Below are 288,358 nucleotides of genomic sequence, written 5' to 3' on the forward strand. Positions count from 1 at the left end.
GTGGCCCATTAATAATGAAAGATGAGCCCCACATATTTTGTGCAGAGATTAATTAAAGGTTGCTATCTCAGATTAATCAATTATTTTTTTCTGAATCATTTTTCACAAGTAAAATATAACATTATTTTCAAACCTCCAGTGTCATCATCTGAACTTGCTTGACTCAACACTGAGATTAGAGGCAAAGCTGATTTAGTGTTGTGCAACAAACCGGATTTGATCAGAAACCTCGAGGTAAAGGAGCCATTAGGAGGTAGTGACCATAATATGATAAGTTTTAGTCTACAATTTGAGAGGGAGAAGGGAAACTCAGAAGTGTCAGTATTACAGTTGAACAAAGGAAACTATGGTGCTATGAGGGAGGAGCTGGCCAAAGTTCAATGGAACAATACCCTAGCAGGGATGACAGTGGAACAGCAATGGCAAGTGTTTCTGGGAATAATGCGGAAGGTGCAGGATCAATTCATTCCAAAGAGGAAGAAAGATCCTAAGGGGAGTAAGGGGAGGCCGTGGCTGACAAGGGAAGTAATGGACAGTATAAAAATAAAAGAGAAGAAGTATAACATAGCAAAGATGAGTGGGAAGCCGGAGAATTGGGAAACTTTTAAAGAGCAACAGAAGGTAACTAAAAAGGCAATACGCCGGAGAAAAAATGAGGTACGAAGGTAAACCAGCCAAGAATATAAAGGAGGATAATAAAAGCTTCTTCAGGTATGTGAAAAGGGAAAAAGTAGTTAAGACCAAAATTGGGTCCTTGAAGGCTGAAGCGGGTGAATTTATTATGGGGAACAAGGAAATGGCAGACGAGTTGAACAGGTACTTTGGATCTGTCTTCACTAGGGAAGACACAAACAATCTCCTAGATGTAATAGTGGCCAAAGGACCTTGGGTAATGGATGAATTGAAGGAAATTTATATTAGGCAGGAAATGGTGTTGGATAGGCTGTTGAGTCTGAAGGCTGATAAGTCCCCGGGACCTGATGGTCTGCATCCCAGGGTACTTAAGGAGGTGGCTTTAGAAATTGTGGATGCATTGGTAATCATTTTCCAATGTTCTATAGATTCAGGATCAGTTCCTGTGGATTGGAGGGTGGCTAATGTTGTCCCTCTCTTCAAGAATGGAGGAAGAGAGAAAACAGGGAATTATAGACCGGTTAGCCTGACATCGGTGGTGGGAAAGATGCTGGGGTCAATTATAAAAGATGAAGTTACGACACACCTGGATAGTAGTAACAGGATTGGTCCGAGTCAGCATGGATTTACGAAGGGGAAATCGTGCTTGACTAATCTTCTGGAATTTTTTGAGGATGTAACTATGAAAATGGACAAGGGAGAGCTAGTGGATGTAGCGTACCTGGACTTTCAGAAAGCCTTTGATAAAGTCCCACATAGGAGATTAGTGGGCAAAATTAGGGCACATGGTATTGGGGGCAGAGTACTGACATCGATTGAAAATTGGCTGGCTGGCAGAAAACAAAGAGTAGCGATTAACGGGTCCCTTTCGGAATGGCAGGCGGTGACCAGTGGGGTACTGCAGGGTTCAGTGCTGGGACTGCAGCTGTTTACAATATATATAATGATTTAGATGAGGGAATTAAAAGTAGCATTAGCAAATTTGCCGATGACACAAAGCTGGGTGGCAGTGTGAAATGTGAGGAGGATGTTATGAGAATGCAGGGTGACTTGGACAGACTGGGTGAGTGGGCAGATGCATGGCAGATGCAGTTTAATGTGGATAAATGTGAGGTTATCCACTTTGGTGGTAAGAACGAGAAGGCAGATTATCTAAATGGAGTCAAGTTAGGAAAAGGGGAAGCACAACGAGATCTAGGTGCTCTTGTACATCAGTCACTGAAAGCCCGCATGCAAGTACAGCAGGCAGTGAAGAAGGCTACTGGCATATTGGCTTTCATAACAAGGGGAACTGAGTATAAGAGCAAAGAGGTCCTTCTGCAGCTGTACAGGGCCCTAGTGAGACCACACCTGGAGTACTGTGTGCAGTTTTGGTCTCCAAATTTGAGGAAGGACATTCTTGCTATTGAGAGAGTGCAGCGCAGGTTCACAAGGTTAATTTCCGGGATGGCGGGACTGTCATATGTTGAAAGATTGGAGCAACTGGGCTTGTATACTCTGGAATTTAGAAGGCTGAGAGGGGATCTTATTGAAACATATAAGATTATTAAGGGATTGGACACGCTGCAGGCAGGAAGCATGTTCCCGCTGATGGGTGAGTCCAGAACCAGAGGCCACAGTTTAAGAATAAGGGGTAGGCCATTTAGAACGGCGTTGAGGAAAGACTTTTTCACCCAGAGAGTGGTGGATATATGGAATGCTCTGCCCCAGAAGGCTGTGGAGGCCAAGTCTCTGGATGTTTTCAAAAAAGAGATGGATAGAGCTCTTAAAGATAGTGGAATCAAAGGTTATGGGGATAAGGCAGGAACTGGATACTGATAGCGGATGATCAGCCATGATCACAGTGAATGGCGGTGCTGGCTCGAAGGGCCGAATGGCCTACTCCTGCACCTATTGTCTATTGTCTATTGCATACTGTCTGACAGTAACGAGGGATAATAAAGCTAGCAGCAGGATCTGGATCAGCTGGAAAAATGGGCTTTAAAATGGCAGTGGAATATAATACAGACGAGGTGTGAGGTGTTGCACTTTGGGAGGATAAAGCAGGTAGGACTTACACAGTGAACAGTAGAGCAATGAGGAGGGTGTAGAACAAATGGATCTGCGAATACAGATCCATAATTCAGATCCAATACAGAGCCGGTTATTCAGGAACAGCTTCTTCCCCTCTGCCATCTGATTCCTAAATAGACTTTGAACCCTTGAACACTACCGCACTTTTTAAATATGTATTATTTTTTTTTGCACAATTTTCTTCAATATACATATACTGTAATTGATTTACTTATTCATTATTATTGTTACTTTTTTCTTCTATATTATGTATTGCATTGAACTGCTGCTGCTAAGTTAACAAATTTCACGACACATACCAGTGATAATAAACCTGATTCTGATTCTGAATTCCTTGAAAGTGGTGTCACAGGTAAGAAGATCATTAAGAATGCTTTTGAGCATGCTTTCCAGGCCTTCAAAATCAGGGTATTAAATACAAGGGTTGGGATGTTATGTTGCAGTTGTATAAAAACATTGTTAAGGCCAAATTTGGAGTATTGTGTGAAGTTCTGATCACTTTCCTACAGGAATGATATCAATAAGATTGAATTAGAACAGAGAAAATACACAAGAATGCTGCCAGAACTTAAGGAACTGAATTGGTTAAAGGTTGAATACGTTAGAATTTTTTTTCTCCTGCAATACAGGAGAATGAAGAGAGATTTCAAAGGGTAAATGCAAGCAGGCTTTTTCCACTGAGTTTGAGTGAGATGATTATTAGATGTCGTAGGTTAAGGGTGAAAGATGAAACATTCACAGGGAACCTGAGGGGAAGCTTCTTCACTTGGAGGATGTTGTGAGTGCAGAATGAGTTGTGAGCAGAAGTGGTGGATACAAGGTCGATTGCAAGATTTATGAGAAGTTTGTATAAGTACGTGGATGATGGGGTATGGGGAGCTATAGTCCAGGTGCGGATCGATGGGACTAGGCAGAATAATAGTTTGACATAGACTAGAAGGACTAGAGGGCCTGTTTCTGTGTTACAGAATGTTGCCTACATTAGAGAACTTAAGTTATGAAGAAAGATTGCAAATTCTGGATTTCTGGGATTTCTGGAGCAAAGGGGTCTCAAAAGAGGTATATGAAATATCTATTTATAGTTATATAAAATCAGGTTTGCTTTCTGAATAGAAAAGGCAGTGACTCACGGCAGTTTTGGAGCTTTGATCAGCGGCCAGTCAGAGAGATTGGAAGCCTGAGAAGACGTGGCTCACTCAGGTTCACTGTTTGAGGAGAAAAGGCAGTGATTCGCAGCAGTTTTGGAATTTTGGTCGGAGGCCAATCAGCATTTGGCAGTGATTTTCAAGAACAAATTAAAAGCAAGGGCAAGTGGAGCAGTTAATTTTCTCACTGGCCAGAGTTAGAGTAGAGAGTTTGAGGCATTAGCTCTTCGAGGCTTCAGTAAGAGGAGGCAATAAATGACATAGGTAGAGTTTCTCCCCGAGTCTTTATATTTATGCAGTTCAACAGTAGAGGTACCAAGCAGGGTAGAGCAATGATCCTCTTGCAGAATATGGGAGGCAGGGAGTTTTCCAATGTCCCTGATGACTAAATCTATAAGAGTTGCATCCAACTGCAACTTCTAACAATCTGTGATAGGAGTTGGACCTGGAACTGGATGAACTCTGGATCATTCAGGAGACTTAAGGGGTGATAAATAGGACATATACAGAGGTAGTTACACTCAAGGTGCAGGACACAGGAGACTGGAAGAGGAAAGGGGTTAAACAGCCAGCGCAGAGAACCCCTGTGGTCACCCCCCTCAACAATAGGTATACTACTGTTGGGGGTGGGGGGAAGGGGATGACCTAGCAGACGAAAGTCACCGCAGTCAAGTCTCTGGCACTGAGTCTGAGTCTACGAAGGGAAGGTGGGGGATAGAAGAGACGAGCTGTGGTGATAGGGGATTTGTTAGTTAGGCGAACAGAAAGGAGCTTTTGTGGATGAGAACAAGATCCCCGGATGTTATGTTGCCTCCCGGGTGCCAGGATCCGGGACATCTTGGATTAAGTCCTTAGCATTCTTAAGGGTGATGGTGAACAGCCAAAAGTCGTGGTCCGTGTAGATACCAATGACATAGGTAAGATGAGTGACAAGGTTCTGATGAGGAGTTCAAGGAAATAGGTGTTAAATTAAAGGGCAGGATCTTCAGGGTTGTGACCTCAGGAGTGCTACTCATACCATGTGCTAATGACTCCAGATCTAGGAAGATTATACAGTTCAACATGTGGCTAAGGAGTTGGTGTAGGGGGGAGAGCATCATATTTTTGGATCATTGGGTTCTCTGCCAAGGATAGTGGGACTTGCATAGAAAAGACCTGAACTGGAGAGGGATTGTTTGCTAGTGCTGCACAGTGAGATTTAAACTAGAGATGTAGGGGATGGGAAGCAGAATGCTAGAACAGTTAGTGGAGAGCTTATGAAGACAGATGTCAGTAAGCCCTCAGACAGAGTCAGGAATTGAAAAGTTGAGCGTGGTGCAACTAGTGTCCTGAGGGGCATATATTTCAATGCGAAAAGTATTGTAGGAAGGGCAGATGAATTCAAGGCATGGATCAACACCTGGCATTGTGATGCTGTTGGCATTATGATGTTGTAGCCATTAGTGAGAGTTAGATGCAAGAGGGGCAGGGCTGGCAGCTCAATATCTAGGAGTTCTGTTGTTTTAAACGTGACCGAGCAGGAGGGATTAAAGGAGAAGGGGTGCTGTTGCTAGACAGTATAAATGTCAGGTCAGACTGGAGAACTCATGTAATGAGGTATTATGGGTGGAAATGAGAAATAAGAAAGGTGTACAGTAATGACGTTAATGGGGCTATTTTAAAGACCACTCAACTGTCTAAGGGATTTAAAGAAATACATTTGTAAAGAGATCGCAGAACATTGCAAGAAGTATAAAGCTGTTGTAGAAGGTGATTTTAACTTCCCATATATTGACTGAAACTCCCATACTGTAAAAGGGCTAGGTGGGACAGAGTATGTCAAATGCATTCAGTAAAGTCCATCAAGTCCACCTGTACATACACCGGTATACCCCATTGAATATAGTTCATGATTATTTGCACTATTGTTTTGTTTGCTTTTTGATTCTGTACAGCGAGAGCTCAGGGAAACCAGCATCAAATTCCCTGTATGTGTCCACATACTTGGCGATAATAAAGGATTCTGATTGTGATTCTGAAAGTTGCCTTAATCAGTATGTGGAAGTCCAAGTGAGAGAGCGTGCAATACTTAATCTGCTATTAGGGAATGAGACAAGGAAGGTGACAGAAGTTTGTGAAGGGGAACTCTATGCATCTAGTGATCACTATGCCATTAATTTCAAAGTAAATATGCAAAAAGATAGGCCTGCTCCACGTGTTGAGATTCTAAATAGAGAAAGGCCAATTTTGTGGGTGTCAGAAAACATCTTGCAAATGTGAATTAGGACAGGCTATTTTCTAGCATAGGTGTACTTGGTAAGTGGGAGGCCTTTGAAAGTGAAGAGCACAATACATGTATGTGCCTATCGGAATGAAAGGTAAAGATAACAGGTATAGGGAACCCTGGTTTTCAAGAGACATTGAGGCACTAGTTAAGAAATAATTGAGTTGCATAGCAGGGATTAGCAGATGAGGTGCTCATTGACAATAAAAAAATGATGCATGAGAAAACTTAAAAAAGAAATCAGGAGGGCTAACATAAAGACGAAGGAGAATCCTACGGGATTCTGCAGAAATATTAAGAGCAAAAGGATTTCAATGGACAGATTTGGTCCTCTGGAAGATCAGAATGATAATCCATGTGTGAAGCTAAGAGATTTATATTTTGTTGAGGATGCAAAGTGTCTATAAAATTGAGGCAAATTAGCATCAACTTCATGGAGCCTATGCGAATTACAGAGGAGGACATGTTTGTTGTCCTGATGCAAATTAGGATGGATAAATCCCCAGGGCCTGACAAGTTGTTCTCACAGATCCTGCAGGAGACAAGTGCAGAAATTGCCAAGGCTCGAGCAGAGACATCAAAATCATTCTTAGTGGCAGGAGAGGTACCAATGAACTGGAGGATAACCAATGTTGTTCTGCTATTTAAGAAAGGCTCTGAACATGAACCAGGAAATTATAGGCTGGTGAGTCTGACATCAGTGGTGGGAAAGTTAGTGGAGGATATTCAAAGGGACTAGATATAGACATGGACTGATTAAGGATAGTTAGGATGGCTTTGTGCTTGCTAGGACATGTCTAACCAATATAGAGTTTTTCAAGGAAGTTACCAGGAAAGTGGATGAAGGCAAGGCAGTGCAAGTTGTCTACATCGACAAGGTACCGCAAGGGAGGTTAGTCATGAAGGTTCAGTTTCTCAGCAGTCAAGATGAGGTAGTAAATTGCAGTAAACATTGGCTTTGTGTATGAAGCCAGGAGTGGTCATACAGGGTTGCCTCTCTGACTGGAGACCTGCGACTGGTGGAGTGCCACAGGGATCAGTGCTGAGTCCATCGTTGTTTGTCATCTATATCAGTGATTTGGATGATAATGTGATTAACTGGATCAGCAATTTTGCAGATGACACCAAGATTGGGGGTGCAGTGAACAATGAGTTAGACTATCAGAGGTTGCAGGAGGATGTGGACCAGATGGAATTCAATACGTATATTTGCAAGGTGCTGCTTTTTCGTGGGATCAACCAGGGTAGGTCTTACACAATGGACGGTAGGACACTGGGTATACAGACCCATAATTAAGAAAGCATTTGCCACATTGGCCTTCGTAGATCCAAGTACTGAGTACAGGAGATGAGATGTTACATTGAAGTTGTCCAAGAGGGTGGTGAGGTTTAATTTGGAGTATCATTTGCGGTTTTTGTCATCTACTTACAAGAAAGGTGTAAATTACATTGAATGAGTACAGAGAAAAGTTACAAGGATGTTGCCAGGTCTGGAGGACCTGAGTTATAAGAAAAGATTGAATAGGTTAGAACATTATTTCTTAGAACATAATGATTAAGAGGAGATTTAATAGAGGCATACAAAATAATGAAGGATATAGATATGATAAATGCAAGTAGGCTTTTTCCAATGAGGTTGTGCGGGACTCCAACACAACCAGATGTCATGGGCTAAGTGTGAAAGGTGAAAAGTTTAAATGGCACGCTCATTTGAGGACTCTTATCTTGTTATTTCATGCTCATTCTTTATTGCTATTTATTTTCTGCAATTGTACAGTTTGTTTACTGTTTACATTACCTGATATTTAGAGTTTACAGATCCTGTTTCCAGTTACTGTTCTATAGATTTGCTAAGTATGCCTGCAGAAAAAGAATCTCAGGTTTGTGTTTAGTGACATGTATGTACTCTGACAATAAATTTTACTTTGCACTTTATAGGAAAACTGCTTCACTCAGAGGGTCATGAGAGTCTGGAACAGGCTACCAGAACAGGTGGTGCATGCGAGCTAGTTTTTAATGTCTAAGTGAAGTTTGGATAGGTACATGGATAGTAGGATATTGAAGGCTATGGTCCAAGTGTAGGTCAATGGCAGATTAAATGGTTCAGTATGTACTAGATGGGCCTGAGGGTATATTTCTCTTCTCTTCTGTACTTTTGTATGACTCTACATTAGGCAAATTAGCATGGGTAGTCAGAATCTTTTTTCCAATGTTCAGCGTATCAAAAACAAGAATGCACAGATTAAAGTCATGAGAAAGGAATTTTAAAGGGATTTGAGGAGAAAGATCTTATTTGCACAGCAAATGCAGATTCACTACTGATACCACTGCTGTTGGTTGGCAGAATCTCAGATGACGATTAAGGGGCCTATAGAGTGAGATAGATCAGTTGGTTGAGTGATATCACAACAACAACCTTGTACTCAATGTCAGCAAAACCAAGGAAATGATTGTGATTTTCAGGATGGGGAAGTTGGGAGAACATACATCAGTGCTCAGTGAGAAGTTAGTGGTAGAAAGGATGAGCAGCGTCAAGTTCCTGAGTGTCAGCATCTCATAGGATCTATACTGGGCACAACACATTGATGCAGTCACGAAGAAGGCATGCCATGGCTCAACTTCATTACAAGTTTGAGGAGATTTGAGGAATCTTGCACATTTCTACAGATGTACACTGGAGACCATTCTGACTGGTTGTGTTACAGTCCAGTATGGAGCATCCAATCCACAGGATAGCAAGAGATCTCAGAGGATTGCAGACTAAGCTGGTTCTATCATAGGAATATGGCTCTCAACCATTGAGGACATCTTCAAGAAGTGGTTTCTCGAGAAGGCAACACACTATCCGGGACCTCTGATAATCCACGCTCAATGTTTTAAGAACAACTTCCATTCTGCCATTAGATTCCTGAATGATCCATGAAAATGACCTCATTATCCATCTTCTGAGCTATTTATTTTGCAACTTATAGTAACTTTACATCTTGTACTATACTGCTGCCGCAAAACGACAAATTTTACAACATATATCTGTGAGGGATAATAAACCTGATTCTGATTCTCATGTATGCAAGTCGTTGTTAGAGGCAAAGGTTAATTCAAGCATTATGTTATTTGACAGGCAAGGCATAGAAGGATATTGGCTTAGTGTGGTTAAATGGGACTCAAGACAATAGGGAAAACAATTGGCACGGAAACGGTGGATAAAAGGTCTATTTCTGTGTTGTACAACTCTATGACCGTGATTTCCAGCATATGCAGTGTTTTCCTTTTATATTAATAGTTTTCAGGTCACAACTCAAAACTATTTGCATTATTTATTGTTTTTTTTATTATTTAACATCTTTACATGGGAATGAATAAACATATTTAATTGGAATATTACTTGACAATCTAAACTAATTTTACATTTCATAAGATCCTTCCAACATAATATTACTGACACTGGAAGTATTACAGATGTAGAAAGCAAGTGTGACTATATGATTCTCTCATTAATATATCCACAGCCCTTAAAGTATAATTATGCATTTTTAAATGAAAATATTCACATCCAAATTAAATGCAAGAAAGGAAAACATTCTAATTGCTAGTAATTATTATGTTGACTTACCATCTGGTAAAGTATTGATCAAAATTGGTTGTATTTATTCAGTGTGGATCTCAACTGGCAAACTCCAGTGCGGGTTAATGCAATGCTTAATTTTTCCATGCTAGTGGGTTAAAAGCGGCAATGGAGCAAAACAGTGAAGGGGGAATCCAATTAGGTTTAGTTCAGCTGTAATTTGCAAATCATTGCAGGACATTCACCCTGTACTGCTAGGCAGATTTTGACCACGCCTGAATCAAGGCATGCAGACTAAATTCAATACATTTGAAATTACATCATTAATGACCATCACATTGTGTTAATTAAATTGAGCATGCATATCAATCAGAATCAGGTTTATCATCACTGATACACTTTGTGGAATTTGTCATCTTGCGGCAGCTGTACAGTGCAATAAATAAAATTACTTTAAGTTACAATAATATACTGTACTCATAGTGCAAAAAGAGAGCAAAATAGTGAAATAGTGTTGATGGACTGTTCAAAAATCATAGCAAAGGGGAAAAAACTGTTCCTAAAATGGTGAGTTTGTGACTTCAGGCTCCTGTACCTCCTCCCTCACTGCAGTAATGAGAAGAGATCATGTCTTGGCTGGTGAAGTCCTAATGGATGCAGTCTTCTTTAAGCATCACCTTCTAAAGATGTCCTCGATGGTGGGAAGGCAACTGTCTGTGATGAAGCTGGCTGAGTTTGAACCCCTCTGCAGCTTTCACCAGTCCTTTGCATTGGTAGCTTCATGCTAAACCACTCAGAATGCTCTCAGAAGGTACAGCACTGGGCCCGTTTCCGCGCTGTACTTTCCTATGACCCTATGCCCAATGCTCCCCTTTTCACTGCTGACCTCTCAATGAGAACTGCTGCATGTTCTTCCTAAACCTGCTTCTTGAAGTGCACAATCAATTCTATGGTCTTACTGACATTGAGTACAAGGTTGTTCTTGTGATACCACTCAACCAGCTGATCTATCACACTCCTGTATGTCTCCTTATCACCGTCTAAGATTGTGGAATCAGCACATTTATAGACGGCATTTGATTTGTGCTTATTCACACAGTCATGAGTATGTAAACATTAGACACTGGGCAAATCATACATCCTGTGCTGATTGTCAGTGAGAAGAAGACGTTATTTCCAATCCAGACTGACTGTGGTCTCTTGATGAATAAGTCAAGGATCCAGTTGCAGAGGGAGCTACAGATGCCCATAACTTGTTGACTTCACCCTCCCTGCCCTCAAGTTAATCTGGTTCATTTCTGACCCCTCCCTTCCCTTTTTTGATCTCATTGTCTCCATCTCTGGAGATAGCTTATCCACCTATGCCTATTACAAGCATACAGACTCTCACAGCTACCTAGACTACACATCGACCCACTTTACTACTTGTAAAAATCCTATCCCTTTTTCTCAACTCCTCCGCATCTGCTCTTAGGATAAGGCTTTTCATTCTAAAATAAAGACGTCTTTCTTTTTCAAAGAACGGGGCATCCCTTCCTCCACCGTCAACACTGCCCTCAACGGCGTCTCTTCAATTTCACACACATCTGCTCTCACCCCCCCCCCTACATTTTCTGCTTTGTGCAAGGATTGTTCCCTATTCAATTCCCTTGTCCATTCGTCCCTCCCCACCAATCAATCTCCTGGCACCTATCCTTGCAAGCAGAACAAGTACTACACCTGCCCCTACACCTCCTCCCTGACTACCATCCAGGGCCCTTAACAGTCCTTCCAGGTGAGGCGACTCATCAGCTGTGAGTCTGTTCGGGTCATTTACTGCGTTTGGTGTTCCCGGTGTGGCCTCCTGTATATCAGTGAGACCTGACGTAGATTAGGTGACCGCTGCAGCAAGCATCTACACTCCATCCGCCAGAACAAGCGGCATCTCCCAGTGGCCACCCAATTTAATTCCACTCCCCATTCCGCTATGTCAATCTACTGCTGTGATGAGACCACACTCAGATTGGAGGAACAACACCTTATATTCCATTTGGGTAGCCTCCAACCTGATGGCATAGACAGCAATTTTGCAAACTTCCAGTAATGATCCCCAACCACTCCCCTTCTCCATTTCCCATCCCCTTTTCCCTCTCCCACCTTATCTTCCTGCCTACCCATCCCTTCCCTCTGGTGCTCCCTCTCTTTTCTTTTTCTTTTTTACCAATCAACTTCCTAGCTCCTTACTTCTTTCTTCCCCCTCCAGGATTCACTCTCCCATCCCCCCACTTTTTAAATCTACTCCTCATCTTTTTTCTCCAGTCCTGCCAAAGGATTTCAGCCCAAAACGTTGACTGTACTTTTTTCCATAGATGCTGCTTGGCCTGCTGAGTTACTTCAGATTTTATGTATGTTGCTAAGTATTTTCAAAGACAGGGACTGATTAGGGATAGTCAACATGACTTTGTGTATGGTCTAAACAATCTTATAGTTTTGCAGGGAAGTTACCAGAAAACTTGATAAAGGCAAGTCGGTGAACGTTATCTACATGGACTTCAGCATGGTCGCTGACAAGGAGGTTGGTCAAGAAGGTCCAATCACTTTGCATTCAAAATGAGGTAGAAAAATTGGAGTAGCCATTGGCTTTGTGGGAGAAGCCAGAGAGTGATAGTAGATGGTTGCCTCTCCAAATGGATGCCTGTGACCAGCGGTGTGCCACAGGGATTAGTGCTGGATCCATTGTTGTCTATCATCTATATCAACAATCTGCATGAAAATATGACAAACTAGAAAGCAAATTTGTGGATGACACCAAGAATGGGGGCATAGTGGACAGCAAGGAAAGGTATCAAAGCTTGCAGTGGGATCTGAACCAGCTGGAAAATTGAGCTGAGAAATGGCAGATAATGCAGACGTGTGAAGTGTTACACTTTGGGAGGACAAACCATGGTAGGAAATACATCTTGAGTGGTAGGGCATGGAGGAGTATGGGAGAACAGAGGGATCAGAGAATACAGTTTCATAATTCCTCGAAAGCACCATCACATATAGATAAGGTTGTAAAAAGAACTTTTGGCACATTTTACCATAAATCAATGTATTGTGTACAGGGGTTAGAATGTTATTTTGAATTTGTATAAGTTGTTGTTAAGGTCTAATTTGGAGTATTGTGTGCAGTTCTGGTCACCTACCTACAAGAAAGGTATCAATAAGATTGAAAGAGTGCAGGTAAGATGTACAAGGATGTTGTCAGGACATAAGGACCTGACTAACAGGGAAAGGTTGAATAGGTTTGGACTTTTTTTCCCTAGAATATAGGAGAATGAGGGAAGATTTGATGAGGTATACAAAATTGTGAGGGGTATAGACAAGTATGCTTTTTCCACTGAGGTCAGGTGAGACTAGAACTAGAGGTCATGGGTTAAATGTGAAAGGTGAAATGTTTAAGGGCACATGAGAGAGAAATTCTTAACCCAAAGGGTGTTGACAGCATGAAACAAGCTACCAGCAGAAGTGGTGGGTGTGGATTCAATTTCAACATTTAAGGGAAATTTGGATTGGTATATGGTATGAAGGGGTATAGAGACCTTTGGTTCGGGTTCAGATCGATGGGCTTTGCAGCATAATTATTCTGCAGACTAGATGGGCCAAAGGGCCTATTTTTGTGCTGTAGTGTTCTATGTCTCTAGCTGGTCCAAGGCCAAGTGGAGAGCCAGAGAGGTTTCATTGGCTTTGAAGCCTGTTGTATTGGTAGGCAAATTGTAGTGGGTACAGGTCCTTCTTGCTCAGGCAGTAGTTAATTCTCAACATGACCGATTTCTCAAAGACTTCATCAGAGTAGTTGTGAGTGCAATTCGTCAATAGTCTTTGAGGCAGCTCACCCTTCTCTCCTTGGGCCATTGGTATGATTGGTGCTTTTTTTGAAATAGGTGGGAACCTCTGACTGCAGCAGTGAGAAACTGAAGTTGGCCTTGGACACACCAGCCAGTTGGTTTGCACAGGACCATAAGACCTGGCAGCAGCATTAGGCCATTTGGCCCATGATATCTGTTCTACCATTACATCATGGCTGATTTATTATCCTGCTCAACTCCATTCTCCTGCCTTCTCTCCATAACCTTCAACACCCTGACTAATCAAGAACTTATCAACATCCGCTTTAAATATACCCAATGACTTGGCCTGCACAGCTCTCTGTGGCAATGAGTATAGACCTAGTGCCAACATATGCTTCTCTTATGTTAAACCTATCATTTTTGGATTCATTCTCGAGCACCTGCTGTCTCAACACTACATGTCCCTCCAGCTATCTTTGTATTGTCTGTAAACTTGGTCACACATCATAAATTCCATCATCCAAATCGTTGTCATATAATGTGAAAAGTTGCAGTCGCAATACCTCCCCCTGTTGAATACCACTAGTCACCGGCAGCCAACCATGAAAGGACCCTTTTGTTCCCGCTCTTTGCCTCCTGCCAGTCAGCCCAACCTCCCTCCATGCCAGTATCCTTCTTGTAATACCATGGGCTTTTACCTTGTGAAGTAGCCCTATGTGTGGCACTTTATCAAAAGCCTTTGTTAAATACACCCAATGACCTGGCCTTCACAGCTGCATGTGGCAACAAATTCCACAAATTCACCACCCTTTGGCTAAAGAAATTACTCCACATCTTTGTTTTGAAAGGGCGCCCGTCTATCCTGAGGCTGTGCACTTTTGTCTTAGACTCTTCCACCATGGGAAACATCTTTTCCACGTGTACTCTGTCAAGGCCTTTCAACATTCAAAAGGTTTTAATTATGCTGTCTTTGACTTCCCATGTCAGCCACAGTTGCCTCATCCTCCCTTTAGACTATTTCTTCATGTTTACAATGTACTTATCTTGTGCCTTCCAAATTGCCCTGGAAACGTCAGCCATTGCTGTTCTGCTGTCATCCCTACTAGTGTCCCCTTCCAATCAACTTTGACCAACTCCTCTTTCAAGCTTCTAATTCCCTTTACTACATTGTAATATATCTGTACTATATCTGACTTCAGTTTCTCCCTGTCAAACTGCAGGGTGAATTCTGTCATATTATGATCACTGCCTCCTTACGGTCCCTTTAACTTAAACTCCCTAATCAAATCTGGTTCATTACACATCACCCTATCCAGAATTGGCTTTACACTTGTGGGCTCAACCACAAGCTGCTCTAAAAAGCTTTGAAGCATTCTACAAATTCTTCCTCTTGGGATCCAGGAGATTTTACCAATCTACCTGCATTTTGAAATCCCCCATTATTATTGTAACATTGAACTTTTTACATGCTTTTTCTATTTCCTGGTGAAATTTATATCTGACATTCTGGCTACTATATGGGGGCCTGGAAAACTTTGATCAGGTCTTTTTACACTTGCATTTTTATAACGTTAACCACAATGATTCTACATCTTCCAATCCTATGTCACCTCTTTCTAAGGATTTAATTTCATTTTTTACTAACACCTCTTCTTCCTACCTGCCTGTCCTTTTGAGGCAAAATGTATACTTGGATATTAAGCTCCAGACTTTGACCTTCTTTCAGCCACAACTTAATAAAAATAGCAAAACATTGCATAAAGCAAAAACTGAAAATCTCAATTGCGTATCGTCAGTGCCAGAGTGAGCATATGCTGCATAACGGATCATGAAACAAGCTAGGATCTATCACAACGAACTGAAAAATTAAGGTAATCATGAATATTCATCTGGCTGGTTGCAGAAATGTAAGAAAACGCACTGTATTAATTTTTTAAGTGCCTGCTGATCATGATAATCTAGCACCAGAACAAGTATATGATGCTGATTCTTTTTACACCTTATATAAACCTAAAAAAAAGTAAAATAAAGAATGTTGTAACTTTTTAATCAAAGCATGGCATCATAGGTGGAGAGACTGACCGGCTGCCATGTTCTGTTGTTGTTCTCCTGACGCTGCTGCTCTGCTGCTTTTGTTACTCTGCTTACATTATATTAATGCTGTGTAATAATTTTTACTGTTTACATGAGATAACCAAGTGTAGGGCAAAGACTGTTTACAGGTAACACACAAATACAAATTCAGAGTGGGAAATGATGGTGATCCCAAACTATCTCATTACATAGAAAGCATAGAAAATAGGTGCAGGAGTAGGCCATTTTTTTCGCCATTCAGTATGATCATGGCTGATCATCCAACTCAGAACCCTGCACCAGCCTTCCCTCCATACCCCCTGATCCCTTTAGTCACAAGGCCTGTATCTAACTCCCTCTTAAATATAGCCAATGAACTGGTCTCAACTGTTTCCTGTGGCAGAGAGTTCCACAGATTCACCACTCTCTGTGTGAAGAAGTTTTTCCTCATCTCGGTCCTAAAAGGCTTCCCCTTTATTCTCAAACTGTGACCCCTCGTTCTGGACTTCCCCAACATCAGGAACAATCTTCCTGCATCTAGCCTGTCCAATCCCTTTAGGATTTTATACGTTTCAATAAGATCCCCCCTCAATCTTCTAAATTCCAACGAGTATAAGCCTAGTCGATCCAGCCTTGCGGTACCCCACTAGTCACTGCCTGCCATTCTGAAAAGGTCCCGTTTATTCCCACTCTTTGCTTCCTGTCTGCCAACCAATTCTCTATCCACATCAATACCTTACCCCCAATACTGTGTGCTTTAAGTTTGCACACTAATCTCCTGTGTGGGACCTTGTCAAAAGCCTTTTGAAAATCCAAATATACCACATCCACTGGTTCTCCCCTATCCACTCTACTAGTTACATGCTCAAAAAATTCTATGAGATTCGTCAGACATGATTTTCCTTTCACAAATCCATGCTGACTTTGTCCGATGATTACACTGCTTTCCAAATGCGCTGTTATCACATCTTCGATAACTGACTCTAGCATTTTCCCCACCACCGATGTTAGGCTAACAGGTCTATAATTCCCCGGTTTCTTTCTCCCTCCTTTTTTATAATGTGGTGTTACATTAGCCACCATCCAATCCTCAGGAACTAGTCCAGAATCTAAAGAGTTTTGAAAAATTATCACTAATGTATCCACTGTTTCTTGGGCTACTTCCTTAAGCACTCTGGGCTGCAGACCATCTGGCCCTGGGGATTTATCTGCCTTTAATCCCTTCAATTTAACAGCACTTCCCTACTAACATGTATTTCCCTCAGTTCCTCCATCTCACTGGACCCTCTGTCCCCTACTATTTCCATAAGATTATTTATGCCCTCCTTAGTGAAGACAGAACCAAAGTAGTTATTCAATTACATATTCCAAAATCTGAAAAAGTCCAAAATCCAAAATATTTCTAGCCCCAAGCATTTGTGACAAGGGGTACTCGACCTGTTCAGCAACTATAGTACCAGCATCAGGGCCTGACATCTTGTGAGAGTTCACTCTCTTAAAAGATGTTCTGACGTTTGACATCAATTCTGGATCACTAGTCTTGAATCTAGCCCTCAGGAGACTTCAAATATCCTGCTTCATCCATGGCTTCTGGTTTGGGTATGTCTAGTACTTCCAGAATATTCATCCACACAGGTCTTGATCAAGTCGGTGCCAAATGTGGCATATTCATTCAAATCCAAAGATGAATCCTTGAATATAGTCCAGTCCTCTGATTCAAAACAGTCCTGTGCCATTTCTCCACCTCTCTAGACGATGCCTTTGCAATCTTCACCACTATACTGTGGTCTTCAGTCTCTGCCTGTATACCAGGTGTAGAAGTACAGCCAGCTGATCGGATTTGCTAAACTGAAGGTGTGGGATAGTGCTTAATGTTCTTGATGATGACATAACAGTGGACAAGCGTGTTGGCTCCTCTGTTTCAATAGGTGACGTGTTGGTGATAGTTAGTCAGAGACTTCGTCAAATAAAGGTATATGCATGTATGATAGTCAAAAATTTCTTCTACTTATTAATAGCGTTTTATTTCCTCATTGTTCCCAACTCTCTATTATTCCGCAGGCAAGGTAACTGGCAGGCAACCCAACTGCAGAGTATGGCTGATGATGTATACCCTTGAACAGGGGAGACAAATGAAACATAAATGCTGCAATAGATAGATACTTTATTGATCCCAAAGGAAATTACAGTGTCACAGTGGCATGCATCATTAATTTTCTGGCGAATGAATACAGCGTGTACAGCCCCTCCCCAGGTATTCTGGCCAGCATGACCAATCAATCGCGTGCCAAAGATAGAATGCAACCCCTTACAAGTCAATGCAGATTCAGTGCTCAAAGCTATAAGAGAATACTTTGCACACAGATAATCTGAGTTTTCAATTTAACACATTTGCATATATTTAAAGTAGTATTACTTTCTTTCTTAATATGAAATAATATTCACATTAAATAAATTACTGTAACTCTTTTAAGAAATTATTTGACCAGTTACTTATAAGTAAGTTGAACAGATTTTGACCTTGTCACAATGATACTCACTATTCGAAGAAAAAGCTTGGATTTGTCACCATCAATTTGACCTCCATTTATGGAAGTTTCAACTTCTCTCAAAATTCTACAGATTAAATATAGCGTGCACAAATATTGTGTCAAGTTTGTATCAGCCTTACACAGTAAAGAACACATCATTCATTTGAGCAACTCTACAACTGCTGCCTCTTTTTTTAATGATTTCCATTACTGTTGCAAGAGTTCGACTGATAGAGACAGAAATCCAAGTAATATCCGGATGGCACAGCAGTGAGCAGTTAGATCAATGCTATATCAATACCAACAACCCAGATTCAATTCTGCCACTGTTGGTGAGGAGTTTTCATGTTCTCCTAGTCACCAATGTGAGCTTCCTCTAGGTGCTCCAGCTTCCTCCCACATTCCAAAGACAGAGGGGTTTGCAGGTTAATTAGTTACATGGGTGTAATTGGGCCGAAAGGATCTGTAACCAGGCTGCATGTCTCTAAATTTCTAAATGCAAAGTATTTGAACATTGGGCTCCCAACTTGCTTCAAGCAACTTTTTGTCCTGATTAATAGCAGGGTTTTAGAAGAATGCACATACCATACAGTATCTACCTTAGATCTTAGTTGTACTGTATGCATTGTACTCAAAAGCCGAACATTGAAATTCTGTAATTTTACAATTTTTTTCTGAACTATTCTTTCTTTCTTTCTGAACTGTTGCTCCATTCCCTTCAAAGGAAATGCCAAAAATTCAACGGTATCATTTTCCCCTCCTACACACAATGATGGGAAATAATTGAAGTTCCTGGTGCCTTACATATACAAATGGCGCTGAGTGAGGGTTTGCACCTCTGACAAGTCTCCCCATTTTACAGCTGGGGAGCAGTAACTACTGTCAAAACAACCTCTTTTCTTGAATAGCAATCCCGGAAATGTTAACAGGAGACTAGGACAAAGGTTCCTGAGATTTGGGGACCCCAGAAACATTGCCAAGCTGAAGTCAAGTACCAGACAAAGGAACAGACCAGAGTACCCAATGCTTTTACCAATACCTGAAAACTTGGTCACATTGCTAGTTTTAATGTCTTCACGCACATACTGTAGTGACAATAGCTCTTAACTTCCACTGACTCTTCTTTATCTATCTTACTTTAATTAATTCTACCTCCCTCCCTTCTTAAAGTGTGGAGTGACATTTACAATTTTCCAGTCCCCCAGAACAATCCATGAACCTTGTGATTCTAGGAAGATCATTACTAGCAACTCCACAGTCTCTTCGGCTACCTCTTTCAGAAGCATGAGGTGTAGTCCATCTGGTCCAGGTGACTTGAATTATCTACCTTCAGACCTTTCAGCTTCCCAAGCAACAACACTCACTACTGCCCCGACACTCTTGAACATTTGGCATACTGCTAGTGACTTCATTAGAGAAGACTGATGCAAAATACTTTTGTTCATCAACTGTTTCATTGTTCCCATTACTCCCACTCCAGCATCATTTTCCCATGGTCCAATATCTACTCTCACCTCCCTTTTACTTTCTATATTTGTAAAACTTTTGGTATCCTCTTTTATATCATTAGGTAGCTTACCTTCATATTCAATCTGTTCGCTCCTTGTCGCTTTTCAGTTGCCTTCTGTTGTTTTTGTTTTTAAAAGCATCCCTATCCTCTAACTTCCGAAAGCAGTGGGAAGTTATAGAGTTGTGCCAGTAGTCATGTACTGGTGGCATGGAAGCTGACAAAAATGGATATTTTTATTTATAAACAACCAAGAACTGCTGGGAGATTCTAAGTAATAATTAAACTAATTATCATTGAAAGTGCTGAGAAGCTGATATCTTAATCCATTATAGTATTTATAATGAAGATAATCCTCAATATTTACAGATGGACAGCTCTGACATCTCCTTACTGACTACCGGGTAACAAGCAGTACATGTGCAGAGATATATGAACAGATTCTGGAGCATACCTGTGGCGCCAAGGGTGACTGGATTTCAGATATCTACTAAAAGCATAAGGGATTTTACTCCCTAAATGTGAAAGCTGTATGCAAATCTTATTTCAAGTTTTCAGTATCTACAATTGTTTTGCCTTTACGGTGTAGGAAAGTCATCTTTATCTGGCCCTACCGCAAACTGGAGAAGAAGATGTTTGTATTTCACTCAAGCAGCCTACAACCAAATAGCGTGTGCAGTAAATTCTCCAGCATCAAGTAAGCCACACGCCCCCTCCACTCCTCACTCTCTCTCTTTTTGATCAATCCAGGTACTCTCGCACACCCCATTCTGTCTAACTAACCCCACCCCAGTCCTCTGTTATCCAGTTTATTCCACCCCGCACCCCCGATCACTTCTACCCAGTCAGTTCCAGCTCCCTTTGCCATCTGCTCTCTATGCTGCTGCTATCTGTTCAACATACCTCCCTTATTGATTACCACTCATCCTTTCTTATCAGATTCCATAACCTATATCTCTGTTGCCAGGTTCTCTATTTTCCTCACTCATCTCAAAGATATCCAGGCTGGTAGGTTAACTGGCCACTGTAAACTTTCTCTTGCATATTGGTAAATGGATGAATCTGGAGGGAATTGATGACAACATGGGGAAAAAGGAAGGATTAGGGTTGGATGTGTGCAAATGGGTCAGAATTTGTGTGATGGTCAGCACATAATGAATCCAATGCTCAGATGCTAGATGAACCATCACATTATTTTGGCCATCATGCACTGCATTGTCTGAAAGTGGGTTAATGTTTGAAAGTTTGCTTCCCAGCTCGGCTGGTTTACTGCTAGATTACTTGATGCACACAAACTTCCAAGAAGGATTACAATGATGCCACCATTTGAGTTTGGAAATGCACTTATTGTATTCTGCGGATGAATCCATCTGAGTTTTTGGCAGGAGAATTTGAGGCTGACTTCACCACTCAACTTGTTGATCCTTTTCCTCCACACAGGCTGCAGACCAATCATTCTTGATGATTAATCACATGCACAGCCTTTCCCTAAGCTAATTTATAAATTAGACTTGATGTCACTTACTGAACGGATGGCTTAGATTAGGGGTTCCCAACCTTTTTTATGCCATGGCTCCTTATCATTAACCGAGGGGTCCATGTAGCTCAAGTTCAGAACCCCTGAGTAAGTGCATCAGGACAAATAGGAGAGTGTTGCTGAACATTTTCTAACTTAGTGTCAGTCATATACACGTCATGCAGTTCTCAGACACTACACCATGCTTAGAGTGAAGATTTCTTTATTAGCATCACTTGCATACTTGTGTTCAAAAAGCAGTAGTTTTTGTCACTGACAACTGGTGAGTAAAAGTCAGTAAGACAATTCAAAACCGTGGCTTCAAGCATTCAGGCTTAGACATGCCAGAAACAGCTAGGAATGAAAATGAAATGATTTCACTATTTCAATAATTAAGACCATAAGATATCGGAGCAGAAGGAGGCCATTCGGCCTATTGAGTCTGCTCTGCCATTCAATCATGGGCTGATCCAATTCTCAAGTCATTCCCATTCCCCTGTCTTCTCCCCATACCCCTTGATGCCCTGGCTAATCAAGAACCTATCTATCTCTGCATTAAATGCACCCAATGATTTGGCCTTTACAGCTACTCATGGCAACAAATTCCACAGATTTACCACCCTCTGACCAAAGTAATTTCTCCACATCTCTGTTCTAAATGGATGTCCTTCAATCCTAAAGCTGCGCCCTCTTGTCCTAGACTTCCCTACCATGGGAAGTAACTTTGCCATATCTGATCTGTTCAGGCCTTTTAACATTTGGAATGTTTCTATGACATCCCCCCTCATTCTCCTGAACTCCAGGGAATACAGCCCAAGAGCTGCCAGACGTTCCTCATATGGTAACCCTTCCATTCCTGGAATCGTTCTTGTGAATCTTCTCTGAATCCTCTCCAATATCAGTATCTCCTTTCGAAAATAAGGAGCCCAAAACTGCACACAATACTCCAAGTGTGGTCTCACGAGTGCCTTATAGAGCCTCAACATCAAATCCCTGCCCTTATCAAGTCAAGTCACTTCTTATTGTCATTTCGTCCATAACTGCTGGTACAGTACACAGTAAAAACGAAACATTTTTCAGGACCATGGTGCTACATAAAACAATACAAAAACTACACTGAACTATGTAAAACAACACAAAAGCTACACTAGACTATAGACCTACCCAGGACTGCATAAAGTGTACAAAACAGTGCAGGCATTACAATAAATAATAAACAAGACAATAGGCACAGTAGAGGGCAGTAGGTTGGTATCAGTTCAGGCTCTGGGTATTGAGGAGTTTGATAGCTAGGGGGAAAAAACTATTACATAGTCCAGTCGTGAGAGCCCGAATGCTTCGGTGCCTTTTGCCAGATGGCAGGAAGGAGAAGAGTTTGTATGAGGGGTGCGTGGGGTCCTTCATAATGCTGTTTGCTTTACCGATGCAGCGTGTGGTGTAAATGTCTGTAATGGTGGGAAGAGAGACCCTGATGATCTTCTCAACTGACCTCACTATCCAATGCAGGGTCTTGCGAATCCAGATGGTGCAATTTCCGAACCAGGCAGTGATGCAGATGCTCAGGATGCTCTCAATACAACCTGTGTAGAATGTGGTGAGGATGGGGGTGGTGGGAGATGGACTTACTTCAGCCTTCGCAGGAAGTAAAGATGCTGCTAGGCTTTCTTTGCTATGGAGCTGGTGTTGAGGGACCTGGTGAGGTTCGCCGCCATGTGAACACCAAGAAATTTGGTGCTCTTAACGATCTCTACAGAGGAGTTGTCAATGTTCAGCACAGAGTGGTCACTCTGTGTGCTCCTGATATTCTGTACCTCTAGAAATGAATGCCAACATTGCACTCGCCTTCTTCACCACCGACTCAACCTAAAGGTTAAACTTTAGGTTGTCCTGCACAAGGACTCCCAAGTCCCTTTGTGTCTCTGCATTTTGAATTCTCTTCCCATTTAAATAATAGTCTGCCTGTTTATTTTTTCCACCAAAGTGCATGACCATACACTTTCCAACATTGTATTTCATTTGCCAATTCTTTGCCCATTCCCCTAAACTAAGTTTCTCTGCAGGGTCTCCATTTTCTCAACTCTACCTGCTCCTTCACCTATCTTTGTATCATCGGCAAATTTAGCCGCAAATCCATTAATCCCATAGTCCAAACATTTGACATATGTTGTAAAAGCAGCAGTCTTAACACTGACCTCTGTGGAATTCCACTGGTAACCGGCAGCCATCCAGAATAGGATCCCTTTATTCCCACTCTCTGTTTTCTGCCAATCAGCCAATGCTCCACCCATGCTGGTAACTCCCCTGTAATTCCATAGGCTCTTATCTTGCTAAGCAGCCTCATGTGTGGCACCTTGTCAAAGGCCTTCCGAAAATCCAAGTACACCACATTACTGCATCTCCTTTGTCTACCCTGCTTGTAACTTCCTCAAAAAATTGCAGTAGGTTAGTCAGGCAGGATTTTGCTTTCAGGAAACCATGCTGGCTTTGGCCTCCAGGTACTCCAAAATCTCATCCCTAACAATCTATTCCAACAACTTCCCAAACACTGATGTCAGGCTAACAGGTCTATAGTTTCCTTTCTGCTGCCTCTCACCCTTCTTAAATAGCGGAGTAACATTTGCAATTTTCCAGTCATCCAGTACAATGCCAGAATCTATCATTTCTTGAAAGATCATTGCTAATGCCTTCACAATCTCTCCAGCTACTTCCTTTAGAACGTGAAGGTGCATTCCATCAGGTCCAGGAGATTTATCCACCCTCAGACCATTCATTCCCAGTCGTAGTTTTGACTGCACAGACTTCACTTCCCTGACACTCTTGAATGTCCGGTATACTGCATATGTCTTCCACTGTGAAGACTGATGCAAAATACGCATTCAGTTCCTCTAACATCTCTGCATCTCTCATTACAATATCTCCAGCATCATTTTCTATTGGTCCTATGTCTACTCTTCAACTCTCTTTTACCCTTTATATACTTAAAAAAGCTTTTAGTATCTTTTTTTATATTAGTTGCCAGCTTCCTTTCATAATTCATCTTTTGCTTCCTAATGACCTTCTTAGTTTCCTTCTGCAGGTTTTTTATAAGCTTCCCAATGCTGTATCTTCCCACTAGCTTTAGCTTCCTTGTATGCTCTCTCTTTTGCTGTTACTTTGGCTCTGACTTCACTTGTCAGCCATGGTAGTGTCCTTCTTCCATTTGAAAATTTCTTCTTATTTAGAATATATCGGTTTTGCACTTACCTTATTTTTTGCAGAAAATCCAGCCATTGCTGCTCTGCAGTCCTTCCTGCTAGTGTCCCTTTCCAGTCAACCTTGGCCAGTTGCCCTCTCATGCAATTGTAATTTCCTTTATTCCACTGAAATACTGACACGTTGGAATTTAGTTTCTCCTTCTCAAATTTCAATGTGAACACGATCACATTGTGATCACTTATTTCCAAAGGATTCCTTAACCTTGAACTCTCTTATCACCTCTGGATTATTGCATAACACCCAACCCAGCACAGCCGATCCCCTAGGGGCTCTACAAATTCTCTGTCAAGGTCCAGTACTGGCCTGGTTTTCCCAATCCACTTTCATGTTAAAATCCCCAACGATTACCATGACATTGCCCTTCTGACACGCCTTTTCTATCTCCTGCTATAATTTGTAATCCACATCCCAGCTGCTGTTTGGAAGCCTATATACAACTGCCATTAGGGTCCTTTTATCCTTGCCATTTCTTAACTCAACCCATAGAGATTTCATACCATTCAATCCTATGTCATCCCTTTCTAATGATTTAATATTATTTTTATACACAGGGCCACACCACCTCCTCTGCTTACTAACTTATCTTTCTGATTTACCATATATCCTTGGACATTCAACTCCCAATGGCGGCCATCCTTTAGCCAAGTGTCAGAGATGAGTAAAACATCATATTTGCCAATCTGTAGCTGAATTTCAAGATCATCCATTTTATTTCTTATGCTGTGTGCATTCAAATACAACACTCTCAGTCCAGTATTTGTTGCTTTCTGTTTTAACTGCACTACACCTCTATTGCCCTGTAACTCATCCCACTGGCTGTGATTATGCCTCATCTCCTGCCTATCCTTTCTATCATCTCTGTGGCACGCTATCTTTGATTTATATCTGTTTTCCACCTCCTCAGCCCTATCACTTCTGTTCCCATCCCCCTGCCAAATTAGTTTAAACCCTCCCTAACAGCTCTATTGAGCCTGTCTGCTAGGATATTGGACCCCTTTGGGTTCAGGTGTAACCCATCCTTTTTGTACAGGTTGTACCTCCCCCAGAAGATGCTCCAATGTTCCAGGAACCTGAAGCCCTGCTGGAAACCATGAAAAATTTCAAGATGTCAGCAACTATTTTGGATGTTGTAAGTGAAATGATTTGGAGGATGCCAACATTGAAAGAACTATTTGAAAGCAGTACACTATTTGCACTCGATGGCTACACTGATTTTGTTCATTTACAGGCAATCAAAAGAACACATACACTGAATGAATTCCTCCATTGATAACTATAAGGAACTAATACACAGTTTTATAGTACTGTAGTAGTTTTGCTATTTATTCTGCATTTTATTTAAATACATAATTTGTTACTCAGTTAAATAGTAGCTTGTCTTTTTAATACCTTTTTTAAACTATTTCTGTGAAACTTTGGCAAATTGGGCAGCCACTTAATTGTACTGGTCCAAATGTGCCCCAAATAATTGGAATCTATTGTGCTTCTTCACTTCACTGGTTTGCAGTTCTGGGATATTTTAAAGGAAAAATGCAAGGAGTAAATTATTTATCTCCTTCCTCTACTGTATAGAGATACAGAGTCATTGAAAATACAGCAAAGAAACAGGCCCTTTTGCCATCTAGTCCATGTCAAAACATTTAAAATGCCTACTCTAATTCACCTGTTGCAGGGCCATACCCCTATTATCCATGTACCCATCCAAACTTCTCTTATACATTGAAATCGAGCTCGCATGCACTGGTAGCTCCGTCCACATTCTCACAACCTTTTGAGTGACTATGTTTCCCCTCATGTTGCCCTTAAAATTTTCACCTTTCACACCTTTAACCCATGACTTCTGGATGTAGTCCCACCCTATTTCAATGGAAACAGCCTATTTGCATTTGCCCTATCTATACCACTCACAAATTTGTATATCTCAATCAAATCTCCTCTCAATCCTCCACGTTTCAAGGAATAAATTCTTAGCTTATTCAATCTTCTGTTATAATTCAGGGCCTCCAGACCTGGCAACATTCTTTTAAATGTTCTCTACACTCTTTCAACCTTATTTAGATCTTTCCTGCAGGTAGGTGACCAAATCTGCATACTTACTCCAAATTAAGCCTCACCAATGTCTTATAAAGCTTCAACATAACATTCCATCTCCAACATTTAATGGCTTGATTTATGAAGGCTAATGAACCTATCAACCTGTGGCTCCACTTTCAATGAATTATCAATCTATATTCCCAGATCTCGTTGTTCTATCACACTCCTCAGTGCCCTACTATTCATCTACTCTGGTTGGTCCTACCAAAGTTCAACAGCTTCTCTGTATTTGTCTGCATAGTTTGTACTTGCCTGCATTAAAATCTATCTGCCATTTTTCAGCCCATTTTTCCAGTTTGTCCAAATCCTCAGATCCTACTGCAAGACATCCACTACATCCCCATTCTCTACATTCCTGACTGTTCACTATACCCCCAATCTTGGTGTCACAAATTTGCTGATCTAGTTAACCATATTATTATCCAGATCATTGCCAAAGATGATAAAACAAAGGACCCAGCACAAATCCTTGTGGCACTCTACTAGTCACAGGCCTCCAGTCAGGGATGCATCCATCCACTACCACTCTCTGGCTTCACCCACAAAGCCAATGTCTAATCCAATTTTCTACCTCATCTGGAATGCTGAGCAACTAAACCTTCTTCACCAACGTCCCATGAGGGATTTTGATAAGTGCCTTGCTAAAGTCCATGTAGTCAACATCCACTACTGTGTCTTCATCAACCTTCCTGGTAACTTCCTTGAAAAACATTAAGATTGGTTGGTCATGACTGACCATGCACAAAGACATACTGACTATCCTTAATCAGTCCACATCTATCCAAATACTCATATATCTGGTCATTTAGAATACCTTCCAAAAACTTTCCCATGAATGATGTCAGGCTCACTGGCCTAAAATTTCCAAGTTTACTTTTAAAGCCTCCTTTAAACAGTGAAACATTATCAGCTATCCTCTAATCCTCCAGCAACTCACCTGTCACTAAAGATTATTTAAATATCTTTGCTAGGGCCCCAGGAATATTTGCTCTTTCTTCCCAGAGAAACACCTCGTCAGGCCCTGGAGAATTATCCACCCTAATTTGCCTCAAGACAGCAAACACCCTTTATCTCTTACCTGTATAGAGTCCATAAAGTTGATGTCATTTTGTCTTACTTCTGTCGACTCTATTTTCATCTCCTGAGTAAATGCAGATTCAAAAATGCATTTAAGATATCCCTCATCTCCTTTGGCTCAACATATTGAATACCATTCTGACCTTCTGGAAGACCTATTGTGTTCCTTACAATCCTTTTACTCTTAAGATATCTGTTGAATTCTTTAGGAATCTCCTCCATCTTGTCTGCTAAGGCAAACACATACTTTCTTTTAGCCGTCCTGATTTCTTTCTTATGTTTTCTTGGATTTTTCATACTCCATAAGCACCTCAATTGTCCTACCTGCAATGAACCTCCATTTTTTTTCTTAACCAGGACCTCAATATCTCTTGAAAACCAAGGTTCCCAAAACCTGTTGTCATTACCTTTTATTCTGACAGGCACGTGGAAGCTTTGTTCTCTCAAAATTTCACTTTTAAAGGCCTCCTACTTGCCAAGTTCAGCTTGACAAAAAAAAAAAAACAGGCTGTCGCAATCCACACTTGTCAGATCCTTTCTGATACCATCAAAATTGGCCTTTCCCCTATTTAGAATCTCAACTTGCTGACCAGACCTATCTTTCTGCATATTTACTTTGAAGCCAATGGCATTGGGATCATTAGATGCAAAGTGTTCCCCTTCATAAACTTCTGTCACCTGCCCTGCTCATTCCCTAATAGTAGGTCAAGTATCCCACACTCTTACCTTGGGACTTCTAGGTATTAAGAAATCTTTCCTGAGCACAATACAGGCCCTTTGGCCCTCAATGCTGTGCCAAACATGTACTTTAGAAATTATCCAGGGTTACCCACAGCCCTCTATTTTTCTAAGCTCCATGTATCTATCGAGGAGTCTCTTAAAAACCCTGTTGTATCCGCCTCCACCACTATGCTTATAAAGTTTGCAGCTCATCTAGAAGGCATCAAAGCCAAGTTTGAAGCCATGGATATGTTGAGGATGTATCAACCCTTCATTGCATGAAAGCACTTCCCAGCAACTGGTACATTGCACGTGACTCAAATCCTCCAGAAGGACTTTTAGTCAATAGTTGCAAATTGTATCCGACAGGAGGAGAAGATGGCGGCATGACACAGCTTGCAGCAGCCACTCCGATGGTGATGTCTGTTATTTGTCAAGTAGGGTGCCGTGCACAATCCTGACTTGATGGAGACGGATGTGAAAGTACGGAAGAACATCTGGTGAAACTTCTGAAATGTCTGCTTCGCTGCTGCTGCTACTGTGTGGTCCAGAATTTCCAGAGGAGATGGCCCCTATTCCTCAGCTTTGCTTGTTGCTCGGCGGCTGGGGTGGGGTCAAAGCATTCGGCAGAGGATGGTGCTCCTAGAGGCTGTGTCGGAGGGGCTAGTTAGAGGCTCAAAGTTTTCAGACGGACTCAGAATCGCTGCAGTCGGGTGCTTCCAATGGTGCTGCATCGGCAAGTTGGCAGCACTTGGAGGTTCATGGCAGGGAGAGTTTCTCCCTTCTGCCGCCTGCATGAGATGATGAGTCTATCGGGACTTTCAGACTTTTTTTTACCATGCCCATGGTCTGCTCTTTATCAAATTATGGTATTGCTTTGCACTGTTGTAACTATATGTTATAATTATGTGGTGTAATCAGTTTTAGTCTTGGCTTGTCCTGTGTTTCTTGTGATATCATTCTGGAGGAATGTTGTATCAGTTTTAATGCATGCATTTCAAATGACAATAAACGAGGACTGAGTGTCCTCATAATCTAAGTATAATCTAAAATCTAAAACATCTACCACTCTTGTGCTGGGTGATTCTTCTGACACAGAGCATTTCCCAACATGAGGTATAAGTATTTCCACGGATTCTGCCCATATTACTGTTAGTTCCCTTAAATCATTGTTTAGCTATTTGCACTACAATCTAATCTTATTGTATAGATTAAAATGCATTATCATCAAGATGATAACCATTCTCTGTCTCTCTTGCATACCAATTCTGCAACTGCCATCAGTATTTCTACAGAAATGTGGTGTCGGGTTTAGGCATATGAGATGGAGGTCAGTATTTTAAAAAAATTGATTCCAGAGTGCTGAAAATTCCCAACTTGGGTTTTAATTGACTTTTCCCAGGCCCCCAAAAAGTGTGGAAAAGTTGAGAATACGTGAGTTTTCACTGATTTCATAATATGAGAATTAAAATTTGCATTCAACTATAAGGAGGCAAGGTGGCTGCATGGAATGTTCAGTATCATAACTTGGTGTTTAACTGAATATGTTTTATTGGAAGATGGTAAGAGTAGAGACAAGTTTGAAATGGCAATTTCAGTTTGGATTTCAAACCATGAGAAATGATTCGATTCAATGATTAAGAAGAAAATTCCTAGTTAGAAACATAGAAAACCTACAGCACAATATGGGCCCTTTGGCCCACAAAGCTGTGCTAAACATGTACTTACTTTAGATATTATCTAGGGTTACCCATAACCTTCAAAACGCCATGTCCCTATCCAGGAGTCTCATATCCACCTCCACCACCTCGCCAGTAGCCCATTCCATGCACTCACCACTCTCTGCGTAAAAAAACTTACTCCTGATATTGCCTCTGTACCTACTTCCAAGCACTTTAAAACTATGCCCTCTCATGTTAGCCATTTCAGCCCTAGGAAAAAACCTTTGAATATCTACACGATTAATGCCTCTCCTCATCTTATACACCTCTATCAGGTCACCTCTCATCCTCCGTCACTCCAAGGAGAAAAGGCCGAGTTCATTCAACCTATTCTCATAAGGCATGTTCCCCAGTCTAGGCAACATCCTTATAAATCTCCTCTGCACCCTTTCCATATTTTCCACATCTCTCCTGTAGTGAGGTGAGCAGAACTGAGCACAGTACTCCAAGTGGGGTCTGACAAGGGTCCTATATAGCTGCAACATTACCTCTTAGCTCCTAAACTCAATACCACAAATGATGAAGGCCAATGCACCATATACCTTCTTAACAACACAGTTAACCTGCGCAGCAGCTTTGAGTGTCCTGTGGATTCAGACTCCAAGATCCCTCTGATCCTCCATACTGCCAAGAGTCTTACCATTAATACTATATTTTGCCATCATATTTGTCCTACCAAAATGAATGACCTCACACTTATCTGGGTTGAACTCCATCTGCCTTTTCTCAGCCCAGTTTTGCATCCAATCAATATCCCGCTGTAACCTCTGACAGCCCTCCATACTCTCCACAACACCCCCAACTTTGTGTCATCAGCAAATTTACTAACCCATCCCTCCACTTCTTCATCCAGGTCACTTATAAAAATGACAAAGAGAATGGGTCCCAGAACAGATCCCTGAGGCGCACCACTTGTCATCGACCTCCATGCAGAATATGACCCATTTACAACCACTCTTTGCCTTCTGTCAGCAAGCCAATTCTGGATCCAAAACAAGGTCACCTTGGATCCCATGCCTCCTTACTTTCTCAATAAGCCTTGCATGAGGTACCTTATCACCTTATCATATGTCTTGCTGAAATCCATATACACTACATCTACTGGTCTACCTCCATCAATGTGTTTAGTCACATCCTCAAGAAATTCAATCAGGCTCGAAAGGCACGACTTGCCTTTGACAAAACCATGCTGACTATTCCTAATCATATTTTGCATCTCCAAATGTTCATAAATCCTGCCTCTCAGGATCTTCTCCATCAACTTACCAACCACTGAAGTAAGACTCACTGGTCTATAATTTCCTGGGCCATCTCTACTCCCTTTCTTGAATAAGGGAACAACATCTGCAACCCTCCAATCCTCCAGGACCTCTCTCATCCCCATTGATGACATAAAGATCATCGCCAGAGGCTCAGCAATCTCCTCTCTCGCCTCCCACAGTAGACTGAAGTACATCTCATCTGCTCCCGGAGACTTATCCAATGTGATGCTTTCTAAAAGATCCAGCACATCTATTTTCTTAATGCCTATATGTTCAAGCTTTTCAATCCATTGTAGGTCACGTCTACAATCGCCAAGATTCTTTTCCGTACTGAATACTGAAGCAAGTATTCATTAAGTATCTCTGCTGTCTCCTCGGGTTCCATCACATTTTTCCACAGTCACACTTGATTGGTCCTATTCTCTCATGTCTTATCCTCTTGCTCTTCACATACTTGTGGAATGCCTTGCTGTTTTCCTTAATCCTGCTCGCTAAGGCCTTCTTATGACCCTTATGACTCTCTTAATTTTATTCTTAAGCTCATTCCTGCTAGCCTTATAATGTTCTAGATCTCTATCATTACCTAGTTTTTTGAAACTTTCGTAAACTCTCCTTTTCTTCTTGACTCGATTTTCAACAGCCTTCGTACACCACGATTCCTGTACCCTACCATCCTTTCTCTGTCTCATTAGAATGCACCTATGTAGACTGCCACCCAAATATCCCCTGAGCATCTGCCACATTTCCCTGAGAACATCCGTTTCCAATTTATGCTTCCAAGTTCCTGCCTGATAACTTCATATTTCCCCTTACTCCAATTAAACGCTTTCCTAACTTGTCTGTTCCTTTCCCTTTCCAGTGCTATGGTAAAGGAGATAGAATTGAGATCACTATCTCCAAAATGCTCTCCTACTGAGAGACCTGACACCTGACCAGGTTCATTTCCCAGTGCCAGATCAAGTACAGCCTCTGCATTTGTACACTTATCTACGTATTGTGTCTGGAAACCTTCCTGAACACACCTAACAAACTCCATCCATTAAACTCCATCTGCTCCTCGATGTCTGCATCGATTTCTGCAAATGTGTCCTCTAAGTCCCTTGGACTGTTGAGTGGTCTATACTATAGCCCCATTCACATGTTCATACTTTTCTTATTACTCAATATCACCCACAATGCCTCACTGTTCTCCAGTCTGTCCTGACTGAGCACTGCCGTGACATTTTCCTTGATTAGTTACGCCACCCCTCCTGCTCTGTTGCATTTCAAATAGCAAAACCCCGTAATATTGAGCTGCCAGTCTTGCCCCTGCTGTTACGAAGTCTCACTCAATGAAGGCTGTAATACATAACTCCAGTTGTTGGTCCATGCTCTGAGCTTATCAGCCTTTCCTATGACATTTCTTACATTGAAATATAACCTGCTCAGGACATTAGTTACACCACAGTCAAACTTTTAATACTTGAGTTTTGTCTGAGGTCTTAACATCTATTTCCACAACCTGTTCTCAACTGTCTGTTCTGGCACTCTGGTTCCATTGCCCTGCAACTCTAGTTTAAATTCTATTCATCTTTGTGTAACTTGGCTGTTTGTCTACAGAATACACACAGCAAGAATTTCAGAGTTGCTCACTGACCAATAAAAGTTTACAAAGGTACAACAGTTAATTGATTTTGCATAGTTATTCTTTCTTAAGCACAAACACTTGGATGGAGGACTGAATATCCTGATTTTATTTTTGGCAAAACTAATTTGAAACTGATCTAGCCGCAGATCTTAATTATATCAAAGTCTATTTTGGACTGAAAATATTGTGGTATGCTCCATTATGCTACCTGGCTGTAATGGTTTGCATTAGAAACATTTATGATTGTTGAAATTTTACTGAAAATTTGAACTGTAATGTTACTAGTGTAACTTCTTGTCTAATTACTGCTCAATTCCTTTTCCAGCCTGTGATAAGACCGACTAGATGCAATTTAGGAGAAGTTTAGAGGAAATAACATCCCTCCCTGATCCTTTATTAATAAAGTCAAACCACATATGGATAAAATATTTGATTCCACCAGTATTGAAAGTCCAGTTATGAAAATAGTTAGTTTAATTAGTTTCAATACAACAGACATGAACATTAAATGTCCTCCTTGCATTTTAAACATTTAAACCAACAGATTTTATTCTCCGTTAAATCTGCCATTTCATTTCGGAATTTAAAACACTTCAAATGTTAGGAAATTTTGCACAGCTGGGGCAAATATGCTGGGAGCTGTTTAATATTGATTTGTACTTAACTGGAATTCCATGAAACAAAATTGTAAAATGTTTTGCGAGAATTAACAGCGAAGCAGGATTTCTTTCCTCACACGACTGTGGTGCTCACCCAGAATGTCGTGGTCTTTCCCACCTGCAAAGTTTCGCCTGCTGGAGGTCACTGAAGTGAGGGAGGATGCAAGCACTTACTTAAAATTCAGTCTAAGAGTAATGAATGAGGGAAGAGAGGCATATGACTATTTTCGGCGAGGCTGCTGCGCAATAACCAGGCGCTTCCTGGGCATCAACTGTTGCGGCTGCAAACAAAGGAGCCACCGCCCACGCCACCAATAGTTTCCAGCTGTTTCCAGCTGTTTTCCAGGTTATTTTCCAAAGGTAACAGCAATAATGTAAACGTTGGTTTAGTCCATGCGAGGGAGAGTTTGGAATTTCGATTGGCCCGCTAATTAGACGCTCGGAGTGGCTGTTGTGCTTTCAATCTGTGGGCAGAGAGGTCGCGGGACAGCGCAGTGGGAGCTTTGGGGAGAAGGAATAGGAGGGGAAGTGAGTGAACAATGAGGACGGGTAGTGAGATGGGGGAATATTTGGGTAACGGGGCAGGGAGGGAGGATAGAAGGGATAGGAGTGTATGATGGATTTAAGGAGGGGAGGGCTGGTGGCAGGATGAGAAGATAAAGGCAGGTGGGGAAGAAGGGTGGCAAAAATATTAGTAAGGGATAGAGATGGCAGCGACGTAGAGGAAGTGAGGGTGGTGATAGTGACAGGAGGGTCGGGAGGATAATAATAGGTCTACAAGTAGAGGGTGGCAAGGAAACTGAAAGGATGGTGAGGTAGAGGGGAAGGGGTGGCAGTGTGGTGTGGATTGGGTGGTGGGGTTAGGAACTGGTGGGTAGCTGGGATAGTGAATAAAGTGTGGCCAGTGGGAGGCTGCGATGGTGAGGTGGAAAAGGGTGTTGAAAACAGAATGTCGCTTGCCAGGGTAGAGTGGTAGAGGCTTGCAGAAGAGGATTTGGTGTACAATAATAGAGCAGAGGAGATGAGTAAATGGGGCCCTCCTTCCATGTGGTGAAGGCAAGGATGAGTGAGGAAAGGCACAGATATATCAAAAATATATGTTGAGGTTTCATCGCCAGCTCAGACTAATTGATTCAGTCCCTGCAAATTTGTAAGGTGCCTTTGACTGCATCAAAAAGTATGCAGTTCAAGAAGTCCACAGTGGTCCAACTTTTTAAAAATTCATTGGCACATCCTGCATGTCCCCAGTTTACAATGGAAAGCCTAGAGGCTAATTCTCAGATCACTGGTGAAATCAGAATCAGGTTTATTATGAACACCATGTGTTGTGGAATTTGCAAACTGAGCAGCAGCAGTTCAATGCAATACCTAATTTAGAAGAAAAAATCAATTACAGTTTATGTATATTGAATAGATTTAAAATTGTGCCAAGATCAGAAATAATACGTATTTAAAAAGTGAGATAGTGTTCATGGGTTCAATTAGGAATCGGATGGCAGAGGGGAAGAAGCTGTTCCTGAATCACCGAGTATGTGTCTTCAGGCTTCTGTATCACCTACCTGATGGTAACAGTGAGAAAAGGGGTGCTGGCGGTCCTTTATAATGGATGGTGCCTTTCTGAGACACCATTCCTTGAAAATGATCTGGGTGTTTTGTAGGCTAGTACCCAAGATGGCGCCGACTAAATTTACGACCCTCTGGAGCTTTGTTCAGTCCTCTACAGTAGACAGCCCCCCCCCCCACCCCCATACCAGACTGTGATGCAGCCTGCCAGAATGCTGTCCACAGTATATCTATAGAAGTTTTTGAGTGTATTTGTTGACATACCAAATCTCTTCAAACTCCTAATGAAGTATTGTCGCTGACTTGTCTTCTTTAAGCTGCATCGATATGTTGGGAAACAACAGGAATTCTGCAGATGCTGGAAATTCAAGCAACACACATAAAAGTTGCTGGTGAACGCAGCAGGCCAGGCAGCATCTCTAGGAAGAGGTGCAGTCGACGTTTCAGGCCGAAGGGTCTCAGCCTGAAAAGTCGACTACACCTCTTCCTAGAGATGCTGCCTGGCCTGCTGCGTTCACCAGCAACTTTTATGTGTGTTGCTCGATATGTTGGGACCAGGTTAGGTCCTTAGAGATCTTGACACCCAGGAACTTGAAATTGCTCACTCTCTCCACTTCTGATCCCTCTATGAGGATTGGTATGTTTTCCATCAATGTTTGGTGAACATTGACACTGCAGCTCAGATTTCATACCTTTGGTTTTTGCCATCAAATTTAATGAAATTTCAAGTGGGCTGGATCCTTTATGGTTTTCTATATCCACAATCTTTTTTGGATTCTTTGAGTAATCTGGGATACCTTCTCAATTTGTAAGCAATGATTGGCACCAGCACCACACCCATAGAAGCAATGTGAACTTTAAAGCACCTCTTCCCATTTTAATGGTGGCATTCCCCAAAGTGTTAGCATGAACGCTCTGAGGGATTTGGCAACAGAAAGAAGTGCAGTTATAGAGAATATTAGAATTAATGAAAAGTTGGAACATCATTTCCCCAGGGTGTTCCAGCAAGCTTCTCCAAAATGTTTGATGTCTTTACCATGTATCACCATGAAGCACCTGAAATTGCTCAGTGAGATAAAGGCATTTGGTATGACCCCTTTGATCCTCACCAATTTATTCTGATGCGCAACAGAAAGGCTATGGCAACTACTCTGCCCACAACCAGAAGGTTTGTAAACACAGCTCAGTACATCACAGAAGTCCCTCATGGAGTCTGTCAACATTTCTTACTGCCTTGGTAAAGCAGCCAACACAATCAAAGATCCCACCCACCTCGGATATTTTCCTCCCAACTCCCCTCCTTTTCGATGGTACTAAAGCCTGAAAGAACGTATCACCAAGCTCAAAGACAGCTTCTATCCCACTGTTGCAAGTATATTAAAACATCCCTAACTTGTTAAAGTGGGCTTTTGAACTCACAGTCTACCCTTTAAAAGCATTGCCCCATATTGTCAGCCTGCATTGCACTTTCTCTGTAATTCGAACACTTTATTTTGCGTTCTGTTATTATTTTCCCTTGTACTACCTGAATGTATTGTTGTAATGAAATGAAGTTTTTCACTGCACTGTACCTCGGTACACGTGATACTAGTTTGCCAGATTAATGTATTTATTTACCAGCAGATTTGAGGAGCTGTCAGTAATTCACAGAGACTTTGGAAAACGTTTGCGCATCATTTCAGTTCCACAGAACAGCACATTCAGTTTCCAGTACTGGATTTGGAAATAGATTGAAATAGGACTGTAGTAGAAAAGCAAAATAAAACAAAAAGTTGTTGGAATCCTGAGATAAAAAAAATAGATGATGTTGGAAATTGACTACATGACCAGCTGAGCAGTTCCAGCATTTTCTGTTTTTTTTTTAATGGAAATATGTCTGAAGATTGTTTTTCAAGCACCTTTTCTATTGCTTTAAAAAAAATCACCTTGTGGGACAATTGCTGTATTATTGTAAATAAATTTACACAATGGTATTGGCAGGATATTACTGTGTAAAGGCTGTAATGAATCAGTAAAAACAGCAGGCACCTGGGAGAAATCCCCCCTCTCCCACTTTGGTACCATAATTAAAAATATTTTCTGTATCTGAACTTCACCCTTTCAAGGAGTTAGAAAACACTACTATACATTCTGAATATCATTTAAAAGTTAATTTTTAATGTGTGAGAATATGGTAGAAAATGCAGTAATTTAAAGTGTGAGAGTAAGTTATATTTATACAGCACCTTTCATGATTTCAGGGCATCTCAAAGTACTTTACGGTTATACAGTTATATGAATGCAATTCATTGACAGTGACAAAGATGGAACTGTTTTCAACTGCAGAGACAAGGATGACAGTCCTTTGTCTTCAATCTCTGAAATGCAATTCCCAGATTGTTTGCTTTTCATAAATTATGCCCCTATATTTACTTCGTCTTTGGAACTGAGCTTCTTGAATAAAGGAAAAGACAGAAACTTGTGGACTTGAACCTTAGATTTTGCCGAATATTTTACCCGATACACGGTAGAAGGCGTAAACTATTTCGCCTTTCAAACCTGCTCCACCACTTAAAAACATTAAACTACACAGTGTAGAATCAAGCCCTTTTAGCTCACCTCATCCTTCCTGACTGTGAGGCCTATCTATGTTAATTCCATTTGCTTGCATTTGGTCCATATACTTATATGTCTTTCTCTGAATTTTATCAAATGCCTTTTAGATGTTGTAATTATCCACCATCTCTTCTGGCAATTCTTTCCAAATATCCAGCACCCTAAGTGTGAAAGCTTTATTCCTGAGATCTCCTTTAAATTTCTCCCATCTTTCCTTCAAACTGTGGCCTTTAGCTCCAGACTCCCCTGCCCTGGAAAAATAGACTATTTATCCTATCTATGCCCCTTTGAATTTTATAAACCACAACATCGTCACCCCTCATTCTTCAATGTTCAAGTAAGAATCAACCCTGTCTATTCAATCTCTCCTTAGAACTACAGCCCAACCTCCAATCCAGGCATCATCATAGTAAATCATATATATATATAAAACAGTGGATTCTAGTTAATTGTGACACATCAGGACTAGTACATTATTGGCTCAATTAAGCAACTGTCACAATTAGCCAAAGTTTCATGGAAGTAGTTAAAAAGGTATAAAAAAGCCTACCATTTAACTGAGTAATAAATTACGTATTTAATTGAAATACAGAATAAATTAGAACACTATTAATACAACTACAGTATTATAAAACCGTGTATGAGTTTCTAACAGTTATTGATGGGGGAATTCAGTGAACTCTACCATGTACTTTTGTTTAACAAAGTCAGTGCTGACGCCTCATATAGATAATGAACTGTCTTCGTGCAATGTTATCGAAGCTTGCTTCCTCCAAATTGCCACTTTAATTGTAACATTGAAGGTGATTGTCAATAGCTTCAGAGTCTTCACAGTTCCTAACTTGTTGAAGTATTGAAATTTTTTCATTTGCACTCTCAGACGGTGGAGGGGAAGAAGCCATTTCTAAAATATTGACTGCGTGTTTCCAAGCTCCTCTACCATCTCCTTGATGGTATCAAAGTAGTGATGGCATGCCCTGTGTGATCAGCGTCCTAACCAATGGATGCCTCTTTTTGAGGCATTGTCTTTTGAAGATATCCTTGATGCTGGGTAGGCTATTATCCATAATGGAGCTGGCTGTGCAGTGGCCCTCCATACCAGACAGTAATGTAACCAGTCAGAATGTACCCCATAGTACATCTGTAGAAACTTGCTTCTTTGGTGACACACCAACTCTCCTCAAACTCCTAATTAAATATAGCACCTGTTTTGCCTTCTTTGTAATTACATCAATATGTTACCAATATAATTAATGTCACATCCTTCTTGTAATGTAACAACTGGAAATGTACACAATATTTCAAATATGGTCTTACCAATATTTTAACAATATCACAGTTGACCTTCATAAGATATAATTTTTCTCTCCAATTTCCAAGATTTGTTATATATATTAATCTCCTTTATGGATGCAGTCAATGACAGAGTCTCCATAATCCTCCAAGTTAGAAAACTCCAAAAAGTCATCAGAAGCTGACTGAGGATATTTCTCCTCATTTCAGTCCTAAATGGCTGACAACTAAGTTTGAGACAGCAGACTCTAGTTCTTGACTTCTTTTTCTGGGAAAGTATCATCTTAATATTGGCCCTGTGAAGCTCCTTCTAATAACCATATATTTTTTCTAAACTCTGGGGAATAACAGTCTAGTTTACTTAATCCCTCATTTCATGACAGAACTTCCAACCAGGACACAATCAGTTGAATCTTTGCTGCATTGCCTCAAAGTAGGTATGTCAATTTCAGGCAAAGAAACCAAAATTGGACATAATACATCAAACATAGTCTCAAAAAGTCCTGTATAATTGCAGTAAAGTATCTTTTGTACTCAAGTCTTCTCCAATAAAGGCTAATATATTCTTTCTTTTCTAATTGCCTACCACATTTGCACGTTAGCTAATGGCAACCAGAGTTCTCGGATTATCGACAATACCCATTCTCATGCTCAGTAGGAGTACATCATATTTTTATTCTTCCACCAAAATTGATAACTTTACATTTTTTTCACATAGTGCTGCATCTACCATAATGTTGCCCACCCATTTGGCTTCTCTATATTTGTTCTAGATATCATGAAGACTCCTGACTGTGTAAGACCAAGGAGCACTGATAAAGCATTACTGGGCATTAGAGGAAACTCTCCAGTGGTTGGAGTCATATCATGCAAAGAAAATATCTGTTTGAAATTAATCAAATCATCTGCAGAATGTTATTGCAAGAGTCTCTCAGGATGTTGTCCTTTATCCAAACATCTTGAGCTACTTCATTTATAGACTTCCTTTCAACATTAAACAGTGATGATTGTACAATGTTCATTTCCATTTGAAGCTGAGGCAGAATATGTCTTCATGGAGTCTGATGAAGCCAACATTCTGATAAGGTGCTTGAAACATTTGTGCCATTCATATGTCAGGTAATATCACAAAGGAAAGTCATAGTGGTCAGACTCTGGCACTGAGTCTGACTCTGTGACACTGAAGGGAAGAGTGGAGAAAAAGCACATTGTGGTACTAGGGGATTCATTAGTTAGAACAATTGACAGAATGAGAATGAGATTCCCAGGTGGTATGTTGCGACAGGACGTTGTGCTGTCAAGATCCAAGATATCCTGGATTGAGTCCTCAGCATTCTTAAGTGGGAGGGTGAACAGCCTGAGGTCATGGTCCATGTAGGTATCAATGACATGGGTAGAATGAGTGATCAGGTTGTACATAGGGAGTTAGGTGCTAAATTAAAGAGCAGGACCTCTAGGATTGCAGTCTCAAGATTGCCACCCATGTCATGTGCCAGTGAGGCCAGAACTAGGAAGATTATACAGTTTAATATGTGGCTAAGGAGTTGTAGGGTGGGCATAAGACTTTTGGATCATTGTGCTCTCTTCCAGGGAAGGTGGGACCTGTACAGAAGTGATGGTTTTCACCTGAACTGGAGGGGGATTAATATCCTAGTGGGACGGCTTGTTAATGCTGCATTGTAGGGTTTGAACTAGAGTTGCAGGGGAATGGGAACCAAGTGCCAGAACGGTTAGTGGACAGGTTGTGGAGGCAGATGTTGTTAAGATCTCAGTCAAAGTTAGAAATCGAAAAGTTAAGCATGGTGCAACTCATGTCCTGAGCTGCATATATTTCAATGCATAAAATATCGTAGGAAAGGCGGATGAAGACGAGGTAGCTGGTTTACAAACAAAGACAATGTATAGTGAAGAGAGGCTGGTGATAGGAAAAAAAATGTAGTCAACAGAATGAGTGGACAAGGTGGATAAAATCAAAAAGGGTAGACTACAGGACTGAAGGTGTTATATTTGAATGAATGCAGTCAATAGAATTAGGTAGTCAAACTTGTAGCATAGTTGTAGATTGGCATATATGATGTTCTAGGCATCACTGAATCATGGCAGAAAGAAGATTATAGTTGGGAGCCTAATGTCCAAGGACACACATCGTATCAAAAGGACAGGTAGGAAGACAAGAGTGGTGGTGTTACTCTGTTGGTAGAAAATGAAATCAAATCATTAGAAAGAGGTGACATAGGGTCAGAAGGTGTTGAATAATTGTGGATAGAGCTAAGGAACTGCAAGGCTAAAAAGATGCTGATGGGAGTTGTACACATAACCCCAAACAGAAGAACGTGGTCTACAAATTACAACTACAGACAGAAAATGCATGCCTATCGGGCAATGTTGCAATAGTCATGGGGGATTTCAGTATGCAGGTAGATTGGGAAAAATCAGGTTGGAGCTGGGTTCCAAGAGGAGTAATTTTTAGATTTCCTACAAGATGGCTTTTTAGAACTGCTCATGGTTGAGACCACTCAGGGATCAGTTATTCTGGATTGGGTGTTGTACAATGAACTGGAATTGATTATAGAGCTCAAAGTAAAAGAATACTTAGGGACAAGTGATCATAATATGATAGAATTTGAGAAGGAGAAGCAAAAGTCAGATGTCTCAGTATTACAGTGGAGTAAAGAAAATTACAGAGGCATGAGAGAGGAGATGGCTGGAAAGGATTAGAAAAAAACAGTGGCAGGTATGACAGCACAGCAGCAATGACTGGAATTAATGCATGCAATCCAGAAGGCGCAGGTTATATACATCTCAAAGAAGAGACATCAAAGCCACCATAAAAGTTAAAATGAGGGTATATAATAGAGCAAAAATTAGTGGGAAGTTAGAGGATTGGGATGCTTTTAAAAACAGCAGAATGCAACTAATAAATCATTAAGGTAAAGATGGAATACAGAGGAAGGTAGTTAATAAAATTAAAGAGGATACCGAAAGCTTCTTCAGATACATAAACTGTAAAAGAGAGGCTAGAGTTGATACTGAACTGCTGGAAAGCAATGCTGGAGAGATAGTAATGGGGGATACGAAAATGATGGACAAACTGAATAAGTATTTTGCATTAGCCTTCACTGTGGGAAGACACTATCAGTATGGTGGAAGTTCCAGGGATCAGGGACCTTGAAGTTGGTGAAGGTACCATTACTAGAGAGAAGGTCTTGGAAAACTGAAAGGTCTGAAGTTAGATAAGTCACTTGGACCAGGTGGTACACCCCAGGATTCTGAAAGAGATGGCTGAAAAGATTGCAAAAGCATTAGTAACGATCTTTCAAGAATCACTACTTTCTGGAATGGTTCTAGAAGTTTGGAAAATTGAAAATGTCACTCTACTCTTCAAGAAAGGAGAAAGGCTAAGCTAAGGAAACTATAGGCCAGTTGGTCTAATCTCAGTGGTTGGGAAGATGTTGATTATTAATGATGAGGTCTCAGGGTTCTTGGAGGCATATGATATAATTGGCCATAGTCAACATGGTTTTCTCAAGGGAAAATCTTGCCTGACAGATCTGTTGGAATTCTTTGAAAAAATAACAAGCAGGATAGACAAAGGAGAATCAGCTGATGTTGTGTACTTGGATTTTCAGAATACCTTTGACAAGGTGCCGCACACAAAGCTGCTTATCAAGCTATGAGCCCATGGTTACACAGGAAAGATTCTAGCGTGGATTAAGCAGTGGCTGATTGGCAGTAGGCAAAGAGTGCAAAGAAAGAGAGCCTTTTCTGATTGGCTGCCGGTGACAAATGGTGTTCCACGGGGATCAGTGTTGGGACTGATACTTTTTAACGTTATATGTTAATGATTTGGATGATGGAATTGAAGGCTTTTTTGCAATGTTTGCAGACAATATGAAGATAGGTGGATGGACTTAGACAGATTAGGAAAATGGGCAAAGTAGCAGCAGATGGAACATCCTGTTAGGAAGTGTTTAGTCATGCACTTCAGAAGTAGTTAAAGGGTTGACTATTTTCTAAATGGAAAGAAAATACAAAAAAAACTGAGGTGCAAAGGGATTTGGGAGTCCTTGTGTAGGATTCCATAAAGGTTAATCTGTGGGTTGAGTCTGTGGTGAGAAAGGCAAATGTGATGTTAGCATTCATTTCAAGAGGATGAGAATAGAAAAGCAAGGATGTAATATTGAGACTTTATAAAACACTGGTGAGACTTGTAGTTTTGGTCCCCTTAGAAAAGATGTTCTAAAACTGGAGAGGGTTCAAAGGAGGTTCACAAAAATATTGCAGGATTGAATGGCTTGCCAGATAAGAGTGTTTGATGGCTCTGCATCTGTGTTCACAAGAATTCAGAAGAGTGAGGGGTGACTTTATTGAAACCTATCGAATGGTGAAAGACCTCAAGACAGCAGATATAGAGAGGATGTTTCCCGTAGTGAGAAAGTCCAGGATCAGTGGACACAACTTCAGAATAGAGGAGCATCTATTTAGAATGGAGATGAGGAGGAATTTCTTCAGCCAGAGAGTGGTGAATCTGTGAAATTCATTGCCACAGGTAACTGTAAAGCCCACGTCTTTATGTATATTTAAGTCAGAGTTTGATAGTTTCTTGATTGGTCTGGGCATGAAAGGAGACGGGGAGAAAGCAGAAGATTGGGACTGAGGGGAAAATTGAATCAGCTATGATGAAATGGTGGAGAAGAATCAAATGGCCTAATTCTGTTGCTATATCTTAGGGTCATGGCATTTTCCATTATCAAGAGATTTTTACCCTTTACCCTTGTCAATCAATGGCGCTATCATCAAACTCTTCTCCCAACTACAATCCACAAGTCAGTGTTAAGCAGAGACATAGTCTTGATGAAGGGTTTCAACCTGAACTATCTGTTGGTCTCCAAAGATGCTGGTGCCAGCAATATATCATTACAGGTTCCAGCACTTGCATATTCTATGTCTCCTGATAGACACTCTGTGGCTACTTTATTTGATCCCTCCTGTACCTAATAAAGTGGGCACTGATTTTATTTCCATGGTATTCTGTTGCCTACCACTGCAATAACGCATGATTATTTGAGTTGCTTGAATCAATCTGACTATTCTCCTCTGACTTCTCTCATTAATAAAGCACTTTTATCAACAGAACTACTGCTCACTGCATGTTTCTTTTGTGTGTTTCTTCCACCAGTCTCTGTAAACTCTAGAGACTATTGTACATGAAGATCCCAGGAGATCAGCAGTTTCTGAGATACTGAAACCACCCTGTCTGACACTAACAATAATTCCATGATCAACTTCATTTATATCACATATCTTCCCCATTCTGATTTTGGTCTGTACTACAACTGAAGCTCTTGATCATTCTGCATGCTTGTATGCATTGAGTTGCTGCCACATGATTGGCTGATCAGATATTTGCATGTACAGGAGTACCTAGTAAAATGGCCACTGAGTATATTTTCTAACAGCACATTATTGATAATAATTTATTTTGTAACATGTCTAGAAGAATATATTACAATAATTAAGTAAGAAATGCTGTCAATTACCGAGTTTGACTGAACTGACCTGTAAACATGTCACTTCAGTGCCATTTCAAAGAAAAAGTGAATTTTACATTTTATTTAATTCATACAGGTGTAGCGGTGTGCTACACACAGCGCGAGAATAACCACACGGAGTCGGTGAGTTAGAGTTGCGATGAAAGAGACTTATTCAAACTTCGCGGCCTGCTTTAAAGCCTCCCCGTTCTCGTCCTCCCTGGGTGGGACTGCAGTGGGGAATGCATATTCCCAGACCCTTTCTGCATGCGGGATTCTCCCCCTGCTGGTGAAGGTGGCCTGGCGCCCTTTTTGGGGCCGGCCCTCTGCCTGCACGCGCTGTTGTGAGCCGGTTCGTGTGTGCCAGAAAGTGGGTTGCCACATAACCCCCCACCCCCCCCCCAGAACCGGCGATACCTCCTCCAATGTCCACACTCTGGATCGGCCTCTGTTTGGGAGGTCTGCCCCTGCGCCGCGGTGCCTGAGCCTGGACCGGTTGCGCCAAGTCCACATGAGCCGGTTTGAGTTGGTCCACCGTGAAAACCTTCTCTCTCCCCCCAATGTCCAACACGAACATAGACCCGTTGTTCCTGATCACCTTAAACGGCCCCTTGTAGGGCCGCTGTAGCGGTGCCCGGTGTCCGCCCCATCGTACAAAAAGAAACTTACAGTTCTGCTGGTCTTTGGGTACGCAGGTCGGGTTCTGTCCCTGCTGTGAAGTGGGTATGGGGGCCAGGTTACCGAGCCTCTCCCGTAGTCTGTCCAGGACTGCTGTGGGTTCTTCCTCTTGCCCCCTTGGGGCTGGTATGAACTCTCCTGGGACGACCAGGGGCGCGCCGTACACCAACTCGTCCGATGAGGTGTGCAGATCCTCCTTGGGCACCGTGTGGATTCCGAGCAGGACCCAGGGAAGTTCGTCCACCCAGTTAGGCCCCTCCAGGCGGGCCATGAGAGCCGATTTCAGGTGATGGTGGAAGCACTCCACCAGTCCGTTTGACTGTGGGTGGTAGGCAGTTGTGTGGTGTAGCTGTGATCCTAAAAGTCTGGCCATAGCTGACCACAGGCTGGAGGTGAACTGGGCGCCCCTGTCGGAGGTAATGTGGGTTGGTACCCCGAAGCGGGCTACCCAGGTTGCGATCAGTGCTCGGGCGCAGGATTCGGAGGTGGTGTCGCTGAGCGGGACTGCCTCTGGCCATCTGGTGAACCGGTCTATCATAGTTAGGAGGTACCGCGCTCCTCGTGACACTGGCAGGGGCCCCACGATATCCACATGGATGTGGTCGAACCTCCGGCGGGTGGGTTCGAACCGCTGCGGCGGAGCCTTGGTGTGCCGCTGCACCTTGGCCATTTGGCACTGCATGCACGTTTTGGCCCATTCACTGACCTGTTTACGCAGTCCGTGCCGCACGAACCTGTTGGCGACCAGCCGGACGGTTGTCCTGATGGAGTGGTGTGCTAAGTTGTGAATGGACTCGAAAACCCGCCGGCGCCAGGCTGCTGGAACGACGGGGCGGGGTTGGCCGGTAGTTACGTCACATAGTAGGGTCCTCTCACCTGGGCCTACAGGGAGGTCTTGGAGCTGAAAACCGGAGACTGCAATCCTGTAACTGGGGATCTCAGCGTCTGCCTGCTGTGCCTCTGCCAGCGCTGCATATTCCACCCCCTGGGACAGGGCCTGTATGGTAGGTCTGGAAAGTGCGTCCGCCACGACGTTGTCCTTTCCAGAGACATGCCGGATGTCCATCGTGTACTTGGAGATGTAGGACAGATGTCGCTGCTGGCGGGACGACCAGGGGTCGGACACCTTAGTGAACGCAAAGGTAAGCGGTTTGTGGTCAGTGAACATGGTGAAGGGCCTACCTTCTAAGAAGTACCTGAAATGCCGGATTGCCAGCTATAGTGCCAATAACTCCCGGTCAAAAGCACTGTATTTGAGTTCGGGTGGTCGTAGGTGTTTGCTGAAGAACGCCAGGGGTTGCCAGTGACCCTCGATGAGTTGTTCCAGCACTCCATCGACCGCTGTGTTGGATGCGTCCACCATGAGGGCAGTAGGAACGTCCGTTCTGGGGTGCACTAGCATCGCGGCGTTTGCTAAGGCTTCTTTGGTTTTAACGAAAGCGGTTGCGGCCTTTTCGTCCCAGGTAATGTCCTTGCCCTTACCCGACATTAGAGTGAACAGGGATCGCATGGTTCGAGCTGCTGAGGGGAGGAAACAGTGGTAAAAATTCACCATACCCACGAATTCCTGCAGGCCTTTGATTGTGTTGGGTCGGGGGAAGTTGCGGACCGTGTCTACCTTGGCGGACAGCGGGGTTGCCCCGTCTTTAGTAATCCTGTGGCCCAGGAAGTCGATGGTGTCAAGTCCGAACTGGCATTTGGCTGGGTTGATTGTAAGGCCGAATTCGCTCAGGCGGGAGTAGAGCAGGCGGAGGTGGGACAGATGCTCCTGCCGACTACTGCTGGCTATGAGGATGTCGTCCAAATAGATGAATGCAAAGTCCAGGTCGCGTCCCACCGCGTCCATTAGCTGCTGGAAAGTCTGTGCGGCATTCTTTAGACCAAACGGCATTCGGAGGAATTCGAAAAGTCCGAACGGGGTGATAAGTGCTGTTTTGGGGATGTCGTCCGGATGTACAGGGATTTGATGGTATCCCCGGACGAGGTCTACCTTGGAAAAGATCCTTGCGCCGTGTAGGTTTGCTGCAAAGTCTTGAATGTGCGGCACAGTGTAGCGGTCTGGCGTTGTAGCCTCATTCAGTCTGCGGTAGTCACCGCATGGTCTCCAGCCCCCTGTTGCCTTGGGCACCATGTGAAGGGGGGAGGCCCACGGGCTGTCGGACCATCGTATGATCCCTAATTCCTCCATCTTCTTGAACTCCTCCTTCGCCAGTCGGAGCTTGTCTGGGGGAAGCCTTCGAGCATGGGCGTGGAGGGGTGGTCCCTGGGTCGGGATGTGATGCTGTACTCCATGTCTGGGCATGGCTGCCATGAACTGCGGTGTCAGTACTGATGGGAAATCCGCCAGGACCCTGGTGAATTCATCGTTGGACAGCATGATGGAGTCCAGGTGTGGGGCTGGCAACTGTGCTTCACCCAGGGAGAACGTTTGAAAAGTCTTGGCGTGGACTCGTCGCTTCCCTTGCAGGTCGACCAGCAGGCTGTGGGCTCGTAGAAAATCTGCCCCCAGCAGTGGTTGGGCCACGGCGGCCAGTGTGAAGTCCCACGTGAACCGGCTGGAGCTGAACTGTAGCCGCACCGTGCGGGTGCCGTAGGTTCGTATTGTGCTGCCATTAGCGGCCCTCAGGGTGGGTCCCGGTTCTCTGTTGCGGGTGTCCTAACTCGTTGGAGGTAAGATGCTGATCTCCGCTCTGGTGTCGACCAAAAAGCAGCGTCCCGACTGCTTGTCCCAGACGTACAGGAGGCTATCCTGATGGCCAGCTGCCGTAGCCATCAGCGGCGGCTGGCCCTGGCGTTTCCCGGGAATTTGCAGGGTGGTCTGCAGCGGCGGGCCTCTGTGCCCCACCGCTGGTGGTAGAAACACCATTGTTCGTTGAGCTCCTCACTTCCGTCGCCGGGTTTTGTAGGCTCTGCTGCTGGGCCTGGTCTGGTCTGTCGTTGGGCATGTGGCTTGGTGATCTGAGCGACGGGCGCCCCCTCTCTTTCCTGGCATTCCACAGCACACCTGTCTGGGCCGCCACCTCCTGGGGGTTGCTGAAATCTGCTTCGGACAGCAGCAGGCGTATGTCCTCAGGCAGTTGCTCTAGGAACGCCTGCTCAAACATGAAGCAGGGTTTGTGTCCTTCAGCCAGGGCCAGCATCTCGTTCATTAATGCTGATGGCGGTCTGTCTCCCAAACCATCCAGGTGCATTAAGCGGCGTGCTCGTTCGTGCCATGAGAGTCCGAAAGTCCTTATGAGCAGGGCTTTGAATGCTGTGTATTTGCCGTCTTCCGGGGGCGACTGTATAAACTCCTCAACTTGTGCAGCAGTCTCCTGGTTGAGTGAGCTCAGCACGTAGTAGTAGCGAGTGGACTCCGAGGTTATCTGCCGAATGTGGAATTGCGCATCTGCTTGTTCGAACCATAATTGGAGTCACCGCGTCCAGAAGCTTGGCAGTTTTAACGAAACTGCGTGAACAGATGTGGTGTCGGTCATCTCTGGTCCAAATATCGTTTGGGCCGTCGGGGTCACCAATTGTAGCGGTGTGCTACACACAGCGCTAGAATAACCACACGGAGTTGGTGAGTTAGAGTTGCGATGAAAGAGCTTTATTCAAACTTCGCGGCCTGCTTTAAAGCTTTCCCGTTCCCGCCCTCCCTGGGTGGGACTGCTGTGGGGAATGCATATTCCCAGACCCTTTCTGCGCGCGGGATCTTCCCCCTGCTGGTGAAGATGGCCTGGCGCCCTTTCTGGGGCCGGCCCTCTGCCTGCGCGCGCTGTTGTGAGCCGGTTCGTGTGTGCCAGAAAGTGGGTCGCCACAATACTTTCATTAATTAGAGTATGTAATACTATGCCTTCAGTTTTTTTTTTATTTTAAATATTACTGTGGATCAGAAATTATGTTGCATAAAGCAATCTAAGTAGCAAGTTCAGCCACAGGCCAGTCACTGGGAGGAGCATTTCACAGAAGCCGTTTAAACACAAAAGGAACATGGGGGTTTTGATTTGTGCATATGCAACTTTATGACACATAATTTTGAAGGCAGAGCCTGAAAGTATGGCAGACACCAAATCAATTTGGGAATGCCATGGTGGCAATGCAGTTAGCACAACACTATTACAGCTTAGGGCTTTACAGTTTGGAGTTCAATCTCGGTGTCCTCTGTAAATCCACCCCCCGTGGAGTGCATTATTATTTTGGCGTCCTCTGATTTCCTGCAACAGTTCAAAGTTGCGCTGGATAGGTTAATTGGTAATTGTAAGTTATCCCATGATTAGCTTAGGGTTAAATCACAGCTTCGGTTGTTGCTGGCAATGTAGCTCAAAAGGCCAGTTGTGCCAGTACAGCATACCCTACTCTGTATCTCTAAATTTTAAAAAATGGCGTTAAGTAGGAATTGTGTAAATACTTGAAGATAAATTCAAGGGGAAAGGGGAATGGAATTGATTGGATCGATCTAATGGCCTCCTTCGGCTCAGTATTTACGGTGCACTTTTAGGCTATGGGTGAACAGTGATGCATTTTTCACACTTGGTTGTGCTAAAAGCTATTGAGGCAACATCCATTGGAAGGTTGCAACTTATCTTGGAAGGGAAAGACGTAGCAGTAACAACAAAATAATTTAACAGCACGCACAAAATGCTAGAGCAACTCCCAGCATTCTATGTGTGTTGCTCTGGATTTCAGCATCTGCAGAAACTCTTGTGTTGAAAATAAATTAACAAATTGTTTATAATTCTACACTGAGGACTTGGGCAAGCGTGCTCATTTTATTGATGTGAATTAACAGTTGCCTGAAACCAATGCATTAGAACCAGGTAGATTTCATCTTGAGCCAAAGCTTTGGTATCATACAATGCACAATGAACAATCTGAGCCATTTTACAATCAATCATTATTAAGGATAACTCTGTCCGGCTGCAAAAGGAGGTTTGGGCATATGACTAGCAACCATTCCCTTAAAAAATCCAGAGCTACAGGAACGGCAACAAAGGCTCCAAAGACCTCATCCCTGGGAGAGAAGGATCTTTGAAAAACTGGCCCAGGACAGTGGATTTTGGTCACCTGCTGTTAGTGGCTTATGCCCCAAAAGAGGGAATGGGCTTAAGTAAGGAGGTAATTATTAAAGACACACAGCAGAGGCAGGGATGTACATGTGGAAGGAAAATTCCATAGCTAGTGTTATGGTCTCTGGAGTTCCTTCACAACACATAAATTTTAGTGATACCTCAGTTTTAAATTGCACAAAGAAGGGGATAGTTTACAATAGTCCTGATGAAAGAAGGAGAAAATGTAAGAAGAAAAGTAAACAGAATTCAGGATTGAATGTGGAATGAGTGAGGAAGGCAGAGTTTCTGAAATTACCAGAGAGAAAATACTGGGGATGATGGAAATCCATAATAACAAAAAACTGCTCATTATTTGAACTTGCTGAGCTCCTCATTCGGCTCAAAATTCAGTAAGAAAGTGCTGTTCCTTAAACTTATATTGACTTTCTTTGTAACAGTGTAGGAAGTTTTGGACAGGGAAATTGGAAGGAAGGAGACTAATTAAAGTTGGAATGACTTGAAACTTGATATATTAATTGTAGGCTATGTGGATGTACCACTGAAACAGCTACTCAATCCTCACTTGTTCTTCCCAGTGGAACGGAGCAGCAATAGAGTAAATTGAACTGGAAGAATCACAAGTAAATCACTTCTTCTCTTGGAAGTGGTCTTTCGAGACCTATCAGTCAGAATAGAGAATGGAGGAAAATGTTTTACTTTCTATGTTTCTTCAGATAGATGGAAAGAGGCATGGGTATAATGGAGATGGGTAAACCAGAGTATTAAAGAGTAAATGAGCTCTTTCAAACACTCAGAGTTTGAGAGAACTGATTGAAATGTCTTATTTTGGATGACAATAAATTGAAGCTACGCATTTACTCAGAAAGTCCTACTTATAGGAGGAAGTTGAAGTGGTGCTGTGCATATGTGGGAAAGCATGAGGTTGAAACCTGTTGAAAAGTCAACTTGAGGATCATCACAGTTTGCGTAACAATGGGGTGAAGTGCTGTGGTGAAATCATGGTCTGGGGGAAATATAAGAAACTGTCAGAAAGCCAACGTTCAGCCTCTGCAATAGCCAAACAGCAGTGATGCTGTCCTAACAATGTTGGGACTGGTCATTTGCGAGTGAAGAGTATAAGTTCATATGGGATAGGTTAGAGTAAGTAGGGGCAATGGTAAAAGTGAGACAGTCAGGATCACAACAGCAGATTTGGATGAAAAGAGCGAGAGAATTTAAGAGAACAAAAGAGTAATCAAGGTAGGTCAAGATTCTGAAGATTGAAGAGTACACTGTGTGAAGTGAAGAATGCAGGCCAAAAAAAAACTGCGAAAAAAATGGTGGTGATAAAACAGCAAAACATTCCGTCAAACTAGACATTCAATAAGATGGGAAAGTGTGAGGATGTGAACTCCTCAACCTGCCTGTTTTGAAAGAAATATTTAATTTTTCCACACTTTGAAAGTTACTATAGACTTTTAAACTTGTGCATTCTGAATTATAATTTGTTTGGTTGGAAAACTTCCCATTTTCCTTCTAGTTCTTTTCTATTTATCTTAAGCCTTCAGCTATAGATTTTTCTACAATAAGTACTCCTGTTTGAATACTGTTGGTGGGAGCACGGCCTATCTGGGGGAAGCAACAGAGTCTGGCCCTGTGGCTCAGAAGGGTAGGGGAAGGAAGAAGGCAGAAGTAATAGGAGACTGTATAGTCAGGCCTGACCACAGGTGATTCTCTGGATGCAGGAAAGAAACATAGATGGTGGTTTTCCTCCCAGGTGCCAGGGCCCAGAATGTTTCTGAACACGTCCACGATATCCTGAAGTGGGAAGGTGAACAACCAGAGATCATGGTACATATTAGTACCAACGACATAGGTTGGAGGTCCTGAAAACAGACTATAGGGAGTTAGGAAGGAAGTTGAGAAGCAGGACCTCAAAGGTAGTAATCAGCCACGCGACAGTGAGTATAGAAATAGAGTGAGGTGGAGATTAATGTGTGGCTGAGGGATTGGAGCAGGGAGCAAGAGCAGGGATTCAGATTTCTGGATCATTGGGACCTCTTTTGGAACAGGTGTGACCTGTACAAAAAGGACAGGTTGCACGTGAATCCAAGAGGAACCAATATAACCATATAACAATTACAGCATGGAAACAGGCCATCTCGGCCCTTCTAGTCCGTGCCAAACTCCTACTCTCACCTAGTCCCACCGACCTGCACTCAGTCCATAACCCTCCATTCCTTTCCTGTCCATATATCTATCCAATTTAACTTTAAACGTCAACATCAAACCTGCCTCAACCACTTCTGCTGGAAGCTCATTCTACACAGCTACCACTCTCTGAGTAAAAGAGTTCCCCCTCATGTTACCCCTAAACTTTTGCCCTTTAACTCTCAATTCATGTCCTCTTGTTTGAATCTCTCCCACTCTCAATGAAAAAAGCCTATCCACGTCAACTCTATCAATCCCCCTCATAATTTTAAACACCTCTATCAAGTTCCCCCTGAACCTTCTACGCTCCAAAGAATAAAGACATAACTTTTCAACCTTTCTCTGTAACTTAGAAGGTGAAACCCAGGCAACATTTTAGTAAACTTCCTCTGTACTCTCTCAATTTTATTGACATCTTTCCTATAATTCGGTGACCAGAACTGCACACTAAACTCCAAATTTGGCCTTAGCAATGCCTTATACAATTTCAACATTACATCCCAACTCCTATTCTCAATGCTCTGATTAATAAAGGCCAGCATTCCAAAAGCTTTCTTCACCACCCTATCCACATGAGATTCCACCTCCAGGAAACTATGCACCATTATTCCCAGATCCCTCTCTTCTGCTACATTCTTCAATGCCCTACCATTTACCATGTATGTCCTATTTTGATTAGTCCTACCAAAATATAGCATCTCACATTTTTCAGCATTAATTTCCATCTGCCATCTTTCAGCCCACTCTTTTAACTGGCCTAGATCTCTCTGCAAGCTTTGAAAACCTACTTCATTATCCACAACTCCATCTATCTTAGTATCACCTGCATACTTGCTAATCCAATTTACCACCCCATCATCCAGATCATTAATATATATGACAAACAACGTTGGACCCAGTACAGATCCCTGAGGCGCACTGTTACACACCATCCTCCAATCTGACACACAGTTATCCACCACTACTCTCTGGTGTCTCCCATCCAGCCACTGCTGAATCCATTTTACTACTTCGATATTAATGCCTAACGATTGAACCTTTCTAACCAACCTTCCGTGTGGAATCTTGTCAAAGGTCTTACTGAAGTCCATATAGACAACATCCACCGCTTTACCCTCATCAACTTTCCTAGTAACCTCATCAAAAAATTCAATAAGTTTTGTCAAACATGACCTTCCACGTACAAATCCTTGTTGACTGTTCCTAATCAGACCCTGTATATCCAGATAATTATATATACCATCTCTAAGAATACTTTCCATCAATTTACCCACCACTGACGTCAAACTCATAGGCCGATAATCGCTAGGTTTACTCTTAGAACCCTTTTTAAACAATGGAACCACATGAGCAATATGCCAATCCTCCGGCACCATCGCCATTTCTAATGACATTTGAAATATTTCTGACAGAGCCCCTGCTATTTCCACACGAACTTCCTCAAGGTCCTAGGGAATATCTTGTCTGGACCCGGAGACTTATCCACTTTTATATTCCTTAAAAGCGCCAGTACTTCCTCTTCTTTAATCATCATACTTTCCATAACTACCCTTCTTGTTTCCTTTACCTTACACAATTCAATATCCTTCTCCTTAGTGAATACCGAAGAAACGAAATTGTTCAAAATCTTCCCCATCTCTTTTGGCTCCGCACGTAGCCGTCCACTCTGATTCTCTAAGGGACCAATTTTATCCCTCACTATCCTTTTGCTATTTATATAACTGTAGAAACCCTTTGGATTTATTTTCACCTTACTAGCTAAAGCTGCCTTGTATCTTCTTTTAGCTTTTCTAATTTCTTTGATTCTTTTTACATTCTTCATATTCCTCAAGCACCTCATTAACTCCAAGCTCCCTATATTTATTGTAAATCCCTCTCTTCTTCTGAACCAAGTTTCCTATATCCCTTGAAAACCATGGCTCTCTCAAACTTATAACCTTTCCTTTCAACCTAACAGGAACATAAAGATCCTGTACCCTCAAAATTTCACCTTTAAATGACCTCAATTTCTCTATTGCATCCTTCCCATAAAACAAATTGTCCCAATCCACTCCTTCTAAATCCCTTTGCATCTCCTCAAAGTTAGCCTTTCTCCAATCAAGGGGCAGATAGGGAGATAGATTCTGAAAAGGTGTAATAATAACAGGGTTGTCGTGGTGGGAGATTTTAATTTCCCAAGTATTGATTGGCAAGGGGTTTAAATGGGGTGGAGTTTGTTAGTTGTGTTCAGGAAGGCTTCTTGACACAATATGCAGATAAGCCAACAAGAGGAGAGGCTGTACTTGATCAGGTGTTGAAGAATGAACTGGTCTGGTATCAGGACTCTCAGTGGGAGAGCATTTGGGAGATAGTGATCACATTTCTTTCTCCTTTACCATAGCATTAGAGAGGGATAGGAAAAGACAGGTTAGGAAAGTGTTTAATTGAAGTAAGGGGAAGTATGAAGCTATCAGGCAGGAACTTGGAAACATAAATTGGGAACAGATGTTCTCAGGGAAATGTATGGCACAAATGTGGCAAATGTTCAGGGGATATTTGCATGGCGTTGGACATAGATATGTTCGAATGAGACAGGGAAAGGAGGGTAGGGTACAGGAATTGTGGTGTACAAAGGTTGTTGGAAATTTAGTCAAGCAGAAAAGAAAAGCTTTTGAAAGGTTCAAAAAAGTAGGTAATGATACAGATCTAGAGGATTATAAGACAAGCAGGAGGGGGCTTAAGAATGGCATTAGGAGAGCCTGAAGGGGCCATGAGAAAGCCTTCGCAGACAGGAAAACCCCAAAGCATTCTACAGGTATGTTAAGAGCAAGAGGATAAGATGTGAGAGAATAGGACCAATCAAGTATGACAGTGGAAAAGTGTGTATGGAACCGGAGGAGATAGCAGAGGTACTTAATGAATACTTTGCATCACTACAGAAAAGGATCTTGGCAATTGTAAACATAATTTACAGTGGATTGAAAAGCTTGAGCATACAGACACTAAAAAAGAGGGTGTACTGGAGCTTTTGGAAAGCATCAAGTTGAGTAAATCACCGAGACCAGACAAGATGAACCTCGGGTTAATGTGGGAGGCGAGGGAAGAGATGCTGAGCCTCTGGCAATGATCTTTGCATCATCAATGGGGACGGGAGGGGTTCCGGAGGATTGGAGGATTGCAGATGTTCCCTTATTCAAGAAACGGAGTAGAGATAGCCCAGGAAATTATAGACCAGTGAATCTTACTTCAGTGGTTGGTAAGTTGATGAAAATGATCCTGAGAGGCAGGATTTATGAACATTTGGAAACGCATATGATTAGAAATAGTCAGCATGGCTTTATCAAAGGAGGTCATGCCTTACGAGCCTGACTGAATTGTTTGAGGGTGTGATTGAACACGTTGATGAGGGTAGAGCAGTAGATGTAACATATATGGATTTCAGCAAGGCATTTGATAAGGCACCCTGTGCAAGGTTTATTGAGAAAATAAGGAGGCATGGGATCCAAGGGGACCTTGCTTTGTGAATTCAGAATTGGCTTGCACACAGAAGGCAAAGAGTGGTTGCAGATGGGTCATATTGTGCATAGGCATCAGTGTCCAGTGGTGTGCCTCAGGGATCTGTCCTGTGATCACTTCTCTTCATGGTTTTTATAAATATCCTGGATGAGAAAGTGGAGGGATGGGTTAGTAAATTTGCTGAAAACACATGGGTTGGGGGTGTTGTGGATAGTGCGGAGGGCTGTCAGAGGTTACAGAGGGACATTGATAGGATGCAAAACTATGCTGAGAAGTGGCAGATGGAGTTCAACCCAGATAAGTGTGAGGTGGTTCATTTTGGAAGCTCAAATGTGAGAGCAGAATATAATATTAATGGTAATGTTATGTTGAGTTTGTATAAGGCATTGGTGAGGCCGAATCTGGAGTATTGTGTTCAGTTTTGGTCACCAAATTACAGGAAGGATATAAATAAGGTTGAAAGAGTGCAGAGAAGGTTTACAAGGATGTTGCCGGGACTTGAGAAACTCAGTTACACAGAAAGGTTGAATAGGTTAGGACTTTATTCCCTGGAGCGTAGAAGAATGAGGGGAGATTTGATAGAGGTATATAAAATTATGATGGGTATAGATAGAGTGAATGCAAGCAGGCTTTTTCCACTGAGGCAAGGGGAGAAAAAAACCAGAGGACATGGGTTAAGGGTGAGGGGGGGGAAGTTTAAAGGGAACATTAGGGGAGGCTTCTTCACACAGAGAGTGGTGGGAGTATGGAATGAGCTGCCAGACGAGGTGGTAAATGCGAGTTCTTTTTTAACATTGAAGAATAAATTGGACAGATACATGGATGGGAGGTGTGTGGAGGGATATGGTCCGGGTGCAGGTCAGTGGGACTAGGCAGGAAATGGTTCAGCACAGCCAAGAAGGGCCAAAGGGCCTGTTTCTGTGCTGTAGTCTCTATGGTTCTATCGTTCTATGGTAAGACTCTTGGCAGTGTGGAGGATCAGAGGAGTCATGGCGTCCGAGTCCATAAGACTTTCAAAGTTGCTGCACAGGTGGACTCTTGCTAAGAAAGCATACAGTGCATTGTCTTTCATCCACCATGGGATTGACTTTAAGAGCTGAGAGGTTATGATACAGGAATATAAGACCCTGGTTAGACCCCACTTGGAGTACTGTGCTCAGTTCTTGTCACCTCACTACAGGAAGGATGTGGAAACTATAGAAAGGGTGCAAAGGAAATTTACAAGGATGTTGCCTGAATTGGGGAGCATGCCTTATGAGAATAAGTTGAGTGAATTCGGCCTTTTCTCCTTGGAGTGGCGGAGGATGAGAGGTGATCTGATAGAGGTCTATAAGATGATGAGAGGCATTGATCTAGTGGATATTCAGAGGCTTTTTCCCAGGTCTGAAATGGCTAACACGAGAGGGCACAGTTTTAAAGTGCTTGAAAGTCGGTACAGAGGAGATATCAGGGTAAGTTTTTTTACGCGGTGAGTGGAGAGTGCTTGGAATGGGCTGCAGGTGGCGGTGGTGGAGGTGGACACGATAAGGTCTTTTAAGAGACTCCTGGATAGGTTCATGGAGCTTAGAAAAATGGTGGACTATGGGTAACCCTAGGTAATCTCTAAAGTCAGTACACATTCAGCACAGCATCGTGGGCTGAAGAGCCTGTATTGTGCTGTCGGATTTCTATGGTTTTATGTTTCTAACTAGGAAGTTTCTTCTTATTCATTGAATCAAAACATTTCTCATGGTTTGAAATCCAAAATCAAATTGCCATTTAGAACGTGTCTCTACTCTTACCATCTTCCAATAAAACGTATTCAGTTGAACACCAAGTTATGATGCTGAACATTCAGTCCAGCCACCTTGCCCCCTTAGAGATGAATGCAAATGATAATTCTCATATTGAGACATCAGTGAAAGCTCACGGATTCTCAACTTTCCACACTTTTTTGGGGGCCTAGAAAAGGTTAATTAAAACCCAAGTTGAGAATTTTCAGTACTCTTTATTTTAAATACTGACAGTCATCTCATATGCCTAAACCCTACACCACATTTATGCAGAAATACAGATGGCAGTTGCAGAATTGGTATGCAAGAGAGAGAGAGAATGGTTATCATCTTGATGATAATGCATTTTAATCTACACAATAAGATTAGTATGTAGTACAAATAGCAACATAAAGATTTAAGGGAACTAACAGTAATGTAGACAGAATCCGTGACAACTTCTATACCTCATGTTGGGAAAGGCTCTGTGTCAGAAGAATCACCCAGAACAAGTGTGATATATGTCCTGGTACAGGCAATCTTCAAATATTGACTAAATATCCTTCAGGAGGATTTGAGTCACGTGCAATGTACTACTTTCTACAGTGTTTTTATGCAATGAAGAGTTGATACGTCCTCAACGTATCCATGACTTCAGACTTGACTTTGAAGCCTTCTAGATGAGCTGCAAACTTTATGACCAACGATGGTAGTGGAGGTGGATACAACAGGATCGTTTAAGAGACTCCTGGACAGATACATGGAACTTAGAAAAATAGAGGGCTATGGGTAACCCTGGGTAATTTCCAAAGTAAGTACATGTTTGGCACAGCATTGTCGGCCAAAGGGTCCATATTATGCTCAGGAAAGTTTTCTTCATCAATACCAAGAAGTCCCAAGGTGAGAATGTGCGATACTTGACCTGCTATTAGGGAATGAGCAGGGCCGGTGACAGAAGTTTGTGAAGGGAAACACCTTTCACCTAATGATCCTAATGCCATCGGTTTCAAAGTAAATATGCAAAACGGTATGTCTAGTCAGCAAGTTGAGATTCTAAATTGGAGAAAGGCCAATTTTGTTGGTCTCAGAAAGGATACCTTGGATTTCAGGAGATATTCAGGCCCTGGTTAAGAAAAAAAAAGAGGTTCATTGCAGGTATAGGCAGGTAGGAACAAATGAGGTGCTTATGGAGTATGAAAAATCCAAGAAAACACAAAAAAGAAATCAGGACAGCTAAAAGAAGGTATGAGGTTACCTTAGCAGACAAGATGGAGGAGAATCCTAAAGAATTCTACAGATATCTTAAGAGCAAAAGGATTGCAAGGAACACAATTGGTCCTCCAGAAGATCAGAATGGTATTCAATGTGTGGAGCCAAAAGAGATGAGGGACATCTTAAATGCATTTTTGAATCTGCATTTACTCAGGAGATGGAAACAGAGTCAACAGAAGTAAGGCAAAATAACATCAACTTTATTGACTCTACACAGGTAAAAGAGGAAGATGTGTTTGATGTCCTGAGGCAAATTAGGGATTATATATCTCCAGAGCCTGACAAGGTTTTTCTCTGGGAGGGAAGAGAAAATATTCCTGGGGACCTGGCAGAGATACTTAAATAATCTTTAGTGACAGGTGAGTTGCTGAAGGATTAGAGGATAGCTGAAATTGTTTCATTGTTTTAAAATGGCTCTAAAAGTAAACTAGGAAATTATAGGGCAGTGAGCCTGACATCATTAGTGGGAAATAGATATGGACTGATTAAGGTTAGACAGCATGGCTTCCTGCATGGTTGGTCATGACCAACCAATCTCATAGTTTTTTGAGGAAGTTGCCAGGAAGTTTGATGAAGACACGGCGGTGGATGTTGAATGCATGGACTTCATAAAGGCACTTGACAAGATCCCTCATCAGAGGTTGATCATGAATGTTCAGTCATTCAGCATTCAAGATGAGGTATCTTCATTCCCCCACCCCTCACTTGGTTTCACTTATCACCTGCCAGCCTGTACTCCTTCCCCTTTCCCACCTTCATCCCCCCACCCCTCACCTGGTTTCACCTATCACCTGCCAGCCTGTACTCCTTCCCCTCTCCCACCTTCTCATTCTTGCTTCTCCTTTCCCTTTCAGTGCTGACAATGGGTCTTGGCCAAAGATGCTGACTGTTCACTCCTTTCCAGCGATGCTGCCTGACTTGCCAAGTTCTGCCAGCACTTTGTTTGTGTTGCTCAAGCTCCATTAGAAAATCAGGCAGCCTGCTCACTCAATATTGGTTTATTGGAGGCAATAAAGACATTCCCTTCTGCAGTTAGCTTCAATCATTTCTGGCAATGCCTATAATTGTACTTCATGGAAATACATTAATGTTCTAAATAGAATGGTTGGAGTTCACTGGACCGATAATAAGTTGTAGCCACAAATTTCAACTGCAATCTGCTCCCGATCACGTTGGTTTGACTTTTTCAAAGGATGGAGCATGCTTCTCCAACACAGACTTGATATCTCTTTCAACAAGGTGCATCAAGTGCACAGTCTGCTCCAAAGATGAGAGAAGGACTCCAAGGTGAAATGCATGGTAGCCACTGTGATCACATTCACAATTTATCCCCCTGCCACATGGGAGGAAGGAGGAAGAAATGCCTTGTCGTCATTCACTTTGACACTCTGACCCTACTGACAAATATAGCAAATAGCCCACAGCATCACCACTCACAAACCTCACAACATTTACAAAGCCACATTCTACACAACGCTGATAGCCAGACGCCTACAGCAGCCTTACACTGGCAAGCCTAATGTACTCCTCACACCACTGATTCACAAATCTCACTGCTTGCATCAGACAGGGAAAGTGAGTAATGAATCAAGTAATCATAGCAAACGAAAAGAAACTTTACTAATTAAGGTTAATGCCATATTTAAGTTTACTGACAACATCACTGTCAGTGACTGAATTAAATATGGTAATAAATCAGCTTATAGGAGGGAGGCTAAGTGGTACCACAACAACAACCTCTTACTCATGTAAGGGGTTTCTTCTTTTATGTTATTGCTAATAAAATGGCTTCTTTGTTATGCTAAAAATAAAATGATTCTTTGTGATGTTAACTGCTGAGACAGTGGTTCTCTGTCCAACAGCTTGTTTGGGCTATAATTACAGATAACGAAACTTGTATTCATTTGCTAACCAATTGGGATAGATGTTGTACTTACTTGTGTGTCTGTAAGCTATTGTTTTCGCTGGCTTTGGGCAGAAGGTGCAATGGGGACAGAGAGAGGAGACGCAATGCTGTAAACTGGGTGATGGAATAGACCCCAAGCAGGAGTCCGAGGCCCAGGGTCTTCGGCGAGGAGAGGAGATGAGGACAGACTCGTGTGGAGCATTTGTTCGATCACTGAGGGTGGTCCCATTCGTGGGTCAGCGGAGATCAGAGGACATCAACTGGAGGAAGGGGGCTAGGTTCTGTAAGATCTCCAACGACGTGTGCACAAACTGGTTAATAATAATGGTGCCTTTTTCTTTTAACAGTTAAACAGTTGCTATTTTGTTCCTTTACCATCAACATAGTCAAAGTAAGAGTTATAAAGTGTAATCATTTAATCGCATATGGTGTACTGACTGTTATTTGGCGTGTGGGGTACATCACACAGCATCTACACAAACTTGATTACCCAGTTTGGCGTGGCCGAAGGCTGCTTCCCCTAGGCGAAAGCGAGCTGAGCGAGCCTGAGGCTTGCTGGGGGCTACACTCAATATCCATAAGTCCAAGGAGCTGATTATTGAGTTCAGGAGGAGAAAACTGGAGGTTCATGAGCCAGTCCTCATCGGGGGATCAGAGATAGAGAGGATCTGCAACGTTAAGTTCCTCAGTGTTATCATTTCAGAGGATCTCTTCTGGGTCCAGCACATTCTGTAAGCACCATTATGAAGAAAGTATGACAGTGCATCTACTTTCAGAATCAGAATCAGAATTAGAATCAGGTTTATTATCACCGGCATGTGAGGTGAAATTTGTTAACTTAGCAGCAGCAGTTCAATGCAATACATAATATAGGAGAGAGAAGAATAATAATATAAATAAAATAATAATGAATGAATAAATTACAGTATACCAATATTGAATAGATTTTTCAAAAAAGTGCAAAAAACCAGAAATACTGTTGACTAAAAAGTGTGAGGTAGTGTCCAAGGGTTCAATGGCCATTTAGGAATTTGATAGTAGGGGGGGAAAGAAGCTGTCCCTGAATCATTGTGTGCCTTCAGGCTTCTGTACCTCCTACCTGGGATGGTTCCAGTGAGAAAAGGGCATGCCCCGGGGTACTGGATGTCCTTAATAATGGACGCCGGCTTTCTGAGACACCACTTCCTGAAGATGTCCTGGGTACCTTGTAGGCAAGTACCCAAGATGGAGCTGACTAGATTTACAACCCTTTGCAGCTTCTTTTGGTCCTGTGCAATCGTGCCCCCCCTCCAAACCAGACAGTGATGCAGCCTGTCAGAATGCTCTCCACAGTCCAACTATAGAAGTTTTTGAGTGTATTTATTGACATTCCAAATCTCTTCAAACTCCTAATGAAGTATAGTCACTGACTTGCCATCTTTATAACTGCATCGGTATATGTGGGGACCAGGTTAGATCCTCAGAGATCTTGTCACCCAGGAAATTGAAACTGCTCACTCTCTCCATTTCTGATCCCTCTATGAGGATTGGTATGTGTTCCCTCATCTCACCCTTCCTGAAGTACACAATCAGCTCTTTCGCCTTACTAATGTTGAGTGCCATGTTGTTGCTGTGGCACCACTCTACTAGTTGGCATATCTCACTCCTGTACACTCTCTCGTCACCACCTGAGATTCTACCAACAATGGCTGCATTGTCAGCAAACTTATAGATGGTATTTGAGCTATGCCCAGCCACACAGTCATAAGTATATAGAGAATAGAGCAGTGGGCTAAGCACACACCCCTGAGGTGCGCCAGTGATCATCAATGAGGAGGAGATGTTATCACCAATCCTCACAGATTGTGGTCTTCCAGTTAGGAAGTTGAGGATCCAATTACAGAAGGAGGTACAGAGGCCCAGGTTCTACAACTTCTCAATCAGGATTGTGAGAATGAAGGTATTAAATACTGAGCTACAGTTGATAAGCAGCATCCTGATATAGGTACTTGTATTGTCCAGGTGGTCTAAAGCCATGTAAAAAGCCATTGAGATTGTATCTGCCATTGACATATTGTGGCGATGGGCAAATTGCAATGTGTCCAGGTCCTTGCTGAGACAGGAGTTCAGTCTAGTCATGACCAACCTCTCAAAGCATTTCATCACTGTCGATGTGAGTGCTACCGGGCGATAGTCATTAAGCCAGCTCACATTATTCTTCGTAGGCATTGGTCTAATCATTGCCTTTTTGAAGCAAGTGGGAACTTCTGCTCACAGCAGTGAGAGGTTGAAAGTGTCCTTAAATACTCCTGCTAGTTGGTTGGCACAGATTTTCAGAGCCTTACCAGGTACTCCATTGGGACCTTCTGACTTGCAAGGCTTCACTCTCTTTAAAGACAGCCTAACATCGGCCGCTGAGACAGAGATCACAGGGTCATCAGGTGCAGCAGGAATCTTCACAGCTGTAGTTGTGTTCTCCCTTTCAAAGTGGGCATAGATGTTGAGTTCATCTGGTAGTGAAGCATCGCTGCCGTTCATGCTATTGGGTTTTGCTTTGTAGGAAGTAATGTCTTGCAGTCCCTGCCAGAGTTGCTGTGCATCTGATGCCACCTCCAACCTCATTTGAAATTGTCTCTTCGCCCTTGAACCAGCCCTCTGCAAATCGTACCTCGTTTGCTGATACAGGCCTGGGTCAGCAAACTTGAATGCCACAGATCTAGCCTTCAGCAGACAATGTACTTCCTGGTTCATCCATGGCTTCTAGTTTGGGAATGTACTGTTAAGTCTTAACTGTTAGGCACACACTCATCCACACAGGTTTTAATGAAGTTGGTGACAACTGCAGCATACTCATCCAGGTTCGATGATGAATCCCTGAATACAGTCCAGTCCATTGATTCAAAGCAGTCCTGTAGGCGCTCCTGTGCTTCCCTTGTCCATACCTTCTTGGTCCTCACTACTGGTGCTGCAGTCTTCAGTCTCTGCCTATACTCAGGGAGTAGAAGTATAGCCAGGTGATCAGACTTCCCGAAGTGAGGGTGTGGGATAGCACGGTAGGTATTCTTGGTGGTGGTGTAGCAATGGTCCAGTGTGTTGTTTCCTCTAGTATCGCAAGCGATTTGTTGATGGTAATTGCTTAGTGATTTTTTCAGACTGGCCTGGTTAAAATCTCCCAAAATGATGGTGAAGGTATAGAAGTTTGCGAAGATTCAACGTGTCATCTGAAACTTTGACAAACTTCTATAGATGTGCAGTGGAGAATATATTGAGTAGTTGCATCATAACCTGGCATTGAAACACTAATGCCATTGATTGTAAAAACTAACAAAAGAGTAATGGATATAGACCTGTCCATCACAGGTAAAGCCCTCCCAAGTCATTGAGTAGATCTACATGGAGTGCTGTTACAAGAAAGCAGTTTCCATCATCAAGGACCACCACCATCCAGGTCATGCTCTCTTCTCGCTCCTGCCGTGAGAAAGAAGGTACAGGAGACAAAGGACTCACACCACCAAGTTCAGGAAAAGTTATTACCCCTCAAACATCAGGCTCTTGAACCGTGGGGATAGCTTTACTCGCCCTATTACTGAACTATTCCCACAACCTATGGACTCACTTTCAAGGACTCTACAACTCATTTTCTTGCTACTTATAGAACATGGAACATAGAAACCTGCAGCACATTTCAGGCTCTTCAACCCACAATGTTGTGCCGACCATCTCACCTACTCTAGAAACTACCTTGAATATCCCTACTACATAGCCCTCTAGCCCACTAATGTGTTTTTTTATATTTCCTGTGCATGCCTGCAAGTAAATGAATCTCAGAGTTGTATATGGCAACATATATGTACTTCAATAATAAATTTACTTTGAACTTTAATATTATAGGGTAAAAATCCTTCATACCCTGCAATTCTCCCAGCAAGATCTTACTGTCCAAAAGGTTGACCGCCCTAGATAAGGGACATTAGTTCTAATCAAGCCATCTCCCCTGCTGGAGCTGGCAGTATCACTGTTGAAGTCCTGCATCTACCCATCTTCCCTTCACCTGGTTTTACCTAGGTTGTGTCCTTACCCTTCTCCCATCCTTCTTATTCTGATTTCTGCCCTTTTCCTTTCCCAATCTGATGAAGGGTCTTGGCTCGAAACATTAGCACGGATGTCAGCTCCATCTTGGGTACTGGCCTACAAAGTACCCAGGACATCTTCAAGGAGTGGTGTCCCAGAAAGGCTGTGTCCATTATTAAGGACCTCCAGCACCCAAGGCATGCCCTTTTCTCACTGTTACCATCAGGTAGGAGGTACAGGAGCCCGAAGGCACACACTCAGCGATTCAGAAACAGCTTCTTCCCCTCTACCATCCGATTCCTCAATGGATATTGAATCCTTGGACACAACCTCATTTTTTAAAAATGTGACGAGAATACACATAAAATTAAGATGTTTGCTGGCCTGGGTTAGCATCAGTGACATCAGCAAGTGGTCTGCCACCTGCCCTCAGGGGAAGGAGAGATAAGGAACAATGGAGCAGTGTTTGGAGATGTGTAATGAAGGGACGGGGGAGAGAGAGCTGTCTGGAGCGGCTTCCCCTTTGAACCCTGAACTGTTTGAAGTGATGGACAGGTGATCCTCCAGCAGGGGGATAAAAAGGGACAGGTTCGCTAAGGCAGGACACACACGCCACCCGAGGTAATGAGACTCTGGAAGCGGTACGCTTCTCACGAGTCGGTGGGAAGTACCAGACAACGGCCAGGGTGGAAAGGTACGATCAGCGGGAACCCGGTGTGTGTCCGCCCTTGCCTGGGTGCCGGGTTCACTGCAGAGGATCGACCGCATCTGGAGGAGGGGTCACAGTCGGTGACCTCAGGTGACATCACCAAGGACCCGCCCAAAAGCTGCTTGTGAGCCATATCGCCGGTCTGTGAGTGAAGCCATGTCTGAATGATCAGTTGTTCCTGTTCTCCCTCTCCCTCCCCCCACGTTGTCCATCGCCATGGCAACGATTACTGCGAACTGAACTACTAAACTGGACTGAACTTTGAGTCACTTTGAAATTTGGTCATTTACCCCTAGACAATGATAGAGCTTGATTGATGCTGTTATCTTAATTCTGTGCACATGTGTGTTTATCATCGCTGAACTGTTGCATTTATTATCCTTTCGATTACTGTGTTGCTTGTTTCTTTAATAAAACTTTCTTAGTTCTAGTACTCCAGACTCCAACTGAGTGATCCATTTCTGCTGGTTTGGCAACCCAGTTACGGGGTACGTAACAAAAACTATGTAGTATTTCTGTTTTTTTGCATGGTTTTTAATCTATTCAATATATGTATACTGTATAAAGTATACTGAATAAGATTTATTTATTATTATTTTTTCTTCTATATTATAACTGCTGCTGCTAAGTTAACAAATTTCACACGCCAATGAAAATAAACCTGATTCTGAGCTATGGAGATCCTCCAGCATTTTGTGTTTGTTCCTATATAATTTTCCAACCAACCTTTTAATATGCCTGTTGTCCTCAGTAATGAATATTCATATCATACATTTCTGCATGTCTATTGGCTTTTGTTTCTCTGTCAGCACACTCTCAACATGTCCTTTATTATTGCTGAATCAGACAAAATACCAGCAACCCACCTCTCCCCTGGTATTTCAACACTCATAAAAGGGCACTGAATTGTTGCATTGTCAATAGCAATAGTTCAGCAGTCTACTTCAGATTCATGTTTCATATTGGAATTGGAATTGGTTTATTATTGTCACATACTGAGATGCAGTGAAAGCTTATCTTCAATACTGTTCATACTGATCATTACACAGTATATTCAGGTAGTACAAGGTAAAACAATAACAGAATGCAGAATAAAGTATAACAGCAACAGAGAAAGTTCAATTCAGGTATATAATGAGGTGCAAGATCTTAAAAAAGTAAACATTGAGCTGAAAAGTCCATAGTATTGTACTAGGGAACTGTTGCCACATTTAACACCAAAGAAGAAACCTTTCGTTCTGAAATTAATTCAGTTAAATAAAAACAATGTTTTTGATAGCCATCTGCCTGTTGTTCTGTGTCTATTGGACTAGTTGTTTTGCTTCCAGCTTGTGCGCTGAGACGCCTGAGTTCATCTTAGTCAACCTCATTTATAAACATGTCTATTCATGAACCAGCTGGGAAGTTGGCATTGCTCACTCATGGGAGGGCAATTTAGATAGAAACAGTCATAGATGAAATAGGTTCATTATTTTAACACCATTTTATTACCCACTGTGATGCTATGGATGGAACATTTATTTTTAATCTTGATGATTATTGTTGGCAATCTACTTGAATGTGGGAGGACAGCTCCTTCTAAAATAACATCACTTTTGCTAAAGAAACCTAGCTGCTGTGAGCATATAGATAGCAAATGCAGCACCATATGATATATATGATATTATAATATATACTATATAATCCTCATGGATACAGAAGAATCATTTTTATCTGGACTGCCTTGGTGCTCACAGCCCTAAAGAGAATACGGTCAAGTATTGGCAGATGTTGTTTTGTTGATTCCTAATCCCCCTGCTGCAATTCCTACTCTTTTGCAGTTGATGTATATGTGAATATTTGTAGTTATAAATTTAATTTGAGAGCATCTGAAACTTTTTTGTTCTCCATGGTTGCTGCTGTGGCTTATAAAAAGATCAGTTTCAGTGCCCTAGGGTATGGCATATCTTGGAATTGTAATCCCTTCATTACTACAAGACACAATGAATTGTCGGTTATCTGTTTGTTTCAACGTAAATAGATCAATGTTTCTTCTTTTTGTGTGTTAGGTTGAATCTACCAAGGTCTGATGCACTAGTCTATTGTTCCTTTCTTTGTCTTCCATGACATTGCTATATATTTCAAAGTTTACCATGCAGGTAAGGAACATTTGGTGTATGAGATTGCAGAGCTCTGAGGTTCAGAGTGATGAGCTCCTGAGTTCCTCTCGCATCTTGCATATGTTTCTCTGGATTTTCAGCATCTGCAGAATCACTTGTGTTTATGACTGTCCCAACGCATGATTTGCAAAAGGCTGATATGTATACACAGCAAGTGATGAGAAAAGTGAACAGAATGTAATTTTTTTATGGTTAGAATGAGTACTAAAGCAGGAAAGTTATGCTTCAGGCATTAGTGAGTCCACTGTAAAACACACAAAATGCTGGAGGAATTCAACAGGTCAGTAGCTTCTATGGAAAAGAGTGAACAGTCGACGTTTCAGGCCGAGACCCTTCATCAGGACGAGTAACATCGACTGTTTACTTTTTCCATATACGCTTCCTGAACTGCTGAGTTCCTCCAGCATTTTGTGTGTGCTGCTTTGGATTTCCAGTATCTGAGGATGTTCTTGTGTTTGTGAGTCCACTGTGCTGCATATGATATTGATGTCCTTATTTTTAGAAAATATTTTAATGAGTTGGAAACATTTCAGAAGTTTAGTTATCTGAGACCTGATGTGGACAGCTGTTTTAAGTTTGGGCAAATATATGTCTGCTCAAGTCAAGAACAAGGGAGATTAACCTTGAACCAGGAAGGTTCAAGGATCTCCCATTTAAGACAAGGATGAAGATTTTTTTCTCCAGAGGATCATGTCTTTGGAATTCTTTTCTTCAAAGAAAATTGAATTCGAACTTTTTGAATAACTTTAAGGCAGATCTAGGTGATATTTTAATCAGCAATGGGATGAACATTGTTTATTTTATTTCAAAATATATTTTATTCAAAAATAAAATTATGTACAATAAACCATTTGATGACTCTCAATCTTTTACAGGTGTTTCCATTACAGGCTTTACATTTCCACGTGGCGCTCTGTTGTTTCATCTTTCCACTCCATTGGTGAGGGCTATACTCCCCACCACCCGACCCCTCCCATTCCCATGGGAGAAGAACCCTAAACTGTGGTCCTTCCCCACCGGGCCCTTGCTGTGGCTGCACCATGTTTCAGTGCGTCCCTCAGCACGTTCTCCTGCAGCCCAGAATGTGCCAGTCGGCAGCATTCTCCCACGGACACCTCCATGTGCTGGTAGATCAAGTTTCGGGCGGACCAAAGAGCGTCTTTCACCGAGTTGATGATCTGCCAGCAACACCCGATGTTGGTCTCCGTGATGAACATTGTTGAGGTGAGGTGAGGTCACAATCAGATCAGTCCATATAATACCGATAACTGAGTTGTAGCGAAGTTAGTCCACAGATTGTGGAACCACTTTAGTGTTAAGGTAGGTGAAGTTATCCACACTTCAATAGTGTTATTAACCACATAGTTATTAAGTAAATGAAGTCTCAAGATGCCAAGTTGTCTTCCTGCCTCTAATTCATATATTAATGCTTGTATGCCCATTATTAAAAATGTTAACTGTTACGTCATTCCTCATTGGGCTGCTGCTCTGTAGAACAAAAATTGCTTTTGTATAGCCACCGTTTAAAATCAAGTTCCACAAGGTTGCCACGCCTGAAACATTTCCCATTAATCACAGAACTAAACTGGCTCTTTTATCCTGATTTAAATTAATTGAAAGTAAAATTCTAACCCTGTTACTTCCTTGAAGTGGGTTACTTCCGTGCTCGATGCACATGATAAATAACAAAGCAAATGATAACAATTTGCTGGCAATATGATGGTGAGAAAATTACCATACGGGAACCACAATGTCAGGTGAGAGCCTGCATTAAGATTAGAGCTAGAAGAAAGAAGTTAAAATTTCTACCACTGTGTCCTTCAGCCTAACCTGCTAGAATCAGGATGTAAAGTATATTGGTCACTGCAGTTCAAAATGAGAGGATGTAGATTTAAGATTCTTGGCAGCATGCAAAGGAAAAATTAAGAAATATCTTCAATACCACATATTTTGACCTGAAATTCACCAGCTGAAACTTGGGAGATTCATATTTAACCTTTGGAAGAGAATTGCATGAATTCATTAAAAAAAAAGCATGATTTGGGAAACAGAGTCATCTGGTTCTAATATATTCAGTAAAGTACCAAAAACATGGAGATGAAAATGCTCTTCTTTTGTGATTTATAATTCTGAAGTACATATCATAATATAAAGCCACAAATATACCTTAAGAGATTGGTGAGTATAATCCATTACTGTATGTTTTTCTCTTATTCTTTATGAATTACATCTATACATATCAATACATATATCAGCTGGCACTAACAAAGAGCTATTATCCTTATTCTGGACTCTGATTAAAATAGTTTGATGTTTTGCAGTGTTGATTTAACTAGGGTTATGACATATTGACAACTTCAGCTCCTTTGTGCAATCTCCAGCTGAGATCAAGTTCCTGTCGATCTTTGTAATACACAATTACATTTGTTCTATTTGTCCATAGTAGATACTACTGTAAGCTGGGTTGCTCAGCACAGGGGAACAGGCACACATCTAACCTTAAAATATCATACTTTCTTCTTTCAAGAGAGCTCCCTGCCTGATTAGGAAGATTTTCTTCGCTTTGCCATTGGCTGCAGTTTCTTTAGCTTTCCAGATCCTATTAGGCTCTTCCTAATCCTCTTTGAGTGAGTCTCTCTCAATCTCTCTCCCTCCCTGCTTCTCTCCCCTCCCTCCCCCCCACACACACTTTCTGTAGGCACCCAAAATTTTAAATCCATGATCAACTTTTCATCAACGTTCCTTATAGCTGATAATGTAATTCCACATCTGGCTCTGTTCGGTGATGCTTCTGTGATTTACCTTGCAACATTTCACTACTGTAAATGCAGAATATATATGAATGCTCAAGTTCATATGTTACAGAAGAATTAGAAAGAGAAATCTAAAGTTTATGATTTCAACTGCCATTCCTATACACAAACATAGTTTTATGTTTTTGAATAATCTGCATTACGCACTCAGAGGCCACATTGCTGTGTACAACTGCACATTAAAGCAAATATTTAATCAGCCAATCATGTTGGGACCACTTCTTTTCATATTAATTGTCAATGATTTGGATAATCGAATTGATGGCTTTATGGCCAAGTTTGTAGACGATACATAGCTAGGTGGAACAAAAGGTAATGTTGAGGAAGCAGGGAGTCTGCAGAAAGAGTTACATAGATTGGGGAAATGGAACATAGTGTAGGGAAGTGTTTGGTCATGCACTTTGATGGAAGGAATAAAGGTGTGGACTGTTTCCTAAATAGGGAGAACATTCAAAATTCAGAGGTGAAAAGTCACTTGGGAGTCCTCATGCCAGATTTCATTAAGGTTAATTGCAGGCTGAGCCAGTCACAAGACCATAAGATATAGGAGCAGAAGTAGGCCATTTGGCCCATCGAGTCTACCTGGCCGTTCAATCATGGGCTGATCCAACTCTTCCAGTCATCCCCACTCCCCTGCCTTCTCCCCATACCCTTTGATGTCCTGGCTAATCAAGAACCAATCTATCTCTGCCTCAAATACACCCAATGACTTGGCCTCCATAGCTGCTCGTGGAAACGATTTCCACAGATTTACCACTCTCTGACTAAAGTAATTTCTCCACATCTCTGTTCTAAATGGACTTCCTTCAATCCTGAAGCCATGCCCTCTTGTCCTAGACTCCCCTACCATGGGAAATAACTTTGCCATATCTAATCTGTTCAGGTCTTTTAACTTTCAGAATGTTTCTATGAGATCTCCTGAACTCCAAGGAATACAGCCCAAGAGCTGCCAGACATTCCTCATACGAGGAAGTGGCAAACTTGCCCACAAAACCATCAATTCTGTGTTCCAACTCATTGTCATATAGCATGAAAAGAAGCAGTCCTAATACCGCCCCCTGCAGAACACCACAAGTCGCTGGCAGCTGGCCAGAAAAAGGCTCCCTTTATTCCCACTTTTTGCCTCCAGTCAGTAGGTCAATCTTCTAGCCATGCTTGTATCCTTCCTGTAATACTATAAGTTGTTATTTTGTTAAGGAGCCTCATGTGGGGCATCTTGTCAAAGGCCTTCTGAAAATCCAAGAAAACAATATTCTCTGACTCTCCTTCATTGATTCTACTTGTTATTTCTTCAAATAATTCTGACGGATTTGTCAGTAAAGATTTCCCCTTATGGAAACTATGATGACTTTGGTCTATTTTATTATGTGCCTCCAAATACCCCAAAACTTCACCCATAATAATGAACTCCAACATTTTCCCAAACATTGAAGTCAGGCTAACTAGCTAATAAATTTATTTCTTCCACTTCGCTCCCTTCTTAAAGAGAGATGCAATTTTCCTGTCTTCTTCATATGTGATTCTTTAGAGATCATTTCTAATGTTGTGACAACCTATTCAATTATCTCTTTCAGAACCCTGGGGTGCAGTCCATCTGATCCAGGTAACTTATCTGACCTTTCAACTTCCCTGTTGCCTTCTCCTTAGTCATAGCAGCTACACTCACTGCCGCCCGTGACACTCTTGGAATTCTGGTATACTGCTACTGTTTTCCACAGTGTATGCTGGCACATAATACCTATTAAGTTTATCCATCATTTCTTTTTCCCCTATTAGTACCTCTTCAGTGTCATTTTTCAGCAGTCTAATTTCCACTCTCATCTATTTTATACTTTATATAGCTAAAAAGTATCCTCTTTGTATGATTAGTTAGCCTATCTTCATATATCATTTTTGTCTCTCAAGTTAGTCTTGTGATTTGTAAAAGTTTCCCAATCCTCTAACTTGCCAGCTGATTTTTCTATGTTATATGCCCTCTATTTTGCCTTTATGCTGTCTTTGTATTCCCTGTTGCATCATTCTTCCTTTAGAATACTTCATCTTTGGGATGCATCTATTCTGGGCCTTCTGAATTGCTTCAAGACACTCCAGCCGTTGCTGCTCTGCCGTCATCCCTGCTTGTGTCCCCTTCCAATCCACTTGGGCCAACTTCTCTTTCATGCCTCTGTATAATTCCCTTTACTGCACTGCAATACTGATACATCTGATTTTATCTCCTTGATCTCAAATTACAGCATGAATTCTATCATGTTATGATCACGCCCATCAGGGTTCTTTTACCTTAAGCTCCCTTAACAAATCTGGTCCACTGCACAACACCCATCCAGAATTGTCTTTCCACTTGTTCGATCAACCACAAGCTGCTCTAAGAATCATCTCTGCAGCATTTTGCAAACTCCCTCTCTTGGAATCCACCAAGGACTTGATATTCACAATCTATATGCATATTAAAATCCCCCGTGATGATCGTAACATTGCCCTTTCTATGTGTTTTTTCTATCTCCCATTCTAATTTATATCCCACATCCTAGCTACTGTTTGGATTCCTGTATATAACTCCCATCAAGGTCTTTTCACCCTTGCAAGTTTTTTTTATTTAAACTCTACCCACAGGGATGCTACATTTTCCCATCCTGTGTCACCTCTTTCTAAAGATTTGATTTCTTTTTTTTTTAAACCAATAAAGTCATCACACCCTCTCTACTTACCTGCCAGTCCTTTTGATACAATGTGTATCCTTGGATATTAAATTCCCAACTATGATCTTCTTTCAACTACAACAGAATGATGTCCACAACATCGTACCTGCCAATCTTCATCCCACTTCAACTTATCCCGCTTACTGCGATTTTGCCCAATCATCTGCCTGTTATTTCTCACATTCTCACTTGTATCTACTTGCATACAAATTGCCCCATCCTCTGCCCTTCCAAGTAGATTGAATATAAATGGTATTAATTTAAAGGCAGAACATACTCTTAGTGGCCACTTTATTAGATAAGTCCTAGTAATCTATATTAAACAAGTGACCACTGAGTGTACATTTGTGGTCTTCTACTACTATAGTCTATCCATTTCAAGGCTCAATGTGTTGTACTTTCAGAGATGCTGTTCTGCACACCACTGTTGTAAGGTGTGGTTATTTGAATTACTGTTGCCTTCCGGTCAGCTACAACCAATCTGACCAATTTCCTCTGACTCTCTCATTAAAAAGGCATTTTTTCCCCACAGAACTGCCACTCACTGGATGTCTTTGTGTTGCTTTTTGCACTGTTCTCTGTAAACTCTGGAGGCTGTTGCGTGTGAAAATCACAGGAGATCAGCGTTTTCTGAGTTACTCAAACCACCCTATTTGGCACCAACAGTCAAACATGGAGAAAGTTAGCAAGGTTATATTTCTTCCCCATTCTGATGTTTGGTCTGAACAACAATAGAACCTCTTTAACCTGTCTGCTTGCTTTTCTGCAGAGCTAAGACTGCAAGGCATAAGAGCAGAATGAGGCCATTTGCGCCCTCAAGTCTGTCAGTCCATCATGGCTGATCTATTATTCATCTCAATCTCTTTCTCCTGCCATCTCCTGTAACTTTTAAAGCCCTGATTAATCAAGAAACTATTTTCCTCCACTTTGGCCTGTTATACTGTCTGTGACAATGAATTTCAAAGATTCACCATTTCTGTCCCAGGAAGTATTTTCCTCATCTCTGTTCTAAATGGATGTCCTTCTATTTAGAGTCTATGCCTTCTGGTCCTAGACTCCTCCACACTAAAAAATAACTTCCGCCCCATATCCACTCTTTCATTCTTGGGATCATTCACATGAAATTCCTTTGGAGCCTCTCCAATGCCAGATCTTCTTTTCTTAGACAAGAGTCCAAAACTGCTTGTAATACACCAAGAGCAGTCACTGAATGATTCAGGAACATCTTCCCCCGTCATCAGTTTTCTGAATGAAGATTGAACCCATGAACACGACCTCACTACTTTTGCTGCACAACAACAAATTTCATGACATATGCCAGGGATATTAAAACTGATTCTGAACAATGTCTTATAAATTCTCAGCAATACTTCTTTGCTTTTGTGTTCCAGTTCTCACAAAATGAAAGCTAACATTATATTACATTTTTAAGGCATTTAAAGATAAAAGAGAGTTGAGGGTAGATATAGGACCAATAGAAAATGATGCTGGAGATATTGTAATGAGAGACACTGTGATGGCAGTGGAACTGAATGTGTATTTTGCATCAGTCTTCACGGTGGAAGATATCTACAGGATACCGGACATACAAAAGTTTCAGGGAAGTGAAGTATGTTCAGTGATAATTACAACTGAAAGGTGCTCAGGAAGCTTAATGGTCTGAGGGTGGATGAATTTCCTGGGCCTGATGGAATGCACCCTCTGGTTCTGAAGGAAGTAGCTGGAGAAATTGCGGAGGCATTAACAATGATCTTTCAAGAATCAATAGATTCTGACATTGTACTGGATGACTGGAAAATTGCAATTGTTACTCCACTATTTAAGAAGGGTGAGAGGCAGCAGAAAGGAAACTATAGACCTGTTAGCCTGACATCAGTGTTTGGGAAGCTGTTGGAATTGATTGTTAGGGATGAGATTACAGAGTACCTGGAGGTGCATGACAAGATAGGCCAAAGCCATCATGCTTTCCTGAAAGGAAAATCCTGCCTGACTGACCTACTGCTATTTTCTTTTTTGAGGAAATTACAAGTAGGGTAGACAAAGGAGATGCAGTAGATACGGTGTACTTGGATTTTCAGAAGGCCTTTGACAAAGTACCGCAAGAGCCCATTGAATTACAGGGGAGTTACTAGCATAGGTGGAGCATTGACTGATCAGCAAAAAAAGAGCAGGAATAGAGATCGTATTCTGGCTGGCTGCTGGTTACCGGTGGAGGTCCACAGGGGTCGGTGTTGGGACCACTGCTTTTTACAATGTTTGATCAATGATTTGGACTATGGGATCAATGGATTTGTGGCTAAATTAGCCGATGATACATAGACAGGTGAAGGAGCGGGTAGTTTTGAGGAAATAGAGAGCCTGCAGAGAGAATTAGATAGTTTAGGAGAATGAGCAAAGAAGTGGCAAATGTATGAGGAAGTGACAGAGTAGATGTTTAAAGAATATTTCCTACAGTGAGTGAGTCTAGCAGCCTAAGGACACAGCCTCAGAATAGAGGAACATTGATTTAGAATAGAGGCGAGAAGGAATTTCTTCAGTCAGGTGGTGAATCGGTCTATTTTATTGCAGAGACAGCTGCAAAGGTCAAGTCAATGAGTAACTTAAAGCAGAAATTGATAGGTTCTTGATTAATCAGGCATCAAAGGTTATGGGGAGAAGGCAGAAGAATGGGGTTGAGAGGGATAATAAATCAGCCATGGTAAAATAGCAGAGCAGACTCAATCTGCTCATTTGTCTTATGGTCTGTACAGGCATCATTTGAATTGTCATAGAGCCATATGGCAAGGATACAGGCCCGTTCACCCAAAAGGTCCATGCTGACTATATCAACTTAGCTAATCCCAATTTCCTCTGCTCAGCCCAGATCCCTTCTGGTCTGTCCCAGCCATGCACCTACCAAATGCTTCCTGAATTGGTTTTGGATGTCCATACCCTGGGAGAAGACTATTACCATCTACCTTATGAATGCCAAGTTCAGCTGATTAAATTTCTTTGGTGCATTCAAAAAGAAATTTGGAATAGGCTTGGTATATATAGACTATACTTTGTTATGTGGTAAGTGTATATTAGTTTATAATTGCTATATATGCCAAGGTACACTGAAAAGCTTGTCTTGGATACTGTTCAAACAGATCAATTCATTACTTGGTGTATTGTCTAGACATCCACGATTTGTAGGGGTGGTGCTGGTCTGTGGGTATGCAGATGGCTGGAGAGAGGTCAATCCATGCTCGAAAAGTTCTTTAGCACTGTGGACAAAAATGGCAGCCAGATAGGGTTGAGGTTTGCTGGCTCGGCCTTTTTTGGCTTGCATACGTCTGTCTGCTGTAACTGTCCTTTCCACCTCATATCACTGAATCCTTATGGAGGGAGGAACGCCAATCAACCTGAACCTGGTGATAATTTTCCATGTGTCTGAGTTGATGCCAAAGGTTTTTAAATGAAGTTTTCAAGGTGTATTTATAGCATTTTCTTTGGCCTCCATGGGAGCGATTTCCTTTCTGTAGGTCGCCGTAAAGTCGTCAATGGTCTGCCGTATGAGTTGTGTGTCCTTCCCAGCTGAACTGGGACCTGGGGCTGCATAAGGATAGTGTAAATACTGGGTAGGCCTGCCTCAGTAAGTACCTCAGTGTCAGGTATATGATTTTCATCGTGCTGGTTGCTTTACTGAGGCAGTGAAAAGTAAAAACAAAGCCCATGAAGAGAAGGCTGCTTTCCATGATGGGTTGGGCTGTGCTCACAATTCTTTATAGCTTCGTGCGGTCATGGACAGAGCAGATTCCTTACAAATCCATGATGCATCCAGATAGGAATTAATAAAATCTGGTGAAGGTCAATAGGGGCATGCCAAATTTCTTTAGCCTCCTGAAGAGTTACATGTTTTGGTAAGCTTTCTTGGCCATGACATCAATGTTGTTGAACCAAGAAAGTCTGTTGACGATATTCATTCGAGGGAACTAGAAGCTGTTGAGCCTCTTAACATGAGCACCATTGATGTAGACAGGAGCATGTGTATCAGCCCACTTCCTGATATCAATGACCTTCTCTTTTATTTTGCTAATATTAATGGAAAGGCTGTTGTCATGATTCTCTACTCCTTCCTGTACTCTGACTCATTGTTACTTGAGATACTGCCCACTGTGGTGGTGTCATCTGTAAGTTTCTAGATGGAATTAGAGCAGAATCTAAATACAGCCATGAGTGTACAGGGAGTAGAGGAGGGGCTGAGAATGCAACCACTGCTGAAAGTAATCGTGGTGGGGGTATTGCTAGCTGTCCTTACCGATTGTGGTTTGGTGTTCAGGAAGTTGAAGATCCATTTACGGAGAGATGTGTTGACTCCCAGGTCTTAGGGTTTGGTAATGAAGTTGCTTGGAATTATAGTATTGAAGGCAAGCTGCAGTCAACGAAGAATAGTCTATTATAGGTGTCTTTACTGTCCAGGTGCTACAGTGGTGTATTCTGTATTACCTTTAGAACCTCAATGCATTGTAATGAATTGATAGGTATGAACAGTATACAAGTCAAGTTTTTCACTGCAGCTCAGTGCATGTGACAATATTAAACAAGTTCAATTCCAGTTCCAAGAGTTGGAAACCCTAATTTGGGTGGGATCATGTGGTGGTGGTGGGGAGGGAGGGAGGGAGGGGGAAGGTGGAGAAGAACTAGAATAGAGAAAGCAAAATTAACACAAATGATATCGATTAGGTAGAAGGGGTTGTCCATGAATAAATAAAGTAAATATTTACCAGACCCATCACTGCTCTCCCTTTGCCTAGTACAGAGTCAACTGGCATACATCAGCATGAAATACACCCTTGACACTGAAAAAAAAAACACTATCATGAAACAGCAACATCCTTGACCAGAGAAAAAATCCTAATGGAAAAAAGCAGGGCCACTTGAGCAATCTGTGAAGAAACACCTTTTCCTGCACTGTGGTCTCCCCTGCGTAATTGATGTAGGGTTCCATGTAGCAATATTTTACCACACATAAGATGCCATCTTCCAATTGTATGGAAATTCAATTTGTGAAGGTGTTTGTGCCTCCGTTAATGAATAAAAATGTGATTGCATCAAAGTGGATTTTTTGTAATTATGTATGTTTTCAAATTTTTAATTATATTTTATTGCTCAGAAAATCTATACTAATTATTCATGAATTAGTATTCATGAACAAGGCTAATTAATCAAACCTCATTCCAACTGAAACAAATCAGATTGAGCTTTTTCTGCAGTGTTGGTTAGTATGCAATGTTGGGTGAATTGCAGTTTAATATCTTTCTATTATAAATACAAGGTTTCAACATTTTAATAATTTTACTGAAAATATAAATTATAATATATTGAAACCAGAACATAAAATAGAAAATATTGCACCTAAACCTTGGTTTAGAAAAAAAATACTATCAAGAGATTGGATTATTCCATGTCCATATGGCATGGGAGCAGAATTAGGCCATTTCTACCATTGAGTCTGCTCGACCAGTCTATCATGTCAGATTTATTATCCCTCCCAACCACATTCTGCTGTCTTTACCCTGTAATCTTCTATGACTAACTAAGCAAGAACCTAACCATATCCACTTTAAATATACCCCATGACTTGGCCTCCACAGCCATCTAGCAATGATTTCCACAGATTCACCACCCTCTGGCTAAAGAAATCCTTCTCTTTTCTGTTCTAAATTGACATACCTCTGTTCTAAGACTGTGCTATATAGTCCTAGACTCCTCTACTACTGGAAATGTCCTCTCCGCATTACTCCATCTAGGCCTTTCAATATTCAATGGGTTTCAATGAGATCCCCTCATTCTTTGAAACATCCGTGAGTACAAGCTCAGAAACAAACGCTCCTCATAATTTTAAACTTTTCATTGCTGGAATCACTCTTGTGAACTTCCTCTAGACCTTTCCCAATGCCAGCACATCTTTTACATACAGGGCCCAAAACTGCTCATGCAGCCTTATAAAACCTTAGCATTACATCCTTGCTTTTATATACTACTGTCTCAAAATGAAAGCTAACATTGCATTTGCCTTCCTTACCACTGACTTAACTTACTGGGTAACCTACAATGAAACGTGCATGAGGACTCCCATGTCCCTCTCCTCTGATTTCTGAAATTATTGCCCACTTAGGAAAGAGTCTACAACTATATTCCTCCTAAAAGTGCTTGGCCATGCACTTTTCCATACTCTATTACATCTGCCACTTCTTTGCCTATTCTCCCAATCGCCTATCCATGCTAGTACCTTCCCTGTAACACCATATTTATCTCATAAGTAGTCTCATGGGTGTCATCTTGTCAAAGGCCTTCTGAAAATCCAAGTAAACAGCATCCACTGACTCTCCATTGTCTATCTTGCCTGTTATTTCTTCAAAGAATTCCAACAGATTTGCCTGACAAGATTTACCCTTAAGGAAACTATGTTAACTTTGATCTATTTTATTATGCACCTCCAAATACCCCGAAACCTCATCCTTAATAATAGACTCCACTATCTTCCCAACTATTAAAGTCAGGCTAACTGGCCTATAATTTCCTTCCTTCTGCCTCCCTCCCTTCTTAAAGGGTGTAGCGACATTTGTAATGTTCCAATCTTCTGGAACCATTCCAGAATCTAGTGATTCTTTGGAGATCTTTACTAATGCCTTCACAAACTCTTCAGCTATCTCTTTCAGAACCCTGGGGTGCAGTCCAGCTGGTCCAGGCGACGTATTTACCTTCAGATTTTTCAGCTTCACAAGCACCTTCTTATTAGTAGCAACTACATTCACTTCTGTCTCCTGACACTCATTAATTTCCAGCATACAGCTGATGTCTTCCATGATGAAAACTGATGCAAGATACTTAAGTTCATCCAACTTTTTCTTTGTCCCCTATTACTCCCTCTCCAGTATCATATTCCGGTGGTCCAATATTCATTCCTGCCTCTCTTTTACTCTTTATATATCTGTTAAAAACTTTTGCATCCTCTTTGACATTTTTGGCTAGCTTACCTTCATATTTTCGCTGTGACTTTTTAAAATAAATAAATAGAAGTTGTGGATCATGTGGTTGATTTCATAAAGTGACACAATCAAACATTTATACTCTATGGGAAAGAATTTCAGTTTTGGGTGATTATACTAATCATTTACTTGCTTAACCATCATCTGCTTCTCTTTGCAATGGCTGCAATTCATCTGAATATGTGGGAAATGAGTACAATTGGTAGCTATCACCAAACACATTTACTGATCAAGTGTGAACTTTGATAACAGCATCAACTTAAATTTATGTAGCATATTGAGATTTTAAAAATGTGCAAACCTGTTTCACTGAGATATATTACACAACATAATGACAGAGTCACACGGGGACATTGAGGGATTACCAAAGGCCATGTAGGGTGCTATAAGGTGTCAGCTGATGAGAAACCATCCAGTTATGTCATGAACAGAACAGCTAAGTCTGCAACATATGATGGACCGTTTTGATGATCTGTCTGAAACACAAATCTCAGTATTGAAGTTTACAGAAGGAAATACAGTGTTTGAGTCATGGTGTACAAGCTAGAGATACAACTTTTCAGAGCAAACCGTACAGGTTTTGAATTGGATCAGACAGGCTACAGACATGAGAACTACTGTATACTTTAAACATACCTAGAAACAGAATGCAGGAAATTATCAGTATGTCAGGCAAAATCTGTGGAGAGAGAAACATTAAGTCCATACTGTATCAAAATACAGGAGAAAAGTTACATTGTTGGGCAAATTCTATGCATAAGAGTTTAACTCGACAGTACTCATTGAAGACTTTTATCACTGACCATAATGTCTTCAATTTTACAGAATAAATAGAAAATTGATCGTTTTCAGTTACCTACTTTTCAGCATTAAAACAAGTTTTAGTTAAAAATACAGTGCAACAGCAGAGTGAAAATGGCTATCTGTATCAGTACCAACATGCATGTTACTGAATGACATTATGCTTAATTTGTCTTATGAAATTTAAATTTCCATAAATTATTCAGCAAAACTACTTAACTGACACTAACAGGGCTGAGGCAGAGACCAGAACTACCACAACAATAAGAAACCATGCGTTTTTAGTCATAAGCTATAGGAATCAGACCATTTTCTTCTCCTCATCTAGTCCAGCATGATAAAAATACATTCCATAGCTCTCTCCAAAGTAATAAATAGTAGGTTCAGTACAAGTGAAAACACCAATTTGGAATGGTGTGTATAAAATAATAGGAAGAGATTTGTGATATGCTGAAGGCAGCAGAAGGAAGCTGTGTGCATTATATCAGAATTGTATGGGCATTTCTTTCAAAATAAATGTATAAAAGTAAATCATGTTCAGAAAAGAATTACAGTTACAGAAACTCATTGATCATGACTATGACAACTATTATCATGCTCAATGGTAGTAACATATGAGAGAATGTGTTAAGTGGTGTTATCTATCCACTTGCTTGTCATTTAGGTTTGTTATCATACTTCTATCAAAATGCATTGCACATTCACTGGGGAGATGTATGTCTCTATTTTGAAGGTGCCTAACTCCCATCTCAGTACTGTCTCACTCCATAATATAATCATTTGTGAAGTGGCAATTTGTGCCTTTTAAGCTTGTATTGCGCTAAGCAAAGCTGCATCTGAACAGTGACCCCTGTTCCATTAGTTTACCATCAATGTCCATAAGGCTTTTGTGCACATAAGCACTGACACCCTGCATTTCATGAATGCTTGTTTTCACTCATGACCTTGTATACATTCACAACTCCCTACAGTCCACCATCATAGCACTGAATATGAATGTTTGTTGCATGGAGTTTTTAAATCAATCCTATGTTGATTCCTAGATATTAATTTCACCTACCAAATCAGATTTTGTATTCTTTCTCATCCAGGGTTATTCTAATAGCTAAATGAACTTTGTCAAATGACAGTCCTGCAAACTTATTCTGTGAGAGAACAGGATTTAAAAAAAGACCTGCTTTGTTAGACATGGTTGATGTTTTCCAGGTGCAGTTTTATGATGCACACATTTCTCTTCCATGGCATCTTACCCTAACAGGAAGCTTGGATTTTCATAACCTCAGGACATCCAGAGTACTTCAAGGCCAATGTTCTACAGGGAAAATCTGTTCAAAAAAAATATGATAATCCAATTTCTTCTTATGGTGAGAGTAGTGGACTCCTCCCAGTACATCACACGAACATCCCTCCCCATCATTAGTGGTGCCAACAGGAGGTGCTGCCTCAAGATGTCAATATCTATCAAAGATCCCCACCATTCCGGCTATGCTATCTTTGCACAACATCCGTCAGGAAGGAGATGCAGAATCCTGAATTCCTACATCCCCAGGATCAAGACAACTAATTCCCTTCAGCCATTCAGTTCCTGAAGCAATTGGCAAAATCCCAATTTCTACAGCTTGGCAACACCATGATTGCTTTGATCACGTTGCACTAAGATGGACATAGTTTTTTTCCACTTGTGTTATTTCTTCTAAATATTATGTCCAGTTAGTGTTTAGCTTGTGAATGTTGCTTATATGATGCCAATGCCTATGATGTTGCTGCAAGTAAGATTTCCATTGCAACTGCTCATACATGTACTTGTGACAATAAATATGACTTCGACTTTAGATAGCGTTAACAATGCATAAATCCCAGGATAAGTTGTTCTTCCAAGAATTTTTGAGTCCATTATGCAGTTTACAAGTTATGCTCAAAAGGAATTAGAAAGGAGTTTAAAATGGGTAATGTTTGAGCAATATGAGCTGCTGATTACATGAGAAATAAACTACCACCTAAGCATCTGGCCGCTGTACCCCTTGCCCACAAAGCATTCTGATCAATGCTCTGACTTAAAAAAAAAGTGGTGTGAATACAAGGTTAAAAACTGGAACAGGTTTTGGGAGCTATGCTAGAATATTTTCTGCTGACATATGTACCCATGAATGGCATAAATCAGGGAGCATTATATCACCCCACTGAAGTCCATTTTGGAAAAATGTGTCAGCTCCAGAGACATCCTAGTGGAATTCGTATTAGTTTCTCTGTAAATGGCACTTTCTAGGAAGCTCAGACTCCTGCCTCAGATGTTGAAGGAGTATTGAGAGGGGACAGAAGTTTTTGTTTTCAAAATCATTTGAGAATGGAATGCAATGGTGCTTTGGATTTCCAACATCCTGCAGTAAATATTTGAGCAAGAAAATTCAATAACAAATTTCATAATATAGATTGAGATGGTTGCAGACACAAGGAGATTTTATCTTTTTTAAGTTTAGCTTTATTTGTCATATGTACAGTACATCAAAACATAGTGACATATGGTCAACGATGAAGGTAGTCCGGGGATAGAGCTGGGAGTAACAAGTTTCGCCCATTTCCCACGCCAAAATAGCACGCCCAAACTCACTCTCCCTAACCATACATATTTTTAATTGATAATTGAAGAACTTTGAGGAAAAACAAATGATCACTTGGAGAAAATACCGACTCCTTATTAGTCAGTGGTGAGAATCAAGCCCCCCATCGGTGATTGGTGGCCCTGTGCGAGGTGCTCAGATTTCATTGCTGAACCTGTATAGACGTTCCACTGAAAATCCGACAGTAATAAATATGAAAGCCCTTGGACATCTTTGATGCTGATTAACCTGTGTTGCACTTTATGGATGGAGGTGTGCGTTGTAATGGTTTTCTTGGCTGAGTTCTCCATTTTTTCCATTCCCAGACACATCTACTTATCACTGCTGGTGTTCACAAGGAATAGTGCATAACATCTAAAATATATATCTAATACGTGATAATGATTATATTGGTATCCACATCTTTCTGCAGGAAAGCAATTGGTGATTCAAATTAACAAGGCTTACTAGTTTTACCAAAAAGATAACTTACCCAATCTTACTTTAGTGTGTGAGAGCACATATAAATGACAGTCTATAATAAGAATGTCAACCTCTCTAAAATCTGGAAAACTCAGATTCTTGCATGTTTCCCCAACTTCAGCACATGGAACCAAGGAAAATGACACACAATTTATGACCATTAATGCTAAGTTATTATTGCACAGGGCCTTTCAGAATCAGTGGCCAGGCAGCAGAAAACATTAAATAGTCTCCTTGAGAACATCATAATGGAGCTGTGGGCAGAAGCAGAAGGACAATAATGGATTCCATTAGCTCATTAAAAGAATTCCCCAGTGAAGTGAAACACTTAATTGTCCGTGCAAGCTCAGGAACATAATCCTGATATTTTTCTTCCCTTTTTGAGGAACAGAAAAATATCACCACTTCAGAGTTAGATTGATAAAGAGCAACCATCAAATACATCTGCTGCATTATTTTTATATATATTGTTCTAGCCTATGTACTCAACTGCATTTAAACTTTACAGCATTTATTACATGATATTATTCCAACTTCAAGCCCTGTTACCATCAGGCTCCTGAACCGATGTGAATAACTTCACTCACTATAACTCTGAACTGACTCCATAATCTGCAGACTCATTTTTTTTAAGAACTCTACAACTCGCGTTTACTTTTTAAATACACTGTTTGTATTCTTTTGTACATGCTTGTTTGTCAGTCTTCGTGTATAGTTTTTCCACAAATTTTATTGTATTGCTTTGTTTTCCTGTAAATGCCTGCAAGAAAATGAATCTTAAGGCACATATATGGTAGCATATATGTACTTGATAATAAATTCACTTACTTTTTCTCAAGTGATATTGTTTGTCTAACATAATTTCAGTGCCAAGGTCGTATTTTTGGTTTCTTTTCAATGCTATACTTTATTTCCCTGTTTTGCCTCCTTTTCAATTTGTCTCTTAACTTTACAACCTTACAACATGAGGGGTGATTGATAAGTCTGTGGCCTAATGTAGAAGCCGCCCATTTTAGAAAACCTAGCACATTTATTTCTCAACATAGTCCCCTCCATGTACACACTTAGTCCAGTGGTCGTGGAGCAAACGGATCCCTTCTTTGTAGAAGTCGGCATCTCGGACCTCCAGAAGTGGTGCACAGCAGGGGTGATAAGTTCGTGGCCTAAGGTAGAAGAAGATGAGTTATACAGCTCTCGTTGCATGCATGTACAGTTCAACTGAGTGAAAATGCATAGCATTTGAAGTTAATAACTCATCTCCTTCTACCTTAGGCCACAAACTTATCAATCAGCCCTGCTGTGGACCACTTTCTGGAGGTCCAAGACGCCGACTTCTACAAAGAAGGGATCCATATGCTCCACGTATGCAAATATAGGAAAAAATAAATGTGCTAGGTTTTCCAAAATTGACTCCTTCTACCTTAGGCCACGAACTTATCAATCACTCCTCGTACTTATGTCTGTCTATTTCATTTCAACTTCCCAGTCCATCCAATCAACCAGTTTCCCAGCTAAGTGCAAAGCTGCAGAATGTTTTTTTTCAGGCAATCAATGTAGAAGAAATAACTGTTACTTACAGGAAGGGGGAATTTCTAGATTGAAATATAGTGGTGGTCCAAATATTACCAACTAAAGATCAGAAACACTATTTAAAAAAAAGGCACCAGACATTATCTGGTGAGGGGAGAAATAGAGTTAATGTCCAGTTGATAATACATAATCAGAGTTCATGAAACTGAAATACAAGGATAAGACCTGAGAGAATAGGACAAATCAAGTGTGACAGTGGAAAAGTGTGTATGGAAACAGAGTGGGTAGCAGAGGTACCTAATGTATACTTTGCTTCAATATTCCATACTGAAAAGGATCTTGGCAGGGATCTTGGTAGCGATATCTTACAGTGGACTGAAAAACTTAAGCTTATAGACATTAACAAAGAGGATATGCTGGAGATTTTGGAGAGCATCAAGTTGGATAAGTCACCAGAACCAGACGAGATATACCCCAAGCTACTGTGGGAAACAAGGGAGAAGATTGCTGAGCCCCTAGCAATGATCTTTGCATCAATGGGGATGGGAGAGGTTCAGGAGGATTGGAGAGTTGAAGATGTTGTTCCCTTATTCAAGAAAGGGAGAAGACATAGCTCAGGAAATTATAGACCAGAGAGCCTTACTTCAGTGGTTGGTAAATTGATGGAGAAGATCCTGAGAGGCAGGGTTTACGAACATTTGGAGAGGTATAATATGATTAGTAGTCAGCATGGCTTTGTCAAGGGCAGGTCGTGCCTTACGAGCCTGACTGAATTTTTTGAGGATGTGACTAGCACATTGAAGGTAGAGTGGTAGATGTAGTGTATATGGATTTCAGCAAGGCTTTTGATAAGGTACCCCATGCAGGGCTTATTGAGAAAATGCATGGGATCCAAGAAGACCTTGCTTTATGGATCCAGAATTGGCTTGCCTACAGAAGACAAAGAGTGGTTGTAGATGGGTCATATTCTGCATGGAGGTCAATGACTAGTGGTGGGTCTCAAGGATCTGTTCTGGGACCTCCTTCTCCAAGATTTTTATAAATGACTTGGATGAGGAAGTGGAGGGATGGGTTAAAAAATTTGCTGATGATACAAAGTTTGGGGGTGTTGTGGATAGTGTGGAGGGCTACCAGTGGTTACAACAGGACATTGATAGGATGCAAAACTGAGCTGAGAAGTGGCAGATGGAGTTCAACCCAAATAATTGAGGTGGTTCATTTTGGTAGGTCAAATATGACGGCAGAATATAGTGTTAATGGTTAGACACTTGGCAGTGTGAAGGATCAGAGGGATCTTGGCATCCAAGGCCATAGGACACTCAAAGCAGCTGCACAGGTTGACTCTGTGGTTAAGGCGGCGTACGGTGTACTGCCCTTCATCAACCGTAGGATTGAGTTCAAAAGCCAAGAGGTAATGTTACAGCTATATAGGACCCTGGTCAGACCCCACTTGGAGTACTGTGTTCAGTTCTGGTCACCTCACTGCAGGAAGGATGTGGAAACTATAGAAAGGGTGCAGAGGAGATTTACAAGGATGTTGCCTGGATTGGGGAGCATGCCTTATGAGAATAGGTTGAGTGAACTTGGCCTTTTTTCTTGGATCGACAGAGGATGAAAGGTGACCTGAGAGAGGTATATAAGATGAGAGGCATTGGCACAGTTTTAAGGTGCTTGGAAGTAGGTACAGGGCACATGTTAGGGGTAAGTTTAAAAACGCAGGGAGTGCTGAGTGCGTGGAATGGGCTGCTGGTGACAGTGGTGGAGGCAGTTACAATAGGGTCGTTTTGGAGACACCTGGATAGGTACATGAAGCTTAGAAAAATATAGGGTTATGGGCAACCCTAGGTAATCTCTAAAATACGTACATGTTTGGAATAGCATTGTGGCTGAAGGGCCTGTATTGTGCTGCAGCTTTTCTATGTTTAGATAAAATCAGAGAGGAAGTTAAAGCACATGAACATGGTTAATTAACTGGAATTTAATGATTGATATAAAAGTGATTAAATGAAGATCAGGATGATGTTCAAAGGCTCAAACAGTAACAGTTTTAATAAGATTGTCATATATAAGAGCATTTGCATAGATCTCAGCAAACATTTGTAGAAATGTTTTTATTAATGAAAAGAACTCAATTATTGCAGAGCCTTGCTGTAGAGAATAAAATTTGCATACTTGTATTTCTTTCCACATCTTAGTTAATTATAAGGTTAGTAAATTTTTCATCAGGATAGGCACTTTGAATGAGTCAATTCATGTTTAATGTAAAGTCAGCAGAGGAACTGATGTTGATTTTATTTGGTACCAACAACAAATTTTAGCAGAAACAGCACAACTCCACATCCTCCTGCTCCGTGGAGTTGTCTCTGCATTTGATAATGACCTTGAAGGTTTCTAAAACAAAGTGAGGCTTTCTAGGTCTATCTTTTGGAATTCATCCTTGATACTCACTCAGTTAAATTCAAAAGCTACTATTTTTCTATTAATTGACACATTTCCTTCAGTACTTCTCTCTCAGTTTCTGAATGTTTTCCGATACTCTTACTTTCTTCACATGCTTGATGAAGAACATCTTCAACACCAGTTGAAGGAATCAATGAGGGGCTTTACAATTCCCTATCCTGTGTAGTCCTCAAGTTCCTTGCAGATTGTCATTCAGTTTCTCTACCCCCACGTCTGCCTGGTGGTCTTCCTGTGGATCAATAGACAGTAGTCAAAGAGGAGGACTGGCAAGATATTGGTGGTTCTGACCAAACATCTACTTTAGACCAAACTGAACTATTGGATCTTAACCGGGTGTACAGCTCCAGGATTACTGAAGATATCAGATAATTTTGCATTTTATCACTAATCAGAACTCTCGAAGTAGTCTCAGTTTTCTCCTGAATCTGTAGTTAAAGTCACACATGTCCAATTAGAGTGTTGCCAACAGCCATGGGATGGTATGGTGGTTCAGCAAAAAGTGTTCCTGCCTCACATCTCTTCAGATACAGGTTTGACTCTTTGTTGCTGCTTGTGTGGAATATGTTCTCCTTGTGACTATGTAGTTTGATAGATATTCTAGTCTTTTCTCACATATTGGTAGATTAATTAGTTGCTCTGAATTACTTCTGAGAAGATGCAAGTAGCAAAGAAAACAAAAGGGGATTGATGAGCATGTGCAAAAATATCCCAAGGGAATTGAAGGAAAAAAATGGGTCGTCAGGCAATTCTGATGAGATCCAGTATGGACGTCATGGGCCAAATACCCTCCTTCTGTACCATAATAAATCAGTAATCCAGGGCAAACATTTGTGGGTTGAGGCAGGTAATTGTTGAATGCTACAGTTGTTTTGAAGAGATAACAGTCAAACACCACTTTGACTTCAGAGATGGTGAAATTGCTTTCCTACCACTGAAGACAGACTCTCCTGAGAATACTGCTTGCCTGTGGGAACACCATTGTAACCTCCTAACCTATTGACATGTACAAGGCAAACTGACCAGCGGCAGAAATAGTCCACTTGGCCCATTGAGCCTAATCCATCAATTAATCATGGCCAATTTATTATCCCTCTTAACTATTCTACTGCCTTCTCAGTGTAACTTTTAATTACCTGATTAATCAAGGACATATCAACTCCTGACTTAAATATCCCCAATGACTTGGCTTCCATAGACGTATATGGCAAGGAATTCCACAATTTACTATCATTGTTTAAAGAAATTCCTCATCTCCATTCTAAATGGACATCATTCTATTTCAAGGCTGTGCCCTCTGGTCCTAGACTCCTCTACATTAGGAAACATTCTCCCCACATCCTCTCTGTCTAGGCTTTTCAATATTTGATTTCTAAGAGATACCCACCCCCCCACCTCATTTCTCTAAACTCCAATAAGTATAGCCCCAGAGCATCAAATGGTCATCGTACATTAATCCTTTTCATTCCCGGAATCATTCTTGAGAACCTCCCTTGGACACTTTCCAATGCCACCACATCCTTGGATGAGGAGCGCAAAATTGCTCACGATGCTCTAAACAAAGTCTGACCTGAGCTTTATAAAACCTCAGCATGACATTTTTGCTTTTAAATTCCAGTTCTCTTGACATGAATGCTAACATTGCATTTGCTTTCCTTACCAGTGACTCAACCCGAAAGTCAAATAGATTCAACCCATTTGTCAAAAAGATTGATTGGTCCAGGCCCCATACAAGAGGCTTGATTTTCCAGAAAAGATGGCAGCACTCAATCCTTTTGCAGACTTTGGTCTGATGGCCCATTTACTTAGTTTGCAGGTGCCCACCACATTGAGATTTACCACAGATTCAACAGACTCTGGTTATCCTACATGGAATACTAAGCCACAACTTCATGTGGCTGTAAAGATGGTGGATGAAGGTTCCCTTAATATAACATTAAGTGCAACTTGACAATGTCGAACTTGATCTAGAAAATGTCAAAAATATCTGAATTACTTCTCAACTATCAGGCTCTTGAACCAGAGAGGACAACTACACTCAACCCAACAGTAAACTGATTACACAAACTATGGACTCATTTTTAAGGACTCTGCAGTTCATGCTCTTGATATTGCTTATTTATTATTACTTTCTCTTTCATATTTGCAGTTGTCTTTTGTACATTGACTGTTTGAAACTGTTGTGTGCATTTTCATTGATTCCATTGTGTTTATAGAAACATAGAAAATAGGTGCAGGAGTAGGCCATTCGGCCCTTCGAGCCTGCACTGCCATTTATTATGATCATGGCTGATCATCCAACTCAGAACCCCACCCCAGCCTTACCTCCATACCCCCTGACCCCTGTAGCCACAAGGGCCATATCTAACTCCCTCTTAAACATAGCCAATGAACTGGCCTCAACAGTTTCCCATGGCAGAGAATTCCACAGATTCACCACTCTCTGTGTGAAGAAGTTTTTCCTAATCTCGGTCCTAAAAGGCATCCCCTCTATCCTCAAACTGTGACCCCTCGTTCTGGACTTCCCCAACATCGGGAACAATCTTCCTGCATCTAGCCTGTCCAATCCCTTTAGGATCTTATACGTTTCAATCAGATCCCCCCTCAATCTTCTAAATTCCAACGAGTACAAGCCCAGTTCATCCAGTCTTTCTTCATATGAAAGTCCCGCCATCCCAGGAATCAATCTGGTGAACCTTCTTTGTACTCCCTCTATGGCAAAGATGTCTTTCCTCAGATTAGGGGACCAAAACTGCACACAATACTCCAGGTGTGGTCTCACCAAGGCCTTGTACAACTACAGTAGTACCTCCCTGCTCCTGTACTCGAATCCTCTCGCTATAAATGCCAGCATACCATTCGCCTTTTTCACCGCCTGCTGTACCTGCATGCCCACTTTCAATGACTGGTGTATAATGACACCCAGGTCTCGTTGCACCTCCCCTTTTCCTAATCGGCCACCATTCAGATAATAATCTGTTTTCCTATTTTTGCCACCAAAGTGGATAACTTCACATTTATCCACATTAAATTGCATCTGCCATGAGTTTGCCCACTCACCCAAACTATCCAAGTCACCCTGCATCCTCTTAGCATCCTCCTCACTGCTAACACTGCCACCCAGCTTCGTGTCATCCGCAAACTTGGAGATGCTGCATTTAATTCCCTCATCCAAGTCATTAATATATATTGTAAACAACTGGGGTCCCAGCACTGAGCCTTGCGGTACCCCACTAGTTACCGCCTGCCATTCTGAAAAGGTCCCGTTTATTCCCACTCTTTGCTTCCTGTCTGCTAACCAATTCTCCACCCACACCAATACCTTACCCCCAATACTGTGTGCTTTAAGTTTGCACACTAATCTCCTGTGTGGCACCTTGTCAAAAGCCTTTTGAAAATCCAAATATACCACATCCACTGGTTCTCCCCTATCCACTCTACTAGTTACATCCTCAAAAAATTCTATGAGATTCGTCAGACATGATTTTCCTTTCACAAATCCATGCTGACTTTGTCCGATCATTTCACCGCTTTCCAAATGTGCTGTTATCACATCCTTGATAACTGACTCCAGCAGTTTCCCCACCACCGACGTTAGGCTAACCGGTCTATAATTCCCCGGTTTCTCTCTCCCTCCTTTTTTAAAAAGTGGGGTTACATTAGCCACCCTCCAATCCTCAGGAACTAGTCCAGAATCTAATGAGTTTTGAAAAATTATCACTAATGCATCCACTATTTCTTGGGCTACTTCCTTAAGCACTCTAGGATGCAGACCATCTGGCCCTGGGGATTTATCTGCCTTCAATCCCTTCAATTTACCTAACACCACTTCCCTACTAACATGTATTTCACTCAGTTCCTCCATCTCACTGGACCCTCTGTCCCTTACTATTTCTGGAAGATTATTTATGTCCTCCTTAGTGAAGCCAGAACCAAAGTAATTATTCAATTGGTCTGCCATGTCCTTGCTCCCCATAATCAATTCACCTGTTTCTGTCTGCAGGGGACCTACATTTGTCTTTACCAGTCTTTTCCTTTTTACATATCTATAAAAGCTTTTACAGTCCGTTTTTATGTTCTCTGCCAGTTTTCTCTCAATCTTTTTTCCCCTTCCTAAATAAGCCCTTTGTCCTCCTCTGCTGAACTCTGAATTTCTCCCAGTCCTCAGGTGAGCCACTTTCTCTGGCTAATTTGTATGCTACTTCTTTGGAATTGATACTATCCCTAATTTCTCTTGTCAGCCACGGGTGCACTACCTTCCTTGATTTATTCTTTTGCCAAACTGGGATGAACAATTGTTGTAGTTCATCCATGCAACCTTTAAATGCTTGCCATTGCATATCCACCATCAATCCTTTAAGTGTCATTTGCCAGTCTATCTTAGCTAATTCACGTCTCATACCTTCAAAGTTACCCCTCTTTAAGTTCAGTATTTACTGTGAATGCCCACAAGAAAATGCATCATATATGATGACATATGTACTTTGATAATAAACTTACTTTGAAACATTGGTCTTGACCCTAAACGTCAACTGTTTATTCCTCCCATAGATGCTGCCTATCCTGCTGTGCTTCTTCAGAATTTTATATGTGTTCCTCATGAATAGCAATGCAGTTTTCTGCTCCCTTGTAAAAGTTAAGCAGGAAAGATCCTCCTTACAGGAATGTGAGGTTAATAATTATGCACCTGTTACAGTGCAATCCCTTTGCACGTAATTCAGAGAAACATTACCTTTGGATGCAACAGTAATACTTCATTAACACAAGTCTATAGAAGCAGAAGTAGGCTATTCGGCCCATCAAGTCTGCTCCATCATTCAATCAAGGGCTGATCCAACTCTTCCAGTCATCCCCACTCCCCTGCCTTCTCACCATTCCCTTTGATACCCTGGCCAATTAAGAACCTATCTATCTCTGCCTTAAATGCACCAATGACTTGGCCTCCACAGCCACTCGTGGCAACAAATTCCACAGATTTACCACTCTCTGACGAAAGTAATTTCTTTGCATCTCTGTTCTAAAATGGACGTCCTTCAATCCTCAAGTCGTGCCCTCTTGTCCTAGACTCCCCTACCATGGGAAATAACTTTGTCTTGTCTAATCCGTTGAGGCCTTTTAACATTCGGAATGTTTCAATGAGATCCCACCTCATTCTCCTGAACTCAAGGGAAAAGAGCCCGAACGCTGCCAGACATTCCTCATACCGTAACCCTTTCAATCCTGGAATCATTCTCAAGAATCTTCTCTGAACCCTCTCCAATGTCAGCACATCCTTTCTAAAATAAGGAGCTCAAAACTGCACAGAATACTCAAAGTGTGGTCTCATGAGTGCCTTATAGAGCCTCAACATCACTTCCCTTCTATACCTCTAGAAATGAATGCCAACATTGCATTCGCCTTCTTAACAACTAACTCAACCTGGAGGTTAACCTTTAGGGTATCCTGCACAAGAACTCCCAAGTCTCTTTGTCTCTTTGCATTTTGAATTCTCTCCCCATCTAAATAATAGTCTGCCCATTTATTTCTTCCAAAGTGCATGACAATACACTTTCCAACATATTTCATTTGCCACTTCTTTGCCCATTCCCTTAAACTATCTAAATCTCCCTGCAGGCTGTTTCCTCAACACTACCTGCTCCTCCACCTATTTTTATATCATCGGCAAATTTAGCCACAAATCCATTAATCCCATTGTCCAAATCACTGACATACATCGTAAGAAGCAGTGGTCCCAACACTGACCCCTGTGGAACTCCACTAGCAACCAGCAACCAGCCACAATAGTATCCCTTTATTCCTGTTTTCTACTGATCAGCCAATGCTTCACCCATGCTAATAACTCCCCTGTAATTCCATGGGATCTTATCTTGCTCAACAGCCTCATGTGCAGCACCTTGTCAAAAGCCTTCTGAAAAATCCAAGTACACCACATCTACTGCATCTCTTTTGTCTACCCTACTTGTAATTTCCTCAGAAAAAATAGTAGGTTAGTCAAGCAGGGTTTTCCTTTCAGGAAACCATGATGGCTTTGGCCCATCTCCTCATGCACCTCCAGGTACTCCATAATCTCATCCCTAACAATCGATTCCAACAACTTCCCAAACACTGATGTCAGGCTAACAGGTCTATAGTTTCTTTTCTGCTTCCTCCCACCATTCTTAAATAGAGTAATATTGGCAATTTTCCAGTCATCCAGTACAATGCCAGAATCTATCGATCCTTGAAAGATCTGTTAATGCCTCCGCAATCTCTCCAGCTACTTTCCTCAGAACCAGAGGATACATTCCATCCGGTCCAGTAGATTTATCCATCCTCAGACCATTAAGCTTTCTGAGCACCTTCTCAGTCGTAATTTTCACTGCACATACTTCACCTCCCTGACACTCTTCAATGTCCGGTATACTGTGAAGACTGATGTAAAATACACTTTCAGTTCCATCACTGTGTCTCTCATTACAGTATCTCCAGCAGCATTTGTATTGGTTCTATATCTACCCTCAAATCTTTTACCCCTTATATAATTAAAGCTTTTAGTATCTTCTTTGCTATTAGTTGCCAGCTTTCTTTCATCATTCATCTTTTCCGTCCTAGTTCCTTCTTAGTTTCCTTCTGCAAGTTTTTAAGCTTCCCAATCCTGTCTTCCCACTGGCTTTGGCTTCCTTGCATGCCCTCTCTTCTGCTTTTAGGCTGGCTCTGACTTCACTTGTCAGCCTTCTTCCATTCTAATGTCCCTCTTCCATTCGAAAATTTCTTATTTGGTATAGATCTGTTTTGCACTTTCCTCATTTTTTGCAGAAACTCCAGCCATTGCTGCTCTGCTGTCCTTCCTGCTAGTGTCCCTTTCCAGTCACCCTTGGCCAGCTCCCCTCTCATGCCATTGTAATTTCCTTTATTCTACTGAAATGCCGACACATTGGAATTTAGCTTCTCCTTCTCAAATTTCAAAGTGCACTCAATCATATTGCAATCACTGTTCCCCAAAAGGTCCTTAAACCTTAGGCTTTCTTGTCACCTCCGGATCATTGCACTTACCCGATCTAGCACAGCTGATCCCCTGGTGGGCTCAACAAAAAGCTGTTCTAAAAAACCATCCCTCAGACATTTTACAAATTCTCTCTTGAGGTCCAGTACTGGCCTGGTTTTGCCAAACCACTTTCATGTTAAAATCCCCTACATCATGAATTACCCTTCTGACACACCTTTTCTATCTCCTGCTGTAATTTGTAATCCACATCCCAGCTGCTGTTTGGAGGCCTGTATACAACTGCCATTAGGATCATTTCACCCTTGCCATTTCTTATCTCAACCCATAGAGACTCTACACCTTCCAATCATATGTCATCTTTTTTTTTGTAATTTATTTTTTTTTATTGAATTTCAAACATTTCCATATTTTCTAATGATTTAAAATTATTTTTGATACACCGAGCCACACCACCCCCTCGCCTACTAATCTATCTTTCCAATACACCCTTATATCCTCGGACGTTCAGCTCCCAGTGGCAGCATCCTTTAGTCAAGTTTCAGAGATAGTCACAACATCATACTTGCCAATCTGCAGCTGAATTTCAAGATAGTCCATTTGATTTCTTATGCTATGTGCATTCAAATACAACTTTTTCAGTCTAGTATTTGTTGCTTTGTTTTATCTGCACCACACCTCTATTGCCCTGTAGCTCATCCTGCTGACTGTGATTATGCCTCGTCTCCTGCCTGTCCTTTCTATCACTCTGTTGCAAGCCATCTTTGATTTATTTTTGTTTCTCCTTCCTCAGCCCTATCACTCCAGTTCCTATTCCCCTCCAAATTAGTTTAAACCCTCCCTAACAGCTCTATTAAACCTGCCTGCTCTGATATTGGACCCCTTTGGGTTCAGGAGTAACCCATCCTTTTTGTACAGATCCTACCTCTCCCAGAAGAGGTCTACAGCACTGGAATTCCAAAGAAACACACAAGATGCTGGAAGCACTCCACAGGTAAGGCAGCAAATATGGAAAGGAGTAAAAGTTGACTTTTTGGGCTAAGACACTTCATAAGTCTTGAATAAGGACCGAGACAATGACTGCTTACTCTTTTCTACAGATGCTGCCTGACCTGCTGGCTTCTTCCAACATTTTGTGAGTAATACTTCATTATTCATTTCACAGGAATTCTGTGGCAACTTTACACATCTCTCAACATTTCAGAAGGCAGTATTAAGATACAAATTACCTGGAAAAATGATGCAGACAAAAAATTGTGGTTTTGAATCAAAAGGTTCAAAAGTTTAATATCAATGTTATGCACTGTACAACTGAAATTCATCTTCTCCAGTTAGAGAATCAACAACACCCCCCACACACAAAAAATTACCTACATTAAGTCACACAATGGCAATAAGAGCAACAACCCTCACCCATGCAAAAAATAAATAAATAATAATTCGATAAACTATGAGAACATCAAACCCCTCACCCACGACCCCGCACAAAGCCACTTACAAATCACATGAAATTAAGTCGCTCAGATGGCAAGAATGGGCAAAAACAATATAAAAGACAAAACTGAAAAAGAGTACAGTCCAATCTATAAATCACTGAACTTGAGTAACATCCTCGAGTGAGGGGGAAACTACTGGAACAGAGGAGACTACTGGAACTCAGAGGCAGAGCAGTGAAGAAGATAGGCAGTCACACACATACCAGTAACAAGCAATAGGTGATCACACACAAACACCCTATCCGGCAGCAGCAAGAGACAGGTAGTCAGCGCTGAGCGCTTGCTCATCTTCCATATTTGCCTTGATGTTTCAATCTTCCTTGAAACATTAATTGCTGATTAAAGAATCAGTAAAATTGAGCTAATCTTCTAAGATTTGCCATGAGGCCACCTGTACTCGTTTCCTAGAATGTTTTCAGAGACAACAGAGCACCAGATCACTCATTTGATCTCCAAACTCTAAATTGCAGGCCAACAGTTCCAGAAACACATTTAAGGTTTTTTTTAAAAAAAAGACATCCAAGAAGTGAAATAAGCAGTTTTGTGGACTATGTGGAGATGGTGCCCAAGGAATCGTTGTTCACTGGTGCCATCTCGACCAGAACTGTAACAGTCCAACAGCAAATCCCTGATGAATAAAAAACCAGCATTGTCTTGCCTCATGAAAAAAAATCCTCGATTATGTGAACTTTCTCTGCAATCAGTTCCTCTACCCAGCTCTCTCCTTTGGCTCTGCAAATATCCTAAATTCCCTTCAAACATTGTTATTTAATAAGCTTCCAACACCTTTTCCAGCCAGTTCGCTTAGTTTTTTTTAAAAAAAAACCTCTTTCTAGCCTCTGGTGTTTTGGCAATTAGTTTTAAATCTATCCTCTGGCTATCTGCTTTTATTTGCCACTGAAAACCATTGCACTTGTTTATTCCTTTTCTTGATCAATTACTAATAACATAAATCATTCCAATAGTCACTGCTTTTCTAGGAGTGTTAGAAATGTGTTGACTTCCTGTTCAATTTTCTCTTTCAGCAGCTATGAATGAGCAGGCTGTTGTGAATTGGTAAGGTTTTTAAAATCAGTCCCTGATAAATATGCAGATCCAGCTCGACATTGGCAAGTAAACCCAAGACATTGCCCAAGAGAAAAGCTACTCTGCTCGAGGCACATAACCTCAAGCTGAAAACTCAAGGAAACTTCCTTGAAGAACAAGCAATTGATTTGATATAGGCAAAAGCTTGAGAGGCACTATAGGTCAAATGGAACTCATCAAATCAGACAGCATCTATGCACACATCAGGTACTTAACTTACTGTGCTCCGAGCATTTTGCGTGTTGAAAAGATTGCCAGCATCTACAGATTCTCCTGTGATATAATGGGCCAAATGGCCTCCTGAGCTGCATACTCTTAAAACAAGATAACTCAGTTCAGTAGAGTTCAAATGGTTGTTGAATGTAGAGATTATAAATTGTATGACAACAAAAGATATTCTGTGAACCAGCAAAGCCACCTGACATCTAGTTTCAAAGCAGAGGTTAAAAAAATGTATCACAGAACAATTGAATTCTTTGGACCAAATACTTGTGCAGAGGGGTTCCATAGTTTTATTAACCTCATCTAAGATACACCAGAGTTGAGAAAATAGTGTTCAGTGATGCAGTGGAGATAGAAAACACATGTTTGTGACACCATTAATTGCAAATTAACTGCAAGTTGTGTGATCCTTTACTGAGCTCTGCTCAGTTATGTTGCAAGATTTACAGTTAAGACAGTAGTATCAGCTCAAGTGCATCCAAAACTGTAGGAAATAGACAGCTAAGGGCTCAGCTCTAATTATGGAACCAAGTCTGTGGCTTTTGGAGTGATTACTGTTAACAGTAATTAGTAATTGATGGAGTTAGAAAATAAATAAGGTGGAACTGTTTTCACTGGCAGAAAGGCCAATAACCAGAGGACAGATTTAAAACTCGTTGCCAAATGTACCAAAGGCAAGGGGATGAGAGATTGTTTCAATAGTGAATAATTGTGGCCTGAACAAACTGAGAAAAGATGGCAGAAGCAGATCTAATGATAACTTTCAAAGTCAACCTATAGCCGGGGATGTGATGAGCCCCTCCTGTTAGAGGCAACTTATTTTTATTCTTTCTTACTTCTCTCCTGAAATTTGTAAATCTATATATCTGTGGACTTGTGATGCTACTCTGACACTGCAATTTCCTTTGGGATCAATAAAGTATCTAAATGTTTGCAAAGTCGTAGGAGAGACACGGATAAATGGACTGATTGGAGAGCAGTTTCACATCGTTGGATGCCTTTCTTCTGCGCTGTATCATTTGACATTGCCTTGCAAAACAACATCAAAAAGTCACTGTGCAACAGGTCTCCCTGCTCATTTCATCTGTGGTGAACTGAGTGTCGAAAGAGCAAGTTTTGTTGCTCCCAAAACTACACGAGCATTCAGCTGTGAAATTAACCCCTTTCGGATGCTCTATAGGCACAATGAAAAGAGGCCGCTGTTGTGTATTTGAGTAATATTGTAGCTATATTGTTTGTTTAAATAATGAGTTATGTGAAAATAAGTGAACTGCATACATCATGATACTTCTATGTGACACATGTGCACATTGCTTAAAGTAAAAACTAAATTCCAGATTTCCATGTGTTTCTTTTAATATTTTGGATTTACAAATCATAACAGCTGTAAACCAAGTTTAAGTTTATTACCATTCAACCATACACATAACCTCTGCCATGAATGGTCCCAGGCCTGGCTGGAAAAGGAGCAAGGTTGGGCATGGGGCTAGCAACCCCATCCCATAAAAACCAAGCACTACAGGCATGGTAACAGACTCTCCAAAGACATCTTTCCTGGGAGACTGGCCCAGGTCAGAGAACTCTTATGAACTACTGTTGGTGGCCTATATCCTAGTAGGGGTGATGGATTTAATAAGAACCATACACATGTACACAGCTAAATGAAACAACATTTTTCTAGTACCAAAGTGCAAAACACAGTTATGATCCAGCACATACAGTCAGAAAATAACATTAGCACAAGTCCCAGAGTGACATCACCTGAAGGCTGACAGGTTGACATAAAGTGCAAGGTGCATGATTGTGTAAGACTGTGTAATGCTACTGACACCATTATAATAGAACAACCAGTCATGCATATGTGAAACAGCAGCATAAAAGATATAAAGTGACCTGTGCAGGATGAGAGCATATCTGTGAATTTTGGAGTGGGGGTGACAGAGCATTTGGACAGTGTGTACATGTCACAAGGGAAGATATGCAGATGCTGGAAATCAAGGTAACACACACAAAGTGCTGGAGGAACTCAGCAGGCCAGGCAGCATCTATGGAAAAGAGTAAACAATTAATCAGGACCGGAAAAAGAAATGAGAATTGCGAGTAGACAAGGTCAATAGACAGGGTGTTCATGTACGTTGGGCGGCAGCCTGACCTGCTGAGTTCTTCCAGCATTTTTACATGTTTATAGATGCTGCTAACCTGCTGAGTTACTCCACCACTTTCTGTGTGTTACTAGTGACTTTCTCATGTTTATGATTTGCTGCTCCTCTGTGAAGTCTCTTCAAGAGATGCTTACCCAGAAGTTTAAATCTTCTCTTCGATAGGAGTTCAGTGAAACCCTCTCTCATTGCTCTGTGATGTCTGCTGCCCTTTGACTCTTCAACCATGTACTCACCCAGACTTGCAGCTATGTTTCCTTCCTGGGCTCCTCTGGTCCACTCTCCTCACCAATCAAATTCCTTCTTCTGCAGCCCTTTATCTTTCCAAACCACCTGGCTTCATCCATCACCTTCTAGCTATCCTCCTTAACTCTTCCCCCACTTTTTTTTTTATTCTGGCATCTTTCCTCTTCCTTTTCAGTTCCAAAGAAGGGTCTCGGCCTGAAATGTCAACTGCTTATTTACTTCCATAGATGCTACACGACCTGTTGAATTCCTCCAGCATTTTGTGTGTGTTGCTTTAGAGTGCCAAGTCTAAACAGACTGGGGGAAGGAGCTGTTACTCAGCCTGACTGTCCTGGTTCTTGATGCTGCCTGACCCGTTCGTTGATTTTTACATTTAGACAATGCCATTGGCTGGACACATTAACAATAGATTAATATCCAAAGTTAATGCCAGATGTAGCTAATCTTTTTTTAGATTAGATTATGAGGAAATGCAGTCCTCTTTTATTGTCATGTAGTAATGCCTGCATTAAGAAATGATACAATGTTTTTCCAGAATGATATCACGAAAACACATGACAAACCGACTTAAAAACTAACAAAGACCACCTAATTATAACATAATTACAACAGTGCAAAGCAATACTGTAATTTGATAAGAATGACCATGGCACGGTAAAAGTCTCAAAGTCTCTCGAAAGTCCCATCATCTCACGCAGACGGTAAACCTCCAGCGCCGCAAACTTGCCGAAGCAGCAAACCGGAAGCATCCGACCAAAGTCAGAATCCGAGTCTGTCTGAAAACTCCGAGCTTCTGAGCCTCCAACCAGCTCTCCAACACAGAACACCATCTCTGCCGAGCGCTTCAACCCCAGCCCCGGCAACAGGCAATAGGCAAAGCCGAGGATTTGGGGCCTTCGTCTCCAGGGACTCTCGATTGCACAGTAGCAGCGGCAGCGAAGCAGGCATTTCAGAAGTTACTCCAGGTGTTCCTCCGCGCTTCTCACTGCTGTCTCCATCAAATCCGGATTGCGCACGTCACCCTAGTTACACATACAATATTCATTTGGAACGGCCACGCGCGCTGCGTTGCGCCGCCATCTTCTCCTCCCTCCTCACCTACTTAAAAGCCAAAATCCACCTTAAAGTGTAGACATACTGATGTTACAATAGGTACTAGCAGAGGTTTTGGAATTCATTCAACCAAAATAGCAACACAGCAAGCCAGATCTGATAGACAGAATATTACAGCACAGTACAGGCTGATGAAGGGTCTCGGCCTGAAACATCGACTGGTTAGTCTTTTCCATAAATGCTGCCTGGCCAGCTGAGCTTTGCGCTTTGCATTTCCAGCATTGGCAGATTTTCTGAAGTTTGTGATACAACCAAAATAGCATTGAGTCATGATAGAAAATTTAAAAGGTGTGCTCAAGAGTTCTAGCTGCTATGAAACTGCTCACATACACACATGGCAGTAGGAGCTGATAGTTGTGGAGTTTAATGTCAAACATAAGGGACAGGATGCCATATTGCCAGAAATTCAGTGACCTAATAGTTAAAACTAATGGATGCTACTTCAGATACTTTCTCTTATCAAAATTGTGAATAGGTTTAGACATTGTTGAATGCACTCTACTACTGTTAACTGCTTTCCAGTAATCTTTTTTCATGACTCAAATCAACACCATTTGCCAAAAATCAACACCAAAAATCAAGCCACTGCCCCAAGTCCTTCATGGCAGAAACTGTATGCAGGCTTAGTCTTTGGAAATGGCTCCTCTGCGTGCAAATGGAATGCATGGTGCATTACCAGGTCTGCCAGAACCTGGTCCTCAGAAAGCTAGTGCACCTTCGCTTACCACTGCCACACAGGCAGTGCCCATGATGGTACCTGTTACTCCACCAGTCTCTTACCACTCAAGTCAAAAAGATTAGACATGGATAACCAACGTACATCAGGATCAAGTACCAACGAAACGTCAAGGTGGTTGTCAAGTCAGTCTTGATGAAGGGGCTCAGCCTGAAACATTGACTATTTACTCATTTCCATAGATGCTGCCTGGCCTGCTGAGTTCCTCCAGCATTGTGTGTGCATTGTCAAGGTAGTTTTGTCCTTTTTTTGGTTCTGATACATCAATATTGATGGTATGCATGTAGTCAACACATTTCTACTATCCCAGGGAAACTGCACATCTCTGTATGCCTCTCTCTCACTCTGTTAAAAAAACATGGGTCGCAAGTTAAAAAAATGCATCAAACTTTTGCAAATTCAATGCGGTAATAGTCATACAAGTTTGTTGAAACAGGCATCATGACGGTAAATGACAGCTCTATTCAGAGATAGATATTGCCTCTGAAATAAGATTCCTGGGATGGCAGGACTTTCATATGATGAAAGAATGGATCGACTAGGCTTATATTCTCTGGAATTTAGAAGACTGGGGGGGGTGGATCTGATTGAAACGTATAAAATTCTAATGGGATTGGACAGGCTAGATGCAGGAAGATTGTTTCCGATATTGGGGAAGTCCAGAACGAGGGGTCACAGTTTGAGGATAAAGGGGAAGCCTTTTAGGACCGAGATAAGGAAAAACTTCTTCACACAGAGTGGTGAATCTGTGGAATTCTCTGCCACAGGAAACAGTTGAGGCCAGTTCATTGGCTATATTTAAGAGGGAGTTAGATATGGCCCTTGTGGCTACGAGGATCAGGGGGTATGGAGGGAAGGCTGGGGCAGGTACAGGGTTCTGAGTTGGATGATCAGCCATGATCATACTGAATGGCAGTGCAGGCTCGAAGGGCCAAATGGCCTACTCCTGCACCTATTTTCTATGTTTCTAAGAATATTATTGCCGCTGTATTTAAGTACTAACAAGTAAACCCCAGCAGAATATTACATCTTAAAACATTTGAGATGTACCAGCCACTTACTCTGTCTTCCAAACCCGACTTATTAAAATCTAAACTATTTTCAATCTCTGACTGCTGCAGTCAGAGGCTCCCACCTGTTTCAAAAGAGCAACAATCATAGTGTTCAAGAGCAGGGCGAGTTGCCCCATGGCCATCATCCAGTGGCACTCACATCTATTGTGACAAAATGCTTTGAGAGGTTGGATTTGTGGCTAGAATCAACTCCTGCCTAAGAAAGAACCTGTATCTGCTGCAATTTGCCCATCACCATGATAGGTGTACAATGGATGCAATCTCACTGGCTCTTTGTGTGACCTTGGATCACCTGGACAGTAGTAATTCTTATGTCAGGCTGCTGTTATTTGACTAGCTTATCATTCAACACTATCATACCCTCAGTTCTAATCAACAAGCTCCAATAGCTCCAACAGCTCCCAGGCTTCTGCACCTCCCTCTGCAACTAGATCCATGGCTTCCTCATCGGGACACCACAGTCTGTGTGGATCGGAAAGAACATCTCTGCCTCATTGACCATCAAGTCTGGTGCACAGTCAAGTACAGTCAACATTTTGGGCCAAAATCTTTTCCGATGTCCTGCTCAAGGGTTTTGGTCTAAAACATTGACTTTACTTTTTCCATAGATGCTACCTGGCCTGCTGAGTTTCTCTAGCATTTTGTGTGTGTTGCTCAGACTTCCAGCCTCTGCAGATTTTCTCATGTTGGTGCACCTCAAGGCTGTGTGCTTAGCCCACTGCTCTGCATCTAGGCACTGCTCAAATGCCATCAATGAATATGCCAATGACACAACTATTGCTGGCAGAATTTCAGATGGAAAGGCATACAGGAGTGAGAGATCAGCTGACCGAGTTGTGTTGCAACAACAATCCTGCACTCAATGTCAGTAAGAGCAAAGAACTGATTGTGGTCTTCAGGAAGTAGGAAGCCAAGGGAACACACACACCAGTCCTCAGCAAGCATTAGCAGTGGAAAGGATGAGCAGTTTTAAGTCCTTGAGGGTCAACATCTCTGAAGATCTATCTGGGTCTAATGTATTGATGCAATTACAACGAAGGCATGCCAGTGGCTATGTTTCATTAGGAGTTTGAGGAGGCACCAATAACACCTACAAATTACTACTGATGTACCGTGGGGAGCATTCTAACTGGTTGCATCACCATCCATGTATGGAAGTGAGGTTGGGTGAGCACTACACAAATACCCAAATCAGGTTTAATATCACTGGCTTATGTTGTGAAACTTGTTGGTATGGGTCAGCAATACATAATAAGCAGCTGATCCATCTTGCACCTATACACTTTGTTACCATCTGAACTTCTGCCAACAATAGTTCTGTTGTCTGCAAATTTATAGATCACATTTGAGCAGTCATGGGTGTAGTGATGGTAGAGCAATGGACCAAGCATGCATGCTTGAGGAGCACTGACGCTGGTTATCAGCGAGGTGGAGATGTTAACTGTGGTCTTCCAGTTAGAAAGTCAACGATCCAGTTGCAGGGAAGGTAGTGGCCCAGGTTTTGGAGCTTTTTTTCCTGTAAAATCAGAGCTGTAGGAATCATTGTATTACATGCAGAGCTGTAGTCAATTAACAGCAGCCTGATGTAAGAACTAGTATTGTCCAAGTGACCCAATGCTGCGTGAAGAGTCAATGAGATTGCATCTGCTGGTGATCTATCGTAGCAATAGGCAAATTGCAGTGTGTCCAGGTCTTTGCTTAGGCAGGAGATAATTCTAGCCATAACCAGGCTCTCAGAGCACTTCATCACCGCACTGGACAATAGTCATTAAAACAACTCACCCTGCTCTTCCTAGGCACTGGTATAATTGTTGCCCTTTTAAAGCAGGTAGGAACTTCTGATTGTAGCAATAAGAGATTGAAACCGACTTTAAACACACCGATCAGTTGGTTGGCAAGGTTTTCAGAGGCCTAACCGGTTACAGCATCAGGACCTGTTTTGTGAGGGTTCACCCTTTTGAAAGACATTCTGACATCAGCCTCTGAGACAGAGATCAGTGACAATGGAGGCTGTAGGGATCCCCATAGCTGCAGTTTTATCCTCCCTTTGAAAGTGTGAATAAAGGAGTTAAGCTCATCTGGGAGTGAAGCATCACTGCCATGATGTTAGGTTTCGCTTTGTAGGAATTAATGGCCTGCAAAACCTGCCAGAGTTGATGTGCATCTGATTTTGTCTCTAACCTCAATCAGAATGGTTCTTTTGCTTCTGAGAAAGACCTCCAAATGTGTATCTGGATAATAATGGATCATCAGATTTGAATGCCACAGATCTAGCTCTCAGCAGACTACAAATCTCCTGGTTCATCAAAAGTTGTATATAGCTTTTGATTCAACTACATACAGTATGTTCTCATAGGCACACGCTTAACCCACAGAGATCTTAATGAAGTTCGCAACAACTGCAGCATATTCATTCAGACAAAAGATGAAAAAAGTAAAAAGGTTTAAGGTAACACGAGGGAAAATTTCTTCACTCAGAGGGTCGTGAGAGTGTGGAATGAGCTGTCAGCACAGGTGGTGCATGCAACCTTTAAAAGAAGTTTGATCCCTACCATTCAGGTAGCTATCCAAAGAACTATGATCCCAGTGCAGGTCCTTAGAATAGGCAGTTTAAATGGTTGGGCAAGAACTAGATGAGTTGAAGGGTTGTATTTTTCTATGACTATGAACCCCTGACTCAAAGCATTCCTGTAAACGTTCCTAGACCTCCCCGATGATCCCTTCTTGGTTCATGTTTTGCTCCTGTGGTCATTAGTCTGCCGGTACTCGGGGAGTAGAAGTTAACCCAGGTGATTAGACTTTCCAAAGTGTGCGTGTGGAATGGCATGGTAGGCATTCTTAATGGTGGTGTAGCAGAGGTGCAGTGTGTTGACTTCTCTGGCTCCACAAGGGATGTGATGGTGATAATTATTTAAAGACTTTTTACAGACTGGTCAAATTTCCCTCAAAATGATAGGGAAGGCACCAGCTGTGCTGTTTCAAGCCTGTTTATTAAGTTGCTCAATTCATCTAAACTCTAAAGCCTGTTTGACATGGGCCCAAGGTGGAATGTACATCACTACCAAGATGATAGCACGGCAGACGAAATGGATGACACTTGATTACTAGATGTTCCAGATCAGGTGGCAGAAATGGGACAGAACCGCCAGCTAATTAGATAATAGTGGAAGTCAGAACCCCCTTCTCAAACAAACTTAACCAGCACGGCATCCTCTGTTCTACTGTCTTAAAGGGGAACCACACTTGCAACCGGAGACTTCCTTCCAAGATTGTTGACTTTGGCTAGTGATAGTTGTTTTTTTTTTTAAAAACGCCAAAAAACAATGTTACTTTCTGTATGTCCATGGCTGTAGCCATGAATATAGACATACATATACTGTAATTCACTTGTTTCTACATTGTCATGGTTTGCATTGTGCTGCTACTGAGAAGTTAACAAACTTCTCGACATGCTGGTGATAATAAACCTAATTCTGATATTTGAAGATTTCCATCAGAGCTACTCGCACGTGTCACCATAATGGCCCCACCAGAACAAGATTGGATTAAGCTGCAGAGAGTTGTAAGCTCAGCCAGCTCCATTATGAGCACTAGCCTCCCCAGCTTCCAGGACACCTTCAAAAGGTGATGCCTCAAAAAGGCTACATTGGTCATTAAGGAGCACCAGCTTCCAGGACATGCCACCTTCACAATGAGGTGTTGGTACAGGAACCTGAAGACACACACTCAATGTTTCAGGAGCAGCTTTTTCCCCTCTGCCTTCAGATTACTGAATGGACAATGGACCCATGAATACCTCCTCCGTATTTATTTTCCCTCTTTGCACTGTTTGTTGAATTTATTTCTTTTAAAGATACATTTCTTTCTGGAATTTATAGTTTTTATTTTTATGTATTCTAACGTACTGTTGCCGCAAAACTATAAATCTCACGACATATGTCAGTGATATTAAATCCGATGCCGATTCTAAAGTGTTCTCAATCATCAGCAAAGTGGTAGGTGACGTTGACAGTGCTACCAAGCAACACTTACTCACTGCAGAGAGATCCAAAGCTGAATGATGCTGCCAAAATCCAAACTCCTCATTAATGACTACATTACTCATCAAATGAAGCACAGAACCCCAGCAATGAAATGAGAATGGTTTCCTTTAGCTTATTCTGTCTAAGTGCACACCAAGGAGCTTGCTATAACTGAATTAAACGAAAACGAGTGAGAAAAATAATATCTCCCTTATCTGATTAATCCACACAAAACCCTGGAAGATCACAGCAGGTCAGGCAGCATCTACAGAAGAGAATAAGCACTCAACATTTCAGGCCTGGAAAGGAAGGGGGAAGAAGCCAGAATAAGAAAATGGGAGGAGGGGAAGGAGTACAGACTTGAAGGCGATGGGTGAAGCCAGGTTAGGGGCAGGGGTGAAACGAGGGGGATTGAAGTGAGAAACTGGGAGGTGATTGGTGAAAAAGCTAAAGGGTGAAGGGGGAATTTGATAGGAACAGAGAGTGGACCATGAGAGAAAGAGAAAAAGGTGATAGTCTGGAAGGGGTGGGGGGGGGGGGAGGTAGAGCAATTGATTTTCATGCCATCATGTGGAGCTACCCAGACAGAATATAAAGTAGTGCTCCTCCATTCTGAGAGTGGCCTCATTGTGGCATTAGAGCAGGCTTATCTGTTTGTCATACCAACAATGAATGTGCTTGCACAACTTTTCAGCCTTACTGCTGTTAATGAGAGGATGAGGGGTAGCTGGGATGCTTCTGTGCAATAATAGTGACAAACTTCAAAAATTATTTCCTTGGTTGAGATACATTTGCAACTTGTAGTAATCAAGTCAGTCTTGCTTTCATGGTGGCATATGCTCCCATGTAAAGACTGCAAGCTGCAGAGTTTTACAGGCTCAACAGGTTCCCTGACAGGCACATCGCCCCCTACCAGAGGACATCTTCAAGAGGCAGTGCTTCAAGAATATTGAAACCATGTTTGATGAGCAGAAAGCGGATAAGAAGTACAAGTGCAATAGAACATGGGGACATTCCTCTCCGATATCCACACAAAGCATAGCCTCAAGGAGGCAATATTTATATGAAATACCCCCACCATTCAAGCCTTGCTTTCTTTTCACAGACACTACCACCAAACAGGATGTACGAAGGCCTGAAGCCCCACACCTCCAGGTTCAAGAACAGCCCCATTGCTCCAATTATTTGCTTCTTAGACCAAATGGCACAATCCTAATCACTTCAATTGAGCAACGCTACAATCACCTTACACTACAAATGGACTTTTTTCCTACTTGTATTCTTTCTTGTAAAATTGTGTGTAATTTTTGTTTTGCTAATGAATGCTGCTAATCTGGTGCTATGCACTTGTGATGGTACTGCAACTATCTTTCATTGCATCTGTGTATACATGCACTTGTCCACGTGACAATAAACTCCACCTTGACTGAGTGAAAACAGGGTACTGTTCAAACAGGTCAAAGGACAAGAATGTCCAGGTACTATTACATAAGATTTAGTATAACCTGTTTTATTGTCAATAACAGTAAATCATAGAGCTCTTGTACTCTAACAGGGAAGTGCAGTGCACAAGCTAAATATATTCCCAATCAATTGCTTGTACAAATACATCATGTACATTTAAACTTGCATGAGGATCATAGTAAAGGTCCTGTGTTGTTAATTTCTTTCTCAATTCCCTCATTTCCTTCTGTCAATGTAGGACATTTTAAATCTTTCTGTTAAAGCCCAGGCAGTTAAGCAAAAATGACAGAACCAAAATGCACACCCATTTTTCCACACAAACTTGATTACCCAGTTTGGCGGGGCTGAAGGCTGCTCCCGCAAGACAAAAATGAGTTGCACGAGCCTGAGGCTTACCGGGAGGTTACATAGAAATGACATTCTGGCTTGGAATCAAAAAGAACATGCAGGTTACCTATGAATACAGAGGAGGTAGGTATGCTGTGGATATGAGGAATAATAGAAAATAGGGATTGGTAACTAGTTGGAAATAATATGGCACAGAAACCTACCAAATATTGAAAGGCCTAGATAGAATGAACCTGCAGAGGATGTTTCCAATAGTGGGAGAGTCTAAGACCAGAGGGCACAGCCTCAGAACAGATGGACATCCCTTTAGAACAAAGATCAGCAACTTTTTGGTCAGAAGGTGGTGAATCAGTGGAACTCATTGCCACAGGAGACTGTAGAGGCCAAATCAATGGGTGATGAAGGTTCATAGGCACTTAAGTAGTAAGGGTGGCAAGAGTATGGGGCAAAAAGGGTTGAGAAAAGAAGTCAGCTATGTTTGAACAGTGGAGCAAACTCGAAGGACCAAATGGCCTAATTCTGGTCCTATGTCTTATGGACTTATAACCAAAGCATGGATTTTATTTTGACTTTTTCCCTGTAATAAATATGATACCTTTTAGCTCAGTGGAAGCACATTTTCATCCCAACAATTAAAATAACCACTGATAATATTGCAAAAAGTATGCATTTGACACTTAAATTTTTTTAAAACCAGTAATGTTGAGCTTCTATCATGCATAACAGCTGGTTCAGTCCCAAAGAGTTTTTGCATTGAGAATCTGCCAGCAAATATCTATACTACTTAATTAAATCTAACTTTCAAAAGACTAGTTAGTCTGGGGAGTTTTGACTTCATAGCTATACATACAATATCTGATTACATGGAGATGTTCAAGAACCTATTAATATTGTTTACATCATTAATATTCAGTGGAAGAGAAATGGAACATGCTATAATACCATTGAAAAGTCAGTACTATACCTCATAGAGATTGGGCCTTTGGTGTACCATGTCATTTTTGTCCAACTACTCCAATTCCATTTTGCTTCATTCATTCTGTACTTTCCCATTCCTTGTTGCTCCAAGCACCTGCCTCAGTGTCTCCACTGTGTGTCGACTGTTGTTCATTCCAGCAATGAGTACCAGGTATCAACCAGTGTGAAAAACCTCCCTCTTAGATCTCCTTTAAAGCTTCTTCTCACCTTAAACTTAATCTTTCTTTTTGATACCCCTGTCACGGGGTAATGATTTTGACTACTTACCATAAATATGCCTCACTTAATTTTATATACTGTACTTATATCACAGGGGTTCCCAACCTTTTTTTTAATACCATGAACCAATCCCATTAAGCAAGGGGTTGGTGGACCCAGGTTGGGAACCCCTGCTCTATTGGGTCACCTCTTAGTCTCCTTTGCTCCTTCTTACAAGCTTAGCCTATACTATCTCTCCCCATTACTATGGTCCTCTAATCAAGGCACATCATGCTGAATCTCCTCCGCATTCTTTCCACTCTCACCTTTTAGGTGGCATAGCAACCAGAAATACACATAATTCTCAAGAATATTAATTCTTCAAATTAACATTTTATGAAGTTACAAAATAACATCCCAGCATTTGAAGGCATACATTTCTCTTTATCACCCCCTCTCTTACTGTTTGCTGCCACTCATCACTAAGGAAGAAAACTTAGTGAATTCAGAGAAATGACCAAAAACACTGAACTGGGGCACTGAGTTAGTATAAAGCCTTGAGAAGTGTGAGGTGGTAGTTTGAGAAGGCAGTGTGAAAATGCTGCCATGAAATTGTCATAAGAATCAAAGCTGAGGAAAAAGGTATTCAGTATTTTTGAAGAGAAAATACTGAAAGTACTTAGCTGGTTAGGTAACACCTGTGCAAAGGGAAGCAGAATTAACATTTTGCTTTGAAGATGCTTATCAGAATTGGGAAATGATGTGCAAACTAATTCTCAAATCATTAAAAGGAAAAATGCATTTTAAGAAATCCATAAAACAAGGATCAGTGGTCAATTTTCAGAGGTGTTAAGGATGAAGAGGTTATTTCCTTCTTTGCGATTTCTAACAAAGGCTCTCTAACATGAAACCTTAACAATTTCTCATTCCACAGACATCTCAATCTCTCCTTGAAGCAGGTTTAATATCACCAGCATATGTCATGAAATTTGTTAATGTTTCAGCAGCAGCACAAGTAAATACTTGATAAATAAAAAGAAAACAAATTTACATTAAGCATATTATGTCTATTAAATAGTTAAAATAAGTGGTGTAAAAATAACAAATAAAAATATATTGAGGTAGTGTTCATGGGTTCAATGAACATTTAGAAATCAGATGCCTTCCTAAGGCACCACTCCTTGAAGATGTCTTGGATACTACGAAGGTTAGTACTCATGATGGAGATGATTAATTATCTAACTTTCTGCAACTTATTTCAATCGTGTGCACTTGTCATTGTAAGCTCTTCTTTCTCAGCATTCTGATCAAGCAAACTTCTCCCGATTTCTTAAGTGTTTAAAATGTTGATGGTCTTTTGTTTTGCTTCCCAAGAGGAATGAAAACATCTTGTAACATCTATCCTATGAAATATCTTTTCAAAAACATCTACTTTTCTTGTTCAGATTTTCCAGATGGTTATACACACACAGGACTGGAATCTTCTTTCTAAATTTTGTTGGCAAGTTTTCCAGTACATTTACATCCATTTCATTGGAAATAAAATGGTGTACAGAACCTTCTGGAAAACAACATGAGGTGACAGTTCTCTTTTGAATTCTAGTCCTTTGGAACAGTATTTAAGTCTCTAGATTATTGACCTGAAAATCATTTTCAAGTTCAGGTTTAATTGTCATTCAACATTACACATGTATACAGCCAAACAAAACAGCATTCTTCTGGGACCAAGATGCAAAACAAAGTACCAACAGTCACACACAGCTCATATAGCAGAAAACCATCGTCAGAAAATAACATAATACAGCCATAGTCCCCAAATGGCATGGCCTTGAAGATTGATGGAGCATGGAATGTTGTTCTGGAGCTATAGCTACAGCTCTGCAAGAAGTTTGCAGCAGTTCTTCATCATGCGCCAGTGCAAACACAGATGAATGCAATCCAGTCTGTTTCCACCCGAGTGAACACTGGAGAGCAGCATCAATGGGTGGGGTCTGCCTTCCCCCACCTACCTCCAACTCAGCATGGACTCCAGCGCACCCACCGTGCCTCTGCTGTCTCGCATTCTACCTCCGGTCTCCTCCCGAGTGGCTGCAACAGGTGATGCCATGGCATGAGGGTTGAACAGCTGAAGCCATGCCGCTCCCAGCCCTTTTTAAAAGAGGTTTTGTTCCTTACTTTAAATAAGGAGCAAGCAATTTTCCACAGAAATATTAGGTAGGGTCAAACTATGTCAGGTTTTCCCATATTCAGTTCAAAACAACCTAGATTAGATAGACAGCATCTTCTTTTATGGGTTGAAATGTCCAATACCAAAGGGCATGCATTTAAGGTGAGAGTGGGTAATTTCAAATGAGATGCAAGGGACATTTTTTTTTAAATATAAAAAATATAAAAACACAATGTTGGATGCCTGGAATGCGCTGCCTGCGGTGATGATAGAAGCAGATACACAAGAGATTTTTTAAGAGATATTTTGATAGGTACATGAACATGAAGAAAATGGAAGGATATGCACTTTGTGTAGGCAGAAAGAATTAGTTCACTTGGCCATTTGATTACTAATTTAATTGGTTCTGCACAATATGTGGACCGAAGGGCCTGTTCCTGTGCTGTAATTGATGTTTTATTTTTTAGCTAAAGGATGTGCTTAAACAGTTGCCTGAGGAATATTGAGTCTCTGTTGAACACACTGACTGATTATACTCTCATAGTAACACACATCAAAGTTGCTGGTGAATGCAGCAGGCCAGGCAGCATCTGTAGGAAGACGTGCAGTCGACGTTTCAGGCCGAGACCCTTCATCAAGACTAACTGAAGGAAGAGTGAGTAAGGGATTTGAAAGTTGGAGGGGGAGGGGGAGATCCCTTTCAAATCCCTTACTCACTCTTCCTTCAGTTAGTCTTGATGAAGGGTCTCGGCCTGAAACGTCGACTGCACCTCTTCCTACAGATGCTGCCTGGCCTGCTGCGTTCACCAGCAACTTTGACGTGTGTTGCCTGGATTTCCAGCATCTGCAGTATTCCTGTTGTTTGTGTTATACTCTCATAGTTATACTTTATTGATCCCAGGGGAAATTGGTTTTCGCTACAGTTGCACCATAAATAAATAGTAGAAAAACTATAGATAGTTAAATAGTAATATGTAAATTATGCCAGGAAATAAGTCCAGGACCAGCCTATTGGCTCAGGGTGTCTGACTCTCCAAGGGAGGAGTTGTGAAGTTTGATGGCCACAGGCAGGAATGACTTCCTATGACGCTCTGTGTTGCATCTCGGTGGAATGAGTCTCTGGCTGAATGTACTCCTGTGCCCAACCAGTCCATTATGTAGTGGATGGGAGACATTGTCCAAGATGGCATGCAACTTAGACAGCATCCTCTTTTCAGACACCACTGTCAGAGAGTCCAGTTTCATCCCCACAACATCACTGGCCTTACGAATGAGTTTGCTGATTCTGTTGGCGTCTGCGACCCTCAGCCTGCTGCCCCAGCACACAACAGCAAACATGATCTCACTGGCCACCACAGACTCGTAGAACATCCTCAGCATCATCCGGCAGATGTTAAAGGACCTCAGTCTCCTCAGGAAATGGAGACGGCTCTGACCCTTCTTGTAGACAGCCTCAATAGGCATTGTACCATTTTGTTTTCTGGTGCTGTAATGAACAACTTTTCTTTATTGCAACCAGTTCATCAAGAGTGCCTGTATTCAGATTGTGATTCATTGATTTATCCCATGTACATCAAAGCACAGTGAAATGAGTTGTTTGCAATAAAGCCCAACACAACCTTAACACGTGCTGTGGGCAGCCTGCAAGGTTTACCACACATTCCAATGCCAACACAGCATGCTCACAATGACTGGAGGAACACAGAATGCATCAAGCAAAAAAAACAGCAACAGTGAAACAAGCCCTGCAACCCCTTGTTCTTGTAACATTTTATTTTGCTGTCTAATATTTTACCTTGTACTACTCAATGCACTGTTGTAATAAGTTGACCTCTATGGATGATATGCAAGATGAGCTTTTCACTGTACTTCACATGACAATAACACACAACTTACCAATTTGTCTTGGTTGCCATGGACCAGTTGGGCCTGATTCCACTCTGTAAGACTATGATCCAATTCAATCTTTCCAATATTTTTCTCATGATGATCATACATCAAAAAAATCACTAATTTAGATACTCCCCTGTTAACAAAACCAGTTTATTTACAGCAGAGACAGAAGGAAAAGACACTGACAAGTATCTGATAGAAGACAGAACCACAGTCCCCTTTGATTTTTTTAAATTAAAAACATCCCTTTCAGTCAGAGAACTCAAAGACATCCTGATCCTGACTGAGGTTCATTGACTGATGGGTTTGAAGACATCCTTGTAGGTGACACTGTGCTCAGCCAGCACACTCCAATACTTTAATAGAAGTGATTTTTTAAAATCAAAATAAACTTTATTCATAATAAAAACATTACAAGAATAAATTGTGAAATGTTATTTTCATTCTTTGCATTCATAGCCTATGCTACCAGTACTGTTCTAATACATTCCTACACACCAATAGCACTGCAGCCCTTGGAATGGTACACTGCTACAGTAATTGAGGGGCTTTGTCACCCAACTCAGTAGCAGAAGCCTACACTATGTTCCTTCTCCTCTGTACCCTTGCAGTGGCTGCACTAGGCTTCAGTGGAAATGGAATATTGCTCAAGGCCATTACTCCAAATCAATGTTTGACTGCAACATATCCAGGTCTCGTGCTTATTGCCTCCAGGCACGTTTAAATCACAGAAATCAGCAATTAGCTCCTAAACTGCAAGCAAATGCTAGGCTCATAAAGCAGATATTTATTAGAACAGCATCAGTTTAGTGCCCGTTTTTACCATTTCCCAAAATTACACTCATTTTCCATGTGCCAAGTGCTTCAACTACCATATACCACTGAGTGCAATGTGTCATGCTTCTATAACATATGTCATCCAGGATGAATGTCTGCTCCAAAGCAGGGTCATAGGAGACAAGTGTTTCTAACAAACTGGATCTAACCCAAACTATTAACAACAACTTACAATACTCAACAATCATATGAAAGCAGTTTCTTTTTTTTTTAATTTCAGAGTTCCAGCACCTGCAGTATTGAAAGAACACAATTACAAATGACACATATGCTTTTTCTCCCCCGGGGACTACCTTATAAGTGTACACTTGTGTTCTCATCTTTCACCACAAGAAATCAAGTTCGAGTGCAAGTAGTAAATATCCGACAGTGTAAATATATTGAAATCGGTCGAATGTCAGCATAGTGGGCAAAATTATTTCCAATAATTCCTCAAGGAACAACAGAAATTCTCCTACAGAACATCAAGTGGAGGTAAGATGCTATATGTAATGCAGTGCAGTGGAAGGAAATGTGTATTTTTACAAGTCTGAACTCAGAGCAAGATTACACATTTCTACTTATATAGAACTTACTGGACCATAGAGAGGCCAGTCAAGATGTGATCAGGCCAACCAGCTTCAAAAACGTCACGCTGAAGAACCAAATTTTGACTAAGTTGAACAAAAAATAAAGAGAACTTCTGAATATACGAGTCTAACTAACAAAATGAAACCTACAAAATTGATGATGTAACCAGATAAAACAATCAGTCACTATAGATTGATATAGGCACTGTTCACTACTTTGCACCACTGTTATACATGTCTTTATGGTCTGAAATAATGCCAATGTAACAGCCTTCATGTGACATGATTTCTCTCCAATATTGTAGCTGTTTGCAAAACCAGCATTGAATAAGTGCTGGCTTCAAGCAGCAGCTGAATATTTCAAGGCGAAGAGTAACATTCATCAGGGGAGTGAGATGGCAAAAGGTATATGGGTCACGTGGGCAGAATCTACAAACTCCAATTTAATCAGAACTTCAATCCCTGCCACATTTTGCAGATTACTCAAATTCAGCTCTTACCCAGCAGGAAAATAATTTTTAAAAAGTTCAACCTTTCCGGGGATCATTTATATCCTTTACAAATCTCTCTGAAGCTGGTCAAGTACAACTGTTGTCCCATTTGAACTAACCCGAAGAATGAAACAATACAGATTTTAGGTGGCCCTGACTGCCGCTGCCACACCTGCAGACAGCTTTGACTGCATGTCCCCTGTAACCTGAAAGGTCACCAGGTCCTGACGTGCTGATAAGTTAAGAGATACAGAATGTCTCAGTATAGATGCTGGAATGGGATACCTGTCAGTGGGTCAGTGTCTGAGTAACAACTCAGAAATTTTGATTGTGCCTTCTCCCATCCACAAACAGAAGCACATCTTTGCTGTTATGATTAAATATAGGGTTCAATGATATCTCCCCGAATACAGGCTGTTGTTGTATGGTGTGGAGAAATATACTCTGAATACTTCTATTAATAGTTACTAAATTCTTTGAAGTGACTCGCAAGACCAGCTTTTCCCTACGTGTCCAAAAAACTACTTTACATTGCTGTTGACATGGTACCATTCTATCGTAACCACCAGGAAACTACAGGAAAATGGAAATACATATGGCAAAATTCAAATTAGGAACTAGAGGAATTTATAAAAGGAACTTTTCATGTACTTATAGTTACAGAACCATGTTCCCCAATACTCTCCTCAGATTCATGTATTTGTTAATTTTCCACTTAAAGCTGGAATGTTCACTGGCTCAGTTCTTCATGCAATGAACCCTTCTATTTTGTTTCTGAGAAATGTGCCCTAACCACCAGATTAGATTGATATCTTCTCATTTGATAGGAAGTGGTTTTTAAATCAATTCTATTGTCAAACATATAGGTCTGAGAACAATGTCTTCTTTGTACTCTCTATTTCAATGGAAATAGCTCTTTTTATCAAGTGTCTTCCTACACCTACAGTGTCCCATTGGAACTATTGTTGTCAATCTATACATCACTATGGCTGACATATTCTTTCTACAATTGGTCACCTAATGACTGGAGAGAATATTCTGCAGCATCCTTATCAATGGCTTGCACACATTTCCTTCAGTATTTTGCACTCTATGCTTAATCAAAAAAAAACAAAATTGTTGCTGTCCTTCTGTTAGCTGATGCTGGAACAGATTTTGGAGCTGTAAATAAAATTTGGTAAGCTGCTATTTGATGTGCTTCAACACATTGTCAGGGAACTGCACGTTCACTTCTTAATACTTCATTCTTTGGCGCTTACAACCCATTCCCTATTTCACTCAGAATATTTTCCTTCAGAATTATCCACATCAAATTGCATTCTAAACTAACATATGTATACACCTGTCTTGCAGCTTGTTGAGAGTTCTTTCATCATTTTCTAGGTCTATCTGATCTAAACATATCAAGGTCTCTTTATCCAAGTTTAAGCCATCTTTATGTTCTAATAGACAAGTTTTACTTAGCACAGTTCCCTGTGTTACTCCATGCCAAACCTTTCAGGGACACGCCATATGGCTAAGCTGCTTGATGCAAACTTTGTAGCAAATTTCACCTTTAAAAATATCTATTTACAGCTTCTCTATCTGTCTAATTGGTTACTTCATAAAATACTCATTAAACACATCAAACAAAACTTGCCTCTACCTGGACTATGTTGGATCTTCTGATTAATTCAGAATTCTAATTTTAACTATATTACGTATTCTCAGCATTCTCTCGGAACTGATGTTTGGCTAATTATACCAGATTTCTTCTTCATTAACAAATGCATTACATTGGTAGTTGGATTGGAGAATATCCACTTTGCATATTTAAGGGATTTACTACTGAACCCTGTTCTGTGCCCTGACTGGTTATGTCAAATTTACATCAGATTATGGTTTCATCAAAAGTTACTGTTTCTCTGTCCTTTGGCAATCTGTTCAGCACCTGTTATGAAGAAAAGTTTTGCTCTCAATTCTTCCATTTCTACAAAAGTGTTTGTTTTCTCCTTCTGTATACCTAAAATGAAGTGAAACTTACTGCATAAGGCTTGGTATAACTTTTCATGACAAACTACTTTTCGCTGAAGAAATTTTATCTCTTATTCAAATCCATTCCTGAATATAACTTTCAGATATTCCCATCTTTAATCTCCTAATCCTTATTAGTATTATCCTTTGCTTTCCTAACAAGAGACCCTGTAAATTTCCTTTTTCCTCCTCTCAAATATATGCCTCCTATTGGTCAAAAGGGGAAGTTCATGGCTTAATGATAAATTCAAATACTCAACTCTATCTATGTGGTCATCACTAGTTTCTGGATGCATACGGTATTGGGGGTAAGGTATTGGTGTGGGTGGAGAATTGGTTAGCAGACAGGAAGCAAAGAGTGGGAATAAACGGGACCTTTTCAGAATGGCAGGCGGTGACTAGTGGGGTACCGCAAGGCTCAATGCTGGGACCCCAGTTGTTTACAATATATATTAATGACTTGGATGAGGGAATTAAATGCAGCATCTCCAAGTTTGCGGATGACACAAAGCTGGGTGGCAGTGTTAGCAGTGAGGAGGATGCTAAGAGGATGCAGGGTGACTTGGATAGGTTGGGTGAGTGGGCAAACTCATGGCAGATGCAATTTAATGTGGATAAATGTGAAGTTATCCACTTTGGTGGCAAAAATAGGAAAACAGATTATTATCTGAATGGTGGCCGATTAGGAAAAGGGGAGGTGCAACGAGACCTGGGTGTCATTATACACCAGTCATTGAAAGTGGGCATGCAGGTACAGCAGGCGGTGAAAAAGGCGAATGGTATGCTGGCATTTATAGCGAGAGGATTCGAGTACAGGAGCAGGGAGGTACTACTGCAGTTGTACAAGGCCTTGGTGAGACCACACCTGGAGTATTGTGTGCAGTTTTGGTCCCCTAATCTGAGGAAAGACATCTTTGCCATAGAGGGAGTACAAAGAAGGTTCACCAGATTGATTCCTGGGATGGCAGGTCTTTCATATGAAGAAAGACTGGATGAACTGGGCTTGTACTCGTTGGAATTTAGAAGATTGAGGGGGGATCTGATTGAAACGTATAAGATCCTAAAGGGATTGGACAGGCTAGATGCGGGAAGATTGTTCCCGATGTTGGGGAGGTCTAGAACGAGGGGTCACAGTTTGAGGATAGAGGGGAAGCCTTTTAGGACCGAGGTTAGGAAAAACTTCTTCACACAGAGAGTGGTGAATCTGTGGAATTCTCTGCCACAGCAAACTGTTGAGGCCAGTTCATTAGCTATGTTTAAAAGGAAGTTAGATATGGCCCTTGTGGCTACAGGGGTCAGGGGGTATGGAGGGAAGGCTGGGTTCTGAGTTGGATGATCAGCCATGATCATAATAAATGGCGGTGCAGGCTCGAAGGGCCGAATGGCCTACTCCTGCACCTATTTTCTATGTTTCTATACATCTGATGTGGAGCGAAATATATCGCAAGCACTTTCGCTCTGCTCAACACCATCAATGATAATGCTCCTGATTTCACTTATAATTTGTGACTGCTCCAAGAAATTTGCACTGCACCATAAAAGGCCGAATGCCATGTAGTTGGTGGGGCAATGGTGGTAGCTGTCTACCACAGATGTTTTCTGCATGGCCTCCCTGCCAATTCAAGGTGACATACAAAAACAAATGGCCTTTCAGAGGAAATTTGAATTGGTCAGGGAATGTTTAGTAGGGAGGTTAAGGGATACTAGGAGAGCAGAAAATTCATTAGATCTGAACTGGTGTTGTGGAGTGGGGCAGCAATGGGAAATTTGTACTTTTAAGAGTTAGGTCATTGTGAGCAGGTCTTCATGTACTGAAATGGAAACTGACAGGATGGTCTCCCATTTTGCACTCCGGTGCTGGAACAGATTTCAAATGATGGAAAAGGTAGTCAGAGATATAACTGAGCTGAGCAGGGGATTGTGGGATAACAGGACTGGAGATTGGATTGACGGTCAAAAATTAGATTGGCTGAAAGGTGCAGATAAACATGAATACTAAGAAATATTCATGAAGTAGGACAAACATTACTGAAGATCAATGTTTCAACTCCATGATAGTTGGAGTGAAAGAGTAATCCTTTGTGTAATGCAAGGCAGGCAACCAGCTCTTTCTAACATTTTCTGATGTGCATTTTTCCACATGTACATTTGGTTTCTGATATGTAAATGTCTCCTGCAAGCGATGTCAAACCATGTTACATGTTATTGCACATACCTGGCTATTCCCATGTGGATTCGAGAAGTTATGGTTAAATGTCATTTAAGGAAATTATTGCAAAATATTGTCAATTGATTGGTCCATACACTAGATTCTTTATTTACAGATACAGCACTGCAACAGGTTTTTCCAGTCCAACGAGATTGTGCTACCCAATTCCACCAATCTAACCAATTAACCTACTAACCCATATGACTTACCTTAAGACAGAATTATTTGCGAATAATGGTTGTAGGATTTAGTTTTATTGGTCTCTACTCTTTGGATTTGATATATAAAATATATGCCACCAGGTGATGAAATTCCTTTATATTTATTTTCAGAGAGGGCCGGAGAGGAAGAGACAGTTGCATTGTGAGTGAGGTGAAGGGAAGGAGAAGTGATTTGCTATTCCCTTTGAAACAAGTAGTATACTAACAAGGCAAACATTGAAAAAATAATTGTGCATAAATTTCTATGTGCATATAATTGTGGAAAGATGTCTTCCTGTTGAAGAAGGTCAAGAGGTGTTAAGTAGTTCAAGGTATATTAAGGAATATCAATGGGAAATAAGACCACAAGACTTATGAACAGAATTAGGCCAATTGGCCCATTGAGTCTACTGTTCATTTTGGTTGATTTATTATCCCTCAACGCCATTCTCCAGCCTTCTCCCCATATCCTTCAACTCCCTTACTATTCAAGAATCTAACAACTTCCAATTTAAATATACCCAAAGGCTTGACCACCACAGCCATCTTTGGCATTGTATTTGCCTTCCTTACCATTATCTCAACTTGCAAGTTAACCTTTAGGGAATCCTACACAAGGATTCTCCAGTCCCTTTTCACCTCTGATTTCTGAATTTTAAGACCACAAGACACAGGAGCAGAATTAGACCATTTGGCCCATTGAGTGTGCTCCACCATTCAATCATGGCTGATCCTTGTTTCCCTCCTTTAGCCCCACTCCCTGGCCTTCTTCCCATAATCTTTGCTGCTGTGTTTTCTACCCGTTTAGTGTGTTGCCATAATTACTGTCAGAAGATATAACAGTAATGGGACACGTAAGTTTGAAATACAAAAATTGATAACTCTACCTTCTACAAACAGGCACTTGGTTCTCACCTTCTTTAAAAGGTACAATCTATTCACCTTATCTATCCAGATTTCCAACATCACAGCCAGATAGTAATTTTCAGCTTAAGAATGTTTTCTCCAAGTACAATTTGAGTGCACAACCAATGCTGAGAGAAAAAGGCACAAATCCTCAAGTTATACTGTCCATTCTTGAAAGTCAACTGAAAAATGTTGCCATGCCATTTCATTTAAAGACTTGATTTACTCCTTAATATCATTCTTGCAAGTCAACTGACAAATGTTGCCATACCATTTAAAGACTTGATTTACTCCTTAATATATCTAAATGAAAAAAGATGTTTCATCTTAATTATTTTTAACTCAATTCAGTGTTCAAATTCTCAGCTATTTATTTCTCTTCTTCATATGCCACCATGAATTTACTTCACTTCACTTTATCCATTCTTTCCATAATTTAATGCTTATTAATTCACCAAAATTAACTTTCATGACAGAAACAAGATTGCTTTCTGACATTTTCAGTACTGCAATTGCTAGAACAATGTCAATGGAATGCTCAATAGCCATAACATTGCTTGCCTCTACTATCATTCTGTAATATTTTTACCCTGTAAAAATCTGCATTTTAGGGAGACAAGTCATTTAAAAATTAGATATATTCTCCAATTAATGTTTAAAGCAGAAAGAATAATCTAGATACTGCAAACTATTTATCATCTACCATCCTAGTCATTTTTAATATCATTCCAGTTTAGAGAATTGAATAATTTAAAAACTGTTTTAATCATTATATCCAAGTTTTATTTCTTTTTAATTAACCCAGAAAGGTATAATACAAGAACAGATCCTTCTGCCTACATTTTTTTTGTGCTGATCTTGAAGCCTGAAACATATCTTTATTCTTTTCCATGGATGCTGCCTGATCTGCTGAGTTCCTAAAGCATTGTGTGTGTTAAACTAACCCCACTCATTTGCACAAGCTCCATAGCTCTACGTTCCCTGCCTGTTTATGTAGCAGTCCAAATGTCTCTGCCATCTCTGCTTCCAGTGCCATCTTAGCAGCATGCTCCATGCATTTAAAAAAAGGGAATTTGCCTCAAAATTTCCTCAAACTTATCCCTTCCTTCTCAGTTCATAGATGGGCCCTCTAGTATTTGGCATTTCCATCCTCATTAGTTTCAACATTTCTGTTATTACTATTAAACTGAAGAGAAATCCTGACGTTAAATGTACCTGTTGAAATCTTTTGAAAATTACTGTTAATATTCATGTGTATATAAGATCAGTCATTATCGTAATGAAAAGCAGAGTGGATGAGAAGGGACAAATCGTTAATTCATTTTTCCATTTCTTATTTTTCCCTGTCTTTATCCATCTTGAGTTTTAAGAAATAATTTATTCTAAATTTCAACCTACATTTGAAGGGCATATGAAATGTGATATTAATGCAGTTTTTAAAATTTAGTTTATCCACTATTTTGAAATTTAAAACTGAATCTGTTGTGTTTGGATTTCAGCTTTTATTCCACCTCTTGCCAAACAGAAGTGTGAATAAACTATAGAACCTACGGGAACCTTCCCTCATCTAACACCCACAAGTAATTTAAAATCAGCCTAACATTCAACTGTCTAATTATATCAACATTCACTCCAAATAATATTTTTAAATTAAAGCATCAAATGCTATTAAAAACCAGGAAAACTCATACTGTCCCCACTCTTGTAAAGGAACATGACAGTAATAAAGAACATTTCTTGCTGAAATAAAACATCAGGTGCATTTCATGAGTGATTTTTGCTTGATTTTCCAAAGAGGCTTTCCAGATTAAAAATCTCGTCTGCTCAAACTTTGCATAATCACAGAATATAAGATTTTATGTGAGCCCATGGAACTGGGCCGTGCTGTCCCTCCTCATATGAAAATATATTGGCCAACAGGGATAATTTCAAAGTAAATGTCTTATCAAAGATACGTATGTGACACCAAATACTACCTGGGAATTCATTTTCTTGCAGGCATTCACAGTAGATGCAAAGAAACACAAAATCAGTGAAAAAAAATCACATAAACAAAGGGGCACAATCACCCAAATTTCAAAAGTAGAGAAACCATGCAAACACAAAAAAAGGAATAAATAAATAATGGGTAATACTGAGAACACGAGTTGTAAATTCCTTGAAGGGGCCTCTATAGGTTGTGAATGCAGTTCAGTGTTGAGGAGAGTGAAGTGGATCAGGAGCCTGATGGCTGAAGGATAATAACAATCCTGATAAGACAGTGATAACCTGGCATATAAAGTAGTAAAACTGTATCATAAAGTAAGCATTTTCAATATCACAAGCACTATCAACACCAAGTATATAAGCTGATTTTAATTAATGAAACATCAAAAAAAAATCGATACTGAACAGATTACCAGTTTGCTTGATGTATAACTACTAGTTTCACGGAAGTGCTTGATATTTACGTACTTATCTATTAATACTTTAAAACAGAATAACTTAAGGCCTGCTCCAAGCTTGTAACTAGGTACCAGAAACCTGAAATTACCCAAATTACTGCAATTAATTTTGCTTGGGGAAATGGCCATTTTTATGGGTAGAGCCAAACTTTCAGTTTTGTGTATTGTGAAGTATCAAAGTTTTTTTGAAACAATTAATAGTCAAAGCATCTTGCACTTAAATTCTTTGTTAATTTTGATAGACCAAATGAACTACATACTAATTAACCAAAGCAAACTAGTGGTAAATCTGTCATTATTTCCCACTACCCAATTCCCAGAAGTGAAAATGTCCACAGAAAATGATAGATACAGCCTAGTCCATCACAGTCAAAGCCTTCCTGACCAATAAGCACATTTAGAAGGAGCGTTGCCATAAGAAACCAGTATCTATCATCAAGTACCCCACCATCTATGCTCTCCTCTTACTTCTATTATCGAGCAGGAGGTACAGAAGCTCTAAGCTACACACCATCAGATTCCAGAAAAGTTATTAGCCTACAAACTTCAGGCTCCTGAAGCAGTGAGGATAACTTCACTCACCTCGACACTAAACTGATTCCACATCCTACAGACTCACTTTCAAGGACTCTACAATTCATTTTCTCAGTATTTAAATATTTGCACAATTTGTCTTCCTGTGCACATTTGTTATGTATCAGCATTTAGTACAATATTTCATAATTTCTACAGTATTTCTTTATTTTCCTGCAAATGCCTGAAAGAAAATGAATCACAAGGTAGTATATTCTGATATGTACACTTACTTACTTAAGCCATCACCCCTTCTGGGGAATAAGCTGCTGATAGCAGATCACCAAGGTCCTCTGTCCAGGCCAGTCTTTCAAGTTGTCCCCAGGTATAGCTTATCTTCTCAAATATCCTTTCTCTTCCAGAGATGAGGTGTTTAGTGCTTCTTTTGGTGTTCCTTTAGCTCTGGGTTTTTAATGGGATTGGGTTGCTATACCCCTACTCAACACTTCTCCTTTGACAGCCAAGCTTGGAACCGTCCATGGCAGAGTTGTGATATATACTTTGATGATAAATTTACTTTGCCTTTAACTTTGATACCCTCACCTTTGAATCTTTGCAGAACCCATAAGTGATAAGAAAGCTCAAGTATACTAGTGAACACCAAGCATCTAAAGCACAAGACCTGGAGAGAAATTGAATGAGTCACATTATCATCAATAATCTTGCATTTGGTATCTCAGAAGCCTTACTGAGTTTAACAATGTGGGGGAGTTGTGTGAACCTTAGCACAATGATTAGTTGATGAGGTTCAGGTTCACCCATGTGTTTTAATTTAGTTTCTCCTGGATGTAATTAAAGCCAGTTCTTCTAATGATAATATCAGCACTTCATGATTAAACAAATTTTAATATAATCAGCAGAAGTAATGTGATGCTAATGAGTTCTGATTCATTTTAAAAAGCAATGCTGATTGTGGTGCACTTTAACATCATATAATATTTTTTTTGGCCATGTGCTTGGCAAGGAACAATCAACACTGATATTTGCAACTGCTTGTACTGACAGAACATTTTAGAGGATTTAAATTTAACATTGTGTAATTGGGGTCATCAAATCAGTGGGCAATAATTTGAAGAGAAAACAATGAAAGCTGATGAAATACATGGACATCAGATAAACTTTGTGGGTTGTAATACATTATCTACATCAAAATAAAACATAACATGCAAGATAATACATTAGCATTAGCCTAGTAAGGATGCAGAGAAAAGTTTAATTCATTAAATTAACTCAGATTGTAATTGGATTTCTATTGCATGATTTTAATTTATTTTATTTTAAATGTTTAGAGATTAAGGGAGCTAGGGCTTTACTCTCTGGAGAGAAGAAGGATGAGAGGAGATATTCTAGAGGTATACAAGATATTAAGAGGAATAGATTGAGTGGACAGCCAACACCTCTTCCCCAGGGCACCACTGCTCAATATAAGAAGACATGGCTTTAAGGTAAGGGGTGGGAAGTTCAAGGGGGATATTAGAGGAAGGTTTTTTACTCAGAGAGTGGTTGGTGCGTGGAATGCACTGCCTGAGTCAGTGGTGGAGGCAGACACACTAGTGAAATTTAAGAGGCTACTAGACAGGTATATGGAGGAATTTAAGGTGGGGGCTTATATGGGAGGCAGGGTTTGAGGGTCGGCACAACATCGTGGGCCAAAGGGCCTGTACTGTGCTGTACTATTCTATGTTCTATATTCACTGTCTCATCTGTATTTGTAATCAATAAAGAAAAAACAGATCATGTTTTGGGCTCTTTATTTTGATTCCTTATTTATTATATTGATCATTGAAATTGGTTATAGATCAATGAACCAGTAATCTATTGCAAATCATGTCCTGTTATATCTCCATTAATCCTTTGGTGTGAATGACATCAGAATGAATTCAAAGTATAAAACTTATTGGCTAACTGCATCTATATTGACAACAATTAATAGCACAAGCAGCAATCAAACCTAGAGAAAGCAGATCTGCAAAATTTTCAGCATCTGGAATTCTGAGTTAACTAATTAATGTGTGTGTATGATTGCAAGAAAGCTATTTAGTGTGCTTTATAACTCGATCTGAAGCTTATGATAAACTGAGTTAAACTGCAATATTTTTCCCAGCTGTGGTCTTTGAGCAAAATCGTTCATGTTAATTGTGAAGATGAAGCCTCACTTCCTCTGGCCAGCTCTTGATGCTGATGAGAAGAAGCTTGCTTGCTGGTGCATTAACAGTCAGAGCATTCTTTGTAACTGGGACTTGATGATCAACAGCAAAATACCAGTGTTTCTGGTGTAGAATCCCAAATATTTCTATAGCCTCATTACCTGTCCATTAGTAACTAATGTTCTGATGAAGTCCTTCAACAGGCATTAGTTTGTAATATTGGCAGTGCCCAATGCTTGTCTCAGACACTTAAGAAGTCAGGTCAAGTCAAGTCAAGCTTATTTTCATTTAACTACATACGTGTATATAACATATATAACCATATAATGTATTTAGAAATGAGACAATGTTTCTTCGTACCAGGATGTAAAGCACAGTAGTACACACACTACCTTATGAAGTTAAGAATAAATCTACAGATGAATCACACATAAATAACAAACTAAAGTGCATTAATATTAAATACCTTAAGGTACAGGACAGATTAACAAATGACACTTCGAATACAATGCGACCGGGAATTCAGAAGCCTGGGGAAAGAAACTGTTCCTCGTCCTGACTGGTCTTGTTTTTATGCATTGTAGTCATAGTAGAAAGATAGTAGATAGTAGAAAGTCAAAGAGGATGCTGGATGGATAGGTGGGATTCTTAAAAATACTAAGGGCCCTGCGTATGTAGTGCTCCTGATAAATGTCCCTGATGAATGATAGGGAGACCACTATGATCCTCTCAGCTGTTCTCACAGTCCTTTGTAGGGACATCCGGTACCAGATGGAGTACTGCTGCTATACCAGATGGAGATGCAACTTGTCAGGATGCTCTCAATGGTGCTCCTGTAAAACACAGTTAAGGTTGGTGGTGGGGTGGGGGGGAGACTTGATTGCCTTAATCTTTTTAACAAATGGAGGTGCTGCTGTGGCTTCTTGTTCAGGGAGGTGATATTATGGGACCAGGTGAGGTCATCCATGATGTGAACTCCCAGGAACTTGGTGAACTTAACTCTCTCTGCGGAGGAGCTATGTATTCACAGAGGGGGTGGTTTGGCTGCACTTTCCTGAAGTCCATAATGATTTCCTTTGTCTTCTCCACATTTAGGTTCGGATTATTCTTCTCACACCAGTCCACCAGCTGCTCCACTTCCTCTCTGCTCCATTTCATCATCATTCTTGATAAGACCAACTAATGCTGTGTCATCTGCAAACTCAATGACACAGTCTGAGCTGGATCACAGTCATGCGTAAGTTGTGTGAATAGTAGCGGGCTGAGCCTTACTGTTAAGAAGTCCAGTATCCAAATGCAGTGGGAGGTGCTGAGACCCAGCGAGGGCAGATTCCCCAACAGTTTCTGGGGTATGATGGTACTGAATGCCAAAATGAAGTCTATAAACTGCACTCTGACAGATGAGACCCCATTTTCAAGGTGGGACAGGGCAGACCGGAGGGCGGAGGCTATTACACCATCAGTGGATCGATTTGAGTGATAAGCGAACTGGAAAGGGTCCAGTATAGCCGGAAGAAAAGCATAAAGTGTTCCATGACCAGCTGCTAAAAGCATTTCATAGTGATTGATGTTAATGCCACTGGACGATAGTCACTCAGGCAGGTTACTGTCACCTTCTTTGGCACTGGAATGAAGGCTGCTGCCTCGAAAACCAAGGCAACAATGGATTGTTCTAGAGAGATGCTGAATATATCCATCAGCACATCTGTCAGCTGGGCTGTACAGTCTTTCAGAACCCAACCTAGTATATTATCAGGCCGCCCACCCTTGCGTGGGTTGACTCTGGCCAGAGTCTTCCTCAGCTCAGCAATCAGCCACATGGAGCGTCTGCTCCCCAGGAGGGAGGGATGCCTTCCTTGCTAGCTCTTTGTTCTACACATCAAACTGAGCGCAGAAGACATTCAGCATCTCAGGAAGTGAAGCATCCTAGTCACTGATGTGCAGAGTAGACTTATAGTCTGTAATCCTCTGAGTTCCTTGCCACATGCACTTCGTGTCTCTGGTATCGCAGAAATGGCTGTAAATTCTCTGATAATGCTTCCATGTCGCATTCCTGATGAAGTGGAAAAGCACAGTTCTTGTTTCCCTGAGAGTTGTTGCATTTCCCGATCTAAAAGCAGCATCATGATCCCTTAGCCTGATACATACCTCTGCAGTAAACCATCGCTGCTGACTTCCCCTCACCTAAACGTGCTTTGCGATGGTAATATCCTCAATACACTTCTTTATGTAGCTGGTCACAGAATTCACAAATTCCTCATGTTAATATGGTTACTATAGGTGGCAGTCTCCCTGAACATTCTCCAGCTCATATTATCAAAGCAGTCCTGCAGTGCAGAGATTGCACCCTCAGACCAGGTTTTCACCTTTAGAACTGGTTTGACCCACTTGATCACTGGTTTGAATGCTGGAATTAACATCACAGATAAGTGATCTGAGAGCCCAATGTGGGGTTGAGGTACTGCTTTATAACAACCTGGTAGGTTAATGTAAACCAGCTCTAGTTTACTTCCACCTCTGGTAACAAAATCGATTTTAGGCAGGACTGTCTTTAGGTTTACATGGTTAAAATTGCCTACAATAATTTAAGACACCATCAAGGCGTTTGGTTTGAAAGTCACTGATGGAGCTGTAGAGCTTATGCAGTGCCTTGTCAGCCTTATTGGGGGTAGGGGGATATACCAACACATAGTAGTGAACTCCCTCCGTATATACAACGGATTGCACTTTACAAAGATAAACTCAAAATACTCTGCAGATGCTGGGGTCAAAGCAACACGCACAACACGCTGGAGGAAATCAGCAGGTCAGGCAGCATCCATGGAAAGGAACAGTCAACGTTTTGGCCCAAGACCCTTCGTCAGGACGGAAGAGGGAGGGGGCAGCAGCCCTATAAAGAAGGTGGGGGAAGGGTGGGAAGGAGAAGGCTGGTAGATGCCAGGTGAAAAACCAGTAAGGGGAAAGATCAAGGGGTGACATGTCCTCTTCCTTTAAGGATCGTGGTACATCTCAAATGTCCTCTTTCTTTAAGGATCGTGGTTTCCCTTCTGCCGTCATCAATGATGCCCTCACCCGCATTTCCTCCATTTCCTGCATTTCGGCCCTCACCCCATCTTCCCGCCACAACAGGGACAGAGTTTCCCTTGTCCTTACCTATCACCCCACTAGCCTCTGGATCCAACACATTATCCTCCGCAACTTCCGCCACCTTCAACATGACCCCACTACTAAGCACACCTTTCCCTCTCTACCCCCTCTGCTTTCCGCAGGGATCGGTCCCTTTGTGACTCCCTGGTCCATACATCCCTCCCCAGGGATCTCTCACCCGGCACTTATCCCTGCAAGCGTAAGTGCTACACATATCCCTATACCTCCTCTCTTGCCACCATTCAGGGCCCCAAACAGTCCTTCCAGGTGAGGCAACACTTCACTTGTGAGTCTGTTGGGGTCATCTATTGCATCCGGTGCTCCCGGTGCGGCCTCCTCTACATCGGTGAGACCCGACGCAGATTGGGGGACCGCTTCGTCAAGCACCTCCGCTCCGTCTGCCACAACAGACAGGATCTCCCGGTTGCCACCCACTTCAACTCTGCTTCACATTCCCATTCAGATATGTCCATACATGGTCTCCCCTACTGCCATGATGAGGCCAAACTCAGGTTGGAGGAGCAACACCTCATATACCGTCTGGGTAGTCTTCAGCCCCAGGGCATGAACATTGAATTCTCCAACTTCCGGTAATTCCCTCCCCCTCCCTTCCCCCATCCCAGTTTCACTCCGCCCCTTCCTTCAGCTGCCTATCACCTCCCTCATGGTTCCGCTTCCTTCTATTACTCATTGTGCTTTCCCTATTCGTTCTTCACCTTTCCTGCCTCCCTTCCCCCACCCCTTTATCTTTCCCCTTACTGGTTTTTCACCTGGCACCTACCAGCCTTCTCCTTCCCACCCTCCCCCCACCATCTTTATAGGGCCCCTGCCCCTTCCCTCTTCAGCCCTGTCGAAGGGTCTTGGCCCAAAATGTTAACTGTTCATTTCCACGGATGCTGCCCGACCTGCTGAGTTCCTCCAGCGTTTTGTGCGTGTTACAAAGATAAACTCGATCATTGATGAAAAATGGGAGGCCACTGCGAAGGCATTCATACACCAGGTGTTATTTATATAATTAAGATACTGCCACCGCAGGCCTTGCCTGAGATTGGTGGACACCTGTCAGCCCAAAACACACTGAAACCCTCCAGCTGTACGGCCGCATCTGGATAGATTCATGAAGCCATGATTCCATGAGAATGAGTGTGCAGATCTTTTTCTCTCGCTGGTTCAGTCTCAAGCGCAGGTAGTCCAGTTTATTTTCAAGTGAATGTACATTAGCCTGTAAGAACAAGGGAAGAGCCGCCCTGAAGGGCTTCGACCTAAGTCGTTCCTGGATTCCAGTACATTTTCCCCTTTTTTTGTTTCCTTCTGCACCTCTTCCTACGGCATCACTCACAGAGGTCTAAAGCAGGTAATAGCTTGCTCAATAAGCCCAAGTTGTGGAGCTTCTCCTGCAGTCAAACAATTCACCAGTGAGGTGAAATTACTGTGCCATTCCTCCAAGATGGCACCACGTATGGCAGCTGTGTTGCAAGCTCCATACCAACTTTACAGTGTACTGCTAATTTCTTGCAGCTTCCTTTGCATTACTTGTTCAAGAAGCTGATAGTCACATCAGATATGATTGAGTGACTCCTCTGAACATCGAAAAGATGACATTTACCCAGAACATGCTGCTTTTTCTATACTGGGAACCCCAGCTTACACGATCCATGGGAGGCTCATTTACTACACCATCGCTACCTCAGAAGCGGTGCTGGAGGTGAGGGGGAAGGGTCTGCATCCTGGTGAGGTTGAGATGGTGTGCTAATCGGCTGCCACCCCCGAGCATACTCCTGGCTAGCATTCAGTCCCTGAACAACAAGCTGTGCGAACTGATAACCAGAATCTCCTACTAACAGGAAACAAAGAAAAATAATGTTCTGTGCTTCTTGGAGACCTGGTTGACTGAGGAGATGCCTGATCGTGCCATTGAGCCCTCTGGGTTTTCCAAGTTCCCTGCGGACAGGTCTAAAAAACTCTCTTGGAAGAGTGGGGCATGCTTCACAGTCAATAATGCTTGGTGTGACCCCCAGAATGTGCATGCCCTCAAATACTTCTGTTCCCCCAATCTGGAGTACCTTGTGCTGCTGTGTGAACCTTTCTGGCTGCTGAGAGAATTCACGGCTGTTATCATCACAGTTGTGTATATTCCGCCGCAGGCTGATACTGATCTGGCTCTCAAAGAACTGTCCGAGACCATCAGCACCTTGGAGACTGTACATTCAGAGGTTGTTTTCATCGTTACTGGAGACTAATCGAGCGTTGCTCACTAAAGTCTCTCCAAACTTTTGTCAACACATCCAGGTGAGCACACGGGGAGATAGCATGATCGACTACTGCTACTCTCCCTTCCGCAATGTTTATAAAGTGCTCCTCCATCCACCATTTGGGAAATCTGACCACTCCTCCATATTGTGTACAGGCAGAAGATGAAACAAGTGGCAGCCACAGTTAAAACTGTTTACTGTTGGTCCGGCCAATCAGTCTCCATGCTACAGGACTGCTTTGATGACGTAAACTGGAGTGTCTTTCATGATGAGGATTTCTCCGAGTTCATGGATGGGGTCATGGGCTTCATCTGGAAGGGCATCGAGGACCCAAAAATCAGTCAGGATCTATCCAAACCAGAAACCCTGGATCACCATTGAAGTTATTTTGCCAGACTAATACAAGTCACATTGCAACACTCCCACATGAAAACATATATATTTTACCACATTACTGAATCAACCCTGGATCAACAGGTCCATGCGTGCTGCACTTACCGTGCAAGACAGAGCTTTCCCTGCCGGTAACCACGAGGAGCTCAATGCAGCAATGATATATGCAAAGTCATCAAAGCAGTGAAATGACAATACAGGGACAAGATCCGCACACGCCTCTCCACCAACAACATAGGCAGCTTGATCACAACATAGCATTCATGATCATGACCAGGACAACACATATGCACAGAGGAATGTGGAATATATAACTTTTTATTTGTGGAATTTTTAGTCAACTACAAAAACATTCTTCAGGTAAAATCAATTATTCAATTATGTTGAACAGCAAATGACTTTAATATGCCATGACGCTTGCAATGCTGGATTAATGACTTTGAAGATAGTGATGCACTCGAATGGGGAAAATAGGAACCCTGACTTACTGAGAGATGATATGAGTCTCTGCATATTATAAAACAATTATAATTTTTAATATGCTCCTCAGATAGCACAGTTTGAGAAATAGCCTTTAGTTCTGTATGCTGCTGTTACTCGATTTTCTAATATCCAAAATTAGATCTATTTCAGAAAATTACTTCTGTAGCCACGATATATTAAGGAAAAGATGTACTCTGAGTGCTTTCAAAGATGAAACAGTGTACAATTCAGTAATGTGGTAAAATATATATGTTTTCATGTGGGAGTGTTGCAATGTGACTTGTATTAGTCTGGCAAAATAACTTCAATGGTAAATAAGTAATTATGTGAAGGAACACAATGAAATTGCAATAGTAATGGAAAACACTGCAGATTTATAACTAACAGAATCAATAGATAGAGTACAGTCTGTGTTTTGTGTTAATGCCCCAATATTGTAAAAGCATTTAGATTGAAGCTTTAACTTTGGTCCTCTACCCAAAGATCTGACCAGACCTGCTGAATATTTTACATAATTAGATTTAATTTCATATTTCCAGAGACTGTGTTACTCCTCCTTCGTAGCAATGATTGCTCACAAATTTTGACCAAGGAAATTATTTTTAGAGGTTTGAGGGAGGAAATGTGAAAAATTATTGCCCAGGTCATGTTCTAGCCAATGAGCACGAGAACTTTTCAGGTACATCCTTCTTTCTAAGTGTTGTGCTCAAATATGCAAGAGGCAATGCTTTGTCCAGTCAGATTTCAGAGAAGAAAGCCATGCAGCTATATTGGATAAATGTCCTTATCGAGGGATCTGCAGTGGAAAGTGTGAGTCACTTCAATTTTCTGGGTGTTAACATCTTTGAAGATCTATCCTGGGCCCAAATTATTAATGCAATTATGAAGAAGGCATGTCAGTGGCTATATTCCATTAGGAGTTCGAGGAGATTTGGTGTGTCACTAAAGACTAGCAAATTTCTACAGAAGTACCATGGAGAGCCCTCTGATTGGTTGCATCACCATCTGGTGTGGAAGTATCAAAGCACAGGGCTGGAAAAAGCTGCAGAGGGATGTTAACTCAGCCAGCTCTATCATGGCCACTAGCTTCTTAAGAACAGCTTCTGCCCCTCTACAATCAGATTTCTGGACGATCCATGAACCATCTATTTTGCTCCTTTTTTGTTCTATTTACTTACATTTTTATATAGATTCTTATTGTAATTTATAGTAATTTTTTATATATTACACTGAACTGTGGCTGCAAACAACAAATTTCACAACATATGTCAGTGATTATAAACCTGATTCTGAAATGAGAAAGCTGCTCTTCAAGAACATCAGAAACATGGTCCTTAACTTATCAATTTTACTTACAAAGAAGCAGGAAAGTTCTTAATCTTTGCGTTAATCACAAGTGAGTTTGCCTCCTTATGTTATACTTCACAGATATTTGAAAGGTCATATATAGTACAAAAACTTACTATTTACAAAAGGAGGAGAGAGGAAACAGCAAACTACCAATCAGTTAGCCTAATATCAGAGGTCCATAAAAATACCAGAATCTATTGTTGAGGAAGTGGTTACAGTGCACTCAGAAAATAATATTCAAATTGTACAGGGTTGAAATGGATATATGAAGCAAAAATCACACTTGACAAATAAGTACAGATTATGTGGAGATTCCACTCACTCCTTTTCCTATCAAATTTCCTCATAATAAAGTATGGTGCCCAGAATTTACCACAATTGGATTGCTAGTTCAAAAAGCATAATTGGCTGATCTCCTTCTATGCTTCATCATGCAGTAGAAATAGAAACTTGATTTGATTATGTAGCGACCTTGCTCATGGAAGATCTCATATTTTGCAGTTAAAAGCCCTAACCAATATATTTCTTAAAGGAAAAAACTACATGCAATCAAAATTTTGGCTACATGGTGAGAAATCTTGAGGTTAGAATCAAAGTCATGAAGTTACAATTGTAAACAATTAGTTAATGCACACTTATCCCTGAACCTTTAGCTACTTTACCTCTTCGAAGTTACATTAATCTCTGAAGCAATTTACTTCAGATTTGAAATGGAAGTCATTATGTGATGCCACCAAGTGAAATTCTCTCTTCAATTTGTGACCAATTTTGCAATAGCTTCTGAAAATTAATTTTGCCTTCTTAACTGAGCATAACAAAAATACATCGGCTTCATTTTTCAATGCTTTTTAAAGTTAAAAATCCATATGTACAACAATATAATGTGATGAAAAATGAAAGAAGTAAACAAGCACAGACAACCAAGAAAAGAGGGAGAGACCAATGTATTTAGTCTTGGGTTAAGGATTTTGCTATCCGTTTGGAGAAACTCACCTTATCAATGACAATCTGCTATTTTATTTCACATCAATACTTTGTGAACCAATTAGTCTGAATCTGTCCAAGGAATTTTGTATACATTACAGTAGGACAGTGGCTATTGATATCTTCCTGCCACTCTATAGGCTTTTGAGAGCAAGTGGGATACACAAGAACTTTTTTTTTTAATTGCAACAATAGGCCAAAGGTGACTTTGTTGTTATGCAGCTGTTCAGGGCAGTAAGTCAGAGGTTGAACCTTCCTCTTGAACAGTCCTTCGGGGATGAGGACGACTTGCTTTCATTGCAGGTCTGTGGAGTCTCGGGTGATAATAAGTGGTGGAATATAACTGCGGGCAAAAACAACTTGTATTAACAATGTTAAACATATCAAAGTTCTTTCAGAATAACCAGAAACTATTACAGCCTCTGGACTTGTAAAGATGTGATAAATCCAGGCACTGGTTCAACTGCCAAAAGCTTTCTATCCACCATTAGTTCTATAATTACAAAGTACAAAAGTCTAGTAGCTTTCCGACAATTCTTCAGTTTGGTTAGTATAAAACATTGAACAGTAGAGGCTTTTCACTCCATAATGTTGTGATGACCTTATAACCAATTCCAAGAGCAATCTAATCCTTCCTTTCCACATCAGGTTCCATCTTCTTTCATCAATATGCCTGTTAAAGACCATGGGGTCCATGGTAGTGCAGCAGTTTGCATGACGCTATTGCAGCTCAGGGTATTGAAGTTCTGAGTTCAATTCCAGCATGGGCTGTAAGGAATTTGTATGCTCTCTCTGTGGCCATCTGGGTTTATGCCCTTTCCTCTACCTGTCCCTCCTCATAGTCTCTCTACACATTGCACCAACCTTTACACCAACTGCTCCATTTTATAACATATAAATCGTGTTCTTATTCTCCTGATAATTTGAACCCTAGTTTGAACCCTTCCCAAGAGCTCTACTTTTATACACCCAGTGACCACTTTATTAGATACAGGATGTAACCAATAAAGTGGCCACTGAGTGTATGTCCGTAGTGGTTTCCTACAGTAGCCCATCCACTTCAAGCTTCAATATGTTGTTCATTCAGAGATGCTCTAAGACACACCACTGTTGTATTGCCTGGTTATTTCAGTTACTGTAACCATTCTGTCAGCTTAAACCAATCTGGCCATTCTCCTCTGACCTCTTTCAATAACATGGCATTTTCACCACAAATCCACTGCTCACTGAATGTTGTTTTTGCACCATTCTCTGTAGATTCTAGAGACTGCTCTGCATGAAAATCTCAGGAGATCAGCACTTTCTGAGATAATAAAACAACCCTGTATTGCACCAGCAATCATTCCATGATCAAAGTCACTTAACTAGTACAAACTTCTTCTCAATTCTGTGTTGGGTCTGAACAACAAATATACCTCTTCACCCTGTCTGCATGTTATTATGCATTGAGTTGTTGCCATATGATTGGCTGATTAGAAATTTGTGTTAATGAGTTGGTACACAGGTGTACCTAATAAAGTGGGGTGGGGGCACTGATGGTATTTTAATGATCCAGAAACACAAGCTAATATATTCCTTTGGACCACCATTGCTTTGATCTCTCTTTTTTAGCCTAAGAATGGAAGACATCATAGGTAATCTGCAGTAAAATCCACCTACCATTATTTTGGCCAGTCTTATAATCTATTAAAGAGCACTTGCTATTTTGTATTTTCATTGGCTCAATTTTGTATACTATTTGATGTGTATCCTAGGCAAACCTGAATCATATTTGCTTTACCAGAAATTTGAATAAATATAGTGAATAATTAGGTCCCATATCAGTTCCTTGGGGACACCACAAGTCACTTCCTTCTAATTCATATTTATACCCATTATGTTACTCTCTGTCTGCTATTGTCTAACCAATTTTCTGACAAACATTTGCCTCAAGCTTTAATTTTAGATGATATTGCCTTATGTGGAACTATCTAGGTAAATTATATAAGCTATCTGAATTAGCCTTCCTCTTGTCTCCTGCTTTACTTACTTAAAAAAATTAAATTTCTAACCAATGTCTAGTGCTTTTTCCACTGCTATGAGGGTGGGGAGGTGCAATGTTCAGCCATTTACCCCTCCCCTAACCACCTGATGGAAACATTTGCATTATGGAAGGTCTTAACATTTTAAATCATTAGATTTTGCTTTTAGCAAGTTCCAGAAAGGGAGCTCCACAAGTGACTGAGTGCTAAGACTCTGGTGATAATCTTTGCATCATTGATGGGGATGGGAGAGGTTTCGGAAGATTGGAGCGTGGCGGATGTTGTTCCCTTACTCAAGAAAGGGAGTAGAGATAGCCTAGGAAATTATAGACCAGTGAGTCTTACTTCAGTGGTTGGTAAGTTGATAGAGAAGATCCTGAGATGCAGGATTTATAAATATTTGGAGAGACATAATATGATTAGGAATAGTCAGCATAGCTTTGTCAAAGGCAGGTTGTGCCTTACGAGGCTGATTGAATTTTTTGAGGATGTGACTAAACACATTGATGATGGTAGAGCAGCAGATGTTGAGTATATGGATTTCAGCGAGGCATTTGATAAGGTATCCCATGCAAGGTTTATTGAGAAAGTAAGGAGGCATGGGATCCAAGGGAACCTTGCTTTGTGGATCCAGAACTGGCTTGCCCTTAGAAGGCAAAGAGTGGTTGTAGATGGGTCATATTCTGAACGGAGGTTGGTGACTAGTGGTGTGCCTCAGGGATCTTTTCTGGGACCCCTACTCTTTGTGATTTTTATAAATGATCTGGATGAGGAAGTGGAGAGATAGGTTAGTAAATTTGCTGATGACACAATGGTTGGGGGTGCTGTGGTTAGTGTGGAGGGCTGTCAGAAGTTACAACAGGACATTGATAGGATGCAAAACTGGGCTGAGAAGTGGCAGATGGAGTTCAATGCAGATAAGTATGAGGTGGTTCATTTTGCTAGGTCAAATATGATGGCAGTATATAGTATTAATGGTAAGACTCTTGGCAGTGTGGAGGATTAGAGGGATCTTGGGGTCCAAGTCTATAGGACACTCAAAGCTGCTGCGCAGGATGACTTGTGGTTATGAAGGCATACAGTGCATTGGCCTTCATCAATCGTGGGATTGAGTTTAAGAGCCGGGAGGTAATATTGCAGCTATATAGGATCCTGGTCAGATCCCACTTGGAGTACCATGCTCAGTTCTGATCACCTCACTACTGAAAGGATGTGGAAACCATAGAAAGGGTGCAGAGGAGATTTACAAGGATGTTGCTTGGATTGGAGAGCATTCCTTCTGAGAATAGGTTGAGTGAACTTTTCTCCTTATGAGCAACAAAGGATGAGAGGTGACCTGATAGAGGTGTACAAGGTGATGAGAGGTATTATTTGTGTGGAGGTTTTTCCCAGGGCTGAAATGGCTAGCATGAGGGGCACATTTTTAAGGTGCTTGGAAGTAGGTACAAAGGAGATGTCAGGGGTATGTTTTTTATGCAGAGAGTGGTGAGTGCGTTGAATGGGCTGCTGGCGATGGTAGTGGAGATGGATAAGCTAGGGTCTTTTAAGAGTCTCCTGGATAGGTACATGGAGCTTAGAAAAATAGAGGGTTATAGGTAACCCTAGGTAATTTCTAAGGTAAGGACATGTTTGGCACAGCTTTGTGGGCCGAAGGGTCTGTATTGTGCTGTAGGTTTTCGATGTTTCTAAATAGTTTCTTCATTGACCACCAGTCATGAATCCCTACAATGTCAGGAATATTGCACATTTTTCCCATCACAGGCACTGAGGCAAAATAATTATTCAACAAACTTGTTGTTTCTTTATTTTCAGTTTCAAAATTGTCTTCACGTTTTCAAAGGCTTGTGTTACTTTTAACACTTCTCTTTCTTTGAATACATTTATAGACCATTACACATTGTACCTTATACCTGGCACACATTTTTGCTTCCAAATAATTTATCAGACTTTTTAGAACCATGTGTTGTGACCCTCTGATTCAATCCGCAGATAAAAATGACTTCTTTCCCAGAGCTGTACGTGTGTTAACTGATGAGCTATAGCTGATGTTGTTATTGTGATGAGTACTAATTGTGATGTTTTCAAGTGTAATATTTTGAATTTTTGTGATTCTTTCTCTGGAACAGTGGAGTAGCATTGTCTATTGACTAGACAATGTCCAGATGACCATCCATTATGTAAATTGAATTTCATTGATCTAGTTTTTTGTACTTGCATCATTTGTGCCATGGGATGGTTCTATCAAGATGAACACAGTTGGTAAAAGATTTTTTCAGTGCTTTAATTCAGTCACAAATTGAATTGTAGAAATGTAAAAACTTTTCATTTGTTGCTGGATTAAAGTAGGAAAGAGTTTACGACCTTTCATGCTAAAGTTCAACCATATGCTTGCAGATGGTATCAGCATCTGCATGCAAATGATATGGATTTTGAGCCGGAGAACTGAGAATATGAGTAAGACACAACTCCGTTGAAGATGTCGCGAGATTTCAGAGTTTGTGGAATCCAAGACATGCACACATAAAGAAAGTCATTTGGTGAGAAAAATGGAAATTCAAGCATTTGATGTTACAAACAAGAGGGGTGTATTCCATCAAGCATAGGGTTCCCTACAGCACCCAGCAGATTGTTAGTGTTAGAAGGGGTGCTCCATTACAACTACTTTAGGAGAAATAAAGACGTTACTGTTGTTGCAGCACCCAACAAAAAAACTAATGCATACAGTCACGGAAGACCTGCTTCCCAAAATTGGTTATCAAAAGGCAATTATTGAAATCACAGCAAATTCAGGAAACTAGGTAGCATGAAGTCTGTTGGGGGACTAGTAAAAGGCAATGTGTATGAGATACAGGCGTGGAGGAGGTAACAGAAATAGATCAAGGATGAAAGCAACTGAACACTTCCTTCTTTAGAAAAAAGGATGGCAATGGAATTGGTGCTTTAACCTTGCTGACATGTGAGCAGAGATTTATGTGACATTGGCCAGACGGTACACTGAAGCTCAGAGACATAATTATACTGGGGAATGGATCAAGCTGAAGGCAATGTGTGAAATTAGAGTGAGAAGTGGTGAAAGTCAAGCAAAGCTGTCTCTTCTGATTATTCCAGGGCACGGTTCCAATTTGATAGGCCAGGACTACAAATGAGAGATTACAGTATATTGGGGAACAATCAAGAGCATGAAGAAACTGTTAGACCCAATTGACAAGAAACCTGAGGAGGTTCACGATGAGCCTGTAAATATTTAAGGTGTGGAAGCTTGGATTCAGCTGAAGGAGAATGCTGTACTTTAGTTCTTCATACTATGAAGTGTACCTTGCATTATAAAGAAAAAGGATGGGGCAGAGCTGAAGTGACTGTTGGAAGCAGGGATCACTGAACCAGCTGAGTGCTCAGACATACACCCTATCACTGCTGGGCTGTTTGTAGGTCATATTTAGCTGACAGTGGAAGTTCTGCAAGTAGTGATTGGTGACCTTCATGTCTCTTAGGAACCTTGTATTCCTTCTCCAAGATGTTATTTTTGGACCTTCTCCAGATACCTTGGCAATGATTTATAATGAGGAATCTAACCAAGTAGACTATTCTTGCTATGTTGCTTCTTATTCAGGTGCAATCCTCCCTCAAGACCATTACCTTGTTAAATTGCAGAGGCTTGTGAGCTCCCGTGATTCTGAGAGTGATGCTGCTTGGAGTTTAGCCATCTGGCACTTAGCTCCTGGTAGGGTCACCCAATGCAGTAAGCTCATACTGGATCCAGAAACAGAGTGATCCAACCCAGACCTCAACAGTGGAGATGGTGGAAGATGGTGACGCATCACAATGGCAGTGAAGGCAGAGGAAGGCTGCAGCAGTGAAGGATCCCCAGTCACCTAATATTGCACGCCACAGGTCACTGACCCTCATCTATCAAAGACTGAATGGAGGCTGCCCGTGCATCAGCCTCCATTAAGGAAATCCAGCCTAACATCCCACATTATGTGGATCCCGGATCAGCTTCTACAGCCACCTGTGGACCCAGCAATGGACAACCTGTTTAGAGAACATCATACTCCACTTGAGTGATTGCACATAGTAGTCTCTTGAGTAGAATTACGAACTAAATTTTAACTTATTTGGGTTGCCATACAACAAAACCTTTTGGGACAAAAGATCATTATCCATAAAAATAGGGGGCATAATAATCTCTGACTCTCAAATTTCAAAGGAAAATTTATTAACAGAGTACATACATGTCACCACATACAAGCCTGAGAATTTTTTTCCCTGCAGACATACTCAGCAAATGCGCAGAACAGTAACTGTAAACAGGATCAATGACAAATCAAGAGCATAGAAGACAACAACCTGTGCAACTGCAAATATAAATAAGTAGCAATAAATAATGAGAGCATGAAATAACAAGATAAAGAGTCCTTAAAGTGAGATCATTGGTTGTGGGAAGACCAGAAATAAAATAAGTTATCCTCTTTTATTCCAAAGCCTGATGACTGAGGGGTAGTAACTGTTCTTGAACCTGGTGGTGCGAGTCCTGAGGCACCTATATTTTCTGCCTGATGGCAGAAGTGAGAAAAGAGCATGGTCTGGGTGGTGAGGATCTTTGATGATGGATGTTGCTTTCCTATGACAACATTTCATGTAAGTGTGTAAGCTCTCTGAACATAGCTAATACTTTGAATTGGCGCAGATTAAAAGAATGATGCAGGCTGCCAGGGAACCTGGCATTCACAACATAAATTACTGGTGGTGGTTGCACACCAGCTGAACAGTTTCTCAGTAGTTCCTATTTCTGTTTATATCAAGCATACAGCAACAGCACAAAGGGATTCATACGTCCACACAATGTAGCCTTGAAATCTACCAGCTGGCTAAAATCCTAATGCCAGTATGTGCAGCTAATGCAGAATCCATGGAGAACAGAATATGTTAGTTGTCCCTTAAGAATTTCTGAACAGTGCAGCTGGCATCTTTACCAGTGAAGCGGTATTACCCATGGCCTTTTGAAACCGTCAAGAGGTTGTGGTGCCCTTGAATAACTCTGGAAGAGCTGAGCTGATCCAACATTTGACTTCCATTACTCCCCAACAAAACCTCAGTTTGTTCAAGTAGGTGATGCTAATCCTAAGAATGCTTCAATTGTATTCAAACCTCTTGGGTCATCTCCACTGTGTACGTATTTATAGTCATTTCAAGTTCAAGTTTATTGTTATTCAACCATACACATCTATACAGCAAATAAAACATCATCTTCTGGGGCCCGCACATATAGCACACACAGCACATAAAATAATAATGCATAATAATAACATATAATAAACATATTCAGTAGAGATACAAATTGACATAAAGTGCAGATACATTATGACATTTAGTTAAATCTACAACAATATGATGCTACTGGCACTGTCCTAAATAATGTGCTGTGGGTGGTAGAAAGGTGTTCAGATAAATGGCTACCTATTCTCTCCTGGCTGAAGGAGAAAACAATCTGCTGAAAGAACCTGCTTGGTCAACATTGCAGGTCAAAACTCTGCAGCAGAGCTGAGAATGCAGAGGGGGCATGGGCAGCATAAAGAGGTGAGAGGGAGGAGTAACACAAACTGAGTCTTCATGTTTGATGCTTGATGTGACTAGGTATGCTTCATGCAGCTGCATCAGAAAGTACCTTGAGAACTCTGCACAAGCAAAACATTAAAATTGCATAAACGACAGGTGGAATATGCCATTTTACAAATTATTGCTGGATTGGCCTGTAGAATTGTATTTTTCTTGCAGTTTAACTTTCCTCTGCTTGCTTATATTTTTATACATATTATCACCTGTATACATGCAATCATTCTGTGATTTTTTTTCAGTAATTATGGTACAGTCACCTCTATTTCTCTGGAAACTTCTTGGTTTCAGAGGCATGTGTCCCATTACCTGGATCTGGCTATTTTATTATTTAACTATCATCTCCACACTGGTATAAGAAGAATACGATGGGTTTTTAGTCTTCTGTTTCCTTTGTTTCTCTTCTTCTTTTTCTTTGGTCTTGTAACACTTCATAAGAAGGTCATAAGCAGCAGGTTTTCTGCCACATTCTTGACTTCTGAAGAGCCTTTAGATTACAAAAGCATCAGGACCCAAAATATCCACCCCATCAGTCACCTTCTATAGTTCCCACTTTATTCCCAGGAGCTGCCCCAGGACCCACAAAACTCCAAGCAATTCATCCTTCATTGTTAAAAGAATGTAGAAAGTGCTTAATGAACATTGGTGGGAAGACAACTGAAATATGAGTTAGGATTCCTCAGTTTGAGAGAAGAATCTTACAGTTCTCTCACGGATCTTAAATAGCATTCTTTTATTTAGCATGAAGTTGGTTACATATGACAAGAGATTGTAATGTTTGGGATCACTTTAGTCCACAATGTTGAACATTTTATGGAAGATCCAGGAAAATAATGTGGGCCATAAACAGGAACAGGCACTTCTTCCCGTTATGTTTGTGCTGTCCACGATGCCAATTTACAATATTTCTAACAAATTTTATCTAATCCCACCTGCCTGCATGTAGTCCACACGCCTCCATTCACTGCATGCTCATATACCCATTCAAGTGCCTCTTAAATATCATTATGGTATTTGAATCTACCACCTGCATTCAAAACACCTATGGGGAGGAGAACTTACTGTGCACATCTCATTTAAACTTTCCCTGTTATGTTTTGAAACTCCAAAACATTAAAGTATTTAAAAGGAAAAGACGGGAGACCATATTGTGAGTCTAAATTTTACTTTAAGCAAGGTGCGCACCTATCATGTGGTAACATCATGACATATGCAATTGCTGGATTTTTAAATATAACCATATAGAATCATATAAACAACAACAAATGCTTACTCAAGCAACAAATTTACCAGATTACTCAAAATTACTAAAATAGATTACTAAAATATTAAACACCCAACACTCCTCCCTGTTTAGTTATAAACTCCAACTCAATACAGAATGCATCTCAACATATATACAATATACTAAATAATACAAATACTACACAGACAGCATAGCATAGTAGATTTTAAATTGGCCCATTCAGGCATAAAGATTTAATAACTGTAGAAGCTTTTTTACTCTTGTGGGATAATGTCTTTCCTGACAGGGGACTGATTCTGCTTAGCAGGTGAGAATTGTGCCTGTGAAACAATCTCAGGTTCTGGGGCCTCCACCGTGGTGGTTATAGGAATAGACTCTGAGACTGCAGGAAGTGGTTCTGACAGAGGCAGCCACACTTCTTCTCTAACAATTTATTCTACTCTCCTCAACTGAAAGATGTGCCATCTCCAGATGATATCAGATGCAATCTCTACTGTGTAGGAGAGTGGTCCATTCTGTCCTTAATCTTTCCGAGTATCCATTTTTGATTACCTCTGTAGTCCCTCACGAGGACTGCTTGGCCTGGAGTGAAACATCAACTCTTCTTGTTTGAAGAGCTTTTATTTTGTCTCAGCTGTTGCTCCTGAGATTGGGTTTGAGAAGATCCAAGCGTAAATGCATGGGACAACCCAGGAACAGCATAGTTGGTGAGTTGTTTGTTGTGGAGTGTACTGCATTGTGATATGCCACGAGGAAAATGGGTGAGCTTCTGATTTAGTGTTAGTGTAGTATGTTCTGCTGTCTTTGCTCACAGTGCTTTCTTTAGACTCTGGACTCAGAATTCTACCAAGCATTCATAGCTGGGTGGTTATTATACAGATGTAATGTGTCTTATTCCATTCATTTCCTGAAACTGTTTTATCACAAACTGTGGTCCATTGTCACTGACTAAGCGTTCTGCAAACAAGTCTTTTTTGGTTTCCCTTTGAATCATCTCTGCCATAATGGGGAGATTTTGATATGCGTTGCTGAGAATAGGTCAAGAGTCAAGCCCTTTTCGGTAAACTTATACGGTATTTCCTTTTCGAAGGGTAAACTGGACAATCCATAAGCATTTCCATGATTAGTTGCCCTCTTGAATTAAATTTTATAATTGCGCTCCCTTCTATGGATTGAAATGGACATCAGTTGTTGATTGAAGAGTAACGAGGGCAAACTCTCTCCCATACAAATACAGGTTGAATCGTTTTACATCCCAAACTAGACTCAAGGCCTCACTGTTAATCTGTGTATATTTTTTCTGCGCTGCAGTAAGGGAACATAATGCAAAGGCCGTAGACCATTCACTTCCATCACTCAACAGGCAAGCTTCATTGGATGATGTGGGTCATAATGTATAAGTATAGTGTCTGACTTCACACTGCTTTGTCCATTGCCATTTCTTCCTGATCTGTAGTAATGAGTTCAAGGGGTGGAACGCAGTAGCCAAGTTTGGCAGGAACTGTTGTGGTGGTTGACTAATCCTAAAAGGGACCACAACTGTGACATGGCCTTTGGCCTTGGGGCATCCACTTCTGCTTGAATTTTCACAGCACACCTGTGTAATCATTGATGCTATTAGTCAATAGTATGCTTTTCTTAATTGGCTTTCAGTTGGCTTTATTGCTGGGGATGTGGCATGCAATGATGGATGGATCTCCAATCAAGTTGTACTTGTCTCAGCCAATCACAATCCCAAAATGCTGGCCGTCCTTTTTTTTTAACCACATACAAGCTCAATGTGGCTTGCTGGTTGTTGTATTTCACTGTTATGAATGTCATCCCCACAGGAGTTATCTTTTCTCTAGTGTAATTTCTTAGCTGGATACTTGCAGGCCTTAGTTCAGTAACTTTGAAATGTCGTTGAAACTCATGCTGTGGTATAACTGAAACACTTAAACTAGTGCTCAGTTCCATTTTAATTAGTTTGACAATAACTTCTGGTGTAAACCATATTGCTTGTCTATCACTTTATTAACCTCAAGCCTACCTAGTCTGGTGTCACTCTTATCATAATCAGATATTTTACCAACATTGTACATATCAATGATCCTTTTGAAACTGCAACTTGACTTTTAATCTTTATCTCTTCCCTGTGTAGTCCATTCATTTTGGCTGACCTGCATACTCTTTGTATGTGTCCCACTTTGTTGCATTTTCTGCAATTTTCTCCTTTACACCTGCATTTGTCTGGTTTGGTGAGCCCCTGCCACAGCAGTAACACAATTTGTTAGGACAGGCCAGTTTCTGTTTGGGCCTTGCAATTTTGTTCACGCTCACTTTCATTCCTGACTGCAACTCAGTTGTGTCTCTGTCTGTTGTTTCTATTGATAGAGCTATTTTAAAAGTAAATTGTGATTCAGTTAGGAGCCATTTTTGAATACATTGTTAAACAATTTCTCACTGCGTTATTTAACCAACCACTGAACAGCAATGCTCAGACAATTTCATTAATCCAGTCATGTATGACGAAATTAACTCCCTTTGCTTTTTATTCCACTTGTGAAACCTAAAGTGTTCTGCAATCAGCAATATTTTGGGTTCTTAATTTTCCTGCATTACTTTCATAATGTCAGCAAAGTTTATTTCAGCTGGCTTACTTGGAGCAGCCAAATTCCTAAACAAACTGTATGCTTTTAAACTCAATCCACTCAGTGAAATTGGCACTCATTTCTCATTGGCTATTTCATTTGCTCAAATTACTGCTCAATTTGCTAACTACACTAAATTCCTTCTCTTGTGGAATCAATCATCGCAATCCTTCAGAATCAGGTTTATTATCACGACATGTGACATGAAATAGCCGGCCATTTGCTTTTTTTAATGATTATTATTACCCAGTATTCACTGCTTATGAACCTGTGAATTATTCCACTTTCTGCTTATTTTTAATTCATTTGTTTTTCTTTTGTGAAAATAATGTGTGCTCAGAAGTCAAAAAAAGTGCTGTGTTTTTTTAACTCGTATGTCTTGCTGAGCTTCAACATGTAGGTAGTTGTCTCGGGTTTATTTTAAAAATACTTTGTCTCCTCTGTTATGATGTTTTGTTGTTCTAAAATATTAAACTAATTAAAAGGAAAAGATGGGATTCTGAAATGAGAGTCTAACTTAGTTTTATTTAAGTGAGGCCCACTTTTATCGTGGTAGGGTGATTCTTTAATGAGGGTAACTTTTCTACACCTAGAGTAGATTTTCAAGAAAAAAATAGTTTCTTTACAAAAACAAGTACTATAGTTTTAAGCGTTTAATAGTAACTCTAACCTTTTCTCAGTAGGCTTCATAAGTAATATTTTCTTAATTGTTTTGTGAGTTAAAAACTTGAGTGTGCCAGAATTTCACTGTTTTATCTTGTCCTTTACCCAGACTCTGTAACTTTGTCTTCAAAATAAAGTAATAGGAAGAATTAAAGTCATGAAACTTTTAGTTTGTATTTCTTCACAAGAACTTTTAAAACATATCAAATTCATGTGGGTTATTTTTTATACAGTTTGTACATCCTTTATGACAAAGGGCTGCTATACCCAACACTTCTTTCATTACCAACACCCAACACATTTTAGGGTCTAATCAAGTTTTTTTCAAGCAACTGCTTATGTGGTTGCCATGGAAATGAGAAGTGACAGTGGAGCACGTAGCTTTCATGGCAGAAGACTGACATTTTGATGTCCAGAAATCTGAGTAATTTTAATACTTAGACCTCCTGATCTGAGAGTATGTTTACTACGTGTCATTGGCAAATGAGTTACAATTTGAGTGTTTTAACTGAGAAATAAATAGCTTCACTTTATTTCTGTATATTTAAATTGAATTTACAAGCTAGCTATCCAGTCAAGTTAGTAAGTGCGAGACTTAACCAATCTTTTCTTTAAAAAGTGGGAAATATCATTACCATCACACAACTAGCGGTGAAGTTGTCAAGATGGCCCCAAGATCATCAGCAGATCGATCAAATAATATAGAGACACAATTTAAGAAGACCCAATGAAATATATCAGCAGTACTTTGAAAGGGAAAGACAGAGGTACAAAAAGAAGGGAGACAGGAAAACTGAAGATTGTCTCACAATTACCAAAGCATGAACAGAGACTGAAGAGACGACAGTGGAGGTTTAATCAAAGAAACAAAAGGGCTGCAGATAAGAAAAGACAGACAGTACAAAGTTTTATAGCAGAGAATACGCCACCAGAATCTCCAGCAGGCCAGCAACAAAAAAAGAATGACCTCCATCTTCTTAAGGCTTCACCTGTGCACTAATGGAAACAATAAGAAGGTGCTTTAAATTTCAAGTGTTGCTCTTTTCAGTATTGTTGAGATTTCTGTGAATGTTTCATAAACCTTACTGATTAATAAAAGTGAGTAAAGGTTTGAGTAAATGTGTTGTTATTGTTAAAAAAAGTGTTCTCTCTTACAGACAGTTGAAAAATTTGATCTCTATAATCTGTTTGAAATTTGAATTGCTGTTGTTCCAGAGTTGGTGAGGGTTAGGTAGATGTTAGTTAGCATTATTTTTTTTTAACAAGACTGGACAATGCCTAGTTTAACAGGGCTGTCTATGTTCATGTTTCACGCGGATGATTTAATAAAGTTCCCTAGCCATCTGCCTTAAAAACTGTGATCTCTTTTGGAGTTCTGATAAATCATTTATGGGTGTCACAGACTGTAACGATGTGTGTTTAATTAAAAGTATTGCTTCTTCTAGTTGGACAGGTGTTTTGTCAGAGTTAATGTTAAACTAAAACCATTGTTTGTCAATGTCAGAAGTATTTTATCATTACATCACAGTGTATATTTTGATGGGAAATAAAGTTTTGTTTAGTAATATTGACCTGAACTCATTTGCTGGAGTCAAGTACTTTAATGCCAAAATCAGCATTCTGTCAAAAAGGTTTAACATTCCAATAGTCCAAGTAAGCGGATGCTTTGTTGTTCAGTCAAGGAAAATATTGACATGCTTAAGAAAATGTGTCTCAAAAATATATTTTAAATTAAAAATGAGTTAAAACAAATTTATTAGAAGGCATGGTTTTTATTCCCAGGATTAACTTTGAAATCTTTGTCATTTCATTTTAAATAAAATTAAATTCAGTATATTGCTCGTGTGATGGTAATGACACTCATCCATGAAAACTCTGCAAAATTGCCGTAAAATATAAAAGTTCACTTAAAGATTGATCAAGGCCAAGATAAGGACTTCATTCCAGAGCCTGAAATAATATTTATAGCATAAACAAAACAGAGTTTCAAGGAATTTTATTTTTCAGAATCTCAAGTCGTCAAAAGTGCCCCTATTTGAAGAATCACCAGGTAGCATCATGACATATGCAATTCATATGTTTTTATACATAATCATAATGAATTATATAAACAACAGACTGCTTAATCAAACAATATATTTACTGAAATATTAACTACACAACATTCCCCCACTCACCTTATATGCATGCTCTCCAGTACTTGACAAGTGCTCCTTGGAAAAAAAAGTCCTTATCTATTGAATAGATGCCTCTCATAATTTTATATACTTGCCTCCCAGACTCCTCTGATCCTGCTAAAATGATCTAATTTGTCCACCCTCTCTGTATAGCTGATACAGTCCAATCCTGGCAACATACAGGCAAACCTCCTCTGGACCCTCTCTAAAAACTTCATACCCTTCCTGTGATGTGGCAACTAGAGCTGCAAAGAATAATCCTGAAGTGTCCCAACCAAAGTGTTTTACAGCTGCAAAACAGTTTTCTGACTTTTATGCAAAATGCCCCAACTGACAAAGACAAACATATCAACACGTTCTTTATTACCTTATCCTCTTACATTGTCACTTTCAGGAAGCTATGCTCTTGCACCCCAAGATCCCTCTGTACATCAACGTTCCCACAGAATATGCCATTCATTATGTGTTCTCCTCTTCATTTGATCTCCCAAAATGCATCACTTCACACTTGTGTAGATCAACTTCCACCTGCCATTTCCTCATCCAAATTTTCGACTAACCTTATCCTGCTGTATCGGCTGACAATCTTCCTCACTATCCATGTCCCACCAATTTTCCTCTTGCCTGCAAACATACTAGTCAGATTTCTTACATTTTCTTCCAGATCATTGATATACATAAAGCACCATTATTCACAGATGTTCAGTCAGAGAAACACTCCATCTGTTTCTCTGACTGTACTCTGTCTTCTATTACTATAACCAACTTGCCAACATACCTTGGATCGGGCCCCTCCGTTGGTTGGGGTTGACTATGGATGTTGTATCTTACCAGTCTACATCATATGCAAATCAGGGCAATAAGATATGGAAGGCAAGCTGTTGCCATGTAGCAAGCCTCCCTCTCTTTGCAATGAATCCAAAGGAACAACAGAGACTAATACAGTGGCATTGCAGGTGTTGCCAGTCAGCATTGTACTTAATGTAGGACAGCATTATGGACTCCAGCTTCAGACTTTTCCTCGGGGTTCACTCCTGAACCCTCACCTATGGCCGCAAAGCTGCGGAGGTTTGAGATCAGAATTTTCCTTCTCCTATATGAGCTGCCAACCACAGGTGATGAACCCCATCTGCCCAAAGTGACTGATCTTAAGACAACAGTAACCCTCCTTTGCCCTTTCTCCTGTCAGTAGAAGCAGTTCCATCAGGTTTCATAGCTAAGTTACACGCAAAGGTCAGGAACTGGACTTGGTTGTCAGAAGCTATTTGAGGTGAACGCCATTGGGAGCATTTAATAGGTAGTAAGAGCTTATCCCATCTACCACCCCCGGCTATAACAAACTTAAGGAACCACCTTGGATCAGATTCACTGATTGCTGTCAGCTGTGTAACACCCAGGAAATGTTTCACTGCTAACGTAATGGTCTTTCTGTATAAGCAGTGTTAGGTTTATGGTTAGAGCTCATGGGTGCTTTGGAATGTGAGCCATCCAATGAAGGGAGTGTGTTTTCGTGTTGTGTGCCTGAGGTGACCTGGGCCTTTTGTTCAACGGGAGATGAAGAAAAGAAAACACCAGAAAGAAGAGGTCAGAGAACTCGACCCAGAGAGGGGCTATGATTCAACGAAGCACGGTGAGATTGAAGGAGGATCGGCAAAACACAGAAAAACTACAGCACAATACAGGCCCTTCGGCCCACAAAGTTGTACCGAACATGTCCCTACCTTAGAAATTACTAGCGTTACCTATAGCCCTCCATTTTTCTAAGCTCCAAGTACCTATCCAAAAATCTCTTAAAAGACCCTATCGTATCCACCTCCACCACCGTTGCCGGCAGCCCATTCCATGCACTTGCCACTCTCTGCGTAAAAAACTTACCCCTGACATCTCCTCTGTACTTACTCCCAAGCACCTTAAACCTGTGCCCTCTTGTGGCAACCATTTCAGCCCTGAGAAAAAGCCTCTGACTATCCACATGACCAATGTCTCTCATCGTCTTATACACCTCTATCAGGTCACCTCTCATCCTCCGTTGCTCCAAGGAGAAAAGGCCGAGTTCACTCAACCTGTCTTCATAAGGCATGCTCCCCAATCCAGGCAACATCCTTGCAAATTTGTTCTGCACCCTATCTATGGTTTCCACATCCTTCCTGTAGTGAGGCGACCAGAACTGAGCACAGTACTTCAAGTGGGGTCTGAATAGGGTCCTGTTTAGCTGCAACATTACCTCTTGGCTCCTAAATTCAATTCCATAATTGATGAAGGCCAATGCACTGTATGCCTTCTTAACCACAGAGTCAACCTGCGCAGCTGCTTTGAGCATCCTATGGACTCGGACCCCAAGATCCCTCTGATCCTCCACATTGACAAGAGTCTTACCATTAATACTATATTCTGCCATCATATTTGACCAAGCAAAATGAACCACTTCACACTTACCTGGGTTGAACTCCATCTGCCCTTCTCAGCCCAGTTTTGCATCCTATCAATGTCCCGCTGTAAACTCTGACAGCCCTACACACTATCCACAACACCCCTAACCTTTGTGGCATCAGCAAATTTACTAACCCATCCCTCCACTTCCTAATCCAGGTCATTTATAAATATCACAAAGAGTAGGGGTCCCATAACAGGTCCCTGAGGCACACCACTGGTCACCAACCTCCATGCAGAATATGACCCATCTACAACCACTCTTTGCCTTCTGTGGGCAAGCCAATTCTGGATCCACAAAGCAATGTCCCCTTGGATCCCATGCCTCCTTACTTTCTCAATAAGACATGCATGGGGTACCTTACTAAATGCCTTGCTTAAATCCATATACACTACATCTACTGCTCTACCTTCATCAATGTCTTATAGTCACATCCTCAAAGAATTCAATCAGGCTCATAATGTATGACCTGCCCTTGACAAAGGGGCAGGGGAAGGGGAAATTGTGAGCTCTGACCCTTTAGTCAAATTAAGAATTATAAAGCTAAATCAGTTAATTGTATGCCCTGTACTGTCTGTTATTTCCATATAACCATACAACAATATAACAATTACAGCACAGAAACAGGCCATCTCGGCCCTTCTAGTCTGTGCCGAACTCTTACTCTCACCTAGTCCCACTGACCTGCACTCAGCCCATAACCATCCATTCCTTTCCTGTCCATATAGCTGTCTAATTTAACTTTAAACGGCAACATCGAACCTGCCTCAACCACTTCTGCTGGAAGCTCGTTCCACACAGCTACCACTTTCTGAGTAAAGATGTTACCCCTAAACTTTTGCCCTTTAACTCTCAACTCATGTCCTCTTGTTTGAATCTCCCCTACACTCAATGGAAAAAGCCTATCCATGTCAATTCTATCTATCCCCCTCATAATTTTAAATACCTCTATCAAGTCCCCCCTCAACTTTCTTCGTTCCAAAGGATAAAGACCCAACTTGTTCAACCTTTCTCTGTAACTTAGGAGTTGAAACCAGGGAACATTCTAGTAAACCTTCTCTGTACTTTCTCTATCTTGTTGACATCTTTCCTATAATTTGGTAACTGAAACTGTACACAATACTCCAAATTTGGCCTCACCAATGCCTTGTACAATTTCAACATTACATCCCAATTCCTATACTCAATGCAGTGATTTATAAAGACCAGCATACCAAAAGCTTTCTTCACCACCCTATCCACATGAGATTCCACCTTCAGCGAACTATGCACCATTATTCCTAGATCCCTCTGTTCTACTGCATTCTTCAATGTCCTACCATTTGCCATGTATGTCCTATTTTGATTAGTCCTACCAAAATGTAGCACTTCACATTTATCAGCATTAAACTCCATCTTCCATCTTTCAGACCACTCTTCTAAATGGCCTAAATCTCTCTGCAAGCTTTGAAAACCTACTTCATTATCCACAACTCCACCTATCTTAGTATCATCTGCATATTTACTCATCCAATTTACCACCCCATCATCCAGATCATTAATGTATATGACAAATAATATTGGACCCAGTACAGATCCCCTGAGGCACACCGCTAGTCACCGGCCTCCAATCTGACAAACAGTTATCCACCACCACTCTCTGGCAACTCCCTTCCAGCCACTGCTGAATCCACTTTACTACTTCAATATTAATATCTAACGATTGAACCTTCCTAACCAACCTTCTGTGTGGGACCTTGTCAAAGGCCTCACTGAAGTCCATATAGACAACATCCACTGATTTACCCTCGTCAACATTGCTGGTAACCTCTTCAAAAAATTCAATAAGATTTGTCAAACATGACCTTCCACGCACAATTCTATGTTGACTGTTCCTAATCAGACCCTGTCTATCCAGATAATTATATATACCACCTCTAAGAATACTTTCCATCAATTTACCCACCACTGACGTCAAACTCACAGGCTGATAATTGCTAGGTTTACTCACTTTTTAAACAATGAAACAACATGAGCAATACGCCAATCCTCTGGCACCATCCCCGTTTCCAATGAAATTTGAAATATTTCTGTTAGAGCCCATGCTATTTCCACACTAACTTTCCTCAAGGTCCCAAGGAATATCCTGTCAGGACGCGGAGACACTATCCAGATTTATATTCCTTAAAAGCTCCAGTACTTCCTCTTCTTTAATCATCACAATTTCCATAACTTCCCTACCTGTTTCCCTTATCTTACACAATTCAATATCCTTCTCCTTAGTGAATACCGCAGAAAAGAAATTGTTCAGTATTTCCCCCATCTCTTTTTGTTCCACACATAGCTGTCGACTCTGATTCTCTAAGGGATCAATTTTATCCCTCACTATCCTTTTGCTATTAATATAACGGTAGAAACCCTTGGGATTTATTTTCACCTTACTTGCCAAAGCAACCTCATATCTTCTTTTAGCTTTTCTAATTTCTTTCTTAAGATTCTTTTTACATTCTTTATATTCCTCAAACACCTCATTTACTCCATGTTGCCTATATTTATTGTAGATATCTCTGTTTTTCTGAACCAAGTTTCCAATATCCCTTGAAAACCATGGCTTTCTCAAATTTTTAACCTTTCCTTTCAACCGAACAGGAACATAAAGATTCTGTGCTCTCAAAATTTCACCTTTAAATGACGTCCATTTCTCTATTACATTCTTCCCATAAGACAAACTTTATGGGAATTGTCCCAATCCACTCCTTCTAACTCTTTCGTGGTACTTATTTGTAACAGGGTAACAAATCGCGCAGCATCCACACAAACATGGGGTTTTGGGGTGTGCTTGCACCTGAGTCTCACCTGAGTCCATGTTTGGAGAGGCCAGAGGTTGTTTTCCCTAGACTTACTCAGCTGACAAAACCGGAGTGTTTCAGCTGTAATAGATCTAAGTGGAATATTTTGAGATTCCTATGAGAGCAGCACCCAGAGAGTTGCCACTCTCTGGTGTCATCTTGTAAACCTCGTCGGTCATTTCTTTTTACTTCTTCAAAATCTATGATTAAATGGGTGGAATAGAGCATCTCTCACATAAAGCTATACTGAATATCCCTATTAAGTCCATGCTTCTCCAAACTAGAATATATCTTGTCCTAAAAATTCTTTTGTAAATAATTTTTTTGATCACTGACATAGGATTCAATGGCCTATAATTTCCTGATTGGTCCCTGTTGACCTTTTTAAACAAAGGAACAACAGCAGCAATTCTTCAGTCTTCCATCACATTGCCTATGGCTTAAAATGATACAAAAATCCTTACAAAAGATCCAACAATCTTTTCCCTTGCCTTGCTCAATGTATGGGTAGATTCTTTCAGGAACCGGGGACTTACATATTTTACTGTTTCTTGATACATGCAGCACATCCTTCTTCCCAATATCGGTATGCTGTAGAATATCAACAATCGTAAGCCAATCAGCCCCACTGGGGCAGAGACCGCCATAAGTAGCTTGCCAGAGTCCTCTGTCCTGGGCCACTCCTTCAAATTCTTCCCAGGTGTAACCCATCTTCAAAAATACTTCTCTCAGAGATGAGGTCTTTGGAGCTTCTGTTGGCGTTAGTCAGCTTCCTAATCTTTCTGAATCTTCCTTCTTCTTCTCTTTGGTGAAGACTAATGCAAAGTACAGAATAAAGACCTCACCCACTTATTCTGGTTTCATGCATAATTTTTTTTCTGGATGCCTCTGAGTGGACATACCCTCTCCCTAGTTATCCTCCAGCTTCTAATATATATAATAATCATCTTGGGAATCTTCTCAATCCTATTTATCAAAAATATTTTGTCACTTCATTGTCTTCTCTCCTCCCCTGTATTAAGAGTTTTAAGCATCCATCTGTTTAAAATTGAACCCGGTTTTGAGTACAGCAATATCCACAGTATTTCTCATTCCCAAGTTGTTGATGGTTGCATCTTTACTTGAACTGAGCAAACATCAACAAAGCCAATAATATTCCTTCCTGTCACACCAAAGGCCACTGTCAGGTCCATCCTTAATTCATCAGTTACAGATACCATCAATGAATAATGGAAACACACTCACTCAGAAGCAATCTATGAGTGCGTAATTCCTTCATATGACAGTGGTAGTAGCATTTTCTGATTATAAATCATATGTAAACAAGATAATTTAGTTATCACTTTATTTATCGCTACCCAGTTTTCATTATGATTTGTAGTTGTTTTACTAATTTCTCATTGTAATGTTTGATTCAAGTTGTTGCTGATACATTTATTGCCTGGTTATTTTGCAAGGCATTTAGTGGACTGATTCTTATCTCTTTAGATCTTGTCAGGATGCATGCTGGACGTCACTTTTAAGGGCTCTAAAGTATCAATCTATTCAGTCAAAGGGACAGAATATAAAAATTAGAGACATCAGAGATTCTGCAGATGCCGGAAACCCAGAGTAACATATAAACAAGTCAGTGAGCATCTACGGAAAGGAATAAAGTAGCTGATGTTTCAGAATGAGACACTTCATCTGACTAGATGAAGGATTCGGAATTATTGACAGTTTGAGTTCATTCAGCTACTCCTTAGGATTCTATCATTACCCAGTTAATTTCTTACTTCAACGCTACTCTGCTGCAGGAATGCCCCTCACTCCCCTAACTTTCAAAAGGCTGTCAATATTTGCCTTGAATAAACTGAATGACCAAACCCCCATAGCTTCTTAGTGAAGAATTTAACAGATTCTACCTGTTATTGAAGAAATAACTGCTCTGTGTTATTTTCAAGGATTACCATTCTGCTCACAATCCATCATCTGCAGACAGGGAATTGAGAGATACTATATCCAATTGGTTCATCCAGAATATTAGTGTTTTATTTATGCTCCCTCTTTCTCCATATATATATATATATGTATTGCAAATATCCGATTAGCCAATCATGTGGCAGCAACTTAATACATAAGAACATGCAGACATGGCCATGAGGTTCAATTGTTGTTCAGACAAAACATCAGAATGGGGAGAAATGTGATCCAGGTAACTTTGACCGTGAAATGATTGTTGGTGCCAGACATGATATTTTGAAACTGCTGATTTCATGAGATTATCACAAAACAGTCTCTAGAGTTTACAGAGAATAGTACTAAAAACAAAAAAAAACATCCAGTGAGTTGCAGCTCTGTGGGTAAAAACGCCTTGTTAATGGAAGAAATCAGAGGAGAATGACCAGACTCGTTTAAGACAGTAACTCAAGTAACCATTTATTACACCAGTAGTGTGCAGAGGAACATCTCTGAATGCACAACACATCAAATCTTGAAGTGAATGGGCTACAGGCAGCAGAAGACCACAGCCACATGTTCAGTGGCCACTTTATGAGTTACCTCTATACCAAATAAAGTGGCCACTAAGTGTGTATCATGAATATTAGTCACTTCACCACTGTGGGATATCCCACCACCCAATCCCATCTACCCAAGTCACTGCTAGCCATTCAAAAAAAAAAGACTTATTTATTCCAGTTGGCCAACTAATTCCCTATCCAATTTCAAGAGAATGCTGATGCAGGAGCATAGAATAAGCCACTAGACCAAGAAGCATTTGTGGAGGCAAATGTCAAATACCCCTTTAAAAATTGCTTTTAGGTCTTTTGAAAAGCCCTTCAAATGTCCAAGTTCACTGCATTCATTTGACCTTCCTCATCAATTCCTTAGCTGTATTACTCAAGCATGATTTCTTTTTGTAAATCTACTTTGGATTTGTACAATTCTGTTATTCTTCCTCAAGTGTTCCATATTACATCTTCTATTATCAACTCAACATTTTTCCCAGCACTGATGTCAGGCTAACTCATCTATAATTCCCGATATTTTCTCCACCTCAGAACCAAAGTATGTATTTAATTGTTCAGTAATATCTTTTTTCCCATTATAAATTCCCCTGTGTTTTCAAATGTTCTGACAGATCTTTACTATTATATTCAAATCCTCTGACAATAAAGTCTAATGCACCATTTGCCTTCTCAACTGTTTGCTGTTACTGTCCGTTAATTTCCAAAGTTTCATTACAAAACTTCTCAGGCCTTCCAAGGCTTTATCTCACACAACACACATAAAAGTTGCTGGTGATTGCAGCAGGCTAGACAGCATCTCTAGGAAGAGGTACATTCGACGTTTCGGGCCAAGACCCTTCATCAGGACTAACTGAAAGAAGAGCTAGTAAGAGATTTGGAAGTGGGAGGGGGAGGGGGAGATCCTAAATGATAGGAGAAGACAGGAGGGGGAGGGATGGAGCCAAGAGCTGGACAGGTGATAGGCAAAAGGGATATGAGAGGATCATGGGACAGGAGGCCTAGGGAGAAAGAAAAGTGGGAGGGGGGGAAGCCCAGAGAATGGGCAAGGGGTATAGTGAGAGGGACAGAGGGAGAAAAAGGAAAGAGAGAAAAAAAAAATCTGTGTATATAAATAAATAACAGATGGGGTACGAAGGGGAGGTGGGGCATTAGCGTAAGTTTGAGAAGTCAATGTGCATGCCATCAGATAGGAGGCTATCCAGACGGAATATAAGGTATTATTCCTCCAACCTGAGTTTGGCTTCATCTTTACAGTAGAGGAAGCCATGGATAGACATATCAGAATGGGAATGGGATGTGGAATTAAAATGTGTGGCCACTGGGAGATCCTGCTTTCTCTGGCAGATAGAACGTAGGTGTTCAGCAAAGCGGTCTCCCAGTCTGCGTAGGGTCTTGCCAATATATAGAAGGCTGCATCGGGAGCACTGAATGCAGTATATCATCCCAGCCGACTAACAGGTGAAGTGTCGCCTCACCTGGAAGGACTGTTTGGGGCCCTGAATGGTGGTAAGGGAGGAAGTGTAAGGGCATGTGTAGCACTTGTTCTGCTTACAAGGATAAGTGCCAGGAGGGAGTTCGGTGGGGAGTGATGGCGGGGGGGAAACAAATGGACAAGGGAGTCGCGTAGGGAACAATCCCTGCGGAAAGCAGAGAGAGGAGGAAAGAGAAAGATGTGCTTAGTGGTGGGATCCCGTTGGAGGTGGCGGAAATTACGGAGAATTATATGTTGGACCCGGAGGCTGGTGGGGTGGTAGGTGAGGACAAGGGGAACCCTATTCTTAGTGGGGTGGCGGGAGAATGGGTGAGAGCAGATGTGCATGAAATGGGGGAGATGCGTCTGAGAGCAGAGTTGATGGTGGAGGAAGGGAAACCCCTTTCTTTAAAAAAAGAGGACATCTCCCTCTTCCTGGAATGAAAAGCCTCATCCTGAGAGCAGATGCGGCAGTGACGGAGGAATTGTGAGAAGGGGATGGCATTTTTACAAGAGACAGGGTGAGAAGAGGAATAGTCCAGATAGCTGTGAGAGTCTGTAGGCTTATAGTAGACATCAGTAAATAAGGTGTGTCCGGAGATAGAGACAGAAAGATCTAGAAGGGGGAGGGAGGTGTCAGGAATAGACCAGGTAAACTTGAGGGCAGGGTGAAAGTTGGAGGCAAAGTTAATGAAGTCAACGAGCTCTGCATGCGTGTAGGAAGCAGCGCCAATGCAGTTGTCGATGTAGCGAAGGAAAAGTGGGGGACAGATACCAGAATAGGTTTGGAACATAGATTGCTCCACAAAGCCAACAAAAAGGCAGGCATTGCTAGGACCCATACAGGTGCCCATGGCTACACCATGTCTTTATCTCGCTTCCTTTCATGTCCTGCTGAAAGGGCTTGGTCTACACCATCACCTGTATACTCCATTTCATAGATGCCACTTGACCTGCTGAGTTCCTCCAGCATTTCCTATAGAGACAGGTATGCTGGAATTCCGTCAGACATTTCATATGATACTCCTCTGAGGACCATTAGACCATTAGACAAAGGAGCAGAGTTAGCCACTTAGTTAGCCCAAATGAGTCTTCTCCAGTATTTTATCATGGCTGATGTATTATTTGCTGCTTTCTCCCCATAACTTTAGACACCTTGATTAATCAAGAACCTATTAACTTCCACCTTAAGTATACACAATCTCTTGGTCTGCACAGCCATCTGTGGAAATAAATTGCACAGATTCACCACCCTCTGACTAAAGAAATATTTCCTTATCCCGGTTTTAAATGGATGTTCCTCTCTTCTGAGGCTGTACCCTTTGCTCTAGTCTCCCTTACTATAGGAAACATCTTCTCCACATCTCCTCCATCCAAGGCCTTTCAATATTTCATAGGTTTCAATGAGGTCCCCCAGCATTTTTCTAAACTACAGTGAGACCAGGCCCAGAGCCATCAAACACTTCTCATATTTTAACCTTTTCATTCCTGGGATCATTCGAATGATCCTGCTCGGTACTCTCTCCAATACCAGCTCATCTTTTCTTAGAGTTTATCATCATCATCATCATCATCATGATGGGCCATGTTTTATGATGTGGGTGATCATTATCATCCATGACCATGACTGTTCTTGGCAAATTTTACAAAAGCAGTTTGCCACTACTTTCTACTGGGCAGTGTCTTCACAGGACGGGTGATCCCAGTTATTGTCAATGTTCTTCACAGACTGTCTACCTGGTGTCAGTTGTCACATAGCTAGGATTTATGATATGCACTAGCTGCTCAAATGACCATCCACTTTCAGTTCCCATGGCTTCATGTGATCCTGACTGGGGGACTAAGCAGGTGCTACACCTCGCCCAAGGGTGTCTGCAAGCTAGCGGAAGGAACGCTTTACACCTCCTTTGGTAAAGTTCAAAGTAAATCTTATTATCATAATACAAATATGTCGCCACATACAACTTCCAGATTCACTTTCTTGCAGGTTTACTCAACAAATCTATAGAATATTAACTGTAACAGGATCAATGCAAGATCAACCAGAGTGCAGAAGACAATAAAATGTGCAAATGCAAATATAAATAAATATCAATAAATAATGAGAACATGAAATAACGAGGTAAGGAGCCCTTAAATGGGATAACTGGTTGTGGAAACATCTCAATAGATGGGCAAATGAGTGTAGATATCCTCTTTTGTTCAAGAGCCTGATGGTTGAGGGGTAGTAACTGTTCTTGAACATGGTGGTGTGAGACCTGAGGCTCTTGTACCTTCTACCTGATGGCAATTGTGAGAAAAGAGCTGACCTGGGTCGCGAGCATGTCTGATGAAGATTGCTGCTTTTCTATGACAGTGGTTCATGTAGATGTACTCAATGGTTGGGAGGGCTTTACCTATGATGTACTAGGCCGAATCCACTGCCATTTTCCATTCAAAGGCATTGGTGTTTATATACCAGGCCATGATGCAGCCAGGGCCGGATTAAGTTAGTGCGGGGCCTGAAGCATATGTTGCAAAGGGGCCCTAAATTTTAAAAACTCACATAAGTGTTAAAATATAAATTATTTACTTGCATAGTAAAGTAATTCAATTTTTTCATTTACTATACAGCCAGATAATACGACAAATGTCTGACACTTCAGTAATAGTATGACTTACATGTAGGTATCAATGTCTGAAAAATTAGACCACATAGCTTGAATATATCCATGCAAGGATTCAGAGTGCACAAGCTGTGTTCAAGTCTTGGCCAGAAGATTGAAAAGAAGCACTGGTCATTTGAAAACGCTGTAATACTTGATCCCACAATATGACCATTATTCCTGTTTCCAGCTTCATCATGATTGAAAGTAGTCCACGAACCTGTTGTTGACACTTTGCCTTCTGATCATTGTTATTTGAAATGTCATCACCAAGACTTGTTTTACTGCAGAAAAGCTGTGTAAAAGTGCTTTTGTTGAATCTGCATGAGCTGACAACCTGGTATCTGACATTCTTTTCACAATGGGCAAATGAGCACCACCATCAGATAATGCAGCAGAAAGGAGATCCCACCGATAAGTTGAAGCAGAAAAAAAATGTGTACAGGCTTTCTACAAATTGAAAGAAAATTAATGCTTCTTGATAACATTCAGCAGCACATTTTCCAACCAAATCTAGTGAATGTGCAAAACATGGAATGTAATCAGCAAACTCATTCAGCTCTTTAACACATGTTTGTAAGCCACTATACTTGCCACTCATGTTGCTGGCATTGTCATAACTTTGACCACTGCAGTCTTTTATATCAATGTCATTTTCCTTTAAAAAGTCAAGTAAACTTTGAGCTAGCTGTTCAGCACTATGACCTTCCATATCCAAAAACTTCACAAATCTTCCAACTGGTCCAGACAGCAAAACATAGCGCACAGTCAAAGTCAGCGACGCACTTCCAGTGGCTTAACAGCGCACGCTGCAGTGGCTTGGGAGCATGGGAGATAGCACAAAGGTCACCATGACACAGCAAAGAGCCAACACACGCCTGCACACATATACAGTGCAGCATGCAGCTCCCCCGACATGAAAACAACAGCGTCGCCAGATCGTCGTTAGAATACAGTGAGATGCCGATTTCACCAGACTGCAGCTTGCTAGCATTTAGTGCAGAGCCCTCGAAAATGCAGGGCCCATAGCATATGCTACTTTTGCTACTAGGTTAATCCGGCACTGGATGCAGCCAGTCAACATACTCTCCAATACACATCTAGAAGTTTGTCAAAGTATTAGATGTCATGCAGAATCTCTGCAGACTATTAAGGAAGTAGAGGCACTGCCGTGCTTTCTTTGCTATTGCATTTATGTGGTGTGTCCAGACAGGTACTTTGCAATGATAATACCTAGGAGTTTTAAGTTGCTAACCCTCTTCACCTCTGATCCTCTGATGATTACTGGCTCATGGACTCTGATTTCCCTCTCCTGAAGTCTACAAACAGTTCCTTGGTCTTGCTGACATTGATAGAGAGGTTGTTGTTATGACACCACTCAGCCAAATTTTCAGTCTCCCTCCTGCATGCTGATCCATTACTAACTTTGATTTGCCCACAACAGTGATGCCATCAGCAAACTGGAATATAGTTTTGGAACACACACAAAATGCTGGTGGAACACAGCAGGCCAGGCAGCATCTATAGGAAGAAGTACAGTTTTTGGTAAAATCTACAACTTAGACATATTAGCTATGACTGAACCATTTTTCCTAGTGCTTTTTTTTTTGTGGCTTAAGGGGATAGAAATTGATTATATATAGTGTACTGCTTCTTCAAGTGTTCACTATTGCTTGTTTGCTGTCACTGCTTTTATTGTAACCTCTTTATCACCATTGATAACTCATGTTTCATCACCTTTCTTGTTGGCCTTATTTGGCTTTAAGACCCTAATTTCAGTTTTAACTAAATCAATTATTGGTTTTCATATAAAATGTTACTCTTACGATTTCTCTTAAGTCCTTCAAAATATGAGGTAATGATTATTTTTCAATGCACAATACTGGATTGAAAATAGCCTGTTTCCTCCTTGTTGCCTTCTGTTCCTCCCTTGGTTTCTCAACATACTAACATAGGAAACCATCTTTTATATCCTCAATGAACTTGTCCTTCACACTGTACCGGCTAACTGGTTTTTGACCAGTCTATGATATTCACTGTAACTATTTTATTACTTGTGATCCGATCTCTAACATCCTTTCTTATGTTCTGGTTGGTAGGTGAATATACTCCCATCAATATCTCTGTCCCTTATTGTTTTTATAGATCCACTTGAACATCTTGGTTTTCAGATTTATGCTCCATTTCTACTTCATCATCAATGTTATCCATCTTACTTTTCCAATACACCTACATTTGGTAAAAGTATTCTGGAATTTTTAAGTCCTGATTTTCATCACTTTGATTTCTATAAATTTCTATAATGGCCATAAGATTTTAACATTGACTTCAGTTTGTTCCATTAGTTCATCCATCTTGTTATAATTGGTGCCTACATCCAGATAAAGAGCCTTTAATTTTGTTTCTTTGTCATGTTTCCTGTACTAATCCTTATTGAAGGTCTACGCTACATTCATATTCTCTCTCCCTTCCTTGCAGACTCTGAATATCATTAGCCCTTTTGCCATCTTGTTATCTTTTCTTGCTAATTTTATACTGGAATTCTCCACTTGACTACTTAGTTTAAAGATCTATCTCCTGCCCAATAATTCAAGTTACTGGGACAGTTTTGCCAGCTCAATTCAATTGTAGCCCTTCCTAATGGAGTAATACTCCTTTCCACTAGCACTAAGTTCTGTGGTCTAGGAGCTGAAACACATTTCTCCACACAGTCCACTGATCCAGGAAGTGAATTTGCTTTTTGACTCTGCACCAATTTGCACGTGGCACAGGCCTTTGTCCAGTGCTTATTACTTGTAATTCTGCTTTATAATCTGGTCCCAGATGCTCCTGTTCCTTCAGCAGAACCTCTTTCTTTATCCTGTCATTATTTTCTACCTAGTCAATGGCATCTGGATCTTTTCACTCCCCTTCCAAGTTCCATTCTAGCCACAAGGAAATGTCCTTAACCCTGACAGTAGGCAGGGTTTGGGCCGTATGCTTCCAGCTGCAAAGAGCAGTAGAGGTCACTATGCCATTCCTCATAACTGTCCCAGGTTGCTTGCATCCTGTATTGCAATGCAGTAGTCAATTTGATCTATTCTCCCTGGAGTCACAGCTCTCAGCCACAAGGAATGCAAGAATTGTGTATCTAGTGGATAAGTACAAACACTGAGGATATTTTGGCTTTGCATTTCCCTACTTGACTCATTTGTCAAATCTCTTGTTCCTTTTGACTGACAGGTTTTACAGTACTACATTAAGTATTAATGGCACTTTCTAAAATATAGTGTACAGGTAACTTTACCTCTGCCTTACGCACAAGAAGTTTCTGAATCGTATACCCTGGCTCATTGTCTAGGCATAGAAATCTATGGATCAAGTGTTGATCAACGAGATTAGTATAAATGGATATCATCTAGACAAGGATGTGATGTCCCAAAGGGCGTCTTGTTGTGCTCTATGATACTATGATTATATCTCATCATCTCTGCATTTCCTTGGTCTGTAGATACAAAAAAAAATACAGTGAGCAGTAGTTCTGTGGGCAAAAATGGCTTGTCAATGAGAGAAGTCAAAGGCCAATGGCCAGACTGGTTCAAACTAATTGTAACTCAAATAATGACATGTTACAGGAGTGGTATGCCAATGAGCATCTCTAAATGCACAATATGTCAGACCTTGAAATGCATGGGCTACAGCAGCAGAAGACCATAAACATACACTCAGTGGCCATTTTATTTAGGTACAGGAGGTACGAAATAAAGTGGCTATTGAATGTATGTTTTACAATAGTTTCCATCAGTTCCCACACGCTATAGATGCAGCTTGTTATCTACCTAGCATTCCTTATTTTACTTAATGTATTTAGTTCTTTAAACGTGAAGCTGCTCTAATCTAGATAGTTCTTGATCCCTTGAAGTCTGTTTTTGCCTTATAAATTTTCTGAAGTGAATTCCCTTTCAACAGACCATCATGTGGTCACTAATCTTATGTTCTACAGATAGTAAGCCACCATAATCAACTTACTCAGCTTCCCTGCAAAATTACTCAGAATCTTACTATTTGCTTTAATACTCCCCTCTTTTATTGCTGAATGTGTCTGTGACAAAACAAGCTTGAATTTTTTTAAAGCCACATAAAGTATAGAATCTATCCTAAGTGTTTTGCAAACAGAACCAAATGAAATATGGAAGATACAAAGAAGGACATATGAAATACTTAATATCACAGCACTTTTTAAGAGCAGTGATAAGTCCTGATGAAGGGTCTTGGCCCGAAACATTGAATGCTTATTCCCGTCCTTAGATGCTGCCGGACTTGCTGAGTTCCTCCAGCACTGAGTGCATGTTGCTCAAGAACAGGGATAACAAAAGATACAGAGAGGAAAAAATGAAGTAGCTTAGGGGCAGCGTAACAAGCTGAGATAGCTGCAGGTACAGATGCCATTCATAGTCTTTTGCCGAGGGCAAGTGAGTCTAGTGTTTAAGGAGAGAGGGGAAAGATTTAAAGGAGATCTGAAGGGCACATTTTTCATACAAAGGGTGAGGGATATTTGGAGCAAGCTGCTGGAGGGGGTGTAGAGGTAGGTAATATTTGGAGAGGAAGTGTTTAGAGGGATATTGGCTAAACACAGGCAAGTGGGATTAGCAATTTCATCAGCTTTAGTAAATTGTGCTGAAGGGCCTGTTTCTGTGCTGTTTAACTCCATGAATCAATGATGGAAGAAAGGAAGGACAGATGAGCATCATCAAATTGGAAAGACTTGAAGGGCTGGAGCAAGGTGAAGCTAGGGTGTGTTGTTGGAAATGCATTAAAATGTTTGAACATATGAACAAGACTTGTAATTTGGCATTGTGGTGCCTGCATCCAATGTAAGTCAGTAAGGGTAGCAATGTTATAATCATAGAATCATTCAGCACAGGAAAAGGCTCTTCAACCCATCATGTTGATGGTGATGCTTACATACCCATCTGTACTCCAAATTACGATCAGCCGCTTGCTGTTCCTCAGATCGTCACTGAACCCCCTGCTGCTCACCTTATCCTATGTTCTCTGGTTTTAGAGATACCCATAATGTATCAAAGTTTCTCAATATCCTCTCTATCTCTGCCCCTTATAATCTTTTGTACCTTCAACCTATCCCCTCCAATCCAAGGAAAATAAACCTCCTCTGACCTAGTTTCTCATCATAATGAAATGTTCTATGCCATTCAACATTCTGGTAAATCTCCTCTGCAGCCTCTCCAAAGCAATCGTATCCTTCCTGAATTCTGACAACCAGAACTTCACAAAGTACACCAAGATCTGCCTGTTTGTCAATGCTCTCAAATGTCCGGCCATTCATGGTATATGACCTGGCCTTATTAGACCTCCTAATATGTATTACCTTGCTCTATCAAGATTAAATTCCATGTAGATATTGCACTCTTAGACTCCTACAGGGTTTCAAACTGAAACATTGACAATTCTTTTCCTTCCACAGACGCAGCTTGATCTGCTGAGTTCCTCCAGCAGACTGTCTACTGCTTTAAATTCCATGTAAATAATCCTCATTGTCAACAGCACCACAAATTTTATGTATTCCTGCAAATTTACTAATTATACCTCTTACATATATATCCATATTATTAAAGTATAAGATAAGAAAAAGGATGGCAATGATGATCTCTACTGATGTATCGCTGGTCAGAGGCTTCTGATTGCAAAAGCAATCATCCATCACCACTCTCTGCCTTTTATTACCATGCCAAATTTTGGATCCAGTTGCCAAATTGCTTAGGATCCCGTGAGTTCCAAACTTTTGGACAATATAAGTAGCAGAATCTTCAGTTAGGGACTGGGGGCCTACTGTAAAAACAGTGGAATATTAAATAACAGTGGAAAAGCTCCAGATGGAATTCCTTGCAACTGAGCAGTTTTTGAAGTACTGATACCTTTAGCTAAAAGATACTAAGTTTTGAAAAATGTGTTATTTTGTGTATCAATATAAATTTTAAATTTTATGTGTAACCCAGAGCAAGTTTTATTTTTATAACAGTTTTATATATAACAGTGTTTTGTGTATCATATAATTTTTAAATTTTATGTATAAAACACAATGCAATTTACCTATACAGACATTAAAAGATTCCTTTCTTTTGTACTTGCAGTCCAGAAAGTATCTGTGCACAGAAAAAAAAAAAGAACAACAAACTCTGTAAACTCATTTCTGGAGATCCTGACTCACTGAGCATTTAGATCTCAGATACATCAAAATATGGACACTGGACTGGACAATTTTCTCATGCACATGAGGCTGCCACAGATGCAGTCTGAAGCAACACTACATGAAAAACTGGAGGAGCTGGACTCTGTAAAGAGTCTGTACCACCTCCCTGTGGAATGTGTGGGTTTCCCCCAAGCGTCTGGTTTCCTCCCACAGTCCAAAGACATAGACATTAGGTTAATTGTCCTGCGATTAGGTTATGGTTAAATCAGGCTTCCTCCAAGAGGAGCACAATCTTGTCGTAGGGTTAGAGGCTTGTGGTCTTCAACAGCCCAGGGAGCTATGTTGACTGGAGTCAGGGCCTTGTGTTTTGGCCCATGCCAAACAAGTTAAAAGGGTAAGACAAGACTAAGGATGGTCCACAAGTACTCCAGGTCCGAGGGTTCAGCTCAAGGCTAACAACACTGATTGGTCAACAAAAACTGTGATGGAAACAACAATGGAGAATCTTTCTATAGCTGTGTGCAACAGAAATGAAGGACTTTCATTGCTGCTTTAAACACCAGTGGTATAGCAGGTAAAATTATTAGAAGTGTGATTGTCAGGGGCTGTTGTGGTGGAATGCTTTAAGGGCCAGAAGGACTTATGTATTCTATCTCTACATATAATAAAATAACTAAACACGTCAGGCTACATCTGTGGAGGGAAACGGGCAGTCAACATTCTGAATCAAAACCTTTCATCTTGATTGTAAGGTAGAGGGGAGGTAGTTTGCATGAAGGGTGAGAAGAGTAGGAGAGTCAGAGCTGGCAAATGTTGTGTGGATCCAGGTGAGGAAGGCTGATAGGCAGATGGAGGAAGAAAGAGTGGATGACAGTGACAGAAGATGGGTGAAAAAGAATAGGGATTACAATGAGCTAACGTTAATGGAATCCGACAGGTAGTGGGAACAGTTGGGGTAGGGAACCCTGTGAGAGAAGTCTGTGGGTGATGGGCAGTGATTCAGTGTTAGCTCCCTTGCCTGTATGTCAGAAGGTTGGGTATTCATGCCCTTGTCAGAGATTTAAGCATATAATGCAGGCTGGCAGTACAGTGCAATACTAAAGAAATGCAAAAGGGAGCAGCTGAGTTCCAATTTGATGTTGACCTTGAAACCTAAATCAAAAATGCTGGGACTGGGTCCAAGTAACAATTAATTATGTGAAATATAGACTGAGAGCTTGTTTGCATCATCTGTTTCTGTCTGCATCCAATTATTGCAAATGGAAGCATATTATGCAAATTGTAATCGGCAAGATGTGGTATTTCTTCTCTAACTTAATTTGGCAGAAGAAGGTTGGCACAGTGCTTTGAAAATTTAACTCAGGATTTAGGCATTGCCAGTAAAACCAATGCTTATTGCCCATCCCTCTCTGCCCTTTGGAAAGTGCTCCATTTTCTTTGTGAACCTCCCAGTTCTTGTCGGGAACATGCTCCCGCAGAGCTGATCGAAAGAGTTTTCAAAGGTTCAAAGGTACAATTTACTGTCAGAGAAATGTATACAATATACACCCTGAAATGCTTTTTCCTCGCAACCATCGATGAAAACAGAGGAGTGCCCCAAAGAATGAACGAAGGTTAAATGTTAGAACCCCAAAATCCTACCCAGCTCCACCTTCCCGTGCATAAGTGGCAGCAAGCAACAATCCCCCCTCCCCCCACCGGCCAAAAAAAACCATCGGCACCCACCACCGAGCATTCAAGCGTGAGCAAAGCAACAGCAAAGACACAGACTTGCAGTTACCCCAAAGACTTTGTGTTTCACCCAGTATTCGACATACCGCAGCTTCTCTCTCTCCCTAATAAGAGAGAAAGAGGTGTCTCTATTTTCCCAGCAAGTGGGGAGACATAACAAACTACTCGTTGGTTTATGATGTTAGAAGTCCATTACGTCGCTTTTTTCGAGCTCTGTGCCTGAAGATCGCAAAGATCCCAGGTCTCCAGGCACACAGCAGATATCTTGACTCCCCCAACAACACACGGGTCTCCTGTCATGACACCGACACTCGATCCGCCCATCTCCAGAGCCCGGAAATCCTGGGCTTCCAAATTCAAGCCAGTTTCTTAGGCTGAGCCTTTGGCGTACCAAACAACGGCAATTTATGGAAACCTGAGAGCGGGTCCCATTCCTGCAAAGAACCATAGTCAGCGTGTAACTCCAGGTCAGGATCTTCAGAGGAACCCTGAAAGGGAAAAATAGAGATATTCAAGATGGAAATAGAGCTGTTTCTGAAGATGCAGGCAAAGGAGTCGTCGTTAGGCGCCATTAACCCTCCTAAACTCCTGATTCTGATTAAGTGATGACAAAAGAATGGATAGGTAACACCATCAGGATCTAAAATTAAAGGGCATAAGTTGATGGATAGGTAAAGTAACTAATTCCAGCGCTAAAAAAAACAAATAAAACTCTCTCCACCAGCATGTTAGAGAGGGTGCAGCTTCAACGTGTTACTGTGTGAAAAAAAATACAACAAATAACTAAGTTAAAAAGTTAAAAAGTAAGAAATTACGGAGCAACTGTAACCAGCTGCATGCACGACCGGCGCATGCGCACAATTTCAAATTAAGTTTATTATCAAAGACGTATATGTAACCATATGTAACCATATACTACCTTGAGATTCATTTTCTTACAGGTGTTTGTAGGAAAAAAGAAATGCAATAAAATGTTATATAAACAGAAAACAACTGACAAGGACAAATGTCATGATGCTCTGGTTCAGGTGTCCGATAATTGTAAGGTAATAACCATTTCTGAGCCCGGTGGGATGGGACCGAATGTTTCTGTAATCCATGCCTTCTTTACCCCCCAATCGACTTGTGTTTGTTATTTTCAGAGAGCTATGGTTTTGCGTCCCAAGATCCCTCTGTATATCAAAATTCCCAATGGTGCTGATATTTAAGATTAATGTCTCATTATCAAGGTAAATATGTGTCTCATAGTTCAAAGTCGATTTTTTTTCTCCCTCCTATTTTCTCCATTTCCCTCTATTGCCATTTTCTGCAGCTGTGATTAACAAGCTCTCACCATCACATGTCAACCAGCATCACTACCACTTGAATAATTCAGACTCTCTTGGCTGGCATCCTATCACAGACATTCCCTTCTGTTTCTCCACCAATCCCCTCTCTCTGCAATTTACAAATTTACAATTTGATTCTTGACGCTTCGCAGTTCTCATGAAAGTTTATCAATCTGGAACATTGACACTACTTCTCTCTCTACAGATGCTGTCTGATCTGCTAAGTATTTCCACCCCTTTTCTGTTTTTTTCTCACTTAAAATGGCTGCTATGTTTTGTCTTTTACAGCTGTGACTACACTTCAAAGCATGTCACACAAGTAGTTTGGGATGCCCTCAAACTTCATGAGAATATGAGTACATTCTGTGTTTTGAGATAATGCTTTGCAACTAAATGCCAGAGTTATATTAAATACCAGGACAACACAGCCTGATATGAAAACTCCGATGCCCTTGAACGGAAAATGGAAGAAAAAATAATGGACAGAGTCCAGTCCATTACTGGTAAAGACCTCCCTACCACTGAGCATATTTAGACAGAGCTTTGTCGCAGGAAAGCAACATCCATCATCAGGGACCCCCATGATCCAGGTCATGCTCTCTACTTGCTGCTGCCATCAGGAAGAAGATACAGGAGCCTCAGGACTGCCACCATCAAGTTCAGGAACATTTATTATCCTTCAGCCATCAGGCTCTTGAACCAAAGGAGATAACTTAACTCAACTTCACTTGCTCCACCACTGAAATGCTCACACAATAGAATCATATTCAACGACTTTTCATCTCATGTTCTCTATATTTATTTAGTTATTATTATTATTATGATTATTATTTCTTTCTTTTTCTATTTGCTCAGTTTGTTGCCTTTTGCAAACTAGTTGGATGCTCAAGTTGGTGTGGTCTTTTGTTGATTCTATTATAGTTATTATCCTTTCATGGATTTGTCGAAAATGAATCTCAGGGTTGTATAAGGTGACATACATGTGATTTGATAATAAATTTACTTTGATCTTTGAACTAGACTGAATAATTGGGGGAAAAATAACTGTCCTAAATTCTTTGGCATTTACCAAGTACAGCGTAGGCAGTTTCTGAATTCTGTGACATTCTGCAGCCAAAGCAAATTATATTCCTCTGCCTTTGAGCAGGCATGGCCACTAATGGAGTGACGCAAATCAGAGAAGAACAAGATGACAGAATCATAAGAGTTCAGAATGACAGGCCTAGTGGGGGTTATAGAAATAGAGTCCTGAAACTATGAGGGAATTAAACGTAAGGAAGAAAATTAAAATAATAAGCTCTTGCTGGATCAACAGACCATGTAGGTCAATTAACACCAGAATGATGGTGCAAGCTAAGATCATTTTTCACACTGATTATTCAGCTTGTGGATTTCTTAAAGTAGAACATCAAGCTGTAGAACATCAAAAACCACACTTCAAAACTAATTCACTGCATGGAGACCTGTGCCTTATTTTGATGTGATACACAACATTGTATAAATCAAAGTAATATTGTTACTAATAAACATCGTTGTTGCTAAGGTGTTAGACATACTTAGTCATGTCTAAACTGCTGCTGGGGCTTCATGTGCCTAATCAGTAAATTAATATGCTTGAATGTCAGCTAAAAGCACAATTTAAGATAATATACTTTCCCAATAGGCCCAACCAAAGCCTACTGATAAATGCACCCTTCCCAATACACATTCCAATCTGGATATTGATGAAAACCATCTTCAAATCAAATTTAGTATCTTCTAAACTCAAGTCCTTTGACAAAAGATTTTAAATTATCCATCAGCTCAGACCTTTCTTTGTTTCTTCTTCTTACTGTCGAGTACAAGAATGATGTGTAAATGATGTCCTTTAAAGGGTGTTTTAGACTTCACTGAGGCTACGTCCTCACTACACCGGATAATTCTGAAAACGCCGGTTTCGAGTAAAAACGACAGGCGTCCACACTAAGCGTTTTTCAAAATATCTCTGTCCATATTAGACAGATATCCTCCTGTTGGGCATTCGCAGGACACACAGAAAACATGCGAAGAGTAAACGGTATACTTAGTGCGTGTTTGTCCAGTTACAGAGTAGGAAAACTTAAAAGAAATTGCTCTTGGCTCTCGCGCAGGAGGACTTAAAACAAAAAAAATACTGGAGCATATGGAGGCAACCGACAGGGAGTTCACGGACAGTATGACCTGGCTGACGACGAACATTGTAAAACGGACTAACTCTGTTGCATTAATAAAGCACCTTGTTAAATGTATAAAACTTCTGCATCAGTGTTATCTTGTATTTCCATACAATGTTACATTAGGCTGTTACACATCTATTGTCAGAGAAGTACTTGCATAAATAGGTGAACCACCTTCATACAAGCAAGGACAGAAAACAGGGCAAAGTGAGTATACTTATTTATTCAGTAAGCTATGGGTCAAAGTATTTGGTGAGTATATTTCTAGCTCTTCTGGCTTCAGTCTCGTTGCCGTCTGTTTTGAAATTGTTAGGTGGTTGCGTTCAAGAAAACAACGAACATCTGTTCCGGCACGTCATGACAGCGTTTTTAAATAATCAAAAAAGCTCACTTTACAATTTAACTTTCACGCCGTTCACACCGACTGCACGTTATAACAGCTTACGCAGTACCAGGCAGAAGCAGAAAAAGCATTGTTGTTGTGGTGTTGTCATGACAGCGTTTTTAAATCTCTCTGTTTACCCCGTATACACTGCAACGAATATTAGGCGTTTTCAGATTTATTCACTCTGGAGATCGTTTCTGAAAATCTCCGTTTTCGGGGGATGAAAACATCATTTCAGTGTGGACAGAAGGTCAAAATGAAGAGAAAAAGCTTTGTTTTCAAAATTATCCGGGATAGTGTGGACGTATCCTGAATGTGTTCTTCCACAAGATTTATTGTTGTTGATAGCCTTCACTCTTCAAGACATGCTTAACATTGGAGCAATGTCTGAGGAGTAATATTCTTCCTGTCAGAGAACTCCTGTGTTAAACAGATGGAAACAGGGCCTTTCGGTCAGCAGTGTGACAACACTTTATCACTGAGTGATTTTCTTTTGGCACTTGCATATTGTCTCACTCAAGGGAATCAAAGCTTATCAGCAAACAACTGTGGTTCAATTGGTTGCACTCTTACCTTGAAGGTAGAATGTTATGGGTTCAAGTTCCTTTCCAGAAGAACAACAATTGAAACCATTAACTGACAAGAGATTTGTTGGAGATCCATTCTTTCAGTTGAGACATTACAGCGACCTCCTAATCATGGCTTCTCTATTCACTTAAAATTAATTGCTTTGTAACATATATTATAAGTGACTTTGCACTGCTCAGCAACCACCACTGCTGCATTTCCTCCACCTTCTTATTCTTGATTCTTTCACCTTTCTTTCCCGTCCTGATGAAGGGTCTCAGCCCAAAACATCGACTGTTTATTCCTGTCCACAGATGCTGAGTCCTTCAGCATTTTGCATAAGAAGAACAACTTCTGTTGTTAGTTTGAACAATGAATTATTTTCCAGCATCTTTGGGAGAGTGAGAGATATTACAATAGTGGAAGTGGATTCAGGTGCTTGATATTGATGGCCATTTGACAAGCTCACTGCAGTAGTACTAAAAAGTGGAAAGGAGCGTGAATGGAGACTGGACCTCAGATGGTGGATCTTGAGGCTCTAATCACAGTTCAACATGGCTTTTTGGCATCATATGATTATTGAACTTCTCCTGAGCATCTCTGACATTTTGGGTGTTCATTATTTCTTCCACTTGTTAAGACAAATACAAACTATTTATTGTTTTCCCTATAACTGATGTCAGTGTAACTCTTGTATAACTGCCTATTTCCTTCTTTCTTATACTGTATTGAGACCTTTTAATCTGGCGGATCAGTGCATCCGTTATCTTTGCAGTCCTTTAGAACATTTGGATACAGTTTCTTAGGGTTCTGAGAGTTCTTCATTTTTCCTTTTATTTTATAAAATACTTACATTCATTTAATAAAATATTAATTTCCTTATGTTAATCATTGTCAAAAACCTCTGGTTACCCAGTAGTTCAGGAATGTTCATTATTTTTGAGAAAGGGAACACAGAAACAGAATATTTTTGTGTTATTTGTTCTCCAAAACATTCCCTCCTTTAACTTTCCTACAATACTCTATTCGTAAATTCGACTTCATCTTCTGGAAAGAAATGTTTACAAGAATGATCCCAGGAATGAAAGGATGAGTGTATGAGTAACATTTGATGAAACTGGTCCTACACTTACTGGAGAACGGAGAGGATATTTTCAATAGAGAGAGAGAGAGTCCAGGAACAAAGAACACAACCTCAGAACAGAAGGATGTCCCTTTGCAACCGAGATGAAGAGGAATTCCTTTAGCCAAAAGGTGGTGAATCTGTGAAAATCATTGCCACTGACAGCTCTGAGGATGAGAGGAGACATGATAGAGGTGTACAAGATAATAAGAGGAATAGATAGAGTGGATAGCCAGCGCCTCTTCTCCAGGGCACCACTGCTCAATACAAGAGGACATGGCTTTAAGGTAAGGGGTGGGAAGTTCAAGGGGGATATTAGAGGAAGGTTTTTTACTCAGAGAGTGGTTGGTGCGTGGAATGCACTGCCTGAGTCAGTGGTGGAGGCAGATACACTAATGAAGTTTAAGAGACTACCAGACAGGTATATGTAGGAATTTAAGGTGGCGGCTTATATGGGAGGCATGGTTTGAGGGTCGGCGCAACATTGTGGGCCGAAGGGCCAGTCCTGTGCTGTACTATTCTATGTTCCACATTCTATGTTCTAAGCCAAGTCTTTGGCTATATTTAAAGTGGAAGTTGATAGGCTCATGATTATTAAGGTCATCAAACCTTATGGCAGATAGCAAGATAATGGGTTTGAGAGGGAAAGTAAATCAGCCAATATTGAATGGTAGAGCAGACTCGACGGTCTGAATGACCTAATTCTGCTCCTATACCATATGGTCTCATGGTATTGCAGTGATCTAAAAAGAAAGCATCTGACTGTCTTCTCAAAAGCAATTTAATGCTGCCATGCTCATAATATCTACACCCCACGACTAAAGTAATAAAATAAAATAATACGCCTCATTCAACTACAGTTGACATAGAATATCTTAATACACTGAGATGTCTTTGAAAAATATCCACTGCCCCTAACCTTATAAAACTTGAATGAAAATACACTTCTGAGGACTTTTTAAGCAATGCTGTTTATATACTTTGGCATAATATGAAACTTTAAACCAATTGTTGCAATACTTTAATCCAGATGATCCTAAACAAACTTTTCTTTATGCATGGTTTTAGAAGTGAAAATATTATTAATAAATAGAAATTAAACAATCTATGAATTATGTTTATTGACATAAAAGAAAATTGAAAAGCATCTAAATTTATTTTCTGAAGCACCTTTCAAGCTTTGGATAGAGAACGAGGGAAGGTTTGATAGACAAAAAAAATTATGAGGGGGTATTGTCATAAGGGGAGCACTGGGAGCGGACTCAAATGCAAGACACAGACACTGAAATACAAGGAACAGGACTAGGTGTGTCAAGAAAGCAAGGGAAGTGGGGAAGAAAGAACGCTGGACATTGACACAGGCCCTGGACGTGTCTAGGATTCTGGGCCTGGGCTAGGACATGGAACTAGGAACAAGGAGCCTGGACTAGTGACACAGAACTCCAGAACCAGAGCCTGGAAAAGGACCCAGAACCTGGGTTTTGGTTGAGACTCGGAACCTGGGTCTTGACTCAGAATCGGAACCCGGGTCTAGGCTAGGACTCGGGACTAGGATCTTGGCAAGGACAGGACGTGGCTACAGAACAGGACGTGGAACTCCTGCACAGGACGAGGCACGTGGACAGGATGAGAACACAAAGCCTTGACTTGGACAGGATGAGGTTCTTGGACGTGGTTTGGACAGCACGAGGGAACCCCAGCACCAGACTGGGCAAGGCACATGGACAGGACAAGAACACAAAACCTTGATTTGATTGAGGGAGAACAATAACGCAGAGCCTTGGTCGAGGGAGAACAGGAACATAGAACACAGAGCTGGGACCCCTCCTTGGGAACAGGACTTGGGGCCGGGGCTCTACACAGAGTCAGGACCCCTCCTAGGGAGCAGGACATAGGGCCAGGACTCATACACAGAACACAGAGAGCCAGTTCCTAACACAAGGTAGCGGCAAATGGCTGGACCTACCTAGCAAAGGCATGGATACAGAAACAGTTCCAAACAACGATAGACAGTTCCTTATCTAGACACAGAAAGGCTCCGGTCTTGCTCCAGCGGTAGAACTTGACAGCGATGCAGGTGAAGTTGCAGACAAGTCTTCAGGCCAAGGCTTCAGGCAGAAGGTGAAGGGAACAGTCCAGCAACTGAAGCTGAACCCGGGAGCTGTTTATGTTGCCAGCCCAAAATGGAATCATGTACCTCAATTAAGGCACATAACAGGACAAGGGAAAACTGGAAAACCTGGAATAAGGAACGATGGTCCAGACCGTGAACCGGAATGTGGACTTCACGGACTGGACCATGACAGGTATAGAGAGGGTAAATGCAAGAAGTCATTGTACATTGAGGTTAGTTCCAGTATCTTAGCCAATATCTGTTCCTGATTCAACACATAAAAATCACTGATCAGGTTAATGTGATATTGTTAGTGGTAGGAGCTTGTTGTGTGCTAATTGGTTATTGTCCTACCAAATAATCTTTAATATACACATAATGGGATGAAAGGTGCATCACATTATCTTTTGAATTTAAATATGGTGGAATATTCTTTCAGCACAGCCTGACCAGGAACTTAAAACAGTTGCAGAAAATTGATTTTCATTTTTTTTCACATCAGGGTAGTTGATATCCTGAAATAACATCAAATTGTGAAATAATATACTTTCAATGAAGAGTGAAATGTGACCAACACCACCACCATCAGGTTCCCCTCAAAGTCACACTCGGTCTCTATGGAAAAAATACACTCACTGGCTATTTTATGAGGTACACTTGTACATCTGCTCGTTAATGTAAATATCTAATCAGCTAATGATCTGGCAGCTATTCAATACATAAAATAATGCAGACATAGTCAAAAGACTCAATTGTTGTACAGATCAAATGTTAGAATGGGGAGTAAATGTGATCTAATTGACTTTGCCTATGGAATAATCGTTGGTGCCAGATCAGGAGGTTTGAGTATTTCAGAAACAGCTGATCTGGGATTTATCTAGAGTTTACAGAGAATAGTATGAGAAAAAAAACATTTAGTGAGTGGCAGTTCTGTGGGCGAAAATGTCTTGTTAATGCGAGAGGTCAGAGATGAATGACAAGGCAACATCAACTCAAATAGTGGTGTGCAGAAGGGCATCACTAAACATGCAATACATTGAACCTTTAAGTGGATGGGTTACAGCAGCAGATGACCATGAACATACACTCAGTAGCCACTTTATTAGTTACAGGAGGTACCAAATAAAATGGTCATTGAGTGTATCTTTCCATCTGTTCATTGTCTCTGTGTCTAAAACCTGCAATTCCCTAAACAGTCTTACCAGAAGGACTGCAGATATTCAGGAAGGAGACTTGATCCTTTACATTCTCAAGGGCAATTATGGATGGGCAATGATTGCTCACTTTAACAGCAAAGCTTTGTTTCCAAAAATGAATATAGAAAAATCACTTAGTCCAATGTAATGACAGAGTCACTTAATCCAATGCAGAATATCAAAATAATGTATTTTATGAACAAATTCAAGAATTTGTGAAATAAAAGTCATAACTCACAAAACTGCAGTTAATTTTTGCCACTAAATTTTCTGGTACAAATTTTAACTTTGAATGATGCGATCTTACCTTATTTTGCCAAAACATGCAATAATTGTCAAGATAATTTACTTGCATGTCATGCACTGATACCTAACTAGTGAAAGCTGAGAAGGTGTAAAAAGATGTAACACAGAATAGAAATATTTTATGTTTAAAGAAGTTGACGGTTAGTCCTGACGAAGGGTCTCGGCCTGAAATGTCGACTGCACCTCTTCCTACAGATGCTGCCTGGCCTGCTGCGTTCACCAGCAACTTTGATGTGTGTTGACGGTGTTTCTATCACTTTAAATTTTTAATTGTATTTTCATAATTAAACTCAGAGAATGGCATGACAACATTCTGCTGGGCATCAATGTGAAGCAAAATAAATCCTGAAATAGCACCGAGGTTGTGATTCAAAAATATTTGATTGTGGACCAAGGGATGTACATTGCTTGAGGAGAAATAGTGAATAAGTCAGAACATTGTAACTTGGCTAAGTTCAATATTATAGTAGGAAAATTAAAATCTGCAATGACTTTGTCATATAAGAGTCTTGAATTGGGTAATCAAGAAAGATTTAAAAGAAAGGGAATGCCCAGAACATGAATCAGTATTTTTCAGATTGATCCTTGTTCTCCTTTTCTGTAGAGTCATAGAGTCACGGAGTACCACAGCACCAGAGCAGACCCTTTGGCCCATCTAGTCCACGCTGAACTGTTATTCTGCCCTCTCCCATTGACCCACACCAGGACCAAGGCGCTCCATATCTCTTATATATATGTACTTATCCAAATTTCTCTTAAATGTTGCAATTGAACCCACATCTACTACTTCTGTGGGCAACCTGTTCCACAGTTGCAACACCCTCTGAATGAAGAATAGAATACAGGAATTAGGATATTTTGGAGTATTGAGTACAGAGAAAATTTACAAGGATGTTGCTGGGACTTGACGACAAATTCTTGGGAAAGATTGAATAGCATAGAAGATTGAGGGGAGATTTGATAAAGGTATACATAATTTTGAAGGGTATAGATAGGGTAAATGCAAACAGGCATTGAAGTTATATGAGACTAGAACTAAATGTCATTGGTTATATGTGAAAGGTGAAAGATTAGGGGGAAATTGATGGAGACCATCTTCACTCAGAGGGTGATGCAAATGTGGAATGAGCTAAAGATAAAGAAAGCGATTAGCTTCTCCAGTGTGATAAATGACTAGCTAATACAATATAACAAACAAAATGGACGTAGGTCTATGGAAATGCAAAATACAAAAGCATCTCATACGTGACTCAGAAGCACATAAGAGGTTGGAATTATCAGAAGAAGTGTAAGTTATTAGCTCAGAATCAGATTTATTATCACTGTCTTATGTGATGCAGAATTTGTTTTGTGGCAGCAATACATTGCAAGACATGGAATTACTATAAATGACAAAATAAATAAATAATGCAAAATAAAAAGAAAAATGAGGTAGTGTTCATGGATCATTCAGAAATCTGATGAAGGAGGGGAAGATATTGTTCCTGGATGACTGAGTGTGTGTTGTTAGGTTTCTGTACTTTTTCCCTGATTCTTGCAGTAAAAGGTAGGCATTCTCCAGCTGGTAAGGGTCCTTAATGATGGATGCCTCCTTCTTGAGGCACCACCTCTTGGCAATGTCCTCCATTGTGGAGAGGTTTGTGCCCGTGATGGAGCTTGCTGTGTCTACAACTCAGCAGCCACTTGCCATTCTGTGTATTGGTGCTTCCATACCAGATGATGATGCAACCAGTCAGAATGCTCTCCACAGTACATCTGTAGAAATTTACAAGAGTCTTTGGTGATGTACCCAATCTCCTCAAACTCTTCACAAAATAGAGGCATTGGCATTCTATCTTTGTGTATGCATCAATGTGTTCAGCCCAGGACAGTTCTTCTGACACATTGACTCCCACAGACTTAAAGCTGCTCAACTTTTCTATCATTGATCCCTCAGTTGACACAGGGGCATGCTCTTCTGTCTTCCCTTGCAGCTAAAATAATGTAGAAGCAATATGTTGGGTAAATGCACAGAGAAGGTGTAGTAGTATATAGTTACTCATAACCTAAATTGGAATGAAAGATTTTGTAACTATGTCATATGTTTCAGAACACCATTAGAAATGAAACCAATTATATAATTTTGAAATGCAGTCATGATGGCACATAGTGCAGGTAAGTCATCAATTTAAATGGTTATAAGGTGTACATTGATTAAGTGAATACTTTTCATTGAGATGGTTTTTGGAAGCTGCAATTCTTTGTTTCAGGAGATGGTTAATGAGAGACCATTAAATCTTTTGCATCAAGTCAATGGGGTAAGGTCATTGTGATAGAAATACTTTGAAATTATCTAAGAACCAGCACTATCATCTCTTGCTGTGTTACTTTTGCTGCATCTTTGATTAATTCCTTTGCCTCCAAGTTGAATTAATTTCTGAACTCAACAGTTTTTGATTCCTTTCCCTTTCTGCTGATTTATCTTTTCTTTGCTTGCATGCACACAATAATCAATCCTCTCAGCCCTGTTTACCAGAAAGTTTTGTTAACTTCCTCCATTCACTTTGATCTCATTTCTATAAGGCTGCCCTCCCCATTTCAATGGCCAAGTCCCAGACACCATAGGGATTATGTTACTTGACCTCATCAGCACAGAGTTCCAAGTCTTATCAATTGCATTGGTAACCTAAGGTCTGCACTGCTGAACCCATAACATAGTTCATCAGTTTCAAAGCTTTGCCTTCTGATAGAATTCCACTCAACAAAATTTAGTTGAGGAGAATGTTATATTCAAGAAGGGCTACCTGTAAGTGTAAGCATTTAAGGATAGAAGAAGCAGTTAAAGCAACTGGCCAACAAGTCTCTTGAGTTTCCTCCAACATTCATAAGATCATGTTCTAAACAGCATTCTCGTGCTCATTAATTTAGCATCCAGCATGTCAAACTCTTTCAGGATTTTACAAATTTCAATAAGATTATCTCTCATTCATCTAAACTCCAATGAGTATAGGGTCAACCTTCTGAAACTCTCTTTACATATCAAACCAATCACAAAGGTTTTCAACCTAGTGACTATTTTCTTCAGTGCTTCCAGCATAAGCAGAAAATGGAGATCAAAACTGTGTGCCAAGGTCAGTGACATTTGTATTGATATTAAAATATATATTACTCCTGTTGCCTTACAGGGCATGGAAATTAATGGGAATTCTTTGAGAGAAATGGCACAGGCACAATAATTCTAAATATTAAATGTAAGTAATTGCATACATACTCTGAATGCTTTTATTATGTGTGCACATTTAGAACACATGTCCACTGTTTATTTTGCACATGAACTTCTTGCTGCATAATTTCATAGCTGGAAACCTGCAACCAGTTGTCTCCATGGTGGGAGTTAGCAAGGGGTTTCTGCAAAAAGAGTTAGTGTCACTTGTAGATGTGTGAAGGAACAGAGGTATTCCTGCATACGTCGTACCTGCTTTTGCAGCCATCAGTCCAAACGCTTTGTGTTAATGTGTTCTTTTTAAAGAGTATCTGATAGAGGACTGAATCTGTACAGGTGAGCTTTAACCCTTCCCATTCTAAGTTCAACATACAGATGGTTTAGTAGCTGAGGAACAATTGTATGATTCTTATCAGTACTGGTATTGGGTTATTATTGTCACATATACCAAGATACAGAGGAACGCTTTTGTTTGCATGCCATCCAGTCAGGTGAAGTCATACATAAGTAATCGAGGTAGTAGAAGGAAAAACAGAAGGTAGAATATAGAGCTGTAGCTATGAAGAATATGTGAACGGTGCAGGTGATCAATAAAATGTGTGGACTACAATGAGGTAGACTGGGAGCTCGAAATCATCTTCAGTGTATGAGAGGTTTGATACAAGAATCTGACAATGACAGAAGAGTATTGGTCCTCAGGTCCAGTGGTACATGTCCACAAGCTTTTTTTTGTGCCTGTTAAGAGAGGGGGAAAAAATAATGACTGGGGTGGGAAGAATCCATGCTCGCAGCAGGATGTGTAGATGGAGTCAATTGTAAGGAGCCTGGTTTGCATGATTGCCTGGATTGCATTTACATTTCTTTGCAAGTTCTATTTGTCCTGGGCAGAGCATTAGGCATACCAAGCTGAGATGCATCTGGATTGCAAGATTTTTCTGGTCCAAATCAGTAAAAATTGGCAGAAGTCATGCTGAATTTCTTCAGCTTTCTGAAGAATGAGAGATGTGCTATTATTGGCCCTAGCTTCATTTAGGATCTTGAAGCTCTTTACCATCTCATTCAGCACCATTAATACAGACAGGGATGTGTCCTCCACCCTGCTTCCTGAAGTCAATGATCAGCTCATTCATTTTGTTTGCACTGAGACAGAGGTTGTTTTCTTGATACCATGCCACTAGACTCTTTATTTCCTTTCTGTGCTTGGTCTCATCATTGTTTGAGATTTGGCCAGCTGGTGGTGTCATCTGAAAATTTGTCTCAAATCTCTCACTGATGTCCATTTACCCAATATTCAGTAAAGGTTACACTTGGATTGGCATGGTCTTTGTGACATAATACTAATACAAGCAGCATGTTACTAGGTTAAACTAGTAACTTGGAATTTAAATTTCCTATATGTTATTTCAAGCTAATATCTCAATCAAGCAAGCAGATTTACTGTACAGTACATTGATAAATGCAAGATGTTCTCCAGATGCTGGAAATCCAGAGTAACTCATATAAAAAAACTGGTGGACCTCAGCAGGTGAGACAGCATCTATGGAGAGGAATTAAGAGTCTATATTTTGGGCTGAGACCCTTCATCAGGACTAGAAAAGAAGGATGAAAATGCCAGAATAAGAAGGTGGGAGGAGAGAAAGAAGTCAAGATAAAAGGTGATGGGTGAAGTGAGGTGAGGGGGAAGATAAGTGGGTGGGAGAGGGGAGTATGAAGTGAGAAGCTGAGAAGTGGAAAAGGCAAAAGGCTGAAGAAGAAGAAGGAATCTGATAGTAGAGAGTGGACACGAGGAAATCTGCAGATGCTGGAATTTCAAGCAACACACACAAAAAATGCTGGTGAACGCAGCAGGCCAGGCAGCACCTATAGGAAGAGGTACAGTCGACGTTTCGGGCCAAGACCCTTTGTCAGGACTAACTGAAAGAAGAGCTAGTAAGAGATTTGAAAGTGGGAGGGGAGGGGGAGATCCAAAATGATAGGAGAAGACAGGAGGGGAAGGCATGGAGCTAAGAGCTGGACAGGTGATTGGCCAAAGGGATATGAGAGGATTATGGAACAGGAGGCCTAGGGAGAAAGAAAGGGGGAGGGGGGAAGCCCAGGGGATGGGGCAAGGAGTATAGTGAGAGGGACAGAGGGAGAAAAAGGAGAGAGAGAAAAAGAATATATATATATAAATAACGGGTGAGTACGAGGGGGAGGACGGGCATTAACAGAAGTTAGAGAAGTCCATGTTCATGCCATCAGGTTGGAAGCTACACCCCTCCCCCTTTCTTTCTCTCTAGGCCTCCTGTCCCATGATCCTCTCATATCCCTTTTACCAATCAACTGTCCAGTTCTTGGCTCCATCCCTCCCCCTCCTGTCTTCTCCTATCATTTTGGATCTCCCCCTCCCCCTCCCACTTTCTAATCTCTTACTAGCTCTTCTTTCAGTTAGTCTTGACGAAGGGTCTCGGCCTAAAACGTCGACTGTACCTCTTCCTATAGAAGAGAGTGGATCATGATTTACATGCAGAGTTTACATGGCTAATTTTGCTCTTAAGTTTTCAATTTTGTTTCTTAATATATTCTGCCATTTTGGTGCTCTTATTTCATTAATCAGATTTGCATTTATTATTATTCATCTTCAGTTTGTCATCATTTGCACATTCGTTGTTTGTCTTTGTGAGTAGCTTTTCATTAATTCTATTCTATTTCTTTGTTTTACTGTGAATGCCTGCAAGAAAATGAATCTCAGGGTAGTATATCGTGATATACAGTATATGTACTTGGATAATACATTTACATTAAGTTGAACTTTGAACTTTAGAGAAGAGGGAGTATCAATTGCATGAAAATGTCGGATGCATGAGAATTGCTAAAACTTTCTTCACTGTACATTATCAGCTAGTATTCAATGCATAGGCATTTAAATAAATTGCAGAATTTATGGATATCCTTATTCTTTTAAATAAAATGTCTTGCCAGGGAATGCTATATCTTAAGGCTAAATAATATTAATTTAAATTACAGCAAAAATAAATCAAATGAATGGCAGTACCTGCCATCACTTGAAGTGCTAGTTCTTCAAAGAGCTTCTTCAAAGCTGGTAATCAGCCTGATGATTAAATGTAAATAAACTAAAGGTGTTCTTTTCCCACTGATTTTTCATAATACTTCAAATAAAATCACTGATTAGGCCTATTTTCATAAAAACAATACAACTTTTTGTAGCCTATGCAGAGAAGTGTACAAGTGTTAGACAACCACTTACACTATAATCATTTAATTCCAAATGCCGAAAGAGCAGTGTAATTCATTTGCTGTGTTATGGATTCAATGACACTAATGACATTTCATCAGATTCGGCAGAACTTCATGAGTTGAAGTCGAACGCTGCGAGATTTAGGCTAACAAGCCTTCTTGACAAGATCTTTTTGGTCTGTCACTTGCACGTCTTCCTTACCTCATGCAAAAAGTGTGAATGAAGAAAGTGAAACTGCAATATGGTTTGAGCAGAAAAGCAATTTCATTGCCCAGCAGGTGTCAAGCCATTTTCAAATTCCTCAGCTGCAATTTTCAGGGACCTTTTTCTTTGGCTCCCCTTCTTTAGGACTTTCTTCTTGGAACTTTAGGCTTGCTACAATTCAAAACATTTGCTCTGATTTTAGCAACATTTAATCCCTCTGTGACCGGAGTATCCCTGTTAATTTCCAGACACTCATCTAATTCATCTGAACGTTTTGTTTCACTGGACTTTCAGCACTCACACTGTACACGAATTCCATGATTTCATCACAGAGCTGCTAGCGACATTGTTTTACACACAAACTTCTTAATCATAAGACTCTTCTTCAAACATTCCAAGGGACAATGGTTTTGCCATATTTTTTGTTCACTTCAGATAAAATTGCAAATAGTCATAGTCATAGTTATAGTCATACTTTATTGATCCCGGGGGAAATTGGTTTTCGTTACAGTTGCTCCATAAATAATAAATAGTAATAGAACCATAAATAGTTAAATAGTAATATGTAAATTATGCCAGTAAATTATGAAATAGGTCCAGGACCAGCCTATTGGCTCAGGATGTCTGATCCTCCAAAGGAGGAGTTGTAAAGTTTGATGGTCACAGGCAGGAATGACTTCCTATGACGCTCTGTGTTGCATCTCGGTGGAATGAGTCTCTGGCTGAATGTACTCCTGTGCCCACCCAGTACATTATGTAGTGGATGGGAGACATTAACCAAGATGGCATGCAACTTAGACAGCATCCTCTTTTCAGACACCACCGTGAGAGTCCAGTTCCATCCCCACAACATCACTGGCCTTACGAACCAGTTTGTTGATTCTGTTGGTGTCTGCCACCCTCAGCCTGCTGCCCCAGCACACAACAGCAAACATGACAGCACTGGCCACCACAACACTCGTAGAACATCCTCAGCATCGTCCGGCAGATGTTAAAGGACCTCACTCTCCTCAAGAAATAGAGACAGCTCTGACTCTTCTTGTAGACAGCCTCAGTGTTATTTGACCAGCCCAGTTTATTGTCAATTCGTATCCCCAGGTATTTGTAATCCTCCACCATGTCCACACTGACCCCCTGGATGGAAGCAGGGGTCACCGGTACCTTAGCTCTCCTCAGGTCTACCACCAGCTCCTTAGTCTTTTTCACGTTAAGCTGCAGATAATTCTGCTCACACCAGACAAAGTTTCCTACCGTAGCCCTGTACTCCGCCTCATCTCCCTTGCTGATGCATCCAACTATGGCAGAGTCATCAGAAAACTTCTGAAGATGACAAGACTCTGTGCTGTAGTTGAAGTCCGAGGTGTAAATGGTGAAGAGAAAGGGAGACAAGACAGTCCCCTGTGGAGCCCCAGTGCTGCTGATCACTCTGTCGGACACACAGTGTTGCAAGCACACGTACTGTGGTCTGCCAGTCAGGTAATTAAGAATCCATGATACCAGGGAAGCATCCACCTGCATCGCTGTCAGCTTCTCCCCCAGCAGAGCAGGGCGGATGGTGTTGAACGCACTGGAGAAGTCAAAAAACATGACTCTCACAGTGCTCGCCGGCTTATCCAGGTGGGCGTAGACACGGTTCAGCAGGAAGATGATGGCATCCTCAACTCCTAGTCGGGGGCTGGTAGGCAAACTGGCGGGGATCTAAGTGTGGCCTGACCATAGGTCGGAGCAGCTCCAGAACAAGTCTCTCCAGGGTCTTCATGATGTGGGAGGTCAATGCCACCGGTCTGTAGTCATTGAGGCCGCTGGGGCGCGGCGTCTTCGGCACAGAGACGAGGCAGGACGTCTTCCACAGTATAGGAACCCTCCAGAGCCTCAGGCTCAGGTTGAATACATGGCAAAGTACTCCACATAGCTGACGGGCACAGGCTTTGAGCACCCTGGTACTGACATCATCCGGTCCTGCAGCCTTGCTTGGGTTGAGATGTTTCAGCTGTCTTCTCACCTGTTCAGCTGTGAAGCCCACCGTGGTGGTTTCGTGTGGGGAAGGGGTATAGTCATAACAGGGTGGGGGGACTGTGAGGAGGGGTAGGAGGGGAGAATGGAATATGTGTTGGTTGGGGGCCGACAACAGATGGCTCATGGGTGGGATGGGCAGGGGCCACAATGTCAAATCTGTTAAGGAACAGGTTAAGATCCTGCAACTGATTGTGAGAATGGTTAAAAACATCATGGTGGTCTCTCTCCCCCTCAGTCCGGACATATACTAGAGTTGCTGCCTCTAGCATTGTCAAAGACCCCTCCCATCCTTCCCACAATCTCTTTGTCCTCCTGACATCAGGCATAAGGGACTGAAGTAGAGGAAGGCATAATAACCAGATCTGTCAGGCTGGGTAACAGCTTCCTCCCCCAGGCTGTTAGGGTCTTAACACCCTGCTGCCACCAAGCACACATGTACAGCCTGTCTTTATAGTCTGGTCACTGATCAGCTGATAACTTTCTCATCTTTCATTGCTTCTGTTTCACATTTTATGCTACTGTTTGTTCTATTATAATAGTGCTGGTAACATTACGCTGTCTTATATAATTATTCACCCCACACCTTATGTCAACCTGTCAATTTTCAGGTGATGCCACACAGAGATTTGTGCGAATATTATTTTGTGACTGTATGTGCTGGAACATAATGATATTTACTATTTGTGACTATATGTGTTGTGCTTTGCTCCTTGACCCCAGAGGAATGATATTTCAGTTAGCTGTATACACGTGTATGGTTGCAGGACAATAAACATGAGTTTGAACTATTGCATTTGTAAGGCAGTGCCATATTAACTCTGTTTCACCAGCATTATCGATTTGCTTAGCTCTCATCCCCCTTCACTCCAAAGAGAAAAGCCCTAGCTCACTCAGCTGAAAGAAATGGGGGAACGGAGGCTTGGTGTATGTAAAGAAACTAGATAGATTATGTGAGAGAATATGAATCAGGATCAGAATCAGGTTTATTTTCTATATTGCAAAATGTGTTGTTTTGCATTGTCAGTACCGTGCAAAATAAAAAAAAAACTAGCATAAATTACAATAAGAAATATGTAAAGAAATAGTGCAAAAAAGAGTAAAATAGTCAGGTAATGTCAGAGGGACAAGGGACATAGAGGAAATAAATGGCCTGAAATTGAAGAATTCAATGCTCATTCCACCGGGTTGTAGATAACCCAGGCGGAAAATGAGGTGCTGTTCCTCAAGTTTGTGTTTGGTCCCATCCTGGCAGTGCCTGAGAAGCAGATATTCTAATACATCTCTTTCAGCCTCACTTATTGCATCTGGTGCTCCCGATGTGGATTCTTCTGCATCGTGAGATTAGCTGCAGACCAAGGGACTGCTTTGCCAAGCACCTGTGCTTTGTCTACTATCGCATTCTGGAGCTCCTAGTTGCTTGTCGTTTTAATTCCCTTCCCTCTCCCCACATAAACATGGCAGTCCTTAGTCTTCTTACCACCTCTGTTGCTATTTCTACTGACCTGTGAACCCATGCCTATCACCCCATTTCATCTAGATCCACTTATGGTTCGACAGCTCTTCATCCCTTCCTTCCACATTTTTATGCTGGCTATTTCCCCTAAGACTTTCAGTCCAAATGAAGTGTCTTATCAACTGTCCATTTCTCTCCACTGATGCAACATAACCCACTGAGTTCCTCCAGCATCCTGTTTGTTACTCATTATCCTGATCAATCACCTCTGCACATGCTTAGTACAATCATATCCTTCATATTTAGCATAATGACCAGAAATGCATATTGTACTCTAGTTGTTGCTTAACTAATATTTTATTGAGGGCCTCCATTGGTTGGAGTCAACCATAGATATCTACATGATATGCATGCCAGTTTGCAAGCCTGGGCAGTACAATATGGAGAGCAAACTGTTGGCCATGTAATAGGCTCTCCCTCTCCACACAACTGATGTATCCAAAAGAACGTGAGAGACCGATACAGTTTGGTACCTACATTGCCACAGGAGTTGTTAGTCAGTATTGAATTTAACATAGTACTGACTTAAAGAGTCCAGCTCCAGATTCCAGAGTCCAACCTCCAGGCAGTGGAGGTTAAAGACCAGAGCTTTCCTTCTCCGAGATGAGCTGCCACCCATGGCTGATGAGCCCCATCTGCCCAAAGCAACTGGTTTTAAGATGTTAGTAACCCACCTTTGGTCCCTCCTCCTGTCAGTAGAAACAGTTCCACTGGGCCTAGAACTGAAGCCGCACTTGAAGGCTAGGAGCCAGACTTAGTTGTCAGAGTATTTGAGATGTATGCCATTGGAAGTATTTAATAGGTAGTGGGATCCTAGAGCCACTACCGCCCCTGGCTATAGCTACCTTAAGGAACCAATGTTTTGTGAAGTTGTAACATAAGCACCTTGCCTTATTTTCAATGCCCAGGCAAATGAAAGCAAGTATCCTATATGATTCTGAATCACCTTATCAGCTTGTACTGCCACCTTCCAAGATTCTTGGAGTGTTCACCGAGATTCCTCTGTTCATCAGCATTCCCTAGGGCCTGAAGTTCAGTACCTAATCCTTAGCAGAATTACATTACATCTGCCACTGCTATGCCATTTTACTAACTCATCAATGTCATCCTGATTGCCTCATCACCATCAACCACACCAATCATTTTCACATCATCTGCAAGCTGCCAATCGTTTACTCTACTACATTTGCATCCACATCATTAACGTATATGACAAACAGGAAGGGTCTCAGCAGTAGTCCCTATGGTATATCACTGATCATAGGCTTTCAATCACAAATAAATACACTCAACCATAACCCTCTTCCTTCTATCACTGAGCCATATGAGAAGGCATTGGAGGTCTCAGAGACGGAGCTAGACTTCTCTAAGGATCAATGCCAATGCAAGCAAGGATTCTCCAGGACAGTCAACTATGAGCAATGTGGCCTCTCACAAACTCCAGTACTACATAGTTCTGAACTGCCTTTGCTGTAGAAACTGAGGGTTACTTTCACTCTCCCCTTCCAGGCCTTAGGATCATTCTCAGATCCAGCTGCTGTGAGCTAGTCACCCAAGCTCCATGCTTGAGAAAAGACTTAATCTTCATAGGATCAGCTTAACTGGTTAAGGGCTTTATTGCCTTCTGCAGGATTTCTTAAAATAGAAGATAATAAATTTACCAGTGATACAATTATTGTTGGCATACTCTCAGATGATTATGAGGAGGCATACAGAGTGAGGTAGATCATCTGATGTTGTGATGTTGCAGCAACAACCTCACGTTAAACATCAGTAAGACTAAGGAATTCATTGTGAATTTTAGTAAGGAGTAATTGGGAGAAAATAGGCCAGTCCTCATTGAGGGGTTTGCAGTAAAAAGAGTGAGCAACTATAAATTCCCGAGTGTCAGAACCTCTGAAGAGCTATCCTGGCCCAACATTTGATGAAGAAGGCATGCCACAACTATATTTCATTAGGAGTTGAGGAGTTTTGATATGTCACCAAAGACCAGCAAATGAAGAGCATTCTGACTGGTTGCCTTGGCCTCAGTACCTCCTTGTGTAATCAAATCCTCACTATTCTCACTTGCAGATGCCAGTTAGTTTTGATTGCCAACAACATCTCCTCCACAATCTCCATCACCTCAGGTGCACCACAAGGCTGTGTGTTAGACCCCTGCTCTACTCACTTTACACTTACGCCTGTGTGGCTAAGCACAGATCTAATGCCATATTTAAGTTTGTTGACAACGTCACCACTGTAGGCCAAATCAAAGATGGTGATGGATCAGCATACAAGAGGGAGATTTAAAATCTGGCTGAGTGGTGCCACAACAGCAACCTCTCACACAATGTCAGCAAGACCAAGGAGCTGGTTATTGACTTCAGAAGGAGGAGAAGGAGGTCCATGAGCCAGTCTTCTTCAGGGAATCAGAGGTGAAGAGGGCCAGCAACTGTAAATTCTTTAGTGTTATCATTTCAAAGAATTTGTGCTGAGCTCAGCATTTAAGAGCAATTATGAAGAAAGCACAGCAGCACCTCTACTTAGGCATTTACAATGTTTTGAAATGACATCTAAAACTTGGACAACTTCTATAGATGTGTGGTGGAGAGTATATTAACTCTGCATCACAAGCTGATATGGAAACACCAATGCCCTTGAACAGAAAATCCTATAAAAAGTAATGGATAGAGCCCTGTCCATCATGGGTAAAGTCCCGCGCCCCCTCCCCCCGTCCCCGCGCCATTGAGCACAACTACGTGGAGTGTTTTCATAGGTAGGCAGCATCCATCATCAGGGACCTCCACCACCCAGGTCATGCACTCTTCCCGTTGCTGCCATCAGAGATTCAGGACCCACACCACCAGGTTCGGGATTATTACCCCTCATACATCAGGCTCCAGAACCAGAGGAGATAACTTCACTCAACTTCACTCGCCTCAACTCTGAGCTGTTCCCACAAACTTTGGATTCACTTTCCAGGTCTCTTCGTTTCATGTTCTTGATATTTATTGCATATTTATTTCTTATTACATTTTTATTTTTTCTCAGCTCAAACTGGTTAAACTTGACATAGCCAAGTACACTCTTTTCTCAGTTGCTTGGAACCTTTGGACTTTTCTAGTGGTATTATGATTTTTGGAAGATTTACATAAATATTGTTGTGTAGTCCCAATTGTGTAATGCTATTGTGTAGTGATGTTGGGATGATACTAGCTGTAGACTGATGTAGAGGGGCTTCCTTTTATCCTTTTAGAATGGAGATGAAGAGCGATTTCTTTAGCCATAGAGAGATGAATCTGTGGAATTTGTTGCCACAGGCAGCTGTGGAGGCCAAGTCTTCCTGTACATTTGAGGCAGAGGTGGATAGTTTCTTGTTTGGTCGAGGCATGAAGGGATATGGTGGGGGCTGGGGGGAGGAGGCAGGACATTTGGGCTGAGAGGAGAAATGGATCAGCCATGATGAAATAGTGGGCAGACTTGATGGGCCAAATGGCCTAATTCTGCTCTTATATCTTATGATCTTATGATAGATATTACCATTGTGATAGTTTATACCTTGTTCATATTCCATAATCTTTCAGTTTCCTCATTTAATTCAGCATTCTTCTGGTCTTTTTCACTTACTGTTTTCTGTCTGTTGTGTGTGTGTTTGGAATGGCTATAAATAAGTAAGTTCTTGATTGTTTATCGTGCATTATTCTATCTGGTCGGTTATAATGGATTGTCCTCCCTGTAAGAATAATTTGTAATATAATTTCTACGATTCTGACTCTAAAACTGGATCAAGCCTGTATTTATAGTAAGTTATGGTGTCTTTTATAACTTTGTATTTTAAAGCAAGATTTTGGTGAGCAAAGTTTACCACTTGTTTGTGCCTGTGTTAGTAATCAGATTGAGTGAAACTGCTGCAGGATCCTGTAATATGTTGGATTGTTTCTAGTTTCTTTTGGCATTTTATTTATATTTCATCTTGAATCTGTTGTTTTTTTTATTATATTTTCCTTTTTTTTGATATTTCCTCAGTTTGTTCTCTTTGCACACTGGTTGTCCATCCTGGTGAAGAAATCTTACATTTATTCTTTTATGGTATTGGATTTATTGAGTATGCCAGCAAGAAATAAATCGCAGGGTTGTATATGGTGACATATATATACTTTAATAATAATTTTACTTCAAAATTGTCTTTGCGTTATAGTTTCCTCCCCTCGGCCTTCAGAGTTCTGAACAATCCATGAACCCACAAAAACAACCTCACTATTTCGCTCACTGCATTTTTTAGATATTCTTATTGTAATTTATAAAAATTTTATGTACTGCAATATACTGCTTCCACAAAACAACACTTTTCACAATATGCTGTATGTTAGTGATAATCAATGTGGTTCTGATTCTGAATGTAATCATATAGTATTATTCCTCATAGATCTAACATGGCATATCCCAGGTAGGAATTCCTATCTTACTCTAGGGGGTCCCCTTGTGCAGAAAATGTACATCCTGCATACCGTGGTTCCTCTTTGAGACCCTACTCCCTCCCCACTCCTAAGTCCCTCTGTAGTCAGTGCAGTGCTGCCTATGCTCTGCATACAGCCTTTAATGTCTACCCCAGACGTCAGAGCTCCATTGGTGGTTGGCAGCAGCTGTGTGATCGTGAAGCTGAGAGTAGCAGTGTGACACTACAGCAGGGAGCTCAGCAACCCTCCCTCAAAAACACTGCAATGATAATTGCCAGTCTGAAGTCACGTTAAAATAGAATTAGCTTACACAACTGTTGTTAGGCTGTACTTGCACACCCACAAAATATAAAATGCAACTATCTGAGCCCTCATGTTTTGTTTAGAAGATTAACAAACCTTTTTCATGCGAGGAACAAAGAGAAGTGATAAGAGAGCAAATGAAAAACAGGGCCAAGAAGCATTCTCACACAGTAGATAAGGAGTTTAGTCCCAGCTGCAAGCTATCAGATAGGGATATCTTGCCCCAGTAATAGGGAAGAATTGATCAAGGGTTAGAACCAATCCAGAAATGACCTGTGTTCACAAGGAGGAAGCACAGAACTTTTGAAACCGCAGATACCCATAAAACTATTTCTCTACCAGACATGTAGTCAATATAAATAGTGAAGATGGCCAGAGAGATAAGGATTTGAGCAGGCTAAGATTGCAATGCATGGGAGCAACTGTTATCTGATGGCTCCCACTGACCTGGAGGTGATGCACTCAGTATTGGGCAGAGCTCAAGAAGCAATTACAAGGAGAAGAAAAAGTACTCACCAGCTGTTAGAGATAGATGGATCTATAGAAAACTATAGCACAAACACAGGCCTTTCGGAACATTTAGTCTTTGCCAAAATATTATTCCGCCTAGCTCATCAATCCATACCTGGACCTTAGTTATCTATTCTCCATCCATCTGTGTATTTCTCCCAACTGCTCTTAAAATTGGAATTGAACCCACATCCGTCACTTCTGCTGGCAGCACATTCCATACTCATAGCACCCTCTGTGTGAAGAAGTTCGCACTCATGCTCCCCTTAAAAATGCCGTCTTTCACCCTTAACTCACGACCTCTAGTTCTCATCTCACCAACCTCAGTGTAAAAAGCCTGCTTGCATTTACCCTATCTATATCCCTCTTAATTTTGTAAATATCTATCAAATCTCCCCTCAATCATCTACATTCTAGGGAATAAAGTTCTAACTTATTCAACCTTTCCTTATAACTCAGGGCCTCATGTCCCAGCAACATCCTTGTAAATTTTCTCTGTACTTTTTCTATGTTATTGATATTTTTCCTGTAGGTACAAAGGAACACTTTGTAATTGAGGAAGCAACAAGGAAAAATTAGAGAGAATTATTACTGAAAATCTTTAGTGCAACAAAGAACAAACTTGTTTGGAGGAATGAACTAGATAGTTTACGGCCAAATTTGGGGATCTTTGGGGTACCGCAAGGCTCAGTGCTGGGACCCCAGTTGTTTACAATATATATTAATGACTTGGATGAGGGAATTAAATGCAGCATCTCCAAGTTTGCGGATGACACGAAGCTGGGTGGCAGTGTTAGCAGTGAGGAGGATGCTAAGAGGATGCAGGGTGACTTGGATAGGTTGGGTGAGTGGGAAAACTCATGGCAGATGCAATTTAATGTGGATAAATGTGAAGTTATCCACTTTGGTGGCAAAAATAGGAAAACAGATTATTATCTGAATGGTGGCCGATTAGGAAAAGGGGAGGTGCAACGAGACCTGGGTGTCATTATACACCAGTCATTGAAAGTGGGCATGCAGGTACAGCAGGCGGTGAAAAAGGCGAATGGTATGCTGGCATTTATAGCGAGAGGATTCGAGTACAGGAGCAGGAAGGTACTACTGCAGTTGTACAAGGCCTTGGTGAGACCACACCTGGAGTATTGTGTGCAGTTTTGGTCCCCTAATCTGAGGAAAGACATCTTTGCCATAGAGGGAGTACAAAGAAGGTTCACCAGATTGATTCCTGGGATGGCAGGACTTTCATATGAAGAAAGACTGGATGAACTGGGCTTGTACTCGTTGGAATTTAGAAGTTTGAGGGGGGATCTGATTGAAACGTATAAGGTCCTAAAGGGATTGGACAGGCTAGATGCAGGAAAATTGTTCCCGATGTTGGGGAAGTCCAGAACGAGGGGTCACAAGTTTGAGGATAGAGGGGAAGCCTTTTAGGACCGAGATTAGGAAAAACTTCTTCACACAGAGAGTGGTGAATCTGTGGAATTCTCTGCCACAGGAAACTGTTGAGGCCAGTTCATTGGCTATATTTAAGAGGGAGTTAGATATGGCCCTTGTGGCTACGGGGGTCAGGGGGTATGGAGGGAAGGCTGGGGCGGGGTTCTGAGTTGGATGATCAGCCATGATCATAATATATGGCGGTGCAGGCTCGAAGGGCCGAATGGCCTACTCCTGCACCTATTTTCTATGTTTCTCTGTTTAGAGTTAGGGGTTTGGCGAGAGGAATGGAGGGATGTGAGGCATGGTGAATGGTTCGGGTTCAGAACACACTGCTAGGAGCAGATGTGAGGGTAAATTCAGTTAATTTTTAAGTCTACTACTACTAAAAATCTCATGCTCTATCTGTCTGTTTGTCTGTTTGTGACCTCCAATTAGCGCAAATGGTGCATTACAGCAGCACTTTTTTTGGCTAAATCGAATTAAAATGCGCTAACTTACAGGTATAGGCAAAGTTCAGGGTTATATATTCATATAAAATTGATCATTCGCCAAAAATCAACAGGCTGGCTTTCACCCGAGACCCGATCGGCCATCATGGAAATCAGGATGCAACAGCCCAACGCATGTGCACAGCCAGCCTCAGCAGCGACACCTACCGGAGCAAAAGGGCAGGGCATCTCTATTTCAAGGGGTCACATTCTGCTAAGCACCATCAGCATGTGCAGGATTGGGACAGATCTAACTGCCATCCATCAATAAGAGATAATTAAATCTTATTGTAATGACGTACTTCGAGACACCCTTAAAACCCTTTCCTGCAGTCAAAGGACAGCGGTGACTATATCATATCCATTTAGGAGAGCACCAACCACATCAACAAGAATAATCAGCATCCTTTGTTGTTACTGCTTCGTATCTTCTATCCAGCATTAGGGTAAAAAAAAAATGGTCAGCCTAATTATGCTGCGTGGAAAGGGAAGAGGGACATTATGGTCAAGGGATAACGCCAAACGTCGTCAGGAAGCGGCAAGGAGAGGGAGAGAACAAGAATCGGATGAGGCCAGGGCCGCACAACTCCAGGATCAAAGAGTCAGAGCAAAAAAAGATGAGAGAAGAAGAGACAGAGGAGGAGAGGCATGCGCGTCTCCAGGATGAGAGACAAACAACAAACAGCAGAAGAGCTGAAGAGACGGGGGATGAAAGGGCTGCATGTCTCCAGAATGACCACGAGAGGCACAAGGATGGCAGATAAGCCAGAAAGGATGACATCAAAAGTGTACTTCGTTAAATGAGGAGGAGCTATATTCACTTTGCTACGCATCTTTCTTCTTTAATAAACTGAGGTTTTCTACTTCAGTTTCCAAAACAAAACGATACCGATATCGTTCAGGAAAATTTAATGTTCATTCTGGTCACATCGGACTGCACTCCCCTTCTCTCAAAGGGTGTCCCAACGGGTCACCTTGTTGTCTAGTAATATTCAAAGGGGAGCTGGATGAGAATCTGAAGGGAAGGACTCAATGGGCCGAATGGCTAAAATGCCATTTTTAGGATTGCTGCTGAGGTTTTTAGTGAGCTGCAGAAAAACAGGCAGTCAGAGCCAGCTGGTAGGTTTTTGTAGGCCAGGGGAGTGGGAGAACAGTTGCTAAATCTCAGCATGGGATAAGGCCATATTGCCCAATAAAAGTGTTCCTACTGGATGTAAAACCAACTGAGCTCATTGTAAGATCAGAAGACATAGGAGCATCGAGTCTGCTCTGCCATCCCATTATGACTGATATATTATCCCTCTCAACCCATTCTTTTGCCTTTTCTCAGTAACTTTTGATCCCCTTACTAATCATGCATCAATCAACGTCCACTTTGAATATACCCATTGACTTAGTCTCCACAATGTCTGTGGCAATTAATTCCACAGACTCACCATCCTCTGGCTAAAGAAATTCCTCCATATTCCCCACAAATCGAGAAAGCTTGTAAACAGTGTGAGAGGGAGGATAGGCAGATGATAGAGAAGGGATAAGCTCAGACCAATGGTTTGAGATGTGTCTATTTTAATGCAAGGAGTACCGTGAACAAAGCGGATGAACTCAGAGCGTGGATCAGTACTTGGAGCTATTATGTAGTGGCTATTACAGAGATTTGGATGGCTCAGGGGCAGGAATGGCTACTCAGAGTACAAGGCATTAGATGATTCAGAAAGGACAGGGAGGAAGGCAAAAGGTGGGGGCGTGGCACTGCTGATCTGAGATAGTGTCATGGCTGCAGAAAAGGAGGAAGTCATGGAGGGATTGTCTACTGAGTCTCTGTAGGTGGAAGTTAGGAACAGTAAGGGGTCAATAACTCTTTTGGGTGTTTTTATAGACCACCCAATAGTAAAAGGAGCAGATAGGGAGACAGATTCTGGAAAAATGCAATAATAACAGGGTTGTCGTGGTGGGAGATTTTAATTTCCCCAATATTGATTGGTATCTTTCTAGAGCAAGGAGTTTAGATGGGGTGGAGTTTGTCAGGTGTATTCAGGAAGGTTTCCTGACACAATATGTTGATAAGCCTACAAGAGGAAATGCTGTACTTGATCTGGTATTGGGAAATGAACCTGGTCACATGTCAGGTCTCTCAGTGGGAGAGCATTTTGGAGATAGTGATCACAATTCTATCTCCTTTATCATTGCATTGAGAGGGATAGGAACAGACAAGTTAGGAAAGCGTTTAATTGGAGTAAGGGGAAATAGGAAGCTATCAGGCAGGAACTTGGAACCATAAATTGGGAACAGATGTTCTCAGGGAAACATACAGCATATATCAGGGGATATTTGCTTGGTGTTCTGCATAGGTATGTTCCAATGAAACAGGGAAAGGTGAATAGGGTACGGGAACTGCAGTGTGCAAAGGCTGTTGAAAATCTAGTCAAGAAGAAAAGGAAAACTTATGAAAGGTTCAAAAAACTAGGTAATGATAAAGATCTAGAAAATTATAAGGCTAGCAGCATGGAGCTTAAGGATGAAATTACGAGAGCCAGGAAGGGGCCATGAAAAGGCCTTGGTGAGCAAGATTAAGGAAAACCACAAGGCATTCTACAAGTATGTGAAGAGTAAGAGGAGAAGACATGACAGAATAGGACCAATCAAGTGAGACAGTGAAAAAGTGTGTATGGACCCGGCGGTACTTAGTGAATACTTTGCTTCAGCATTCACTACAGAAAAGGATCTTGGCGATTGTAGAGATAACTTACAGCAGACTGAAAAGTTTGAACATATAGACATAAAGAAAGAGGATGTGCTGGAGCTTTTGGAAAGCATCTGTTGGATAAGTCACTGGGATGGATGATATATATCCCAGCATACTGTGGGAGGCGAGGGAGGAGATTGCTGAGCCTCTGGCAATGATCGTTGCATCATCAATGGGGACAGGAGAGGTTCTGGAAGATTGAGTGGTTGCAGATGTTGTTCCCTTATTCAAGAAGGGGAGTAGAGATAGCCCAGGAAATTATAGACCAGTGAGTCTTACTTCAGTGGTTGGTAAGTTGATGGAGAAGATCCTGAGAGGCAGGATTTATGAATATTTGGAGAGGTGTAATATGATTAGGAATAGTCAGTATGGCTTTGCAAAAGGCAGGTCGTGCCTTACTCACCTGATTGAATTTTTTGAGGATTTGACTAAATATATTGATGAAGAAAGAGCAGTAGGTGTAGGGTATATGGATTTCAGCAAAGCATTTGATAAGATACCCCATGCAAGACATATTGAGAAAGTAAGGAGACATGGAATCCAAGGGGACGTTGTTTGTGGATCCAGAACCGGTATGCCCATAGAAGGCAGATAGTGGTTGTAGACAGGTCATATTCTGCATGGAGGTCGGTGATCTGTGGTGTGCCTCAGGGACCTGTTCCGGGACCCCTTCTCTTTGTGATTTTTATAAATGACTTGGATGAGTAAGTGGAGGGATGGGTTAGTAAATTTGCAGATGACACAAAAGTTGGGGGTGTTGTGGATAGTGTGGAGGGCTGTTAGAGGTTACAGTAGGACATTGATAGGATGCAAAACTGGGCTGAGAAGTGGCAGATGGAGTTCAACGCAGGTAAATATGAGGTGGTTCATTTTGCTAGGTCAAATATGATGGCAGAATATATAGTATTTTTAGTAAGTCTCTTGGCAGTGTGGAGAGTCAGAGGGATCTTGGGTCTGAGTCCATAGGACACTCAAAGCTGCTGCACGGGTTGACTCCGTGGTTGAGAAGGCATACAGTGCATTGACCTTCATCAACCGTGGGATTGAATTCCAGAGCTGAAAGGTAATGTTACAGCTATATAGGACCCTGGTCAGACCCTGCTTGGAGTACTGTGCTCAATCTGGTCACCTACAGGAAGGATGTGGAAACCATAGTAAGGTTGCAGAGGAGATTTACAAGGATGTTGCCTGGATTGGGGAGCTTGCCTAACCAGAATATGTTGTGTGAACTTGGGCTTTTCTCCTTGGAGTGACGGAGGATGAGACGTGACCTGATACAAGTGTATAAGTTGATGAGTGGCACTGATCGTGTGGATAGTGTGATGGGGTCCTGAATTACCCCAATGAACTGTGCTTTTGAAAAGAGAGAGAGAGAGAAAGAGAGAGAGAGACAAAGACTGCTCACAGGTTGTTTATACTTTCTCCAAGGACATTGCCTGCTTGTATTCTTACACAGACAGAGAAGGGCGGAGTTTTTTTTTTGAGAGACAGTTGGTACCCAGTATGGGGAGATAAAATAGAACATCAGATGATAGACCTCAGGCACATGTTTATGGACACTGAATGAGCTTTGTTGTGCCCACAGGAAAAGTGGTTTTTTGGAAGATCAATCAGTCGCTCTTGCAGTGAGAAAAGGGATTGACCAGTGGAGAATTGTCCATGTGTCCAACCTTTGCCTAGGTTGATAGCTCCACCACAGAAAAATGGACCCCTTTGTTGTGGTCACATTCGGTGACTTCTGAAGGATTTCAGAGGACAACGGGAAGATCGATGATTTCAGCTCATCTGAAGATTCAAATCTCTCTCTCTCTCCATCACTACTCAACTCAACACAACGAACTGAACTGAACTTTACTCATTATCGTGAAACTGTACTTTTTTACCCTTAGGCTTGAAGAGGCTTTGTTTTCACATATATGTCCACACTTACTGATTTACTTACTTATATATAATCATTGCTAACCTATTTGATTTATCTACATTTATATTACTGTATTGCATAGTTATTAATAAATATTATTAGGTAATAGCAATACTGGACTCCAAAGTGTTTTCCATTTCTGCTGGTTCTTTAACCCGTCACGGGGTACGTGACAAAATTGGGGCCTGCGTCCGTGGTATGAACATATAGGATGGGGGGCCTGTTTGAATTGATTGGGGAAAATCCTTTTTGATTTGGTTGTGTGGAAATACAGCAGAAATGGACGTTAGTGCTGAGAAGTTTCTGTTGGAATAAACCCCGGAAGCATTGTTTGATGCTACGAGGGTTGTGCCGTTGGGAATTGCTCAAAAGTTAATACTAAAGGTGGCCACTAAAGTGGGGAGAGCTCAGATGCAGACAATAATAGCCCAGCATGATATAGATAAGGGAACATTTTATTGAGGAGGTGTTAGAGTTATTTGCTGAAGGTAAGGTAGTTACTGAGGCTGTGATTAAGTTGCAATTGAAATTGAAATTAAATCAGCTGGAGGCTGATGAAGCAGAAAGGCAGAGGATCCGTGAGGGTAGAGAGGCAGCAAAACAGAGAGCAGAGGCAGAAAAACGGAGAGAAAAGGCAGCGAAATGGAGAGAAGGGGCAGAAAGACAGAGACAGTTAAAAAGGGAGATGTGGCAGCTGAGAGGTTTGGTGTCGGACCCAGATAATTTTTACAGTTTAGAAGGGCTTGTTTTGTGTGATGAATTTAAAAGTTGTGCTCATGATGATGTAAAGGCATACCTGGATACAGAGGATGCCGCCACCCTGCGGAGGTCTGCAAAGAATGCAGACGAAGAGGTTTTAACCCACGAGCTTGAGTTTACTCCAGATAGGAATTTTGCCAGCAAATAGCTGGGAGGTTCTGGGTGACCTTGAATTTGAAACTGGGACAAGTATGACAGCCCAGATGAGGCAGCTGTCCCAATTGCCTGTGTTCAGGTTGTTGAAGTACCTGTGAATTCACAGAGTTCTGAACCTTGTGTTGAAGCTCAGTTAAAGTCTGAGGTGTCTGAATTAGCTGAAAAGGAATGCAGTTCTTTTGTGTCAGATGATCTTGGTTCAGTGAATAAAGGGTTAACCTTGGTACCAGTGGAATGTGAGGATTCTCAGTCACTTGTATTAGACAGTGTTTTAAAAATTAGTGATGAGGTGAAAATTGCTGAGGTAAGTGTTAATGGAAGTAATGGGAAAAGTGCTGTTCCTGAACTTTTGGATAAAGTGCTGGGAAAGGTTGGATTGGTTGCGCGACCTTTGACCCTGCTTGCAGGACAAAGGCCTGCTGAGGGAGGATGTGCTACTCTGTTGAATTATGTTTGGACATTTAGAGGTACACACCAGCAAGCTTATGATGTTGTGAAGAAGGAGATTTGTTATGGTTTTGGGGTGGAAGTTGTTATGGAAGCAAGTCGGAGTGAAGGTCGTAATTGGACGAACGGATTGTTTGATCTCTTCCACAATGTATACATGGCTCTTATAAGCCTGGTGATGGTGGTAAGTTTAGTAAACAATGGAGGAATGTTGACACTTCTCCAAGATAAGGTTGATAAGGCTGTTCAACTGATGAGCCTACTGCTGTTGAGGACCCGCCCATAGATGCTGATGTGTATCCCGCATGTGCAGTGACCCGAAGCATGTCCAGAAAGGCTGCTGATGCTAATGTTGATTTAACTGAGACTTTCCTACCATCCCTATACCAACAGGACTTAGAGGTTAGTAAGGCTGAGGAGAGCAAGGAAGAAGGAATTTATAGAGGAACAGAATAAAGATCCTGAAAGTGTGGCTTTAAAAGAGACAGCTCTCTCTGAGGATGAAATTCAGAAAGAGACAGTGGGATATTAACTTAAAGATGGGGTGTTGATGAGGAAGTGGAGACCAGCCACTGTGCCTGCAAGTGAGGATTGGGCTATTGTGCATCAGGTGGTATTTACAGGGCTGAAATTTTAAACCTGGCCCACAAGATACCTTTAGGGGGACATTTTGGAGTAAAGAAGACAGTGCACAGAATTATGAGGGAATTTTATTGGCCTAACGTGAGGAAAGATATTGTCAATTACTACAGAGGGTGTCATATGTGCCAGGTAGTGGGAAAACCTAACCAGGCCAATCCGAAGGCACCACTTTGGCCGATACCTGCTTTTGGTGAACCTTTTTCTAGGGTCATAGTGGATTGTGCAGGCCCATTGCCAAAGACTTCAGCTGGTCATCAGTACTTGTTAACAATTATGTGTGCTGCATCTAGGTTCCCTGAAGCCATGCCTCTCAGAAACATCCAGGCCATGACTGTGGTAAAGGCACTCAGCAAATTTTTCACACTGGTAGGTTTACCTAATGGAATTCAATCTGACCAGGGAAGTAACTTCACTTCAAGAACATTCCAGCAAATAGTTTCTGAGCTGGGGGCTAAACAAGTTGTGTCATCTGCCTACCACCCAGAGTCTCAAGGGGTTTTGGAGCGGTTTCATTCCACTTTAAAGACCATGATTAAAACCTACTGTTATGAGAATGACAGGGACTGGGATGAAAGAATACACTTATTACTTTTTGCTGTGAGAGACACCATTCAAGAGTCCTTGGGGTTCAGCCCGTTTGAGCTCATTTTCGGCCATAGGCCCAAAGGACATTTGACCTTGCTCAGGGAGCAATGGTCTAACCTAAAAGTGTGTGTCAGTGTGTTAGATTATGTTTTAAAATTTAATGAAAGACTTAACAAAGCTTGTGACTTTGCCAAGAAGAATCTGCAAAATTCCCATATTAAAATGAAACATTGGTTTGAAAAAAGAGTGAGAGAGCAGGTGTTTGAGGTTGGAAATAAGGTGCTGGTGCTGTTCTTTCTTGTGACCAACCCCCTCCAAGCATAATTCCATGGACCATACCACATAATTAAGAAAATCGATTCTTTGAATTATGTTATCGAAACTCCCGACAGAAGGAAGGCAACCCAATTAGTACACATAAATATGCTGAAGCCTTATCATGATTCTGAGATGGTACCAATAAGTTCAATTATAAAAACAAGTGGGGCTGAGGAATTTGATAATGAGGGGCAAAATCATTTTATCAAACTGAATATTGTATCAACAAGACTTGAGAATTCTACTATTTTGAAAGACCTCACTGATAAGGTTTGTCATCTAGAGCCTGCACAGAGAAAGCAATTGCAGGAACTAATTAGCAAGCATGAAGATTTATTTCCTGACATTCCAAGATGGTGCACAGGTGCAGTGCACGACATCATTATAAAATCAACCCAGCCCATAAAACAGCATCCTTACAGAATGAACTTTGGAAAAACAAAGGGGTTGAAAAAGAAATTAGCTACATGTTAGCAACCGGTATCATTAGGCAATCTACCTCAGACTGGGTGTCACCCTGCGTCCTTGTCCCAAGGCCGGATGGTAGCTTGAGATTCTGTACTGACTATAGGAAAATTAATGCAATAACCAAGACAGATACATATCCTATCCCTATCCCAACTGTATTGATAAAGTGGGAAAGGCTAAGTACCTCACAGAAATTGATCTGTTAAAAGGATATTGGTGTGCCCCTTTGGACAGGGCCAGAAAAATATTAGCGTTTGTCACACCTTCAGGGTTGTATGAATATAATGTTTTACCCTTCAGGATGAAAAATGCTCCAGAGACATTTCAAAGTATGATCAATTCTGTGATTAGAGGTTTAGAAAACACAGGGACTTATATCGATGATTTAGTGGTCTGGAATGACACGTGGGAAGAGCATATTGCAGCAGTAGAAAAACTGTGTGATAGACTTTCCAAAGCCAGTCTTACTGTGAACCTCGCAAAAAGTGAATGTGGTCATGCTACTGTAATTTATCTTGGCTATACAGTAGGCCAGGGCCAACTGGCTCCTGTACAGGCCAAGGTTCAAGCTATTGCTGAGGTTCCTGTTCCGACCAGCAAGAAAGCTTTGAGAAGGTTTTTAGGAATGGTTAGGTATTATTGTAAGTCTTGTAAGGACTTTGCTGACATCACTCTCCCCCTAACAAAACTCCTGGGGAAGAGTGAAAGATTTGTATGGAGTGATCTTTGCCAGGGCGCATTTGAACATCTGAAAACCATCCTGTGTTATCATCCTGTGCTCACAGCAAATGATTTTTCAAAGCCATTTTCTATAACAACAGATGCTATGAAGTGACGAAGCTGTTGGGGCAGTACTGTTACAGAAGGGAGTGAATGACATTGAACACACAGCAGCCTATTTCTCAAAGAAATTTAATGTGCACTAGAAAAATTACTCAACTGTTGAAAAGGAATTGTTAACACTTATTCTGTCCTTACAACATTTTGAGGTTTATATTTGTCCTGCTCAAAGAGCCCTTGTGGTTTACACGGAACATAATCCGTTGGTGTTTCTAACTAAGATGAAGGATAAGAATAGAAAGTTGTTAAATTGGAGTCTGATATTACAAGTATTTGATCTGACAGTCAAACATGTGAAAGATACTGACAACATTATAGCTGATTGCTTATCCAGATGTTAAGTTGGAAATTGTACACATACTTGCTATGTCATCTGATGATTTTACCCGTATTGTTTCAAACTCTGTAATTTACATTTAAACTAAAAGAAAGTTTTGCTTTTGTCAAAAAAAATTTTTTTGAAGAAAGTGGGTGTGACAGGGTCTTGAATTACCCCTATGAACTGTGCTTTTGAAAAGAGAGAGAGAGACGAAGACTGCTCACGGGTTGATTATACTTTCTCCAAGGACATTGCCTGATTGTATTCTTACACAGACAAAGAAGGGCAGAGTCTTTTTTGAGAGACAGTTGGTACCCAGTACGGGGAGATAAACTAGAACAACAGATGATAGACCTCAGGCTCATGTTTGTGGACACTGAATGAGCTTTGTTGTGCCCACAGGAAAAGTGGGTTTTTGGAGGATTGATCAGTCGCTCTTGCAGTGAGAAAAGGGATTGACCGATGGGGAGTTCTCCATGTGTCCAACCTTTGCCTGGGTTGATAGCTCCACCAGAGAAAAACGGACCCCTTTGTTGTGGTTTACAGTCGGTGCCTTCTGAAGGATTTTGGAGAACAACGGGAAGGTCGACGGTGTCAGCTCATCTGAAGATTTAAATCTCTCTCTCTCTCTCCAACACTACTCAACTTAACACCACGAACTGAACTGAACTTTACTCATCATCGTAAGACTGTATCTTTTTACCCCTAGACTTGAAGAAGCTTGGTTTTCACATATATTTCCACACTTACTGATTTACTTACTTATATATAATTATTGCTAACCTGTTTGATTTATCTACATTTATATTACTGTATTGTGTAGTTACTAATAAATATTATTAGGTAATAGCAATACTGCACTCCAAAGTGTTTTCTATTTCTGCTGGTTCTTTAACCCGTCATGAGGTACGTGACAATAGTCAGAGGTTTTTTCCCAGGGTTGAGATGGCTAACACAAGGGAGCACAGTTTTAAGGTACTTGGAAGTAGGTATAGAGGAGATGTCAGGGGTAAGTTTTTTTTTTACGCAGAAAGTGGTGACTGTGTGGAATAGGTTGCCGATGACTGTGGTGGAGGCAGATTCAATATCATCTCTTAAGAGGCTCCTGGATCGGTACATGGAGCTTAGAAAAATTGAGTGCTCTGTTTAACCCCAGGTAATTTCTAAGTAAGTACATGTTCAGCACAGCATTGTGGGCCAAAGGGCCTGCATTGTGCTGTAGGTTTTCTATGTTTCTATGTTTGAAATAGTCTGGCCATTCTCCTCCAACCTCTCTCATTAACAAGGCACTTTCACCCCCAGATCAGCTGCTCACTAGATGTTTTTTTTGTTTTTCACACATTTCCCTGTAAACTCTGCATGAAAATCCCAGGAGATCAGTAGTTTCTGAGATACATAAACCACCCCGCTTAGCACTAGTAATCATTCCATAGTCAAAGTCACTTAGGTCACATTTCTTCCCCATTCTAATGTTTGGTTTGAGCAACAGCTGAACCTCTTGACTTTGTCTGCATGCTTTTATGCTTTGTGTTGCTGCCATGTGATCGACTGATTGCATAGTTGCATTAATAAGCAGGAGTACAGGTGTACAGGTGCACCTAATGAGGTAACCACTAGGTGTAGATTCACCTTTGCAAACATAGGCACAAACTATGGAGGTTAACTATCAGGTTTAAGAAAGAAATTTGCATTTCCCTCTATTTGAGCCACCCTGTTCTGGTCACAAGTCACCGTCAGGTACGTAGTCTGCAATACAATGAGAGGAGTTGATTCGGGGAGACGGTGGCCATCATTCGTTTCAAGGGTGGGGGCAGGGCAGAGGGACCAAAGAGAAAAAAACTTCTTACCTCATCTGTCGCCAAGAATTAGTATTATCTTGGCAACTGAGAATTAGTATTAGTAATATCGATGCTTTGCATTTCTGCCTCTGTGGTGTGAATTTGTTACTGTATCCTCACAGGGAATGGATTGCATCTCTGGCTTTTTGGTAATTGGAAGTCTATTACCTGCAGTTGCTGAGGAGTGTGCAGGCCCTGTTTGAAGGTGGGCTGCTGACTTGCTTTCATTCTGCCACTACATCTTTCATATATAACCATGTAAGACACGATACCAGGCATGGAAGTGCTTTTGAAGTACCATTCAGATTTAAGGTTAGTCAAAACTTCACACATCACTTTCTAGTACACTTCAAATATTATGTCACATGTTCTGATGGGAAATGAAGCCTCGGTATGTTCTTCCCCTCTGATTGGTGTCCTCTCATCTACCAACAAGTCCAAGTTTTACGTACTTATTGATATCTGCACAGGTGTAATGAAAAGCTTATTTACAGCAGCATTACAAGTACATAGTTTCAGAGTGTCGGTAGCTGAAGACCATCTCTTGAAAACTCACTTGCTCAGTATTCACAAAGTCGCAGAATCAGACAGCATAAAGACATACTGTTCAGACTACCATTCATGCCAAGCTTGAGGAATCAATGAATGCTGATCCCATTGTATTCTTGCCACATTTCCATCATGCTTCTGCCAGACTTCTCCAGTCACCTACACACTGAGGGCAATTCACAGTGGTCAGTTAACCTACCGGCTTGTACATCATTGAGATATGGGAGAAAAACTGAGCGGCCGGAAGAAACCTACTCCACTGGTCAGAGCACAAGTCTGCAGATCTCTGCGAGTCCACTGGGGAAGTTGAAGGCACAATGCCTGCAAATGCACAAGTCCGCAGAAATCTGGAGGGTGAAAAAGATGGCTTGTCCTATGGTTGGAGGTATGAGCGTGGTGAGTGAGAGGGAGCAAAGGGACTTGTTTTGCTGTTTTGCATTGTTGATTAGTGTGTGCTGTTTTGTTTTGTGCTGTGCTGTTCTGCTGAACATGGTGGGCATTATGTATTATCAGCTCAGGAGGTGTGGCGACACTTGCAGGCTGTTCCCAGCAAATCCTTGGGTGGGGTGGTTGTTAACACAAATGACACATTTCACTGTATATTTTGATGTACATGTGATAAATAAATCTGAATCTGAACAAAGTGCAAACTACGCAATTAGAATTGAGGTCAGTATTGAATCTAGGCCAGTGAAGATGGGACAAAACTCCACCAGCTTATATTGGTGTGCTTGTCTCTCTACAATTATAATTTTTTTCCTTTGAGTCTTGAACAAGTACAGTTTCCAGAACATCATTCATATCAGAATGATGATACAAGCAATTTGAAACAAAAATAAGGATGAAGATACAGCATGTGGATAATGCAAGCCAAATTGTTATATAGGCAGAAAAGTGAAATACAGCAGATAGTTGAATGAAAATGAAACAAAGTGCTGGAAGCACCTTCGGGAAGCGTGATAATTCAGTGTTTCAAATCAATAGTGTTACATCAATGAGCCAGTGGCAATGTCTGGCACAGCCAGGCATTTACTTCCCATTGTGAGAATATCAGTGGTAGAGTCCCATGATACAGTCATAGAGTCATAGAACACCACAACACAGACAGGCCTTTCAGCCATCTAGTCCATGCCAAGTTGTTATTGTGCCTAGTTCCATTGACATTCACTCGGACCATAGCCCTCCATACCTCTCCCGTCCATGTACCTATCAAAATTTATCTTAGATGTTGTAAATGAATCCACATTCACCCCTTTTCCTGGCAGCTTGTTCCACATGCTCAGAACCCCCTGACTGAAGAAGTTACTCCTCAGGTTTCCCCTTAAACATTTCACCTCTCACCATTAGCCCATGACCTCCAATTCTAGTCTCACCTGACCTCAGCTGAAAAAACCTGTTCACATGTATCTTATTGTTTGTATACCTCTATCAAATCTCCCCTCATTCGACACTCCAGAGAATAAAGTTCTAACATATTCAACCTTTCCCTATAATTCAGGTCCTTCAGTCCAGCAACATCCTTGTGATGTCTGACCTTTGTTCAAGGATATTGGTATATTTGGTGTGATTTTTGTTTACTATATCCAGTATTTGTGAGGATTCCTCTTGAAAATTCAATTTTGTATTTTTTCCTACAGAGTGAGAGGAGCTAAAGATGGTGCCAGCGGTTTCTGTGGAGCTGGATGACTTCTTCCAGCTAATTTCTGAAACAGTTTAATTTCTTCTCTTTTAATGTTTTTCTTCTTTTCAAGATGGCTGGGGTCCAGTTGGCGACCACGATTCACAGCTGCACTCAAGTTGTGGTTCTTCATGGCTTTGGACTCTTTCCCTCTCTTGGAACTCACCAAACAGCCTGCCATTTTCAGTATCTCCAAGTGCAACCCAGAAGGCATGTGCCTTCAAGGTGCGACCCTGTGGACAAACCGATTTCTCGTCGGTGTTGCTAACTGAAGCATAGTGGGAGATTAAAACATTGAGTCAGCAGGGTACACTGCTGTGGAATGTAGCAATGCTACAGATTGTAATATCGAAGCAGCAACCTATTGGTCTTCTCTCATCAATCACAGGAGCGATATCTCTCTCTCTCCCTCGCTAGTGAGAGAAAGAGCATGTCAGAGATGTCAAAGTGTTGGAATGGAGAGTAGTTTTTGACGGACTTTAGAACTTTAGATCATGGCGTGTGGGGGTCTTTGCTATTACTTGTCTGGTGGGTGGTGGGGCTGATGCTTTTGTTGGAGCAAGTGGGGGGACAAGGAGGGCCCTAACATTTTCTGTCCTTCATAATTTGTTTTTTTTTTCTGTTTTGAGGATATCTGAGTCAAGTAAGGAATTCAGGTTGTATACTGCGTACATTCTCTGATATTAAATTGAACTATTGAAAATTGAAAGAATTTTGTGACACACTAAGCTTGTTCTATATCAATGCAAATTCTATTTTGCTGGAAAACATACCCAAGAAGCTGTAAACAGTGCTTTGCTTCTTAGCCAGTGGAATATACTTCCTCCAGTTATAATTAGAAGTAACTGGCTAATCTGATTTTTCTTGTACTTTTCTGAGAAACATTAAGACCAAGCTGTTTCTTGCTTTTTGAACTTAGCTTCTGAAAGAGATTTTCCTTCATACTTTGTTTTAATTGATGCCTGTCTGTCCTGTTGGTCACCACGTTCCCCATCTGTCAGTCCCACGTCAGTCACCTTTTTAACCCACAAGAATGGAGTCAAAACATGTCTTCCTCCATCCTGAAGAACGAACTACAAAGAACAAGACTCAGCTGTGATTTTGAAGCACTGGAGGATTCATCTGTGAGAATATTGGTTTTAATCAATTTATGGTATGATTATCAATCTGTTCCAGTGGCAAGAGAATAAAACTAATTAATTTTGTTTTAAGTGCAGCCAAGGAAAATGGACAAAGTGCTGTTTAAGTGAGTTACACAACAGCACAAATTACTGCTGGCAAGCAACTTCGCTGATGTTAAGTGCAATATTTTTGCACCATTTTTATTGGAGACCATATATCAAACAAAATTGGTCAAGCTAGACATTGTGACATTGACCAAATGCTTGTGCAAAGTGGTAGGTTCCCACAAGCCTTCTTTACAGTCTTTAAGTTGTTATGATTCTGATGCAGCTTTTCTATTCTTTCATTGTAGTTTGTCAAATATTTCCTCTACTAATTTGAAAAGCAAAAAAAGCTGCATATGCTGGAAACCTTAAAAAAACAGAATGCTAGAAATATTCTAATCCTGTCACAAACAGGAAAGTTTTGCATAAGGCTGTCACTTTAATTCTTCATTCCTTTCACTCACCTCTTTTTCTTTGCTCTACCAAACTGTTCTGATGAAGCCCACCATGAGCTTAATGATCAGCTTCTCATTTTTGGTTGAGACCAATGTAGTGTTTGTGATTTTGAGCACCAATGCATTTGAGCAGAAAATCAGCCCAGTACATCACAGGTAAAACCCTCCCAACCATTGAGAACATCTACATGAAATATTGCTGTAGGAAAGCAGCATCCATTTTCAAAGATCCTCACCACCCAGGCCATGTCCTTTACTTGCTCTTTACTGCCATCAGGTAGAAAGTACAAGTGACTCAGGTCTTGCACCACCAGACTCAAGAACAGTTACTACCCCTCAGTCATCAGGCTCTTGAACAAAAGGGGATAACTCCACTCATTTGAGGACTCTTTTATCTTGTTATTTCATGCTCATTATTTATTGCAATTTATTTATATCTGCATTTGCACAGTTCGTTGTCAATTGATCCTTTTTACAGTTACTGCTCTATAGATTTGCTAAGTATGCCCACAGAAAAAGAATCTCAAGGTTCTATGTGGTAACATATATGTACTCAAATAATAAATTTTACTTTGACTTTGATTCAGTATTGAATTAATCAATTTCAGATAAACAGTCTTTCCTGTTTGTGTCAAGACAACCTATTTTTCGTCTAAGATCATCTATCTTAAATGAGCCAATAAAAATTAACTTGGAGGTAAGAAACAGATGGTGGTAAGTGAGGGTTGTTTCTTGGAATGGAGGTGGGTGACTAGTGGTTCATTGCAGGGGTAGCTGTTGGGACCTATCTTATTTGTTAATTGTATAAATGATTTGGATGCAAATACACAAGGATTGTTCAATTAGGTTTGTGAGATGTAAAATTAGGACATGTTTTGATAGTAAAAATGTTATCATAGATTTCAGTGGAATCTTCATCAGTTAGGGGAGTGGGCTGAAGAGTGGCAAATGGATTTCAACACAGTTAAATGTAGACTTTTGAAAAGTCCAAACAATGACAGACTCATACTATGAATGGTAGTGCATATGTAACGTATTGGAACAGAGGGACAGAGGAGTACAAGTAAGCATGCTGGCTTTCATCAGACAGGCCACTGTGCATAAAATTTGGATAAATCGTCAGAAATGCTCACATGCAGGAACTTGAATCTGCTTATCCTTTCCACTGCTGATCCTTTAGTGACTGGTGTGTGTTCCCTCGACTTCCTCTTCCTGAAGTCCACAATAAATTCCTCGATCTTACTGACATTGAGTGCGTGTTTGTTGTAGTGACACAATTCAAACAGCTGATCTATCTCACTCTTGTACCATCCAAAATTCTGCCAACAATTGTTCTGTCATCAGCAAATTTAGCTGTACCTGCTCACACAGTTGTGGGTGTAGAGACAGTAGGCTAAACATACATCCTTGAGGTGCACCAATGTTGATTGTCAGTGAGAGGGAGATGTTTTTTCTAACCCATATTGACTGTAGTTTTCCAATGAGGAAGTTCAGGATCCGGTAGTAGAGGGAGGTACGGAGACCCAAGCTTTGGAGGTTGTTGATTAGTATCAAGGGTACGATGGTGCTGAACACTGAGCTGTAATCAATAAAAAGCAGCCTGACATTGGTTTTGCTATAGTTCAGAAGATCCAAGGCCAAGTGGAGAGCCAGTGGGATTGCATTTACTGTAGACTATTAAGGCAAAGTGAAGTGGGTCCAGGTCCTTGCTTAGGTAGGAGTTCTCATTTGCGTAATATGCATACTTCTCCCTGGTAATATTCTGAGATTGTACTAAACTGCAAATTGTGTCACAACCACAGCAGATACTGCAATTGGGCATGTGAATATGATACATGTCAGCTAATTATTATTTCATTGTGATAGTATTTAACTCCATTCATCCGTCGTAGTATTTGTCGAGACTTGGATACAGCAATGCTTTGCTGCCTGCTTGCATTCTGCCTTGCCTGAGAAATTGGACAGTTAGGTCAACTGACTCTGAAGACTATCAGTATTCGTTTCTTCTTAGTTGTTCTTTTCAGCAGCAGTATAGGCTTTGTTCACCATTTGAGAGTTTTAGCTAATGATCTTGTTTGGTCTAGAGTTCATTGTTTTCATTTCCCTTTAACACTGTTCGCATTAGTCTGCGAAATATCGATATATTTCAGTGTCTCTCACTCCGCACTTGCACCATATCCTCCTCAGCCTTGGAGAGCTTCACTGGCTGCTGATTAAGCAATGCCTTAAACTGAAATTTTCCATTCTTGTGTTCCGATCACTTGACAACATTGCCCACCCAACTCACTTGCTCTGGCCTTTCCAATTTCCAAGTTGCCTACAATTCTTCTAAATCATATCTCTTCAGCTTCTCCCAGTTTAATAAGTCCATCGCTTCCTCCTTCAACTGCTCTGGCTCAAAGTTCCTGAATCCTTTCTCGAAACCTCATTGAAACTTATCTCCATGAGCAATTTGCTCCTGATGTACATTACTGTAAAACTTTATTTTGTAACACTCTCAAGAACATCAACAAAATATCACAAAGAAGACACAACAGTAACTCTAGTTAGGAGTTTGCCTAGATTTGGTGGGTGAATAAAACTTCAAAAAAATTCTATAGCTGCAGAGGGGCAGAATATCCTAACTGGTTGCATCATGGTCTGGTATGGAAACACCAATGCCCAGGAAGGTAAGTTTGTAAAGCAAATAAGATCAGAATAAACTAAGTTTAATTCGGACAACTCAATTTTTCAATAACAAAGTAAGGATATCCAATTCTGTTGTGCATGTTTCAGATGTGATCAAGGCAGAGGAATGAAAGGTGGGGGAGTAGCATTGCTTGTTAGGGAAAATATTACAGCAGTGCTCAGGCAGGACAGATTAGAGGGCTTGTCTACTGAGTCCTTATGGGTGGAGCTGAGAAACAGGAAAGGTATGGCCACATTAGTGGGATTGTATTACAGACCACCCAATAGTCAACGAGAATTGGAAGAGCCAATCTGTAAAGAGATAGCAGGCAACTGCAGGAAACATAAAGTTGTGGTGTTAGGGGATTTTAATTTTCCATATGTTGATTGGGACACCCATACTGTTAGGGGTCTAGATGGTTTAGAGTTTGTAAAATGTGTTCAGGAAAGTTTTCTAAATCAATATATAGAGGGACCAACTAGAGGGGATGCAATATTGGACATCCCGTTAGAAAACGAGTTAGGACAAGTGACGGAAGTCTGTGCAGAGGAGCACTTTGGTTCCAGTGATCATAACACCATTAGTTTCAACTTGATCATGGACAAGGATAGATCTGGTCCTAGGGTTGAGGTTCTTAACTGGAAGAAGGTCAAATTTGAAGAAATAAGAAAGGATCTAAAAAGCGTGGATTGGGACAGGTTGTTCTCTGGCAAGGATGTGATCGATAGGTGGGAAGCCTTCAAAGGAGAAATTTTGAGAGTGCAGAATTTGTATGTTCCTGTCAGGATTAAAGGCAAAGTGAATAGGAATAAGGAACCTTGGTTCTCAAGGGATATTGCAACTCTGATAAAGAAGAAGAGGGAGTTGTATGACATGTATAGGAAGCAGGGAGTAAATAAGGTGCTTGAGGAGTATAAGAAGTGCAAGAAAATACTTAAGAAAGAAATTCGGAGTGCTAAAAGAAGACATGAGGTTGCATTGGCAGTCAAAGTGAAGGATAATCCAAAGAGCTTTTACAGGTATATTAAGAGCAAAAGGATTGTAAGGGATAAAGTTGGTCCTCTTGAAGATCTGAGTGGTCGGCTATGTGCGGAACCAAAGGAAATGGGGGAGATCTTAAATAGGTTTTTTGCATCTGTATTTACTAAGGAAACTGGCATGAAGTCTATGGAATTAAGGGAAACAAGTAGTGAGATCATGGAAACTGTACAGATCAAAAAGGAGGAGGTCCTTGCTGTCTTGAGGAAAATTAAAGTGGATAAATCCCTGGGACCTGACAGGGTGTTCCCTTGGACCTTGAAGGAGACCGGTGTTGAAATTGCAGGGGCCCTGGCAGAATATTTAAAATGTCGCTGTCTACAGGTGAGGTGCCGGAGGATTGGAGAGTGGCTCATGTTGTTCCGTTGTTTAAAAAAGGATCAAAAAGTAATCTGGGAAATCATAGGCCAGTAAGTATAACGTCAGTAGTAGGTAAGTTATTGGAGGGAGTACTAAGAGACAGAATCTACAAGTATTTGGATAGACAGGGACTTATTAGGGAGAGTCAACATGGCTTTGTGCGTGGTAGGTCATGTTTGACCAATCTATTGGAGTTTTTCGAGGAGGTTACCAGGAAAGTGGACGAAGGGAAGGCAGTGGATATTGGCTACATGGACTTCAGTAAGGCTTTTGACAAGGTCCCGCATGGGAGGTTAGTTAGGAAAATTCAGTCACTAGGTAGACATGGAGAAGTGGTAAATTGGATTAGACATTGGCTCAATGGAAGAAGCCAAAGAGTGGTAGTAGAGAATTGCTTCTCCGAGTGGAGGCCTGTGACTAGTGGTGTGCCACAGGGATCAGTGCTGGGTCCATTGTTATTTGTCATCTATATCAATGATCTGGATGATAATGTGGTAAATTGGATCAGCAAATTTGCTGATGATACAAAGATTGGAGGTGTAGTAGACAGTGAGGAAGGTTTTCAGAGCCTGCAGAGGGACTTGGACCAGCTGGAAAAATGGGCTGAAAAATGGCAGATGGAGTTTAATACTGACAAGTGTGAGGTATTGCACGTTGGAAGGACAAACCAACGTAGAACATACAGGGTTAATGGTAAGGCACTGAGGAGTGCAATGGAACAGAGGGATCTGGGAATACAGATACAAAATTCCCTAAAAGTAGCATCACAGGTAGATAGGGTTGTAAAGAGAGCTTTTGGTACATTGGCCTTTATTAATCAAAGTATTGAGTATAAGAGCTGGAATGTTATGATAAGGTTGTATAAGGCATTGGTGAGGCCAGATCTGGAGTACTGTGTTCAGTTTTGGTCACCAAATTACAGGAAGGATATAAATAAGGTTGAAAGAGTGCAGAGAAGGTTTACAAGGATGTTGCCGGGACTTGAGAAAATCAGTTACAGAGAAAGGTTGAATGGGTTAGGACTTTATTTCCTGGAGCGTAGAAGAATGAGGGGAGATTTGATAGAGGTATATAAAATTATGATGGGTATAGATAGAGTGAATACAAGCAGGCTTTTTCCACTGAGGCAAGGGGAGAAAAAAAACAGAGGACATGGGTTAAGAGTGAGGGGGGAAAAGTTTAAAGGGAACATTAGGGGGCGGCTTTTTCACACAGAGAGTGGTGGGAGTATGGAATGAGCTGCCAGACGAGGTGGTAAATGTGTGTTCTTTTTTAACATTTAAGAATAAATTGGACAGATACATGGATGGGAGGTGTATGAAGGGATATCGTCCATGTGCAGGTCAGTGGGACTAGGCAGAAAATGGTTCGGCACAGCCAAGAAGGGCCAAAGGGCCTGTTTCTGTGCTGTAGTTTCTATGGTTTCTATGTTGCAAAAGCAGAATATCATCTCGAGCAAAAGTTTGTACCAGAAACAGAAATGTAATAATAATGTAATACTTAAGGATGATTAAGGATGAATATCAAGCTGATCATTACTCTGTTCTTTTCAAATTGCATTAGTGAGAATATTAATAAGTTTAATGTTTAATCCAAGATATGAACCCTTTCATTACCTCACTGTTTATCATGTCATGTCATGTGCTCACATTCCTTGAGTGTTACGTGATTATGCTCTCACTGAACCATTCACGAGAGGGTATGTTCCACTAGCTGTACTTCAATGATATGAATTTAAAGAGGTACTGTGGAAACAGTTTTCAATTTCTTGCTGAAGAATAGAAAAGTAGGAGATTTTCTAAAGTAACTTACTATTGGTTTTAATCAAAGAAGAACAGTTTACATATCCACACCAGTGAATCTACACTGATGACAAGATGGTGCCAGTGAATAACGTGACAAATGGCGACGTCTGCAGACAGTTCATGAAGGTATTTATTTTACTACTTCTTCTTTCAGATATGATTCTACCAAGCAGTGTGTGATTGGAACCTGTGAATTATATTTTGTTGGTGTGTTTATGGGCCGATTGATCGAGCTGGTGCTTTCCTGTCTCCAAGCGAGTTCGCTGAAGGTCTGGAGATGGAGTAAAAACCTATGTTTGACTCCGTTTCTTGTCGGTCTCATTGTTTAAAGCATTGCGTAAGATTGAAATCAACGAGGATGAGAACGGAAGGCGAGTGAGTGTTCAGCACAATCTTTCTGAATTTGACCAGTCTCCCTCTCCCTCTGGCTCGCTGCTGCCAGAGAGAGGACTGGACTGTACTTGATTAGAGGCTCTGCAGTTCACGTTATATTTGTTTCTAGTTTCTGGTTACTTTTTTTTATTGCTATTTTGTGTGATTTTGATCAACCCAGAACTAAATTGAACTGAACTGAATGAAAAGGGACATTCCTAGACTGTTTCAATACTCTGCAGTTTAATGTTTAATATTCTGTGTGTTATTCACTCATATTTTGCATTTGTGTGATTTGTTCTTGTTTTGTATGCTGGGTTTTTGATGTTTTCTTTGAACAGATTCCATGATGTTTCTTTGTTTCGTGGCTGTCTGCATGAAAACAAATCTGATTACATACTTTTATAATAAATGTACCTTGAATTTGACTTTCACTGATTGGCCTTAACCTGAGGGAGTAAATTGACCGTTCCCCACAGCTGGTTTCTGAATCAATTTGCTATCATTATTCAAATTACAAAAATGTTTGATGCTGTAGAACTGAAAATATTGCACTGACATTGTTCATTCTACTACCAAGTTCAATTTTAATTTCAAGTTTAAGTTTAATTGTCAATCAACCGAACCCATGTATACAGCTAAACGAAACATTGTCCTTCCAGAGTCAAGATACAAAACACAGCATATCCAGTCTCTCACACACACATATAGTTATGAACCAGCACATAAAGTCACAAAAGAATATTAGTACAAGTGCCTGAGTTGCATGGTCTGGAGATTGATGGTGCACGAGTTGTTGTCCTGGAGCCACTTTTCTGCAAGACCAAGCACACAGCAGTTCCTCATTTTGCACTGGTCAGTCACAGATGAATAAATTCCAGCTTGTCTTTCAACGATGAACACTGGAAAGCAGCACTGTCAGGAGAACTCAGAACTGATCCCAGTGAGCTCGCTATATCTCTGTTCTTTCCCACATGGCCTCTGGTAACTCTTCCCCTGGGTGGCTGCAACAGGTGATGTTGCAGCATAAAGGCCTTATATAGTGTTGCCTACATGAAGCAAGAAACTCACACCATCAACTGTATATTACTCACCAATCTCCTCCCACTTTTGTCGGTGTCATCCTTTCAACGTAATTCTTTGATACTTTTACCCTTTTGAACCTAGCTTCCCCTTTAAAGCATTTCCATGACCTTCTTAAGTTGCATTGCTTTCCAATTGTACGTTCAATAAACAAGATTTTCCTTAATAGATTCATTGGTGACTCTTGATTTTTTGCGACTCTCCAGGTCAATTTAAGTTGCCTCTGCAATGGAAGCTAGAGACACATCTTATGACCTGTTTATAATGGATAAAAGAGAACTTGCTTTTCAATTGGAAAGACAGGTCACCAGCATAGCTATACTGCTGAAGTAGATGTTACCCTGGGGATGGATTCAGGGTTTGGTTCCTTGAAGCATTTCCTTTTCTTACTGTGTAGCTATGCAAATCAGTGAAGATATTATAATTTCCATTTTTGATTTATAAGGTATAAAGTGGTCAGTGCAGGAAGAGGCTGCACAGTTCACTTTGGCTGTGCTTCCCTTACAAAGCTATCCATCGTTTCACATGTTAATAATGTTCACTCCAATTTGCAATGACCAGTCGCACAAAAATCTGCTATGCAATTTATTGCCCAATGACAGCTACACATGTGCACTGAATAATTTCTTCAATAAAAACAGTATAAATAAGCCAGTTCTAAAGCCTGCAGACAAATCATCACAAACTCCAAATTGTCAACACCGTCCACATCAGAAAGCAGAAAAGGAAAAGTGATGGTGTGTAATCATGAAATATACTTAACGTGCCAATGAGGGCAACAACTTTTTGTGCATAGTTTAAATACCTTTGTGCACTAGCAGCAAAAATGTGTGCATGCACACACCTCAGAGGGAACATTCTATTGTACTTTAGTGATAAATATTAATTTCATAATTCCTGTACACCTTTGAAATTACTCTTGATCACACTACCCCTCATCTTTCCAAACAACAAAAAACTTATTTCAAAATTACCTGCAAGTTTGTTTTTTGTCTGCATGTTCAATATAAGTTTCAAATTCTAAAGTGAATATGTACCCTCAGTGCCCACCCTAATAGGTCCAGGAAGTACGTAATAAAGTAGCCACTGAGTCTGTTTCTGCATGTTCATGGTCTTCTGTTGCTGTAGCCCATCCACTTCAGAGTTTGATGTATTGTGCATTCAGAGATGCTATTCTGCACACCACTGTTGTAACATGTGATTATTTGAGTTACGGTCACCTTCCTGTCTGCTTGAATTGGCCTGGCCATTCTATTCTGATCTCTTTCATTTAGAAGGCATTTTTGCCCATGGAGCTGTTGCTCACTGGGTGTTTTTCTTTTAATTTTTGCGGTATTCTCTGTAAACTCCAGGGACTCTTATTCATGAAAATCCCAGGAGAACAGCAGTTGCAGAGATATTCAACCACTCCATCTGGCAGCAACAATCATTCCATGGTCAAAGTCACTTTGATCACCATTCTGATGCTTGGTCTGAACAACAACAGAACCTCTTGACTATGTCTGCATGCTTTTATGCATTAAGTTGCTGCCACATGATTGACTGATTAGATATTTTCATTAACAAACAGGTGTACAGATGTACCTAATAAAATGGCCATTGAGTGTACCTTTTCCTGCTTTTTTTGTCTCTTTTCTGAAGTACAGATACTAAATATTGATCAAGATCAGAAATAATATCTGAACTTACCTTTACAAATGCAGGAATCCTGAAGTTGATAGTGATAAACTATTGCAATATTAGATTAAGTCATCAAGTTTGTATCCACCTTGAATATTTCAATCCTTAAAGCATTCTCCAAATGATGTTTGACACTCCAAAAAAAAGTTGTTTCAAAGATCTGAGGATAAACTTTTCTTCCCCCCTCCACTCATCTTCTACTCACCACTCTGGCATTTCACCTCTCCTTACCTGCCCATTACTTCCCCCTGGGTCCTCTCCATCTTCGCTTTCTCATATGGTCCACTCTCCTCTCCTATCAGATTCCTTGTTCTCCAGCACTTTATCTTTTCCACCCTGGCTTCTCCTATTACCTTCCGGCTAGTTTCCTTCCCATCCTCTCACCTTTTTATTCTGGGGTCTTGGCCTGAAATGTCGACTCTTTAATAGAACCATAGAACATGACAGCACAGAAACAGGCCTTTTGGCCCTTTTTGGCTGTGCCAAACCATTTTTCTGCCTAGTCCCACTGACCAGCACATTGACCATATCCCTCCATACACCTCTCATTCATGTACCTGTCCAAATTTTTCTTAAAAGTTAAAAGTGAGCCTGCATTTACCACTTCATCTGACAGCTCACTCCACACTCCCACTACTCTGTGTGAAGAAGCCCCCCCCCAATGTTCCCTTTACACTTTTCCACCTTCACGCTTAACCCATGTCCTCTGTCTTTTTTTCTCCCCCAGCCTCAGTGGAAAAAGCCTGCTTGCATTCACTCTATCTATACCCATCATAATTTTATATATCTCTATCAAATCTCTCCTCATTCTTCTACGCTCCAGGGAATAATGTCCTAACCTAATCAACCTTTCTCTGTAACTCAGTTTTTCAAGTCCCAGCAACATCCTTGTAAACCTTCTCCGCACTCTTTCAGCCTTATTAATATCCTTCCTGTAATTTGGTGACCAAAACTGCACACAATACTCCAAAATCGGCCTCACCAGTGTCTTATACAACCTCACCATAACATTCCAACTCTTATATTCAATACTTTGATTTATAAAAGCCAATGTACCAAAAGCACTCTTTATGAGCCTATCTACTTGTGACACCACTTTTAGGGAATTTTGTATCTGTATTCCCAGATCCTTCTGTTCTACTGCACTCCTCAGTGCCCTACCATTTACCTTGTATGTTCTACCTTGGTTTGTCCTTCCAAAGTGCAATACCTCACACTTGTCTGTATTAAACTCCATCTGCCATTTTACAGCCCATTTTTCCAGCTGGTCCAAATCTCTCTGCAAGCTTTCAAAACCTTCCTTACTGTCCACTACACTTCCAATCTTTGTATCATCAGCAAATTTGCTGATCCAATTTACCACATTATCATCCAGATCATTGATATAGATGACAAATAACAATGGGCCCAGCACTGATCCCTGTGGCACACCACTAGTCACAGGCCTCCACTCAGAGAAGCAATCCTCCACTACCACTCTCTGGCTTCTTCCATTGAGTCAATGTCCAATCCAATTTACTACCTCTCCATGTATACCAAGCGACTGAACCTTCCTAACTAATCTCCCATGCAGGACCTTGTCAAAGGCCTTACTGAAGTCCATGTAGCCAACATCCACTGCCATCCTTTCATCTACTTTCCTGGTAACCTCCTCGAAAAACTATAATAGATATGTTAAACATGACCTACCACGCACGAAACCATGTTGACTCTTCCTGATAAGTTCCTGTCTATCCAAATACTCGTAGATCCTATCCCTTAGTACTCCCTCCAGTAATTTACCTACTACCGACGTCAAACTTACCGGCCTATAATTTCCCAGATTTCTTTTAGAGCCTATTTTAAACAAGGGAACAACATGAGCTATCCTCCAGTCCTCTGACACCTCACCTGTAGATACCGACCTTTTAAATATATCTGCCAGGGCCCCTGCAATTTCAACACAACTTTCCTTCAAGGTCCGAGGGAAAACCCTGTCGGGTCCTGGGAATTTATCTATTTTGATTTGCCTCAAGATAGCAAACACCTCCTCCTCCTCAATCTGTATAGGTTCTATGACCTCACTACTTGTTTGCCTTACTTCCATTGACTCCATGCCAGTTTCCTTAGTAAATACAGACGCAAAAAACCCATTTAAGATCTCCCCCATTTCTTTTGGTTCCATACATAGCCGACCACCCTGAATTTCAAGAGGACCAATTTTATCCCTTACTATCCTTTTGCTCTTAATATACCTGTAGAAGTTCTTTGGATTATCCTTCACCTTGACTGCCAAAGCAACCTCATGTCTTCTTTTAGCCCTCCTGATTTCTTTCTTAAGTATTTTTTACAGTTGTTATACTTAAGCACCTTATTTGCTCCCTGTTTCCTATACATGTCATGCATCTCTCTCTTCTTCTTAATCAGAGTTCCAATATCCCTTGAGAACCAAGGTTCTTTATTCTTATTCACTTTGCCTTTAATCCTGACAGGAACTTACAAACTCTGCACTCTGAAAATTTCTCCTTTGAAGGCCTCCCACTTAACAATCACATCCTTGTCACAGAATAATCTGTCCCAATCAAAGCTTTTTAGATCCTTTCTCATTTCTTCAAATTTGGCCTTTTTCCAGTTTAGAACCTCAACCTGAGGACCAGATCTATCTTTATCCATAATCAAGTTGAAACTAATGGTGTTATGATCACTTGAACCAAAGTGTTCCCCTACACACACTTCCGTCACTTGTCCTAACTCGTTTCCTAATAGGAGATCTAATATTGCATCCTCTCTAGTTGGTACCTCTATATTGATTTAGAAAGCTTTCCTGAACACATTTTACAAACTCTAATCATCTAGATATTTAACAGTATGGGACTCCCAATCAATGTGGAAAATTGAATTCCCCTACTATCGCAACTTCATGTTTCCTGCAGTTCTCTGCTATCTCTCTGCAGATTTGCTCCTCCAATTCTCACTGACTATTGGGTGGTCTATAGTACAACACCATTAATGTGGTCATACCTTTCCTGTTTCTCAGCTCCACCCATATGGCCTCGGTCGACAAGCCCTCTAATCTGTCCTGATTTCCATGAAATGCTGCCTTACCTGCCGAGTTCCTCCAGCATTTTGTGTGTTGCTCATAGTTCAATGTTGATAGAACCATAGAACCATAGAAACTACAGCACAGGAACAGGCCTTTTGGCCCTTCTTGGCTGTGCCGAACCACTTTCTGCCTAGTCCCACTGACCTGCACACGGACCATATCCCTCCATACACCTCCCATCCATGTATCTGTCCAATTTATTCTTAAATGTTAAAAAAGAACACGCATTTACCACCTCGTCTGGCAGCTCATTCCATACTCCCACCACTCTCTGTGTGAAGAAGCCCCACCTAATGTTCCCTTTAAACTTTTCCCCCCTCACCCTTAACCCATGTCCTCTGTTTTTTTTCTCCCCTTGCCTCAGTGGAAAAAGCCTGCTTGCATTCACTCTATCTATACCCATCATAATTTTATATACCTCTACCAAATCTCCCCTCATTCTTCTACGCTCAAGGGAATAAAGTCCTAACCTATTCAATCTTTCTCTGTAACTGGGTTTCTCAAGTCCCGGCAACAACCTTGTAAACCTTCTCTGCACTCTTCCAACCTTATTTATATCCTTCCTGTAATTTGGTGACCAAAACTGAACACAATACTCCAGATTAGGCCTCACCAGTGCCTTATACAACCTTATCATAATATTCCAGCTCTTATACTCAATACTTTGATTAATAAAGGCCAATGTACCAAAAGCTCTCTTTACGACCCTATCTACTTGTGACACCACTTTTAGGGAATTTTGTATCTGTATTCCCAGATCCCTCTGTTCCACTGCACTCCTCAGTGCCTTACCATTAACCCTGTATGTTCTACGTTGGTTTGTCCTTCCAACGTGCAATACCTCACACTTGTCTGCATTAAACTCGATCTGCCATTTTTCAGCCCATTTTTCCAGCTGGTCCAAGTCCCTCTTCAGGCTCTGAAAACCTTCCTCGCTGTCTACTTCATCTCCAATCTTTATATCATCAACAAATTTGCTGATCCAATTTACCACATTATCATCCAGATCATTGATATAGATGACAAATAACAATGGACCCAGCACTGATCCCTATGGCACACCACTAGTCACAGATCTCCACTCAGAGAAGCAATTCTCGACTACCACTCTTTGGCTTCTTCCATTGAGCCAATGTCTGATCCAATTTAACACCTCTCCATGTATACCTAGCGACTGAATTTTCCTAACTAACCTCCCATGCGGGACCTTGTCAAAGGCCTTACTGAAGTCCCTGTAGAAAATACCCACTGCCTTCCCTTCATCCACTTTCCTGGTAACCTCCTCGAAAAACTCCAATAGATTGGTCAAACATGACCCGCCACACACAAAGCCATGTTGACTCTCCCTAATAAGTTCCTGTCTATCCAAATACTTGTAGATTCTGTCTCTTAGTACTCCCTCCAATAACTTACCTACTACCGACGTTAAACATACCGGCCTATAATTTCCCGGATTACTTTTCGATCCTTTTTTAAACAACGGAACAACATGAGCCACTCTCCAATCTCCGGCACCTCAACTGTAGACAGCGACATTTTAAATATTTCTGCCAGGGCCCCTGCACTTTCAACACCAGTCTCCTTCAAGGTCCGAGGGAACACCCTGTCAGGTCCCGGGGATTTATCCACTTTAATTTTCCTCAAGACAACAAGGACCTCCTCCTTTTCGATCTGTACAGTTTCCATGATCTCACTACTTGTTTCCCCTAATTTCATAGACTTCATGCCAGTTTCCTTCGTAAATACAGATGCAAAAAACCTATTTAAGATCTCCCCCATTTCCTTCGGTTCCACACATAGCCGACCACTCAGATCTTCAAGAGGACCAACTTTATCCCTTACTATCCTTTTGCTCTTAATATACCTGTAAAAGCTCTTTGGATTATCCTTCACTTTGACTGCCAATGCAACCTCATGTCTTCTTTTAGCACTCCGAATTTCTTTCTTAAGTATTTTCTTGCACTTCTTATACTCCTCAAGCACCTTATTTACTCCCTGCTTCCTATACATGTCATACAACTCCCTCTTCTTCTTTATCAGAGTTACAATATCCCTTGAGAACCAAGGTTCCTTATTCCTATTCACTTTACCTTTAATCCTGACAGGAACATACAAATTCTGCACTCTCAAAATTTCTCCTTTGAAGGCTTCCCACAGACCGCTCACATCCTTTCCAGAGAACAACCTGTCCCAATCCATGCTTTTTTGATCCTTTCTCATTTCTTCAAATTTGGCCTTCTTTCAGTTAAGAACCTCAACCCTAGGACCAGACCTATCCTTGTCCATGATCAAGTTGAAACTAGTGGTGTTATGATCACTGGAACCAAAGCTCTCCCCTACACAGACTTCCGTCACTTGTCCTAACTCGTTTCCTAACAGGAGATCCAATATTGCATCCCCTCTAGTTGTTCCCTCTGTATATTGATTTAGAAAACTTTCTTGAACAGATTTTACAAACTCTAAACCATCTAGACCCCTAACAGTATGGGAGTCCCAATCAATATATGGAAAATTAAGATCCCCTACCACCACAACTTTATGTTTCCTGCAGTTGCTTGCTATTTCCCTGCAGATTTGCTCTTCCAATTCTCGTTGACTATTGGGTGGTCTATAATACAATCCCACTAATGTGGCCATACCTTTTCTGTTTTTTTTTCAGCTCCACCCATAAGGACTCAGTAGACAAGCCCTCTAATCTGTCCTGTCTGAGCACTGCTGTAATATTTTCCCTAACAAGCAATGATACTCCCCCACCTTTCATTCCTCTGCCTCGATCACATCTGAAACATCGGAACCCTGGAATATTAAGCTGCCAGTCCTGCCCCTCCTGTAGCCAAGTTTCACTAACTGCTATAACGTCATAATTCCACGGTCAATCCACGCCCTCAATTCATCCGCCTTCCCCGCAATACTCCTAGCATTGAAATATATACACCTCAGAAGATTTTTACCACCACTCACAACCTTTCTATTAGCGGATTTGCTTGAACTTTTAACATTTATTTTCACCCCAGCCACACTGTCAGCTCTGGCACTCTGGTTCCCACCCCCCTGCAAATCTAGTTTAAAGCCTCCCCAATAGCACTAACAAACCTCCCTGAAAGGATATTGGTCCCCCTGTAGTTCAAGTGTGACCCGTCTCTCTTGTACAGGTCCCACCTGCCCCAGAAGTGGTCCCAATGATCCTGAAATCTGAAACCCTGCCCCCTACACCAGTTCCTCAGCCACTTGTTCCTCCTCCAGAGCATCCTATTCCTACCCTCACTGGCACATAGCACAGGTAGCAATCCTGAGATTACCACCCTCAAGGTCCTGCGTTTCAACTTCCTACCAAGCTCTCTATACTCACTCTCCAGGACCTCCTCACTCTTCCTTGCTATGTCATTGGTACCGATGTGCACCACGACATCTGGCTGATCACCCTCCCACTTCAGAATGTCATGCAAGCAATCAGAGACATCCTTGACCCTGGCACCCAGGAGGCAACAAACCATCCTGGATTCTCTGTCACGACCACAGAACCTCCTATCTGCACCTCTAACTATCGAGTCCCCTATCACTACCGCTCTCCTCTTTCCCCCCTCCCTTCTGCACGGCAGAGCCAGATATTTTTCTCTCTCCCTCTATTTTCTCCATTTCCTTCTGTTGCTATTTTCTTCAGCTGTGGTTAACGAGCTCTCACCATCACATGCAAATCAGCATCACCGTCATTTGCATCATTCAGACTGTATTGGGTGCCATGCTTTCACAGACATTCCCTCTGTTTCTCCACCAATCCCCTCACTCTGTAATTCACAAATTTATTCTTAAGCTCTTCACAGTCCTGATAAAAGTTTATCAATCCAGAATATTAACACTGTTTCTCCCCCTACAGATGCTGTCTGTCCTGCTGAGTAATTCCACCTGTTTCTGTTTTCATCACTTAAAATGACTGCTATACTTCTTCTTTACAGCAGTTTCTACATTTCAAAGCGTGTCACTCAAGTAGGTTGGGATGCACTCAAATTTCATGAGAATATAAGTATGTTCCCTATTTTAAGATAATAATTTGCAGCTAAATGCCAGAATAATATTATATATGAGGACATGCCCTCTTCCCATTGTCACCATCAGGGAAGAGGTACAGGAGTTTGAAGACATGCACTCAACATTTTAGGATCAGTTTATTCCCCTCTGCTGTGGGGAGAAGGCAAGAGAACAGGATTAAGGGAGATAATAAATTGGCCGTGATGGAATGGCAGAGCAGACTCGATGAGCAAATAGCCTAGTTCTGCTCCTATGCCTTATGGTCTTATGGCCTCACTTACTACTTTCAGTTAACTGTAAGTACCTATAATAAAAAAAAATAAAAGGTGCAAAGCAGACAATCATTCTTTATGAAGTTTTCATCAAGCACATTATTGGCAGCAAATCAGTGAGCAGTTAACACCCTAATCACATGACCTGAGGTCACCGCTCTAAAGTTCTGAACAGCCCTGTTCAAGCTCCTTCACTCCTGTTTCTACTATTGGCTCCAGTTTTTAATCAATCAACTTTGAGGCAAAAGGCTTTATTCCATCTTAATTTGTCCTTATTTTATCATTCATCTTGCCTGTGGTTTTGATTCTCCTCCTGTCAAAACTTGGAACTTATTTTCATGCACATTCATGCCAGGAAATGATCAAGATCAGAATCAGAAGCAGAATCAGGTTTATTGTCACTGACATCAGTCATGAAATTTGTAGATCCGTGGTATCAGTACAACACAGGCATAAAAAGTTACTGTCAGTTAAAATAAAAATAAATAAATACTATGAAAAAAGGATTAGTGACGATGTGTTCATGGGTTTATAGCCTATTTAGAAATCTGATCGCAGGGAGAAAGAAGCTATTCCTGAATTGTTGAGTGTGTGTCTTCAGGCTTCTGCACCTCCTGCTGATGGTAGTTGTGAGAAAAGGGCATATCATGGATGGAGAGAGTGCTGTATGATGGCTGTTACATTGTTGTGGCATAAACTTTTGCAGGTGTCTTCAATAGTGTGGAGGGTTGTGCCTATGATGCAGCTGGCCGTGTCTACAAATTCTTTGCAATCTCTTACGATCCTATGCGTAGGTGCCTTCATACCAGTTGGTGTTGCAACCTGTCAGAATGCTCTCTACAGTATATCTGTAGAAATTTGGCAGAGTCTTTTTTGACATAATAAACCTCCTCAAACTCCTAACAAAATATAGTTAATGAAGTATATTATTAAGTATAGCAGAGATAATAGCTAAAGAGGTTGTAGATGGTGTATATTTTTCACTATACATTTCACTCTGGAATACATTTCCAGAGTGAAACAGCATTAACACAAAAATAGTCACTCAGCATATATAAAATGTACAAGTCTGAAATGTTCCAATCAAAAAAATTCATTGGTACTGAAATTAAGTAGATTATAAATTACAGACATAACACTTGTTTCCACATTTTCAATGTTCCCTCTGTTTTTAGAAAAAGAGACAATAGCTAGGAAAGAATCAATGCAATACCCTTGTATGGTTGACAATAACCTGAAATCATGCTAATCTCTGACACAGCAGGATTTTGATGGCTCTGTAAAAAACTGAACATCATTGCTTCAGGCAAGGTGACAGTGATAATCACTTGCTATAATTCAAGTTTAATACCTGAATACCAGAAAAAGAATTACATTGTGTGTCCTTGCACAGAAATTTTCATCATCAGTGTCATCCTTCCCAATGGAAATATTTTTTTTGAAGCTGCTAAGTTTCAAAACCAGTTTGAATGTTGAGATAAATAAAGCATGTGTTTCATCTGGAAACTTACTGTTTGAATTTATGTAAAAGCCAGTTATCTAGATCAGTATGACTTATCACCTTGCTCATGGTAAGGGAATGAAAGAGGTTGAGCAGATCTTTATCCAGTTCCAAGGGCTAATTTTCCACAATTTTTCAGTGTCAATGTGAACTGCAGTCAAAATCAAAATCAGAATCAATTTTATTATCAGACATATGAAAGTTACAGTTTTGTAGTAGCAATACAGTGCAAAACATAAAAATGATAATAATTTTTAATAAAATTGCAAAAATGAATAAATAATATACAAGGGGTCATAAGGGGGGTGCTGGGAGCGGACTCAAATGCAAGACACAGACACTGAAGTACAAGGAACAGGACTAGGTAGTCAAGAAAGCAAGGGAAGTGGGGAAGAAAGGACACTGGACATGACACAGTCCCCGGATGAGACAAGGATACAGGGTCTGGGTTAGGACTTGACTAGGATAGTGGAACCAGGGCATGGAACTAGGAACTAGGAGCCTGGGCTTGGATTCCGAGCCAGAGACTGGACAAGGACCCAGAGCCTGGGACATGACAAGGCTACAGGACTGGACATGGCTTGGGTTCTTCATGGCTTAGGTTTCTTCGAGGCTTGGGTATGGACTCCGAGCCAGAGACTGGGCAAGGACCCAGAACATGGGACTTGACTTGGACCCAGACTCAAGAACTAGGTGAGGACAAGACATGGCTACAGGACGAGGAGAGGCAACAGGACTGGACGTGAGACTCCTGGACAGGACAAGGGAATCCCAGCACTGGATGAGGGAACCCCAGCACTGGGCTGGGCAAGGTACTCCTGGGCTGAGCGAGACACTTGGACAAGACTAGAACACAAAGCCATGGTTCAGACGGGATGAGGTTCTTGGATCATGGCTAGGACTGGATGAGACCCCGAAGTCTTGACTTGGTTGAGGAAGAGACAGGAACACACAGCCTTGGTCAAGGGACAGATAGGAACATGGAACACAGAGCTAGGGCTCCTCCTTGGAAACAAGACGTAGGGCTGGGACTCATACACAGAATGCAGAATACAATGAAATGGTTCTCATCACAAGGTAGCAGCAAACAGCTGGACCTACCTAACAAAGGCATGGACACCGACAGTTTCCAACATTAGGTAGCAGCAAACAGCCGGACCTACCTAGCGAAGGCATGGATACAGACAGTTCTCAACACTAGGTAGCATCAAATGGCCAGACCTGCCTAGCAAAGGCAAGGACACCAATACAGATTCCAACATTAGGTAGCAGCAAATGGCCAGACATACCTAGTGGAGGCATGCACAGTGTAAAACAACGATAGACAGTTCCTTATCTTGCTCCGGCAATTGAACTAGATGGCGAGGTGAGGCGAGGCGAGGCAACAGAAGGGATTCAGACAGGGGGAATGGACAAGAACAATCCAGCAGCCAGAGGTTGAATCCTGACGGTATTTATGAAGCCAGCCCAAACGAGAATCAGCTGCCTCAACAGAAACTGGGGAAAATCAGAAAACCTGGAATAAGGAACATGGACCAGACTGTGAACTGGAATGCGGATTTCACGGACCGGACCATGACACAAGGTGAATAATGAGGTTCTGATTTTTGGTTTAATGGACCATTCCACAATCTGATGATGGAGAGGAAGAAGATGTTCTTAAAATGTTGAATATGTGTGTGTACAGACTACCACATTTCCTCCCTGATGGTGGTAACAGTAAAATGGCATATTCTGGATGATGAGGCTCTTCAATGATGAAGGGCATCTTGTATCTTGTACATGTCCTCAATGACAGGGAGGGTTGTGCCTGTGATGAATCTGGCTGGGTTTGCAATTTTCTGCAGCCTCTTATATCCTGTACATTGAAGGCTCCACCCAAACTGTGGTGCAACCAGTCAGAATGCTCTCTATGGTACATCCATAGAAACTTACAGGATCTTCGGTGATGTACGAAATTTCCTCAAACCCCTAATGAAGTAGAGCCACTGCTGTGCCTTGTTCATGATTAAATTAGTGTGATGGGTACAATATAGATCCTCTGAGACATTGACACACAGGAAGCTGCCCACCTTTTCACTGCTACCCCTCAATGAGGGCTAGTGGGTGTTCTCCTGGCTTCCCCTTTCCTGAAGTCTAGAACCAGTTCCTTAGTCTTGCTGATGCAGAGTGTGGGGCTGGTGTTCCGTCACTACTTAACCGGCTGATTTATCGCACTCCTATTCTGATGAGTGGGCCCAATACAGAGATCACAGTGTCACCAGATGCTGCTGGGATCCGCACAGATATGGTGTTATTTTAGCTATCACAGTGTGCATGAAATGTGTTGTGGTCATCCGGGAGTGAAGCATGGCTGCCATATATACTCTTAGGTTTTACTGTATAGGAAATAATGACATGCAAATCCTGTTGCAACTGTCATACAAAACCTGCTGTAACTTTTACGCAAACCCGGAGCAACTCTCATGCACTTGATTGTGTCTCTCACTGCAAAGGATTGCCATTGTGCTCTCACAATGGCCTTTGATAGGTCATAACTGGACTTCATGTAGTTTTCAGGTCATTAAGAAGAATATAAGGTATTACTCATAGGAGTGTACGTGATCCAATCAACCAACAATGTTGAATATTACTACTGTCATGTCAGGAATGGCCTTATTGGTCTGCCCTTACATTCATTACTGAAGTTAGCAGAAGCTGCTCTGAATCATCTCTAATGTTGCGCCCTGATATGAGGAAAGTTTTGTACTTTAAAGGATTTGTGGGAGTTGATACACACGTCACCAAACTGCTGGTGAGCTTCTTGTCTTGGTGAAAAATTCAGACTGCAGCCTAGCTTGAGAGCTTCAACGTTGTCCCTTCAACTGCAAGGGAACTACTAAGTCTCTCAGTTTTATTCCTGCATTCTATATCATGCTAATGTACAAAGTAACTCCATAAAAACCCTTACTCATTGCCCTTAAAGACTTTTATTAATGGAACCAATCTGGACCTAGGAAGCAATATAAGACAACTGATACAGACAGACTGAAGCCATTTAACTACTTAAACCTGCTCAACTATTTAATTAGATTGTTGCTGATCTGTCCCCAAATTCATCCACTTCCCTAATCTCTATAAAATATATATTTTTAAAAAGAATCAATGGGTCTCAGTTTCACTTTGCTTGAGAATCTGTCACCATTACTTGGAGAGAATATCATATTTCATAGAAGACAGTCGTGATGGAGAAACACACACATAAAGCTGGAAGAATGCGTCAAATCAGGCAGCATCAATGGACAGCAATAAACAGTATGTGATTCGGCCCAAGATCCTTCGGCAGGACTGGGTTTGGCCAGGAATGCCAGGTCTTTATTCCCCTCCATTCCCCTGCTCCCTGACGTGCTGAATTCCTCCAGCATTATGAGTGTGTTTCTCAAGATTTCCAGCATCTGCAGAATCTCTTGTGAATCAGGGGTATTTCTCTGACTGGAAGTCTGTGACCAGTGGTGTTCTTCTGGGATCTCTGTTGTTTGTGACATATATAAATGAGCAGGATGAAAAATATTGAAATTTGCAGCTGATTCGTTTGAGTTATGGATAGTGAGGATTGTTATGAAAGGATTTTGCATGTTATAGACCAAAAATTTGGGCAGAGAACTGGCAGGTGGAGATTATGTTGAATAAGTGTAAGGTGATGCATTTTGGGTATCAAAAGAGCAGAATATATAGTAAATGTCAGAACACTCAGTAACACTGATATATAGAGGGATCTTAGGGTACAAGTCCATAGTTCCCTGAGAGTGGCAACAGAATTAGACAGACTGCTAAGGATGGAATGAGCTCTTGAGGCTTGTGCAGGAAGCCAGAGAGTCTTAAGCTCCCTGGTTTTTAGAGTACCTGAAATGGTTAATTGTTGGTTAGCGAGAGTTGTTAATTGTTTAGATTTTCTTGTGTTTTTTTCTCAAGTGACTTGTTCTTTGTAATGTAGTCTCCTGGTTCTTTCTGATTAAACTTTGTTAAGTTTTTTTTTGAAATGCTCGGGGATTCTGGGCTATTGTATTATTTAACCAGATGCCTGATTAGCGCTATTAACGGGGCCCTAGTTTTGAGAATGTTATGTCTCATGGCATCACTCAGCCAAGCCACTGATGTTCTGTTGGCATTCTTATGAATAAACTCTGGTCACTGTATCTATATCGCAGGCTGTCTTTCCTCCAGACTTGGGTTCCAACATACCAAAGCACATTATGAAAAATGAAGGTGTATGGCGTGTTTGCTTTCGCTGATTGGGACATTGAGTATAACAGTGAGGAAGTTATGCTGCAGCTATACAAAACTTTAGTTAGACAACATTTGGAATATTGTCTGCAGTTTTGATAGCTTCCCTACAGGAAAGATGTGAAGGTTTTGAAGACGGTACAAAAGAGGTTCACCAGGATGTTGCTACATTTGAGAGTATTGGCTATAAGAAAAGGTTGGACTAGTTTAGATTGTTTTCTCTGGAGCATTGGAGTGACCTGACAGAAGTTTATAAAATCGTGAGAGGCGTAGACAAGGCAGGTAGCTTTTTCTTCCTATACAAGAGAGCATAGGCTTAAGCAGAGAGCGATAAGTTTAAGGGAGAAATATGAGGCAACTTGTTTTACAAAGATGCATGAACAGGCAGGTATTAGAACAATAGAAACCATTTGCAGTCAAGTGGGATTAGTCACACTGCTGTCAAGGTCAAAACAGACATGATTTGCCAAATGCCTGTTCCTATGCTGTCCTCTTCACTTTTCTACGTTCTATGTTCTCTGTTCCATTGCGGTTTGCTGATCTCATTGACGTTTACAGAATAATTAAAGGGCTGACAGAATAGGTGCAGTAATGTTTCCCTGCCTAAGATGTATAGAACTATAAGTTACAGTGTCAATCTTTCATTCAGGAGAGATGCGCAAAGAATTTTTTTCATCACAAAAGAGGTTAATCTTTGGAATTCTGTGTCCAAAGGACTGCAAAGCCTCAGTCACTGAGTACATTTAATAGAGTGATTGATAGATTTTGCATATTAAGGGAATCAAGGGATTTTGGAAGTGCAGGAGAATGGCACTAAGGTAAAAAGCCAGCCAGAATATTGTTGAATGGCAGAAGAGGACTGCTTCTAATTTTTATGTTCTTGTTTCTGTGAGTAAGTGTTTCTTGACTTCTTTCCTGAATGACCTATGTCAATTTTAAAGTTCTTGTCTCTTTGATTTTGTTATCTCTCCTCAGAGCACACAGTTTCTCTGCATTTTTTCAATCCTTTTAATCTATTGACAATTTCATTCTGATCATTCCTCATTCATCCCACTCAAGAGAGTTTATGCAAGCTATCATCATACTTCTTCAGTCTTGGCTCTAGTATTGTCTTATTGAATCCATGACAGTCCAATTGATCGAGGCTCCTTGCCCTTTCCTCCATTAGGGATCTTTGCACGGGAGTGTAATTTATGGTTCATTTATGAAGGAAATGATTTTTGTAATCAGGAAAAGAATTTGTTTTCACCTTGAGCTGAAAAAGTGACTTACCTTTTCCAGTATAAGTTCACGATATATTCAACCATATACTGCAAGGTAGGGGTTGCATTTGGAAGATTAAATTCCTGCAAAATACTCCCTTTCACAAAGTGCATATAAAGATCAATTGTTCAAACCTTCTGAAAACCAAGTTAAAAATATGTGATATAGACTGGAATTTCACATTAAAATAGTTAAGTATTGACAGAAAACAAAATAAATTGATACATTTAACCCAGACATATGAGACAAGATGTTGAAGAACACGTAGACCTTTTTGATGCCAGATTCACTAATTGTCTGTACGTGTGGAATTCAAAGCCCTCGAGAGATGACACCAAAACTTCTCTCCACATCCAGAAAATGGGTAAGGGGAACCAACAACAGCACCCTTCCCCAGGCCAGCTTGCTTTGCACTGTGACTCGAATTATATTCAGCCAGCTCAAATGGGCAGGCCACAGCAAACACATGCTGCACATCAGCCTCCTGAAATAGGCACGCTATTCCAAATTCTGCCACAGCAAAGGCTTCCACGAGGATGAGGAATCAGTTGAAGCATGCTCTCGCGGCCTCCTGAAGGAAAAATGTAACATCCTCAGCAATGTATGAGAATTCCTGATCAAGGTGTAGAGGATCATCCAGCAACACGAGGCACCTCAAGCCACTTCACCAGCAGCAATTGGAAGTAAATGGTAGAACGGGTGCATCATCATCCCTGCAACGCATTCACTGTCCGACTACCTATTGCAGAGTCTGCAGCAGCATTGGCCTCAGTACTCGGAGAAGGAGCACAGAAATACAAATGGAAACAAGTTGTGCTGAACCCTAAGGCATTGCCAAAGAAGTCTTACTCTCTTCATTTTCACTCTTTTTGACATTCACCATTCAAAGCTTTCAAAAGGTACATTAAAGTCAGAAAAAAGTATCCAATATGCATCCTGAAATTCTTTTTCTTTGCAACATCCACTGAAACAGGGGAGAACCCCAAGGATGAATGACAGCTATATGTTAGAACCCCAAAGCTCCCCCCAAGCTACTCTCATCCACACATAAGCAGCAGCAAAGCAACGATACCCCCTCCCCCACCAGGAAAAAAGCATCGGTGCCCCCACCAAGCACTCAAGCTTGCAGCAAAACATCAATAAAGACACAAACTTGGACTACCTCAAAGACTACTCGTTCACCAGGTAATTTGACGTACCACAGGCTCTCTCTCTCTCTAATAATGGAAAAAAGAGGTGTCCCCATTTCACAGTGAGAGGGGAGACATAACAAAACAACTCGCTGATTTATGATGTTAAAATTCTGTTGCATCGCTTTTTCTGAGGTCTGTGCCCAAAGAATTCGGGTCTCTGAGCACACAGCCAGCAGCCAGCTCGCTGCTTTCAATCTTCCGTCTCCCACGATGCACCAGTTTCCTACAGCAGCACCAACCGTGAGTCTGCCTGCCTCCAGAGCCACAAAATCCAGGAATCCTGAAGGTGCGTTAGTCTTCTAGGGCACATCCTTAGCATATTGAAGAGCGGCCTGTTTTAAGACCCCAAGAGCGGGTCTCATTCCGCGAAGAACGAAAGTCAACATGTAACACCAGGTCAGGGTCTTAAAAAAAACCCCTGAAAGGGAAAAATAAAGATACTAAAGAGAAAAATAGAGCTGCTTCCGAAGATGCAAGCATAGGAGACGCCATTAGGTGCCATCGTTCTCCTGAGCTCCTCCTCCCCTTGAATGCTGATGTCAGATACGTGACTACAGGTAATTTAATGATACATTATAGATTCCATTGTGAAATTAATGAAATATTTTCTCTAACGTAATACTCCTGCAGTAACAATTCCATCATTTTGCTCGAACAGCAAGAAGTTCTATGATCTACTGTCTTCCCTTCTCAGATTACTTCATCAACCCTTTGCTCCTTCTGCCTATCACCTACCAACCTCTCACATCATTCCCATTCATATACATTCCCCCATGCATCTACCTTCCCCAACTCACCTGGACTAATCCATGACCTTCCAGCTTGTGTTCCTCCCCTTCCCCTCCATTTTTATTTTGCCTTCTTCCCACTTTCTTTCCCATCCTAATGAAGGATCTCAATCTGAAATATCAACGGTCATTGTCTTCCATCGTTGCTGCCTGGCCTGCTGAGTTCCGCCAGCATTTTGTGTGTGCTGCTCAAGATTTCCAGCATCTGCAGCAAAATCTCTTATGTCTCTGTGTAAAAGGAAATTCCTTAACCTGTTGAAATGTCTAGAGTGTAAAAGGTCCCCTGAGAAAAAAGGATTAGAAACACTGTCATTAACATTGCAAATGTCTTTACAACCAACAAAATATTTTGTAGTAATTGGAAAACATAGCAAGCAATTTAACACACAGTACAATCTCACAAATAGCATTAAAATAAATGAGTGCTTAGTGGTGAATGATAAGCTAATGCATCTCCTCTTCTCTTGAGAGGGATCAGTATATAACCAGTAGGAGTTGTATACAGGAACAGTAGCTACGATGTGGGATACAAATTACAATGGGAGATAGAAAAGGCATGTAAAATGGGCAATATTATCATAGTCATAGAGGAATTCAATATGCAGATAGATTGGGAAAAACAAGTTGGTGCTGAATCCCAAGAAAGGGAATTTAGAGAATGCCTACAAGACAGCTTTTTTGAGCAGCTTGTGGTTGAATCCTGAGAAGGGTCTCAGCGTGAAATGTTGACTATCTACTCTGTTCCATAGATACTGTCTGGGCCGCAGAGTTCCTCCAGCAATTTGTGTGTGTTGCTTTGGATTTCCAGTATATGCAGATTTTCTTGTGTTTGTAGTTGAGCTCATGAGGCAAAAGGCAATTCTGGATTAGGAGTTGTGTAATATACCAGATTTGATTAGGGAGCATAAGGTAAAGGAACCTTTTTGATGCAATAATCATAATATAATACAATTCACCTTGCAGTTTGAGAAGGAAAAGCTAAAGTCAGATATATGAGCATGAGAGTGGAGTAAAAGGAATTATGGAGGCACAAGAGAGGAGCTGCCCGAAGTTGATTGGAAGGGGACACTAGCAGGGATGATGGCACAACAGCAATGGCTGGAGTTTCTGGGAGCAATTCAGAAGGCACAGAATAGATACATCCCATGGAAGACAAAGCATTCAATAGAGATAATGAGGCAACCATGTCTGACAAAGAAAGTCAAGGTTAGCATAAAAGCAAAAGAGAAGGGGTATAATGTAGCAAAAAAAAGTGGGAAGTTAGTGGGTTGGGAAGCATTTAAAATCCAACAGAAGGCAACTACAAAAGCCATAAGGAAAAAAAGATGAAAAATGAAGGGAAGACAGTCAATAACATTAAAAAGGGATACCAGAGGGTTTTTCCAGATATATTGCATACAGAGCAATAGAGAAGCAAGAGTGATATCAGACCTCTGGAAAATGACACTGGAGTGCCAGCAATGGGGGGCAAAGAAATGGCAAACAAACAATAAGTATAAAGGCACTTTGGAAAACACTAGCAGTATACCAGAAATTTGAGAGTCGGGGAAGAAGTGAATGTTATCACTATTTCTAAGGAGAAGGTGTTTGGGATGCTGAAAGGCCTGAAGGTAGAGAAGTCACCTCAACCAGATGGATTACACCCCAGAGTTCTGAAAGAAGTAGCTGAAGAAATTGTGGAGGCATTAGTAATTATCTTTCATGAATCATCAGATTCTGAAATGGACCCAGAGGACTGGAAAATTGCAAAAAAGAAGGAAGTAGAACAAAGGAAGTTATAGGTCAGACAGCCACTAGCTGAAGACATTGGAGTCCATTATGAAGGATGATGTTTCGGGGTAGTTGGAGGCAGATGATAAAATAGACCAAATTCTGCCGTAACTTAAGCGACAATCTTGCATGATAAATCCGTTGGAATTCTTTGAGGTAATAAGAGGCAGGACAGAAAACGGAGAGTCAGTGGATGTTGTTTATTTAGATTTTCAGAAGATCCATGACAAGGTGATACACATAAGACTGCTTAACAAGGTAAAAGCCCATGATGTTACAGAAAAGATATTAGCATTTATAGAAGATTGGAAGGAGGCAACGAATGGGAATAAATGGACACCTTCTGGTTGGCTGCTGGTGACTAGTGGTGATCGCAGTGTTGAGAACACTTCTTTTCACATTATATTTCGATGACAGAATTGATGGCTTGCGGCCAAATTTGCAGACAGTACAAAGATACGTCAGGATTATGTTCATCAACTATACCTCAGCTTTTAATACCATTATTCCCACAATTTTGATTGAGAAATTACAGAAGCTGGGCCTCTGTACCTGCCTCTGCAATTGGATCCTTGACTTCCTAACTGGAAGACCACAATCTGTGCAGATTGGTGATAACATCTCCTCCTGGCTGACGATCAACACTGGTGCACCTCAGGTGTGTGTGCTTAGTCCACTGCTCTACTCTCTCTATACCCATGATGGTGTGGTTAGGCATAGCTTAAATACCATTTATAAATTTGCTGATAGTACAACTATTGTTGGTAGAATTTCAGATGGTGACGAGAGGGCATACAGGAGTGAGATATGCAACTAGTGGAGTGGTACCACAGCAACAACCTGGCACTCAACGTCAGTAATGATGAAAGAGCTGGCTGTGGACTTCAGGAAGGGTAAGAGAAAGAACACATACCAATCCTCATAGAGGGATTAGAAGTGGAGAGAGTGAGCAGTTTCAAGTTCCTGGGTGTTAAAATCTCTGAGGAACTAACCCAGTCCCAAAATATCAATGCAATTATAAAGAAGGCAAGACAGCATCTATACTTCACTAGGAGTTTGAGGAGATTTGGTATGTCAACAAATACACTCAAAAACTTCTATAGATGTACCGTGGAGAGCATTCTGACAGGCTGCATCACTGTCTGGTATGGAGGGGCTACTGCACAGGACCGAAAGAAGCTGCAGAGGGTTGTAAATTTAGTCAGCTCCATCTTGGGTACTAGCCTACAAAGTACCCAGGAAATCTTTAGGGAGCGGTGTCTCAGAAAGAAAGTGTCCATTATTTAAGACCTCCAGCACTCTTTTCTCACTGTTACCATCAGATAGGAAGTAAAGAAACCTGAAGGCACACACTCAGTGATTCAGGAACAGGTTCTTCCCCTCTGCCATCTGATTCCTAAATGGATATTGAACCCTTGAACACTACCTCACTTTTTAAATACATATAATTTCTGTTTTTTTGCATATAATTTCTGTTTTTTTTGCATGATATTTGATCTATTCAATATACATATACTATAATTGATTTACTTATTTATTTTTTTTCTATATTATGTATTGCATCCAACTGTAGCTGCTAAATTAACAAATTTAACAACATATGCCAGTGATAATAAAACTGATTCTGATTCTGATAGGTGGTGGGACATGTAGTGTTGAGGAAGCAGGGAATCTGTAGAAGGCCTTAGACATAGCAGGAGAATGGGCAAAGAAGTGCAGATGGAATATAGTGTAGGGGGGTGCATTTCATCTACTTTGGTAGAAGGAATAAAGATTTAGAATATTTTCTAAATGGGAAGAAAGTTCAAAAATCCGAGGTGCAAATAGACTTGAGAGTCCTTGTGCAGGGTTCTCTGGTTTAACTCACAGGTTGAGTCAGTGGTAAGGGAAACAAATGCAATGTTCATATTAATTTGAAGAGGACTAGAATAAAAGAGCAAGGATGTAATTCCGAGCTTTATATGGCATATTATTTCCTCAGATTAGGGGACCAAAACTGCACACAATACTCCAGGTGTGGTCTCACCAAGGCTTTGTACAATTGCAGTAGTACCTCTCAGCTCCTGTACTCGAATCCTCTTGCTATGAATGCCAGCATACCATTCGCCTTTTTCACTGCCTGCTGTACCTGCATGCCCACTTTCAACAACTGGGGTACAATGACACCCAGGTCTCGGTGCACCTCCCCTTTTCCTAATCGGCCACCATTCAGATAATAATCTGTTTTCCTGTTCTTGCCACCAAAGTGGATAACCTCACATTTATCCACATTAAATTGCATCTGCCATGAATTTGCCCACTCACCTAACCTATCCAAGTCACCCTGCATTCTCTTAGCATCCTCCTCGCAGCTAACACTGCCGCCCAGCTTCGTGTCAGAACGAAGGGTCACAGTTTGAGGATAAAGGGGAAGCCTTTTAGGACCGAGATGAGGAAAAACTTCTTCACACAGAGAGTGGTGAATCTGTGGAATTCTCTGCCACAGGAAACAGTTGAGGCCAGTTCATTAACTATATTTAAGAGGGAGTTAGATATGGCCCTTGTGGTTAAAGGGATCAGGGGGTATGGAGAGAAGGCAGGTACGGGGTGCTGAGTTGGATGATCAGCCATGATCGTACTGAATGGTAGTGCAGGCTCAAAGGGCCGAATGGCCTACTCCTGCACCTATTTTCTATGTTTCTATATGTCAGACCACACCTGGAGTAGTGTGAGCAGTTTTGCACCTCTTATCTAAGAAAATATGTACAGGCTTTGGAGAGGATCCAGAGGAGGTTCACAAAAATTATTCTAGGAATGAAAAGGTTAACATATGAGGAGCATTTGATGGCTCTGGGTCTGTACTGTCTGGAGTTCAGAAGAATGAGGGGGGACATCATTGAAATGTATTGAATATTGAAAGTCCTAGATAGTGTTCATGTGGAGAGAGTGTTTCCTATATTGGAATGTCTAGGACCAGAGGGCACAGATGAGGAGGAATATATTTAGCCAGAGGGTAATGTATCTGTGGAATTCACTGCCATGAATGGCTGTGGAGGCCAAATGATTGGGTATGTTTAGAGAGGAGATTGATTGGTTCTTGAATAGTCAGGGTGTGAAAGATTACAGGGAGAGGGCAGGAGAATAGGGTTGACGGGGATAATAAATCGGCCATGATAGAATCGTGGAGCAGACCTGATGGGCCAAATGACTTAATTTTGTTCCTATACCTTATGGTATTATGGGCTTTTTGTTTGAATAATGTTGTGGAAGTTTAGACATTATCCTGAAGGGTCAAGCAGGCTTAGCTTGACATGAGATCCAGAGGTTGGTGACTCAAATCTCAGAATTCTGTCAACACAACCCATCACTTTCATCCCATGTTCAGGCCTCAAATTTGATGTGTGGAACCAAAATCAGCTGCTACTTCCTCAGATACAGATTCTGAAGATAGATTGAAGGTTTATTGAACCAGTTGAACTTGGAACACCTCATTTCTGAAAAACAGATCTTTCGAAATTCTTGACAAGTGTTGTAAAAGTCATATACATTTGAAACAAATCTCAGCAAATATTGCATTCCAGATAATTAAGAGCTAACACTTGCCAGGAGTCAGGAGATCCTTGGGAAATGATAATCATAATGCAATGCCAGTGTAAAAGATTACCCAGTCTTGATGCGGGAATGACAATTAGCAGAGACTTCCTGCTGAGCTGCCCAAAAACAAGTCAACAGTGGTTCCTGCTTTGATTTTCAGTTTTAACCTGCAGCTAAGATTTGGCTTTCTTTGGTTCTATGCTATGCAGAGTGATTTTGCTGAGATTGGGGATTAAATCACCATCATCCGATTGAGCCACACTTTCTCCCAGCCCAACGTGGTGATAGCTGAGGCACTAAATTTACTGCCCACATTTCCCTTTGGATCTCACTTCATCAATACTTCAAACTTATTCATGGTTCTGACCATGATGTCTCTTGTATATGTTTCACCACACAGGTTATTGCCATTAGCACAATTTGCCAGCTGGAAGTATTTGGATGGGAAAACACAATGAATTAGTGATGAGATTTTACAATCATTCACCTTTTTTTGCTGCTTATGAAAGCATTGCTGGGATAGACAATGCCTGAGTTTCAGAGATTCAGTGGTGGTTTCTCGTCTGCCTAGGATAGGGCTGAAATAGACTCAACTACCAATCCAAATGGACCATATTATTTTTTCTTTATCAGTGAGAAGAGAAATGGAGAGGAGTATACAGATAACTAACTGGAACAATCATGGTGTAGTTTAGTGGTCGCCAACATTTTTAAGCCCAAGATCCCCTACCTCGGCCTTAGTGAAAGGCAAGATCTACCCACTAAATCATTTAGAGAAAAAACAACTCAGATCGTACTTGAGGCCTTTTATTTGGGCTAATTGTATTTGAATTACATAAAATGCTTTTGTCAAACTTTCAAATTAATTCAAGCAAGAAAACACTGTAATTAGCATATCAAACAGGCCATAGCCGTCTTTCTTTAAGAGTATTACAATACTTCATACCTTTTGTAGTAAGTTCTACTTTGAAAAAGGATCACTCGACAACTTCATATCCTAAGGAACAACTTTATCTGGGACGGCAAAACCAATGTGGCAGAGGGGCTTATACATACATGTGCAGAAAAGACCGGAAGTAAAACCCCACAATCCCGGAAACAACCTTTGTTTGCAAACAGCTTTCCATAGCGGGAGTATTGCTATATTACCATTATCCTAAGTGGTATTAACTTATCAGTATAATGCTTACATTACAACACTTCTTCCCCTTTACATTCCAGCATTTCCCAAATGTAAAAGAACTAGGAAACAAAAAACAGTGGTGTCATCATCTTGCATACCTCTGAAACTTATACTAGTATCTCAGTAACAGTTTACCAATACAAAACACCTGAAAAACATGGCAGATTCAACATTCAGTCTAACAAAAGAAACTGTCCATTCAAATGTTCAGACTGTCAGGAGATTTGCAAGGGAGCTGTGCTACAACAGATGAAAATTATGAAATCTAAGTACAGGAGCTGTCTTACTGACAGACACCTCACAGACTGTCTCAATCTGGCTGTCTGTAGTTATGAGCCAAACTTCAGGGAATTAGCAGAAAGTATTCAGCCCCAGTCATCACACTGAGTGCAACAGTCAATTTTTATTCATTTATTTTTCACGATGAAATAAAATTAGATAATGAAACATAGAATTAAAGGTGCTGTAATATGAGCATTATAAAAATAAGTAATACTAATTATGATAGTATTTCTGAGTTGCGGGGTGTTTACTTCCAGTCTTTTCTACGGCGGTGCATGGTGGGGGAGCTACACACATGTGCACTGGGCAGAAAGAACGGAACTAAAACCCCACAACCCAGAAACAGTCTCTCTTTACAAACAGCTTTCAGTAGCAGAAGTATTTCTATATTACCATTATCCTAATTAGTATTACTTATTTCTATAATGCTCGCATTACAACAGTATTTGTGTATTTATTTTTCATTATTTTCGGGATCTACTGGGGAAGTCTCAAAGATCAACCGGTCGATCAGGGTCGACCGGTTGGTGACCACTAGTGTAGTTTCTAATGAACTAGCTACATTACTGGACATCAGCCATCATTGACTGGTTTGGTACAGCATTCTCTCACAATCACAAAAAGACTACAGTGACTTCAGGACAGCAGAGAAGGTCATTTCCTACAGCCTACCATCACTGCTGGACTTGTATCTGTCCAGGACATTTTACGGGAGGCAGGAAAAAACATTGCAGACACTACCCACCCAGCAAGCTGCCTTTTTGAAAAGCTCCCTTCTAGAAAGTGCTGTAAAATGATTAAAATAAAAACTTCACAACATCTTAAATGTTTCTTATCCCAGGCAGTTAATCTGATCAACCATTCTGGTTAGGCCCCCAATCCCCTCTATCTACTACCTCAGTCACTGCATTGTAAACACTTGAAACCACCTTTTATAATACTGTTTACATTGGAAATACATGATGATATTTGTGTATTTATTCACATTTGATTCCATACCTGTACTATAACCACCAATTTTACGGTTATATAATTATTTATTCTTTATACTTGTTTATGTTGCATGTTGCACTATCTCAGCACAGCAAATTCCTAATATATGTGAATTTACATATATGCCAAATAAAGTTGATCCTCGATCTTTGATCCTTGACATTTAAATGCAAGCTTTAAACCACACTGCTTAGCCCTTTTAAAAGACTAAGCAAGGAGCAACACACATTGTCTGAAATATTTGGCACAATTAATGTGGTTTAATCTGCTTTATTGTGACAGATCACTTTTGTGATGGAAGATGATATGTATGGGTTGCCAAATATGGATGGCAGTAGTGTGGGCCATGATTATGGTGGCAAGTGTATCATGGCAATGAAATGCTGCACAGATCTGGGGATGGACTGACTCCACATGGACTGAATTCCTACAGGGTTTTTCATAACCTGAAGATATCAAAGCACTTTATAGCCAATGCCATCACTTATCATGTAGGAAATTCAATAACATGTTCTGTACAATCACGATGTTACTTTCCTTATTTATGTCTGCAGCAGAGAGTACAAACATCCTTAGTCCAGTGTTTACAGACTCCCTCAATTTCTATTTACACTCTGCTACTGAAATCAGATTTCAAAACTGAACAGGCCCTCAATGGCAGCAATCCAGTCCTACACAGCGGAGATGCGATGATACACAGGACCGGCTCAAGAACTGGTTGCTTTCACCACTAAGTGATAAGACTAAAGGTGAGAGGGGAAAGGTGTCAAAGGGTAATCTCTTGTAGACAATGTTACATTTATGGAAGTGAAAGTCCCATAAGAAACTTACCCCTGTTAAAACACTAAGCAAACAGTGACACATGTTATCTGAACTACTTGGCACAATTAATGCAGTTTAAGCCACTTTATTGTGACTGATCTCTTTTGTGATGGAAGATGGTGTGTGTGGGTTGGCAGTAGTATGGACCATATATGCCAGAGAAAGGGGTTGAGGGAAGTGCAATAACAGCATTTAGAAGACATGTGGACCGGTACATGGATAACAAAGAAGAATGTGGGGTAAATGTGGGAAAATGGGGCTAACTTCTTATTCTGTCTTCTTTCCCCTTTCTTTCCAGTCCTGATGTAGGGTCTCAGTATGAAACACCGACTGTTTCTCCCCCTCCTTAGATGCTGCTCACCCTTTAGCATTTTGTGTGTTGCTTTGGTTTTCCAGCATTTGCAAAACCTCCTGTGTCTGGGATTAGTTTAGATAAGCATATTGGTTATTGTATTTGAATACCACCAATGGCCTTATCGCTGTGCTTTTTAAAAGATTTTATTGAGAGATACAACATGGTAACAGGCGCTTCTGGCCCATTGTGCTCAATTTTCAAGATCAAAATTCAGTAAATTTATTATCAAAGTATATTTATGTCACCATAAACAACTCTGAGATTTTACTGCAACATTCATAGTAAATACAAGAAACAAAATGGGAAAAATAAAAGACTACAACCAGATGAATGGAAAAACATCCAATATGCAAAAGGCAACAAGCCTTGCAAATACAAAACAAAAGAAGAAAAAGTAACAATAAATAAGCAATAAATATTGAGATCATGAGATGAAGAGACCTTGAAAATGAGTCCATTGGCTATGGGAACAGTTCAGTTGAGGCTGAGTGAAGTTATCCCCTTTGGATCAACAGCCTGATGGTTGAGAAGGTAATAACTGTTCCTGAAACTGATGACATGTGTTTTGAGGCTCCTGTACCTTCACCCTGATGGCAGCAGTGAGATGAGAGCATGGCCTCAATGGCGAGGGTCCTTGATGATGGATGCTGTTTTCCTGTGCGAGTTCTCCATGTAGATTTACTCAATGGTGAGGAGGACTTCACCTGTGATGGACTGCACTGTATCCACCACATTTTGTTGGATTTTCCATTCAAGGGCATTGGTGTTTCTCTACCAGGCTATGCTGCAACCAGTCAATAAAGTCTCCACCATACATAGATAAAAGTTTGTCAAAGTTTCAGATGACATGCAAAATCTTCACAAACTTTTAAGAAAATGGAGGCGTTGCCATATTTTCTTTGTAATGGCACTTATGTGTTGGACCCTGGACAGATCCTCTGAAATCAGAACACCAAGGAATGTAAGTTTGCTGATTCTCTCTTCCTCTGATCCCCTGAAGAGGTCTACCTTATGCATTCAGGTTTCCTCCTCCTGGCATCAACCATCAGCTCCTTGGTCTGGAGTGACTCCAACTTACCTGGGCCTGACACCGGATAGGAAGCTCTCATTTGCCACCAACATCCAAAAACTCCGAGGGAAAGTTGGCTCTCGCAATTCTCTGTTGAAAAAATTAGCAGGCACAAAATGGGGATCTACTGCTCACACACTTAGATCAACTGCCTTCGCACTCTGCTATGCACCTGTAGAATACTGTGCACCTGTGTGGGGCAGATCAGCCCATACGAAGAAAATTGACCCATTGCTTAATGAAGCCTGCCAAATAGTCATGGAAACACTGTGCCCCACACCCACTAACATCGTTTACAGACTTGCAGGCCTTGCTCCCCCAGAGATCTGAAGACACGCTACAACTAACATTGAGAAAGATTAATAGAACTCAGATCCACGGCACCCACTACATCATCATGTGCCAGTTTCCAACCGCCTAAAATCGAGGAAAAGCTTTGCTACAGTGGAGGAACTACTGCATGGAACATCCCCCCAATTATACGGGATTGACCTCTGGCAAAAAACAGAAGCCAGAACCCCACCAAACAGTACAGTGCAAGACCCCCCAGAAATGTTGCCAGACGGGGCACTGCTTGACAGACGGAAGTGGTGGTGCACTCTCAACAGAGCGAGAGCGGGAGTTTGTAGGACGGGAGACAATATAGTGAAGTGGGGTTTAAAGACCAGCGAATCCTGTGACTGTGGCAAAAGGGTGCAGAACATTGAACACGTTCTGCACAACTGCCCATTCTCGCCTGATTTAGCTGACACTGACCTGCTCAACATCAACGGAACAGCACTAGAGTGGCCAGCTGTCTGGTGTGACAAACTACGATGATGAGCTCCTTGGTCTTGCTGATATTGAGTGAGGGGTTGTTGTTCGGGCACCATTCAGCATAATTCTTAATGTCCCTCATCATCACTTCTGATTCGGCCAACAACAGTGTTGTCATCAGTAAACTTAAATATGACACTGGAGCTGTACTTAGCCTCACAGTCATAAGTATAAAGTGAATAGAGCAGGGAACTAAGCACACAGCCTTATGGCACATCTGTGCTGATGAAAATTGTGGAGGAGTTGCAGTTGCCAATTCAACCTCAATTGTTGTTCAATTACACACACGTGACCAGTTAATGTACTAACCTGTACGTATTCGGAATATGGGAAGAAAGCGGAGGAACTGGAGGAAACTTATGTAGTCACAGGAAGAAGGAACAAACTCCTCACAGACAGCAGTAAGAATTGAACCTGGGTCACTGACAATTGCATTGGTGTTAGGCTAACCACAATACTAGCATACCACATTATTGTGCTGCATTGGTCTATGACTCCATTTAGATTGAAAATTATTCATAAAACCAAGTTAACAGGTACAAATGGAAGGACTTACTAAAATAAAGGAAGGTGCCATTAAACTTGAAGAATAAGACCGTAAGATATAGCAACAGAAAAGGATATTTGGCCCATTGAATGTACTCTGCTATTTCATCATGGCTGATCTATTTTCCCTCTCCGCCCTGATCTCCTGCCTTTTCCCCATATCCCATAATGCCTGATAGTTTCCTGATTGGTCAGGTCATCAAAGGATATGGCGAGAAGGCAGGTGTATGGTGTTGAGTGGGATCCGGGGTCAGCCGTGATGGAATGGTGGAGCAGACTTGATGGGATGAATGGCCTAATTCTGCTCCTATGTCTTATGGTCTTATGCCCTGAATAATCAAGAACCTATCAACCTCTGCCTTAACTATTCCCAATGACTTGGTCTGCACAGCTGCCTGTGGCAACAAATTCCACAGATTCACTACTCTCTGTTAAAGAAAGTCCTCATCATCTCCATTCTCAAAGGACGCCCCTCTATTCTGAGATTGTGTCCTCTGGTCTTAGACTCCCCTTCCATAGGAAACATTCTCTTCACATCCACTTTACTGAGGCATTTCAACATTCGTAGGATTTCAATAAGGTTACCTGTCATTCTTCTGAATTCCAGTGAGTATAAGCCCTGAGCCATCAAATGCTCCTCATATGACAAGTCTTTCAATCCTGGAATCATTTTTATGAACACTTTTGAACCCTCTCCAATATTAGCACATTCTTTCTTAGATAAGGGTCCAAAACTGTTTACATTACTCCAAGTGCTTTATAAAGCCTTGTGGCCACCCACTTCCTAGCACACACGAACCGGCTCACAACAGCGCTCGCAGGCAGAGGGCTGGCCCCAAAATGGGCGCCAGGCCATCTTCACCAGCAGGGGGAAAATCCCGCATGTGGAAAGGGTCTGGGAATATGTATTTCCCACAGCAATCCCGCCCCAGGGAGGGCGGGAACAGAAAGGCTTTAAAGCTGGCCGCGAAGTTTGAATAAATCTCTTTCATCGCAACTCTAACTCACCGACTCCGTGTGGTTATTCTAGCGCTGTGTGTAGCACATCGCTACAATTGGTGACCCTGACGGCCCAAACGATATTTGGACCAGAGATGATCAACACCGCATCTGTTCACGCAGTTTCGTTAAAACTGCCAAGCTTCTGGACGCTGCGACCCCATTTATGGTTCGAACAAGTAGAAGCTCAATTCCACATTCGGCAGATAACCTCAGAGTCCACTCGCTACTACTACGTGCTGAGCTCCCTCGACCAGGAGACTGCTGCACAAGTTGAGGAGTTTATACAGTCGCCCCCGGAGGACGGCAAATACACAGCATTCAAAGCCCTGCTCATAAGGACTTTCGGACTCTCATGGCGCGAACGAGCACGCCGCTTACTGCACCTGGATGGTTTGGGAGACAGGCCGCCGTCAGCATTAATGAACGAGATGCTGGCCCTGGCTGAAGGACACAAACCATGCCTCATGTTTGAGCAGGCGTTCCTAGAGCAACTGCCTGAGGACATATGCTTGCTGCTGTCCGACGCAGATTTTGGCAACCCCCGGGAGGTGGCGGCCCAGGCAGATGTGCTGTGGAATGCCAGGAAAGAGAGAGGGGCATCGTCGCACAGATCACCAAGCCGCGTGCCCAACGACAGACCAGACCAGGCCCGGCAGCACAGCCTACAAAACCCGGCAACGGAAGTGAGGAGCCCAACGAACAATGGTGTTTCTACCACCAGCGGTGGGGCACAAAGGCCCGCCGCTGCAGACCACCCTGCAAATTTCCGGGAAACGCCAGGGCCAGCCGCCGCTGATGGCTACGGCAGCTGGCCATCAGGACAGCCTCCTGTACGTCTGGGACAAGCAGTCGGGACGCCGCTTTTTGGTCGACACCGAGGCGGAGATCAGCGTCTTATCTCCAACGAGTTATGATACCTGCAACAGAGAACCGGGACCCACCCTGAGGGCTGCTAATGGCAGCAGACTACGAACCTACGGCACCCGCACGGTGCGGCTACAGTTCAGCTCCAGCCGGTTCACGTGGGACTTCACACTGGCCGCCGTGGCCCAAACACTCCTGGAAGCGGATTTTCTACGAGCCCACAGCCTGCTGGTCGACCTGCAAGGGAAGCGATTAGTCCACGCCAAGACTTTTCAAACGTTCTCCCTGGGTGAAGCTAAGTTGCCAGCCCCACACCTGGACTCCATCACGCTGTCCGACGACGAATTCACCAGGGTCCTGGCGGATTTCCCATCAGTACTGACACAGCAGTTCACGGCAGCCATGCCCAGACACGGAGTACAGCATCACATCCCGACCCAGGGACCACCCCTCCACGCCCATGCTCGAAGGCTTCCCCCGGACAAGCTCCGACTGGCGAAGGAGGAGTTCAAGAAGATGGTGGAATTAGGGATCATACGACGGTCCGACAGCCCGTGGGCCTCCCCGCTTCACATGGTGCCCAAGGCAACGGGGGGCTGGAGACCATGCGGTGACTACCACAGACTGAACGAGGCTACAACGCCAGACCGCTACCCTGTGCCACACATTCAAGACTTCACAGCAAACCTACACGGCGCAAGGATCTTTTCCAAGGTAGACCTCATCCGGGGATACCATCAAATCCCTGTACATCCGGACGACATCCCCAAAATAGCACTTATCACCCCGTTCGGACTTTTCAAATTCCTCCGAATGCCGTTTGGTCTAAAGAATGCCGCACAGACTTTCCAGTGGCTAATGGACGCGGTGGGACGCGACCTGGACTTTGCATTCATCTATTTGGATGACATCCTCATAGCCAGCAGTAGTCGGCAGGAGCATCTGTCCCACCTCCGCCAGCTCTACTCCCGCCTGAGTGAATTCGGCCTTACAATCAATCCAGCCAAATGCCAGTTCGGACTCGACACCATCGACTTCCTGGGCCACAGGATTACTAAAGACGGGGCAACCCTGCTGCCCGCCAAGGTAGACGCGATCCGCAACTTCCCCCGACCCAACACAATTAAAGGCCTGCAGGAATTTGTTCGTACGGTGAATTTCTACCACTGTTTCCTCCCCTCAGCAGCCCGAACCATGCGACCCCTGTTCACTCTAATGTCGGGTAAGGGCAAGGACCTTACCTGGGACGAAGAGGCCGCAACCGCTTTCGTTAAAACCAAAGAAGCCTTGGCAAACGCCGCGATGCTAGTGCACCCCAGAATGAACGTTCCTACTGCCCTCACGGTGGACGCATCCAACACAGCGGTTGGTGGAGTGCAGGAACAACTCATCGAGGGTCGCTGGCAACCCCTGGCGTTCTTCAGCAAACACCTACGACCACCTGAACTCAAATACAGTGCTTTCGACCGGGAGCTATTGGCACTATACCTGGCAATCCGGCATTTCAGGTACTTCTTAGAAGGTAGGCCCTTCACCGCGTTCACAGACCACAAACCGCTTACCTTTGCATTCACGAAGGTGTCCGACCCCTGGGCGTCCCGCCAGCAGCGACATCTGTCCTACATCTCCGAGTATACGATGGACATCCAGCATGTCTCTGGAAAGGACAACGTCGTGGCGGACGCACTTTTCAGACCTACCATACAGGCCCTGTCCCAGGGGGTGGACTATGCAGTGCTGGCAGAGGCACAGCAGGCAGACGCTGAGATCCCCAGTTACAGGACTGCAGTCTCCGGTTTGCAGCTCCAAGACCTCCCCATAGGCTCAGGTGAGAGGACCCTACTATGTGACGTAGCTACCGGCCAACCCCGCCCTGTCGTCCCAGCAGCCTGGCACCGGCGGGTTTTCGAGTCCACTCACAACTTAACGCACCCCTCCATCAGGACAACCGTCCGGCTGGTCGCCAACAGGTTCGTGTGGTATGGACTGCGTAAACAGGTCAGTGAATGGGCCAAAACGTGCATGCAGTGCCAAACGGCCAAGGTGCAGCGGCACACCAAGGCTCCACCGCAGTGGTTCGAACCCACCCGCCGGAGGTTCGACCACATCCATGTGGATATCGTGGGGCCCCTGCCAGTGTCACGAGGAGCGCGGTACCTCCTAACTATGATAGACCGGTTCACCAGATGGCCACAGGCAGTCCCGCTCACCGACACCACCACCGAATCCTGCGCCCGAGCACTGATCGCAACCTGGGTAGCCCGCTTCGGGGTACCAGCCCACATTACCTCCGACAGGGGCGCCCAGTTCACCTCCAGCCTGTGGTCGGCTATGGCCAGCCTTTTAGGATCGCAGCTACACCACACAACTGCCTACCACCCACAGTCGAACAGACTAGTGGAGTGCTTCCACCGTCACCTGAAATCGGCTCTCATGGCCCACCTGGAGGGGCCTAACTGGGTGGACGAGCTTCCCTGGGTCCTGCTCAGAATCCGCACGGTGCCCAAAGAGGATCTGCGCACCTCGTCGGCCGAGTTGGTGTACGGTGCACCTCTGGTAGTCCCAGGAGAGTTCATACCAGCCCCAAGGGGGCAAGAGGAAGAACCCACAGCAGTCCTGGACAGACTACGGGAGAGGCTCGGTAACCTGGCCCCCATCCCCACTTCACAGCACGGACAGAGCCCGACCTGAGTACCCAAAGACCTGCAGAACTGTAAGTTTCTTTTTGTACGACGGGGCGGACACCGGGCACTGCTACAGCGGCCCTACGAGGGGACGTTTAAGGTGATCAGGAACAACGGGTCCATGTTCGTGCTGGACATTGGGGGGAGAGAGGAGGTTTTCACGGTGGACCGACTCACACCGGCCCAAGTGGACTTGGCCAGCCGGTCCAGGCTCAGGCACCGCGGCGCAGGGGCAGACTTCCCAAACAGAGGCCGATCCAGATTGTGGACATTGGGGGAGGTATCGCCGGTTCTGGCGGGGGGGTTATGTGGCGACCCACTTCCTGGCACACACGAACCGGCTCACAACAGCGCACACAGGCAGAGGGCCGCCCCAAAAAAGGCGCCAGGCCATCTTCACCAGCAGGGGGAAAATTCTGCGCGCAGAATGGATCTGGGAATATGCATTCCCCACAGCAATCCCGCCCAGGGAGGGCGGGAACAGGAAGGCTTTAAAGCAGGCCGTGAAGTATGAATAAAGTTCTTTCATCGCAACTCTAACTCACCGACTTGGTGTGGTTATTCTAGCGCTGTGTGTAGCACACTGCTACAGCCTGAACATAATATCCTTATTTTTACATTCTAGTCCTCTCGAAATGAATGTTAACATTGTATTGTCTTCCTGACCACCAATTCAACCTGCAAATTAACCTTCAAGGAATCCTGCATGAGGACTCCCAAGTCCCTTTACACCTCAGATTTTTTTAATTTTCTCTCCAGTTAGAAAACAGTCTATGCTTTTATTTCTTCTACTAATATGCATGACCATACACTTCCTGATACTGCATTCCATGTACCATTTCCTTGCCCATTCTCCTAACCTAAGTCCTTCTGTAGCTTCTCTAGTTCCTCAAAACAAACTGCTCCCTCACCTATCATTGTATTGGCGGCAAAGCTATCAATTCTGTAATCCAATTCATTGACATACAATGTAAAAAGAAGCATTCCCAACACCCAACACTGCGGAACACCACTAGGCACCAGCAGCCAAACAGTAAAGACTCCTTTTATTCCCCCTCTTTGTTTCCTGTCAATCAGTGAATGCTCTATTTATGCTAGTATCTTTCCTATAATACCATGGGGTCCTACTGTGTTAAGCATCCTCATGTGTTGCATTTTGTCAAACGCCTTTTGAAAATCCAAGTACACATCATCAACCAATTCTCCTTTGCCTATCCTGTTTGTTATTTTTTCAAAAATTTCCAACTGATTTCTCAGGCAAGATTTTCCCTTAAGGAAAATCATGCTGACTATGGTCTATTTTATCATGAGCCTCTAAGTTTTCTGAAACCACATCCTTACCAATCGACTCCAACATTTTCCCAACAACTGAGGTCAAACTAAGTGTTCTATAATTTCCTTTCTTCTGCTTCTCACTCATCTTGAACAGTGAAGTAATATTTGCATTTTTCTATTCCTCCAGAAGCATGCCAGAATCAACTGGTTCTTGAAAGATCATTACTAATGCCTCCACAACTTGTTCAGCCACCTTTTTCATAACCCTGGTGTGTATACCATCTGTTCCAGGTGATATATCTACCTTCAGATCTTCCAGTATCCCAAGAACATTCTCCTTTGTAATGGCAAATTTACACACTTCTACCCTCTGACAGTCTTGAACTTCCAGCATACTGCTAGTGTTTTCCACAGTGAAGACTGATGCGCAATAATTATGCAGTCATCCACCATTTCATTGTCACCAGTAACTACCACTCCAGCATCATTTTCCACTAGACCGATATCTATTCTCACCTCTATTTACACTTTATATATCTGAAGAGCCTTTTTGTATCCTCTTTAATATTGTTGGCTAGCTTAACTTTGTATTCCATTGTTTCCTTCTTTATGACATTTTAGTTGCCTTCTGTTGATTTTTTAAATCTTTCCAATATTCTAACTTCCTACTAATTTTTGCTCTATTATATGTTCTCTCTTTGACTTTTACACTGGCTTTGACTTCTCTTGTCAATCAAGGTTGCATCATCCTGCCTTTAGAATACTTCTTCTTTGGGATGTCTAAATCCTGCATTTTCCAAATTGATCTCAGAAATTACAGCCATTGCCGCTCTGTTATCATCCAGTGTTATTTTCCAATCAATTTTGGCCAGCTCCTCTCTCATGCCTCTGTAATTTCCTTTACTCCACTGTAATACTGATACATCTGACTTTAGCTTCTCATTCTCAAATTGTCGGCTGAATTCCATCAAATTATGATCACTGGTTCCTAAGGGTTTCTTTGTCTTAAGCTGTCTAATTAATTCCAGTTCATTACACAGCACCCAATCCAAAACTGCTGATCCCATAGTGGGCTCAACCATCAGCTGTTCTAAAAAAGCCATCTTGTGGGCATTCGAGAAATTCCCCCTCTTGAAATCCTGCACTAATCTAATTTTCCCTATCTACCTGCATATCGAAATCCCCCATGACTATTATAACATTGTCCTTTTGACATGCAGTTCTACCTCTTGTTGTAATTTGTAAACCGTACCTTTACTACAGTTTGGATGTCTGTACATAATTTTCATGAGGGTCATTTTATGTTTGCAGTTTCTGAGCTTGGCCTGCAATGATTCTACACCTTCTAATCCAATGTAAATTCTTTCTGATGACTTGATCTCATTTTTTGCTAACTTAGCCATGCCACCCTCTCTGCTTACCTGCCGGTCGGTTTAAGCTCCAGATATAATCTTTCAGCCATGATTCAGTGCAGTGATGCCCAGATCACAATGCAAGCTAATCTGTAATTGTGCTACATAAATCTACCTTATTCCATATATTCCATGCATTGAGATATGACACTTTCAGTGCTATATTCACCCTTCACAATTTTGACTACCTTTTATATTGCAAATCACCCTGCTGACTGCAGTTTTGCCCAATCATCAGCCTCCCCTGGCTAGCAGTCTCAATACACACTGTTTCTATTTGGAAGCTAACTATCTCATCCTCTGCTTTATCACCCAGATTCCCATGCCTCTGCTAAATTAGTTTAAACCCTCTTGAACAGCTCTAGCAAACCTGCCCACAAGAACATTTGTCCCCCTCAGGTTCAGGTGTAATCTGTGCCTTTTGTGCAGGTCTCACCTTCCCCAGGAGTGATTCTTATAATCCATAAATCTGAAATCTTACGCCGTGCACCTGTCCTTCAGCCATAAGAACATAAGAAATAGGAGCAGGAGTCAGCCCTTTGGCCCATCAAGCCTGCTCCGACATTCGACATTCATGGCTGATCTGACCATGGACTCATTTCCACTTACATACCTACCTTTTCCCCATAACCCTTAATTCCCCTGCTATGCAAAAATCTATTCAACCTTGTCATAAATATATTTACCGAGGTAGCCTCCACTGCTTCATGGGGCAGAGAATTCCACATGTATTCATCTGCCAAATCATCCTATTCTTATCCTCACTGGTGCGTGGCACGGGCAACAATTTAGAGATTATTACGCTGGAAGAGCCGTTATTCAGCTTTCTATCTAGCTCCCTTAAATCTCTATTCTAGGCCTCCTCACATTTCCTACCTATGTTATTAGTGCCAATATGTACTAAGATTACTGGCAGCTCACCCTTCCCATTTATAATGCCAGGATCTCAACCTGAGACATCCCTGACCATGGCAACTGGGAAGCAACGTTCCATTCAGAACGCCCACAGAGTCTTGTACCTGTTCCTCTGACAATGGAATCTCCTGTCAGTATTGCAGTCCCCTTCACCTCTCTTCTCTTCTGAGCCACAACACAAGCCTGGGTATCATTGACCCAGTCACTGCAGATTCCCCCTGTTAGATCTTCCCCCTCAACAGTATCCAAAGTGGTATACTTATTATTGAGGGAAACGGTCACAGATGTTCTCTGCACTGGCTGTCCATTTCCCTTCCTTCACCTGACAGTCATCCAATTACCTGCTTCCTGCAACCTAGGGGGTGACCACCCCCCCTCCCCGTAGCTCCTATCTATCACCTACTCATTCTCCCGTATGAGTTGAAGGTATTTGATAAGCAGCACCAGTTCCTTAATATGTTCTCCGAGGAGCTGCAGCTCGGTGTACCTGTTGCAGGTGTGGTTATCCGGGAGGCTGGAGGTCTCCCAGACTTCCCATAACTCACACACAGAACAAAACACTGCCACTGGATTCATTCTTGCCACAATAACTATGCTGTGACAGATGAAGAATGAAGATTAAGGAAGGAAAAGAGAAACTTACCAAATACTTCCCTTGCCCAAGCCTGATCTCGCCGAAGCCTGGAGCCAACTCCACTCCAGCACTAGCCAAGTCATAGTCTGGCCACTCCATTTGCCTTATTTTTATTCACCCTTCCTACTGAATTGTGTTCGGTGATTGGTCGCAGTCCAACCCCAAAAAAGTTCCGTGAAGCTTTTTATTCTTGAGTGGAAACCTAAGTGAAAGGGTAACTCTCCTCTCATACTCCTACTCAGCGACTGGTCCAGTCCAAACGAGTAATTGGCAATATATTTCAAGATCATTTATTGTAAGGTGGTGCATTTTGGTTGGGAAAATAAGGACTCCATCTACAGCTTAGAAGACAGGAATAGGAAATAATAAAGAGGACTAGGATACCAGCGCCCAAGCCACTAAAAGCAGCGATCAAGGTTAAAGGGATCAGGAAGAAAATAAGCACTGTGATTCATACCTCAAGGGAGAGAATTAAAAATCCGAGAGTTGTTTTTGCCTGGAAACCGTGATTCACCCTACAGAGCAGGTAATAGCAGGAGGGCTAGCGGTTGCTCAAATCAATGAGTTCCAGTGGCTTTGGATGCAATTGATTGGGCCTGTATGTCTTTCACTCTGATAATATGCTGCTCTGTCATTGTTTCCAAGACAACAGCTGAGTATGCCAGCAGCCACCAGACCCATCAGGGCTGGAGGAGAGATCAGTGGATGGCAGGGAAGTTGGTACAGAGTCCTGGAGGGAGTATTGTCAGAGGATAAAGATAAATCACTCCTGAATATTGCACTGGCAATACTATTCCTATGCAGAATTGGTTGTCCCGTTATTGTCAACACACTGCAGAAACAAGTTGCTCTCCAGACCATCCCCAGAATGCAGCAAACAAGCATTGCATCTGGAATAATATAGTCATAGTCATACTTTATTGATCCCGGGGGAAATTAGTTTTCAATACAGTTGCACCATAAGTAATAAATAGTAATAGAACCATAAATAGTTAAATAGTAATATGTAAATTATGCCAGTAAATTATGAAATAAGTCCAGGACCAGCCTATTGGCTCAGGGTGTCTGACCCTCCAAGGGAGGAGTTGTAAAGTTTGATAGCCACAGGCAGGAATGACTTCCTATGACGCTCTGTGCTGCATCTCGGTGGAATGAGTCTCTGGCTGAATGTACTCCTGTGCCCACCCAGTCCATTATGTAGTGGATGGGAGACATTGACCAAGATGGCATGCAATTTAGACAGCATCCTCTTTTCAGACACCACCGTGAGAGAGTCCAGTTCCATCCCCACAACATCACTGGCCTTATGAATGAGTTTGTTGATTCTGTTGGTGTCTGCTACCCTCAGCCTGCTGCCCCAGCACACAACAGCGAACATGATAGCACTGGTCACCACAGACTCGTAGAACATCCTCAGCATCATCCAGCAGATGTTAAAGGACCTCAGTCTCCTCAGGAAATAGAGACAGCTCTGACCCTTCTTGTAGACAGCCTCAGTGTTCTTTGACCAGTCCAGTTTATTGTCAATTCGTATCCCCAGGTATTTGTAATCCTCCACCATGTCCACATTGACCCCCTGGATGGAAACAGGGGTCACCGGTACCTTAGCTCTTCTCAGGTCTACCACCAGCTCTTTAGCCTTTTTCACATTAAGCTGCAGATAATTCTGCTCACACCATGTGACAAAGTTTCCTACCGTAGCCCTGTACTCAGCCTCATCTCCCTTGCTGATGCATCCAACTATGGCAGAGTCATCAGAAAACTTCTGAAGATGACAAGACTCTGTGCAGTAGTTGAAGTCTGAGGTGTAACTGGCGAAGAGAAAGGGAGATAAGACAGTCCCCTGTGGAGCCCCGGTGCTGCTGATCACTCTGTCGGACACACAGCGTTGCAAGCACACGTACTGTGGTCTGCCAGTCAGGTAATCAAGAATCCATGATACCATGGAAGCATCCACCTGCATCGCTGTCAGCTTCTCCCCCAGCGGAGCAGGGCGGATGGTGTTGAACGCACTGGAGAAGTCAAAAAACATGACCCTCACAGTGCTCGCTGACTTGTTCAGGTGGGCGTAGACACGGTTCAGCAGGTCGATGATGGCATCCTCAACTCCTAGTCAGGGCTGGTAGACAAACTGGAGGGGATCTAAGTGTGGCCTGACCATAGGCCCGAGCAGCTCCAGAACAAATCTTTTCAGACTTGTCCAGACTCCAGATATAATCATACAAACTCCTCACCTGAGTGCAAGATGGATGATTCACACCCACAAAATGCCGAATCAGTTTCTGACATGTCAGTCCATGCCTTATCTACTGCTGCAATGAGGACATCTCTGGTTAGAGGGGCATATTCCATCTGGGTAGCCTCCAAAATAATTATGTGAACATCAATTTCTCTAACCTCTGGTCGTATCTCACTCTGCCCCTTTTCTCTTTTTCTAATCCCCATTATGGCTCCCTCATAGCCCTTCTTTTAACTTTACCTGCCTATCACATCCCTCTGGTACCCCCAACCCCCTTACCTTTCCCTCATAGTACACTTTGCTCACCTTCTTCAACCTATCACCTCCCACCTTCTCATTTCACCATTCCCCCTCCCCCGTGCACCCATCACTCCCCTCACCTACCTTCACCTCTCACCTTGTAGTTTATACTCCTTTTCTTCCCCCTTCCTTTCCAGTCCTCATGAAGGGACTCAGCCCAAAATGTCTCCCATTTATTCTTTTCCATGGATGCTGCCTGACCTGCTTGGTTCCTTCAGAATGTTATTTATTTACTTATTTGTTTGTTTATTTAGAGATACAGCATGGAATATTTTTGTATATTGCCCAGTAAAATTCCTAGGTAAACCAAAATGACTGCATTTTGCCCCAGTAAAAAAGAAATTATTTCAATTTGCATGCAGGATGAAAAGCTTTATGCAATTGAATTTCTCGCTATTTAAAACTTAAATTAAAACTTGTTTAGGCTCCATTTGAGAACCATGCATGGTGCATATTATTAAATGGAAAGAAGCATTGGTAGAGATAACAAACTAATTCACAAGAATGTGGAGCTGAAAAGTTCGGAATATAGAAGCTGGATGGGTCTTGTGTTTGTGGTCTTTAAAAATAATGTAAGTTGTCACTGAACAATCACAAAGATAATGTCTAATCTTGTGGGGAGCCAACATCTCAAGTTCATAAATATTAGATGATCACTAATAAAACCTGTAAAGTAGTTATGAGATTTTCTTTTATCCAGAGAGTTGTAAGAATGTGGACTAGCTCTCATGGGGAACAGTTAAGGCGAACATCAGAGATACACTTGGAGAAAGTTAGATAAATATAATAGGGTAGAAAGGAAGGGACAAGGTAAACTGAAGAGGAAGGAATGAGGGAGTCTCAGAAACAAAATCAATAGTTACTCTAAGCAGTTGGGCCAAATTACTTGTTTCTGAACTGAACACTAGATTGATCTCTGAATGGAAGGTGAGCAGCTTCAAGTTCGTGGATGTCAACATCTCAGAGGAACTATCCTGACCCAACACATTAAAGGAATCATGAAGAAGGAATGCCAGTGGCTCTTCCTTCACAAGGAGATTGAAGAGATTTGGTACATTACCAAATACTCTTCCACATTATCTACAGATGTACAGTGAAGCACGTTGACTAGTTGCATCAGATACTTTGGAACATCCAAAGATTTTTGACTAGGTACGGTACATGGGGCTGCTCAACAAGGTAAGATCAGATGGTTTTACAGGAAAGATACCAGTGTGGATAGAATAGTGGCTGACTGTCGGGAGGAAAGAGTAAGGTCAAAGGGGGAGTTTTCCTGTTGTATATGGTGACTAGTGGTGTTCCGCAGGTGTTGGCACTGCTTTTCACAAGTTACATGTTAATGATTTGGACGATGGAATTTGGGGCTTTGAAACCAAGTTTGCTGATGATACAAAAATAGGTGGAGGAGCAGGTAGTGTTGAGGAAGCAGGGAGTCTGAAGAAGGACTTATATTTGGAGAAGGGGCATGTTTTCAGGCTTTTGTATCTTCCGCTCGATGGGAAAGAGGATAAGAGGGAATATTCAGGATGAATGCATTCTTTGATTATGCTGACAGCTTTATTAAAGCAGCAAGAAGTATAGATAGAGGGGAAGTTGATTCCTGTGATATGCTGAGCTGTGTCCACAACCCTCTACGTTATTTTGTGATCATATGCAGTGCAGTTGCCATACCAAACCGTTATGTGCAATGTAGGGCTCTATTTCTTTTAGCACAATGACTCCCCCTAGTACTAATTACTGACCGATATCTTAACTATTACAAACAATCACAAACAATCTCCCAGGTATAATAGTGGCCAAAGGACCTAGGGTAATGGAAGAACTGAAGGAAATTTATATTAGGCAGGAAATGGTGTTGGATAGACTGTTGGGTCTGAAGGCTGATAAGTCCCCGGGACCTGATGGTCTGCATCCCAGGGTACTTAAGGAGGTGGCTTTAGAAATCGTGGACGCATTGCTAATCATTCTCCAATGTTCTATAGATTCAGAATCAGTTCCTGTGGATTGGAGGGTGGTTAATGTCGTCTCTCTCTTCAAGAAGGGAGGAAGAGAGAAAATAGGGAATTATAGACCAGTTAGCCTGACGTCGGTGGTGGGAAAGATGCTGGAGTCAATTATAAAAGATGAAATTACGACACATCTGGAGAGCAGTAACAGGATCGGTCCGAGTCAGCATGAATTTACGAAGGGGAAATTGTGCTTGACTAATCTTCTGGAATTTTTTGAGGATGTAGCTATGAAAATGGACACTGGAGAGCCAGTGGATGTAGTGTACCTGGACTTCCAGAAAGCCTTTGATAAAGTCCCACATAGGAGATTAGTGGGCAAAATTAGGGCACATGGTATTGGGGGCAGAGTACTGACATGGACTGAAAATTGGCTGGCTGACAGAAAACAAAGAGTAATGATTAATGGGTCCCTTTCGGAATGGCAGGCGGTGACTAGTGGGGTACCGCAGGGTTCAGTGCTGGGACCGCAGCTGTTTACAATATATATTAATGATTTAGATGAGGGAATTAGAAGTAACATTAGCAAATTTGCCAAAGACACAAAGCTGGGTGACAGTGTGAAATGTGAGGAGGATGTTATGAGAATGCAGCGTGACTTGGACAGGCTGGGTGAGTGAGCAGATGCATGGTAGATGCAGTTTAATGTGGATAACTGTGAGGTTATCCATTTTGGTGGTAAGAACAGGAAGGCAGATTATTATCTAAATGGAGTCAAGTTAGGAAAAGGGGAAGTACAACGAGATCTAGGTATTCTTGTACATCAGTCACTGAAAGCAAGCATGCAAGTACCGCAGGCTATGAAGAAAGCTAATGGCACGCTGGCCTTCATAACAAGAGGAGTTGAGTATAAGAAAAAAGAGGTCCTTCTGCAGCTGTACAGGGTCCTGGTGAGACCACACCTGGAGTACTGTGTGCAGTTTTGGTCTCCAAATTTGAGGAAGGACATTCTTGCTATTGAGGGAGTACAGCGTAGGTTCACAAGGTTAATTCCCCGGATGGCGGGACTGTCATATGTCGAAAGATTGGAGTGACTGGGCTTGTATACTCTGGAATTTAGAAGGCTGAGAGGGGATCTTATTGAAACATATAAGATTATTAAGGGATCGGACAGGCTGGAGGCAGGAAGCATGTTCCCGCTGATGGGAGAGTTCAGAACCAGAGGCCACAGTTTATGAATAAAGGGTAGGCCATTTAGAACGGAGCTGAGAAAAAACTTTTTTACCCAGAGAGTGGTGGATATATGGAATGCTGTGCCCCAGAAGGCTGTGGAGGCCAAGTCTCTGGATGCTTTCAAGAAAGAGATGGATAGGTCTCTTAAAGATAGCGGAATCAAAGGTTATGGGGATAAGGCAGGAACTGGATACTGATTGTGGATGATCAGCCATGATCACAGTGAATGGCGGTGCTGGCTCAAAGGGCCAAATGGCCTACTCCTGCACCTATTGTCTATTGTCTATTGTCTATTCGCATTGATTGGCTCTCTCTCTCTCTCTGAAAAGTGAACATGCCAGTTAAACTCTGCACATGTGCTTTTACTTAAAAGATATGTAGTTGTACAGACATAAGAAATTGAAAATGAGGATGAACCTGAATGCTTGCAGATATCAACAACTTCACAGACAGTTACGAGGTGGAAGAATTCAGAGGAATGGAGAGAGACAGCAAGAAGATAGAGTGAATCACTATGGAGAAGGCCATCATGAACACAAACAAAGGGATGAGTGAGTAATCGTGTATGGTACACAGTGAGAGATGCAAAACTTGGAAAGTTCAAGTGAAAATAACGTGATGATGGCCTTAGCTATCGAGTGAGTTAAACTGTATTCTAACGTGAACAACGTGGATGAGGAAAAGAAAGTATCACACTTATTAGCATAACGGGTGCTAAGACATATAGGCTCTTACACAAATTAGTGACTCCTGAAAAGCCAACAAAGAGAGACTTTTGACAAAATTATTATTATTGTACAAAATCACTTGAGCCCTAAACCACTAGTAATAGCTCAGCTATTTAGATTACGCAAAAGGAAGCAGTCAAAGGATGAAAGGATTTCTGAATATACATTGCAGAACTGTGCAAACATTCCCTATTCTGTGACTTTAGAGATGGACTTCCAGATGTATTAAGGGATAGGCTTGTATGTGACATGCACTCAAAAGGGGCTACTGCCAGAAAGAGACCTAACCTTAGAACAGGCATTGGCCATTGCAATACCATTAGAGACTGCAGTAAAGAATGTGGAACTACAGAAAAAAAGAGTTTAGAATGTAAAGTGCACAAAATGTCCCAGAATGGTACGAAAGGCCAAAAATGTTATTAGAAACATAGAAAAAACCTACAGCACAATACAGGCCCTTCGACCCACAAAGCTGTCCCGAACATGTCCTTTCCTTAGAAATTACCCATACCTCTCTATTTTTCTAAGCTCCATGTACCTATCCAGGAGACTCTTAAAAGACCCTATCGTATCCGCTTCCACCACTGTCGCCGGCAGCCCATTCCGCGAACTCACCACTCTCTGAGTAAAAAAACTTATCCTTGATATCTCCTTTGTACCTACTTCCAAGCACCTTAAAACTGTGCCCTCTTGTGCCAGTCATTTCAACTCTGGGAAAAAGCCTCTGACTATCTACACGATCAATGCTTCTCATTATTTTGTACACCTCTGTCAAGTCACCTCTCATCCTCCATCTTTCCAGGGAGAAAAGGCTGAGTTCACTCAACCTATTCTAATAAGGCATACTCCCCAATCCGGGCAACATCCTTGTAAATCTCCTCTGCACTCTTTCTATGGTTTCCACATCCTTCCTGTAGTGAGGCAAACAGAACTGAGCACAATATTCCAAGTGGGGTCTGACCAGGGTCCTATATAGCTGCAACATTTCTTCTCAGCTCTTAAATTCAATCCCATGATTGATGAAGGCCAATGCACCATATGTCTTCTTAACCACAGAGTCAACCTGTGCAGCAGCTTTGAGTATCCTATGGACTCGGACCTTCCACACTGCCAAGAGACTTACCATTAATACTGTATTCTGCCATCATATTTGACCTACCAAAATGAACCACCTCACACTATTCTGGATTGAACTCCATCTGCCACTTCTCAGCCCAGTTTTTCATCCTATCAATGTCCATCCACGCTATCCACAACACCCTCAACCTTTGTGTCATCAGCAAATTTACTAACCCATCCCTCCACCTCCTCATCCAGGTCATTTATAAAAATCATGAAGAAAAGGGGTCCCAGAACAGATCCCTGAGGCACACCACTGGTCACTGACCCCCATTCAGAATATGACCCGTCTACAACCACTCCTTGCCTTCTGTGGGCAAGCCAGTTCTGGATCCACAAAGCAATGTCCCCTTGGATCCCATGCCTCCTTACTTTCTCAATGAGCCCTGCATGGGGTACTTTAACAAATATCTTGCTAAAATCCATATATACTACATCTACTGCTTTACTTTCAACAGTGTGTTTAGTCACATCGTCAAAACATTCAATCAGGCTCGTAAGGCATGACTTGCCTTTGACAAAGTCATGCTGACTATTCCTAATCATATTATGCCTCTCCAAATATTCATAAATCCTGCCTTTCAGTATCTTCTCCACCAACTTACCAACCACTGAAGTAAGAGTCACTGGTGTATAATTTCCTGGGCTATCTCTACTCCCTTTCTTGAATAAGGGAATAACATCCGCAACCCTCCAATCCTCCAGAACCTCTCCTGTCCCCATTGATGATGCACAGATCATTGACAGAGGCTCAACAATCTCCTCCCTCACCTCCCACAGTAGCCTGGGGTACATCTCGTCCAATCCTGGTAACTTATCCAACTTGATGCTTTCCAAAAACTCCAGCACATCCTCTTTCTTAATATCTACAAAGTTTGTACATGCTCAAGCTTTTCAGTCCACTGTAAGTCATCCCAGTTATTAATGTTGATTCAAAGAAAAAGTTTGCAGGAAAGAATGTCACAGACAAGATCACATAGTGAGAGTGGGCATGTCAGACAAAAAGTACAACAAAAGAGAAAAACCACACACAGTGAAAAGTCTCAAACAGAAAACTAAACAAATGCATGAAGTGACTGAATGTGAAACTGAATGAGACAACACAGTGTATGAAAAAAGTTGAGCTGTCATGCTTAGAACTGCATAGCATTACAGAAGCAGATTGCAAAATTATATGAATCATAACAGATGTGTCTGGTGTAAAAATGAAAATGGAGCTGGATACATGCCAGTATTGTCTGTAATTTCCGAGGCTGACAACACCATTAGAAAAGACCTCAGTGATGTCAAAGACCTACTTTACTTTACTTTATTGTTGCCAAACAATTGATACTAGTGCGTACAATCATCACAGCGATATTTGATTCTGCGCTTTGCGCTCTCTGGAGTACAAATCAATAGTAAATATTAAAAATTTAAATAATAAATCATAAATAGAAAATAGAAAAGAGAAAGTATGGTAGTGCAAAAAAACTGAGAGGCAGGTCCGGATATTTGGAGGGTATGGCCCAGATCCGGGTCAGGATCTGTTCAGAAGTCTTATCACAGTTGGAAAGAAGCTGTTCCCAAATCTGGCCGTATGAGTCTTCAAGCTCTTGAGCCTTCTCCCCAGGGGAAGAGGGATGAAAAGTGTGTTGGCTGGGTGGGTCGTGTCCTTGATTATCCTGGCAGCACTGCCCCGATAGCGTGCGGTGTAAAGTGAGTCCAAGGATGGAAGGTTGGTTTGTGTGATGTGCTGGGCTGGGCTCATGATTTTCTGCAGCTTCTTCTGGTCTTGGACAGGACAACTTCCATACCAGGTTGTGATGCACCCTAGAAGAATGCTTTCTAGACAGGTCTCCCAAAGGCAAACTGAAATCAATGTGACACGTGGAGGCAAGACACAACAGTTCGAGCTTTATGCGTTGAAAAGTGGAGGACCATCACTTTTCAGATATGAATGGTTGAGAAAAATCCAACTAGACTGGCACTCAGTCAAAGCTCTGATTGTGGCATCAACAAGCACCTGCAGCCCAAAGAGTAGCACTAACCTGAGACTGGCACAGCTGCTTAATGCTAATGAGAAGATGTTTGAGATGGGTACTGGTAAACTCAAAGGCATGAAAACCAGAATTAATCTGGATGAAACAGGAACACAAGTCAAGTCACTTTTTATGGTCATTTCGACCGTAAATGCTGGTACAGTACACAGTAAAAATGAGACAACGTTTTTCAGGACCATAGTGCTACATGAAACAATACAAAAAGTACACTGAACTATATAAAACAACACAAAAACTACACTAGACTACAGACCTACCCAGAACTGCATAAAGTGCACAAAACAGTGCAGGCATTACAATAAATAATAAACAAAACAATAGGCACAGTAGAGGGCAGTAGGTTGGTGTCAGTCTAGGCTCTGGGTATTGAGGAGTCTGATGGCTTGGAGGACGAAACTGTTACATAGCCTGGCCGTGAGAGCTCGAATGCTTCGGTACCTTTTGCCAGATGGCAGGAGAGAGAAGAGTTTGCATGAGGGGTGTGTGGGGTCCTTCATAATGCTATTTGCTTTACGGATGCAGTGTGTGGTGTAAATGTCTGTAATGGCGGGAAGAAAGACCTTGATGATCTTCTCAACTGACCTCACTATCCGCTGCAGGGTCTTGGGATCCAAGATGGCACAATTTCCAAACCAGGCAGTGATGCAGCTGCTCAGGATGCTCTCAATACAACCTCTGTAGAATGTGGTGAGGATGGGGGGGTGGGAGATGGACTTTTCTCAGCCTTCACAGAAAGTAGAGTTGCTGCTGGCTTTCTTTGCTATGGAGCTGGTGTTGAGGGACCAGGTGAGATTCTCCACCAGGTGAACACCAAGATTGCACAAAGCATGTCCATTACCTTATGCACAACATCCAAAGTGGATGCTGAACCTCAGAGCTTGGAGGCATCTAGCATTCTCTCCAAGGTTGAGTGAAGTGATTGTCCTGATGATCAAGAACGGAAAGTTCAGAGCTTTTCGCATATGCGGGGACTTCAAAAGTGTGCATCAACCCAGTGCTGTGAACTGTGCAGTATCCCTAGCCTTGAATAGAAGACATTTTTGCATCTTTGGCAGATGGGGAGAGGTTTTTAAAGAATGACTTGAGGAGTCAAGCAGGAAGTTCCTCACAATCAACACTCACAAGGGACTGTTCCAGTATAATCATCTCGTCTTTGGCATCGCATCAGCTCCAGCGGTTTGGCAAAAAGCAATAGATGAGGTGCTCCAAGATATCCTAGGAACACAATGTTATCTTGTTGACATCATCATGACCAACAAACATGATGAAGAGCACTTTCAGAACCTTGGTGAGGTGCTTACGAGGTTGAGTGAGTATGGTCTGTACGCTAAGACAGAGAAATGTGAGATTTTAAGAATGAAATTTCGGATACTAACACGTTATTAATAAGCATGGCTTGCATAAGTCACAAAAGAAGATTGAAGCAGTGCTGCAGGCAGCCAAACTGGAAAATGTGTCACAACTCAGGTCATACTTGGGCTGTGTAAATTACTACCACCAGTTTCTCCCAAACATTGCTACAGTACTGCACTTTTGAACATACTGTTGCAGTCAGGAGTAAAGTGGGAACGGTTAGAAATATGTGAAAGAGCAATCAAAGACAGAGAATAATAACATCAGATGAACCGCTCACCCAGTATGACCCATCTCTGCCCATCAGATTGGCATGCGATGGCATTCGTGCTGTTTTGTCACACACTATGAAAGATGGATCTGAATGCCCGATTGCACTTGTGTCAAGATCACTGACAAACGCAGAACGCAACTGCGCATGGTTCGACCAAGAGTCCCATAGTCTAGTAAGAGGAATAAAGAAGTTCCACCACTACCTCTACAGACAAAACTTTATGCTACTGACACATCACCAGCCCCTTGTGTCCATCTTCTATCTGAGGAATGGAATCCTAGTGATGACTGCTACCCAGTTACAATGTTAGGCAATTTTCCAAGCAGCCCACTCTCATAATATGGAGTTCAGGGATACCGAACAACACAACAATGCTTCCACTGTTTGCAACTGAAGAAGAAAAGTCTTCATACTGTGATGCAGCAGAAGTGCTTCACACAATGAATTCTGAAATACAAATAGAAACAAGGAATAACCTGACATTGTTAGAAGTCCATGACATCACCATACAAGGATGGCAAGCTCATGGTAGTCCCCTGTTTCCAGAGTTCTCAGTGAGACAAGACTAACTGACTGTATATCAAGGAAGACTGATATGTGTATCTTGTGTTGTTGTTTCCTCTAAACTGCGCACCTGAGTGTTAGGGAATCTGCATGAAGGACACCAGGGTACAGTCAAGATGAAGTGTCTCGCCCAGAGCTACGTGTGGTGGCCAGAAGTAGATAAACAGATTGAAGACTTGACCAAAAGTTGTTTGGGATGCCAAAAACTTCAAAGTGCACCCCCAGAGGCACTGTTACACCAATAGCAATGGCAAATACTGACTTTCCTGGGCCATTCATGGACCCTATGTTTCTGATTGTTGTGGATGCCCATTCGAAGTGGCCGGAGGTTATACCAATGAAATCAACTACCTCAGAATAGAGTGTTTCCACTTTCAGGACTATCTTCTCCAGAAATGGCTTACCAGAACAAATTGTAAATGACAACGGACTACAATTCTCTTCAGAAGAGTTCAGACTATCCATGAAGAAAAATGGCATCAAACATTTCAAGTCAGCTCCTCGCCACTCAGCACCAAATGGGTTAGCAGAAAGGTTTATCCAAACCTCCAAGAGGTCCATTAAAGCTATGGACAAAGACAACATTTCTCTAAGCACAAGGTGGAAAATTTCCTTTTTGTGTATCGGAACTTTGTTCATGTGATGACAAAACCAACATCTACAATGCTGTTCATGGGCAGGAATCTGAGATCTTGTATAGACCTCCTGAAACCAGATCTACGGAGGAAAGTACAGAATAAACACTTCAGCCAGTTGCTAAGTGAATCAGCAAGGAGCTTCGTGGTTGGACAGGAAGTCCTAGCATGTGATTACCAAGAAGGCAAGTGAACACCTGTTAGGATAGCTACAAGAACTGGACCATTGATGTACCCAGAGGATGTTGGAGATCAGACATGGAGATGTCATGTGAACCAAATACTGAATGCTCAGCCAAATAACACACCTGAGTTGACTGCATCCAATAAGACAGACACATTACAGTCAAAGGAATTACCTCTTGATTGTGGTCATGTCACTAACAGCAAAGTGACACCTGCAACAGAGAAAGTTGTCTTTGACAAGACACTTACCAAACTTGATGTCACTCTACAGGTCCAAAGGCACAATCCTGAAAGAAACAGAGCACCACCCAAAGACTGAATCTTTAGTGTAGTGATGTTAGTTACGGACTGTTATTGTGAAACCATGTTTATTCGGATTTAAAAACGCAAACATGAGGAAATCGGCAGATGCAGGAATTTCAAGCAACACACATAAAAATTGCTGGTGAATGCAGCAGGCCAGGCAGCATCCATGGGAAGAGGTACATTCGATGTTTCAGGCCGAGACCCTTCGTCAGGACGAACTGAAGGAAGAGCTAGTAAGAGATTTGAAAGTGGGGGGGGAGGGGAGATCCAAAGTGATAGGAGAAGACAGGAGGGAGAGGGATGGAGCCAAGAGCTGGACAGCTGATTGGCAAAAGAGATATGAGAGGATCATGGGATGGAAGGCCTAGGGAAAAAGAAAGGGGGAGGGGGGAAGCCCAGAGGATGGGTAAGGAGTATAGTGAGAGGGACAGAGGGAGAAAAAGGAGAGACAGAAAAAAAAATTAATAATAAATAAATAAATAAATAAATACTGGATGGGGTACGAAGGCGAGGTGGGGCATTAGCGGAAGTTAGAGAAGTCAATGTTCATGCCATCAGGTTGGAGGCTACCCAGACAGAATATAAGGTGTTGTTTCTCCAACCTGAGTGTGGCTTCATCTTGACAGTAGAGGAGGCCGTGGATAGACATGTCAGAATGGGAATGGGACGTGGAATTAAAATATGTGGCCACTGGGAGATCCTGCTTTCTCCGGTGGACAGAGCATAGGTATTCAGTGAAACAGTCTCCCAGCCTGCGTCAGGTCTCGCCAATATATAGAAGGCCACATCGGGAGCACCGGATGCAGTATATCACCCCAGCCGACTCACAGGTGAAGTGTCGCCTCACCTGGAAGGACTGTCTGGGACCCTGAATGGTGGTGAGGGAGGAAGTGTAAGGGCATGTGTAGCACTTGTTCCGCTTACAAAGGTAAGTGCCGGGAGGGAGATCGGTGGGAAGGGATGACGCAGGCTGGGAGAATATACATATATAGAACTAATTCCCAACTACACAGTGGGGATTTTGGACAATTGTCTCTGCTGATATTGTCTCAATATAGCTGCTGTGAGTTATAGTTGCAGCTTCAATAAATCTTTTATCGCTATTGTCTCTCCTCCAGGGGGTTCATCCTGAGATTTTCAAGTTAGTAGGGTAAAGATAGTCACTACTAATTCCACTCTTAACAGTTCATGTCTTCAGCTTCTAAGCGTTGCTTTGTTTCCTTCCTTGTGCCTACATCAGCCACGCCTCTTCTCGCACAGCGTTTTTTTTCAAATTCCCTTTTTTTTAAGATCGGTAAACCCTGTTTTCATCCCTCTGCAGGTGGAGCTGTCTAACTTTACATCTTTGGGTTTAATTAACCTGGATTACATTTGCATGTGCAGACTTCAATAAATCATTTGCATTGCAAAATGAATTGATGCGGCAAGGAAGCTCACTCCAAGAGTGACTTAGAATACAAAGCTGCTAAGTCATCGGTGAGGCAGATCGACCGCTGGCATTTCACTGTCTCTTCCAGCAGTTATACTTCCAGAAAGCACTTGGACTAAGTTCCGAAGAAGGCACTTGACCTCAAATGTCAACTGTTTATTCATTTCTATAGAAGCTGCTTGAACTGCTAAACTCCCCCAGCATTTTGTGTGTGGACTCCCAACAGATTGGTGAGGCCCAATCCAGCCCAGATCTCAGCACTGTCATCTACTTGGGAGGCAGCTGACTGCACTGAAATGGCTTTGATTGCTTGCCAGGCTCAAGACCCATTTCACTTCCTGTCGAAGCCTTTGACTGCCACGAACATCCAAAATCATTGAGGACCCATTCAATAATAAAAATATTAAAAATTAGAAAAGTAAAATAAACATCTAATATCCATTTAACGTATGGAGTAATCTGAATTTATTGACCAAAAATTTCATGAAGCTGCCTTATGAGGGGGTCCTATGCCATCATTCCCTGAAGAGGAAGGCTGGATTTCAGTACATACTGGAGCTGGCGAGTAGGTTGTCTTATTCATTTGAGCTGGCCAGCTAGTATAGAGAGCAACCAGGCAGTCACAGGGAATAAAATGTTAATCTGAAAAAAAAAGAAATATTTTTTCACTTCTATTATAGAAACAAGGGGAATAAAGTCTCACAAATTGATTTATCATGTATTTTAAAAAGAGGCATTTCAAATGTAGGTACAACTTACTTATTGCAGTCATACTATCAAGCGCATACATTTTAGTAAAATTACTGTATCCACAAAATGGAATGGAACAATACTATCGACAATGTACCTGAAAAAGTTCAGAGAATAAAAATGCTTGCAGGACTGATTGATTTAACATGGCATACACTTAAAAAAGCAAAATCTATACCACAGTACCTTGTGTTACGAGCACAGTATTATATTTCAACAAGTGGAGATTTTCTTTTCCTCCTTGTTGCCGTAGAATTTATAGATTTAGTTGCAGCTTCATAAACCTGGGAAAGCTGTCATTGTACAAGCGATTTGGATCAGAGTTAATTAAGTTTAGTCTACAGTAATGATTGGTGCATTTTCATCCTTGCCAATTAAACATGAAACGAGTACTCTGATAGATGAAAATTCAGTCAGAAAGGAGGTTTCCAATCAGTTTAAAATTGCAACAAAACTTGCCCTTATATCTTAAGTTAAGTTTTAAAACCTTGAACCAGAGCAGCTCAAAGAAGCGTCAGCAAAACCGCTCAAAGTAGTGGTCAAATTGCCAGATACTAACAAGCATTGGGGGGATGAGAGAAACACAAAGGCTTCAGAATAGAATTATCGAAATTTGTCCTGAAATAGCTAAAGGCATAGCTACCAACAGGGAAGGCAAAATAAATCAAAAGAGTTTCTATGAAGCTGCAAGTAGTTAGATCATTCCAATACAGGAAATTAGGTGCACACTTTTGTCCAAGACATGGGCTTAAAAAGCACTGAATGTACACTGTTGATATATCCAGGTCCCAAGTATCCAGGCCTATTTGCCCATTTGTTATTATTTACTTATGTATCAGAGTCAGCCCTTCTGGCCCTTCAAACCATACTGCCTATCGATCCCCCAGTTTAGTGCTAGCCTAATTACAATGACCAACCGGTATGCTTTTGGACTGTGGGAGGAAACCAGAGTACCCAGAGGAAATCCGGGTGGTCACGGGGAAAATGTACCAACTCCTTACAGGCAGCTGCAGGAATTGAACCTGGGTCACCTGTATGTAAAACGTTGTGCTAATCACTATACTACTCTGCTGCCCATTATATAGACTAGGGATGAGCCTTCACCGTTCCCCTCTTTATGGTGGAAATACCATCATCGACCTCAAGCGGACTTCACTTGTTCTGTTTTCCGGCAGTACTGGCTTTGTATTTTTAAGCAATTAACAATGCCACTCTACTAAGAGGAGTTTACCCTCAGACTCAGAAGCGGAGAGGCTTGAAGTAACAGGACCATAGACTGGCGATTCTATGGGACTAAGTGGTATTAGGAGCTCTGAAGACCTTTCAAGAATTTTGAGTCTTCTTAGACTTAGCCTGAGCAGGACCAGCACAGTTGCTTCCTCAGCTACCCTTCCAAAAGAAAAGCCAACACTGGATCGCACAATCACAACTGGAGGGGAGGAAAGTAGTCTGTAGTCGAGGTGACCAGATAGCCAACCACATTTGCGGCTAGTACCCTTCAATGCTAGCCTTAATTACTGACAGCCAGCATACAACTCTTTAAGGGGAGATGCACTGTGGCTCCAAGGAGCAGAGCAGGTTTTCAAAGACAATTCCATATCTAATAATTTGAATTAGATTTGCTGCTGACATACTGGAAGTCTTGGAGCAGTAGAGAAAAAGAAGAGAGGACTAGAAACTGCAGGGGAACGATGACCTCAGATAAATTCTCCAAAACCATTGACAGTAGATATCCTCAATCTTTGGTTTTGAGCCCATGGAATAGTTAGAGTCAGTGAGGGCAGGTCCAAATGCAATATTTCCTACCAAGTTTAGTATTAACCTCAGACACTCTTAGTGCACTGTGTCCTCATCAGACTGGAATTTCAGGAATAGCTCTCATTGGTTCAATTTACCCTTGTAGTTAACGCTCAGGAAGTGTGCTTTTAACAGATGGTAAACTAACACGGGCAAAAAATTGATCAGGATTTCCATCAAAGCTGCCATGAGGAACAGAAGGGATTTGAGAAGAATTTCAAAACCAGACCGAGAGATGAGAGGAAATGAGGGAGAACCTATTCCGATCAAGACACAGGCTGCAGTTGACTTAATTATTTGTATTCTTCTCTGAACCCCTATGTTTTGGCTTCAACAAGTAAAATGAAAAGGAACAATCACCATTCCACAAGGAGGGGCCCCACCTCCCCCTCGTACCCCATCTGTTACTCTTTTTAATGCACACATTCTTTCTCTCACTCTCCTTTTTCTCCCTCTGTCCCTCTGAATATACCTCTTGCCCATCCTCTGGGTCACCCCCCCCCCCCGTCTTTCTTCCCGGACCTCCTGTCCCATGATCCTCTCGTATCCCCTTCTGCCTATCACCTGTCCAGCTCTCGGCTCCATCCCTCCCCCTCCTGTCTTCTCCTATCATTTTGCATCTCCCCCTCCCCCTCCAGCTTTCAAATCCCTTACTCACTCTTCCTTCAGTTAGTCCTGACGAAGGGTCTCGGCCTGAAACTTCGACTGCGCTTCTTCCTATAGATGCTGCCTGGCCTGCTGCGTTCACCAGCAACTTTGATGTATGTTGCTTGAATTTCCAGCATCTGCAGAATTCCTGTTGTTTACCATTCCACAAGATCTGTTTGTTTACCCCAATAGCCTTTCAAAGTGGTAACCAGTGAAGTCGCAATCAGATCAGCACACAAGGTCTCACACACTTGCAAAGGCAAATAAAAATAAGGCAGGGGCAAATTGAGTGGCCATTCTGTGAGAACAAGCCTGGGAGAAGTAAGTATCTGGTAAGTTTCTTATTCTTCATTTTTCGTTCTTTGTCTGATGGTACATGGAGCAGTGTGAATGGCTCCTCCAGAGGCTGTGTTGTGTTATTTGTGTGAGATGTGGAATTCCGGGAGACATCCAACCTCCTGGATAACCACATCTGCACCAGGTGCACTGAGCTGCAGCTCTTCACAGAACATGTTAGGGGAATGGAGCTTCAGCTTAATGTCTTTTGGCACATATGGGAAGCTAAGGAGATGATAGATACAGGGAGGTAGTCACCCCTATGTTCCAAGAGGCAGGAAAATAGGTGACTGTCAGGAGAGGGTAGGGAAATGGAAAACCAGTACAGAGTGCCCATGTGGCCATTCCCCTCAGTAATAAGTATACTGTTTTGGATACTGTTGAGGGGGCTGACGTACCGGGGGTGGGGGGTGGGGGAGGGGAGCCACACCGATGGGGTCTCTGGTAATGAGTCTAGTGCTGTGGCTCAGAGGGCAGGGATAGAAGAAGACTGCAGTGGTGATAGGGGACTCCAAGGTTTCCAAGGTTAGAGGACTAGACATAAGATAAGATCCTGTGGATGTGATAGAGACACCTGGATGGGTTGTTGCCTCCCAGGTGCCAGGGTCAGGGATGACTTGGTTCAGGTCCAAGACATTCTAAAAGGGGAGGGTGTGCAGCCCTTGGTTCATATTGGTCCTAGTGACAGAGGTACAAAAAAATCAGCGAGGTCCTGAAGAGAGAAGTTAGGAAGCTAAGTAGAAAGCTGAATACATAGAACATAGAAAACCTACAGCACAATACAGGCCCTTCAGCCCACAAAGTTGTGCTGAACATGTCCCTACATTAGAAATTACTAGGCTTTCCTATAGCCCTCTATTTTACTAAGCTCCATGTACCAATCTAAATGTCTCTTAAAGGACCCTATCATATTCGCCTCCACCACCGTTGCCAGCAACCCATTCCACACACTAAAAGTAAGTCCTCCAGGTCAGTAAGAATGGGATGATTTAGCAAATGAACATATGGCTCAGAAAATGCTGCAGGGGGCAGGATTTTAGCTTTCTGGATCATTGTGATCTCTTCTGGAGACGGTACAACCTGTACAAAAGGGACGGATTACACTTGAACCTAGGAGGGACCAATATACACGCAGGCAAGTTTGCTAGAGCTGTTGGCAAGGGTTTAAATTAATTTAGCAGGGGGATGGGAACCGGTCTGATAGGGCTGAGGATGGGGCAGTTGGTATACAAGTCAATACAGTGTGTGGTGGGACTGTCAGGAAGGACAGGTAAATGATAGGGCAAAATTGCAGTCAGTGGAATGAATTGCAATACAGCAGGGGACAAAATTGAAAAGGATGTTGGATACAAGATTGAAAGTTTTATACTTGAATGCTTGCAGCATACAGAATAAAGTAGAGGATCTTGTAGTGCAGATTGAAATTGGCAGGTATGATGTTATGGGCATCACTGAGTCATGGCTGAAAGAAGATTAGAGTTGGGAGCTTAACATCCAAGGATACACATCGTATCAAAAGGATAGGCTGATGGGCAGAGGGGGTGGTGTGGTTCTAATGGTAAAAAAAAATAGGAGCTGAAGATGTTGAATCCATGTAGCTAGAGTTAGGAAACTGCAAGGGTAAAAAGACCCTGATGGGATTTATATACAGGCCTCTGAACAGTAGCCAGGATGTGATTTACAAATTACAAGGAGAAATAGAAAAGGCTTTTCAAATGGACACTGTTACAATAGTCATGGGGCATATCAATATGCAGGTAGATCAGGAAAATTAGGCTGCTGCTGGATTCCATGGGAGAGAATTTGTAGAATGTCTTCAGGATGGCTTTTTAGAGCAGCTTGTGGTTGATCCCACAAGAGGATCAGCTATTCTGGACCGTGTGTATTCTGGATTTGAGTACGGAGCTTATTTTAAAGGAACCCTGAGGAGGCAGTGATCATAATATAATAGAATTCACCCTGCAGTTTGAGAGGAAGAAACTAAAGTCAGATGTATCAGTAATACAGCGGAGTAAGGAGAATTACAAAGGCATGAGAGAGGAGCTGGCCAAAGTTGACTGGAAGGGGTCACTAACAGGGATTACAGCAGAGGAGCAATGGATGGAGTTTCTGAGGGCAAATTGGAAGGCACAGGATAGATACATTGCAAAGAAGAAGAATTATTCTAACAGCAACTGAGTTTCACAAAGGCAGTCAAAGCCAACACAAAGGCAAAAGCTGTTCTGGTTAACAACAGGTGGTGCAATCCTGATCATATTACGATCAAGGAATGTGTTTGTAGCCCGGATATTAAACTTTTTTCTGTTGGACTCTGGCCATATTATTTGCCAAGGGAAATCTCGCATGCAATTGTGGTTGTTGTGTACATCCCTCCCTCTGCCAACCCGACGTTGGCGTGTAACATCCTTTACACCATCATAGCCAGATTACAAATCCAGCACCCGAGTGCCCTCATTACCATCTCGGGTGACTTCAACCATGTTACCATGGCTAGAACACTGCCCAACTTCACGCAGTATGTGAGCTGTACAACCAGAGGGGAGAGGACTCTGGATTTGATGTATGCTAACGTTAAGGATGCATACAGCTCCTCTCCCCTCCCCTCCCCCAACTGGGAAGGTCAGATCACAACCTGGTGCATCTAAAACCCTGCTACGTGCCTCTGGTGAAGAGTAAACCTGCAACCTCGAGGACAGTGAGGAAATGGTGGGAGGAGGCTTAGGAGGCGCTCCAGGGTTGTTTTGAGGTGACAGACTGGCAGGCACTCTGTGGGCCACATGGAGGGGATATTGATGGGCTCACAGAATGCATCACTGATTACATCAACTTCTGTGTGGACTGCAATGTTCCGACAAGAACTGTCCTTTGTTATTCAAATAACAAGCCATGGGTGACAAAGGACATTAAGGACATCCTGAACACTAAAAAGAGGGTGTATAGAGATAGAAATAGGGAGGAGCTGAGGGCAATACAAAGGGACCAGAAAGCCAGGATCAGGGAGGCTGAAGACAGGTACTGGAGGAAGCTTGAGTGGAAACTCCAGCAGAACAACATGAGAGATGTCTGAAATGGGATGAGGACCATCACTGGGTTCAGGCAAACTAACAACAGAGGAGCTGAAGGCAGTGTGGACAGAGCCAACGAACTTAACCTGTTCTTTAACAAATGTGACATTGTGGCCCCTGCCCATCCCCCACATGACTCATCTGTTGTCGGACCCCAACCAACACATATTCCACTCTCCCCTCCTACCCCTCCTCACAGTCCCCCACCCTGCTCTCATGACTATACCCCTTCCCCACACGAAACCACCACGGTGGGCTTCACAGCTGAACAGGTGAGAAGACAGTTGAAAAGTCTCAGCTCAAGGAAGGCTGCAGGACCAGATGGTGTCAGTACCAGGGTGCTCAAAGCCTGTGCCCCTCAGCTACGTGGAGTACTTCTACATGTCTTCAACCTGAGCCTGAGTCTCCAGAGGGTTCCTGTACTGTGGAAGACGTCCTGCCTCGTCCCTGTGCTGAAGACACCGCACCCCAGCGGCCTCAATGACTACAGACCAGTGGCATTGACCTCCCACATCATGAAGACCCTGGAGAGACTTATTCTGGAGCTGCTCCGGTCTATGGTTAGGCCACACTTAGATCCCCTCCAGTTCGCCAACCAGCCCCAACTAGGAGTTGAGGATGCCATCGTCTACCTACTGAACCGTGTCTACGCCCACCTGGACAAGCCAGCAAGCACCGTGAAGGTCATGTTTTTTGACTTCTCCTGTGCATTCAACACCATTCGCCCTGCTCTGCTGGGGGAGAAGCTGACAACGATGCAAGTCGATGCTTTCCTGGTGTTATGGACTCTTGATTACCTGACTGGCAGATCACAGTACGTGTGCTTGCAACACTGTGTGTCCCACAGAGTGATCAGCAGCACTGGGGATCCACAGGGGACTGTCTTGTCTCCCTTTCTCTTCACCATTTACACCTCTGACTTCAACTACTGCACAGAGTCTTGTCATCTCCAGAAGTTTTCGGATGACTCTGCCATTGTTGGATGCATCAACAAGGGAGATGAGGCTGAGTACAGGGCTACGGTAGGAAACTTTGTCACATGGTGTGAGCAGAATTATCTGCAGCTTAATGTGAAAAAGACTAAAGAGCTGGTGGTAGACCTGAGGAGGGCTAAGGCACCGGTGACCCCTGCTTCCATCCAAGGGGTCAGCGTGGACATGGTGGAGGATTACAAATACCTGGGGCTACGAATTGACAATAAACTGGACTGGTCAAAGAACACTGAAGCTGTCTATAAGAAGGGTCAGAGCTGTCTCTATTTCCTGAGGAGACTGAGGTCCTTTAACATCTGTTGGACGATGCTGAGGATGTTCTATGAGTCTGTGGTGGCCAGTACTATCATGTTTGCTGTTGTGTGCTGGGGCAGCAGGCTGAGGGTAGCAGACACCAACAAAATCAACAAACTCATTCGTAAGGCCAGTGATGTTGTGGGGATGGAACTGGACTCTCTGACGGTGGTGTCTGTAAAGAGGATGCTGTCCAAGTTGCATTCCATCTTTGATGATGTCTCCCATCCACTACATAATGGACTGGTTGGGCACAGGAGTACATTCAGCCAGAGACTCATTCCACCGAGATGCAACACTGAACGTCATAGGAAGTCATTCCTGCCTGTGGCCATCAAACTTTACAACTCCTCCCTTGGAAGGTCAGACACCCTGAGCCAATAGGCTGGTCCTGGACATATTTTCTGGCATATTTTACATATTACTATTTAATTATTTATGGTTTTATTACTATTTAATTATTTATGGTGCAACTGTAATGAAAACCAATTTCCCTCAGGATCAATAAAGTATGACTATGACTCTGGAATGGTTCCAGAGGACACGAAAATTGCAAATGTTACTCCTGTCTTCAAGAAGGTAAGAAGGCAGAAGAAAAGAAATTATAGGCTGGTTAGTCTGACATCAGTGGTTGGTAAGATGTTGGAGTGCATTATTATGGATCTGGTTTTGGGATACTTGGAGGCGTATGGTAGAAGAGGCCAAAGTCAGCATGGTTTCCTTAAGAGACAATCTTGCTCGACAAATCTGTTAAAATTATTTGAGGAATTAATAAGCAGGATTGACAAGGAAGTTATGTTCCTGGATTTTCAGAAGCCATTTGACAAGGTGCTGCACATCAGGCCACTTAAAAAGATAAGAACTCATGGTTTTGCAGGAAAGATACTAGCATGGATAGACTATTGGCTGATTTGCAGGAAGTAATGAGTGGTTATAAAGGAGATTTTTTATTGACTGCCATGACTTGTGGTTTTCCGCAGCAATGGTTGTTGGGACCATTTCTTTTTATGTTATATGTCAATGACTTGGATGACAGAATTGATGACTTTGTGGCTTTATTAGTGGACGATATGAAGATAGGTTGAGGTGCAGGTAGTGTTGAGGAATCAGGGTGGCTGCAGAAGGACTTGGACAGATTTGGAGAATGGGCAAAAAAGTGGTAGATGGAAGACCATGTCATGCACTTTTGTAGGTGGAATAAAAGCAGAAACTATTTTCTAAATGTGGAGAGAATTCTAAAATCCTAGTTGCAAAGGAACACTGGAGTCTTTGAATAGGATCTCCTAGAGGTTACTTCGCAGGTTGAATTGGTGGTAAGGAAGGAAATGCAATGTTAGTATTCATTTCAAGAGGAATAAAATATAGGAGCAAGGAGGTAATGCTTTGGCTTTATAAGGCACTGATGAGGACTCACTTCGTGTACTGTGAGCAGTTTTTGCCCCTTATTTATGAAAGGATGTTCAGAGGCATTTCACGAGAATGATTCCAGGAATGAAAGGCTTAGCATACGACAAATGATTGGTGGCTCTGGCCTTTACTTGCTGGAATTTAGGTGAATGAGAGGAGATTGAAGGCTGAGAGATTCTGGATGTGTAGGGGATGTTCCTATGGTGGGAAAGTCTAGTACTAGAGGGCACGGTCTCAGAATAGAGGATCATTACTTTAGAATGGAGATGAGGAAGAATTTCTTCAGCCAGATGGTGGTGAATCTGTGGAATTCGTTGCGAGAAACAGCTGTGGAGGCCAGGTCATTGGGTATATTTAAAGCAGAAGCTGATAGGTTTTTGATCAGACAGGGTGCAGAAGATCACAGGGAGAAGACAGGAAAATAAGGCTGCGAGGGAAATGGATCAACGATGACAAGATGGCAGAGCAGACTCGATGTGCTGAATGGTCTAACACTGTTCCCATGTCTTATGGTCATTGAGATCCATGCCAAGTTATCAGAATGCTGTTGTGACAAGTATCTTAATGTTCATTTGTGCTTAGGTTTAAACATCAAATGGAATAGCATAGCTAATTCATTTTATTCATGGTCATATTACAATTAACAGATTAAGAGAATGGACAAAGATAGGAGAGCTCTGTCAATCAAATTGTGATGGCTATGATCTTTGCATTACAGAATGCGGAAGTTGCAGGGAAAACCATAACAACCTGAAAAAAGTAGTGGACATTACTGACACGAGGAATTCTACAGATGCTGAAAATTCAAGCAACACACATCAAGGTTGCTGGTGAACACAGCAGGCCAGTCAGCATCTCTAGTAAGAGGTACAGTCGACGTTTCGGGCCGAGACCCTTTGTCAGGACTAACTGAAGGAAGAGCTAGTAAGAGATTTGAAAGTGGGAGGGGGAGGGGGAGATCCAAAATGATAGGAGAAGACAGGAGGGGGAGGGATGGAGCCAAGAGCTGGACAGGTGATTGGCAAAAGGGATATGAGAGGATCATTGGACAGGAGGCCCAGGTAGAAGGAAAAAGGGGGGGGGGGGCATTACTGACATCTTGTTTGCATGGGAACACATATTTTAGAGGGATCACAGGAACAAGTTATATTCCAAATCATCTTGAGTTAAAGAGACACACACAAAATGCTGGGGGAACTCAGCAGGCTGGGCAGCTTTGATTTCCAGCTTCTGCATATTTTCTCTTGTTTGTGATTTGAGTTAAAAAGAGTTGTACATGTAAGCAATATTGTAAAATCTAACTTTATTCACTTTTCCCTCCCCTCCCCCACCGTGTAGAAATTCACATAAGTTTATCAATTAACTTTAAAGAATAGACTTTTGTCCCTTATTATTAAATCAAACACAATTTAAATGTCAAGGCAGAGTTTATGCAAATTATCAATCACATTCGCCCACAATGCAGTGACCAAACTAGAAATATCTCATTGACTTTAATACATATTGGAATATCTTGAAGGTCACAAGTTTTTTTTAATATATTCTATGTAAAAAAGGAGACAGAAAAAGTAAGGCCATTAATTTGTTCATTGCTTCTACTTTTGAAAGTCAAAAATTAAGCTGCTGTGAGTAATTTTTTGGTTCATGTCTTTATATAAATGCCTTGTCTATTTCATCCTTCATTCAGCAGACTGAGCAGGTGTTCAGTCAGCTCACAATGCTTGAAAGTGTGTATTCTATCAAGTGCTCTTTAAATTGGAGTTTGCTTTGCAATGGCTAATCAATGTATTGTGTGAGGGCAAATTATGAACTGTGTTGCATGTGACCAACCAGTTAAATTATCAGTCGAGTCATCCTGCAAATGACCATCAGTGCCATCTGCCTCCACTACTGCACCAACTGTGCCAGTTCAATCTGCTGGAACATCTGTAGTACCCAAGACACCTGAGTACCTCATCAGCTTGGCAGTATTGTGGTATTTGTACTAACAAATCCAATATGCTGGCTTCTGTGTGTCCTTGCCATTAGTGCCCAAACCTAACATAACTGTGCCAGGTTCAGCAGCTGTACTGGCACCTCTACTAGTCATGCCGTGGCTGTTAACACATACATCTGTGCTGTATTCTATAGCTATGCATTCATGTGTTAACCCTCATCAAGCATCCCATCATGCCTGTGCCCCTTGTGTGGAAAGATAGAATTAGAGACACAATTTATTTGTGCAAAACCACTCTGTTTGAGCATGCCAGCCAGTTATAAATGCATCAAGAGATTCAGAAGAAGGCAGGCTGAGGAAGTGCATGAGCAGCATCCTCACTGAAAAGTAGAAAATGTGGCAGCTTCAAATCTTGGTCCAGAGACTTGAACACACAGTCCAGACTGATGTTGCAGCCCTGAAGGGGTGCAGCACCATTAGGGGTACTAAAGGGGCGAGATTCAGAATCAGAGTCAGGTTTAACATCACTTGCATATGTTGTGAAATTTGTTAACTTAGAGGCAGCAGTACAATTCAATACCTGATAAATATAGAAATAAAACATGAATTACAGTAAGTATGTACATGTATATTATCCAGTTGAATTCAAAATAGTAGTGCAAAAACAGAAAAATGAAATAAGTGAGGTAATGTTCATAGGTTCAATGTCCATTTTGTAATTGGATGGCAGAGGGGAAGAAGCTGTACCTGAGTATGTGCCTTCAGGCATCCATACCTCCTCCTTCCTGACAATAACAATGAGATGATGGCAGGATACTTGATAGTGTGGAGGAGCAGAGGGATCTGGGGGTACATGTCCATAGATCCCTAAAAGTTGCCTCACAGGTAGATAAGGTAGTTAAGAATGTTTATGGGGTGTTAGCTTTCATAAGTCGAGGGATAGAGTTTAAAAGTTGCGGGGTAATGATGCAACTCTATAAAACTCTGGTTAGGCCACACTTGGAGTACTGTTTCCAGTTCTGGTCACCTCACTATAGGAAGGATGTGGAAGCATTGGAAAGGGTACAGAGGAGATTTACCAGGATGCTGCCTGGTTTAGATAGTATGCATTATGATCAGAGATTAAGGGAGCTAGGGCTTTATCTTTGGAGAGAAGGAGGATGAGAGGAGACATGATAGGGGTGTACAAGATACTAAGAGGAATAGATAGAGTGGACAGCCAGCGCCTCTTCCCCAGGGCACCACTGCTCAGTACAAGAGGACATGGCTTTAAGGTAAGGGGTGGGAAGTTCAAGGGGAATATTAGAGGAAGGTTTTTTTTACTCAGAGAGTGGTTGGTGCGTAGAATGCACTGCCTGAGTCAGTGGTGGAGGCCGATACACTAGTGAAATTTAACAGACTGCTAGACAGATATATGGAGGAATTTAAGGTGGGGGGTTATATGGGAGGTAGGGTTTAAGGGTCGGCACAACATTGTGGGCTGAAGGGCCTGTACTGTGCTGTACTATTCTATGTTCTATATCCTGGGTGTGTGTCAGCAGCCCCCATAAATCAGGGCATTGAGTTGGGATAATATGTTGGAATTGTTTTAGATGTTGTGAGGCCAAATTTGGAGTATTGTGTGCAGTTCTAGTCAGTTACCTATAGGAAAGATATCAATAAGCATGAAAGAGTGAAGAGAAAAAATTACAAGATGTTCCTGGTAATAGAGGACCTCAGTTACCTGGAAAGGTTGAAAAGTTTCAAAGTTCAAAGTTAAAAGAAAAGTTATTATCAAAGTACGTATAATATATACAACCTTGAGATACATCTCCTTACCAGTAGTCATAAAGAAACCCAATAGAACCCATTAAAACGGACTATCAAACACCTAATGTGCAAAAATAAGAACAAATTGTACAAACAATAAAAGTAAGTAAATAACATTCAGAACTAAAGTTCACCAAAATAAATCCACAGCCACGAACCAGTCATCACTCCAGCCAATCCAGGAGTCTGTTAGTTGCAGGCTCAATCCAGTGCAGAGACAAGTAAACCTTACCAAGCAGTTTGGTAAACACTGGCCCATCCCTCACCACCTGCCCAGAAGGCCTGACATTTTCAATCTGGCCTGTGCTTAAATCAGCCAAACATTGGCTCATTTCTTGCTCTCAGACGCAGGCACAGCTCCTTCGACATACTCTTGGGCCTGGGACCTAACACTCCGATTTACATAAGAACATAAAAACAGGAGCAGAAGTAGACCATCCAGCCCATCAACCCTGCCCCGCCATTTGATAAGATCATGGCTGATCTGTCTGTAAATTCAGCTCCATCTACTTGCCCTTTCCCCATAACCCTCAATTCGCCTACTACATAAAAATCGTTTGAACTGTATCTTAAATATATTTGATGAAGAAGCCTCAACTGCTTCCCTGAGCAGAGAATTCCACGGATTCACACCTCTCTGGGAAAAACAGTTTCTCCTCATCTCCATCCAAAATCTTCTCCCCTGAATCTTGAGGCAATGTCCCCTAGTTCCAGTCTCACCTACCAATATTCCGATTTGGCCAGTACAAGATCTTTTCAATTTGGCCGGCTGTTCAAATTGATCAAACATTGGCTTATTCCTTGCTCTTGGGCCTCACCACATCAACTCAGCCTCGCCTTTGCTAACATCGCCTTCGATCTGCTATTTCAACTCCGCTCCATATCCTCTCTAGAAATGGCCATATATTGGCTCGTTCCTCATTCTCAGGCCCCGATCCTGTTGCCTCAATTTGGCCCATATAAGACATGCCACACCCATCCTGCACCTTTGAGACTTCAATTCCACATCTTTCAGGCAGTTCAAAAGCTTAGCTCTGAAAGAGAAGTTACAGGCTATGGATTGCAGTTATTGTTGTCCAGAAAAAGTGTGATTCATAAAATTGTTAATACATTTGTTTGCTGCCAGTGAGAGGTTGCTGTGTTTCACCAGCACCATCTTAAACTAGAAAATTACAAACTAAAGTTAGGACTTCATTCATTGGAGCACAGGAGAATGAGGGGAGAACCTGTAGAGGTATACAAAATTATGAGCTATATAAGTAGGATGAATGTTTGCAGGATTTTTTGCCTCAATTTGGGTAAGACTAGAATTGGGATCATAGGCTTGTGGAGAAAGTTGAAATATTTGACAGGATTTTGAAGACTTCTTCACTCAGACAGTTGAGTGAGTATAGAATGAGTTGCCAGTGAAAGTGGTAGAACCAAGTTCAACCGTAATATTTAGTGTAAGTTTGGATAGGTACCTAGATGAGAGAGCTATGGTCCAGGTTGATGGCATTAGGCAGAAGATCATGCTGGCATTGTGATGGTATTAGGTTTGCTGTCCATGAAATTCTAAAATCAAATGAAGATCTTAAGCCTTATCCAATATAGATAGCTATAGGTATCCTCACTAAAGAGAGGCTATACTGTAGCCACCTACTCCTCAAAGGCTAGATCACTTCCCCATTTATGCTCCACAGTGAGGTTAGCTGCCAATAGCCTCTATTTGAGTGGTGGGTCCCACCTCCCTGCAAAGGAGGAGATACTTCCAGCCAACAAAGTGGTTTAAACACAGTTCATTTATTTATAATAATACATGTTTACATTTACGTTGATACAATTCTTTGTTCTTAAAACACATTTAAAACTAACAGGGGATTTCTAGCTTAGAAACTATTTCTAGAATTCAAATGATTTCCAAAGCACAGGTAAAATTTTATAATTTCTATAAGCTAAAAAGACATAACAATTAGTTTCAAATGAACAAGTTGTCCATCACAGGAATCAAAGGCAGTGATATGGATTCTAGTTCACTCCATCTTTCTGTCATTCTCCTTGAAGTTCCTTGACAATTTCTTACAAGTCAGACAGCTCTCTTACATTGATACTCTTTTTGCCACATGTATGACTTCACAGACATGTGACAGTTTTTCAGATATCTTTTCATTCTGATAGACCAAAAGCTTCTAGTGACAGAGTTTCCAAACACTCAAAATGAATGCTATGGCTACTGACTCTCTGACTACACAAATCTTCCAATTATTGATAGATCAGCTATTCGATGTGCTAAGTGATTGCATGAATCTGCTCTGCACGATTTCTTGAACTAAATAACTTAGCCAGTGTTCTCTTCTTGATGCAGATCAATTAACATAACACCATTCTCTTACACTGCATCACTTGAACAGTTAGACCCATGTTGTCGGCCTGTAGTCAGTGCTCTATAGACGGTCGTGCTTGCTTTCAAAGCTGTCCTTTCAATGTCAGACTGATTATTGCATAACACTTACATTAAGAACCCAAAGACGGGCTCCCATTAATGACAGGATGCTGAACAATGAATATTGGTTGGAAATTTAACTTATTCAATAACAACTCTTTGATCTCCAGAAGTGTCAGCTGCTGTTAGAAAGCAGAGCTTGGCCTGTATCTGTGCTACAGTCCTCTCTGACTCTGTGATTAAATATAACATTTAAGAGAAGTTTGGATAGGTACATGGATGGGAGAGATTTGGAGGATATAGTACAGGTAAAGGTAGATGGGACTAGGGTTAAAGATCAGGTAGACTTTGATGGGCTGAATAGCCTGTTTCTGTGCTGCAATACTCTGTGACTATTACTTAATCACATTTATTTACCTTTGGAGGTGTATATATCTGAACATATCATATGAAACAGCATTTTAACCCTTGTTCCTGTGAATAAATGTCATAATATATTTTAGTAATGTTGCTGTCAAAAACAAAAATTTGACAATCTGTATGTGTGTGATGCGCAGTAATGCTAAGTTTGTGAAGGTGTGGTGAACTAGGAATGTTAGGCATTCCCAATCTTGAATCCTTGGAGGAAGTTTGATTTAAATTCAAATCAATACAGATGTGGTTGTTACTGTTACTGGGGCATTAGAGTCAGCCAACATGTCTGAAGTTGACTTTTGTGATCATCCATGGGGCTGCTAGCCTGAGATGTGTTATGTACAAGGAGCATCTGTGGGGATTTCAGCCAATTGTTGCTGTAAAACAAAAGCTTCTGCAGATTCTGAAAATCCACAGGAACAAACACAAAGTGCTAGAGGACCTCAGCAGGTCAGGCTGCATCTATAGAGAGGAATGAATAGTTGACATTTTGAGCTGAGAACCTTCATCAAGACAGCAAATGTTATATTACATTTGAATCATACAACCCATTGGCTTCAAAAGACCTGGTGGTCCATTAAGCCCATCCCTGCCACAATGGCTGAATTTTGAATGTTTCATCAAGCACTAATTAGAAACTAGACCAGGAGGTCATACTGACCTGTTACCACCCATAAATATGAACAACATTATTTCTCGTCAGGTTTCATCCATCTCACTCTAAGGCTTATGACTTGGACCAGTGCCAAACATGGTAAAATGACACAGCAGAGCATAGTGGGGCTATTTCCATACTGTTTTCCCCAGACGTTTCCCCTTATGACAGTGTAGGGCAGTGTACATAAAATGCAAATTCTGTTTCATTCACCAAAGATGCCGCCTGGCTTGCTGAAGTTTTCTATCATATTTTATATCATACATAACATACACTCAGTGGCCATTTTATTAAGTGCATCCATACACCTGGTTATTAACGCAAATATCAGATCAGCCAATCATATGGCAGCAACTCAGTGCACAAGAGAATGCAGGCATGTTTGAGAGGTTTAGTTGTTCAGACCAAACATCAAAATGGGGAAGAAATATGATGTAGATTATGCTGATCGTGGTATGATTGTTGATGCCACATGGTGTGGTTTAAATATCTCCGAAACAGCTGATCTCCTGGGATTTTCACACACAACAGTCTCCAGAGTTTACAGAGCATGATGCAAAAAAACAGAAGGTATCTAAGAAACCGAGAGGTACCTAATGAAGTGGCCACTGACAATATTTTATATTCTTTTGTTGAATTGATATACTATCTTGATATATGTTTTGTATTTTGTTGTTTCTGAATAATTGTGGCTGCATTGCATAAATACACAACTGCTGTTTTGGACAATGATATGATTCTTATTGCTTTGTACAGTATAAAGCTATTTAAAATGCCTCATAATCCCTTCCTGCTTACATCACAACTTTCTATCTGTGTAGCAATGCTTTGCAGGGTAAAGTGTGATTTAATCTCATGAATCTGAGCTTTAATTCTTCATGATTCACACACAGAAACTTCAATTATTTTGTTAGTGAAAATGTTTTTCAAGTTT

This window comes from Mobula hypostoma, chromosome 2 (assembly GCF_963921235.1).
Source record: "Mobula hypostoma chromosome 2, sMobHyp1.1, whole genome shotgun sequence".
Lineage (NCBI taxonomy): Eukaryota > Metazoa > Chordata > Chondrichthyes > Myliobatiformes > Myliobatidae > Mobula > Mobula hypostoma.